The sequence below is a fragment of the Saccopteryx leptura genome, chromosome 5, assembly GCF_036850995.1.
Source record: "Saccopteryx leptura isolate mSacLep1 chromosome 5, mSacLep1_pri_phased_curated, whole genome shotgun sequence".
NCBI classification, from domain to species: domain Eukaryota; kingdom Metazoa; phylum Chordata; class Mammalia; order Chiroptera; family Emballonuridae; genus Saccopteryx; species Saccopteryx leptura.
The window spans coordinates 61,016,174-61,304,531 of NC_089507.1; the positions used below are offsets into that span (position 1 = coordinate 61,016,174).

Sequence of the window (288,358 nt, forward strand, 5' to 3'; positions counted from 1 at the left end):
CCTCCAGTGCTTCCTCCAGCACTTCCTCCAGCTCCAGGGTCAGCATCTGTTTCTTTTACGTTTGCTTCAGCTCCTTCCACTGCTCGATTTGCAGGTCCCAGGCAGCCTCTTTCACAGAACTCTCGGTTTCCTCATGCATGGCTGTAAAAGTCAGCCAGCATATGGTCCCCAAAAGGACAGACATGGGGAACCATAACAGCAGCCAGTCCTCTACTCCACCGCTCAAAGGTGGTGGTGGCTCCATACCGAATTCTGAATCCTGCTGACTATGCCAAATATAAAGCCAGTAGCTACGGCCACCATCACAGCCTCCTGGCCAGTGCAGATTCGCATTGGATTCAGACAGATGGTAATGAAACATTGGAGCTGAGAACTGGTGGGCCATTAGCTTTAATCTTAGCTTGCACCCGGCGGGCAAGAAATACACACAGTGTGAAAACACTTCCCTTTCTATTCAGGGCTCCCAAAGCCACTGACTTATCCAAGTTTTCAAAAATCAAAGATTTCTAACCTCACCAGTCTCATTCACCTCTGTTCCCCATCTGCTTCTCTCTCCCTGCACAAACTGGCTTCTCCTTCAGCACTCCACCATCTTGGCGGCCTCTCCTGGCCTCCTCTATGTGGCCTTTCTCTGCTCTCCTCTCTGCTCTTTTCCTAGAACGTAATCACTCTTCTCCCAGAACAATGTGATCTCTCCCTTTAAAAACTTTTGGCGTGAAAGCCCTCCCCCAACACATATTAACATAATCACGCCCATCCCAAGCAAGAAGAGCAATTAATATCATCACCTGGGCAATGGGCTTCCATGTGAGCAGCACCATCTTTAACAATGTGAGCATAATATATTTTATCTGCCCAACACCCACCCAGCTGGAAATGGCTGGAAAGAAGCACACAACTTTAAACATAGATGCCCCACTGTCAAATGGGCCCATAATGTTGCTCAGGGACCACATGTGTTTCTGTAATTCATTAACTCGTCTCAGCCTTTTAAGGACCATTTTAAACCTCCTCTATTCTCATACACACAACACATCATCTCCCAACTTCACTTCCACTGTTGACTTTTGTTGGTCCAATAAGTTTTGAAATATAATATATGTTTGCTCACTTATAGTTTGCATTGGGTGTGGGGGACAGGCTGTAAGCCGGCAGGGTGGTTATAGCCTAAGGCTTAGTTTTAAGACTAAGCTTTTCCCCACATCCTTGACTGATTGCATGATGTGGGGTGGTGCACTCTCATCAGGAATCCATTATGCCTCAGATAAGTGACTTTGTATCAGAGACTTCCTTGTTTGTATATTGGATTAAAGGTTTTAATTTCTACACTATAAAGTGGGGCAGACTGGGAGCTTGCTCTCTCTCAGTTCCTGATATTAGCATTAGAGAGAAGAGAAGAGAAAGGCCACGTGGAGATAGAGGAGAAGCAGCCTAGATGGCAGAATCCTGAAGGAGAAGCCAGTTTGTGCAGAGAGAAGGAGGTGGGGAACAGAGATGAATAAGGCTGGTGAGCTAGAAACCTTTGATTCTAGGAAACTCAGATAAGTCAGTGGCTTTTGGAGCCCTGAATGGAAAGGGAAGTGTTTGCCCACTGTGTGTATTTCTTGCCCACCAGGTGCAAGCTAGTATTAAAGCTAATGGCCCACCAGTTCTTGGCTCCATTGTTTCATTACTGTCTGTCTGTCGGAATCTAATGAGAACCTGTACTGGCCAGGCAGCTGTGATGGTGGCTGTGGCCACTGGCTTTACAATTTTGCTTTCTTTAACAGGAAAATAGCAATAATAAAAAAACAACTCCCATAAGCTTGCATCACCACCTCTAACCACCTCCCTCTGTGCCCATGTATTTTTCCTAGCTTCCTGTCATCCTGTTATTTTGTTCAAACTCTGTTGTTGTCTAAGGTCCCTTGTACACTGGGTCACATAACCTTTTGTCTACTCAAGGCCATAACTCCAAAAATTCATTTTTCTTCTCTTGCATCATCAGTATTCTCTCTCAACTGACTAGTTCCTAACAACTTATATGCATGCTATTATTTCTAGCATATTAACTGTTGTAGTAATATAATGTTATAGTAATTAAATATATAGAAATATAAAAATATGGAAGATATATAAAAGTAATAGATAATATTAAAATTAATTAAGGAAATTAAATCAAGTTATGCCATCTGGGAATTAATATAGTGTGTGCAGATGTGATAAACAGACTCTGACTTTCTTTTTTTTTTTTTCCGAAGCTGGAAACGGGGAGGCAGTCAGACAGACTCCCGCATGCGCCCGACTAGGATCCACCTGGCATGCCCACCAGGGGCGATGCTTTGCCCCTCTGGGGCATCGCTCTGTTGTGTCCAGAGCCATTCTAGTGCCTGAGGCAGAGACCGCAGAGCCATCCCCAGCGCCCGGGCCATCTTTGCTCCAATGGAGCCTCGCTGCGGGAGGGGAAGAGAGAGACAGAAAGGAAGGAGAGGGGGAGGGGTGGAGAAGCAGATGGGCGCCTCTCCTGTGTGCCCTGGCCGGGAATCGAACCCAGGACTCCTGCATGCCAGGCCGATGCTCTACCACTGAGCCAACCGGCCAGGGCCCAGACTCTGGCAGGGCCTAGTTAGTGAGTGTGTGAAGTTATACATAGATAAGAAGTAGCTTGAGGTCATAACTCTGTAAATTAACATAAACAAGAAGCTTCCCTAGGAACTTCTTAAAAGTGGCTTGATGTAACATTTCAGTAGTTTAACATAAAAAGGGCTCCCTGTGAAGAACTCCCAATAAGATGGTTTGAGGTGATAATCCTCTAGATTGACACCTGTTAGAAGGCATTGGCCAGAAAAGGTACTAAAGCTGAGGAGCCCCCCTGTTGCGGTAGTCACCCGGACTCCAACGTGAACATGGACTGTCTCTACGTGGCTCTGAGATCTGACCAAAGACAGCTGAGAGGAGCACACCAATGGGGCCCCCTTAAGCTGTACCCAGGCACACCAAAAGGATTTGTGAGTAATAAATTGCCTCTGTAAGTCTTGCAACTAACTCTGTGTGCCAGTTGTGTTTTTCCTCCGGTGGCAGTTAGTGTCTGCACAGATCAGTAGCATCCTCATAGCAGCCTCAAGAGTAGTCTCGAAGAGGCTGCCAGCCCTGCTGATAAGCAGGAGTGTCCCACTGCACGAGGAAGTCGAATCAGGGACGCCTGATCCACGTAGAGCTTGGGCTCTACTGGGACATTAACAAAAGAACCCTTCACTTCAGTGAACCCCTCCAGCTACAATACTATACTGGTCTTCCCTTTAGAAGTTCACTATTTTTTTTTCTTTCAGTTTTATTTAGTATTGATTTCATGTGGGCAGCTTAATTGTTAGACAATCATATACTTTACATACTGCTCCCTTCAATATTTCAAATACCCAACTGGCACCACACATAGTTATTGCAGTGTTATTTATTGACTATATTCCCTATGTTTTACTTATGTCCCCATGACTATTTTGTAACTGCCAATTTACACTTCTTAATCTCATCACCTTTTTCCCCCAGTTCCCCAAACCCCTTCCTCTCTGTCAGCTATCAGAGTTTATGAGCCTGTTTCATTCTTGTTTGTTCCTTTATTTTGATCTTCAGACTTCACATACAGGTGAGATTACATTTTTCTTTCTTTCTTTTCTTTTCTTTTCTTTTCTTTTCTTTTCTTTTCTTTTCTTTTCTTTTCTTTTCTTTTCTTTCCTTCTTTTTTTCTTGTTTTGAGAGAGGTATGGAGAGAGAGACGGAACACTGAGCTGCTCCTGTGTGTGCCCTGACCAGAGAATCAAACCGGCAACCTCCATGTCAGGGTGATGCTCCAACCAACCAAACTATCTGGCCAGGGCTTAATTATTATTGATTTTTATAATAGAAAGACAGAGAGAGGAAGGGAGGGGAAAGGTAAGCATTTGTTGTTCCACACATTTTTTGGTTGCTTCCTATGAGTGCCCTGACTGGAAATCAAAACCACAACCTTGTTGTTTTGGGACAACACTCTTAACCAACTGAGCTAACTGGCCAGGGCCTGCTTCTAATTTTCTTTCCCCTTATTCTTGAACTCCATCTGACTTTTGCCTCTACCTCTACTGAAAATGCTCTGCAAGATCATCAGAAATTTCCACATTGTTAATTTCAATGGCTAATTCTTAATCTTCATCTCACATACCTACCGTCAGTGTTTGACACTGTTGAAACTCATCTGGCTACCAAGACTTCACACTGTCCCTACCTTCTGACTCAATGTCCAATTCTTTCATGGCTCTGTTGCAAGCTTCTCCTTAGCCTCCAACTCTACACTTTGGAGTGACCCAGACCTCAGTCTCCAGATCCCTTTTCTTTTCTCCCTACACACCCTACCTCAGTGATTCATCCAGGTTTGTGACTTTGACTTTGAATATCATCTATATAATGATGACTTCCACATTTACAATTCCTCCCACGTACTCCTCTGTCCTCGTCACATACATCCAGACTATGCCTTATTTATCTTTTCATTTGGATATCTCAAACGTACTGTAACCAAAACCTGATCCCCTCCCAAAATTACCAACTGTCAATGTCTTCCCAGTCTCAGGGAATAGCAATTTCTTCCTTTCTGTCTTTCAGATAATTAAAATTATCTCTCACCCTCTCTGCATATCTCACATCTTATTGGTTAGCAAATTCTACTGGTTCTACCTTCCAAATATGTGGTTCTAGAATAGTACCTATCTTCCTACATCTATTGCTTCTACCTTTTAAAACACCATTATTAACTCTTGAGGGGGTGATTGCAATAGTCCCTAACAGACAGTAGTTTCTACACTTGCCGACACAATCTGTAGTCTAGTCTCAACACATCAGCCACATCATACTCGTCCTTTTAAATTTTCTCAGTGAGCTCTCATCTCATCAGAGCCCAAGTCAATATCTTCAGAGAGACCTAGGAGGCTCCCTGCACCCTGGCACCATGACCTTTCACCTCATCGCCAGCTTTTCTGTCACCCTGGCTTGCCCTCCTCCAGAACCTGGCTGCCTTGATACTCAGAAACGTTCCAGTTGTGCTGCGGCCTCAGAGCTTCCACAGGCTGTTTTCTGTGTCTTGACATCTGTCCTCACAGTGACGCCCTCTCTCTCTCCCGCCAGGTCTTTGTTGGTATGCCATATGCCCAGCGAGGTCTTCACTGACCACTTTTTTCTAAGTGGCGACCCGCCCCTCTCCCCATGCTGGCACCTGTTCTCCTGCGTTGTAATGTTTAGTACCAGTTAACATGGTGTCAGCCTCACCCTACTCTGTGGAGGCCCAGCTATGGCGATGCAGCTGAGGCTAAATCTTGTTACATTACGACACATAACACTTGCTGCTGCAAATGACTCATGAAGATGTGATGCAAGGTCTGTGAAGCACCCAGTTTAGATGCCAGGTGGCCCAATCTTACCAAAACAGCAACCTCATCTGCCCCTCTTCTCTTTCTGAAACACTGCTTCTCATGCCCTTGTTTTCAAAGTCATTGTGTGGAAACAGATTTCCATTTCTCTCTCCGCTTAACCCTTTCATCCAGTGCATTAATCTTCCATTCATCATTTCCTTTTTAAAGTTTTTAAGAAAAATTTATGCTCACTTTATTGTGCCTTCAGTACACAAGTGAAAAAAAAATGCATTTGACGTTATTGATGTTTTCTATAACCCGATGTACCTGTCTGACATGCCTCTGGAAAGGTGTCCTTTCTGTGAAGGAATAAGGACATAAATAATTTTCATAGTAAGTTTATTTATGCTTTTGTTGAGATATTGTAACAAATAGATTTTTAACAACTCTGTGTAATGAAGCAAATATCAAATATACTTTAATATGTACATTTGCATAGTTGCATGTTTTTCAAATATGAAGAAAAAATACATAATATTTAGAAGTAAGACATGAAAATCATTTTCACAAGTTATAGATGTCCTGATAACTCAGAAGCGCTGAAACTATATAAGGTCATCTCTAATTAGTGAAAACATTTTTAATTTCTCACTTCCTACATCTTGTACTCTGTTTATAAGAATTACTTAGGATGTTTTAAGATTTTAGAAGAAAAGTAAATGGTAATTTATTTAACTCTCAAAACTAAATAAATACTTCTTTAAATAGTTTGCTATTGCAAAACTTTCGTATGGCCAAAAAGAGAACTTTGAACTTATTTTAAGTTGATAACTGAAGGACAATTTGCATAACTCAGAGCCACCTTATATGTGTTCATGTGACAGAAATTATTTGTTGGTATAATAATATACTGATCTCAGGACAACAAAAATATTTTCAGAAATAATGTATTCACTTTTTTAGGCCATTTCAAGGACAGATTTCAGCAGAAGCATAATAATGTCAGAAATATGTTTCTCCAGCTTGCAAAAAATTCTAAACTAAGACACTAGCATTAATTATGTGCACATTGAACCATACCACCACCTGCCCTTTCATATCAATGAGGAAAAGAGGTAGAGACCCGGTAAGAGCTCAGTTACTGGTTCCTGGGTGCAAAGTGTGGCAAGTGACCCTGGCCTGACCAGTCATGATATCACATCCCATGGCCGCGGTCACCAGCTCAGGAATACATATATAGCCCCAACAGCCCTAGAATTTTTCATGCAGAGGCTCACAGACACTTTTTAATTCCTGTAAGGTCACTGAATTGGAATGAAAGGAACTCGAAGTTGTTGCTAACCATATCACCTCCCACATGGAGAAAGTCCATCTGGATTATGAGAGGATGAGATGAACCAAGGAAAGTGAAGTAATAAAGAATACATAGTTTTTCCTTAGATAGTGTTGCTTCCCCTATAAATTAAAGCATCTACCATAACTGGAGAAAGTGGGAACACACCACACCATAATAATCTGGATGAACATGAAGTCCAAATTCCCTCCAGCTCATGTAAACTGGATTACAGTTCCAGCAGCACATGCTGGGACACAGGGACCAGCCTGTGCAGAAATGTGTGGCAGCCAAAAGGTTCCAGATGATGACATTGAAAGATGCTGGCCTTATCTCCTACCAGAGACACACTGAATCTACAGCTACATATAGAATAAATTTTTCTGAAGCAACCCCCAAATCCAGTTAAACAAACCCTACAGTGCAGACCAGGGGTCCCCAAACTTTTTACACAGGGGGCCAATTCACTGTCCCTCAGACCTTTGGAGGGCTGCCACATACAGTGCTCCTCTCACTGACCACCAATGAAAGAGGTGCCCCTTCCGGAAGTGTGGCTGGATAAATGGCCTCAGGGGGCCACATGTAGCCCACGGGCCATAGTTTGGGAACGCCTGGTGCAGACAAACAAGAAAATATCCACATCTAAATGAGTAGGAGAGACTAAGACACAAGTTCACCATCAGCACCACCCCGCATGGCAATCCACAATCAGGAAGGAACTCACAACTCCAAGCTTCTCCCTGAGGAGTGAAGGCTTTGAATCCCATTTCTGACATCCAAACTTTTAAGATATGCATGTGAATGACCATCCCCCAACACATCTAACTTTGAAAGCTGATGGGACTTGTATTCTCAAAACCCACAATGCTATAGTGGTCTGAGAAACAGCTCTTAAATGGGACACATGTATTCACAGTGGCTACAGCACAGAGCCTAGTGCAGAGACAACAGACTCAAACACCAAGCCTTCTTGCTTTGCAAGAATAGTAACAGTAATAGTAATAATAATAACAATTATTTTGTTTCTATGGCAGTCAGGCTTATGCATCACTTTCAACTAAAAAAAAATAACTTAAGTGATGTAAGAAGTTAGTGACTTGATTAATTAGTGATTAAGAAAGAATTCTGGCCCTGGCTGGGTGCTCAGTAAATAAAGCATCGACCTGGCACAACAGATGTCGCAGATTCAACGAAGGGCATGTATGAGACGCAATCAATGAGACAATTCCCCACCACTGGGAACATAAACTGGATGTGAGCCCCTATTTGTAGTGTGATGTCATATCTTCTAAATAAGCCATAATTTATGTTCAACAACAAAGAAAATAAGGAGAATTTTTGAGAGCATAATCCCTTTATGAGAGAACTCAGTCACTAGTGACAGACTAAACAGCTGTCCTCTATGTGCACGAATTATTTTGAACACATATATGGGTATTGGCTGGTTATAACATGTGGTAATGCTGTCAGGTTGCTAAGTGACAACATTACTCTCTGTTTATATGGAGTGGGGTCTCTAGTGAAAGGCAAATGCATTTATGAAGTTAGTCATCATGACTCACAAATTCCTGAGGATAGAGGTGTGCCTTTCACACAAGTATTTTAGGGGTAGTTATGAGAAATAACAAAATGAAAATTATTCTGTTGAGTTCTCAAAGGCAGAGCTGTGAACTAAAGTTACAGGAAGTGAGATTAAGATAAAAAGGAACAGCTCTCTAGCATTCTTCATCATTACAAGTATTCAAAAAAGATTTTTCAGAAAAAGTAAGAGAATATTCTTGAATTGGAAAGAAGAAAATATGTTTCCTGCATTGGCTTGAATGAGTTTTGCAGTGCTTCCAACTATAACTTCAAGTATTCTAACCTCCAAGATCCACATATAACGGTTCAGTATGCAGATTCTTTAATAGGCATCTGAATAACCAGTATTTTCCCACTGCTTTAATTTGTATAGAGCACTCTTAGCAGCATGAAAAACTCGTAGAATTCAAATCAATATGCTTTATTGCTTCATCTTTAAAGATACCATGTCAGATGTTTAAAACAAATGTCTCCTATCAAGAAATTTGTCAAGGCTCTTAAGACATAAGGAATCAGTCACAATGATTACTTTATTTGGGGAAAGTTTCACTTGCAATAAAAAGAAAAAGTGGAGTTCGGGAAAGTGTCTTCTAGAAAATTATATTTTTCCAAAGGTCACTTTTAAATTTTAATAATGTAATCAACCATCTGATTCTGATTTTGAGTCAAGAGTCATCGAGTTTTATTTTATTATAAACAGAGAAACTGGTTGTTATTCAAATATCGATGACAGAGAATAACACTATCAACTGTTCAGAGCAGAGAACAGGAGTCAAATAAAGGAGAAAAATGTTTTATATCACTCATCTATTTAAGAGTGTTTTACCCTCAGGATCTTCCTAGGCCAAAATTATGAAAACATTTCCTATTTGTGAACATGATGATCGCTCTTCTATCTTTTGCGTGATCTGCATGTCTCTGAAACTTGGTTTCTGTCTAAGCATCTGAAGAAAGACCTTATTAAGGTAAAATACATTTTTGTGGGCATTGATATGACCTCCATATTTGGGGTTCTCAATGACCTAAATGAAGAAAACGGTGGTAATGTATGGACAAAGAGAGAGAGGCGAGCATATAGCTGCCCTACTGCCGTTGCTCTGTTCACGGTGAGGATTGAGCCATTCTAATCCCCTTGGATATTTTATGTTCCAAAACAGCTTGGGCCCATCAACAAATTGCAGTGGCATATGGTCCAGGTTTACGAGTAATCTGGCACATGATTAAGGCAAGGGGGATGTCATCCTTCAGCAAATACTGAAAATATTATAGGAGAATTTGATGGGCTTTTAAAAAGTCAAACTGATAATGTTATAATTACTAAATACTTAAAAAAAAAAACAATTTAAATTTTTTCAAAAAAATTTTTTTATTAATGTAGGAAGTTACCATGGGGGCAGGAATATCAATGCCCAAAGTGTTAAGAAATAGTAGTTCTCTGTCTCTGCTGTTGAATCAGTAGCTTGCATGCTGATCTTTAGCATTGCAAAGGATCACAGACTCAGTCTGGGTCTCGATGAGAACCAAGTTTCCAGTCCCCTGCAATTAGTTTACCATTGTATTTACAGCCATTCTAAGGTCCCAGTGACGAGGAAATAATTTCTTTTTTGTTTGTTTGTTAAATTTTTATTTACAAAATTAAATTTAATGGAGTGACATTGATCAATAAGATTACATAGGTTTCAGGTAAACATTTCTATAGTATTTGAACTGCTGGTTGGGTTGTGTGCTCATCACCCAAAAAGACAAATCATGTTTTGTCACTGTATATTTGTACCTCTTTATCCCCCTTACCCACCCTACTTCCCCAGTAACCACTTTTATCTATGTCCACAAGTCTCATTTTTATATATCAATTTCAAAGAGAATCATGAAGTGAAGATAGATATGATCAATAATACCTAATATAACTGTATCCATGTTTCTCAAAGTGGAGTAAGTCACCAGCTATAGCAGGAAGTCTCACCACAGGATGCACATTAGAGTCACCTGATGAAAGTATAAAAAATATCAATGCTAAGAAGCTATCCCAGAGGTTCAGATTTAACTGGACTTTGGTGAGGTCCTGACATTAGCATTTTAAAAACATACTCTAGTGTTTCTGCTGTCCAACCAGTGCTATGACCCATTAAATGAGGGCAGCACTTTGTAGTGCTCAGTGGTACACAAAACTGTTGGATAAAAATGAACATATCTTTTTGGATAATCCATCTGATGCAAAGATTTAGGGAAGAAAACCTTTCATTATGTTTTTTCTGTTTAAGAAATTATTATAAGTGTAAGACATAATACTTATAATGAGTATAAAACAGATATAAGTACATAGTAAATTACAAAATTAACATGAGGTTTTCAGGTAAAATGATGCCCCGATACCCTAAAAAGAGTATGTTTGTTCATTCATTAAATGGTTTTTAAGAACTACTATATGTAATTATTACACTTTTACTGAGACTCCTTTAGTGTTTAAATTTCTCTCATTTGTTTACAGAAATCTAATAAATACATACCTAAATATTTATCTAATCATCAATTTAGAAATATATATGTGTGTTATATCTTTGAATCAATTAAAAATAAATTTTTTAAAATTCTTAATGCTAGATTGTATCTATATCCTAACAGGTACAGTTATATTAGCCTGATTTAGACTCTAATTCCCTCCTAGGTTACTTAGCATTTATGACTGTGAGGACACTGAATGACAAATCAAGCATCAGTAAGAAAATAGGTGAAAATGTTTCATCCCATCCTGCTTAATATGACAGTGTTCTTTAGGGCCACAACATAGCATGAACAATTTTTCAAGTTTTCTGGTTGCTCTGGCCATTATGTTCTTAGTCTATCAAGCTATTTCTCGTTGGATTAAAGCTAATTAGTAGTACAGAAATTAATAGCCATGTAATTCAATCTGTGTATAAAAGAGATCAAATTTCCCTGAAGCTCTACTCTAAGCATATACCAGAGGAGAGAGAAGCCAAGTTTAACTTCATTGTTTTCTAGTCTTTGACCCTGAAAACAATATCAGCACTTGTTTACTCAGGATTCCAGAAAATTTCTTACTGATGACCTTCCTTACTTTTCTCCCATTTTCTCTTCACAGTTAATTAATCAAAATGTATTTATTGATCCATCTTTCCAACACCTTCCAAGGGAGAAAAAATAGTTTTATTTTACTCACATCAAAGTAATTTTTGCAACAACTCCTAGTGGGTAAACCAAACAGTAACCACTTGGCAAACTTGGAATCACCATAGTAACATAGTCACTTCATTGTGCCAGGACCCCTATACTATCTGGGCTTTTAGGATGTCTCCATATCCAGTAATACAAACCGACACAAAAGAACAGATATAAGTAAGATTTGTGACTATGGCTTTGTCAGGGGGAAAAAAAATGCCTCTAGTTTTCATTTAAAATATTCATGTTGAATACTTATGTTATTTGGAAAACCCCACAACCATAAATCAAGGAAGTGCTACCAGAAGGGTGAACTAGATTTTTCACATTGGAATAAAATCTTGAGAAGGCTCCAAAGTTTACTGATGGATGAGAAGGAAATGAGAGAACTAGTGACATCAAGGTGGTTTCCAACATTGGAAGGAATCAAGTTAATTCCCTCATTTGGTAAGATCAGAGTGCATTTTGATGATTTGCATGGAAACTTTTTTAGATGTGTAAGAGCTGTTTTTCATCTGTGGATTTTTAAAGAAAAAGAAGAAAGATCACAGCATGAGGAAACTGTAAGGCTTGGCCAGAATCAGTAGTAAAAGGGTTGGAAATAATTTTTCTGGTTTCCCCATGAGTCATGTACATTCTAATGATATTAAAGTGAGTTTTGGAGAAGTAAGCTACCTACCCCAACAAAGATTATCAGTTTCCAGTACTGATAAAGAAGGAATTGGAGTCAAAACATAGAGTCAAGAAAGCAATATGCAGTTAAGACACAAGATCTGAAGACAAACCCAGGTTAGAAATAAAACAGCAGATTTAGATAAGTTAAATGGGTTTGCTGATAGAGATCACCCAAATTCCCCATACACATGCTTGATATAGTATAATATCTTCTATTAATTAAATGGCAAAATAATTTTGCTAAGATTTCTTATTCATTGCTTGGGTTTCTCCAGGACTTCTGAGGAAAAAAAAAATACTAGAGACAGTGACTATCATTGGAGCTCAAGTGTTTACACAATCAAAGAAAATCCAGAAAAGGCACAAACTAACTAGAAACCACAGCCACACTCTCCCTCAATATTTTTCCTTCTTTCAGAGTAAGAATGGATTTGAAATGGGAAAAATAGCTGCACTATTCACAAAATAAGCAAACATCTTTGTCATTCCGCTCAATCGCAGGCTTAACCAGGAAGTTGACATCTGAAAGAGCAGTTCTTAAGAGTAACTGGGTAGAAATTTTTCAGTTGTTATTAAAATACAATGAAGGCATTCTCCCTTTCTAATGAGTTAATATTTCTGAAGGCTTGAGAACCAGGAGTGCCAGTAGGGTAAGTCTCAGTCTAAGAGTAGAAGAAACCAATGTTCTGGCTTAGCAGTCAGGCAGAGAAAGAGCAAGTTCTTGCTTCCTCTGCCTTTTTATTCCATTCATACCTTCAACTGACTGGATGATGTTCACAACAATGAGAGAGGGCAATCTGCTTTATTCAGGTACTGATTAAAATGCTAATTTAACCTAGAACTACCCTCAAGACATACCTACAAAGAATGTTTAACAAATACCTGGAAACCCCATGGCCCACTCAAACTGACACATACAATTAGTCATCACAATCCCTTTTGAAACAGAAAAAAGTTGGGCTCACGGTTACCCATTGCCCCTTTTGCCATTAGAGACTAAGACTGAGTAGGTACAAGGTGTGTCTTTCAATCAGAAGTACCATTAGTTCTGAGAAGGCAGGGGAGTTCTGTCCACAAAGCTGCCTTAAAAGTCTTCTGGTGCTGGTGGTTTTTTTATAGGTTTCAGGGGTTGTTAGTAATGGTGGTAAGGAGCAAGAGAAAAAAAAATCCGTGCAGATGGTCACATAGCAGTGTGCAAGAAGGTGGGAGTCTGGTTTGCAAGAATCTCATCTGCAAGTTCTTTTGATGTAGCTCAGGTTTAACAGCATGGTCCTATCTGGTGTCCTTGGTAAATCTTCAAAGCAGCCGAGGCAGGTATCTCCCAGGAACATTTGGGACCTGGCACCTATGGGACCGTTTGCCTTTGGGAATTATCTGTGAAAAGACTCCTTGTTTTCTCAGGATACAAAGTAAAGATTTAAGATTGGTGAACTAAGTTTGTAATTAATTTATAGGCCTTGACTTTTCACAGTAAATTCTGTGGCTAGGTTTTATAAACAACTATTGTGATTTAAACTCCCCTAATTGTCAGGTCTCTTCCTAATGTAGGCTTTCCTCAGGTTCTTGCAAAGGTAAACTTTTCACTACATTTCAAAGTAAAGGCAAGGGAGCCATTAAGAGACTAGCAAACAGATTATTTCCTAATCTTTACATATCTCCTATTTGAAAGCTATTATTACTTAAGCCAAACTTTTCACTTTTGGGCTCCCTCATCACTTTAATTCTAAAATTTCTATGGGTTCCTAGTTTATACCATCACTCTTTTTTCACTTTTCAAGCCTTAATTAGCTTGGCTGCACTGCAGCAATTAATCTGTAACCTAGGCTCCTTCTTTGAACTCCTTTGACTCTAGAAGACCACTCTCCCCTGGTTATACTCTGACTTCAGCAGCTATTCCTTCTCAGTCTCTTTTATAATTCCCTCTTTCTCTATCTGCTCCTTTCTCTAAGGTGACCCCTTAAACTTCCTCCTAAATAATTTAATCATACTAATGGCATCAACTATTATCATTATGCAGTAACTCCCAGTTGTATATCTCTAAACCCAGATCTCCTTTCTGACCTTGAGGTTTTTATAAACAACCATCTATGAAAATCCCCACTTAGATGCCTAAAGTGACACTTTAAGTAGAATCCATCTCAAACTGAACCAGTTTCCCTTCAGGGTCTGCCTCTCTTGCAGACTACCCAATCTGGGTGAATAGCAGCACCTGTACCCATTGTTCAAATCAGAGACCTGAACATCATCTTTGACCCCTCACCTTCCTGTACATACCTTTCTTATATCAGATTTGTCATCAATTTCAATTGATTCTACTTTTTAAAATATTTCTTAAATTTTTGACATCACCCTATGTCAACTGTGATTACCTTGATTTAGCATTTTATTATTTCTTACTTTGCTTACTGTAACAGACTTTTGTCTGGTATCTCTACTTTCATTTGCAATCCCTTTTAACCTATTTGCCACTCTGCTACCAGTCTGATATTTCTAAATCTTATAATGGCTTCACAGTGAATTCTCAATGTTATCTAAGTTTTCCTACCCAGTCCTTGCACCCCATATATTAGTATACACCATTCAAAATTGCAGATTTGAGCCAAGTCTCTCATGCTTTTGCATATACTTCTTCTCCCTAGAAAGATTGTCTTAACCACTCTTATTCCAGACTAGTCTTATTTTGCCTCAATATCAGCTCCCTCTGAGAATTTTTCAGGCCGAGTTCGGTGGCCTCCCTGTACACAGCATTCTTTGTTTCTTTTCATTACAGAGCTCGTTATCTTGCAGTATAATTTGTAAAGCTGCTGATCATCTTTATTGCTAGGCTATGGACTTTGGAACATCTCTGTGTCCATGTACCTAACATGAGGCATGGTGCAGAATGAGGACTCAACTATGGTTTGTGAACTAAATAATTATATGAATAACAATCACCAATTAGAAGTCATTTCTACCATAATAGAAATAGTCCTATCAGAATATAACATTAAAAAATATAACATTCTTTTTCTTAAAAAGACTTTAGTTCAATTTTTAGGACTAAAAATCCTGCAGAAGTGCTAAAGTTACTTAGCTACATTCTGTTCCATGGTTCAGGGCTTCAATTTCATGCTTTTCCATGAAACACCTGTAGCTAAATTTTTATTTTTTGTTTCTTGATCATTAGAGCACACACTGCTGTCTGGTATGGTTATATTAAGATTGTGCTTATGTAGTATTTCACACTTCCAGAATTGCAGAACAGCCTTATAGAGCTCCTCTTCTTGTACAGACACCTGCTTGCTGAGACATATGTTTTCTCTTCAAAACTCTTATAATTCTGAAATACTTTTAATGTAGACACTATTGTAAAGACTCTCAGTATTAGATTATCATTCTTCTTTTACATTTGAGAGATAAGAAATAATTTCTCTTTTTCTTGGCTCATTTGTGAAATAGAATATTTTAAATTTTATTTAAAAACTATTATAAGAAAAATGTAATAGGGACTTATTTAAATGGGGGAAAGAAATTTCCTGCTTTAGACATGTTACCCCAATTGGAAAGTATAAAATGGTCAATTACTAAGATAGGTCTTAGCAAGCATTAGAGAGAAGTTTTGATTTAACATTCAGTAAAGAATTGTCTCAGGATTATTAATTTAAAACCAAAAAAAGTCCATATTGAAACATTACATATTCAAATTGGAAAATGAGAGAAGCTATTACTTATGAAAAGCTTAACTCTATTTACTCCTAAGAAGAGTTTTGGGTGGAGGAAGAGCAAAAGAAATATTTCTTAGTTCACTCAATTTCTGTTGATAATTGGTTGAAAGTTTTCCTTTGCTCTCAGTAGACCAAAAGTCTCCAAAATTCTAACCACTAAGTATTCTGTTGATATTTGCCCCTCTACTATAATTTTCACTCCATCCATCTGCTTCTCATAACTTTACACACTGGTATAATTTTGGGGAAAAAAACTTTATGTTATAAATACAAATTTAAGTTAATGAAAAATTACATAATTTTTTGTGTGTGTGACAGAGACAAAGAGAGACAGAGAGAGGAACAAACAGACTGGAAGGGAGAGAGATGAGAAGCATCAATTCTTTGTTGCAGCACCTTAGTTGTTCATTGATCGCTTTCTCATATGTACCTTGACCGTGGGCCTTCAGCAGACCAAGTAACCCCTTGCTCAAGCCAGCGACCTTGGGTCCAAGCTGGTGAACCTTGCTCAAACCAGATAAGCCCGGGCTCAAACTGGCGACCTCGGGGTTTCGAACCTGGGTCCTCCGTGTCCCAGTCCAATGCTCTATTCACTGTGCCACCGCCTGGTCAGGCAAAATATTTTTAAAGATGTTTCCAAAAAGTAGTTTTTCAGTCATTCAGAAATCTCCTTCAGTGTCTTTCTCCCCGTTTAGACTCCTTCAAGGTAACAGGCGTGGGCATGCCTTACCTTCATAGGTTCCTCCTTCACTTTGTTTTTGATCTTTGCACACTTTCTTTTATGCAGGCCCAAAGTGCAGTTAGTTAAAATTTTATATCAATTTTATTTATATTTTTATTTTCATTGAGAGGAACATTGAGAATATCTAATCATTCATACTTCTGAGAACAGGAATACATCTTATCTCTCTAATATAAAGAGAAACCTGACATTTGAGAAAAAAATTCTAACATAAAAGAGAGAGGCCAAAATAACTAATATTTTCAGAAGGGTAAGGAGAGGGTTCATAGCCATGTAATAAGAACAGGGTAACATAAATGGGAAATATTTAGAAAATGAGAGAATCTTTTTTAAACTTAAAAAATATGAGAGAAGAAATATAAATAATTAATGGGAATACTGTAAAACAAAGTTGAAGAATTGACTCATAAAGTAACACTAAAAGACAAAAAAAAAGGTAGAATCAATTAAGGAGAAGAACATCTAACTTACAGTTATTTTAGAAAAATATTTTTAAGTCAAAGAGGAAATTATTAAAGACAGAATACAAGTAAGTTTTCTAGAACTTATAAATATGTATTTGTGATTTTACATTTAAAGGTCTCAGCAAGAAGACCAGGAAATCTTTTTTAAAAGGAGTAAAGAAAAGATTGCAAAAAGATTTGGGGTAGAAGAGACCCAGCCTTGGGGACCATGTTCTCTAGGCCGGGGCAGTGATCTGCATGCAGGTGGCTAGATCCTGCCAATGTCTTTTGTTTGACATCGGCTCTTTCCTTTTATAGATCTCTACGCATTTTAAACGGGTATAAACAGCAATCATCTTTTGCAGAATTGTTGCAAATCTGCAAATGAATTGTTGCAACTGCCTGAAAGTTGCTTGCAATGACATATTGTCATCCCTCACCATATTGTGGTTCACTTCTTGTGATCTCACTGTATTGCGGATTTTTAAATTGTATATATATAATTTTGTATCATGGATTTTTCTCTGTATTGTGGGATTTTGCTGTTATATAGATATTTTTATATATTTACATTTTAATTATTTTTGTAGTAAAATATACATTTTCTAGCCAAAAATATTGAAAACAATATTAAAAAATATAAAATATATTAATTAAAACATTAAAATAATATTAAAACAAAATAAAATGTGTAGCATACAGCAGGTGAGAAGACAAAGACTCGCACATACGGAAAACACAGCTACAGCTGCTTCCACTTGAACTAGTTTGTTCATGTGAGACTGTACAAAGCACACTATTGGCTGGTGGATGGGAGGTGACTAACCAGAGCACTGTGTTTTGTATCCTGGGTGCTGACTGTCTCAGTGACCATAGCCTTAAAATATATATAAATAATAAAATAAATAGAAGGTTGCTACTTTGCGGATTTTTGCTTCTCACCGGGCTCGGGTGGGGTGGAGTTCTGGAACATAACCCCAGCGATAGACAAGGGACCACTGTAAATTCTGCCAACTCTGCAAGAGGAAAAATGTCTCCTTTGGTTCTTTTTCTGGAACCCTACCTGCATTCCCTTGTGGTGCTTAACCACTGGCTTGACTCTTGGAAAACTGAGTAATTAATTTACACAGTGACACATTCTATTGCTTTGGTCACTAATTTGACTATCATAAGCGATCTTGTTAATGCACATTTTATATCTTCAGTTCCAAATAACCACTGAGTTTATTACTCTGTTCATTTAAACTTTATCAGTTCAGTCATCACTGCAAACCCAAGACATTAACATTAGGCGCGTAAGTCTGCAAGAGTTGTCTTACCCAACGAGAGGAAGCATGTTTTCAGGATATCACTCTGAGCTGGGGAATCTTTGGAGCTTACCGCTCACTAATAAAGAAGGTTTTCAGAAAGTTGTGAAACTCATCAGTATGCCTTTCAGTCCCTTCCAATATCCATACATTATGCCGAGAGCATTTCACTGTGGCCAAGAACATAACCACAAGCCAAAAAATCACTACCACACAAAAATCCTGTGAACACAAAATTAGTTTGATAATTCTTTGAAATACTCATGTTATGGTGTTCACAAGAATGTGTGATAAAAATACATTTTACAACATTGTAATTAAGTATTTTTTAATTTTATCTAAACTCAGTGAGCTCTTGTCAGGTTTTAGCACCTGTGGTAATTTGCCTCTCGGGAAACATGCTTTGATGGCAGCATATCTTGGCTTCTACTTAGATATTTTATCTTAGAGTCTGGATCCAACCAGAACTGAAAATGCTTTAAAAATCTCATGATAAAGTTGTTTTCCATTAGGTTTTAAAGAGAACGACAGTTGTATAAGCATCTTTTAAAAACCTCAGTGTAAGAAACCTTTCCCAAGTGTGGTCCCAAATATAATTCCAACAATGGTTCCTGTGCCCTTAAACATACTGAATTACCCTTTAGTCCTTGCAGACTCATGACATAGAACCATATAGCATATTCCTCTTTAATTACAGTCAGCTGCCCATTCCTGGGGGTGTGGTTTGTGTCAGTCAACAGAGAAGCCACAAAGTCACCACTTACTTTCTGAAGTCTGTTATTATCTGACAAATTTTCAGGAATTCAGAAACATTCTATCTCTACTCAAACGTGCTAGACCTCACATTAACAGGTGCTTTAAAAAGAAAGTAAATCTATGTCCAAGCCAGGAAAATGCCAGAATTCAAATAGCCTACTCCTCCCAGGGCAAGCTATTCTTGTTACCGAAGAGAGGTTCCAAGCCCATTTAAAAGGTTCAAACAATTCAGTTTGACATAAAAGTAATCTATTTAAAAGATTCAAACAATTTAGTTTGACATAAAACTAAATTGTGTCACAGGGGGTTGCTTTGTTTGACAATCAAGCCCTCAAAGCTACTGATATGAATGACCTTATAATTAGATCATAGCTAAGAAAACACATAGGCATGTTGAGAGATGGCCCATCTCACTAATCAGACAGTGAGTACAAAGAGTGAGAGTCAAATCAAATTGATGTTGTTTTACAAAGAGATTTTTATCTGAATCAGTGACCAAAAGAAAATTTTCAAACTCAACATTAACTTTCCATAACTCATGGCGAAAGAAATTTGGAACACAAGTAGGCAAGAAGCTGACATTTTCCCACCCAGATATCAAGAAAAACATGACTGGGCAATTTACTTTGAACCACATTTTATATTGGTTTATTCTTTTTGAATTTAAGAGATGGCAAGGCAATTTGGTCAAAAGAAATAAATTCTTCTCAGACAATATTTCAAATCATACTTTGATGTTTGAAGCCCTCACATAACAATGACAACAAGAAAGGAATGTTGGGTGTCTAATGAATCATGTTATGATGAAGCTGAGCTAACAAGTTTCTCTAGTTATTTCTGAATCTACACCCTAGTATTTAGTATATTTATTGAATGGATGAGTGAAGAGACAAGTCAATTATGGTGTCTCTACTTTTGCAGTGAGTAACAACATTAAGACTGCTGTCTTAATTTGAACATTTCAGGGGATTAGATTTAGGATAATGATGGCTGATAACAATCTTAGTAATGTTACTGGGGGGAGGAGGACTGAAATCTAAGCACATTCTCACCTTGTTCATCTCTGAAGAACAAACCTAGAGTCAAAGAAAACTTGAGAATATGGTCAATATTCTGAAATCTCTAAGCAATTTCTCATCCTGATTTATGAATTCACTGGCACTTGTGACTAACAGTTTGCTATAAAGCAAAATTCAGCATAAGGCAGGTCCATCTTGAACTCTATCCAAAGGGGTTTAATTACCGAATCTCACTCACACACAAAAAAATCTTGTTATAAAATGGATTTACCCAAAAGGCAACCAGATGGCCGAGTTCCAATGCATTAGTGAGGATAAAAAGAACGACAAACATGTTGTTTCCCCCCTCCAAGATGTTTGTTGTGCTGCTGGGAGGACACAGGTAAAAAGAAGAAGTTGATGCCCGGAAAAGGAAATGAAATCTGCTTTACGACACCCCTGCAGCAACGGAGCAGAATCCCTGCCCAGGGTCTCAGCAGGAATTGGGGGAAGACAGTTCCTCCAAGATCATTATTTCCAAAAACTGTGGGTGCTACTTGCCTCCATAAGCAACTGTATCTTAGGAACAGAAAATTTAATTGACTGAAACCCACTGTGTGAAACTTAGAATGGAAATTGGGTTCTCCACCTCCACAGCACCTTTATTTTGGGCAATGGAGCTTTGGATGGACAGCAGGGAGTATAAACCGGCTATTGGGTGTCAACTGTATTATTCATATGTGTGCCAAAAAAAAGAAGAAATTAAAAAAAACAACTGTTCCTTATTCTGAAGAAGCCAAACAGAGGTAGGAACACTACTAGAATGACATATGCCTTTTGGTTTGTGAAGTAAAAGGACGTTTTGTACATTTGTGATGAAAGAGAGAGCAGTTATGATCTGTCACCTCTGGGAAGTTTGCCACCAGGGATAATTTTATTAGCCTTTAATATAGATTTATTCAATTCTTTGCATGGATTATTCCTGGAGGGCAGAGACCATGTCTTATTTATCTTGGTTGGATCCACGTCAACACAGTACCTGGCACATAGCATGTTGTCAATAAATATTTGTGGAATGAAAAAACATGAATAAATGAAATAATGAATCCATATTATTTATACTTCTGTAGATTTTAAAACTTAAAAATATATGGGCACAGCATATTACAGTATAGAAAATAAAATGGTCTGTAGGAAAAGATCTTAAAGTGTTTCTTGGTTTTAAAGATAAGGAAAATAAGGCTTAGGGGAACTTAACATTAAATTGACTACAAGAAGAGTAACAAGGTCTCAAGATTTTGAATGCTACACCTAAAGTATGTGTGATTGCCACCATTAAGAGTGATTGGCAATTGAAGGGGAAGCATGTTAGGGAAACAGGTAGATGTTAAAGGTCCTTTAAAAGAAGTATAAGTAGGTGTCAAGGAATTCAAATTATTTATCCAGGTCTGTGCAGTTAATCTTTATTGTTATAGCATCATTCTAGAGAAAGATATAAATGTTTTAATCCATTGTCTTAGACTTATTAATTTTAATTTGTCTTATTCTGTTCTTAAATATAAAGCTAGCATTCAACCACTGGCCTTCTGAATGTACTTAAAGTTAACAAGTAAGCACACAAAAAAAATGATATTCCCACCCTTCCCAAATAGACCAAAGCTGAATCACCCTTCCCTTAATATTGAGACTGAACAGATGAGGCTTGCCCTGTGCCCTGGAGGTTACCACCCTCAGGCTGCAATAGAATAACAACAGAAACAAGCTCCGAAATACAAGATTCTCCACACTTCTAGCACTGCTCAAACTCGACCTGAGAAATAGAATGGGTTCTCCTAATGGGAAGATTCATATCTTGTCAAGAGTTTCAATCTACCTTCTTCTTAAGATCACAATCTCCTGGTAGTTATTGGAGTATTTGTTTGGACTTAACAGGTAGGAAGAATAAAAAAGTATGAAGCCATTGAGATTGGTCCACGCACCTGATGGAGTGAAATACTATTGTCAAGTGGGTTTGATCTTCTCTGTCTGGGAACCCAACATGGGTTCCCAGATAAGTAAGATTAAATTACAAAATTTATCCCTGGTCCATCCACACTATAGTCAGATTCAGGAGCATCGTTATTTCTTTCTTTGCATCTCCCTCTTATTACTCATCACATTTTACTAATAAGTTTATTTTAATTTTTTATGCATTTTACATATAGTATTGTAGAATGTACAGAGCTATGAGTAGAGTTTGATAAATTTTGACAAATGACACACCTGTGTAACCATTGCTCAATCAAGATACAGATGATTTCATTCATCCCTGAAGGTTCCCTGTCCAGTCAGTACTTCCCTGCTCACCTGACCCTCCCTGGAACTGTGTTTCAATGTATTTATCACTAAAGGTTAGTTTTGCTTGCACTTCGACTTTCTATGAATATAACCCACTGTATTTATTTTTTTGTGGGTTTTTTTCTGCTCAATATAATATTTTTGTGATTCATCTATGATGTTGCATGTGTCCATGTTATTACTGAATATTTTTTTCTTCAAGTTGACATTTATTCTTATGTTGATGAACATTTCATTGTTTCCAATTATTAACTGCTATGAACAAAGTTATTATGGGCATGCATGTTCAAGTTTTTACTGGATACATGTTTCTATATATCTTGGATAAGGAGAAAGGAGTAGAATTGTTGGGTTATATGGTAGGTATATGCTTAACTTTATTAGGATCTACCAAACTGTTTTTCTTTTCTTTTTTTTTTTTTTTTTTTGGTATTTTTCTGAAGCTGGAAACGGGGAGAGACAGTCAGACAGACTCCTGCATGCGCCCGACTGGGATCCACCCGGCACGCCCACCAGGGGGCGACGCTCTGCCCACCAGGGGGCGATGCTCTGCCCCTCCAGGGGCGTCGCTCTGTTGCCACCAGAGCCACTCTAGCGCCTGGGGCAGAGGCCAAGGAGCCATCCCCAGCGCCTGGGCCATCTTTGCTCCAATGGAGCCTTGGCTGTGGGAGGGGAAGAGAGAGACAGAGAGGAAGGAGAGGGGGAGGGGTGGAGAAGCAGATGGGCGCTTCTCCTGTGTGCCCTGGCCGGGAATCGAACCCGGGACTACTGCACGCCAGGCCGACGCTCTACCACTGAGCCAACCGGCCAGGGCCCAAACTGTTTTTCTAAATGGTTATGCCATTTTACAATTCCACTAGAAGTGTGAGAGTTGACTTGCTACACATCATCACCAACATTTGGTATTAATTGTTTTGTTTTTTAATTTAGCAATTCTAATGAGGCAGTGGCACCTCTTTCTGATGTTAAATTACATTTCCTGATGACTAATAATGTTGAAAATCTTCTCATGTGTTTACTGACAATCCATACATCTTTTGTTGTAAAGTATGTTTCCCCTTTATTTATTTGTTTGTTTGTTTATTTTGGTATTTTTCCAAAGTCAGAAGCAGGGAGGCAGTCAGACAGACACCTGCATGCACCAGACTGGGATCCACCCGGCACACCCACCAGGGGGTGATGCTCTGCCAATCTGGGACCTTGCTTGTTGAGGCTGGAGCTATTCTAGTGCCTGAGGCAGAGGCCATGGAGCTGTCCTCAGCACCCCTGCCAACTTTGATCCAATAGAGCTTTGGCTTCAGGAGGGGAAGAGAGAAACAGAGAGAAAGGAGAGGGGGAAGGGTGGAGAAGCAGATGGGCGCTTCTCTTGTGTGCCCTGGCCAGGAATCAAACCCAGGACTTCCACACACCAGGCCGATACTCTACCGCTGAGCCAACCAGCCAGGGTTGTTTCCCTATTTTTTATAAACTGTCTTTATATTATTCAGTTGAAAGGCTTTTTAAATACATGCTGGATACAAGTCCTGTATCAGAATTTTGTATTGTGAATATTTTCTTCTAGTTTGTCACTTGCTTTTTAATTTTTAACAATATCTTTCATAAATAAAAGTTTTTAGTTTTGATAAAATCTAATTTTCAATTATTATAATATATTTAATATATTGTATTATAATTATAATGTATTGTATTGTGCTTGTATTTTGTGTTATAATTAACATTAATGTATTATATTATGCATATTTTCCATGTCAAAAACTTTTTGCCTTCTCCAAATTCAGGTAGATATTCTCTTGTGTTTTTTTCTCTAATCTTTGCAGCTTTCACTTTTACATTGAGGGTATGACTTATCTCCAAATAATTCTGTATACTCTGCAAGATAGGAGTCAAAATTGTTCCCAAACCCTTTCATGAAAAGACTCTTCTTTCCCATGACTTTAGGTTTGACCTGTGTGCTCCCTCAGTTATGAGCTCTTCAATAGTAGTCTATGATTGATTTATCCTTGCAATCTTAGAGTTTGGCATAGTGCCTCTCTTATACATGTCCACTGGATGAATACATTTTCTAGAAGCTGAAAGATTTTTCCATTTTTCCCTTTGCTCTCTAAATAAAATCCAGATTTCTTACCAGGCACTGCATGATATAGTCCACTTTTTTCCCCAACCTTATTTTATAATATGTCTCTGGTATGGACTACATTTATATACTCCTAAAATGGACTTATTTGTGTACTCTCAATGTGACCATATTTGTAGATAAGACTCTTAGGGGGTACTAATCAAGTTTAAATGATATCATAATGGTGGGGTTCTAATATAAGAGGATAGTTCCTTTATGAGAAAAGGAAAAGAGGGAGATCTTTGTCTTCATACACACATACCAAGGAAAGTCCATGTGAAGACGTAGCAGAAGGACAGTAATCAGAAGCAGATTAAGGTCGGTTGAGGGCCAGGGTGCAGAATAAAATACTGGGCCCCCGGCCTGACCTGTGGTGGCACAGTGGATAAAGTGTCTACCTGGAAATGCTGAGGTCGCCAGTTCGAAACTCTGGGCTTGCCTGGTCAAGGCACATATGGGAGTTGATGCTTCCAGCTCCTCCCCCCTGTCTCTCCTCTCTCTCTCTCTCTCCTCTCTAAAATGAATAAATAAAAAAATAATAAAAAATTAAAATTAAAAAAAAAAAAAAGAAAATACTGGGCCCTTGAAAAAAAGAGAGAGACAGGGAAAATAAAAATACATGTTAGCCATATTTTTAAATAAGTAAAAAAACATTATGTACTATTAATGTTAAAATTGCACATATGAAACCAAACTTGGTGTCATCAGAAAAAAGTGTAAAGTTGGGGTTTTGCGGGGCCCTTCAGAAGTCGGGGCCCGGTGTACCCGCGTTAAATCCGCCTCTGGCAATAATCTACAAGTCAGGAAGAAAGCTCTCTCACCAGACCTTGATTATGCTGGCTCCCTGATCTCAGGCCTGCCACCTCCAAAACTGTGAGAAAACAAAGTTCCTGAACTTTAAGCCATGTATTTTGTCATGGCAGCCTGGGCAGACTAAGATAGCCCTGCCCTGTTCCCCATGCCTTAGCTACTTTGGCCTCCCTTTTGCTCCTCAAGTTCATCAAATCTCTCCCACCCAGAATTCTCTTCCCACTTTTCTCATTCCTTAGATCTCAATTCACATGTTACCTTCCCTGTCAACTCTCCTCTTGTGGTAACTTATCGGAAAGACTTCCCCAGTTACTCTCCACCTCAACACCCAGTTTACAGTCTTCACAGCACTTGTATTCTCTGTAGCCATTTGCTCATTTACTTATCCATGTGCTTATTTATGTCAAACATTTCCCCGACCCTCAACTCATGCACTGTCACATATGGGGAAAGGAAGGATGGTAGGGGCAAGTTCAGGAAAATGTGCATAGTCCATCTGGATGGAGACAAAGTGCATAGATGGGAGAAATGGGAAAATTGTAGAAAATATAGGCCCAGGGGACAATGACTAAGACACAATTCCTACCCTTGTTCTTCACAAGTAGCCAGGAATCTCAAGGTTATATGGTTGGACCTCTGATGAGGAACGCACAGATAGTTTGGAAGCATATTGGAGGGCGTAATGCAAAAGGTGGGAACATAATATTCAAGCAAAGGCAAAATCACATGCTTTGATTCAAGAAGAGAGGAGTATGATGTATTGTATTGAAAGGTAGTTGCATTCTGTTAATTTGAGGTGCTGAGGTTAAGGCAGGAGGTTTTGAAAGAGGGTGCTGAAGAGGAAAGGAAGAACCAGGTCATGAAAGTCACTGTAATGATTTAAAGTGGTTTAAGCACAGAAAATATTTAGAGACTTTTCTGAAGGATGAGTATAAGTCAGAGTGTCATTTAGTTTCCACCCAATCCTTCCCTCTCTTACTGCCATGTGGATTGGAGGGGAACAGGGACCTGAGGCCAGCTAGGAGCTCTTGTGTCATATTTAGATGAGAGATAGTGGTGATCTGAATGCAAAGGGTCATCACGGGACAGAGAGAAGTGAAACAGTCAAGAGATATTTAAATAATACAATGACAGGACTTGATTATTGATTGGATTTGGAGTTTAAAGGGAAGGGGATTTCTTTCTTCTCTTGTTTTCTAGTTTGGGGGAAATGTACTAGGTTCATTTTTTGGACATGATGAATATAAGGTGACTGAATCATTCAAATAGTTGGTATGGGGCAGCTGGTACATGAGTCTGGAGTGAGAAGACAGACCACACTGAAAGTCAAGATATAAAACTCTTTAGCATGTGGATGATATTGTAAGAGCTTCCAGGAAAAATGTAGTTCAAGTATTTTAATAAGGTTTTTTTATTCTGTATTTATCAATTAATTGAATTGGGTTTTTAAAGATGAATCAACTCAATTTTCTTGATATTGTGATAATTGTCATCCATTGCTTGAGACAGTTGCTTTCATTATTTTGTCATTTAAATCCTCTATATAGAAAAAATATCTAAAATAATCTTCTACATGAACATCTGAAAATACCTGTCATAGTCTGAATTTTTCCATGTAACTATTTAATTTCTCTGGGGATATTCCTAGGAACCTGCTGATATTTCAATATTCAAGGACCTTGAGTTTAGTTGTGTGAAATAACCAGGATTACAATGAAGAAGGAAAAATATTGTCAAATGCCTGTTTTTAGAAATAACTTTTTTTTTTTTTTTTTTTTTTGGTGACAGAGACAGAGAGAGGAACAGATAGGGGACAGATAGGAAGGGAGAGAGATCAATTCTTTGTTATGGCACCTTAGTTGTTCATTGATTGCTTTCTCATATATGCCTTCACCAGGGGGATACAGCAAATTGAGTGACCCCTTACTCAAGCCAGTGACCTTGGGCTCAAGCTGGTGAGCCTTGCTCAAACCAGATGAGCCCACACTCAAAGCTGGAGACCTCATGGTTTTGAACCTGGGTCCTTGCATCCTAGTCTGACACTCTATCCACTGCGCCACTGCCTGGTTAGGCAGAAATAACTTCTTAAATTATTCTTTTGTGTGACTTAAATTGTTTTCATGTGTGTAAGAAGAGTGTCTTGAAAATATTTTTGCTTCAGTATAGATTATGATTCCACAGACATCCTAATTTGTATAATTTTATTCAATGCAAAGTACTGTATGACCAGAAAAACTAAGTGAGAATAAATCTCTAAGATTATGAGATACTTTTCCTTTTTTTTTTTTACAGTTTTTACGCTATTCTGATTTGTAAGCATTATTTTACATTATAAAAAAGAAACATAGATACAATGGTTTTACTGTCATAGTGCCATGTATTTGTACAAAATAATATTGGCAATGGTCTTGTTTTTTAGTGCTTTAAATTTGTATTATCCAACATTCCTTTAAATGTCTTTATTACCCACATACTCATTTTAATTTTTTTCTCAGCAAAATGTAATCCAGGTACAGATGGTTTAAAGATGACTTAATAAGTAGCGAACAAATTTTTCAACAATCTGGTTCTATATCCATCGTGTTACTGTTGTATTAAAAAATGGTCTTTATCATACAGATAAAGCTGAGAGAGTCCATGCATTTACAAGCTGCCAGTTCATGGCAGAAATGAGATAAAAACTTGAGGATTTTTGCACAAAGGGCAGGGGGCAATTATTATCATTTTATATATATTTAAAAGTTAATTCAGTTTCCCTTCCTGTTCCAGATGCAGTATAACTGGCAAATCAATAGTATCCAGTAATTAAAACTTCCAGCCATATGAAAGAATCTGTCTGATAAAATGTATACAATTAAACATTTAGACAACTTTCTAAAACTATCACAAATGATGGAAACAAGGATACATTTTCTGAAAGTGTAACACGTGCTCTACACTAGTAAGAAAAAAGTAAATTCAGAGAACTCTTCACTTTCCCAAATTTAATGACATCATATTTGCCTTAAGAACTAAAACCAAATGTCCCTTACACAAGTATCAATAGTACTTCATGAAAGTTTCTTTTTAAATTGTAGAATAAAGGGAAAAAAAGAAATATTTTATGGACTAGCCAGTAGTTCCAGAATAAATAGTGTTTAACAAAATATTTTATTTTTTAAAATAATCAAAAACTTGGTTAGAAATTGATTTGCACAATAAACCAATTAAATCTCCCATAAGAGTTATCTAATAACAGTTATAGGAGGGCAAATGAAAAATCAGCGTGTAAAAGGGCATATGATATATTCACTTTTAGTAATTCTTAAGTAAAAATATGTAGTACGCTCCTGTTTATGCACTAAAACAATGGTGTAATTACAATGTATAATACCTAAAACAATCTCATTTATTTCATTTCATTCATATCAGCCTAATTTTTTTTTTGTTCTCTGCTATACTATAATGTCAAATGACATAATTTCCTGTATATTAGTCATAGCTCTCCTTCTTTTCCACATAAAATGTTGGTGGCCAGATGCATAACCTATTGGACTCATTTTTAATATCTTTGTCCTGGAACATTTCAGAGACAGATGTGTTGGCTGGTTTCCGGTTAAGGTTAGACTCAGTTAAGGAGAAAATTATTCATTTTAAAAATGAGTTAGAAGCAGACCATTATAAGGACAAACATAAAAATTATTTTGTCTCAAATACATCTCTAACTTTGAGTGAATCTAGACATGGAAAATTATTTTTTACATGCAAATACATCTATTTTTTTAAAAAAAATTTACCGCCATCTTCAAAAATTGTGACTTATCAATATAATATTGTTCTTGTGGGGATATAATTTGTATATTTATTATTCAATTTTACATTGCCTAATAAGGAATACAAAATATATTAGACCTTGAAAACCAAAGAGAAGAGTGAGTTTAGAAGCCTCTGAGGGGGAAGGAACAAGAGTTAAGATGTCTTTCTAATGAAAGCGTGAGACAGAACACTCTTGAACTGCTACTTCCTCTTGAGCAAGTGACTAATGTTGTTAGTAGAAAGACATGATCACAACACATAGCTCAGCAACTCAGTCTACTGTACCAGATTTATGAAGCCTGGGTTAGTATAAATTGTTGTAGGAGAGCTCACAACCTTGTAATTCACCAGAGAATAATGATCGAAGTGAAAACATGGCCTTGGTGTTGTCTTTGCTCACCATTTTCATTGGCAGATATATAATTGAGTAAAAAACTATCTTGGCATTTAATGAGCAAGTAAAGTATGAGAAATAGCCTGCTTTAAATCTGTCTTTAATCTTCAGTGATGGCTCGGGTATTAGAAACAAAGGTGAGTTTTAAAGGGGCAGAGTAGACTTATTATTCCATTAGTGGATTTGTCAACTAATTTCTTTCACTAAACTAAGGTACTTATTTTTACATTTTTATATTTTGAGTAAGAGAATTCTTTTAAAACATGTTTGGAAGATATTTTTCAGATGAAAATATGCCTTTCAAAAGTACATAATTCAACAATCAACGTAATACAGAAAGTTATCTGACTTTGAAGTTTATTTTAAAGTCAAATGGTAAGCCAACTATTATCCCCATATACCATATATCCAGCTAGATGATTCTTAAGACGTTTCAGACCATTAGAATAAAATAACAAAATAATTCATAAGCATATCATCAAATGCTTATTATCACCCCCATTGTCATCTAAAGGGCTCATCCCCTTTATTACATCTATTTCTTATATTATCCTCTTCTTTAAAAAGCTTTTATGCTTTAGCAAAATTGTTCTCATCAGTAAAAGCCTTGTCTGAATTATGGTTCTTTGAATATGGTGTTCACTCTTTTTAGTTGCTCTCTGGAACCAACTCAGAAAGGGCAGACATTCATTCATTTTACTGAGAGGCACATACTGGAACCTGAATGAGGTGAACACCATTAAATTTTATTTGCAGTTATGGAAGGGAAAAAACCAAATGAATGAGTCTCAGATAAGAGAGACAAGTTAAAAATAAACTGAAAATTTAAAAGATGATTCTGGTCATATCAACTTAAATTGGTTTACAATACTATACATGATTTTTAGTGTGCTGCTCTGTTTACCAAATGAACTTCTAAAAAATTGGCTTAATTTTAATAAAGTTATATTTGTACAACCTAAAAGTAATTAAAACAATGCACAATTAATACTTTGTTTCATCTGTTTGATAAAAAAGGTAGATATCTGGGAATAATGACTGGGTATATTTACTTTTGTTTTTTTTTAGAGAGAGAAAGGGAGACAGAAACATCAATTTGTTGTTCCACTTATTTATGTATTTATTGATTGATTCTTATATGTGCCCTGCTCAGGGATTGAACCCACCCCCTTTGCGTATAAAGAGGATGCTCTAACCGAGGTACCTGGCCAGGACTGTGTGAATTTACCGTTCACTTGTCCTCTGAAATTAAGTAGTAAGAGTATGTAAATATACCATAATTTGAGTAGCATCAAAATAATCCCCGTTTCTAACACAAGCATGTCTAGAATTCACACTGCTAAACATATTTTCAAAGGGAAGTATCAATAATCCTTAGAAGAGTTAAGTAAGTAATTCATTAAGTTCCTAATAGCTCAATACCTCATTACAAATTAATTTAAGATTAGCTAAATAGTAATCTGGTAGTAATAAAATTAGCTAACACCTATGATAGTTGAGGACATGGGGCATAGAAGATTTGGGGTTCAAATAGGTCACCACAGTGTCAATGCTGTTCCAAAGTGGAGGGGATTCTACACACACATGTGCACACACATTGGTAAATGTATGCCTCACAAGCTTGTCAAGGGTCAGTGATATATATAGATCAGCATATATATATATATAGACCAGCATAGAAAAAAATGTGTTTATGTGCATATAAATATATATAGGAATATGTATATGTACATGCTGGTTTATATAAATGTATCTATCTATAACCGAGGTATTAGGAACGATGTGAACTAAAAGGACAAGAGTATCCTAACATCTAAGGTGTAAAATATCTATATCAAATTCATAGAGCTCAAGTTCTAAGTAAGCATCCACGAAAATTATACTCAACTAGGTTCACACTTTAATTTATATTTTTTCATCAGTTATAACTTTGTTCAAGTTTTGCGATTCTTTTCAGTCATTTCATTATCATTATTATTTATTGAGTAAATGCACAATTATTAAGGGACTGAATTAATTATTATTTATTGAGTGCTTACAGTATGCCAGGGACGGCTGGCAGAGCATAAAGGGACACAGCCCTCGCCCTTGAAGAGTTCATCAGATAGAGAGAAAAGACAAATGCATTCGGCCTTAGCCTTTAAATGAGATTAATTGTGTTTTTGTTACACTAAGAGGATGTTCATGTGTATGCATGTGTGTGCATGTGTGAGTGCATGTATGTTCAGCCATACATATATGCCTGACTTGACTATTCACTTGGTCACCAATTCATAGAGGTTTGGTCCTCAGAAAGTGGAGATTAAAGTCACATACCATTTGTTGGCCCTGTAGAGTTAAGAAAGTGTCCCTGATGGTGTTTTTTCTTAATCATTAAAAATTATTTTAAACATAAAACAATAAAAGAAAATACTATAACAGACATATGTATGTACACCAATAACAAAAATATGTTAATGTGTTTATTATGTTAGCTCACATCTATAGTGATTCCTGTGTCGATCATGAAGTTCGGCAGGTTTGCCACACAGAACCTCCCTTTCCTTCCCATTTCATGCCTATCAGCACTAACCAAATTGATTTGTATCATTCTCATAGATTTTTTTTGTATTCTTGCTCTCTCTATACTTACCTATCTATAAAATATACTATTCCTTTGTTTGTTTTAAAAATGTACATACAATTTATCATATGGCAACTATCTTGTTTGTTCTTTTTTCACTCAGCATTCTATTCTTCTGATTTATCCACATTGATACCTTTATTTTAACTATATGAATGATTCACAGCTTATTCACCCAGTGGCTCACAGACAATCATTGGATGATTTCCACAAATTCACAGGTAATGTTCTTTGGTATACATCTGCATCCCACCTGCTTCTGCGAAACCAGCCTGTGTGACTCAGGTCGTTGCCCCTAGGCACTAACAATACTTTTTCTTCTGACAGCTTAGTTTCTGATTCCTGAAACAGACATCCCCATTTTTACCACATTCATCAAGAACTTACCCACTCTCATCCCAGTGACTCCCTCTCTCTCCTGCTGTGACAGGAACCTTGATTTTCACCCTCTCGTCTTTCGTCCCCTCTACACAGAAAAAGAAAGAGGAAATCATATTCTTTGCATGACAAGGCACCTATCTGCTCTCTGGATCTTGTCCAGCTCTTTGAAAAAAAAAATTTCTGCCTTCCCCCTTCGCTGGCCTCTTTTTTCTTAGTCGATATAAATGTTAAGTCACCTTGTTTTAGAAGGAGGCAGTAACAAAAGTATAATACCTTCTATAATAACTTTTTTAGATCCTACAAAGTCCAATTTTTGAGCTTCCCAGCCAACCTCCCTATTAACTTCTTATCCCACTGGAATCTGGCTTCTACCACTATGACTGGTTCACTGAAATTACTTCTATCAAGGTCCCTAGGGACCACTTGATTACTAAATTCAATGCACATTTTCAGTTCTTGCCCTTCTTGACCTTTTGCAGGATATGGCAAAGTTCATCAGTTCCTTTGAATTTTGTAAATATTATAAGTACTTCAAATATACAAGTTTTAAATATAAAAGTATGTATAACATGTAACAGACACTCATTTCTTACCATTCAGATTAAGCAAATATAGACATTTGTCATATTTTCTTAGATTCTATCTTATCAAAAAAGTAAAAGACAGGAAATACTTTAAAATCCCAATCTTTCCCCTGCCTCTTCCTCTCCAGAAGTAGCATGTAACCTGAAGTCAATGTGTACTGTATCCCCTCCTCTCTTTAAAAATGCAATGATTCATGATTTATGTACACCACACTTTCTTGGTTCTCCTCACACAGTTTGACTATTAGGTTTTGAAATCATTTTTGGGCTCCACTTTCATCAATATACTACTACTGTCAGTATTCCCAGGAGGTTCTCTACAAGAGATTCTGTCTTTGGCCCTCTTCTCTTTCCACTCTCCAAACTCACTTGAAATATTTCATCCTTTCCCATGGCTTCTGCCAGTATCTCCCCTGAGATATAAAACCATACATCAAAGTCCACTGAAGATTGCCATTTATGTATTTCATAGAGGTAAACTAACAGGGCCAGTTCTAAGCTCATACTTTCCCTATGTTAGAGAAAAGTTAACTGTTATAATAGATGAGCTCACATTTCTCTACATTTGTGTAGTAGTTTTAAAGTATGTCCACAAATTCTTGGACACACTTTCTTTCAAAAGGTGGAAACTGATTCTCTCTCCCCTTGAGTGTGAGCTGGATTTAGTGACTTCCTTCTAAAAAATATGATAGAGCAGAATTAATGGTTAGACTTTCAAGACTAGGTATAAAACAAAAACAAAAACAAAAATAAAAAACAAGAAAATATTGTTTGTTTTCTCTTTCTCTCTTTTTCTCCCCCCCCCCCTCCATTATTTACTCTGGGAGATGAAACCTTCTATTTCATTGGAAAACTTAGGAAGTTCTATCAATAGGTTCATATGTCAAGGGACTGAAGTCTACGATCAATAGCCATGTTGAATGAGCTATCTTAGAAATATTTTTTAACCCAGATCAAACCTTCCTACATTAACAAGTGACAACACCAGTCCCTTGTGAGCCAAATTTGCCAATCAGAAACCTGTTGGGTATCTTGATTCCCTGAGTCCATTAACCTCATACAGGCAATTAATCACCAAATCTTGTTGATTCTAATTCCATAATATATTTTTTCCACTACATTTATTTTCTCTCTTCACTGCCATTGCAGGCTAAGATCACAGCAATAATCTCCCAACTGCCTTTCCCACTAATTTTGCACCCTCCAACCCATTCTCCATCCTGCATCTTAAAACCGTTCTAATCTCTGACATTTTTCTTACTTCAAATATAAGATTTCAGTCACTCTGAATTTCTATAATTTGCCCCCAATGGATCATGCTCTCTTTTGCCTTATTAACATTGTACATGCCTCCTGTACCTGTTCTTCCCTCATTTTTACTCTACCCATTAAGTCTCATTTCAAGCACCACCTTCCTCAAAAAGTTTTTTCTGAGCACCTAGTTAGTATTCGTCCATGCTTTCATAACACTCTGGGCACACATCTTTATCACTTTATTTTCTTTGTCACTAGACACTTTGGGAATTTGAATATTCAGGTAGTTTTTCCCGAAAGATATTTTAAATGACTAAATGCTTGTATGAATGAAGTGAGTTTATAAAGCCCTTGACTTGTGCAACTAGTCACTAGTTATAGAAAATAATTATATTTAAATTAATTAAAATTAATGAACCTTAGTTTTTAAGTCATTCCAGCTATATTTCAAGTGCTCAACATGTTGCTAGTGGTTACCATACTGGACAGGGAAGTTTTATGGCTGTTTGCTATTATCTCAGACAGTTCTGTTGAATAGTACTGCCTAATATCAAATTAATTTAAATAGAAATAGCAAAGAAGAGAAAGAAAAAGGTACTAATAAGAAATAGAAAAATAAAGAGAAGAAGAAATTGATTATGATTTTCAGATGTCATGCTTGGTTGATGAATTGATAAACACAAAATGTCAAGCTGTGTGTGTGGGAGGTCAAGATAACAGATTATTAATTGTTGTTATTGTTGTTGAATGTGAGATGTCAGTGTATATTCTGTTGCATATTTCCTAAGCCACTGCCCACAGTTAATATCAAAACCTCTGTTCCATAGCTTACCTTTACATCAGGAGATATTTCTCTACAAATTACCCTGTCTCTCCAACTATTAAATTTAGAGAAATGCCCCAAGTAATGCTGCATTCTCATGTCATTATGCTATTCTTTATTTAGAATAAGTGAGTTTTATGACATTCAATTGTTTTCATATTTTGAAAAGTATATATTTTTTTTCTGTGGATTAAATATACCATTAAGGAAAAAAATTTAATGGTATCATACAGGGAATTACATAGAGTTATCAATCATTTTAACATTTTAAAAATTGCCCATAAGGACATCAAAGGATTTTTAAATTTTCTTCTAGAATAATATGACACTGACTCTCACTTTAACAACACGGATACACTGTTTCTTAAATGAGTCAATACATTCCTTTGAGACTACTATGCTTTATCCTGTAAATAGGCATCCAGGGACTTGTACAAACATATATTAAGTATGATAGATTACCTTTGAGTTCATATTTTGTCTATAATGGAGTACAGCTGTTAGCACTTGCCAGTAATTGACTGGTTAAGTTATCCGAATATGAAGAATTTCCCGGCTCCAAACAACAAAGCCATGCTTTAAAGCCAAATCCCTGAGCAGGATATTGAAGAAACTTCCCTTTTAAAGGATCTTTGATATCTCATGTTCTTTAGGAGCATTAAATATTACACAGAATTCTGTCCAATTAATTAAATATAACTGATTTGCATTTTTCTTTTTATATATTAACTTCATATCACATACTAATCAATTAATATTTCTGAAATAAGCCATTTAACTTATTTCAGGTAGGAGTATTTGAACAAGTCATGGGAAATCACGTTCTCTTAATTTTAAGGGCTTCTGTGCAATCTACTGCTCTATCATTACTTCGCTATTTTTATAAAACTTTATTTTTTGATAATTTTTTATTTTCTTTTGACAATGTTTATATTGTTTGGTGGTTTTTATTTTTGTTATTTTTATCTTAAAATATCAGCCATTGTGTTTTGTGGGTTTATTTATTTATTTATTTATTTTTCCAGAGACAGAGAGAGAGTCAGAGAGAGGGATAGATAGGGACAGACAGATAGGAACGAAGAGAGATGAGAAGCATCCATCATTAGTTTTTTTTGTTGCGACACCTTAGTTGTTCATTGATTGCTTTATATTATATGCCTTGACTGTGGGGCTACAGCAGACCAAATAACCCCTTGCTCAAGCCAGCGACCTTGGATTCTAGCTGGTGAGCTTTGCTCAAACCAGTGGAGCCTACTCTCAAGCTGGAGACCTCGAGGTCTCCAACCTGGGTCTTCCGCATCCCAGTCCAACGCTCTATCCACTGCGCCACCGCCTGGCTGTGGGTTTTTTGTTTGTTTGTTTTTTTGAACAGCAAATCTTTGTATTTAACTGAATATAATTTACATAAAATACAACAGTTACTAAACATTTAGTTCTGTTGATAATTTATTACATCTTTGTACTACTACCTCAAACAAGGTACTGATTCTCAAATGTTGGCATATATTCAAAATCTCTGGAATGGTTGTAAAATACAGATTGGTGGGTCCACTTTCAGAATTTCTATTTCTGTTTGAAGTCTGGAGTGTGGTCCGAGAATTTTCTTGTTCAACGAGTTCCCTGGTAATACTTATGTTGCTAGTCTTGAACCCTGTTTAAGAGCCACTGATTACAGAGCACTTCCTCACTCCAACAGATGCCTTTTTTCTCTTCTACAGTAAACCCAATACCCCACAACCCACTCCATCCCCATTCTCAACCACTGCCTGATTTCTTTCACAATATTTTAGTTTTGCCTGTCCTTGAACATGATATAAGTGGAATCATTATTTTGTGTCTTCTCTCAGTCAACATAAGTCAATGAATTTTTAAGGATATATAAACTACTCCATTAATAGTTATAATGTATATGTTTGATCTTTTAACATGTTGAATTTTTTTATTTCTACATTTTACCTTTTACTAACTTATCAATTTTTGTATTATTCATAGATTTGTCTAATTTTACTTTAACTTACGCTTTTTATACTGATTTCATCTGTTATATTCTTGTGTAATTCAATGCTTATTAAATTTTGTTTGTATTTTAGTTAAATATTTTTATGATAAAATGCAAGCCATTGAATTTTATAAAGGAGTATAAACCATTTTTACTGGTAATTCTAAAGTATATATTTTGTCTTAGCTCTGTTATTTTGGTATTTTAGTTTTTATTCTGTCTTTATTTTGTTTATTTTTATCCTTACTTTTGAATCATCTGTCTTTGTCTGACGTAGTTATTTGGAAACAAATGTTTTTCTTTTAATTATAAAAGTTTCTACTTTTGAAATAATATTTTAAAAGTTTCAACATAGGACGTCACGGAAATGGCGCCGTGAGCAGCGCGTCCGACAGATCTCCCCAAAATCACAACAAATTTATCAACTAGAAACAGGAAAATTTATCTTCGGAGCAAACTGAAAGCAATAGGACTGTTATCACTCGAATCTGAAAGACGAGGGTGTGGAGGAAGCTACCCCAGGGACGTTCACTCAAGCCGCGAGAAAGTGCGCCTGGGGTAAGTCATCCCGCACTCGGAAGCCGCTGCCGGCCGCTGCCGCCAGCCGCCGCGAACAGTGCCCGGGTCGGTTGCAGAACGAGCGGCGAGCAGCTGCTGGCGCGCTCCCGGTCTGGTTGCAGACCGAGCATTGCAGACCGAGCACCGCTAACGTTCCCAGCGGCCCGCGCACGGGGAGCGGGAGAGGCCCCAGGGCGGTATTCCCTACTTGGGAGATTCTCTCCGCGGGCGGGGCACCTCACCCAGCCATTCAAGCTAACAATCAAGCGTTGGGGGAGGGGCACGCGCAGGCAGCCTGAAATACCTTCGGGAGCACAGCTGCGACCCAATTACTAAAATTAACTTAACCCGTGAAATCTGCGCACCCTCGGTTCTAATTGATAAGATCTCTCTCAGTTCACCGACCCAAGACAAGAGGCTTGATATTTTTTGGTGCCTCTCGCTAAAGGGGCGGGGGCAACTTCTGATTGATAGAGCCTCCATATTCAGGGATAAACGCTAACAAGAAGGACTTGGCAGATAATAAGATCTATAGCACACTAGTCGCAAGCAGAGACTAGTCCCTTTTCTTACCGGCCAAAACAGGCTACAAAGTGTGGAAAGCCTGGGTTGAGAGGTCCAACGGAATGCTAGGCGCTGAACAATCACCTTGACAACAATTGACTCCCACCCCCGACTGATTACACTGGAGGCCCTGACTGTCAGAGCCCTTCCCAGAGCCTTGCACTGAGTGGGGATAGAGTGGGGATTTCCCAGCTTTTTGAGCCTCTCACTCCCCAGACAGAAGCAGTGGCAGCCTTGTGGCTGGATCGCCAGGCTGCTGGTTCGGGAAGGGGGGACTGGGAGAGAGAATCCACGAAGGCGAACTCTCTCGTCGTTAGACCCTGCAGACGCCGGCAGGCCTTGACTACCAGCAAGACTAAAGCCAATTGTGTGACATTGCCGTAGAACCCCATCAATTGCAAGTCCCTGCCTGGGTGTGGCGCAGGGGCAGGGCCTGGGGTGCAGAGTTGCCGACCGGGAAGAGGGAGAGAGGAGAAGGAGGAAGAGGTTGACATCTCAAAATCAGGAAAAATCCACAGACTTTGCAGCTTGTTCCACTGTTTGTTTTTTTTTTTTTGTTTGTTTGTTTTTTGTTGTTGTTGTTGTTTGCTCCTTCTATCTTATTGCCTTTATTTCCTCCACCTCAGTCCTTCTATTCTCTGCCCATCTTATGCTTCCCTTTTCTTGAACTACACTACCCATAAGTGTTACATTTTATTTCTCTTCTTCATCCTCACCCTCCTTTGGGGTTATACTCCAGGACACTTAATTCTCACTCTCTCCTCTTTTGTTTTTTTTTTTGCCTTATTTTGTTTTTTTCTCTTCCTTTTTTTTTCTTCCTTCGTTTTTCTCTTTTTCTTATTTTTTCCTTTCTATTCGTTTTTTCTTTTCTCGTTTTACTTTCCTCCCATTTAATCCTCAATCACGAACAAATTAGTTAATTTGGGACTCAAGGTTTTTTTTGGCTTTGTTTTTCTTTTTCGGTTTTGTTTTTGTTTTTTTCTGGTTGGTTTGTTTTTGTGGCATTTTGGGTCCTCCCAACCCAAGGTCTCCATTGTATTTGGTCTTTGCTCCACTTAATACAACGTATTTTTACTTATTATTTTTATTTTTTCTTCTTGATTATTCCTTTTTTTGTCCTTTTTTCTGGTTCCCTCTTGTCCCTCTCATTATATCTCTTGGTTGACCGTCACCCGCAGGCAGATCAACTTATGCTTGTCTAAGATTTTCTTTTTTTTTTTTTTTTTTAATTTTTTTTTTTATTTTTTTATTTTTTGCCCCCTTGAACTCTACACCGCAAACCAGGCCCTCCATTATAGGCACGATATTTCCCTGAGGAGGGGAGAGGAGGGAAGGAGAACAAAGAAAAAAAAAGGGGGAAATAATAAATTATTACTGCTTTTTTTTTTGTGGGGTGTTTTACCCTTTGTTTTTTGGGGTTTTTTTTGTTTTTGTTTTTGTTTTTTTTGTTTTTTTGTTTTTTTTGTTTTTTTGTTTTTTACTTTTTACTCTTTATTAATTCTAATTAGTGCTATCAACAAGACCACCCTCAGATGCCAATAAGAAAGAGGAAATCGAATATTATGGATACAAAAGAAAGAGAGGTAACACAAATAGATGTGGAAAAATCTATGGAGAAAAGACTTAACATATTGGAAGCCTTGGAGCTAAATGACAGAGAATTTAAAATAGAAATCTTAAAAATACTCAGAGATATACAAGAAAACACGGAAAGGCAATATAGGGAGATCAGAAAACAACTCAATGAACACAAAGAATATATTACCAAGGAAATTGAAACTATAAAAACAAATCAAACAGAAATGAAAAACTCAATTCACGAGCTGAAAAACGAGGTAACAAGCTTAGCTAGCAGAACAACCCAGATTGAAGATAGGATTAGTGAAATAGAAGACAAACAACTTGAGGCACAACAGAGAGAAGAAGAAAGAGACTCAAAAATAATAAAAAACGAGAAAGCCCTACAGGAATTATCTGACTCCATCAGAAAGAATAACATAAGAATAATAGGTATATCAGAGGGAGAAGAGAAAGAAAATGGAATGGAGAATATACTCAAACAAATAATAGACGAGAACTTCCCAAGCCTGTGGAAAGAACTAAAGCCTCAAATTCAAGAAGCAAACAGAACACCGAGTTTTCTTAACCCCAACAAACCCACTCCAAGGCACATCATAATAAAGATGACACAAACCAATGACAAAGAAAAAATTCTCAAGGCAGCCAGGGAAAAGAAGAGTACAACATATAAAGGAAGGCCTATTAGATTATCATCAGATTTCTCAGCAGAAACTCTACAAGCTAGAAGAGAGTGGACCCCAATATTTAAAGCCCTGAAAGAGAGGAACTTTCAGCCAAGAATACTATACCCATCAAAGCTATCCTTCAAGTATGAAGGAGATATAAAAACATTCACAAATACAGAAAAGATGAGAGAATTTATCACGAGAAAGCCCCCACTCCAGGAAATACTAAAGGGGGTTTTCCAACCAGATTCAAAGAACAAAAGAAAACAACACCACAAGTAACAGCTCCACCAAGAACACAATAAAACCAAACTTAAACTGTGACAACAAAGGAAAAAAAAGGGGGGAGAGAATGGAGATTAACAGTAGCAAAGGACGATGAAGTGCAGAAATACTTATAAGATAGGGTACTACAATGAATATGGTAGGTACCCTTTTCATTACTTAATGGTAACCACCCTAGAAAAAACCACCACAAAAACACATGACTTAAAAAAGGTAGCAACAGAGGAAAGAAGTATGGAACACAAACAAACAGAAACAAATGATAGAAAAACAAAAGAGAAGAATCAAACTAGATACAAAACTAACAGAAAGCAATTTATAAAATGGCAGTAGGGAACCCACAAGTGTCAATAATTACACTAAATGTAAATGGATTAAACTTACCAATAAAAAGACACAGAGTAGCAGAATGGATTAAAAAAGAAAATCCAACTATATGCTGCCTACAAGAAACACATCTAAGCAACAAGGATAAAAACAAATTCAAAGTGAAAGGCTGGAAAACAATACTCCAAGCAAACAACACCCAAAAAAAAGCAGGTGTAGCAATACTCATATCTGATAATGCTGACTACAAGACAGAAAAAGTACTCAAAGACAAAAATGGTCACTTCATAATGATTAAGGGGACACTGAATCAAGAAGACATAACAATCCTTAATATATATGCACCAAACCAAGGAGCACCAAAATATATAAGACAGCTACTTATTGACCTTAAAACAAAAACTAACAAAAATACAATCATACTTGGAGACCTCAATACTCCGCTGACGGCTCTAGATCGGTCATCCAAACAGAGAATCAATAAAGATATAGTGGCCTTGAATGAAATACTAGAACACCTGGATATGATAGACATCTACAGGACACTTCATCCCAAAGCGACAGAGTATACATTTTTCTCTAGTGTACATGGAACATTCTCAAGAATTGACCATATGTTGGGCCACAAAGACAATATCAGCAAATTTAGAAAAATTGAAATTGTACCAAGCATATTTTCTGATCATAAAGCCTTGAAACTAGAATTCAACTGTAAAAAAGAGGGGGAAAAATCCACAAAAATGTGGAAACTAAACAACATACTTCTAAAAAATGAATGGGTCAAAGAAGAAATAAGCGCAGAGATCAAAAGATACATACAGACAAATGAAAATGAAAATACGACATATCAGAATCTCTGGGATGCAGCAAAAGCAGTAATAAGAGGAAAGTTCATATCACTTCAGGCCTATATGAACAAACAAGAGAGAGCCGAAATAAACCACTTAACTTCACACCTTAAGGAACTAGAAAAAGAAGAACAAAGACAACCCAAAACCAGCCGAAGAAAGGAGATAATAAAAATCAGAACAGAAATAAATGAAATAGAGAACAGAAAAACTATAGAAAAAATCAATAAAACAAGGAGCTGGTTCTTTGAAAAGATCAACAAAATTGACAAACCCTTAGCAAGACTCACCAAGGAAAAAAGGCACAGGACTCAAATAAATAAAATCCAAAATGAAAGAGGAGAGATCACCACAGACATCATAGATATACAAAGAATTATTGTAGAATACTATGAAAAATTATATGCCACCAAATACAACAATCTAGAAGAAATGGATAAATTCCTAGAACAATACAACCTTCCTAGACTGAGTCATGAAGAAGCAGAAAGCCTAAACAGACCAATCAGCAGGGAGGAAATAGAAAAAACTATTAAAAACCTCCCCAAAAATAAAAGTCCAGGCCCAGACGGTTATACTAGTGAATTCTATCAAACATTCAAAGAAGACTTGGTTCCTATTCTACTCAAAGTCTTCCAAAAAATTGAAGAAGAAGCAATACTTCCAAACACATTTTATGAGGCCAACATAACCCTCATACCAAAACCTGGCAAGGATGGCACAAAGAAAGAAAACTACAGACCAATATCTCTAATGAATACAGATGCTAAAATTCTAAACAAAATACTGGCAAACCGAATACAACAACATATTAAAAAAATAATACATCATGATCAAGTGGGATTCATCCCAGAATCTCAAGGATGGTTCAACATACGCAAAACGGTTAACGTAATACACCATATCAACAAAACAAAGAACAAAAACCACATGATCTTATCAATAGATGCAGAAAAGGCTTTTGATAAAATACAACACAATTTTATGTTTAAGACTCTCGGCAAAATGGGTATAGAAGGAAAATATCTCAACATGATAAAGGCCATATATGATAAACCATCAGCCAACATCATTTTAAACGGCAAAAAACTGAGGACTTTCTACCTTAAATCAGGAACAAGACAGGGTTGTCCACTCTCTCCACTCTTATTTAACGTGGTGCTAGAAGTTCTGGCCAGAGCAATCAGACAAGACAAAGAAATAAAAGGCATCCATATTGGAAAAGAAGAAGTAAAGGTATCACTTTTTGCTGATGATATGATCCTATACATCGAAAACCCGAAGGACTCCACAAAAAGATTATTAGAAACAATAAACCAATACAGTAAGGTCGCAGGATACAAAATTAACATACAGAAGTCCATAGCCTTTCTCTATGCCAACAATGAAATATTAGAAAACGAACTCAAAAAAATAATCCCCTTCACGATTGCAACAAAAAAAATAAAATACCTAGGAATAAACATAACAAAGAATGTAAAGGACCTATATAATGAAAATTACAAAGCATTGTTAAGGGAAATCGAAAAAGATACAATGAGATGGAAAAATATTCCTTGTTCTTGGATAGGAAGAATAAATATAATCAAAATGGCCATATTACCCAAAGCAATATACAAATTTAATGCAATTCCCATCAAAATCCCTATGAGATTTTTTAAAGAAATGGAACAAAAAATCATCAGATTTATATGGAACTATAAAAAACCCCGAATAGCCAAAACAATCCTAAGGAAAAAGAATGAAGCTGGGGGCATTACAATACCCGACTTTAAACTATATTATAGGGCCACAATAATCAAAACAGCATGGTATTGGCAGAAAAATAGACACTCAGACCAATGGAACAGAATAGAAAGCCCAGAAATAAAACCACATATATATGGTCAAATAATCTTTGATAAAGGGGCCAACAACACACAATGGAGAAAAGAAAGCCTCTTCAACAAATGGTGTTGGGAAAACTGGAAAGCCACATGCAAAAGAATGAAACTCGACTACAGCCTGTCCCCGTGTACTAAAATTAATTCAAAATGGATCAAAGACCTAAATATAAGACCTGAAACAATAAAGTACATAGAAGAAGACATAGGTACTAAACTCATGGACCTGGGTTTTAAAGAACATTTTATGAACTTGACTCCAATGGCAAGAGAAGTGAAGGCAAAGATAAATGAATGGGACTACATCAGAATAAAAAGTTTTTGCTCAGCAAGAGAAACTGATATAAAAATAAACAGACAGCCAACTAAATGGGAAATGATATTTTCAAACAACAGCTCAGATAAGGGCCTAATTTCCAAAATTTACAAAGAACTCATAAAACTCAACAACAAACAAACAAACAATCCAATAAAAAAATGGGAAGAAGACATGAATAGACACTTCTCCCAGGAAGAGATACAAATGGCCAACAGATATATGAAAAAATGCTCAGCTTCATTAGTTATTAGGGAAATGCAAATCAAAACTACAATGAGATACCACCTCACCCCTGTTAGATTAGCTATGATCAACAAGACGGGTAATAGCAAATGTTGGAGAGGCTGTGGAGAAAAAGGAACCCTCATTCACTGTTGGTGGGACTGTAAAGTAGTACAACCATTATGGAGGAAAGTATGGTGGTTCCTCAAAAAACTGCAAATAGAACTACCTTATGACCCAGCAATCCCTCTACTGGGTATATACCCCAAAACCTCAGAAACATTGATACGTGAAGACACATGTAGCCCCATGTTCATTGCAGCACTGTTCACAGTGGCCAAGACATGGAAACAACCAAAAAGCCCTTCAATAGAAGACTGGATAAAGAAGATGTGGCACATATACACTATGGAATACTACTCAGCCATAAGAAACGATGACATCAGATCATTTACAGCAAAATGGTGGGATCTTGATAACATTATAAGGAGTGAAATAAGTAAATCAGAAAAAAACAAGAACTACATGATTCCATACATTGGTGGAACATAAAAATGAGACTAAGAGACATGGACAAGAGTGTGGTGGTTACCAGGGGTGGGGGGAGGGGGGACAGGGGGAGGGTTGGGGGGAGGGGGAGGGGCACAGAGAACTAGATGGAGGGTGGCGAAGGACAATCTGACTTTGGGCGAGGGGTATGCAACATAGTTTAATGACAAGATAACCTGGACATGTTTTCTTTGAATATATGTACCCTGATTTATTAATGTCATCCCATTACCATTAATAAAAATTTATTTAAAAAAAAAAAAAAAAAAAAAAAAGTTTCAACATAAATGGCTTTAAATATCAAACTCAAAAAATTATTTACATATTCATATTCTCCCATATGTAAAATCAAGGCTATAACATGTTTTCATTTTTTCCACTTCATAATTTTCTACACTATGAAAGTTTTATAAGTATAAATCATGTGATAATGTTATTTATTTATTTATTTTTTACAGAGACAGAGAGAGAGTCAGAGAGAGGGATAGATAGGGACAGACAGGAACGAAGAGAGATGAGAAGCATCAATCATTAGTTTTTCGTTGCAACACCTTAGTTGTTCATTGATTGCTTTTTCATATGTGCCTTGACTGTGGGGCTACAGCAGACCAAGTAACCCCTTGCTCGAACCAGCGACCTTGGGTCCAAGCTGGTGAGCTTTGCTCAAACCAAATGAGCCCGTGTTCAAGCTGGCAACCTCGGGGTCTCGAACCTGGGTCCTCCGCATTCTATCCACTGTGCCACCACCTGGTCAGGCGATAATGTTATTTATATATAGTATATGTTTTTGTGATTTCAATAATTATCTTTTAATAAAATAAGAAATAAGTTCTTGTATTAATTTTGATTTCTATTTTATAACCAGATTTTATAATTTTCTATCTTTTATTTTCCAGCTTTCTCTATATTTTTACATGATGTATTGCAATAAATAGTTTGTACACTTGTATGCAGTGCTATAATTATATTTACAGTAATTTAGTTTTAAAATTAAACTGAGTTCATTGATAAAAATCAGTTCCTTAACTCCTTGACTTTTCATTTCATGAGCCCTTAATTTTTCTTTATATCTCAAGTCTTCAAGTGAATGCCATAGTTATGAGATCTTTAATAGCTTACCTTTTTTGTCACATTTAAAATAACATGCCTATGTATAACAAATGGAAGCTTTCAAAGTTTCCTTCTCAACTCTGAAGATATTCTGAAGCCAACATGATATTTCTTTGTATGCTTTAACTGAATATTTTCTTGCCTACACACATGTGCAATTTTTTCTTAACCTCATAATTTAAAAAATATATAGCTTTTTCCTTCCTTCCTTCCTTCCTTCCTTCCTTCCTTCCTTCCTTCCTTCCTTCCTTCTTTCCTTCCTTCCTTCCTTCTTTCCTTCCTTCCTTCCCTTCCTTCCCTCCTCTTCTTCTTTTCTCTTCCTCCTCTTCTATCTTTTTCTCTTTCTTTCTTTCTTTCTTTCTTTCTTTCTTTCTTTCTTTCTTTCTTTCTTTCTTTCTTTCTTTCTTCTTTCCTTCCTTCCTTCCTTCCTTCCTTCCTTCCTTCCTTCCTTCCTTCCTTCCTTCCTTCCTTCCTTCCTTCCTTCTTTCCTTCCTTCCTTTTTTCCTCTCTCTCTCTTTCTTTCTTCCTTTACCACTTATTTATTTTACCAAGAATATAATAAGATCTTATATCTATATACTCAGGTCTTGTTTTGGAGCAAATTCTCTTCAAATGTGTTTTAGATTACAGCTTTTGTTCCATTTGTTGTCTTTTTTTTCCAGTTGTTCCATGCATTGTAGTACTCACTTTTATATGTTTAATTTATTCAACAAATACTTATTGGGAGATTTGCCATATGTGATAATTAAGAATAATAAAAATCCTCAAATCCTGAGATTGTATTTTTACAATTCTACAGAGAACAATAGACAAGAAACTAAAAAAAAACACTGCAGCATAGATTTATGATAGGAGAAGTAAAGGGGTCTAGAAGAGCATATGAGAGGGGTATATGAAAGATCAGGGACAGTTTCCAAGAGAAAATGATAATCAATTTGAGACCTGTCTAATGATTAAAACAAAATATATAAAATAGGCCTAAGATGGAGTCTCTCACACTAGGCTTCACATCAGCAAAGCCAACCTTAACTAAGGTTATATGCTCAGCTCTCCCAGGAAAGTAAGAACTAGGTCAACCAGTCAGCTGTTGCCTGCTCAGCCCAATTTACCTGGCTTATTCTAAAATTTTACTTTGCTTCCTATAAGAAAGTAACCCTGCTTTAACCAATCAGCAAATGCCTAGTATGACTTTCTAGTTCCTTCTCACTTTGATCTATAAAATCTTCTTGCCTTGTACATCAATTTGGAGCTACTTTCTGCTATAGTACATGTTAACCAACTCACAAATTGCTGAATAAAAGGCTATTAGATCAGTAAATTGTAGAAAATTTTTTCTTACCAATAGTTATTAGATTAAGAGAGGTGAGTAGGTTGAAGAGGAGAACTTTCAAGCTCATCATTGTTTCTTTTCTTAATTTATAAAGAGTTTCTCTATGTTTTAAGTTCATGTGACTAAATATTCTATAGCACTTATTCTGATAATGTTGATATTTGATCAAGCTATTAAATTCTTTCTAATTTTTACCTTAACTCACTTCAATTCCCTCTTCATCTCACTTTTGTATTCTTTGTATCGTACCCTGTTAAATTTTAATTTCCTTATTTTCTTTCATTATGAATGTTTACAAATGGCTACATCTGAGATGACAATTCAAAGGACATCATAATTGGAAATATAGTTGCTTTTGAACAAAATTAGAAATTTTAAAAATATAATGTTACAGAATATGCCACCATTCAGTATTACTACTCAACTTTCTGTTGCACATTTGTTGCTATATCTAAATTTTATATTTTTAAGTCTTTATCTGCATTTATTTTTATTATGTAATTTCAGTTGTTTTTATGATGAAAGTGTAGAATATCTACATTTTATAATCTACTTCTTTTAAAGAAACAAATATATGTATACACATATATATATATATGGTATACACATTTTTTTGTGTGATCAAGTATTTTTCTTCAATATATCATATGCACCCCAAAATTTATTTTTACCAATACCTTATTTAGATGGGTTCCAATATTTTATTATTATTAATGTGCTGCAATATTATATCATATGGATATATTTTTCTTTATATATCTATTTTTTTCTCTTTTATAAACTTAAAATAAACCTATTTGGTTCTAGAGAATACACATGTTGAAGATTTTCTGTCAGATTTCAAAACAGCCTTCCAGGAGAGAGAGGTATTCTTAACTGCTATAAAGCTGTTTATGATCCTGGAAAACTATACACAGACACACACACAAACATACAAACACAGACACACCAGACATACCTTGTTTCATTGTGCTTCACATTATTAACCTTTGCAGATGCTGCATATTTTACAAATTAAAGGTTTATGGCAACCCTGCATCAAGTAAATCTATTAGCATCATTTTGCTAATGAACTCAGATGATGGTTAGCATTTTTTAGCAATAAAGTACTAAATTAAGGTATGTACATTTCAAACATAATACCTTTGAACACTTAATAGATTACCATATAGTGTAAATAAAATCTTAATAAAAAGTTGTGTAACTCACTTTACTGTGATATTAGCATTATTGCAGTGGTCTGAAATCAAGTCTGCAATATAATATCTCCAAGGTGTTTGTGTGTGTGTGTGTGTGTGTGTGTGTGTGTCTGTATGAATGGTTCTAACTGTGATTGACTTGATATCTTCTAATGTGTTCTTTAGCCTTGAAAAAAAAATTTTAAATCAATAGTTAAGAATTAGGAAAATATATGGTGGATGTGGTGAACTGGCTCTAAATAAGGAACCTGGAAATGTTGAGCCTTCCAAGATGATCAGAAAAAAGACTTTAGTTGGCATGAGGAAAAAAATAATTTTTCTACCTGGGTTTCAATAAAATAGGCTTATTTGAAATTAAGACTAATATAAACTTTCAAATGCCATTATTAAAATTTGAGTAATTTTTAATTTAGTTTCATTCTCAAAGCACATGATAAAAATTTAAACTGTTACTTGAAATAAATTTATTTCAAAAATATTTTTACTGGTCTAACTTTCCAATTTAATTTTCTCTAGTAGTGAGAATATGTTACCTTACATGCCAAAAAATAAAAATAAATAAATAAATAAATAAAAGAAAAAGAAAAAATTTTGCAGATAGGATTAAGAATTTTTGTTTTGTTTTGTTTTTTGAGCGAGAGAGAGAGAGTCAGGGAGCAAGAGGAACAGTAGCATCAAGCTCTTCTGGTATAAGCTCTGACTGGGGAATTGAACCAGCAACCTTCTTGTTCCAGAACAATTCTTGAACTAACCAAACTATTGGCCAGGGCTTAATTTTTATTGATTTTTAGAGAGAAGAAGGGAGAGAGAGGGGAGCAGGAAAAGAAGCATTCTTTTGTTGTTCCACTCCTGTGCATTCTTTGGTTGCCTCCCATGTATGCCCTGACTGGGGATCAAACTCAAAACCTTGTTGTTTCAGAGATGACACACTTAACCAGCTGAGCTAACTGGCCAAGCAGGATTAAGATTAAGGTCCTTGGGCCTGACCTGTGGTGGCACAATGGGATAAAGCATAAACCTGGAATGCTGAGGTTGCCGGTTCGAAACCCTGGGCTTGCACATATGGGAGTTGATGCTTCCTGCTCCTCCTCTTCCTCTCTCTATCTCTCTCCTCCCTAAAAATGGAATAAATAAAATTTTTAAAAAAGATTAAGGTCCTTGGAATAAGATTATCTTGTATTATCTAAGTGGCCCAATCAAATCATTCTTTAAAAGTAGAAGAGAAAGGCAAAAGAGTAGGTCAAAGAGATGCAAAGTAGGTAGATCTAACTTGCCATTGCTGGCTTTGAAGATGGAGGAAGAAAACCATAGGCAAGAAATGTGCATGGCCATTAGTAAGTGGGAATGGTAGTTAGGTGATAGCCAGCAAAACAATAGAGACCTGAGGCCTATAACAGGAAAAAAATAGATTCTCACTTATGGCCTTCAGAAGGAATGCAGTCAGATTTCTGACATACAGAGCAGTAAGATTATAAATTTGTGGTTTTTAAATAAATTTTAATTTTTCAGTTACAGTTGACATACAATATTATACTGGGGGTCCTCGGGTTACAACACAATTCCAGTCCTATGACAGTGATGTAACCCAAATTTTTGTGTAAATCGAAACACGCCCTAGCCTAAGTCACCTACCTCTCCTAACACCATTGTAAAACCATAATTTAGAACATAAAAACACAAACGTACCGCATTACTGCCTATTCTTCCACTGCACACAACCAAACTAGTTTGCCCACGTAGTCCGTAAATACAATGCTAATGGCGTAAGCTGAAACACTCACATCTCAATTTCTTTACGTTTTTATGGAAGTGAGCATCATAAACCCAAACTGTCATATGTCGAGACTGTCTTAACCTGAGGACCCCTGTATTAATTTTAGGTGTACACTACAAAGATTATATATTACATAACTTACTAAATGATCATCTCAATAAATCTCATACCCAATTGACACTATACTTAGTTATGAGAATATTACTGACTCTGCTCTTTATGCTGTATTTACAGCCCCATGACTATTCTGTAACTATCAATTTGTATTTCTTAATATTTTCCTTTTTTTTTTACCTATCCTCTTAACCACTCTCCCACCTGGCAGCTGTCAAATGTTCCTTGTATCTATGAGTGTTTCTGTTCTGCTTGTTCATTTATTTTGTTTTTTAGATTCAAATGTTGATAGATATATATTTATGCCACTTTATAGTCCATATTTTTTATCTTCTTTTTCTTCTTCTTAAATAAGACCCTTTTATCATTCATGTAACACTAGTTTGGTGGTGATGAATTCCTTTAGCTTTCTTTGCCTAGAAATCTTGGTTCTAAATGATAGCTCTGCTGGGTACAGTAATCTTGATTGTAGGTCCTTCCTTTTTTATCTCTTTGAATATTTCTGGCCAGTTTCTTCTGGCCCGCCAAGTTTCTGCTGAGAAATTAGCTGATAATCCTGTGGTGGTTCCCATGTAGAAACTAACTGCTTTTCTCTTGTTGCTTTCATTAATTAATGAAATAAAATTTAAAAAATGTAATACTGTTTATTTAACTCCAGAAAAATTTCAGCATTCTAAACATTAAAAAAATAAATAACAAAATGCTGCAAACTGTGTATAGTACAGAAGGTTCTTGAACTTTCATTAATGCAGTGGCTCTTCGCTTTGTTAACAAAGAACTGTAGTTTGTTTAAAAACAGTTGAAGCCTACAGCACTTTATTTAAAAAGATCCCAACACTTCTTTTACCGGCTGATACTCTCCCCCTTTCCACAGCTAAGAATGCCTGAATGCTATGTTACTATACACAAAAACAGGACAATCTGAAGCTAAATGGATGCCTACTGCAGTGTCCACAGGTCCAGACTCAGAGTGCATGCCCGGAGCTACAGCCCCTCCAGAAGGCATCCTTCCTACATCCTCAACACCAAGCAGAGAGCATCATGAGCTTGTCTCAGTGGTTTTGTTATTTTTTTTTACAAAGTATAGGTATGTACAGTTGATAACACAGGATTTCCAGCCAATAACCACCTTAGAGATTTTAAAAAATCAAATGCCAGAAACATCTTTAAATGCCTTGCCACACCAACAGCAAAGTACACAGAGTGAGGAGAATATGAGAACCTTTTCATTTTAAAAAATGTTTGGAAATCTGAACAACTTTGATACAGTTTCAGGGTGCTCCAGATACGCATATCCACTGCATGTAAATCACTGACAATTTCTGGAGCACTTTGAGAGACTACATATGATCATGATTCAACTGTAATTAATCATAATGAGGGCAACAGACACGTCTCAAGTAAGAGCTGTGTCAATTATAGTGCTCCCCTACTCTAAGGTATTTTCAAGGATACAAACAGGTTTTTTCATTCATCTTCCTTCTCCTCCTCCTTCTTCTCTTCTTCCTCTTCCTCTTCCATCATTTTCTGGGCAACTCTAGCAAGACGCTTTACACCATCAAACTTCCTTTAGAGTTATAGTCGGCAACATCCTTCTCATAGTTCTTCCTCAGCTTTGCAGCCTTATTTTTGTGAGGCTGCTTTTCACTGTCACTTAAGTTATTCCACATCTCGCCCAGCTGCTTTGTCACATCTTCAATAGAGACATCAGGGTTTGTGGATCTGATCTTGGGGCAAAATTCTGAACAGAAGAGAAAGAATCCAGATGTTGGCTTTTGGGGGTCAATAGACTTTGCCTCCCTCAGCTGGTACATAACACTACATTTCACAATCTTAGCAAACTTTTTCTGTCTTTGCCATCTCATCAAAATTAGATTTCTCTTTCCTCAACATTGGCTTCCACCTTTTGGAGCATTTCTTGGAAAATTCTGCAAAATTGACAGTAACCCTTCAGTTTTTCTTCTCGTGTTCCTCTCTGCATGTTTGCACCGAAGAAGGCATAAATAGACATCTTGCCCTTTGGTTTCTTTGGGTCCCCTTCAGCCATCATGACTCTTCTTCACTAGTCTGGGCAGCACAGAGCACAACACAAAGCTCAGCACTGCTCAGCCTTGCTCTGGCTGCCTCCAGGACAGTGGCTTCTCTCTTGCTGCTTTTAAAATTCTCTTTGTCTTTAACATTTGGCATTTTACTTCTGATGTGTCTTGGTGGGGGCCACTTTGAGTTCATCTGGTTTGAGACTCTCTGTGCTTCCTGGACTTGTATGTCTATTTCCTTCACCAGGTTGGGCAAGTTTTCTATTTTTTTTCAAACAGGTCTTAAATTTCTTGCTCTCTCTCTTCTCCTTCATAATGCAAATGCTGGTGCACTTGAAGTTGTCCCAGAGGCTTTCTTACATTATCCTTGTTGGTTTTGGATTCTTCTTTCTTTTAGCTGTTCTGATTGAATGATTTTTGCCTCCTTATATTCCAAATCGCTGATTTTATTCTTGGATTCATCTACTCTACTGTTGATTCCCTATAAAATTTTTTTCAGTTAGTGGTATAGCCTTCATTTCTCACTGGTTCTTTTTTTTAATGGTTTCCATGCCCTTTCTTTATGCTGTTGAAGTTCTCACTAAGTGCATTGAGCACCCTTATAACCAATAATTTGAACTCAGTATCTAGTAGGTTGTTTGTCTCCAGTTTGTTCAGTTCTTCTTCTTTTTCCTCTTTTTTTTTGTCCTTTTTGTGGAGTTTTGTTCTTTCATTTAGGACATATTTCTCTGTCTCCTCATTTTGGAAGCATTTCTGTGTTTATTGCTATATATTAGGTAGAGCTGCTCTATCTCCCAGGCTTGGTAGAATGGCCTTATATAGTAGATATTCTGTAAGGTCCAGTGGCATAGGCTCCTCGTTCACCAGAGCTAGGCACTCCAGGTGTGCCCCCATCCCCTGTGAGGACTGTGTAAGCCCTCCTGTTGAATGTAAGCCTTGATTGCTGTTGGCACCTCAGTAAAGGAAACTACCCCCAGGCTTCTCAGCTGCAAGGGCTGGCTGCAACCCAAGTTCCATGGAGGATCAGCTGTGCAGGGGCACAGCCCATGGAGCAGCACTTCATTGAGCAGGGCTCTGGAGACCGACTCATCTCCTTAAGTGTGTTACTTGTGGAGGTGGCTGGGGGTATTTTGACATGGTCCGAAGCTGTCCACCAGGTGCACTGGCTCAGGGACCTCCTGGGAAGTGCAGGCCAAGGTCAGCATCTGCCTGTATTCTGTCCAGGGCCGCCTGGCATGAGCTGCAAAGTGATCTACAGATGGCTGCTACTGGTGCTGGGCTTGGAGATGCCCAGGAGCCACCAAGCTGTGATCTAAGGCCACCTGCTACTAGTACCAGGCCTGGGGCCCCTTGGCCACTTAACTAGAAGTACGGGCACACTGAGGTCAGATGCTGCTTGTTTGAGAGATTTGAGGAAAGTTTGAAGCCTGAGCCAAGAAAGGTCATTCATAAGGAAAAGTTGTTTCACTGGAAACAGCTTGGGTGGATCTGAAAGTTGGTGGGGTGAAGTCTCAAGGAATCACAAGAGTGAGGCAAACAGTGATAGCCATGTTGATGGAGACTCATATGGTGCCTACCTGCAGCTCTGTGGAGGAGGGCTCAGCAAAGGAACTAGGGCCTCTGTCAGCACCTCTGTCCAGGAGAAAGCTGCTCTCCAGCTCTCATCCTGGTGCCAGATAGTTCAGTTCCTCTCCACATGTCCCTAGTGCCTTTCAAGCTGCTGCCCCAGAGCAGGAGCTCAGAGGAAGTGAGTCTGAGTAATTCTGTGCCTAAGCCTTTTAAGAGGAACTGAGTGGGGCTCCTGCAAAGTCCATCTCACCCAGCCTCATTCCCTGCTGGGTTTTACATCCAGAAGTTATGGGGTTTCTCTTCCTGTTACTGGTACCTTGGGTTGGGGTGCCTGGTGTGGGCCTAGGACCCTTAGCTCCTTAGGAAGAATCTCTGCAACCATGATCTCCCTCCAGGTTTTTATCCACCACGCATGGGTGTGGGACCAGCCTGTTGTTCTATTTCTCTGCCCCTGCTACCAGTCTTGATGTGACTTTTTTTAATTCCCTTAGTTGTAGGACTTTTATTCAGCTAGATTTTTTTCAAGCAGTTCTGAATGACGGTTGTTCTGTAGTTTAACTGTAATTCTGATGTGGCTGTGGAACTATTGGAGTTTTGCATTTACTTATACCACCATCTTGACCAGAAGCTAGACAAAATTCTAAATTTGTGTTGTTTGAAGACACAGGGATTCTAGTAATTTGTTATAGCAGCTATAGAGATAGTAAGCTCCATGAAAGGCAAGGATCATGTTTCTGTCTCTTTCATTGCTGTGAATAATGACCAATAAGATACCTGATGTATATTCAGAATCAATAAATATCTATTGATTTAACTAGTTAATTAATTTATTAATCCCCAAACACTGTTCTCCTTATTTTAGTTTTACTTATTAGGAAAAATGTTCTCACTAGATTTTAAGAAAGGAATAGAATACACTGATTAAATCTTGTAACTAGCTTAAAAATGCGAACAAAAACCTGGGGAAAGAATATTTTCTTCTGTGATTAGCTAAGTATAACTTTGTATGAATGAAGAGGTTGGATCCTTCCAATAAAATGCTTGATCTCATTTTATTTGATTAGGCAAATTATGGAACAACAGCATGAAATACGTTACTATACTAATGCAGCCTTCAAAACGTGAATCTCATTACCAATGTGGCCTTGAGGCCCTTTAATGTTAAATCTGAATGAACAAGAGAAAGCAGTTCAACAGTGTTCACACACACACAAATGTGTTAATTATACCCTTTGCAGAAAAGCCTAACCCTTGTGCTATTCAGAAAAAAGTAAATGAGGAGAAATAAAGAGGAAATGGCATATCAATCAATTTGTAAAAATGGTAAAAGCAGTCGAACCATTTGAATGTTGCAGCAAATCCAAAAATGCTTAACTGTATGATTTGGGAGATGGACGATAGTGATGGTAGCACAACAATATAAATATATTTAATGCCATTGAATTATGTATTTATAAATGATTAAGTGATCAGTTTTATGTCATCTGCATTTTATCACAATAAAAAAAAATTGAATCTGTTACCTACCCCGGGGAGGACTCGAAACACTTCTGCCCTTTGCATTTGGTATTGGAATCAGCAAGGACAATAAAAGGCAGTCAAGCACTGGATGGAGCCATGATTTACTTACACAGAGAAGATACAGAGCGAGATCAGCTTCAATCCTGGTCTCAATCCCCCATGGCCAGTAGGTCTTTCCTGTAGGAGCCTATCTGGGAGAAGGCAATGAGGAGAGTCAGGGAACACAGCTGCAGGGTGTTCTTCAAGTCCTTAAGCAGTCCGCCTTCTTTCCTCCTTTCAGAGGCTTCCCCTGCTTTATGTTGCATGTTCAGGAAGTTTAGTTGTAATAGGGCGCGATAGAGAGGACGAGGGAGAAATGGGACAGTGTACTCAGTCTTGAAGGTACTAGGAGTCCAGCAATCATTTTTACTCTTAAAACAGATATTCATTAGGAGCCTATTATGTGCCAGACACTCTGCAATTTTATGTTATGTTAATGTTACTAATTAGATAGGACTGAAAGAGGAAAGAAGGTAAGAAAGAAGGGAGAAAGAAAGGGAGGATGGAAGGAGGGAAAGAAGGAAGGATACTCATTCTCTTAGTCTCAGCAAAAATTTCACTGCTATCTATAATGACTCAGACTAGGTTATCCCCTTCCCATTACACGTTCTTACAGCCCTTTGTATTTTCCTTCACGTAACTCATAATCTTGCATTTTTTTTCAGTGTCTGTCTCCGCTTTTCAACGAGATTGGCGAGACCAGTTTATTCTCGTGGCAGCATAGCATCGCCTCGTGCAGATACGAACACAAGGTAGGTACCTGCCAACATTCTGTAATTAAGCTAATGAATGGGCAAATTCAAGGCAGTTTCCTTCATTCTGGCTTAGTTCTTACCATTGCTTTTCATCCCTTGTATAATTGCTATATAGCTCTGACCTTCTTGGTTGGTTTTTGACATTTTTCTCTTGGCAAAAGAATCAAATCCCTTGCCTTGGGCATGGTTTGCACTCCCCTGCGCTTCACACTCCTGGTGCTGATCGTAACTAACATCCTCTACCCCCAGGGCTATGGCAGGCACCTCACCCCCGCCCTTCTTCAGGGGCTAGATGAAAACCAGGATGCTGCGGGTGGCTGAAAGGTGACCATCACTGGTTTTACCCTCAGCAGCAGTATCCTTTACCTGCTGTGTGTAGATCAGTTGGCAAAATGGATGGGAAACACTGATGTCAAAACAGAATAAATGCCTGGTACAGTTCATTAGCACAAAACGAGAAAGGAAACTATAAATCTAGTTCAGTTTTACATTGTCGGCCTGACCTGTGGTGGCGCAGTGGATAAAGCATTGACCTCACAGTTTTACATTGTGAGGAACCACTTTTACAGCACGATCCTTGGAAATGAAAGCTAAGACTCTAAGTTCACTATATTTTCACTTTCTGGGGTTTTCTAGCCTCTCTTGCTCATTAACTGCCTCTGAAATCGTGTTAAAGCAGCGATTTTCAGCCCATGTGCCACGGCCGCCACACTGGTGTGCTGCAAGAATTTTTAAAACATGCAATTCCTAACTATTTAGTCAGGGGCACTGACCTCTTTTCCCTTAGATTGTCAAATAAAAAATGACAACAGGCAACACAACAATAGCCGTTTGGTGTGAATGAGTCAAAATTATACCTGTTTTTCTTTGTCACATTGGCAAAAAATACATTTTTTGGTGTGTCAGAGAATTTTAGTAATTAGTTTATGTGTGCCATGATATTTAAAAAGGTTGAAAACTGCTGTGTTAAAGCAGTCATCTCTATCACAGTGCCTTGCAGCTGGCCTGAAAACAATTTCCTCCGGAAACCTCCCTTTTTCCTAGGAACCATGTCAAACTGAACCTCATCATTTTTATGGTATTCTGTTTTGTTTTGTTTACCCTTAGGGAACATTACATTTTTATGTGCTTAACTAACCTGTGAGTTAGACCAAGGTAATGTTTTGCAACAAATGGAATGATTTAAAAGTGTTTTGCTTTCCTCAGGAAGGCTGTTAATATACATGGAAAATTATGTAGCAGCAATATGCAGAACTCTCAGTAGAGTTTATCTAGGGCTGCCCATATAAAACAGGCCTCATTTAGCATTAAATCTTACTTTATGTGATCAGGGTTTATTTTTAAATAGACCACTCAGGATTCATGTTGCACAACTTTTTTTACTAAGTAAGGGCCATCTCTTCCACCTTTCACTTCCACCCTTACACCACAATTTTACACTAACTTTGCCTATGTTTGGGTCAAATTTGCACTGTATGCATATTATGCAACCAGTATATGTTTATTAAATAAAATAATGAATAATACATGTGCAAATACTTTAGAAATTATAAAATGATATATAAATGCAAGTTATTCATGTTACCAGGTGGTTTGGTAGGATTTTGTTAAATGTGGTAAGAAATCATTATTTTTAGATGTCAAATTGCTTCACATGAATGATCAGGGATGTCCTTAGGATTGCAAAACACGTGAAAGTTTATATTGTGAGTCATTCGTGGCATTTTCAAATATAAATATACCTCCTAGAAAGGACTGTGTGTAGGTATCATATAAATTAACAAAAAATATGAGAAACACCATTCTTACTGCATGTATAGAATTTAATAATTTGTTCTTAAGAACTCAAGGGCCATTGGCATAAGGTATTATATTTTAGGGGAAATTTAGCTGAAGAATTGGATTCCTTTTATTTTAAGAGTTTATTGATTTTATTAATGTCTTGTTTAAGGTTATTACTTGAACAATGTTTGCAGTGTGTTTTATTATTATTAACTTTAAAATTATTTTGTTTCAAAATATATACATACATATATTTAATTCTGGGGGAAAACAGTAAACAGGTAGGGGAAACTTGCTGTTTAAGATCCAATATATTATCTTTTCTGCTTTCGATTGAATATATTGGGGTGACACTGGTTAACAATATTATACAGTTATCAGGTGCACAATTCTACAACACATCTCTGTATATTGTGTTGCGTGTCAACCACCACAACTCAAGTCTCTGTCCATCAAGTTTTGGATTGGCCAGTCCTCAATATTTCTGTAAGTTTTCAGAGGCTTATTTTGTATATTAATTTTAAGAATCATTTTATCATCCCTTGGTTATTTTTCCTAACTCAGCTAACTTCCTTAAGTAACACAAAAACTTACTTACTAGACAAGTGAAATTATGAGACGGAGAATTTACATTGCAGGAATGAACTCAATCTGAAATGGAGAATGAATGGGGCATCTTCGTTCTTAAACACACACAAAAAAGCTTCCTGTGTCATTTTCTCAAATTATGCTCAGTCTCCTATGAAGTTGCTCAGCCCTCCTCCTCCTTTTTTGTTTCTTCATTTTGTTTCTCTTCCATGTCAGGGGAAAAGAAACAACCTTCCAAGATTTGTCTGATGCCCAGAAATTGAGGTTAGTGCAGCCCCCCACTTCATTAACTCAGATCCAAGTCACTTCGCATTTAAAAAGACAACTGAAGCTTTGAATGCATGACTTGCAAGAGCTCCTCCTCTCTGAGTTCAGCTCTTGGGCAAGGACTTCCGTGCTCTTTGGTTCACTACAAAGAGGTGCAGAGGAACAGCTGTTATAAGTACATAAGCAACTAGAGCAGGAGATTTTAATATTCCTGGTATCTTATAATCTTATGATCAACTTGAAATACAGTTTCTCCGTATTATTGCTAGACTTTGAAATATATAAATGACCTTACACAGAAATTTAAACACAGAATCTTTCAGTACTTCACACGTGTCTCGCTGCTTTCATTTTTGCCTACAAAGCTCACTTTCCACCCAGAAGGTAGCACCAATTTTTTTCTAGCATAAAGCAGAACATATCACTATCCAGCTCAAATCATCTAAGAGCTGGTTTCTATTACAAAGTATAATCTTGTCTCCTTGTCTGGCCTTCACAGCCCTACCTCACCTGTCTCTCCTATCACTAATCTCTGGTTCACTCCCTGCCCTTTTTCATTCAACTTCCTGTTGTTTCTTTGCTTGTTTATTTGTTTTGTTTTGTTTTTTAGGTGAGTGGAAGGTAGATAACTCCATCTTGGGCCGATGCTCCAGTACTAAACTATTTTTAGCACTTGAGGCTGACAGGCTGGACCAACCCAGCTATCTTCATCACCAGGGTCAATGCTGGAACCAATGGAGCCACTGGCTGGTGGGAAAGGAAGAGCAAGAAAAGGGAGAGAGGATGGAGAGAGAAGCAGATGGTCACTTCTTTTGTGTGCCTTGACCGGGAATCAAACACGGGATGCCCATACGCAAGGCCAACACTCTATCCACTGAGTCAACCAGCCAGGGCTCAATTTCCTGTTCTTATCTGAGCTCATTGTTTGTCTCAGGACCTAGACCTGTGTGCTCTTCCCCTCAGCTGGGACTTTTGTGCCCTCAGGCTTTTCCTGACCACCTCAACTGCAAACCTTTTTCTACTTAGTTTTTAACTCACCCTGCTTCATTTTCTTCACAGTACTTATGTCACAGGTTATATACTTGACACCTTATGAGAGAGCATCTCTCTGGCTATCCCATTGTTTATTTTTTTCTTGACTTGAATGTAAAATCTATGAAAGCTGAGATCTTGTCCTTCTGCACTACTGTTTTCCCAGCACCCAGATGGTCCCATTTTAATAAATAACATTAAGCGTGATTTTTTTGTTTTGGTTGCAGCAGGAGCCCCCAGAGTCACCAAAAGTCAAGAATAATATAACAAGGGTGACATCATCATGTTCATTATGCTAGGCCTTCTGGAAGAGGCATCCTGTGAGACTGGTTGATCTAGTACTAGCAGGTCACCTACAGCCAACGTGAGGGCAAAGCTAAAAAGTTTCGAGCAGCAACAGCACACCTGGGTGGAGGTCAAACCCCAGAGTCTAGGCACAGGGGTGAGACGTCCTGTAGAGACAGGGGATTTGGGACGGGGAGAAGTAGTTCTGTGGACCAAATTATTCAAAAACAGTTCTCCTATTGAATATGTAACAGGAAAAAAATGCAAGTGTGAAGCAAAAATGACTCGTTCTAACTGTATACACTGTATACACAGGACATCTGTTTAAAACTGAGGGGAATATGTTTTCATTGAGCTACTGGAAAATAGTGCTCCCATAATTCAAAGGAGATTTAAATTATGACAAACTCAGAAATATAACATCCATACAATGCAAAATGATGTGAGATTTGAAGAGATGATGAATGATCTGTGATGCACCCTTTCCTTTATGGTCTCCTCCCTAACATGTGATTGCTTCAAAATATCAACCTGGTAATTCTTGTTTCCTGCTTTAGACCTTCAAACACTTACTGACTTCTTTTTATCCTGAAGATAGTAAAAAAAAAAGTGAACTTTCTGATCCCTCCACTTTCTGATCCCTTCCTACATCATTCTGTCCTGTTTTCACTCTGCCTGGCTATTTTGTAATTCTTATCTCTCAGTCCTCGGATTGTCTCGGTTTTATTCATTCTAGGTCATGATTTCACAATCTCTACAACATTCTGTCCTTCTCTCTTTGTGTCCTTGCTTCTAATACTTCTTCCTGAACCTCTAGATCTGGTTAAATGCTCTTGTTATATGCATCCACAGCACTTACATGTACATTCAAAATGTTCATTCCACTTGTTACCTATTTACTTAAGTAGTTTTTTCCCCTCCATTAAAATATAAGTTCAATTTATTTATTGCCAGTTCCTTAGTGATCCACATATTGCCTAATCCTTATTTAGTAGGCATTCAATAATCATTTGTTGAATTTACTATTGTGGAAAACTATGCTCTGGAATGCATATCATACCTGGAAACAAATATTTATCTAAACAGTGCTAATCATAGTGTGAGCAGATAGCCCAGGTACATGCTCTAGAGCAGTGGTTCCCAACCTTTTTTGGACCACGGACCAGTTTAAATGTCAGAAAATATTTTTACAGACCAGCCTTTAGGGTGGGATGGATAAATGTATCATGTGACCGAGACAAGCATCAAGAGTGAGTCTTAAACAGATGTAAAAGAGGGAATCTGGTCATTTTAAAAAAATAAAACATTGTTCAGACTTAAATATAAATAAAATAGAAATAATGTAAGTTATTTATTCTTTCTCTGCAGACCAGTCCCAAATGGCCCACGGACCAGTACCGGTCCGCAGCCCGGGGGTTGGGGACCACTGCTCTAGAGGCAATAAAAAAACTACCCATAGGCTTCTCAGCCCTGTTTAAGGTTTATCATCTGGCAAAAATCTCCCAAAAAGTTTCTCTAGCATTTTTCTTTTGCTGAGAAAAATCTCAAGTAAAATATGAACCAGTAGAATGGAAACAAATTGAATTCCTCTAAACTATAATCACTTTGTATGATGACAATATCCAAAATAATTTGGGAAGGTACAAATTTGATAGAGAAAATTGAACTCAACTTGTATATTTTCTTATGGTGTCAGATATATGGAACATATGTAATGAAAGGAAAACTATTATTACCTTTGTGGTAGGCTAAATAATTCTCCCCCAAGATATCTATGTCCTCATTCCCAGAACCTGTGATTGTTACCTTGCGTGGAAAAAGGAACTATGCAGAATGATTGTGCTAAGGATTTGAGATGAGGCTGTTATCTGGGATTATCCAAACTAGTGCACTGTAATCACAATGGTCCTTATAAAAGGGAGGCAGGAGGTCAGAGAGAAAAGAGATGATGTGGTGACTGAAGGAGAGGCTGGCTTGATACTTTGAAAGAAGGGGCCACAAACCAAGGAATACACGCAGCCACTAGAAGCTGAAATAATCGAGGAAACAAATTCTCTTCTCAGAGCCTCCAAAAGGATTCAGAACTGCTCAAACCTTAATTTTTTAGCTCAATGAAATTGATTTTAAACTTCTGACCTCCAGATCTGTAAGAGAAAAGAACTTTATGTTGTTTTAAGCCACTAGGTTTTCAGTAATTTATTGTAGAAGAAATAGAAAACTAATACAAGCCTTCTTTCTTGATTTAATTGATATTAAAAATAATATTTTTTCACAGTTAGAAATTGTAAACATATGCAGTAATGACACTGGGTTGAGATTTATTGGACTAATATTTGGAGAGTTAAGGAAACTCTTTTTTAAAACAAGGAATGCCATGAATTAAAAAAAATAATTTGAGCAATATACTATTTTTACTCTACCAGCTCAATAGATTTAATAATTTTGAAATTCTAAATTGACCATTATTATATTGAATTAGAATTTTTTAAATCATTGATATAAATACCTTATTTCAGTACTTTCTGAGTGGTGTCAGAAACCCAGAGATAACGCATGATTGGTCATGTCGTGGTAATTTTCTTTTGTTTCTAGTGTTGTGTCATATTAATATAATATACTCATGCTAATCAATATTACTTAAAATGAGGAAAAGTAAAGTATAGTGAATAATCCAGGGCATAATTTAGTTTTTGTTATCCTCTGAAAAAAATTTTTTAAATCTTTTCAAACTTCCTGAACTATCCAGTTCCTGATAACGACTGCCAAGATATTAGTTACAAAAGTCCTGAAACTTTCTCCCATTTTTTTAAACATTAAAAATTTGCTGAAGAATTTTTACACTTGAACATATTGTTTAAAATATAATCTTTCTTCTTGTGTGACAGCCTCACACAAACAATTTAAAGAAGATGCAGATCTGTCATTGCTGTTTAATTAACAGAGACTTTTAGAATTAGAGAATGTTAAAAAATAACTCAGAAGAGAAAACTTTAGTGTGATAATGATAATTGTCTCATTTCACATCAGAATTTCAACTAGCAAAAATTCCATTTACAGGTAGCATCTGCTAGAACTAGTCAATCTTATTTTATGTTGTTAGTTTTTCTTTCCCCAATGACATATACATATCAGATGGTGGAGTACAAAAGCATGCTGAGAGGTTCAGATTTGCTTAGAATTTAGTACATGATGTAACTATTTTCTTTTTCTACCATCTATTATTTTGGAAGCACTCAGTTCCTTTGTTCAGCATATAAATTGTTTAAAATCATCTTGCCATTTAGTGCATAAAGACAACACATATCTTTTTGTTAGTCTACAATCTAGAAGAATAACTATTGTTTCTATCAAATTGAAATATACTTGAACTTACATTTTAATAACTTTTAAAATTCATTTTGAATTTTAAAATGAACACAAATTTGTTTATTTTAGTCTTAACTGTAAAGTGTCTCAAAAGCATATATGAACACAAATTTGCAAATTTATCTAAGATACAAATAACTTTATAGTTATTTGGAGACAATGTCAAGAATTTTATTTTTTCAATTTTACTTTCTTAGTTATCTTTTTTTTTTTTTGGTATTTTTCTGAAGTTGGAAATGGGGAGGCAGTCAGACAGACTCCCACATGTGCCCAACCGGGATCCACCCGGCATGCCCACCAGAGGGCGATGCTCTGCCCATCTGGGGCGTTGCTCTGTTGCAACCAGAGCCATTCTAGCACCTGAGGCAGAGGCCATGGAGCCATCCTCAGCGCCCTGGCCAACTTTGCTCCAATGGAGCCTTGGCTGCGGGAGGGGAAGAGACAGAGAGGAAGGAGAGGGGGAGGGGTGGAGAAGCAGATGGGTGCTTCTCCTGTGTGCCCTGGCTGGAAATCGAACCCAGGACTCCTGCACACCAGGCCAACTCTCTACCACTGAGCCAACCGGCCAGGGCTAGTTATCTTCTATGGTATGGTGATGGTAACTTTTTGAAAAGTTAACACTTCTAACATACTATGTGTCCTAAGCTGTGTTCATATGAATAAAATATTCTCCATTGACTATTTCTTATAAGAAACATAGGCATAGTGATTTTAAATTAAGTTTTCCCCCCCAATTTTGACTAAGGGAAGAAGAATTTAATGATTTAAATTTCTGCTGGGTACAAGGTATCTCATCATTAAAACTGGTGGCATATATTTCTTGTAACAATTTCAGTACCTTTTTGTATATGCTTTTGAGACACTTTACAGTTAAGACTGTAAAGTCAGATTGAAATACGCAATATATTTCTCAAGATTTTACTCATAATTTGAGATGTTTTATCAGATGTAATTTTATCATCAGTTGCCTCTTTGAAAAATTCTAGATATAAAAAATTAATTGAGAAATTGCTTTATTATGGCTAATTATCAAATTATAGACTATGGCTCAATATGTTTTTTGTAACTAAATAATAATTTACAAAGCTTATATTACCATGCTCTACAAATAAAGCAAGTCAGTGAAAATATGAGACATAAAAATATGAAACCCTCCAATATGACTACAGTCACTGATATACTGTCAGAGCTTGAATGAACCTCAGATATCTCCAGCTCATCTCCAGCCTATGGCTGAGAAGCTGATCTGTTCTATTTTAGCAAGCTAGTTGTGGCTAGGTTCACATACGCATGCACACACACAAACCACACACACACACACACACACACACACACACACACACACACTTTACCTTAATATAGTTCTCTCAAAGCAATCTAAACCAGCACATTTGAATATAAATTTGCATGTTATGTTGTATACTTTCTTAACAGCATTTCCTTTTGGCAGAAGAGCACACACACATACAAAATAGCACTGGGCTTGCTACATTATGAGAAAGAAAATAATTTTTACTTTCTTTTATCAAATTAACCGAATAGATCCTAGTTTAAGTGAAAAGGTAAGATTATAATTAAAGTGTTCGCAGAAATATGCCAAAGATATTCACTAAGTAAAATATTAATCTAACTCTGAGACTAGAATACACGCACTCTATTACCTGCAAATAGACATCATTCTCTAGCCTCACCTGCATGTTTCTTTCCTTAGACATACAATAGATGTACTAGAGTTGTTCTAGGGTTCTAGATTATACATTTATATTTATATTAAAGAATGTATGCCTTTCTCTCCTGTGCACATATACCCACCAATAATTTCCAGTAGCAATAAAACACTAATAAATTTCCTAACATAATGTGATGCTATATAAAATCTAGTAGAAGTTACCCCCAAGGCTTCGTGATGAAAAATACTTGCTTTAAAATACTTGCAATCTTGCTTGTGTTTTAATTTTTAAAATAAACTAATAAATTATCTATGAGCAGTAAACTATGGTCATTGATATTCAGATAATGTTATTAAGTTCACTGAAACACCAAATCTTACACCCAGGGAAGATTCATTTGAAAAACAAATAGTGAATAATTTATGATTTAAAGTGGTTAGAATAAAGTTCAAGAGAAATATAAGCATATCAATTCATCTCTAACAATATGAAATATAGGAGATTTAAACCTTTTATATTTTTGTCAAAATAGTTATTATCCATAGTGACAGATACAGCTCCCTACTTAATGGAGGGTCCAAATTTTACTCTGCATCTCATTGGGAAGGAAATTTAAAATTTTAAAATAGAATTAACTTGGGGAAAGGCATCAGTGCTACAACTCTTAGCACCAAATGTTTTTTCCTGGAGCACCAAATGCTTTAAGGAAAACATTCCAAGTATCAAAGTTTTTAGATAGATAAATATTTATGGATCAAATCCATAAAGAACAGACATTGTTATGAAATATATATAGCTGCCTTCAAAACTTTCTCTCCAGAAAGAGCAGACACATAAGTTAGGAGTCATTTCCCACTTAATTGTTTTTGCAACCTTATGTAAAACAAATGGATTATGTATAAAGACTTTTTCATTTATTCACAGAAAAGAAATCTTGACTGATATTATGTCCAGAAACTTCAACAGGGACTATTTCTCTACATAAAATATGAAATGTTATTAAACTTATAGAAATGGATTTATACTACTCTTTTATTCTCCTGGTTGAAAGGTCTAGAAGTTTTCAATTTAGTGAGAAAGCAGAACTCCTTCAAGCAAGTCTTCTCATTTGCTTGGTATCCTAATTAGAGAAAAACATAACATAAATCTGATTCACATCTTTCAGAGCAATGAAATTCCATCTGTCTTTGAACACTGTGAATGGTATACTCTTTTAGACTCCATCTAGACCACTGCCTTTCTGTCATCATTGAGAGTTCTTCATAGTGGTATTAGAACTGGAATTCCATTTGCATGACAACCCACAGAAAGCTATTTTGCCATTTAAAGACAGAGGTCTATTTACATTGCTCATGTAGCAAAATGCAAGTGTCACACAAATGCCATATGATACTAGAGAAATTCAAAGTAGCTGTCAAAATAGCAGCCTTAGCTTCTAAGAATCCTTGATACTCATAAATGCCATTTAGGGATGTGCACTGATTAGAAATGAAGTGCCAGTTTAAGAAAATTGAGATAGGCCTTATCCCCAATGCAAATGTAGATCAAAGACCTACACGAACTCACTGGGTGTCTATCTGATTTCCAAATCATACTTGCACACATGGATAATTACTGCCAATGTTATCACTTGTGAACATAAGCGACATTGTGGAACTCAGTATACTTCTGTCCCTGTAACTAACCAGGACAACAAGATATTCAACCAAATAATGCTTGAGTGTTTGAAGGCTTGAAGAAAATGGCAACAGAGACACAGGTAAAATTTTATTTATAATATGTAGACACATGACTTTGGATCCAGCCAGCCAGTGATATAAATAACCTTGAGCAAAAGATTCAAGCTAGAAGATATACATGTATATATATTTGTGTGTGTGAGTAAGGCTTCTTGGAGCAGTGCCACAAATCTGGACACCAACCAACAGAATCACTCCCGTCCTTTGAAATTTCCAGTAAGAGCACAATGGGGGTAATTATACTGGGATGCTCCAAATCGCCCCTTCCATCTTGTGCATTCACATGCCAGCCAAACATGAAATGTTCGCCTTCTCCCTTCCAATGTGATGGTTGTTGAACTTATTTTTAGTGTCATTTGATAAGCTTTTGTGCTCAGAGAGAGACATCCCACTGACCCAGCCACTGGTCATTGTCTATACCAGTTCACATCAAAGCGGGCGCATTTTGTCAGGTTTCGAGTCGAATATCCATTTCGCATCTGAAATACAGTATCGAAAGTGACTAGATCATTTGAGCTTTTCTCTTCAGCTGCTGCCTTCTTCCTCCCCCACAGTGTTTCCGCTCACGCTAACATAATTTGGCATCGCCGACATGACACAAAGGTGGTTTTTCTAAAAAAAAAGAATTATAATACATACATTTTCAATGTTTTGTGGTGGCCAATCCTGAAAATTTAATTTATAAAATGATGAGCGGAAGTCTTTTCTTCTCTACTGAATCACACCCAAGGTAAAGTGCCCCTCAAAATCCAAGTAATGTGCGTACAGTAATAGGTCATTCAATGTCAAAAGGCATAAAAAAGATGAGCAAAATCTTCACAGGCTGCTGCTTGCTGTTGCCTTTAATTATATTAATTAAACTTTGAAATTTTCATGCAAAGAGAGTTGCTGGATTGTGACGCTGAAGAGCCCTTGGAGACTTGGAGAAAGAAAAAACCCTGAGCGGAAGCTTTGTGGTTACTGCTTCCTTTAAATTAAAAGCAAACAAAACTCCTAGGTATGTGTATTAGATATTAATGCTTTATGCACTACTAAACCCTAAACCTGGAAAGAGGGTAAATCTACCAATCACAGAGACAAGTTCTCAAATGTGAGTCCCTCACACTCCTCTCAAGATCCCTGCTTAGAGGCTGTCTTCCTGTGGAATAACGCTCTATTAATTTTCTTCTTTTCCCGACTGCATAATGAAAGAAAGGTGTCTTCAAACACTAAAGGGCAAAATCTTGCTTGCTACCAATACCTTGAGGCACCCTGTCTACATTTTGTCATGTGTAAGTACTTTTCAGTGTTAGAATGATGAAATTTTCCAGGCAGAAACTTCCCGTAAGGCATATTGTGGTAGGGAGGATGGGAAGGATTCTGTGACCTGACAGAGATATAAGGCAACGGACTCCTTTATTTGCTCGACCTGGTGGGAAATTTCAGACTCTGCCTGTGGAGAAACAATCCTGCCATGTGAAAGCTCACGGGCTGTGTTTCCGTGTTAAACACTCCTTTCTTCACTCAAGCTCCATCACGGCCAGTTGTTCTCTGGTCCCCTTTTTGATACCTTCATTTTGTTGTTTTTGATTTTTTTTCCTTTTCTACACATTCATGCAAACTTTCTTGTATAAGCCACAGCACGTAGATTAACGTTTCTCTTTACTGTCAATGTCATGAGTCATAAGTTATCACTGGGTTTCCTCAACTCCTGGGTATGGCAGAACAAGTGTTTGAAAAGATCTGGTGTAAAGCAAAGCAGGAGGCAGAGAAAACATTTCCTGATGGATAGAAATAAAGCTGCTCTTCCAAAAACTTCTAAGATGCACTTATTTGCTTCCCATTTGGTTGGAAATCAGCAGTGTGAAGATGTGCCATCTTCATACCTTCTTGGTCTTCCTCCTTTCCTTTCACTGGGATGAGACTCGGGAGAAGTTAATGCACCGGCCCTAGAAAAGATACAAATCCTTATTGAAATATGAAAACAATTACAAAAAATCATAAGAACAACTAGTTTTCTTACTAAAATATAATGAACAATCACCTAAGGTAAGGTCAATGTTAACAAGAGACATAAACTCATATTTTTTCCCCTTGAGTTAAAGCATGACGGCTCATTGAGATATTTTCCATAGCAACTTCATCTACACAATGGTCTGGTAAAATTAGAATGGAAAAAATTCTATGAAAAAGATAAATACTTCATTGCTATTTAAAATATAGTGTTACTATCTTAGCAATAAAAATACCAAAGCCACAACCTTGTATATTTCTATAATGAATTAAAATGAAAGTATTCCTTTATGCAATCTGGTGCTTCTAAAACTGATATAAAGTTGGAGCTTCTAAGTATGCATGAGGAGTGCATTTAAGTAGTAAGAGATTGAAGATAAGGAGTCAGGGAGAAAGGAAGAGATGCCATCTCTTTTATAAAAGGCTTTTTTGCAAGAGTCTTATTAGTGATCTTGGCCATTGCTGTTGACCAGTTCTCACAATGCACATCACCACTCTGTGTTCTCTCCAAAGGGTGACTCTTTGCAATGCACATTGCCAGAGACTTTGCCATTCTAATTCCTTAGGACTTCAATGAAGGCTGGGGAGACACATAGTTTCACATGTAATTGTAAATATTCTAAAACTCATTTGAAAACCAAGTGTCCAATTAGTGATAAAGGGATCCCTCACCCTCTACTTGGTATGACACTGCTGATTCACCACAGTAATTCATAAATTATGTCCAGACTCTTCAACAGGCCAAAAGCTAGCATATCTCTTTCTACTTTAGGGACAAGTTATTACTATATTGAGATTTTTCTCTTTCTCATAATACCTGCTTTCTAATTTCAGATATTAGACTTCTCTTTATTTCCTTCTAAATGTGAATAATATATTCATTTACGATACACAGTAATATTCAAAAGAAACAACAAACACTGGAGAAGAAAACTTAGAACATAAAAACAGGATTTTAGTCCATTTTTCTTTCAAAAATGACTAATTGATAAATTTAGAAATTTCATAAATAAATGAAGTAATAGAAAAGCATAAAAGCAAACTAGTTTCCATTAGCTTTTGGACTAAACAGCAAACATTCATCAAATTATTTGTCTACTAATAACATATTTGGAAGTAACACTATTACCATAATTGTCAATTTTATTATTACTTTGTGCCTAATTTCTACAAATAATATCTGTGCAGAAGGAAATGGAGAAAAGTATAGAGAAGAGCACCTGAGAGTGAGGTCAAAATTTGTTGTTAAGTGCAATGGTCATAGATTATGCACTCAGAGTGTATTTTTGTATTACCTAGAACCTTCAACCAAGATCTATAGAATGAATATTTAGTACAAATATACTGTTCTCCAGTTTAGCTAATTATGACACTAAATGCCAAGAGATATTAAAGATATTATTTCATGATGAAAAAGATGATATCTTTTTCAAAACTTTTTTTTCAAGGGGGCATATAGGAACACGACATAATAAATATTTGATCAAAGCAAATAAAGCAGTGCTTCTAAGCCACACAGTGTAACTAGATATGCAAGGAGAAGTATATATTGACTATGCAATTACAGTAGTGACAAACTTAAAAATATTACCTCCTGGCAATTTTCCAGAATTAAACAAATATATGAAGAATGATATCACAGCAATAAGAAGAATTACTGATATTATTTTCTTGTGTATTTATGGACCAAAAAAGTAAGTTTCTTTCTTCTGCATAATTTGGAAAATAACATCATTAATCTTTACTTTTACTTGAGTTTTATTACTAATTAACTGGATGTGGATATAAGGCTTCTTTCTGACCACTTCTGTTCTCATACCAGATTAATCTTGGTGACTGATTCATATACTTTAGACCAGTGGTCCCCAACCTTTTTTGGGCCACGGACCGGTTTAATGTCAGAAAATATTTTCACGGACTGGCCTTTAGGGTGGGATGGATAAATGTATCATGTGACCGAGACAAGCGTCAAGAGTGAGTCTTAGACGGATGTAACAGAGGGAATCTGGTCATTTTTTAAAAATAAAACATCATTCAGACTTAAATATAAATAAAACAGAAATAATGTAAATTATTTATTCTTTCTCTGCAGACCGGTACCAAATGGCCCACGAACCAGTACTGGTCCATGGCCTGGGGACCACTGCTTTAGACAACTGAATTGTTTAAAAAGTGAGAATCACCCTGGCCGGTTGGCTCAGCGGTAGAGCGTCGGCCTGGCGTGCGGGGGACCCGGGTTCGATTCCCGGCCAGGGCACATAGGAGAAGCGCCCATTTGCTTCTCCACCCCACCCTCCTTCCTCTCTGTCTCTCTCTTCCCCTCCCGCAGCCAAGGCTCTATTGGAGCAAAGATGGCCCAGGCGCTGGGGATGGCTCCTTGGCCTCTGCCCCAGGCACTAGAGTGGCTCTGGTCGCAGTAGAGTGACGCCCCAGAGGGGCAGAGCATCGCCCCCTGGTGGGCAGAGCATCGCCCCATGGTGGGCCTGCTGGGTGGATCCCAGTCGGGTGCATGCGGGAGTCTGTCTGACTGTCTCTCCCCGTTTCCAGCTTCAGAAAAATACAAAAAAAAAAAAAAAAAAAAAGTGAGAATCATAGTTCACTTGAATTTTCAAAATCACTTCAATTCCTCAATTATTCCAGACTTAAGTTCTATTTCATTTGGTGTGGTTTAATTAAAGCATAGAAATGCAAATGAAGAAAACCCTATTGATTTTCACCCTGAGGTCCTTACTTCAATTCCATCAAAGTTTGGATTAAGTATTGATTATCAACTGCCAAGTGTCTATTGATTCAAGTACTCCAAAACCCCTGCTAAACTCAGTATATACCCTGTGTTTTAGTACACACCTATTAACAAAAACAACCAAGTGTCTTCTCCCCTCCTAATCATGGATTTAGTGTTTTTTGGATTTTTTTTTTTTAAAAATAAAGAACTGATAATGTCTGGTGTACTTTCATTTTATACAAATTAAAGGTTGGTAATTTAGAGGCCATTAAGCATTAGGCTCCTTTCCCCAAAGGTCCCAATGCATGTCTTCTGCAGCCAAACCACACCATGCCACTCTGACACTCACTAACTGTGTAACTATGGCCAACATTTGTGTGATTCTGTTTCATCATCAGTAAAATAATGATTAAAAATTGGACTGCCTGGCCTGTGGTGGTACAGTGGATAAAGTCCACATGGAATGCTGAGGTCGCTGGTTCGAAACCCCGGGCTTGCCTGGTCAAGGCATATATATGGGAGTTAATGCTTCCTGATTCTCCCCCCTCTTCTCTCTCTCTCTCTCTTCTCTGTAAAACAAATAATTTTTAATTGGACCTATTGTTAGGACTGTTATAAAGATTAAATCTGTTAACATAGATAAAGCACTCAGAGCAGTGCCTGGCATATAGTGTACTCTCAGTTAAAAACAAACAAACCTATTGTCCATCTTCCCTCTAATTGCTACTGCAGTGGTGAACATTGAGCAGACTTCTAGCAAATAATCACTTAGGAACAAATGAATGGATGCATGATGAATGTATAAATGACTGCCTACTAAATGACTAGACTTCCACTGGGGGAGGAGCCAGAACTAAAAAATGCAAATATAGAAGAAATATGAATTTTAGAGAGAAAATAAGGATTATAAAGGAGAAGAATATGATGGTAGAAAAAGAGAGGAGAAAAATGGAAAAACAGAAGACAGCAGCAGTAGGGAAAAGATAGAAAAGGTATAGACAGGAGAAAAAAGAAAACTATTGGCCAGAAGAAAAATTTTAGTCAGTATTCCATCAGAATCTTCGTCCCAGGGCATTTTTTTTTGTGACAGCTGCTAACATCAATTTACCAAAATATTCTATAATCAAGGCAACCAACACACGCTAGTTATAAGTGACTGTGATTAGGCGTCTGTGGCCCTTTAAATACAACTCAATACTATCTTACAAAACCCATCACAATAATGCTAATTATGTTCAAGGTTATGAATGTTTGTGCTGCCACTGATATCATGGCAAGCAGTCTATGCCAGAACAGTGCAGAGCAATTTTTATTTGCAGAAAATGGGATATGACAAGGTTTACAAGACTTTATATCCTCATGCTCGCAATGCATACACAATAAAAGGTATGTTATTAGGATAACAAGCAAAGCCATATAAATAGCTGGAACACACAACTAATTAAGAAATGGTACAGAATAAAAAGTAGTATTAGTTACTAATGTTTATGCCCCTGAGAATATTTCACTTTAATGAAATATTCAGAACAAGTGCTGGAACATAGTTTAAAAGTGAATTAAATGGCTTAATAAAAGACTATTTAGCATAACCTAAAAATATAGAAATATACATAGGAACACCTATTTATAATTTTAATGCCTCATTTTTCATATAGAGGTTCATACTAGTATCAGGTAACAGGATTATATAGTCTTTAGAATAAACCACTAGAATTATAATATGCTCAAATAGATAACCATAAGATTTCTGCTACAAAGAGTTAAAACAAATGTGTAATATTTTGCTTATTATATTTTACAAAATAATTTTAAAAATTTAAACTCAAGTGACATAGTATTTACAAATCAATAATGTGCATTTTATACTGTGAATTATAATTAACATAAAGAAATAACATGAAGTTATTTTTGAATTTTTAATTAAATATTTTTCCTAAATTTTCTTGGCATAAAATAATGCATCTAAATGATGGATAAAATCAGAGCACACTGTTGTTGTGAGGCTTTACACAATACCCATAATATTTTCTCAATTAGGCAATAGATATAACCAATTTGAATTTAATATCATGCTTTATAAGTCACTAGAGGTCATAAACTGCAACAATAACAGTCAGTATAAAATAAATTAATATCAGAAGACTGAATTTACTTAAAAATGAACTATAAATGTATACCATTTATTTGCCTTGGGAATTCAGCATACCTTGGATGCAATGAGATAACTTTTAAATTTATTCATTTTGTATGACATAGGAAATTATAAATAAAATTTCTTAATATTTAAAGAAATTAAGATTTAGGAATAACAACAACAAAAAAACTTAACTGCTGACTTTCGGTTATAGCCAAACACATTTAAGGAAAGTTAATTTCAAAGTTGTGATAATTTAGATATTGACCGACTAGGTTATAGTTTACCTTCTCAGTGCATTAAATAATCAGTTAGGCAAATTAACTGTAAAAATGATTACTATGGGCATGTTTACCAACTTAAAATATTTGTAATATATTAGAAATGCATTTATATATTAAAAATTGACATCACTGTATTACAATCTTGGTAATGACATTATTCTATCTAATAAAAATACGATTTAAAAGAAATAAAACTACCTCTGTTTTAAGGCATATTCTCTTACACACCTTATATTGATCCTACTACCTAATCAGTGAGTTTCCATGGCAAGGAAATAATTTTCATGTATTGCTAGTGGAAGTATAAATTTGGCAAAAACTAAATAGTAAACAGTGTATACAGTAATAGTTTTAAAAAGTGTATATTCCTTGTCTCAGTAATTTCATGTTGTGATTCAGTCCAATAAAATATCTAGGAGGAGGGGGTTGGGGGAGGGGAGGGGCACAAAGAAAACCAGTTAGAAGGTGATGGAAGACAACTGGACTTTGGGTGATGGGAATGCAGCATAATCAAATGTCAAAATAACCTAGAGATGTTTTCTCTGAACATATGTATCCTGATTTATCAATGTCACCCCATTAAAATTAATTTAAAAAATAATATTAAAAAATATCTAGGCAAAGATTTTTAAATATTTACCATAGATTTTTAATAATAATGAAAAATATAACCAGTCAATTTATATTTCTGTCTAACAATCAGAGACTAGTTAAATAAATTATAATTTATCTATGTAAGTAACTATTATGTAGCCATTAAAATAGAAAATTAGAGATGTAGGGAAATGGTAAGTAAAAAGAAGTCAAATTGTGTGTGTATATATATATATATATATATGTAATTATAATTATGCCATATATCTCTAAAGAATAAAAGACAATAATGGTAAATATACCAATGTGCTATGAGTAGATGAATTGCATATATTCTATATAGTCATATATTTGATAATTTAAAAAAATTAGTTATCAATGAGTAAATTTAATCAGCAGAAATAAAATCCTTTCTAAATATCTGTAAGTTTTTAAAAGTCAGCCTAGGGACTTGTCCTTTACTCCCAGAAGTCACCACCAACTACCAAGAACGTCAAAGCTTTCCAGCGCTCAATGTTCCCATAGCTCAGCATGCTTACTTATGCCAGGGTTGTATTTTACAGTTAAAATCCTGGTACAACCATCTGAATGCAGTTCCACTGAAGAGTGACCGGGCATGTAGGAGCCAATGCTTAATAAATCTCATACTTCACAGTATGCATTTTCATTTTTATGGCACACAGTTCTAAAAGTTCCCATAAAATACATGTTCAAGCATGTGTACAGGTCACAATCAGTGATCTAATTTTAAAAAACAATATGTATGTATGTATGTACATGTATGTGCACACACAGCCTACCTCCAGCCCTGTGCATAGTGGAATTGATTACATTTAAATAAGAATATAAGGAATGCTCTCTAATTTTCATACCACCCTCAAACTTTCTAACCACATGCCCAGTATGTTCAGCATAAATTTCTCTATTAAATCAATGACAAAAAATGTCTATACTTCACACACTTATCAGTAATAACTTCAGAATCCTTTCTCTATAGATCAGTTGATAAAAACGTCTTTGAGAGGGAAGTTCTAGATAAAATTTTAGCTGTTTATCTATTTAGTTTAGTGTTTTGTTTTCATATTGGAGTCTACACAGTCCTGCGGGCTCTGCACGGTGCCTCAGGGGCACTCTGGCTGTAGTGGCACATAGGACAGAGCCAGTGCACACACTGCAAGCCTCCCAATCCTACCTTGACCCAGGGAGCTCCACTCTCACCTACCCTTTAAAACTGTAATATGGTTAAAAAAAAAACCCTTGTTTTAGTTTTCAGTAAAAATGTAGTTTGATAACTATTATTCGGGATAGTCATGTCTATGGTAAATGAGATCACCAATAATTTATCTATTTACTTGGACTTGATTTCTTTATTTTCCTTTAGAAATGCCTTCCTAGGTTTACATGATAGCATTACCCCTTCAACTTTTGGTCATATAAAGAAAACTTTGCATTTTGGAAAATTCCTATTGAGGACACTGAAATTAAAGGATCAATTCCTGGAGTTCAGAGCTAGCTAGAAAAAAGCTTATCACTTTTGGTAAGCTCATGTATTTCCCTTTTATTTTCTAATGGCAACTCTGTATTTCAGTCTTTCCCTTTGTGCCTTGGCTTTCAATAAGCTCAGATTTTCTAAAAGCAATTGCTACCCTTACTGTATGTTTTCTGGTATAGCTATATATCGACTTTGGCCCATGATTATTTCTCTATTTTTATTCTAAAGCTTTATTGTGTATTTTTCTCCATACATCTTTAAAAGTAGACTAGGTATAAGTAAATGTAAATTAATACACATTTCTTCCTTAATTCTCAACTTTATTAAGCATAAAGACTCCAAATTCATCAAAATCTCTAATGCCCTCCAATGAATGTATTACCTCAACCTCTACCTTATACAAAAGATCATCATGTCTATTTCCCTTCTGTTGCATTTTCTAATTCTGATAGGACTTAATAAAGTATTCTTTGTAGACAGCTGGATTCAAACAATTATCAAATTGAACTTAAGCTTAACTAAATTATCATAGATAATATGAACTTGAGGCTTATACATGCAAGCATGTCAAAACTATACTATTCTTCTTAAAATCCCAAAAGCTCTCTTATAAGAATAAATCCCCTAGGTCTGAAATTTACACAAAAATATAAATTATATATATATAATATGAGAGAATGCTTAACTTCATTTTCTTTAACTGTGAGGAATAATAAGCACTATGTTCTTCTTTATAAACTAGAAAGGCATTAATATCTCAATTCATCTCTTAAAGCAGAGCTCTGTGCAGAAGCTATACTCCACTATCCGCTTTCCTTCCGCATAACAAGAAACAGAAGTATCAACCGTGAATCACAGACAAAACTTTGGTCATAACAAAGGCTAAATTCACAATCAGAATCTATCAATATTAAATTCACTTAAGTGTTTTTCAGCCAATAACAAGTATCTATTAGTATAAGAAGTTCACTGACATTTCTTCAGAAACCGTTGTTGGCAATACCTTCTCTTGGGTCTCATAATAGTGGGAATTAGAAGTTTCTGCCTAACATAAAACTGTCCGGGGCTGTTACTGTTCTGTAGTTATCTAGACCAAGAGATGAAAACAAGACAATAGTAGGAACTGACATATTTGCTGTTGGTTAAGAATATAGACCCCAGCTCTGTTGCAATATTTGAAAGCTGATTTCACCCATTCCTTTTTACTGTAGCCAGTAAGAGTAGCATTAACCAGAGCAAGTGTGTCATGTTTCCCATCTCCTCAGCATTAAAATTCTGCTGGCATTAACACTTGCAAGCTCCTTTACTAGCTATCTGTGCCAGATATATATCACTGCTAGAACTTTATAGTATATGTTCACCTCATAAATATCCATTGACAAGCTGAAGCATACAACTGCACTTTAGTTTAGACTTTTCAAACATACATGATTTATTTATATCTCACTTCAAAAAGAGTTTACTAAACCTTCATGCTTTGTGAAACAGTAAATAGTGGTTCAAATTTAAAACTGTATACAAAGCACAGATACACATAGACACATACACAAAACAATTTAACCCTTTGAGTAGTTTTTTCAAGCTTGTTGACCCTGGGAGTGAGTTTTTTTTTCAAAAAATGAAATTAGTTCCAGTTCCAGTTTTATTAACTTAGAATCATATTAGTTTGATAACTAATTTATGGAAATAAGAAGAACATACATTTGCCTTTTTTTAATGTTGCCTTACACATTTTTAAAGTAAATTAATCGTACTCTAGATGGTCAGGAGGCACAAGGACATACATGAATGTTAGTACTACTCAAAGGGTTAAGAAGCCCAGGAAAACTCCAGTATCAGGAACAAATGTGCACTTGAGGACACAACAGGCTCTTTGAATAGAGATTTTCTGTAACAACTAAGAGAGGGCACAAAATATCACCATCCTCTCTCATAATAGATATGAGAGATCTATCAATGCATGTGATATACATATAAGTTTACACATGAATATAAATTATTACATATAATGAGAGAATGTGTACTACTCCAGCAAAAATAAAACTTCAAGATTTTAAGCTGAAGCATATTTATTCTAATAAAAATCCAATATATAAATTTTACAGTGGAGATCACATACCATATGGATATTCAGTAGATGTTACGAACAAAGCGCTTAATTTGCCTGACAAATTAACTTTCAAATTTTTTTCTCTTCATTCTGCTATTACACCTGCAAAATTTAATGGCTCTACATACACTATTAACACTTACATTGCACATATCCAAGCATCTCAATATTTCTTGTGTTTCAGGCATGTAGTTGGATATTAATGAAACACATAACCCATACCTCATAATATTAATATATGAAACTGACCCCTATAATTCATTGCTTGCAAATTATACATGTGTGTGTGTAGAGAGAAAAAGAGAGTTCTCCAGAAATCATTATTGACAATACCTTCTCTTGGGTTTCATGATAGGTTGTAATAGGAAGCAAATGACCAAAAGAGATAGATATATAAAATCAGAGAAGTCCATATATTTTTTTAGTTGGTTAACATTTTTTATTGGACACATCATAGGCAAAATAAATATAATTTTCCTCTTCCTTACCTTATTTAGAGTACTAATTACATCATAGATCTTAAACCAATATTTTAAAAAACCTACTTAAAAATATAATTTAAAGCAATAGAAAACAGAAAATGAGTTTTGCACATGCACACTGAAGTATTACTGGTATTAAAAGGTTGAAAACAACCCAAATATCCATAAGTAGGTATAAGATTAATAATCTATAAAATACAAATAAATAATGGAATATTATATTCCATTGTTAAAAAGAATGAGGAAAATCTGTATGCATTATTGTGGAGTGATTACCAGGATTTATTAAGGGGAATTATCAAAGTGCATATAGTAACATATGATGCTATATTTCCTATTAAAAAGAAGGAAAACAGACTAGAATTAAAATAAACATATTTTCAAAGAGAAAAAAAATTGCTTTGAAAACAAAATTAGTGGAATGGATGATAATATGAATAGGATATCTTTGAATAGATTTTTGTTATATGCTATCAAACAAAGCCATGTAAATATTTTACATTTGCAAACAAAAATGTTATGTAATAAAAACAAATCCCTATAAACTTAAATAACCTTTACTAAGTCCAGGGCAGAACCCAACCAACAGCTAAGGAATGGCAGAAGGCTGAGCAAGTTCCCTACATGGAACATCAGGTTTTTCTTGAGAGCAAGGAAGAATAGTCAACTACTGTCTGGGAGAAAGGTAGGAGGGTAGAGAAGTATATTCTTCTTCAAAGACACAGGAGGCCTTCCCCAGGGGAAAGGAAATGACTTGCTGAGAGTCTGGGACTGACAAGAGTAACAAGAAAGAGAGCCCTGATGGACCCAGGGCCTTCTTGAACTATATAAGATAACAACTTTTTGAAACCTAGGGACAGGAGGACTGAGAAAGATTCCTCCAAAGCTCATGGGATGTTCTGTGAGTGCAAGGAATTGGCAGTTAGAGGCTAAAGGCAGGGAATCAATACAAAAACATGTCTCTCAAGGTACAGAAAGTGGTGGGGGCAGGTGGGACAGGAGGTCAGGGTCCTGAAAGTAAAGAGAACTCTGCTGCAACCAAGAAAGTCAAAAGTGTGCTGTTAAGGTGTGTGGGGGGTGCTTTGCTAAAGAGAAATTCATAATTCTGATCTCAAAATTTCTGAAGCTGGTAATAAACAAAATTAATTAAGATGACAAGATACCAAGACACAGTTCAACTACAGATGAGCAGCAATATGATAGAGGAAGTGATATATATGTTACTAGAGGTAAATACTACCTAAGTTAATTCCACTTTTATGATAATATCTAGCATAAATATCACAAATCATGGTGTATACAAACAAGGAAATCTGAGCTATAATCGATGGAAAATGTAATTAGGCAAATTTACATTAACAGACAAGAACTTTAAAATAACCATGATAGAAATATTTAAAGTTCTAGTGAAAAAACTGTATAGAACACATAAGAATGTGGTGAATTTCAATAGAAATATGTAAATTATATATTAGAACAAAATTAAAAGGCTAGAGAGAAAAATGCAATATCAGAAACAATGATTTTATTCATGTAAATTCTGGATATAGCAGAAGAAAGTCTCGTTAAACTTGAAGGTAAGAAGATAGAAACTGTTCAAATTGAAAAACAAAGAAAAAAGAATAAAGAGCATCTAAGACTTGTGCAATAATATATAATGGTCTATCATATAAGTAACTTATGTCCCAGAAGGAGAAGAGAAAAAATAAGGTAGAATAAACTTGAAAAAATAATCACTAAGAACTTCTTAGAACTGATAAAAGGTATAAACCCTCAGATCAAAAAAACATAGTGACCTTCAAGCAGGATAAATACATGGAAAACCACATCAATCAATATATATATAATAAAATGTATGAAAACAAGGAATACCATAAAAGCCTACCTCTCTGTTCTTCATCACCACATTGCAAGATATATAGATACTCCTCAGTTTACAGTGAGGTTATGTTCCAATAAGCCCATTCTAAGTTAAAAATTTTGTAAGCCAAAAATACATTTAATACACGTAACTACTGAACATCATAATGTAGTGTAGCCTACCTTAAACATGCTTAGAACACTCATATTAGCCCACAGTTAAAAAATTAGCCACAGGAAAAAATCCTCTAAGACAATAAATACACTATAGAGTGTCAGTTGTTTATATGATCATGTGGTTGACTGAGAGCTGCTCACTGCCACTGCCCAGCATCATGAGAGGGCATTCATTGTACAGCACATCACTAGCTCAGCAGAAGATAAAAATTCAAAATTTGAAGAAAGTTTCTAATAAATGCAGATCACTTTGCATCATCATAAAGTAAAAAAAAAATCATTAGTTGAGCCACTGTAAACTGTGAGAAAACATTTTAAAGCATGACAGCCAACTCTTTATCAGAAACAATGGGACATGCAATAAATGGGCAAGGAAGTCAACCTAAATTTTCATATCCAGAAAAAAATACCATTCAGAATGTATGAAAAATACAAACATTTTAAGACAAGCAAAACCTAATAATTTATCTGCAATAGAATTCAACAAAAATAAATGCTAAAAGAAGTTCTTAAAACTGAAGAAAAAAACACTAGATGGAAGTCTAGATCTGCAAAAAAAAGTAAAAGTAAAAAAACCCCAAAATATGTGAATAAATAAGAAATATAAATATATAAAAGAAATAAAATTTATGACATCATTGATTAAAGTAAAACCAATAATATTATATTTCTAAATTAATAACATATGTAGAAGTAAAATATATGACAATAAGTGTGCACAGAGAGGGAGGAGCAAATGAAAATTAGGCCACTGTAATGTTGATTTATTTTTCTTAAACTAATATAGTATTTGATGGTATGTTCTGAAACATTAAGGAAGCATACTGTTATCTCTAGAGCAATTGCTAAAAACAGCACAGAGCTGTAGCTGATAAACGATAATAGAGGAGATAGAATGGATTAAATCAAATACTATATTAATACAAAACAGGGCAGAAAAGAATAACAGACCAAAGAATGGATAAGATAAATAGAGATCAAGTACAGTAGACAGAACTGGAAATAAACTGAAATAAATCAACTGGATATATAACCACATCCAGAAAAGAACTATTTCAAGTAACTTAACACAGTATTTTATGTGTATACTAACAACAGAATATAATCTAAAAATAAATATAGCAACAAAGAAATGTCTATTTGATTCATTAGTCTTAATTTTACTAATATTATTTTAATATTAACTTTAGCTATATAGATAGAGCAATATAAGCAGGTACTTTAATAATGTTAAGGCCAAGATTTCTCATATAAGAGAAAAAAGGTACAAATATAAGTTCAATAATATGTAGTAAGATCCCTTAAGACTAAATTAGAATTTAAAATATAAATTCATGTGTTTTTTTTTCAGAACTATTGACATTCCTAGCCCTACCTGCTGAAAATTCGTAGAAGCAGTGACAACCCAATAACAATTAGCACACCCATTGTCTAAAATGTGTTCTCTAAGTATCATTATCTATTAAAAATATCTAGGGCTTCTTGTTTTGAAATAGAAAATACAGAAGATGAGCCTAGGACATGTTATGCCAAAACAAAAGAAATTTATTTAAGATTAATGTGGGCCCTGTCAAAATGTATAAAAATGTATAATAATCAATATGAAAGCAGGCTTTTACCACCTGCTTTCTCTGATTTATCTCAGCATCATTAATAGTACAGTAATTGATGTGATGCATTATAAAGTATACAGCACCACTTACGAATATCCATGTCAAAAAAAGGAGGTAAATCTGAACTGGAGTAAGGAGGTACAGAGTATATATGAGTGTGTGTTGGGGACCAGTGCTGGAGGAGCTGTAATTTGAAAAAAAGTATTCAGGTGGCATATATGACCACAGGGATTTATATTGTAAGGACAGATTCCACTGTAACCCAAAGCTTATTTCACTCATCAGTGAGTATGTAGTGGCATTTAATAGTAATCTTTTGATCACAGTTTGAAAAAAAAAACTAAACATGCATTAATTCTGTCCCTTAATCAATACAGGCATTCCTAGTCCTAATAACTTGTCAACTAACAAGACTCTTAAAACAACTGTGAAAATATTAAACTATCTCTAGAGATTTAATTAACCCCCCAAATGGAAAGAACTTTCAAAATTTAAAGATATATACACATACACACACATATTGATACATTCAAATAAGTAAACAAACCTGATTGTGATAGTGTCTCAGAATACTAATTACTTACTCATGTGTACTACATTTCCTATATGTACAAAGGCTAGTGTGCTTCTTGGTCCACAGAACTCAAAATACTAAAGACGTACTTTTTAAGAGTCAATAACAAAAAGGGATAGCCTTTGATTATTTAATTTCTACTTGATTGTCTAGATGTAATTATTCAACATAAATCCCATAATCATAAACTGGTTGTAGGTCTATCCACAAATATTGGGACCGGTGTTAGTATAAAATAGCTATACAGACAGAAAGAAAAAAAACACATAGATAAAGAGTCCATTTTTTAATTACTAGTTTAGAGAAGCACATTCTGATATTCTAAGACAAAATGATTTTTAATCCAAAAAATAATAAGCCTAATATCCTACTTCAAAAATCAAACAGACTCAACAGAGTTTGTTCAGCATTATAACAACTCTTCTCATTTTTTAACAAAGGAATCTAAGTATTCATTTAAACTATCTTCTGAACTCCATGATGATTTTTTTGTTTTCACTAGCATTTTGCAAATGCAGCATTCACTCTACAAGGGCTTAAAAACAATTTGCCAAATTAATGCTAACTACTGAGTTTGAAATATTGAATTGTACCTATGCAGCTAATATAGCTCTGAAACATATAATTGATATTGATATTGGTATTTGTATAAATGCTGTATAAATCCAATAACACAATGATTAGCAAGCTATAAAATAAAATAATTTACTTCTTTAAACTCACAAACACAGATCTAGAAAACTATACCTCAGTTTTTACTGGGCAAATGTCTCCCTTGTTTATTTTGTGACATGAATATTCAAGCACTCCTGGATGTCCCATGTTGGCTCAATGGCTAAATATAATAGGGTAATGGCTGAACTGCAGGGTAGAAGTGTTCTAAGCTGGGAAACAAGTAGGCATGAGAGAGGAACTGAACTTGATGTCAATTTTAAATAGAGAGCAGATGGTTGAAAATAAAGTCTGTTTCATGCTTGAAACCACCACCAACAGAGAAGATGGAGATAAAAGTATATATTCGAAGCCCTTTATAATTCTTATATCTAAATACAACACATTTGACAAGCAGGTAATGGTTATTATGAACAACCTAACTACATGTAAACATAATATGCAGTAGTGAAACATTAAATCAGTGCTCAGTTAATTAACTGATTCTGTGGGTGTTTATTTTCTTTTATGCTTCTGTTATTCCCTGTCAAAGAAACCAATATTTTTTCCTCAAAACACAAGTGGCATAACACTTGTTATCTCTATGTGCATCAATAAACTCCAGAGACCAAATTATGCATTAAGGAGGAATTATTCTACATTTATTAATTAGTAAGTAACATCACTAAATTTGAAAACAATATAGCATAATTCATGCAGATTTTATAAAACACATATTTTTAAATGCTCCCAGATTGATGGCACTTAATGTGAAAATTCAAGATTTAGTTGATACTGGACACTTTATCAACAAGTACAGATTCAGGCTTAAGAAGAATAAAAATATTCTTTAAAAAATAAAATATAATCTGATAAATCAATTTCAATGAATACATATTATTTAAAATTAATAAAAGAATCTTTCATCTACAATGCATTTTTGGAGCTGTTCTTCTTTTGGTGAATAATTATTAGAGAAACTATGAATTCCAGGGCAGGACTAGAGCACAGAACATTATTCAGAGTCAGAAACATGAAAGGAAAAGACAAGAAACTGTCTTTTCCAGTTGCAAAAAAAAATCTAGTATTCATAAAGCTTGCTTTCTTTAAATGCAGTCTTTGGTACACTTTTGAAATGCAACAGTGAAAACTCCATTTCTAAACCTTGCTGCCTGAAAATATCTCTTTGAAAGAAACAAACGAGAGGTGCTCCTAGTCATTCATCAGTACAATACCACAATGAAAGCTGCGCTGAGCTGTCAGACCCTACCCTCGCATCCAGAAAGGCTGTGGGAGATGACAGTGAAATGTGTTGTTTGAATGGCATCCCCGAGAAAAATCCAACGGCAGCACCACATTTTTAGATGTCAGTGTGAAAGATCGGTCATTCTAAATATGTATCATTTTATTTTTCCATCAAAATCAACAATCCTATCTTTGGAACTTAGAAAAGACTGAATGAATAAAATATTCTTCTATTGGCAAACCCCAAATATGGACAGTCATATCAGCATTTTTATTCAGTCTTCTCTGACAACATCAATGTACCTTGTGAAAAGAAAGCCAGATGTTCATTCTATGTGGTGCTATTACAAATCTGTTTTACAGACTTAAATTATATTCACTGTTTCTCCCCCCCCCCCCCCGCCAAATGATAATGGCATTGAAGTCTTTGATAATGAAGAAAACATATTTTAATGTGGGCTTTTTGGTACTTCTAGCTTAAATATACAACTTAACATATGTGGAAAACAGAACATATGAAAATAAGAAAAAGCAAATGTGAGTTCCAGGCACAAATATCAGTTCAAAAACTACTTTATAGTAATGTCAGATCATGCAGTCTCAAATCTATTGAGACTCAGAACTAACAGAAATATAATCTTTGTTGTAATCACACTAACCTTCAGGACTTCAAGTTGCCAGAGTTGATATCTCATTGTTCAGGTTCTAAAAATTTTAATCCCAGATTTTAAAAGCATTATATCAAAAGAGTCCTTCTCTTTGGTGACTGGGGTCATTTCCCATTAAGCAATGTTAAAAATAACACCTTTACAAATCAGCTAGAATAAATTAATTAATTAATAGTAACCAGTGACTACTATTAGTGTAACAACATCCATCTATTCACTTTACTAGATTATCTGTCACAGATGACGTGTCCATGAACAAGTATTAAGCAATCAAAACCTGAACAAAAAAATTTAACACCATTCAGTTATTTTTTAGACTCGAAGAGTTTTTAAAGTATTTTCTTCTGTTGCTTTTCGCTTTTACAGAAGACAAACTACACCAAACAAAACAACCTCAGAAAGGATCGACCTCCAATGAATGTGTTCTTAAACAACAACTTCAATGTCCTATGTTCTTTGCCTTCAAAAAAAACTGTATAATAAAATTAACTCAAAATAATGGCTTTAAAACACTTTCAAGCCCTAGCCGGTTGGCTCAGCGGTAGAGCGTCAGCCTGGCGTGCGGGGGACCCGGGTTCGATTCCCGGCCAGGGCACATAGGAGAAGTGCCCATTTGCTTCTCCACCCCCCACCCCCTCCTTCCTCTCTGTCTCTCTCTTCCCCTCCCGCAGCCAAGGCTTCATTGGAGCAAAGATGGCCCGGGCGCTGGGGATGGCTCCTTGGCCTCTGCCCCAGGCGCTAGAGTGGCTCTGGTCGCGGCAGAGCGACGCCCCGGAGGGGCAGAGCATCGCCCCCGGGTGGGCAGAGCGTCGCCCCTGGTGGGCTTGCCGGGTGGATCCTGGTCGGGCGCATGCGGGAGTCTGTCTGACTGTCTCTCCCCGTTTCCAGCTTCAGAAAAAAAAAAAAAACACTTTCAAGATTGCCAAGAGTCAGCTGACTTAGTAGTGAATAAAATGTTTTGAAAGAAACAACCAATACTTTGAGAATTTGAATCTAATTTCTTTAAGAATACTCTGTTTACGATTCACATGGTTTTTATGTATGTTTCTGATGTAATTTAGTTGAATATCAAACTCACCTAACACCAATCCCAATCATGTCTACAAAGAAAGTTCATTATAACGTGTTATCAGTGAGATAGAAACTATATCTAACTTGATTTCAGAAGGTTCTAGTTCTAACCTTCATCCCATCTAGAGGGTTGAGTTAGCTGATGTGGATAAAAAGAGATGGTTGTCATATTGAAGCATATAAGGATATTTAATTTTGAGTTTAGAAAGAAAATTGAGAATTCATAAAGATCTCTAAAGACTTGCATGTAAAAGTAACTTCTATTTTAAATATATGTTAATTTTATCAAATGTGGAGATAGCTGAACCTTACATACCTGTAGATATTTTTGAATGAACTAAAAATGTCCAACTACATTTTTCTCTCATTAGCTGCTATGCCTGACCTGTGGTGGCATGGTGGATAGTGTCGACCTGGAATGCTGAGGTCGCTGTTCAAAACTGCGGGCTTCCTAGTCAAGGCACATATGGGAGTTGATGCTTCCTGCTCCTTTTACTCCTCTTCACTTTCTCTCTCTCTCTCTCTCTCTCTCTCTCTCTCTCCCCTCTCTCTAAAATGAATAAAAATAAAATCTCAAAAAAAAAAAGAAAAAAAAGAAAAGAAAGCTGCTATGAGGTTACATAATTTATCATATAAGTTTTTTATCTTTGTATTCCTATGTCAAGCAAAATGCCTGAGTTGGAAGTACATATAACTGTTTACAAATGGAAAAAAAATAAATAGAAAAATAGATGCTAAAAAACCTGTCACTGTCCCAACTTCACACCTATTACAATAGCTAGGATCATAAAAACTGATAAATAAATAAATAGCAAATAAGTTTTGGAGAAGATGTGGAGAATTGGCATCCTCATGCTTTCCTGGGGGAATCGTAAAATGGTGCAGCAACTGTGGAAGACAGGATGATGCTTCCTCAAAATGTTAAACATAGCATTTCATATGATCCAGCAAGTCTACTTTGGATAGATACCCAAGCGAATTGAAAGCAGTGACTCAAAAACAGGTATTTTAAATCCATGTTGATGGTAGCATTATTTATAATAGTCAAAAAGTAGAAACCCAAATGTCCATGGAATTATGAATAAATAAAAAAAATGTGGTATACATGTACAACAGAAGAGTATTCAAACTTAAAAATAATAAAATTTTGCACACACTACAATATGGATGAACTCTTGAAAACAGTATGCTAAGTGAAATAAGCCAGACAAAAAAGGTCAAATATTGTATGATTCCATTTTTCTGTGGTACCTAAAACAGTCCAATTCAGAAACAGAAAATCAATATTGCCAGGAGCTAGGGGGAGGAGAGGATGTGGCTTTATTAATTGCTTAATGGGTATAGAGTTTCAGAGTTTGGCATGATCAAAAAGTTCTAGAGATGAATGGTGGTGATAGTTGCACAACATCAATGTACTTACTACTATTGAACTTAAAAATGGTTAAAATTGTAAATCTTATGTTAATATATATAGTCTACCGGAAAGTTCTGTCCGTTTTTGGAATAAAACAAAATACAAATTTTTCTTACCATCAATAAACTTTATCAAATAATATAATTGCCATTTTATTAATGATTTCTTGCCAGCATGAGGGCAATTTGTATATCCCATTTTTGAAAAATGTTTTATCTTTTGATGCAAAAAATTGAACCAGTGCTTGTTTGATATCTTCTTCATTTTTGAATTTTTTGCCCTTCAAAAAATTTTGTAAGGACAAAAACAAGTGATAGTCGGAGGGTGCTAAGTCCGGGGAATATGGTGGATGCGACAGAATTTCCCAGCCTAGTTCTGCAATTTTTTGATGAGTCCCCAAAGCAGCATGTGGCCTGGCATTATCATGATGCAGTATGATGTTCTTCCTATTGAACATCGCCGGCCTCTTTTCTTGGACTGCTGTCTTTAAATTATCCAGTTGCTAACAATTCTTCTCCGAATTGAGCTTTTCGTTCAGTTTTAAAAGCTCATAATGTATTGGTCCTCGAATGTCCCACCATATACACAACATTCTCTTATTCAGAGTCAAATTTGGTTTAGAGGTGGAAGGGCTAGGTTTTCTGAGTTCACAATATGCCCTTTTCCTAACGATGTTTTTGTAGGTAATCCACTTTTCATCCCCAGTTATCATCCGGTTCAAGAAGGGCTTGATTTTGTTCCGAGCAAGCAGAGATGTGCATATGACGACTCGATCATCCAAATTCTTCTGACTTAATTCATGTGGCACCCATCTTGAGTATTTCCACACCAATCCTATCTTCCGAATATGGTCCGAAATGGTTTGCTGAGCTGAATTAAGCCTTTCTGCGATCTCCGATGTTAGAAAAGGATCTTGCTCCAACATGGTCTTAACAACATCGTCATCGATCAAAGATTGTTGCCCAGAACATGGCTTATCAGAAAGGTTGAAATCACCTGTTTTGAATTTTTCGAACCATCTTTTGCATGTCCTATCAGAAACTGTACCTTCACCAAACACTTTCAATAAATTTCTACGTGCTTCTGTAGCATTTCTTCCTTGTTGAAATTCATAAAAATACAGTGGTGTAAATGAACTTTATCAGTAGCCATGGGTACACTATCGCTTCACACATATGACTAACATGAATCAACTTTGTTTTAGTTAATTTGCTACATCAGTATGTATACATTAAGTGATAAAAATAGAGAGGCACACATGCGCCAAATAAACATGCTTACATGTCGAAACTTATTATGATAGAAACGGACAGAACTTTCCGGTAGACCTGATATTTTCACCACAATGAAATTATTTATAGAATTTTAAAATCAATTCAAATATTATAATAATTTATAGAAATCAGTAACAAGGTGAATTCTAGACATAAAAACCAGTAAGTACCCATATCACAGTAATTATTAAGTTAAAAATATTATTGAAGAATTATATTTAAATAAAAACATTTATTAATTTATTTTAATATATAAAAATTGTTAACATGTGGTTATTTCTATATAAAGATTTATCATGGTTACTTTATAAACCAAGCTAGTTAATTAGTTTTAATAATATAAAACTAATGATGGCACATAGCAAAAAAAAATTATTGCTTAATATCAATTTTTTCATAAGACTTAGCCAAAAAAATACTTGACATTTCAAATGTTAACTAAAAATTTTATTTTAGACATATTACTATCTGAATCTCAACAGAATGCTGAATCAAAAGCTTAACTGTATGTAATAGTTTGGAATAAGTAATTCAGGATGGAATAACTAGCCTGATGATTGAGAGTGGGGAGGCAAAGGAGCCGCTATCTCTTCAGTCACTGGAGTTGGCCCTTGTAGAGGTCTTCTTCCTTTTTGCCTACCCTCTGGTGGATGTAGATGACCACTATTGAGGTCACAGACTTGGTCATCAGAGACAACAATGTAAAGATTATAACTGCTGTTAGTGAAAGAAAAATGTTCCTGTTTGCTGTACTTAATGTTACTGTCACCTGGAGTTTCTTCAACTGAAATGCCCCAGTGCCCAGAGCAGGAGCAAATTGCTATGGCATTTTTTTCTTGTAGTGCTAACATTGCAGTAATACTGTGATTCTCAAGAGCTTTCCAAATTGATACGTCTTTATAATTTTTAAAAAAACAGAATCAGTTATAATCATCTTAAAGATACAATCTGAATCATAATCAACTATATTTCACATGTATATAATCAATGGTTCTCTGACAACAGCAATACTAATAATGGCTAACCACACTATACATTTTAGTCTTTATTGTGTGCCAGATGCTTTTCTGAGGGCTTTATTAAGCACTAAAATTATTTATTCATTACAATGGTCCTCTATGCCAGGTATTGGTTTTTCAAATATACAGGTTAGGGCAAAAGTAGGTTTATAGTTGTTCATACAGAAAACAATACATTAAATAATAATATATAAGAAAATATTCTGTGTTTCACATAGTCACAACTGGAAGTCTACTTTTGCCCCACCCTGTATAGATGAGGAAACTGATGCTTGGAGAAGGCAAGTAATTTACCCAAAATTCCATCACAAGTGAATGGCAGGTCCAGGATCAGACTCAAGAGAGTTAATGGCCAACACTCATAATTATAAAACTTTATTTCTTGGATATTGAGTATAGATATTTTAAAACTACATTAGAGATAATGAAATATTACTGGATGGGAATACAGGGGAAAATGCCTACCTTTATGAAACAACCCAGTTGAAATAAAGAAATTAAATACATTATAAATTAAGTCTGAAAAACATTACGAAAAGGAATATAAACAATATTACGGGAACTTATGAGAGAAACCATGCATTTAAGACCACAGAAAGTGAACTTCCTCTGAATCTCAAGAACTTAAAGCACAACACAGGGTAGTTCATAAGGTTAACTGTGAATCAATTATATCAAGTCCTACAACTTGATATAGTTTCCATTTTGGATGGAATGCTTTTCAAGAATGGATTCACATTTCCATCTTCCTAAACTGAGTTGTCTACACATGTTCTCATATCAAAGACAGAGCTTCATAATGATGAATATTGATCATTATACCAGGATGTAGTCCTGCAATATCCTCAGAGTATTCTTAATCTATGGCAATGGTAGTCAACCTGGTCCTTACCGCCCACTAGTGGGTGCTCCAGCTTTCATGGTGGGCGGTAGCGGAGCAACCAAAGTATAAATAAAAAGATAGATTTAACTATAGTAAGTTGTCTAATAAAGATTTATTCTGCCAAACTTAGTAAAAATCCAACATAAAGTACTTGGTAAGTAATTATTATTATATGCTTTAACTTGCTATAACTCTGCTTTATAAATTTTATAAAGTGAAGTTACTTCCCTACTTTATAAATCACCATTACTGTGGAACCAGTGGGCGATTAGAAAATGTTACTACTAACAGAGATACAAAAGTGAACAAAAGTGGGCAGTAGGTATAAAAAGGTTGACTACCCCTGATCTAGGGGATATGAAGCTATTTCTTTTTACATTAAATGACCCCAGATTGCAGAGTTTGTCTGAGTCTTGTGTCTCAGTTCTCTCTCTTTCTTGCAAATCTTATCTCTTATTACTGTGCAATATCCATCTTTCACAATCCCTCTGCCCTAATTCTATTGTACTTCTTCAAAACTGCCACATATGTAGAAAACAGATAATTCCACTAAAAGTAGGTAGAAAAATATAGATAATGTAAATGAGCTGGAATTCCTCATACCTGTTTTTACCAATCAGTGAGTTACTGTTCTATGCATTTCCATTTACAGCTCTAGAGCATATTTTAGATATCGAAGTTGCTGATCTATTTTGCAACACCCTATAGTTTAAAATAATATGATCTCATAAAGATTCTACAGAATACATTCAGTATTAATTATATGTTGAATATAGAGTCACTTTTTCTACACATGATTGTAATATTCGTAAGTCTACATTTCAACACATTTACCAAAATAAAGTCCAATTCAAGCAGTCTACCAAATCTAAACAACAAAACCCAGCTCACATTATGTATATTCACTGTCATTTAAGAAGTGCACACATTTTTGAATTGTACATAATTTTTCTCAACTTGAAAATTTTGTAAATGTGTTTTGTTGTATTTCCTTATTTAAATGCTTGATTTGAACTTCTTTTGCATATTACGGCTAAAAGTAAATAGCTATTATATATATATTTTTTAAGAAAAGCGAATGAAGTTAACTTTATAAGGGATGAAGTTAGGGACATGGCTGCAAATATGTTATGTTTACTGATGTGTCTCTTTCTTATATTCTACTTGTGCCAAGAGTGAGTAAAATAAATGCTCTAGGATGTCTCTCATTCATATTTTCTCCTCTCTCTCTCTCTCTCTCTCTCTCTCTCTCTCCCTCTTCTCTCCCCGCCAACCCCCACCTCTCTTCTTCCAGATAAATGCCAGTTATTTGGCCAGGGCTAACTCACAGAAGGTACAGCAGGCACAGATGGTACTAATGCATAAATGTAATCTAGCAAAAGAATGCCAACGCCAACCCAGAAAAGGTTCCAAATAACTGCAGTGCACTTACAGGAAGTCTGTGATTGGCAAGGTTAAAGCTGCAACTGTGAAAGCTCGCTATTTGTTCCCAGATCAACAATAGAAACTCTTGAGCAAATGAGCATATTTAATTTGCTTTATTTGCCACAAATGTATTAATTTAGATGGTGTTTAGATCAATAATATATCCTTAGAAATGAATATATACTGATCTGTGCAATTTTTAAATGCACTCACAAATTCATGTGTATCTGAGCATCCACAGACTCTTTCCTAGCCATTCTCTATTTCCTTACCTCATAACAGTATTCTGGTATGCAATCACACTTAAAGAAAACTGCTGATGTAATGTTACTTTAAGGATAGTTAATATTTTCTCTCTCGCTCCTTTTTTTTTTTTTACCAAGTAATATCACCAAACTGTAAATTTGAAATGACCACAAAATATCCATTATATAGATAATTAAGGCCCTTAATATTGATATTTAGTTCAATTTAAATACAAAAAGGCCCTGGCCAGTTGGCTCAGTGGTAGAGTACCAGCCCAGTTTGTAGAAATCCTGGCTTCAATTCCCAGTCAGGGCACACAGGAGAAGTGACCATCTGATTCTCCACCCCTCTCCTCTTTTGCTTTCTCTCTCTCTCTTCCCTTCCTGCAGCCATGGCTCAAATGGTTCAAGTAAAAGTTGGCCCTCGCTGCTGAGGATGGCTCCATGGCCTCGCCTCAGGCTCTAAAATAGCTTGGTTGCCAAGCAACAAAGTAGCCACCCAGATGGGCAGAACATCGCCCTATAGGGGACTTGCTGGGTGGATCCTGGTCAGGGCAAATGTGGGAGTCTGTCTCTACCTCCCTGCCTCTCATTTAAAATATATATATATTATATTAATTAATACAAGCAAAACATTAATAATAATAATTCTGTTTATAATCCTACGTGGGTATGCCTACCACATAGTTAAATTTGTTTCATGAAGAATGTCACCAAGAATGAAAGGGTAAACATTTACTGTGTGATTCAGCCTAGAGAGAGAGGAGGGTTAGTGAAGGAGGTAGTCCAGGAGGGGAGCTACAGCAGTGGAGAAAGAATTTCCTTATATAATTATCTAAATGCCTCACCACAACTCTCAGTGGCTTACAGGAATGAAACATTTTCTTTGGAGAAATCTATTCCTTCCTAATTCTTCATTATGAACTTATTTATTTTTTGCCTCAAATATACCCAACTTGGAATAAAAGCAATCATTGCTGCATCAGTTATAATGGTTCCCTTCCCATATTGAAAAAATATATTAAATATCCAAATACTGAGGATTCCTAAATTGGCTGTAATAAGATTCTTGGTAAAATGTCATATGACTGTTATCTTGAAATCTATTTAATATAAAAAATATATATAATTTTAAAGAATAGAAATTAGTCTTTATACAGTATATTTCAACTATTTATCAAACAAGTATTATTTTCTTTAGTAGTTTTGTTTTATGTGAATGAGAAAATACATTTTTCTTCTTTGTCCTCAAACTTTTGTAATTTTTCTTTAAAAAGTATTTATTTATTTATTATTATTATTTTTTTTTTGCATTTTTCTGAAGTTGGAAACGGGGAGGCAGTCAGACAGACTCCCGCATGCTCCCTACTGGGATCCACCTGGCACGCCCACCAGGGGGCGATGCTCTGCCCATCTGGGGCGTCGCTCTGCCGCAATCAGAGCCATTCTAGCACCTGAGGCAGAGGCCACAGAGCCATCCTCAGCGCCCGGGCAAACTTTTGCTCCAATGAAGCCTTGGCTGCAAAAGGGGAAGAGAGAGACAGAGAGGAAGGAGAGGGGGAGGGGTGGAGAAGCAGATGGGCGCTTCTCCTGTGTGCCCTGGCCGGGAATCGAACCCAGGACTTCTGCACACCAGGCCGACGCTCTGCCACTGAGCTAACCAGCCAGGGCTGTATTTATTTCTTAACAAGAAAATGTTAAAAGAAAACTTACCACCTTATTTATTTATTTTATCCCACCTCTTCTACACACAAAGAAAATACTGGAGTTAATATTTTTCTAACTGTAATTTTACCACTGAATCATTACTGGAAGAAACTAAATAGCTGCTAATAATTTTGAGTTTTCTGTCAGATATAAACAGTGTATGGAAAAAGCAATAGACTAGAATTTCTATGACAAGAGCAGTAATAAGAACCATCAATGCTATTATATAAGATGAAAAAAGTGGTCAGGAATGTGGTTTCTTTTTGTTTTTGAAAACCAAGTCTACCATTTGTGAGTAATTTGACTTGAAGCAATGTATCTTTTCCATCTTATTTTCCTAATTTATAAAATGTGGAAAACAGCAGCATGGCCTCATAGAGAAAATTGGAGAATCGTGGCATGCACATGAAGCTTACCGCCCGACACATGATAAACTCTAATAAATGTCATGTAGTCCTACTACCGTTTCTAACAGAGAAGTACTAGCAAATAGTTTGATTCATATAATTGTAAAACTTCAAGGTAAATATTAGAAAAAAAGAAAAAAACAAAAGCAAAAAAAGCACTTTGCTTTAGTCAAGTTCCAAACCCCCAAAATATTTATCTATTTAGCAGTTCTTTTCATGAAGCATACATCCTAGTCATTGGAGTAAGATCTTATGTGCTTTCAGAAAGTTGACTCCGGGCATTCTATAAAAAAAAAAAAAATGGTGCTGGCCATTGCTAAGAATAGACAGGTTTATAACATGCTCCTAAAATAAAAATGCATGCCATCTACCAATGTGAAAAGCTTAAAATTTTATATTCCCTTAATATTAAAAAAAAAGGCATATCCTTGGCCTATTAGAACAAACACCTTTTCCTCAAGGTTGGCTCAGCCTGGCCAGAACAAAGTGGGCTGGATTATAGTAACCATCCTATCACTCTCTGTTTCCACTTTAATGCAGGACATAATTTGCTCAACTAGAAACAGCATTCTTGAAATCATGTATGACCTGTGGTGGTCCACCCATGGGCCACAAATGTGAAAATGATGTAATGACGGAGTTGGGTGGAAGGTAGATTATCTAGGGAGAAATGCTAAACAGAAAAAAGAGAAACTCAAAGGCCAGCTGGATGGGAAAAGGGGAACCTAAAGCTGGGGGAAATGCAAGAAGGAACTGTAACTAGGGTGAAGGCTGGATCAAACACTAATATGAGGAAGCAAAGTAGAAACCAGAGTGTAAGCCAGTACACTGATATTTACTTGCGTGCCTATGGTATGGGGAACAAAAGCGGAAGCAAGTCTGACTTCTTTTGACTACAGATATTGCAATGTGAAGAAATTTTAAGACATGTTTATAATTCAAACTAAGAACTTGGAATTCTAAGGTGAATTAGAAATGAGTGAGTGCCCATGTGTGTATAAATTGGCTACTTGTTTTTGGAAGAAATATTTGCTATTTGACATCTATTATAATAATATGTAGTACATTTCTACTGCAGTGTAGCTGCTGGATAGCCATATTAAAAAAATGACCCAAGTTAATATTCTCTCAAGAGATGACCCAGCTTCCAGTAAGATCTACCTCTTCAACTATAATTGACTCTTCCGCCAAAAAAAAAGCACCAAGAATTACAATTCCATTCTAAAGCTGTAAGAAAATGGGATTTAATAGAATTTGCCATGTGTACAACCTGATTAGAATACATATTCTGTTACTAAGATACTACTCATAATTCTAAAGTTAGGGAATACTACACATCAGTGGAGTATTATTATAATGTTACTTTTGAAAGTTCAGTTGTTTTAACATACCACTCTTAAATAAGTAGTTATTATAATTACTTAGAGGTGCAGTTTTTGTTGATTTTTTTTTTTTTTTTTTGGTATTTTTCTGAAGCTGGAAACGGGAATAGACAGACAGACTCCTGCATGCGCCAGACCGGGATCCACCCGGCATGCCCACCAGGGGGCGACACTCTGCCCACCAGGGGCAATGCTCTGCCCCTCTGGGGCTAGCTCTGTCGCGACCAGAGCCACTCTAGCGCCTGGGGCAGAGGCCAAGGAACCATCCCCAGCGCCCGGGCCATCCTTGTTCCAATGGAGCCTCGCTGCGGGAGGGGAAGAGAGAGACAGAGAGGAAGGAGAGGGGGAGGAGTAGAGAAGCAGATGGGCGCTTCTCCTGTGTGCCCTGGCCGGGAATCGAACCCGGGACTTCTGCACGCCAGGCGGACGCTCTACCACTGAGCCAACCGGCCAGGGCCTTTGCTGAATTTTTAATCAACCTTAGTCACGTACATTTTTAAATGACATAATGCTATTTAACTGTGTTATTTTCAGATCGTCTCTCAGCAGAATGTGTCTATTCTCTTTTAAAACTATTATCATTCTCTTACCTAAATCAGCACTATAATTGGTAGTGCTACTTGAGAACCATGTGTTGAGGCTTCCCATGCAAGTTTTCCCTTTAATCTCACATCCAAAACCGAAACAAACAGAAAAAATGTCACATTTTTCTCATTCTAGCAAAGTTTCTTTTCCTTTTAAAATAATTGATTTCCTCATAAAAGTTCAGGTATAATCTCTGATAGAAGGAAATAGTGAAATACTAGTTCAATAGTATTCAAGTTGGCCTCAGAGACTAAAAAATGAGGCAAAAGAAATAAAAATCCATTCTTAAATATAAAAGATAGTGAAGGAGGAAAAACTAACAAGAAATAGTTAAGAAGCAATTAATTTTGAAATTATTACACATTAATAATTCACTTTAAGCTCTAGTTATATATATTGCATTATGAGTTATAATGACCTTTTTTACATTTATAATCATTCCTACCTAGCACTACACAAGGGGAACAAACCTATATTTTCTGTTTTTTTTCCACCTCTTACACAATTTTAAAACCAGAGTTAGCAGGCAATGAAAAATCTGATTACACAATCACTCAATCATTTAAAAGCATTTCTCATTTTAGTTTTTGTTACAAAGAAGAAAAAGTGTGTTGTTAATAATTTTTTGCTTTCTTCTTACAAAATAGATAAATCAGCCTTAGTTTTATAGAGTTTAAAAAATACCCATAATCTTAGTTAAGCTTTTAATTCAGTTATAAAGAATAGAAACCAATCACTATAATCTCAACAGTAGCATTAAGAAAACAAGGTGCCCATTTCAGTTTCTTAATGAGGCAATTATCAGTAACAGGAAAAACTCAAAAGATTCAGATTTAGCTCAATTAAGTTCCTTGAAAACCAACCTCATAGAGTCATCTAAAAACAGCACCAAACAGGGCAGAAGTATAAATTCCCTGAAAGATTGCTTGCAATATCCATAAATAACCATAGGCTAGTATGGCTGGTTTCTGATTTATTCTGATTATCTGCACTTGGTATCTTCTTTGAAATTCTCACTAGAGTACATCCACAGCAGAAAACTGTCTACCTGCAAGTGACTTCTTCTGCCACTCACTTAAGCTACTAACTCCAAACTCTATATCTGCCCTGATAGAGACAGAATGCCTAGACTGTGCCATTCACAAAAACAAATAAACAGACAAAAATAAACCCCAGATTTCTTTGTTTCATTATCTAACCTAGAAATAAAGAACTCATAACATGTTGTACCTCACTAACAAAGTACAGCTTAAGCAAGGTATCTATTGTGCCACATACTTATACTGAGCATCAACCATGTACCTACCATGGTACTGGTGTTTTTAAAATCCATTAGTGGTATTGAATGATTTATTGCTTTTCAGTTAAAACAAGAAATGATATTGTGATATCTGCTTACCATATTATTCTAGTTTTACTCATAAATAACTGCCTTACCCATTCCTCACTTTCAGGAATTTGCTGTTTTAACTCTTTGCGAAAGCTTACAGTGAGGCAGACTATAAACAGTACTGTTGCACATGTAGACAGAGAAGCTCAGAAGGCCAGAATGCTGAACGCAATGGCAAGTTCTCTTGCTAGGTCTGAAGGCATGGTGTCATTCATTTCTGAGTTTGCATCAAGCTAATTAAAACCTGCCAGAGGCTTTGCAAAGCCCAACATCACTGGTAGTGCTAGTCATACAAATTACAAAATATTTTACTCTAGAGGATATCTTTGTGAACCGCAGAATGGTGATAGAAAAGCAGATGGAAAAAAGAGAACTGTAGAATTCAGGACCATTAAATGTACCCAAATGCATCAGCATTTTCATGCCAATCCCTCTATAACCAACTCAGTCCCTACAGAAAAATTTAAATAGTGCTGAAAAAGTAGTACATTAAGTATCGCTACTTTGTTATGCATGGTGGTTAATACATTGCATTATATATATATAAAAAATAATTACTACTATTATACTCATTAAAAACCACTAAATCACAAGACCATTTGAAACTGCTGCAACAGGAGAAAAACAGTGAGCTTTTTACAGTATCACATTCTGGCACCACACCAAAAAAAATGATGTACTGCATGCACTGCTTGGGGGGGGGGGGATATGAACATGAGTTCTTGTATTTAAGTGTATATTTTGAGTGACAAATAAAAGGTAGTTTTTCATCCTTCACAATAAATAAAAGGCCTACGCTATGAGTGTCACATTATAAAAGCAAACCATTGGCCTAAGCTGTAGTCCATATGGTTGTTACACACACATTTGTGAGTTTGCTGTAACATGCTTTGTGTTGGCAACTTTAATTTCAAAAGCCTATTAGTCTTTTAAATACATTCAAGCATGCCCACCACTGCTGCCAGGCTCTCCGCCCTGTGGTGCTCCTTCCTTCCAGCCCAGTGTTTTCTCCCTGGAGCTGAGGTGTCAGCAGTGTGATTCCTTCCAGACGGAAGATGGAGAAATTCAATTAAAATGACAGAGTTTTGTAATTGCCTAATGACACCTTTATTTTTTAGTCTTAAGATTTCTAAAGTCAAACATAAACGGTTCTCAAACAGATAATCCTTGGCTTTTAAAACATTACCTGAATTATTTAACTTATGAATCCAGGCTTAGGTCCAAGCAGCTTTAATGGAGAGAGATCCGTCCTCACAGAGCTGCTGAAATGATGAAGAGAGGTTCTCTCACCCTTCTGCCCATAAACGGTAATGACGAGAAAGCAAGTATGTGGACAGTTCTCCTCTGATCAGAAGACAACTTACTGTGCTAAGCAATCGGTACAGAAGTCTAATATGGAAATCTCTTTTCAGGAACATGCCCCAAAGTATTTTTATATAGCAGTAGTTAACTTAAATATGGAAAAAATTTTACTCATCAAAATTTCCATTACAATTTCAGCTTCACAGATTTCTGTGTTAATCATCATCCATCTCACATCATTTTCTTGGGAGAAATGCACTTGTCTATGCATTGGTATTACTAGCTAAAATATTTAACACTTATTGAGCATTTACTGGAGGCCCAGACAATGCTCTAAGTGTTTCATATACATTAACTCACACAATATTCACAAAAATGAAGCAGGGTATTTATATGACATAAAATAAAGCTAGGGAGGCAATTAATAACACTTGGGAACAATTTTTTTTTTCCTTTTCTGTTGTATGAGGTTTTAGAACTGTTTCTATATATTTCTGCATTTCTGATTCCAAATATGAAATCCGTTTTAGGGGGCATGCTCTAGTTTTTATGCAATTTTAATTTCTTTTTGTTACAGTTAAGGGCATGCATTGGTTTTTAAATTGCAGTTAAGGGGCAACGACTCTTGGACTGAACATAACCACAAGGCAATTAATGTTTTACAAACATCACTTTTACATAATTGTAGTTGTTTTTAAATGTAAAAAATTATCTGATAAAAACACCCTCTTATTTTCTTTTAAGATTGAATCATGGCTTCTTCGAGTAGGTATAAATGTAAGAATAGTCCTGACACCTTCTGTTATATATGTGGCTGTTACACACTTCAACGTCAAAGGCGCAATATTTCATCATTTGTGGCACGTGCATATATTGCCTATTTTAAAGTTCCCCTTGGTGATCAAGACAAGAATTGGGCTCCTCATACTGTGTGTCATAATTGTGAGGAAATGCTTCATGACTGGACAAAAGGAAACGCAAAGGAATGCCTTTTGGTATTCCCATTGTTTGACATGAACCTAAGGACCACAGCAGTGACTGTTAATTCTGTCTGATCCATACAAAGGGCATTGGCAAGAAAAAAATGGCATATGATCGCATATCCTAATATTCCTTCAGCAATACGACCTATCCCACACTCTGAGACACTCCCAGTTCCAGTTTTCAATGGTTTTATTTCTTCTAAGGATGAAGAAAGTGAACATGGTGATCAAGTGTATTTTGATAAGATACATGAGGAAATGGTTGTATAACCTGCAAGGTCTTCTTCTGATGCCAAGCAGTCATTAACCCCTCAGCAGTTTAGCCAACCCACATTGAATGACTTAGTAAGAATGACATAAAAATTGTCCTTGACTTTCTGAAGTATGAGGAGCATAACTGGATCATTTGGATGGATCTTAAAATGGTAAATTTCCTGCTAGGACAACAGAGAGGTTTCACGAAGTATCCTTACTTTCTGTGTTTGTGAGACAGATGAGCTCAGGAGAAACACTGGACACAAAAGAAGTGGCCAAAACATGAAGCTCTGGAAATAGGGATGCAAAATATTGTGAATGAACCTGTAGTTAATTGATACAGGATCATTCTTCCCCCACTTAACATCAAACTTGGCTTAATGAAGCAGTTTGTTCAGGTTTTGAATAGAGAAAGTGAATGCTTTTAACATATTATTTCTGCTTTTCCTGCCATATCTTTTGAGAAGATAAAAGCAGTTGTATTCGATGGACTTCAAATTTGAACCCTCATACATGACGAAGAATTTGCCAGGAAGATGAATAAGGAGGAGAAAGCAGCATGGCAGTCTTTTGTGGCAGTTACAAAGAACTTCCTTGGCACCAATAAAGCAGAAAACTATGAACTTCTGGTTCAAAGGATGCTGTTGGCTTTCCACGACATTGGATGTAACATGAGCATTAAGATTCACTTCCTGAACAGTCACCTTGATAAGTTTCCCAAAAACCTTGGAGCTGTTAGTGATGAGCAGACGACTGTTGAAGCATCAAATGAGATTGTCCTCAACAAGTACATAAACGCAAGAGCTACAAACGCAAATTTTTGCCTGAATAGAATTTAAATAAGTTTTGCGCCAATTTTATGATTAAAATGTTTTAATATGTTCTATTTCAAAATTGTAGACAAATTCTGATGTAATCACATCTTTTAGTGTATTAGTGTATTTACTGCATTATACAAATTATTATATTTTCACAAGGATGACGCCCAAGAAGACATTCTACTTCATTATGTTAAACTAAATGTTGAAAATTTTACAATAAGATGAAAACCTAAAATCTTGAATTGCAAAAAAATTGTAGCTTACAGAGAAAACTAATGTAGATTTGAGATCAGCACACTCGAATGAGGTAAGAACAAGTGTTTTTTGTGGATGCAAAAGAATTTTGTTCCCCAGTGAAATTAATAATCTTACTATCTACTGATTTGAGTTCCCTAAAAGAAGATGAAACTAAAATACTCCATTTCATTAGATACCAGTGTTGCACAGCTGTTCAGTTTTGTTTTACAATGTTCACCTGGTGCCCCTCCTGAAGGTTTAGCCATCCACCCCTGATGTAAGGAGCATTAACGGAGGACCCCATGTGGTCGAAAAGATATGAATTACATCAGCTAGAACCTAAATTAAATTTATTTTAAGCATCATAAATAGCCTCTACTTTAATAAATTTGTTCTTACATGTAAAAATATATCTTAGATTTGCCCACTTCCTAATGACTTAAAATTTAAAACTTTAAATATAAAAAGCAGAAAGCAGAGAAAGTGAGCCCTTCCAAAGTGGATATATAAAGTAGTAAAATGCAGAGTAAGCATGAAATAGAGAAATAGAGCCTACCAATTCTGTAAATATAATAATAAAATGGTAAAATTAATAATAGCAAATATTTCTTAAGAATTTTCTGAATTTCAGTCACTGGGCTATGTGCTTTACTACCTCAATCTTCAAACAACCCTGTGTGGTTAAGAGCTAGTCTATAACAATTTCCATTTGAAATACTAAGAAAAAGAATAATAAGTTATGGATTCTTGCTGTATTGGCCAAGAGTTTGCTTAAAGGCTTTAATCACTGTAAAAAAAAATAGAGGACTGGATGGAGGAGATGTGGCACAGGTATACCGTGGTATACTATTCAGCCATAAGAAATGATGACATCGGATCACTTACAACAAAATGGTGGGATCTTGATGACATTATACAGAGTGAGATAAGTAAATCAGAAAAAAACAAGAACTGCAGGATTCCATTCATTGGTGGGACATAAAAACAAGACTAAAAGACATGGACAAGAGTGTGGTGGTTACAGGGGGGGGGGGGGGGCTGGGGAGAGAATGAGGGATAGGGGGAGGGGGAGGGGGAGGGGTACAAAGAAAACTAGATAGAAGGTGACAGAGGACAATCTCTCTTTGGGTGATGGGTATGCAACAGAATTGAATGATAAGATAACCGGGACATGTACCCTGATTTATTGATGTCACCCTGTTAAAATAAAAATTTATTTATAAAAAAAAATTTTAAAAAAGAAAGAAAAAAAAAGAAAAATAATAATAAGTTTTAGAGAACCTAAGAATGTGCACAGAGTTAGTATCAAAGTCAGGAATGAAACCCACGTATGACAGGACAGTGAAGGGTTACCAAGGTCATGTGACCCTGGAAACAAACTCTAAGATGAATGTCTGTGTGCAAAATGCTTATTAGGGAATGCTCTCAAAAGCAACCTGTTTCTGTGAAAGAAGTAGGACAGGGCAAAGTGAGAATTTATACTGTGTTGCAGGCCTGACACAATTTCATGGGGAACCCTGAAGCTACACTGGCTCCCTAAGTTGCTCTGAATTGAGGCAGGGAGCCAATCCTGTCACCCCCACATCAGTCAGTCATTGACTGTGGGCGCCTTGTTTCATTCCTGTTGAGCCATCAGAGGATATACAGTTTTCCTATAGCTTTCCTGAACTGCCCAACTTAACATAAAAAGAAAGAAAAGAAAAAAAAAAAAAGCAAATAGGTGATGAGCCACAAAACCCTTCCTGTTTTGTTTTTTTAATTGAAGGCATTTCTTTTACTAGGATGGTCAATGCTAATATCTGAAGTTACATACCAGATAGTTAATATTCTATAAAGTCCTAATTCTAAAATCTTTGGATCTAGATACTATATCAAATACAAGGATTTATATATCCATGTAGACAGTATTCCAAATTATTATGAATCTCTTCTTGTGTAAGATGCCTGCTTCTTCTGAGGAAAGCAAATAGAAACTAGCTACAATAACTGAATTGTAACCCCCACTTCTCAACCAGAAAGGGCTGTTCTAAGGCCACTGAGAACACCTACCCCAAGGTTTGCAGCTTTTTCAGTAGGACTGTTCTTCCTTCAAATTTCAAGCTAAAAGGATCATTCACATTTGTCTTATTTTAGACTAGCATATGTAAACAGGAAAGACAGTTCTCATCAGCAAAAGATAAAACTGGAAGAAAAAATATTAATTATGCTACTCTGCATTGCTATCTCCTTTTATAACCAACTCTGCCCTTACATATTGGTTCAATTAGGTAAATCTGATTATTTGAGTAGCAAGGTCCTATTTCCAACAAAGATTGATTTGACATGACCATCATTCATGTTTTAGGTGCTATAAAGACTGAACAGCAACCTAAGCTCTTAATACAAACAACAACATAAAAATGTTTATTATTTTGCTCCAGTAGAAAATTTTCTAACCTACGGCTTCCAATCACATTATACTGTGGGTGATGTCAAAAACACTTACTGCACAAGCAGAGATCTGTGTTTCCTTTGCCACAGACAATAAATCTTTAGTGTCTTCTCCTGATACGCATCACTCCATATGCTCTCAAGAGGTACCGCATGTCTCTCTTGCCTTCTCCTCACCTACCAAGGTCATTTTTGAGTGACAACACAACTTACTGCAAAAACATATAGTCATGCACCATAATTATTAATTACCATTTAGTATCTTGTCAAGATATTATAAAACTCTAAAGATTGCATTCCAAGTGTAACATAATGTATACATAACCTTAATATTACAAATATAAAATTGAGTAAGCCCATCTAAAAATAAATTTTTGTTCTCACCATTCATTACCTTGATAAAATTATACCTTATCCAGAGGGTAAACATTTGAGATTTTAAATTTAGATTCAGAGAAATCTCCTTTTTACTGAGTAATAGTCTGGAAACGAAAGAAAATAAATTGTAGTTGGCTGCATTCAGAGAGATTATAACTTGCTCAAAGACAATCCGCTGATAAATTCAAAAGCTGGTATTGAACCTGGGCTTCTGACAATAAAGTTGGGGTAAATCACATAATGAATACAAGTCATGTGTTATTCCAAATTTCAGGCATGACTTATTTTCTTTACTAAAAGTGCCAAATTAAGATACACAGAATTTCAGTAGCACATTTTAGATTAACTCTCTTAAATAAAATAAACCATAACAGATGTGTATGAGTAGGGCCATGAGCAAAAAAGTCTATAAGAAAAATTCACAGTCTTCACTCTCTGGGACAAAGTTATTTCTAAAGCCATTCAACAGATATGAAAGAACATTGTGATGACTTAAAATCATGGTGGAGGTCTCTTTCATTTCAATGATGTTTTAAATCTCCTGTATTTCTTTCCCTGAAACTAAATAAAAGAAAGAAGAGAGAAAATTGCCCTTGGAAGTCACTCAGATCTTTAAATTACAACCATGTTTTTAATATAGGCATAATAATGCCCTCTGTACATGTTTTATACCATTTGGATCTGGTGATCATCTTTTCCTTGAGTCAGCACTACTATTCCTTTCCCTGATTTCTATTTTAGCTTACCTGCATTTTCAGCAGGATGAATAGAGACTCTAAATCTATTGGCCATGCTTTATGTTCAGAATATATTAGCCCTTAATAAGTGTCTGGCTATTATCTAAAGACTAAAAAGACACATCCTTTCAATATCAGTGATAAACTAAAATTGCGTTAATTTATGTATAAAATGTATTTGAACATTGTGAGAAAAAAAGGAAAGACAGAAGACCCAGGAACCATAAACAGGATGAGAACACAGGAACTAACTTGGGCTTGCAACATTATCACATGACATTTACATGTCTGGGATGAGTAAGAGCTGTCTGTTAAATAGAGAATGACAGGTAGTAATTATTCTAATGCAAAACATTGTACATTAAACAAGAATGACTGGGATGAAGTGTCAAATACAGGTCATTAATGATGATAAAGGCTGGATTTAGCTGCAGCAGCTGTCACCACCCAGGGCGGTGACCATACTGTCACAATCCTTATCTCAGAGGAAGTCTTCCTGAGAAACTGCAGCCAATACACCTGGTTACAATATATAAACGATATTTATTGTATATAGAAACACACATGAAATCTGAGTCCCCAATGCCCTAAGAATTTAATCATTGGTGGATTATATCTTTATAAGTCACTCACTCCAGTATCATGTAAGTGAAGCTTTGGTGTCACAATATTTTGAGTTTAAATTTCACCACTTACCACTCTGGCCAGTGGTTCAGTGGATAGAGCATTGGCCTGGGATATGGACTCCCAGGTTCAATTCCCAGTCAGGACACACAGGAAAAGTGACCATCTGCTTCAACCCTCATCCCTTTCCCCCTTCTCATTTTCTACCCACCCCACAGCCAGTGGCTCAATTGGTTCAAGCATGGTCCCAAGCACTGAGGATAGCTCAGTTGGTCTGAGCACATCAGTCTCAGATGCTAAAAATAGCTCAGTTAATTCAAGCATCGGCCCTAGAGAGGTTGCTGGGTGGATCCCGGTTGGAGTGCTTGCAGGAGGAGTCTTCCTCACTATCTCCCCTCCTCTCACTTAAAAAAAAATTTCACCACTTACCAACTGTTTGGAACTTTGTTAACCTCCTACATGCATAATGGGAAACCTACTTTTTATGAGGATTACATAGGCAAATCAATGTAACATAGTTGACACATGGAAGATAGGAGGTAAATTATAGTTATCTCCTAAACTACTAAACAGGTTGGTCAAATTAGACTAAAAATACTTTCTGTTGTGAACATATGACATTCTTATAAAGTTTTTCTAAAAATGCATCAATTTATACATTTTATAATTTAGGAATTATAGTCTAATATTTTATAAATGATGACTATATTAAAATTTTATGATTAGGAAAGGACTAAAATAGCTCTCATATCAGTGCTCTATCCTCTTTGAATATGCATGCCTACTAATAAGTTGATAATAGAAAACTTCCATTCTTAAAAAATCATCACTCAAAGTTCATTATTTCATTCAATATCTGTTTACATTCTGTTCAATTATCCTGACTCTCTGTTGGATCATCAATCTAAAAAACAGTTGGAGAAAAGAGCCAAAAATTCCTTTATGACATTCTTCATTCATACTCTTTCCCTAGTCTAGTTAAGTCTTCAATAGTTACTATTTGTATCCTTCCTTTTAAAAAATCAAATACCATAGTTCCCATTATGCTTTCATGCTTCTTTTTCAGATAGAATGGTTCACAAGTTCCTGCAGACCCTCATCTCCAGTTACCACCCTTGTTGACTTAGGAATTGCCCACTGCTTTCAAAGGAAAAAAGGCCACATCTCTGGCAGCTACAAATCTGTATCTCTTGAAAGAACTCAGCTGTTGAAAATAGCGGTAGCAAGTTAACAGTTTGGAAATTTTATAAACCAAAGCTTCTATTTCTTCTTTCTTCTCCCTCCTTCCCCTACTGTCCCTACCAGTTCACCTCTCCCTGTATGGATTATCCAACTATTTCAGTTTTTATATATTTTATCAAAAATAGCAGACTTGGAAAAAAATAGGAACATTAGGCCAAGGAGAGGTCAGGATGCTATTTCTAATTAAAAACAAACAAAAAACCTAAAACTTATGCTGTTTGGCCCATAAGAAAGCATCTGATACTAAAGTGGGAGAAGACTGATCCTCAGTCATTTCAACACTCCCACAGTTTCAACGTTCTAAGGAGCCTCTCCAGTCCGCATGCTCAGACCTAATTTTTCTGCCAAATTCAATATTTCTAACTTCCTACTGAGCATTTCCAACTTTTTTTTTCAAGCTCAATTCCGGGGCACCGTCCTCAGTTGCTGCCTCCTCCCCCTCCTCTCCCTGCCACACATCCAGCTGCACTTAGGAATCAAGTCCTCCTAGGAGCCCCTTTTCAACTCCTATTTCCACTCCAGTGGAATCCTGTCCTGTGACCCTCACTAAGCAAGTGGTTCCTGCATTAGCTCATCTTTTTTTTTTTCTGTTGTTTCCTTTAATCCTCTAGCCAACAGCATGCTGTCTATCACCAAGCTAATACTTTAACTTTTTTTTTCATGAGATCCTGATACAAAAATAGAGAATAAAATACAATAAAATCTTTTTGTTTATTGGGGCAAAACTTTAAAAAACTTGAGAAACAGTGCAATAAATATTTGCCAGATATTGATTGTTAAGTGTTAGTCTAATATACTGGACTCTCCAGAACTAGATATGACCCTGATTTACTTCCTATTATTTCCTACATATACTTTAGAAATTGCTAAAGAAAATGTTGAGCTACTGTCCTAGAACAAATGTGAGCTTTCTTACCATCTCTACTTACACAAATCCTTCAAGGTTAACTCAAATGTCTCTTCCTCTTACCTTCCAGTGTGAAGAGTTCTTCTCTGATAATTCAAATAGCAATTAACGTCTAGACCATTCATTTGGAAATTAATTAGGTAACATTTTTGCAACATCTCTTATTACTGTCTTAAATTGGAATTTCTATTTTTATTATTTTATTTTCTATATATATATTCTTGTTTTTTTAGTTGATTATAAACTTAATGAGGACTATATAGTTAATATTTTTCAGTCTCAAAGATGGCTTAAAAACAGTGGGTACTCAAGGAAAAATTAATTTTATTTTTATGCTTCTCACATTCTAATTCTAGTTTATATTTAAACTAGCAATTGTTTGATATAGAATTGTAACTGTGGAGATATAAGTATTTTATATATACTTTAAACAGTTCTTAGCTGTACATTAGGTATCACAGATGATCTATAATACAACTGTGTATATATTACTAAATATTAATATAAAGCAAAAATATAATTTTAATTCTTCAAAACACAGTATTTATCAAATAGCAGCACTATCATAGATCTCAAGGCCATACAATGGTAGAAAATTAGATTAGAAATTAAATTCCATTTAAATTGTATGTTATCCTTTGTTTTTGTTTTTAATTGAGTTTTGCTTGCTCTGCTTTGAATTAATTCTTGAGGCTTTATTTTATCTCTTGCCCCAACTAGATTATAATTTCCTAGCAGGTAGGTCTTTCTGGCTGTCATAAATTTTTTAGAAGGTTTATTTCTCTTAATTAAGAATCTATTGACAAGATTATAATAGTTCATTTTCCTTTGTCTAATTTAACTGAAAACCATTTAAACCGTAATTTAGAAAAGGCATAAGTCAGAAATATGTTTACATGCTGTTTCCCAAAACACCAAAAAGAAAATTGCTAGCATTAATAATTTTAAATTATAATAGGTATTCACCTGCAATCCTGTGGTGGCGCAGTAGATAAATTGCCGAAACCACACCCAGGCTTGACGGGTCAAGGCATATAGGAGAAGTAACTATTGATGTTTCCCGCTCCTTCCCCCTTCTATCTCTCTATCCTCTCTCTAAAAATCAATAAATAAAATCTTAAAAAAGAATAAAAGGATCAAACACAGCTTTGTCATGAGTAAATGAGTAACTCTGGCCTCTCCATAAGGAACGGAAGGAATGCTTACACTGTAGGCCAGGGTCCCCAAACTATGGCCCATGGGCCACGTGCGGCCCCCTGAGGCCATTTATCCAGCCCCCGCCACACTTCCAGAAGGGGCACCTCTTTCACTGGTGGTCAGTGAGAGGCTGTATGTGGCAGCACCGCAAAGCACAACATTGCTCGCGTACAGTACTACTTCCGGTGCATGCGTCAGGGCTCCGGAAGCACGTTATATCACTAGTTATGGCTAGCAGTGACAAATATGGAACTGACATTGACCATCTCATTAGCCAAAAGCAGGCTCATAGTTCCTATAGAAATATTGGTCAGTTTGTTGATTTAAATTTACTTGTTCTTTATCTTAAATATTGTATTTGTTCCCGTTTTGTTTTTTTACTTTAAAATAAGATATGTGCAGTGTGCCTAGGGATTTGTTCATAGATTTTTTTATAGTCCAGCCCTCCAATGGTCTGAGGGACAGTGAACTGGCCCCCTGTGTAAAAAGTGTGAGGACCCCTGCTGTAGGCCATAATGCTGATGACAGACAGACTGAAAAGATCTTCAGACGTTCCACATTCAGTTCCCACTACTTACATGCTAGGGATTTGTCTTACAAGTAATAGCCAGCAGCCTGTTTGTCTGAATTTTCACTAAAGTATGTGAATAAACACTTTAAAAACCATTTCAGTGAGGTTTTTTATTTTTAAGGATAATTTTGGGCACATTATTTGCAGCTCGATCAAGAGGATAGCTTTGACCAGTGGAATCAGTTGCTCCATAGATCAAAATGAGAGCTCAAGCAAGAGAGAATAATTGAGGAAATAAACAATAAATTCAATATAAATTTCACTGAAGTCTAAAATGATGATGAAATATTCTAAAAACCAGATTTTAAGAGGAATTATAATCAATAAATAATATGACTGTGCCAAGAGCATCCTAAACTAAAAATTATGGCCTTTGTATAGTGAATATGAGTTCTGATAAGAAGCACATTTGAAAATCATAATTTGGGATTTTGACCTAATCTTAGCCTCCAGCCAGAACTCCTCTTTCTAGTTTGATTTTATACATTAGAAAAAACAATCGATTTTTTTTTTGGTATTTGAAAAAACTTATTTATTTTAATTTAGAAAGAACAATCAATTTTTAAAAAGTTAATATTAAGAGTTACCTGTTGATTTATTTTCTACCGCTAATTATAGTTCATTTTCTTTTTAATGAAAATATGTTTTATAGCTGTTTCTAGCCCTTGTCCCCTGCATAATACCTGTTGTTGCTCAACAATAAATCCACAAATAATTTTCTAACCCCAATATTTACAATGATGTGATTGATTAAAATATTTAACATATATGTTTTGGGTGTTTTATATTTAAATAGTAACTAGTGACTCCAAAGTTACTAAAATAATTTATTAGTAATTCCCATTTCTATATAGACCTTTTCTATTAATTTCTTTGTATACTCCTGACCCTATAAATTACAACTAAAACCAGAATTCTAAATTGTGGTGCATTTATTTTCTGTATAATTGACTAATTAACTTTAAAACATAAATTAAATCAGAATATAAGTGGTTAACTAAAATTTCCAATAAACTATTTAAAGCTCAAACAAAGTTCAAACCTTCACTCACCACCTACCTGCAGGACCCTGGCACCTTACTTGACCTTTCTGAGCCTCAGTGTCTTCATACATAAAATAGTGATAACAGTACTTTGCCATCAGTTGTTTTTGAGAATTAGAATAACATGTGTAAGATCACTAGTATAGTGCCTGCACATAGCTACTACTCTAGAGATTGTGTTGGTTTTTCATTAATAATAATAATATTAATAATGATGGTAATGTAAACTGACCTCCATAAATCTATAGTCTAAATTTTTTAGTTAAATATATTCCTCAGTTTTGACTTTCTATACTGGCTGTAACAGTTTTGGATCCTGACACTGTCCCAACATCGCTATAATTGTCACTCTAAGGTATATATTACATGGGATTTTTTCTGATATTTTTTATTTTTTCCTCTTTTAAAACTAAAGTTAAAGGTTGCTCTATTTCCATGTCTTGCAAGATTCTTGTATTTCTCAACAACAGGTTGTTATCTCCATGTACTTTATATTTACAACAAAATATTTCTTATATACATTTGAAATATTAGAAGTCTAAGAATTTTTGATTAAAACAATATTAACTCAGTTGCCTACTTATTTATTTTCTTAAGTGAGAAACAGGAGGCAGAGAGACAGACTCCTGCATGCACCCCAATAGGGATCCTCCTGGCAAGCCCCCTGTAAGGTGATGCTGTGCCCATCTGGGGCCATTGCTCCATTGTTTGGCAACCAAGCTATTTTAGTGCCTGAGGTGAGGCCATGGATCTATTCTCAGCGCCTGGGGCTAACTTACTCCAACCAAGCCATGGCTTCAGGAGGGGAAGAGAGAGAGAAAGAGAAAGAGAGAGAGAGAGAGAGGAAGAGAGAGAGAGAGAGAGAGAGAGAGAGAGGGAAAGAGAGGGAAAGAGAAGAGAGGGGGGAAGAATGAAGAAGCAGATGGTCGCTTCTCCTGCGTGCCCTGAAAGGGAATCAAACCCAGGACATCAATACGCTGGGTAACACTCTACTACTGGAGCCTAACAGCCAGGGCCAGAATTTGTCTATTTATAAACAATATCTAAAATATACTTTTATCTAATTGATCAAAGTAAGATGATCTAATATATTATAAGAATAAAATTATGACCAAACCAATGACCTTAGAGATTTATGTTAAAAGCATTTAAAGGTTTGAGGTCATCATAAATGCTACTTGTCTTCTAGAGGGGTAAAAAACAATAATAGGAGTGTATTTAGCTGAGTTACAAAGTGATTAATTTTTATTAGCATTTGTTTATTATTGTTAACCCAAGATGAAAAATTAATGTCAGAGCATCCCAATGGGAGAACAGTTCCAACTAGCTATGTACATTTAGTGATGGAAACCCATCAGTACTTCACTGCTTATACCAGTATTAAATAAAAGAGAATCTGCGTTTACATTACTTTGCAGTTGTGACGTTAGGCAGCGAGTTGCAACACATCAAAATGACAATGGAAATAATCTAATATCACACATTAATATTTTCTTTTTTGAAAAAAGAAAAAGACAAGTTTTATAAAGACAAAACTGAAATAAAATTTAAATATGCTTCTCTCTTTAAGCTGTATCCTCTTTATTTTCTTCCATATGCAGTATTTTCAATTTATTTTAAGTGTAATGGTAGCAAAATATCCATTACAGTTATTTTGTAGTTATAATATTCAAATATGTTCCAGAATATTGAGAGAAATACATGCCAAATTTTGATTTTTATAGTAACCTATAAAATGTTTATATGTATTTATTAAATATTGATACCTATTTATTAAATATTAAATTTATGAAATGTCTAATTACTAAAATCAGATTAATTTAAACAGACTTGTAAACAATAAACCCCACTTTCTACCTACAAAAATTATTTTAATTACCAAAGTTTATTAAAGCCTTCTGTATGAGAGGAAAAGCACAAGTCCTGGAGTTAACCAAGTGAGCACCACAGAAAAAGGTCCATCTTCATAGAACTGGCTTGGTTGGAACGAGACAAAATAACATGATTGCTAAAATTCAAAAGTATCTTTGCGACCACTTATTTCTTTATATACAAATGAGAAAACTGAGGACCAAAGAGATGAGAAAATTTGTCTTAGGTTTCAAGATAGTCAATGACAGCATAGAGATCCCAAGTTTTATGACTCTAAATACTTCATCCCTCTTGTTCCTTTGAACACACTCTTCCTCTGGGGCACAGAATTAATTAAGAGGTGGACGTTTGCAGTAGAGGAAGGGGTTAAATTACACAACTTTTAAGGTCCCTTATGATACAAATAAATTTTCTGTGAAATTTATTGCTATTTCTAAATATTGTCTTTTATTTACACATGCATACAGAATTAAATAGATATCACATTAAATATATAATTAAGTTAACAGTAATATGCATGCATTCTGAATACCTGCTGAAATGATTTATTAATTTATTGATACATAAATACAAAACTGATAATTTCATCACAGAAGACTCCAATTCAAAATTGAATTTTTAAAAGTACTTCTCTACCTATACAATAGTCTTAATTCAATTAGTTATTAATTGAATAGGGGGAAGAATAAAGCATCATACTGCAAAATCACAGTATAGCATACAGAGCACTCACTGAACTGGAAATCAAAAACCCTGGGTTTGAATCTAGGCTCTGTTACTTTTTAGCCATATAACTGGGAAATTCATAAAACATCTCTGGGCCTCATACTCTTTTTTTTTTTTTTTTTTTGTATTTTTCTGAAGCTGGAAACGGGGAGAGACAGTCAGACAGACTCCCGCATGCGCCCGACCGGGATCCACCCGGCACGCCCACCAGGGGCGATGCTCTGCCCACCAGGGGGCGATGCTCTGCCCCTCCGGGGCGTCGCTCTGTTGCGACCAGAGCCACTCTAGTGCCTGGGGCAGAGGCCAAGGAGCCATCCCCAGCGCCCGGGCCATCTCTGCTCCAATGGAGCCTCGGCTGCGGGAGGGGAAGAGAGAGACAGAGAGGAAGGAGAGGGGGAGGGGTGGAGAAGCAGATGGGCGCTTCTCCTGTGTGCCCTGGCCGGGAATCGAACACGGGACTTCTGCACGCCAGGCCGACGCTCTACCACCGAGCCAACCGGCCAGGGCAGCCTCATACTCTTCATCTGTAAAATGGGAGTCATATCACATTGAACTCTTAACACTGTTAAGAGTTGAACATACCTAAGAATGGTAGGTGCTCAACAATGTTATCTGAGTTTGAGTTCTAAATCTTTCTCTCAAAAGAAAGTGTTCCCTCTTTCTTGAAATCATGAGTGCCTGTAACAAGTACTATGCTCTGTCCCCACACAGAAACACCCCCCCACATGTACACACATGCACATACACACAAACACACACGCCCTCACATACATCTATATAGCAGGCCTGAGCTTCACTTATCTGTCTAAATATCTTTTAAAAGCAAAAGAAGGTCCCTAAAAAATCAAGAAAAAATATATGAAGCAATAAATCTCTGATTTTATTTTTTTAAACTTAAGTCTGTGTTCTTAAAAGGAAGAAAATAGTACGAAATGTCCAATGGGAGAAAAAGTGTTATTTTATCCAAGAAATGCCTTGACAACATGATAATCCACCAGACCTGCTATATCATAACTTCATGTGATTTTTTTTGTGACTCATGATGAAAGACTACATACAAAGATAAAAAACACTGATACAGGGTTATGCTATACAGAGAAATATATCTCCACTCCTGTCACAAATACATTTGCAAATGTCTCAAGAGCCTGATTCTAATTTCACTTGATCATGTTACTGACCAGCTCTAAAACTTTACTGGGTCTCTGCTGCCTAGAAATTAAAATCTAAACTCTTGGCACCTGCAGATTTTTTCAGTTCCTCCAATAATTAGTTACTATATGAAAATATAAAGAAGTGAATAAAGAAAATAAATGAACATTATTTCATTTTCATGTTTTTTTCTATTTATATTCAAAGCTGATCATAAAAGGAAGAAAAAAATTGCTGTAAAGAAGAAATATATATCTCAAAGACAAATGTATAATTTTAAATTTATAGACAATAATATTCAAGCCACTGACTCTAACTTGCTACCAAAATTCAGGTTACCATCATCGGAAGTAAGATACACATGTCAAAACAATTTAAAATTCAGTAAAATCTAAATTAATTTAGTGTATTATATGCTTTTATTATGGAGAACATGAGATACTAACCTGAAATCCTATTTCTGAAGTTTTGAGCTTTATCTGCTTTTTTAAGGATTTCCCCTTGAAAAATTACAAGACAATTTTTCATAGCCGAAATGCTTATCGTTAATACAGTCAGTTGCAATTTCATTGAAAAGTATCTCAGAATAATAACATTTAATAGCAAATAGAGTTTAACCCAACAAACATGCCTGGAATATCCACCAGGGGAGAGGGGGAAACAAGAGATTTTAAGAAAAAACTGTTTAGTCATTCCAAGGTTCGGTTTGCTTAATTCCAAATGATTAGGGTTGCAACAGTGCATACGCATCCTTACACACATATAATTTGTAGTTAACTAAACACTTCATTCTCTTATTACCTGCATATTTTTCAGGGGAATAATCTCTCTTCCCCATTCTTCATTTCTTTTTTCTTTGTTCTTCCCTTCATTCCCTGTTTCTATTGTAGCTCCTCATTCTCCCTCCTTCTATAATCTGACATTTCTTCTTCACTGAAGTATTTTTTGTATGCTGGTAAACACGAAAGTAATATTACTCAGATTTACTGCTGTTGCTATACTCAGGGATTTTATTTGGATTTATTGTTACTTGTCTATAATTCCTAACTGCCCTACAGTAACTGTTAAAGGGTGAAGATCTGAATATTAACCCAGAGAAATCTTTGAAAGCTGGGAATGAAAATATTTATCACACACACACACACATACCTCACTCCTAAACCTCTTATCTCATAAAAGAGTATCTTATGTCAAAGCATGAACATTATATCTATTAAGGGCTTAACTTCAGTATTAATAACTCAGATTTAAAACTCTTGGCAATTAATTAATATAAATGACAGAAGTCATCCCCCTTTTTCCCAATGTAACAATTTCTCCCACCACTTCAATTCCCTTTCCCCTGGACCCTTCCGTGCTCATTTTAGGCTATAAAAACCAGAGGTCCTGAAACTTTGATCCTGTTAACTGCTGCCTTTTGTATCTGAGATTAACGAAGTAGACATTAGCAAATTTATAACGAACGGTTTCAGACAGCTGCCCTACTTTAAGTATAGTTAATGAAAAAGGAACTAATCTAGTTAAGAGCATAGGACTAGTTCATAAATCTGGATTCATAGGGCAGATAAAGCCATCACACCTCTTCTGGAGAATAGGAACTGAATTTAATCTTCTCACTACATTTGTTGAGAAAAGCCAGTGTTACTATAAACTGGACTAATGAGACACTCAGAGCTAGCATAAGCCACACATAGACAAAAGATGATTATGCAAGCAATTGACAGAATGTCTGATTTCACTGGGATAAATACAGATCTCACGAAAATTTTAACCACTGAAAACACTTCTTCAGTTGAATATGAAACAAAGATTAAATCTGCTTTAGAAAAAATTAAAAAAATGCAACTACAAGCAACAAAATAAATGTATCCTGATAAAGAGAATTAATAAAAAATTATAAGCTTTCATCTACTCAGAATTCAACCTAAGTAAAAATGATTGTGCCATGCTTTTATAACTTAGAAAATGTTTAATAGATTTAATTATACATTAAATATTAAACTTCATCCAAAAATGATCAATCTTTGGTCCATATAAATAACATTTTATGTAGCATCATCCTCAGCCATATATTTATAAGAAATAATTCAAATTTGTCAATTTGATAATTGCTCTGATGTCTTAATTTTCTCAAGTAGCTTAGTTTCAGGATAGAATCATGAAGTATAAATTATAAGTCCTGATAACAAAAACGTTTAAATTTTTTACAAAGTCAAACTGATGTCTCCCATAAGAATCACTAGAGTCTAATGCATATATTCATCAATAGCTTTTTTATTTTTAATCTATTATAATAAAACTAAGAGGGACATTAATAGACATAATCCTCTTCACTGAATCAATATCTTGTGCAAATTATAGGGACTTAACAAGTGTGACTTGTTGGTATAGTACATCATAACCAGAATTAGGAAGTTAAAGTCTTGCTCCTGCTCACTGAGATGTGAGAACTATCAAGTCTGTTGGGTGTTAGCTTAGATCGACCAGGTGAAGAGTAGAGAGAATAGAGAAATGTTAAAACTTGAGCCATAAGTAAGGAATATGGTAAGTCCAGTTAAACACAGATAATGTGGTGACAATAGAATATCTGAGAGAAAAATTCACATAAGCTTTCAGAGGCTTGCAAATAGAATTTAGGAGAGAGGATACATTGCCGAAAAACAACATGCGTAATCATAATAGCAAAACATTGAAAGTCCATGGGCTCTCCAGAAAAGTAGAGGATGAGGAAAACATAAGACCAAGAGTTAAGTCTTAGGACTCAACTAATTTTAGGAGGTAGGAGAAGGGGGATAAATGAGTCAGAGAAAGATAATCAGTAAGTAAATGCTCATTACTCTATAACTTTTATCTTTATCCCATGCATATAAATATGCTATTTAAATTACTTAAACATGTTTTACAGATCTTCTTACTAACTCTGTTAGACATTTAAGATATGATATATATGGATATATGATGATGTATGGGTGTAATTGCAAACCCATATAATCCTCTGTGTGTGTGTGTGTGTGTGTGTGTGTGTGTGTGTGTGTGTGTGTGTAGTTCTCACTAGGGTTCTTAATGTTAATTGGTATACTGAATTCATATTAAACTCTTTGTTAAGAAATCATTAGTATCAGAAAATGGCTCTAGTTGAAAATTTTATTGTAAGCAAGAAACAGTGCTTGATTTAAAAAATAACTTAGAAATTTCTAATTTTGATTCAAATAAAAATGTGCTTAGTACTGGATAAGATTATATATATATATATAGCTATATAGTATTATTTTTAGTATACTAACCTGCTTGACGAGAAGCATTATGGGAATTTTAAGTTTAGGAAATTAGAACCATCTTTTATCCCACATTTCTCATTTGAAAATAACTCTCTAAGGAGAGAGATATGAGGTATGTCAAAGAATAAAATTATTTTGAAATGGGAATTTGTAATAAGTACCACAATTTCATTAATTACAAAAAGTATATGGAGATAAAAAAATTCTTATAATCCTTTGATATAAAAACAGTTCATTTTTAACCCAATGTCAAATAAATAAAATGGTAAACAACAAGTCCACTGGTATTCTTAAACATAATTTCTTACAAAGTTTAAAAAGCAAATTACTTTTATTTTATAGCTGAAAGTTACATCAGTTTCAAATTTTTCACATGTTAGAGGGTGTGATTTGACTCAGACTAGAATTACTAGAAAATGTAAGTTAACATTATGTGAAGCAATTTTAAGGATGATTTACTTAGAGAGTATAAAGGTATATTATAAAATTTCTAGTGTTCCTTTTAGAAATAAAAAAGGAAATTAGAGATATGTAGCCAAAAAGGAATTTATTTCTCCTTAAAAGTATATATTTGTAAAATGTGTAATTATAAATTTATTTTTAAGAATAAGAAGGCAAAGCCTAGTCTGTGCTGGCACAGTGGATAAAAATCGTTGACCTGGAATGCTGAGGTCATCAGTTTGAAATCCTGGGCTTGCCCGGTCAGGCACATATGACAACCAATCAATGAACAGCCAAAGTGAATCAACTATGAGTCTATACTTCTCACTCCACCCCCACACCCTCTGTAAAGGCAATATATAAAATCTTTAAAGAGGAGGAGGAGGAGGAGGAGGAGGAGGAGAAGGAGGAAGAAGAGAAAGCAGAAGGAGAAAAAGGAGGAGGAGGAGCAGAAGGAGGAGAGGAGGAAGAAGAGGAAGAAGGAGAAGAAGGAGGAGGAGGAGGAGGCGGCATTAAAACTTCCTACTTAAGCCAATTTTCTTAGCTGAGTTATGAACTTTTCCTTAAACTGAACTTATAAATGGGGGCCTGGTAGACAGAAAGGCACCATCATAACATACTCTGTAAAATAAGAAATTGTTTACAAAATAAATATACTTTACCCTACCTTGGACTGGGTCCTTTGAACTCTAAGTTAAAAACTGAATATTTTAAAAAAAACTGAATATTTAACATATGCCGAATAATATAGATTTTTGTAAATTATTAGATATTGTAAAGTGATTTATTTAAATAAATATGATGCCTGACCTGTGGTGGCACAGTGGATAAAGCGTCGACCTGGAAATGCCAAGGTCGCCGGTTCGAAACCCTGGCTTGCCTGCTCAAGGCACATATGGGAGTTGATGCTTCCAGCTCCTCCCCCCTTCTCTTTCTCTGTCTCTCCTCTGTCTCTCCCTCTCCTCTTTAAAATGAATAAATAAAAATTTTTTTTAAAAATAAATAAATATGAATTTAATCCTTTCTAATTAAAATTATATAAAGACTACATAAAATGCACATAAAAAAAAAAGTTAAAAATTGTATCTGCGCTGTCATTGCTGCTCTAATTGGATGATTTAATTGATTTAATTATAGCTGCTCTGTATCAAAGCTGTATATTGAGCCTAAGAAAATAATGTGTTTTGCCCTGGACAAACTGTTAACTTTTGATTTTTTTTAAAATTTTTTAAAAAAATTTATTAATTTTAATTTATTGTGTTAACATGGACTCAAGTGTCCCACTCAATATAACACCCTTACCTCCCACCCCCTGGCCCCCCATTATACCTCCTTTGTAGGGGGAGGGGAAAGCTGCTTCTTCCCCCCTTTCTTCTGCAATTTGCTGCCCTGTTATCTGTATCTATGTGTTATGTATATATATAACTTTTAATATTTTTTAAGCATTCTTTCAGTGTGACAAAGCTGAATAAAGATGGGAAAAAATTCATTTCTAAATCAGTGCATTAATTTGAGAAGAGGATATTTACACTAATCTATTATATCTAATATACTATATAATATAACAATATTATCTCCTGGTTATTATAAAGTTGCTGATCAATTTCAATCAAAAAATATTTATACCTAAATTTGTAAGTTAGTAGTACATAAAATGTATATGATGAGACTAAATACAAATTTTGTCTAGACCAGGGCAGTAAAAAGCTAATTAATTAATTATCCAAGTTCTACTTATACTTTCTTGAAAAAATAAATTTTTGGCCCTGGCCGGTTGGCTCAGCGGTAGAGCATCGGCCTGGCGTGTGGGGGGACCCGGGTTCGATTCCTGGCCAGGGCACATAGGAGAAGCGCCCATTTGCTTCTCCACCCCCCCCTCCTTCCTCTCTGTCTCTCTCTTCCCCTCCCGCAGCCAAGGCTCCATTGGAGCAAAGATGGCCCGGGCGCTGGAGATGGCTCCTTGGCCTCTGCCCCAGGCACTAGAGTGGCTCTGGTCGCGGCAGAGCAACTCCCCGGAGGGGCAGAGCATCGCCCCCTGGTGGGCAGAGCTTCGCCCCTGGTGGGCATGCCGGGTGGATCCCGGTCGGGCGCATGCAGGAGTCTGTCTGACTGTCTCTCCCCGTTTCCAGCTTCAGAAAAATACAAAAAAAAAAAAAAATGTTAGTGATTTAAATGATTAAATTTTGCATATTCTGCATTTCACATGTTGGAACCATACTGAGTCAACACTTTTGCCAGTTTACAGACATAATTAAAAGATGGGCTTATTCAAGTCAAGAAATGATATCAGAAAAGCATTCTATTTAATAAATTTGTTATTTTCCAATGAAACACACATGATGACATACACACTGAGAAAAATGTGTTCTATATTAATATACACTTATATTTATATTAATTATACTATACATACAGATGTATACATATATATATCTGTTAGTGGGATTGTAATAATAATGGCATGTTCATGATGTAGGTTATTCTAGTAAAAATTTATCTAAAAATATGTATAAATCAAAAGTTAATAATTATTTCTACTAATTTAAACAGAATATATAGTATTTTGAGGATACCTTGAAATATAAAGACAAAAAATAGTAAGAATGAAAGATACTAGTGCTAATATAAGAGACAGAAAAGTCTAGTGGTCCTCCTTCCCCGTGAGTCAGCATCATAATTGGCCTAAATAACCATATAAAATTTCAGATCTTACAGAAATAAAAGGTAAGCAATCACTTTATAGTTTTTTAAAAACTGATATTTTTCTCTAGTATTTCATTTAAATACAAAAAAGGAAATGTGTGACAGTACTGTGGACATTTTGTATAAAATTAAACTGACTTGGACTAAAAGTAAGGATTTTCTTACAGTCCCTAAAATCTATTACAAAGTTCGGCTATATGACACAAAATTACAGAAGTAGTGTACAGTTGTTCATATGCAAGATAATATGTTAATAAATAATAACACAAGAATCACTTTGTGCTCCATGGACTCACAACCGTAAACCGACTTTTGTCCCACTCTGCATTTAGATGGAAACTAAAAATTAAGTTTAAGAATGCAGCCATTAGCGGCATAATTCCAAGCACCAAAAACATTTGAAATATCAAATCATATGAGTGAAGATTTCAATCTGTTCCGAAACACTCACAGGTGGTTTACATTTCGCAAACATGACGGGAAATTTCAAGGTGATGTGGTACAAAATCTCTGCTATCAATATGTTTATTCAATCTGAAGATGAAGTTGTTGACATTATTGAGCACTGGAGGATCTGTAAGCATCAGGAAGTTCAGAGTGATCCTTGGGAGGGTTAGAATCACTGATGAAACCACAATGAAGAGGGGCAAAGACAGTTTGGTTTGAGCATGAGACTTCAGAAGCAGGACTGGCAGCAGAGTGAACATAAATCTAGAACTAGAGATATAAACAGGAAACTCAAACCAAAATCATGTGCCACCGAAGTTATCAAGTTACTCTGGTGCCTTTTAAATGAACCTGCCCTGTGTTCAGATTTATTTCTGTAGATATTTTAAAACTTGTAGACTAACACTAAATTCTGTTAGAGTGTTTTTTTAAGCAGCTATCATTAATCATTTCAAAAAATTAAAATTATATTTGCATAATTAACAAAAGTAATCTCAACAATATAAACTTAGCTTAATTGCAAATTCACCATGCACTTATGTGGCTTATTTCATCAAGTGATGAAACTTTGCCACACACTAGCATCTCTCCCCAGGCCATTGTTCCCTGGCCACTCCCACTCCAAAGGGTGACCGAGTCAGCACCTTCATCTCACAATGGTCATGCCCATAGTTCTGCAGGTAAGGGAACCTACATTTTCTTAATGATTGTAGTTTATATTACCACAGTCTTTATTATCTTACCATACCCTGGAGCTTTACCTGTCCGGCTAATATTTATCCAATTTTGTCATGTCATATATGTGTGTGTACATATTCCGAGTTTTGCCATATTCCCAGAGAAAACTACACACATTTTCTTTTCTAGCTGACTCTACATGGTAGCAGAAAGAAAAATAAAGAAAAATGCTGCCTTTAAGATGTAGTTATCTTATTTTTTAATATCTATATGGCCATAAAGCCTTTTTTAAGTAGGAAGAAAATTAAAATCAATGCAATTTTCTAAACTTAGTTTGATTAAAGGAGTATGGCCACTTGAAAAACTCTAATTACATTTCGCCTTCATGTCATAACAAACCCTGTGATATAAGTTCAAAAACAAACAGTAGGTCTACTTCACGGGTGTTGTTACTATTACTAGGAATCACAGTGCAGTATATAAATTTAGGTCTGCTTATTGGTGAAGGAGGAATTGTGGTCTGAAGGTTAACAAAATCTCGGTTACAGCCAAGAACCTCCGTGGAGATTTAACAGGTTTGTGGAACAACTCCAAAACTAGGGCTGTGCTTTCTTCTTCCTCTGCCTTTCTGCTTCTCTACCTCTCCCTTTCAAATTAAAAAAGAGAGAGGCAGAGAGAGAGAGAGAGAGAACGCATGGTAATGCATCATTTATAAATTACCTTGTTATTGCAAAAACAAAACACTGCTTTGAAAACCAAACAAACTCCTGCTGCGGACTCCAGCGTGTTTGATGGAGGCCCTTCAAAAGAGTCCATGGCTTAATGGAGGTTGTTTATGTGGGGACTTCGATCGGTACCTGCTGTCCCCCGTCACTCCCTGGAAGCTTGGCGGCAGATGTTGCAGCGTTCAGATGTCTCTGAAGTGGCTTTCTGTCCCTGTTTCCCCACCGCAACGGAGTCAAACTGCATTAGATCTCTTTATTTGTGCCTAAGGCAAGTTTGGGAGCGCAGCTGTGTCCACCCTACTCCTACCTTTTGGTGTTTCAGGCCTCCAGGCAGCGAGTGAGACCAAAACGGTTCTGCCGCTCTCAGCTACCTCCGCTGACAATCCGGCTGGGGAGGCCGCCGCCGCTGCAAACAGATGTCGACGACAACCTGATAGCTTACACCTGGACGCGGCCCTAACCTCGCGCTCCAGCGCTGAAACATTCATGACTCGGAGGAGTTGCAGCCACAATCAAAGCCTGCGCCCGGTGTGTGCTCGCAGCCGGCGGACCGCGCCACCGAGGCGGGAGCTGACGCCGAGAAAAGGGAGCGGGAGCGGGGACAGAGAGGTTTCTCGCACCGCTTTGATACTTTATGCCTGAACTTCAATTACTAGATCAAGAACTTCAATTCAGCAGCGGATTCTGCAAATGAGACCAGTGCGGCCTCTGAGCCATGAAAGAAGAGTATTTGACTTGCAGAATAAATGTGCGTGACTCTGGGTTCACTTGCACATTCGCTGATTTGTTTATTAAACTCAGTTCTCCAGAGGCTGAATCTGCAGTAAACACTTTATAAATAAATGACAAGACTGTTTTCCAAGGTAGAAAACGTGCCGCTGACTAGAGAAAGGTTCTGTTATTCTGAAACCATCAGCCACTGCCTGAAAACAACTAGTATTTTATTTTTTTGTGCAGCATAAAGTTTGTTCTTTTTAAGGAAAAGAGTGACTATTACTTCCTTTAAAAATTCGGATATGAAAGCATTTTCGTTTGTTTCCTGACAATATAAAACAAGCTTCATTCAATCCCGACCAAAATATTTTTCCAAAAGTCTACCTAGTTCCTACAACATATAAATTGCTTTATATTCACACACACACACACACACACACACACACACACACACACACACACACACACACACTCTAAATACTTTATACAAAGCAGTAGTAAACACACAGTGGCCTTTCTGAATACAGGAGAATAACAAAACTATTTGCAAACGTTATTCAAGTAATATGTTTTTGTTTTTGTTTTTTTAAATGGGAAACAGAGACAGAGAGAGGAACAGATAAGGACAGACAGGAAGCGAGCGAGAAGAGAAACATCAATTCTTTCTTGCGACACCTTAGTTCAGGGGTCCCCAAACTGTGGCCCCGAGGCCATTTATCCGGCCCCCGCTGCACTTCCGGAAGGGGCACTTCTTCCATTGGTGGTCCAATGAAAAGCGGGAGCAAAGCACAGCATACTTTTGGTGACAAGGGAGGCATGCCTCATGGCTCCGGAAGCGGGTCATATCGCTTATTATGCTAGCAGTAACAAATATGGAACCGGCCATTGACCATCTCATTAGCCAAAAGCAGGCCCATAGTTCCCATTGAAATACTGGTCTTTTGTTGATTTAAATTTACTTGTTCTTTATTTTAAATATTGTATTTGTTCCTGTTTTGTTTTTTTACTTTAAAATAAGATATGTGCAGTGTGCCTAGGGATTTGTTCATAGTTTTTTTTTATAGTCCGGCCCTCCAACGGTCTGAGGGACAGTGAACTGGCCCCCTGTGTAAAAAGTTTGGGGACCCCTGCCTTAGTTGTTCATTGATTGCTTTCGCATATGTGCCTTGATCCTGGGGCTGCCCTGAGCCAGTGACCCCTTGCTCAAGCCAGCAACCTTGGGCTTCAAGCCAGTGACCGACCTTTGGGCTCAGGCCTTGCCAATAACATTTACCGTGCTCAGGATAAAAATAGAGCAACTGAAAGTCTTCAGTCATTCAACTGAAGACAAAAAGAAAATTAGCATCATATGTAAGAAATACATTAACCAGTATAAGAAATTACAAAACCTGAAAGCAAAAACATAGTGGAGATAAATGTGTTTAAGAGACAAAGAAGAAAAATGATAGAAGGAAGGAAAAATGATGGAAGGAAAAAAGGAGGAGGAGGAAGAGAAGGAGAGAAAAATCATTCTAGAGACCATGTAACCAAAACAGTATGATGGTTTTCTGTAACATAATGTAAACATATAAAAAATATTGGAAATCTCCAGTTATACTAAATTATTAGTATACAGAACACTAATTCTACTAAAGTATTGAAACAATTCTTGCTAATTCTATCATCTAATCTCTGAAAAAATACAAGTTATAGTTATAAATGTATGTGGGATGGAAAGTTGACATTGGAATTAATTCTCTCAAATAAAAAGGATCTGGTTGATGATGTGGAGTTAACAGAAACAGATATTCTTAATAATCTATGAAAGATGGGAAATAAAGGAGATGGGAACGGAAAGACTTCTCAAGTTGTCTAAAAGGAGAAAGCTATATGTTGATAACTACAGACTTTGTATCAATATTAATAAATATTATAAAAGATGATCACTAGCAAGATAAGCAAAACAACAACTCATCAAGATTGCCTGATTTCTATGATCAAATAATTTTGCTTCATTGGTTGGTTGGATAGGGTATATTATACTTTAAACTTAGCAAATAACTTAAAAAAATTATTAGATAGTTTTGTGAATAAAATGCTAATCTGAGATGGTGCGTTTGGGTTATTCCTAACTTTCAATACTAACATCAGTTAACTGTGGAGTGTTGGCTTACAGGGAAAAGCTCTCATAAGTCCTACACTGAGGTTTTCACAGTTGCTTGAAATAAGAGGCAAAATTTTGCAGGTGACAAAATGGAAACAATAAAGCTATCAAAAATAAGTATTATGTAGAAAGATTAAATCAGAATGTATCAAGCACATGCAAAATCATATATATTTGGCAGAATAGTTAATTAATTGAACCAATAATTGATGCTTACTAAGCATAGAGCCCTGCATTTAAATAAGAACAAAAAAATCATAAATAGCATACATAGGTGTAATAGAGTAAAAAAACTAGCTTAATTAATCATACACAATAAAGGTCTACTATCTTTTATCTAAATTTTTGAAATACAAAATGTTTGAAAATAAAGTTTTGTTCAAAGTTTGTCATCAAAATTCATTTAGAAGCAAAACCTGATCTGAATTAATTTAAGACTACTTAGTCTATATTAATACACTTTTAGTAATTATTTAACAATTACTGGTTTTTTAGCAAAATGTCTGAATAATGATCAGGAGATGTAGCTTTACACAAATAGGATATCTGGACTATATCAGCATCCTAAAGTCTGAAAAATTCTGAAGTTTGAAACAATTTGACCTCAAGATTTAGAATAGAAGGCTTTGGGACTATATTAAGTGAAAGTGTGCCCAGTTACTAAAAATCAAAGGAAATCTTGGTCAAAATAATGGAAGCATTAGTCTTCAATTACAGAAAAATAAATAGTAATTTTAACCTGTAGGGAAAACATGGAGAATATTTCAGCACTATAATTTAAGAAGAATGCTACATTTATTTGGTATCTAACATTTATTTGATACATGTTAGGCACCAGGAAAATATTTGTTGAATGAATAAAAGAAAAGAAAGTAATGCATCCTTTTTTAAACCAAGTGTATCAACTTACCTACACTCAAAAATCTCTTCTGTTCCCAACCTATCCTGGTTTTAACCCCCACCATCCAGACTATCTAGTAATCCATAAATCACTGAATTCTTGGAAGGCTTTGCTCATGATGCTTCATCAATAAAAATGCTCACTCTAGCTAACTCCAGCTGATGAAATACTACCTATTTTTAAAAGTAGAAAGTCTATGTTTTTGCAGAAACATTCCCAAATTCTTCTGGAAAGAGTTCATCTTGCTTGCTGATACCTGCCTATAATATGACCCAGATCACATTCTGGAATAAACATCTTTTTTTGTAGATATCCTGTTTGCCTAATAAATTTCTTAAGAGCAAAAGCTATAGTTTGTAACCCCCAGTATTGCCTGTACATATTTATAATTCAAAACTTATTATATTAAAATTAGCAGGAATGTTGAAAGACTAAAAAATATTTTTAATTATGAGAGATAAGAGAATCTATGAAGCATTTTCAAAAGTGATGGAACCACTGTCTGCTTTTGCTGCCCAATACATCTTCAGTGTTATCAATACTGGACACTTAAAAAGGTAAAAACAATTTTTAAGTGTTAAGCAACGCTTAAAAAGGTAAAAATTATTGAACAAATGAACTAAGGACATGAGGGAGAGAAAACTAAAACAGTATAAAACAAAGATGTCATAAAAAATATTTTTAAACGTAAAATGAAAGTCTAGTGTGTTGAGAGGTAAGAATTGTTACATGTTGTTCCCGAAGCATAGCTCCAAATCTTGCGTGCATTTATAAAGAGGCTCATATTTCATTAAATATAAGAGCATTTTACTAACCACAGTGGTCTGCTTTTGAAAGAGGCTGCTTCATAAACCCCCTGGTTCTCTCTAACTGTGGTCTTAGCAAAGGGTAAGTGATCTGCTGGGAATATTTCAGGAATATTTTCTCAGGTTGGATTTCCTAAATGGTTGAACTCGGACGTTTTTTAAATTACCCCCTTCTCATAGAAGTAAAATCATGAGATTTAGTTGGCATTGTAAAATAAATATGAACCCCATCAATTATTTCATCCTTAACAAAATAGCCTATGAGACTTGAATGAAGTCCACTGAAGCTGAAGTGAATGAAGTTCACAAACTTGTTGACACATAATGAAGAGATTCCGTGATTATCACTAACAACGGTGTGTTTCTTTTCTTTCTTTTTCTTTTTTAAGTTAGAGGAGGAGAAATAGTAAGACAGACTCCTGCATCATCCCAACTGGATCCACCCAGCAACCTGTCTGGGGCCAATGCTCAAACCAATAGAGACACTGGCTGCAGGAGCAGAAGAGGGAGACAAGGGGGAGAGGGAGGGGCGAGAAGCAGATGGGCACTTCTCATGTGTGCCCTGACTGGGAATCAAACCCAGGATGTCCACACGCCGGGCCGATACTCTATCCACTGAGCTGGCCAGCCAGAGCACAGTGGTGTGTTTCTGAACCAAACCTGTCATTGTTACATATTAAAAGATATTGAACAATTTTTCTTACTTTGATACAATAGGAAATAGTGCCAATATATTTTTAAAAAATTCTAAAACTGAGTAATTCTAGACAAATTTCCAAAAACAAAAAAGCTTCAACTAGGCTTCCTTAGTAGAGAAAATATATCCACATGTGTGTATTAATATATTTTATACATTTATGTATGTGTGTGTATATTTCTATAATGCTTTTAAAGACACATATTCAAGGAACTAGATTTCATCAACTGTTGCAGGCAGGAAAATAATGTATGTATACCTAAAGAAAAGGAGGCTCCAGGTCTCATTGCTTAGTAAATGCTAGAGAAGGACTTTAACTCCTAATGCCCAGTGTCCTCCCCCTCGGTAGAACCTCAGCATGTGATGTCATCCACGTCAAAGGCTGAAGCAGTAAGTGTGCTTATTAAAGCATGTGTACAATGGACCATACTCTTCTATGTATTACTTGAAAAGGGACTTGTGTGAAACTGCAGCTTGAAGATATATTCTAACAAAAGGTAATAATTTATTAAACATTGTGTGGATTAGGAATTTGCACAAGATTATAATTCCTTCCTCAAGCGTAACGAAGGCTTTATATTCTTTCTGATTATTATTTCACTACCTTCATTGTATGGCCCCAAGCAGTCAGCTCTTTCCCAACACATTCCCACAGACAAACCTCGTCTCCTTCCTGAGGTCGCATCAAGGACACGCGGTCGTACTGCCGCCGCAGCAGAGCCCAGAGTGCATCCAGCCGGCCCTAAAGGGAACACGATTTGTAAATTCCTAGGGAACACAATCAACCTCTATTGGCTGAACAAATGAGTCAAAATGGAGAAGGGAAAGCATTATTCTCTACTCTCATTTATTTCATAAGCTAAACTAGTAAGTAAATAACAACAAAAAAACAGAATTTCCTGTTGCTGAAAAAGTATTCAGTTGTTATAATGCAAAATAAATGTCTGCTAGTGATGTGCCTTGGTCTTTCTACAGACAGTTGGGTGGGGAGGACAAAAGGAGTTACAGTTTCTCTGGGGAAGGTCAATTAAATGACACAAAATGTGGCAATTACCTTAATTGGTGTGTACCACTTTGTCTGAGAAGACTGGTATGTGGGCTTGGGTCGAGGTGGCCTAGGCCTAATGGGTTCCTCTGCTTCTTCAGGGATTGTCACCACAGCATTTTTGGCTTTCTCCAGCCTTGCACCTTCCTCAGTAGATCCTTTATCTCCCCAACGAACCTTTCAAACAGAGGGAAAACACTTATCAGTCACACAGTGTCTTAGAAAACCATGGTCTGATTTACCCAATGGTCTTTTAGTTCACCACGTCCAAGTAAAAATGAGTGGGTAAACTAACTCTAAACTCCTCTTCTGTTGAGATTTAATAGGTTCATAACCTATTGTTATGTACTTAACATTAAGATTTCCACACACACACAGACAATAACAAAGACCTTTTGTAAAAATCTGGAATTGATTAAAATTTGAAGCAATCATTTCTCTATTGTTTCAAATAAGGAGTTAATTGGTAGTTTTCCTTAGGAAATGCATGACAGTGTATAATTCTACTGTCTAATTAGGTAAATTCCCCTTCTGGGTAAACACATACGATATATACTGATGGCACTGAAAGAAATATATGATAATGAAATTAGCATTTATTGAATGCTTACTATGTGTCAATATGCATTTAATCCATACAAAAGATAGATACTGTATTATTTCCTTCCAGATGAGGAAACTGAGACACAGAGAGATTAAGTAACATGCCCAAAGCCACACAGCTTGTAAGAATAATAGCAGGGCAAAGATTTGAATACAGGTAGACTGAAAAAGTTTCAAATAGGTTTAAATTTCATAAATGTAATTTACACAAAGGTTAATTTTCCCTACCAAACTTCTCATCAAGTTCAATTAAAACAAAATGCTGGATTTAAACATTTGGCCTTCAGAGGTAAACTCATTATATCATATATGATTTCCCCTTACTTTTGTAAAGCTTGACTTTGTAAAATAACTTTCAACTCTGCTTTGGAAAGAAAAATTCAGGGATGCCAGAATTTAATATTCCACAAATTGTAAGGAATTCCAGTCTTGTGGACAATAAAAAACCACAGTGCCAAATGATTGTCTTCTTTATTTTACAATGACTGAGAAATAAGTGCTGTAGGTAGTTAGATAGATACGAGTGGAGCAAGGATGATGGGCCAGGTACAGAAGGCCTGGCAGTGACAAAACTGGGAAAACGAGGACTCACCCCCAGGGTGACCTCCCCCCCACCCAGGATATCTCTGATTATGAAGTTTAGACCCCCTGACCTTTCATATCACTGGTCATGCATTTTGGATCCTCCCGGGACCTTTCCGACCCTGGCCTGCTGCTAGTCAGACAGGTTAAACCTCCTTAGAAGGAGAACAAACAAGGGGATCAGAGAATAGCCCTTGAGCATTAATCCCCATCCAGGACAATGAGCTTCTGACCCTTGTCAAATACATCTAGGCCTCAACTGTGTTTCAGTTCCAGGACCAGAAACGCAACAAAAGCAGATAAGCAATGCCAGGGTTGACCTCGGGACCAGCTGCACTGACTAAATGACCCCTGCCCTGGTGCTGACCAATCAGCGGACACACCTGGAAAGCTAATGAATATTCTATTAAAATCCTCCCCTGGGACTTCCCCAAAATCTCCACCCTTGAAAGCCCTTAGGACAGAAGTCCCAGTGTCTTCTCTCTCCAGGGAGCAGCCTCAGCCTCTCCCCTCCCCTCTCCCCCACCCCATGTTTTACCTCTTCCTTTCCCTCTTATAAATTCAAAGGCCTTTCTTTTGCCTCTGTCACTTGTTTCCTGAGCCCACTTCTTCTACCACTGACTTCTACGTCTGTGACTTTCTAAATAAACTTTCTCTTACACTTTGAGTCTTGGCTCTGAATTCTTTCTTTCTTAGGCAGAACTCAAGTACAAGGTTGCTGAACCATGGCCCGGTCTGACTGCACAGTCTAACACCTGGTGCCATTCTCACCACCAGCATAAGAACTAAATCTGAGCCAGAATTTTTCATGTGTGAACAGGTCAGTAGGATGTGGCCCCTAGAGGAAGGCTTCGTCCAACCAAGAGCAGTTGAGAAGTCCAAAAGCCAAAGACATTATCAGAGATAACGTAAGTGAAGCTCTAAAAAGAAATAGGAAAGCCTATCCAGGGCATACTGACTCACCAGAGTTAAGTCATATCTACAAAGAGAAGGTGATTAAACACATTTTAAAGCATTTTAATGACCTGAGGTACTGGGTAGGAATACAGATGATCACTGTTCATGGAAAGAACTATTCACAGCTTTTTGAGAAGGCTTACCTAGATGCTTTTACCCTCTTTTACTACAATTTTAGAATAGGCTTTCATTTTCAATTGGGCCCTGTTGAGTCATTAAAATGTATCTGTATCTTTCAGTGTGACCCGTGATACTAGAATGTTCTTTATGAGGTTGTTAAAATTGCTTTAAACACCATTAAACCTTTAGAGCTAGATAGCAGGCTCTTTTTCCAGAGAAATGACCTTCTCTTTCAAATCACCTAGATCAACTAAAATCTTCAGATATAGCTAAATTGAAGTAGGAACCCTAAAATCAGGATACATATCCCTAAAATTGTAAAGTCTCAGTTTTAAGGGGAAAAAATGCAAACAATGGAAAAAGATAAGATACACAGTTAAGTAAACACATGAATATCATAACTCAGAGAAGTAATGCAGAACAGAAATTAAGATACATTTTGATCTATTCAGAAGTTATAGATGGTAACATGTACAGCTCCCTAGCCTGGCCTTCACAGTTAATATTGCAGAGGTAATGGTAATCATGTTTACCCTCCAAGATTCACTGACACCATTCGCAGATAAAGAACACAAAGCTAGTTAAACTAGAGTTCTGGCTCAATGTGGCAAGTCCAGGGACTTAACTATCAAAAGACTATTCTTACGAAATATAGCTGCTGAGTTCTATAAGTAACTCATTCAATAAATATACTAGTGTTAGTTCATGAAGGAGCTAGCAGATCTATCACTAACAGCAGCAGCAGCACAAACAACAAAACAAACAATTTTCACTTGCTATCATAGTCTAACTTTACAGAGTTTTCTTAAAAGTCTTAAAAGCAGTTGAATATATATATATATATATATATATATATATATGCAAGTGTATGTATAAATTTTAATATTTTAGTTTGACCATATTCAGATGGTCAAAAAGGATAAAAGAATTTTTTTGAAAAGATTTCTATAGAGAGCTTTAGGAGAATTCATATACCTAGATATTTTTACTCTGAAAAAATAAAAGTAAGTACAAGCTTGATAGCTAAATTCTTCCAACGCTACCTGGCTGTCACAAAACAATGAAATTCTATAATTTTCAGAGCATATATGAATGACAAGAAGGTTATATTATAAAGGAGCAATTTCTGAATTGAAAAAAGAAACCAAAACAGTTTTATGCTGAATTGGCAGAAAAACACATCTGAAATCATTAGGTATTGTGGATCAGTTGTGCTAGCAGCTGTTATTAACATCATCTCAGTTCTAGTTTTCTGCAAATTTCCATTACCATAGTGTTTAAGTATTTAATTAAAATAGGACTAGAAAAAATTTCTAGGTAAAATCCCTATACAGACTTAAAATAACTTTACTTAGGGAGATATGTTCTGTAATTAAGATGTGCTCATAATTTCTATAATTCCCTTTACTTTTCACAGTTGAATATATTTTAAAAAAGGAAATAATTTCCAGGTTTGCATATGCATACTTTTAAAACAGATTACATATTCTATTTTTCCTCTCCAAGTTTAAGTTCATGTTTGATAAAGTTTAATGATCTTAATTCTCACTTTGATTTTTATTGTGTACTTTTATGTATTGTGTTTCATCTTTGTAATGTTCACATTTGCTCTCTCATTTTTTTTTCATTCTCACTCCCATTTGCATCTTCTCAATGGCATACACCATAAAATGTAGCCAGAATTATATAAGGCTAAAGTAGACCACAGTTATTGAAAGTTGGTGAGCCTTTTTCATAATTTTTTTTTTCAAATTAACAGTACAGGCAATATGATTTCATATAATAAGAGTCAATAATGCCCCATTCTCTCCATTCCTATTCAACATAGTGCTGGATGTTTTAGCCAGAGCAATCAGATAAGAGAAAGAAATACAAGGCATTCATATCAAAAAAGAAGAAATAAAGGTTTCACATTTGGCAGATGACATGTTCCTGTATATGGAAAACCCGAAGACTCCACAGAAAGACTAATATAAATAATAAACCAATACAGTAAGGTCACAAGATACAAAATTAATATATAGAAGTCTATTGCTTTCATATACTCCAATAATGAAACTTCAGAAAATGAACTCAAGAAAATAATCCCTTTTACAGTTGCAACAAAAAAATAAAATAAAATACCTAGGTACAAAATAACAAAGAATGTAAAAGACCTACATACTGAAAACTACAAAGCATTATTAAAGAAAATAAAAAAAGATACAATGAAATGGAAAAATATCCTTTGTTCTTGGATAGGAAGAATAAATATAGTTAAAATGGCCATAATTACCCAAAGCAATATACAAATTTAATGCAATTCCCATCAAAATTCCAATATCATTTTTAAGAAATAGAACAAAAAATTTACCAGGTTTGTATGGAACCATAAAAAAACCTTGAATATCCAAGGCAATTCTGAGAAAAAAACAACAAAGCCAGAGGCATTACAATACTTGACTTCAAATTATGCTAATGAGTCACGATAATCAAAATAGCATGACATGGGCAGAAAAAGAGATATAGAGACCAACAGAACAGACTCAAGAGCCCAAAATAAAACTACATATATATGGGCAAATCATCTTCTACAAAGGAGCCAAAAACACACAATGGAGAAAAGAAAGCCTCTTCAATAAACTGTGTGGGAAAATTGGAAAGCCACATGCAAAAGAATAAAACTTGACTGCAGTTTGTTCCCCTGCACAAAAATCAATTCAAAATGATCAAAGACCTAAATATAAGATCAGAAACAACAAATTACATAAAAGGTACTAAACTCATAGGCCTTGGCCATTAAAAACAATTTATGAATTTGACCCAAAGGCAAGGGAAGCAAAGGCAAAAATAAATGAATGGGACTATATCAAACTAAGAAGCGTCTGCACAGCATTAGAACCTGACAATAAAACAAACACACAGCCAACTAAATGGGAGATGATATTTGCAAACAACAGCTCCGATAAGGGGTTAATATCCAAAATATATAAAGAATTCACAAAGCTCAGCAACAAACAAGCAAACAATCCAATTAAAAAATGGGGAGAGGACCTGAACAGACACTTCTCCCAGAAGAAATACAAATGGCCAACTGAGACATGAAAAAATGCCCATATTCACTAGCTATTGGAGAAATGCAAATCAAAACCACAATGAGATACTACTCCACACCTGCTAGATTGGGTATTATCAACAAGACAGGTAATAACAAGTGTTGGAGAAGCTATGGAGAAAAAGGAACCCTCATTCACTGCTAGTGAGGACATAAATGAGTACAACCATTATGGGAGAAAGTATAGTGGTTCTTCAAAAAATTAAGAATAGACCTACCATATGATCCCACAATTCCTCTACTGGGTATATACCCCCAAAACTTGAAAAGATTGGTACATAAAGACATATGTACCCCCGTGTTCATCAGGGCATTATTCACAGTGGCCAAGACATGGAAACAACCAAAGTGCCCTTCAATAGAGGATTGGATAAAGAAGATGTGGTACATATACACAATGGAATACTACTCAGCCACAAAAAATGATAACATAGTATCATTTATGACAACACGGATGGACCTTGATAACATTATACTGAGTGAAATGAGTAAATCAGAAAAAGCTAAAAACTGTATGATTCCACACATAGGTGGGATACAAAATTGGGACTCGTGGACATAGATAAGAGTGCAGGGGAGGAGGATGAAGAGGAGGGGGGAGGGGGTTGGGGAAAGGGTATAAAGAGAAACAAATATAAGGTGACTGAGAATGATTTGACTTTGGGTGACAGATATACAACATAATCGACTGTCCAAATGATGTGGAAATGTTTATCCAAAATCTGTGTACTCTTGTTGATCAACATCATCCTGTTAAATTTAATTTTCTAAAAAAAAAAGAGTCAATAATAGGCCCTGTCCAGAGGCTCAGTGAATAGAGCATCAACCTCGTGTACGGATGTCCTGGGTTCAATTCTGGGTCAGGGCACACAGGACAAGAGATCATCTGCTTCTTCCCCTCCCTCTCCCCCTTCTCTCTCTCTTCCCCTCCCATAGCCAGCAGTTCAATTGGTTCGAGCATGGGCCCGGGTGCTGAAGCACATCAGCCTCAGGCACTAAAAATAGCTCAGTATTCAAGCATCATCCCCAGAGGGGTTGCCTGATGAATGGATCCCAGTCAGAGTGCATGCAGGAATTTATCTCACTATCTCTGCTCCTTTCACCATAAGAAAGAGAGAGAGAGAGAGAGAGAGACCCAAATAAAGTCAATAATGCTTAAAATTTGAAATGTGAATTTTTCAAAAATGTTCATGGGGCCTTGGCTTTCTTGAGCTTAAACCAATAATAGCTCATTTAACTCAGTACCCATTCAGCTCATGGCTATGCTTTTCTCTTTTTTTAGAAAATATCTTAATGTTTGGAATACTGGAATATTAAAGTAACAAAAATGTGGAATAATTCCTAGAGTTTCAGCAGGAACAGTATTTATTCATTTAAAATATACTAATATATATCACATACTAATTTATCCAAATCTTGTTGTCATGTAGTATTTTACAAGTATGGATTTAAAAATGGAATTAAATGTATTATTCTGAATACAGGTTATGGCTAAAGCAGGTTTACAGCTGTTTGTATGGAAAATAATACAAAAATTAATAAATAATAACACAAAACACACTGTGTTTAGTATTCTTACAACTGTAAACCTACGTTGGTCCACACTGTATAAACAGTACATGCTCAATGTCAAATAATTTAGGAAATAATAGATAAATATATAGCACAAATTGAAAATCACTCCAGAGAAAACCACTCTAACATTTTCTGGTACTTACATCCCATCAAAACTTTTTTCCCCCCTTGCATACATACATCTTTTTACACATACATTTTGGAATGAGGCTAACTAAATAAACTAAAAATAAATTGTACCAGATGATATGTAGATATCCATATGTAATACTTTGTATTTACAAGTATATTTTTTACATACATAAGAATATCTTACCCACTCTTTTCTACCCCTCCAAGCACAGAATGACAAAACAAAGGCAAGCTGAAGGAATAGACCTTCCCTTCTGTATCAAACAACAAGAGCTAGCCCAGCTATGATCTTCATATTACTTGATACCCCACTACCCACATGAAAACACACATGCAATCTCTTCTCCAAAAGACAAACTTAATAGTGTCTAACACTTGCCTTTCCAATGGCTTACTGGCAATGAGGTACTTGTCTCAAAGGATATTTCAGCAATACAGTGGAGAAAGCTCTTAGGAAAAATGTGCATTATTTTTACATCTAATGTGCTCAAGAAAGTGCCAATCATTATCAGATGACTTGAAATAACCATTTTGGCCCTGGCCGGTTGGCTCAGTGGTAGAGCGTCGGCCTGGCATGCAGAAGTCCCAGGTTCGATTCCCGGCCAGGGCACACAGGAGAAGCACCCATTTGCTTCACCACCCCTCCCCCTCTCCTTCCTCTCTGTCTCTCTCTTCCCCTCCCGCAGCGAGGCTCCATTGGAGCAAAGATGGCCCGGGCGCTGGGGATGGCTCCTTGGCCTCTGCCCCAGGCACTAGAGTGGCTCTGGTCGTGGCAGAGCGACGCCCCGAAGGGGCAGAACATTGCCCCTGGTGGGCGTGCCGGGTGGATCCCGGTCGGGCGCATGCGGGAGTCTGTCTGACTGTCTCACCCGGTTTCTAGGTTCAGAAAAATACAAAAAAAAAAAAAAAAAAAAAAAGAAAGAAATACCCATTTTGATAATGACAACCATGTTAAGTGGGCCTGGGCTTCTTTTGAGAAATACTGAAATGTATTCAGAAAAAGGAAATTTCTTGAGAATCTGAGTTTTATCGAAGTGTATAAAAAGAAAAAATTTTAACAGTCTTGAGGTTAATTAGCTAATTGATTTTTGTTGGCAGTAATGGGGCAGAGCAGATATGATGGTAGGGGACGTGTGACATGACTATGCAACTTTAAAAAAACCTCTTATTAAGAAGTAAAGTTAAAGGATAAGTAGTAAGGTAAAGGTGTCAAGATTTGTGTTTAATAATAAAGTTAATGTATCAATAAGAAAATTCCTTCAATTGCTGTTTGGGGTGAAATGCTGACCTATCTAAAATTGTGAAGGGTTCAGTGTTGGCAATGATTGCTTATTATTAATTAATTAATCACTTTGAAAAAATGTGGTTGTCAGAAGACCTCATTTGATTTTTATATTATTATAAATTTCAGTTTTTTTCCACAATCTGAGTCAGTCAAAAAAAATTCAATACATTCTATAAATGATATTTAGTATTAATTATGATCATTCATAAGTGGTAAATAAAAGCTGCACAAAAAAGCCTTAAATGTGCTTCCTCTGTGATAAAGTCATGTCTATACTATTAAATATTTTAACATTTTTTCTCCTCAAATAGTACATAACTATTAGATCTTTTCAACATGAGCATTGTTGCAATTTTAAGTGGCTGGGTTCTTCTAAATTGATGTTCTCTACAGTAATTTTTTCCAAAATAGTGAGAAAAACTCTAACTTTGTTTTGCCCTTTAGAATTCAGACATTTTATCAATGCAATTCTTTGACTAGTGAAGTCAGTTCTTCGTGAATAGTTTTGAAATAGCTAAAATGATTACATAGACATAAAAGTCTCCAAAAGACCTACTGTTAAGTAAAAACTGATGTATTATAATATTAAATTATAAAAAGTAAAGTTTCCATGGACTAATAGTTCTAGAAATATATACTCCTGTATGTATTTAGCAGCTGCTATTTTTTTTAAGTGATACCAACCTCCATTCTTTTAATTCCTCCGACTCCTCGACCGCCATAATAGGAAGCATCCACAGTTGGCCATTTCTTGGAAGGCAAAGGTTCTTCTTCCTCCTATTTGGATACAGTTTTTTTAATTGGTTAAGTTAAATTCTTAAAGAATTGTTTAGTCAGAACTGGCTCACACTTAACTATTTTTCTGAATAATCAATTCATATGGATGAAATGTAGTAAAATTATATATGAGGCATGTAGATGTATTTATGCTTACATGTATAAATTTCCAGTGGAGTTCTGGAGAATATGAGGACTCCTTCCTTTCCAAAATTTTAGAAATATCCCTTACTCATTAGGTTACCAAAAGTTAAAAAAGAATATCATTGTCTTTTTCCTATTCATTACTTCATATTTTAAAAGAGAAAACATTAAAATTAGAATAGCATTTCAATAACTATTTAAAGTATCAGGGTATGTATAAATTTGAACATTGTGTATTTTGTACTACAAAGTTAAGATAGTTGAGAAACTTTGGAAATTCACAACACAAATACATTCCATATTTCATGTTGCTAACATAATTTTGTCTAACAGAGTTATATAAAAGTACAATAGCTTCCCCCTTATCCCTTACAAGACCCCCAGTGGATGCCTGAAACTCTGGTAGCACCAAACCTTATATATACACTGCTTTGTTTTCTATATATACATTCCCATGATACAGTTTAATTATAAATCAGAAAAGTTCATGGATAGAAAGTTCATTCTTACTGTATATCTCAGCAACCTTAGCATATTCCCTTCCCTTCCCTTCCTTTCCCTTCTCTTCCCTTCCCTTCCCTTTCCTTTCCCTTTTCTTACTGAGAACTTTTAACTTTCCATGTAAAGGAAGCACTCTATGGCTTCTCTTTGGCATATCCAAACTGCCAGCATCACTACTCTTGCACTTTGGGGCCATTATTAAATAAAATAAGGGTTACTGGAACACAAGCACTGGGATACTGTGACAGTCGATCTGATAACTGATGGCTACTGAGTTACTAACAGGAGATGCACACAGATACACTAAACACAGTGATGATGCACATCCTGGGCAGGACAGAGTGGGATTGTATGAGACTTCATTATCCCATTCAGAATATCCTGTAATTTAAAACTTATAACTTGCTTATTCCTGGAAATTTCCATTTAATATTTTCACACCTCAGTTGCCCACAGGTAACCCACAGGTAATTGAACTACAGAAAGGAAAACTTCAGATAAGAGAGACCACTGTAATAATCATTTTGAAGATAGTAATAATAACTTTAAATTGCCATTTTTGATTTTCCATATTTTTGTAAACAAGTGACATCAGAACTATTGACATATGCTATAAGAAGTAAATTAAATCTCTCTGTGCTGTTGATCTCGATTGCCAATGTTTAATAATATGTGAAGGACTCATTACCCTAGCACATGAAAGAAATCACAATAGAACAAACAATACCAATTGACTTTCATGAATTCAAAAGTTAATACACCTCACACCTGCTAGATTAGCTATTATCAACAAGACAGGTAATAGCAAGTGCTGGAGAGGCTGTGGAAAAAAAGGAATCCTCATTCACTGTTGGTGGGAATGTAAATCAGTAATACCATTATGGAAGAAAGTATGGTAGTTCCTGAAAAACTTAAAAATAGAATTACCATATGACCCAGTAATCCCTCTACTGGGTATATACCCCCCAAACTTGAAAACATGGGTACGTAAAGATACATGCACCCTCATGTTCACTGCAGCATTGTTCACAGTGTCCAAGACATGGGAACAACCAAAATGCCCTTCAATAGAGGGTTGTATAAAGAAAATGTGGTACATATATACAATGGAATACTACTCAGCCATAAGAAATGATGACATAGTATCATTTACGACAACACGGATAGACCTTGATAACATTATACTGAGTAAAATAAGTAAATCAGAAAAAAGCTGAGAACTGTATGATTCCATACATAGGTGGGACACAAAAATGAGATTCATGGACATAGATAAGAGTGCAGTGGTTACCAGGGGGAGGGAAAAGGAAGAAAGGGGGGGTGGGGAAGGGGCTTAAAGAGAAACAAAATATAGGGTGACAGAAGATGATTTGACTTTGGGTAATGGGTATACAGCATAATTGACTGTCCAAATGATGTGGAGATTTTTTTCTCTAAATCTATGTACTCTGATTGACCAATGTCACCCTGATAAATTTAATTGTCTAAATTAATTAATTAATTAATTAATTAAAAAAGTTAATACATAGGTATCATAGTTATCTAACAATAATTAATTGGTAAAATTTGAAGATAATAACTAAATTCAGAGAAATACACCTACATCATTTATTAAACACTTATTATTTACCTCTTTTGGTGCAGAGGGTGGTGGTGGAGGAGGATCCTTGATAACCTGTCAAAAAAAAAAAAGTAAAACTTTGGTGGCATAGAGAGGAAACAATAAGGATGTACAAAATAATTAGATTAGCAAAATACTATGTTAGCACCCACGATGTCCCCGATGAACCCTGCCTCCCAATATGTCTGCTCCTCCCTTTGATCTGACGTTCCCTGTAACTCACTTTAAAAAAAAAAAAAAAGATTTATATATTCACTTTTAAAGAGGGGAGAGAGAGAAAGAGAGAGAGAAGGGGGAAGAGCAGGAAGCATCAACTCCCATATGTGCTTTGACCAAGCAAGCCCACGGTTTCGTACCGGCGACCTCAGTGTTTCAGGTCGTCACTTTATCCATTGTGCCAGCACAGGACAGGCTGTAACTCACTTTTGACTAATTAGCATGAGGTGGAAGCGGTACCATGTGACTGCTGAGGGTAGGTCAGAAGAATTTCTCTGCTTCTCCTGACACCCCTGAAACATTCATTCTGGGGGAAGCTTACTGTCACATCAAAAGTCTATCCTGAGACCATCAAGCTGTGAGGAAGCCCAGAATAACATTAGGGAATGGCTGGGTGATGAGAGATAGCTCCTGGCTAGTCCCCGCCTCAGCCATCCCCACTGAAGTGCCAGATATGTGAGGAAAGAATCATTCTTGGACACAGAGGCCTCTTAAACATTCAGGTGACTCCAGCCCAGCTACCACTTGACTGCAATCACAGGAAAGAACCCCCGAGTCAGAATCTCCTAGTGAGCCAGTCCACAGAACTGTGAAGACACTAAATCGTTGTTTGAAGACACAAGGTTGTGGAGTCATTTGTTAGAGCTAGATAAAAAGCACTGAAAATTCACAGAACTCCTTCACACATATTTATTCATTTTCTTCTATGGTAAAGATATGTTATTTGCTTCATATTTCTGGTGAATAACAAGAACCAAAATTGTCAAATACCTTACACAAGATTTCACTAAGTGGTTCTTCCAATGTCAAAATGCAAACATTTTTTACTAGATCACAGTATGCCTCTGTCAAACAGAGTAGGAATTGCTTAGCAAAATCTTCCTGCTATGACTAATTGACTTTTCATAAATTGGCAATAAAAAACTTAGCTAGCCTTGGGTGAAACAGTAGGGAAATTAACACACTCTTTCCCACTTTTAATGTAGAAACAAACCAATATTTTAGTCAATGTTCCTTTTCCTTTGAATAATTACTTAACACATTCTTTCATAAAATTGTATACAGTTAATTCTTTACATGAGAGGAATGGAGCCTAACTTCTAATTAAAATGACTTTACTAATACTGGGGTATTTGATCTTTCACACCATCACGTTATAAATTTATTGGCCAAGTGCCAGTGGCTTCTGATAATTCAGATACATATCCAAGTCTCTATACTAAGGGGGAAAAATATTTCAAAAATATTACTGCTTCACTTCACCTAATGTCAAATGTTTCAATTATGTTATTAAATTTTCAAAAGGTTAGGCCCTGCCTGGTTGGCTCAGCGGTAGAACATTGGCCTGGCGTGTGGAAGTCCTGGGTTTGATTCCTGCAGGGCACATAGGAGAAGTGCCCATCTGCTTCTCCACCCTTTCCCCTCTCCTTTCTCATTCTCTCTCTTCTTCTCCTGCAGCCAAGGCTCCACTGGAGCAAAAGTTGGCCAGGGCATTGAGGACGGCTCCATGGCCTCCACCTCAGGCACTAGAAAGGCTCCAGTTGCAAAAGAGCAAAGCCCTGATGGGCAGAGCATCGCCCCCTGGTGGGCATGCCAGGTGGATCCCGGTCAGGTGCATGCAGGAATCTCTCTGCCTCCCCACTTCTCACTTCAGAAAAATTATAAAAAAAAAAAAGAATATTTTCAAATGGTTAAAACAAAAACTTTGAAAATAAATATCATCAAAGAATTATTACTACTTAGGTATATTACTATTATCCTGGATATGTTTCTCAAAGACTGCATGTTTTTTAAAAATATATACTGAATTTTCACCAGGTTAAAGAATATGATTCTGATATTTTCATCAAAGTACTGTGGGGTTAGGGTTAGCCAGAAATTGAAAATCAGTGAAGCTGAATGAAGGAGACAGGATAATTTGCTCTTTCAGTCTTTCTCTGTGTTTATGTTTAAAAATTTCCTTAAATGAAAGGGTTTTTTAAAAAATAAATGTTATTGATAATGTGGAAATAAATGTCTCAATTTTTTATGTATAATATTTTCATCACTCAAATTTTAGTTTGAATGTAAATCTCAGGAAAAAATAGACAGTAATTATAACCCAGTGATAGGAATCTTAGACTAACTCTTTCTTATTTTTGAATGCTATAAGAGATGTTGTTATTTTTATTTAACCCTTTTATTTAACACAGTTTCATTTTATCAAAAAATACAAATTTGCAGTTTTTTTGGTAATTTGGAAAGATAAAAACCTTTGAATTTTTACAGTTAGCCCAGAAATAAACACCAGTAGAGGATTATGATTTAAAACAACATTGCAATAAAGTAAAATAAAGGTTATCAAGCTATAGGTGAATTTCTTTTATAAAAAAGAAGCACTTCAGGTCCTGGCCGGTTGGCTCAGCGGTAGAGCATCGGCCTGGCATGCAGGAGTCCCGGGTTCGATTCCCGGCCAGGGCACACAGGAGAAGCGCCTATTTGCTTCTCCACCCCTCCCCCTCTCCTTCCTCTCTGTCTCTCTTCCCCTCCTGTAGCGAAGGATCCATTGGAGCAAAGATGGCCCGGGCGCTGGGGATGGCTCTGTGGCCTCTGCCTCAGGCGCTAGAATGGCTCTGGATGCAACAGAGTGATGCCCCAGAGGGGCAGAACATCGCCCCCTGGTGGGCATGCCGGGTGGATCCTGGTCGGGCGCATGCGGGAGTCTGTCTGACTGCCTCCCCGTTTCCAGCTTCGGAAAAACGAAAAACAAAACAAAACAAAGACAAAAACAAAAAAAGAAGCACTTCATATTATTATCAACCTCTATGTATAAAAGCAATCAATGAAAACCAGATTTATCAATATTTTGTGATAGGAAGTTAGACAGATATGAGCAAAGCAAGGACTAAAGTCCAGACACGGAAGGTCACCAGGATGGGAAGCCAAAACTGGGAAGACAAAGATCTCACCACCAGGGGTCCTTTCCTTCCTTGGCTGGTCATGCACTTTAAAGCCCCTGACCTTGTATATTACTGGTCATGTGGCTCAGGCCTTCCCCTCACCTTTCCTCCCGGGCATACTGCTAGCCATGTGGGTTTAGACCCCCTAAAAGGGCAAGAGAATAGCCTCATATTTCCTCCGTACAAGCCCTTGCACAACCATTCCCTTAAGCATTAAGTACTAGAGATAATATCTAGGCCTTCAGCTCCAAGTCCAGAAAAGCAGCAAAAGCAGATGAAGGGAGCCACAGCTGACCTCAGGGCCAGCTGCATTGACTAATGACCCCCTGCTTCGGGGATGACCAATCAATGGGAACCACAACCCTAAAAAGACACAATTGGAGAGCTGATGGATAATTTATTGAGATCTTCCCCTAAACTACCCACCCTTAAAATCTCCTAGGACTGAAGACCTGGTGAGGGTATACTGCCCTTGTCCGGGGAGCACACCCATGACTTTCCCTCCCCCTTTCCTCTCGTCTTCCCCCCACAGTCATACATCTCTTAAACTCTCAGGGTCCTCATGAGACTTGCAATCAGGGGAGCAGTAGGCAGTGGCAGCTCCTCTCAGGCTAACCCCCTGAACTTGTCTCCCAGGCCCCTTTTTCTCAGACTTCCCAATGAGCCAAAGCAGTTCCACCTAGACTCTACTGTTGCTTTTTCTATCCTAGGCACTTCCTTGTTTCACTGTCCCCAGCTTTATTAATTATCATTATTATTATTATTATTTGTTAAAAGGGGGGAGTGGGACATGCAGGGGCAGAGAGACAGAAAGAGAGAGAGATGAGAAGCATCAACCCATAGTTGCCACACCTTTGTTGTTCACAGATTGCTTTCTCATACATGCCTTGACTGGGGTGAGGTGGTCACACCAGTGACCCCTTGCTCAAGCCAGAGACTTTAGGCTCAAGCCAGCAGCCTTGGACTTCAAGTTAGCGACGTTTGGGCTCAAGCCAAAAAACATGGAGTCATGTCTATGATCCCACACTCAAGCCAGTGACCCGGTGCTCAAGTTGGTGAGCCCGTGCTCAAGCTGGATAAACCCACACTCAAGCCGATGAACTCTGGGTTTTAAACCTGGACCCTCAGTGTCCTAGGCTAATGCTCTATCCACTGCACCACCACCTGGTCAGGCTTTATTAAACTTACTCTAAAAATCACCTGGCCTGACTTGTGGTGGTGCAGTGGATAAAGCGTCGACCTGGAAATGCTGAGGTCACCGGTTCAAAACACTGGGCTTGCCTGGACAAGGCACATATGGGAGTTGATGCTTTCAGCTCCTCCCCCCCTTCTCTCTCTCTCTGTCTCTCCCTCTCCTCTCTAAAATGAATAAATAAAAAATAAATAAAAATTTTAAAAAAATCACCTGAACTTGTGTTGTGAAAATTTTCCTGCATGAAGTCAAGAACCCACAAGTTATCAGTGGGCCTAAGGCAGACTATAAAACCATTCCCCTGGCCCTGGCCGAGCCAATGGTAGAGTGTCGGCCTGGCGTGCAGAAGTCCCGGGTTCGATTCCCGGCCAGGGCACACAGGAGAGGCGCCCATCTGCTTCTCCACCCCTCCCCCTCTCCTTCCTCTCTGTCTCTCTCTTCCCCTCCTGCAGCCGAGGCTCCATTGGAGCAAAAGATGGCCCGGGCGCTGGGGATGGCTCCTTGGCTTCTGCCCCAGGAGCTAGAGTGGCTCTGGTTGCGACAAAGCGACGCCCCGGATGGGCAGAGCATCGCCCCCTGGTGGGCGTGCCAGATGGATCCCGGTGGGGCGCATGCAGGAGTCTATCTGACTGCCTCCCGTTTCCAGCTTCAGAAAAAAAAAAAAAAAATTCCCCTGTCTGGTAACAGTTTCACACTCAACAAAATAAAAACTAACCGAAACATCTTCATTTAAAATCCAACTCTCCTTCCTGTCTTTCTTGTTTCCTTCAAGCACATTACTCTTTCTAGTTACAGTCACAAATTTTTCACATAATCTACAATTTCTTCCTTTCTTCTAAATGACTTCACCAAATTATCTACCATGCCCAACATATTCTTTGAATATTCCCCCTCCTCCATGAATTCCCCCAATTTTCTCAAAGCAAAAATCAGATTCCCTTCATAGGCATCGATGCCTATTTGTTCTTCCCTAGCATTTATCAGAGTTGATAACTCTTTTTAGCTTCAAAAAACTGTGACTCCTATAGGATGGGCTTTTACGTCTTCTTTGTTCATCACTGTATTCCCAGTACTTAGTAAAGCTTCGGTTTTGTAAGGAGAAGAAAGGAAGGGAAAAAGAGAAGTTAGGAAGAAAAGAAAAGAGGAAGGTAGGAAGGTAGAAAAGCAGAGGGAGGAAGGACAGTAAGAGAGAGAAAGGAAGGAAGGGAGGAGAGAAAAAGGCAGAGGAGGAATGGGAGCGGATGAAAGCTGAGGGAGGAGAGAGAAAGAGAGGAGTGGGAAGGGGAGAAGAAAGGAAGGGAGAGGAGGAGAGAGGGGCTCAGGAAAGAGAAAGAGAGGAGGGACCCAAAATGACAGATTCTCTGCATTCCATTCCCACTCTCACTACCTAAAATCATAAACTCAAGATTCTTTGGACCTTAACAACATCTTGTACAAATTTTTTAACTTCTCCAATGCACATTCAACCAAAACGCAATATTATAAAAAAAAAACAAACCACCAAGTTGTGGTCCAACTATGTTTGAACTTCTGAAATAGAGGGAAATTCTCTACCTCACAAAACATTCACTCTATTGGCAAGGAACTCACATCATTTGAAAGATTTTCCCCCAAAAGAAGCCAAAGCCTCCCTCTCTATAGTTTCCACACCTTAGTCCTAATCCTAAAATGTGGCAACATAGAGGCACACAACTAGCTTTTCTTCCAGAAGAAAGCAGTTCTTATTTTTGAATACTAGAATGATAACCACATATCTATTGATCCTATTCACCTGGAAACTAAACATTGCAACTATTTCTCATGCAATGGCTCTGAGTTATTTTTTGTTCATCTTGTTCACATTTATTTGATCAATATGTCAAAGTGTGGTTTCCAGAACTGGTAATACCATTTTTTAAGTGTGGCCAACCCATTATAAGTAAATGAATAATGCTCAGAGAAAACAGATACACCTACCAGTCCTCACTTGCATTTTATGCATTTTAAGTAATAACATGTTGATAACATTGATTATCTTTAATTACTATAGCTTTTTATTTTTTTATTTTTATTTTTAGTCAGCAGTGTCTACACACTCTCCTTACTTAAATTAAACATCTAGCTTGTATCTCTAACTCTAATCCATCCCTAATTCTAACCTCTGTATTCAGGTCAATATTTTTCTAACAGAAGCTTATTGATCATTTCTCTGGTCAAAATGGGTCAATGGTTCCAATGGCCACAATTGAAATAAATTATATTGGAACAACCTTACAAATCATGCTTTCACTCTTAATTTTGCAAATTTCCATAAAGTGTTCTCTAAAATTCTCTTACTAAAAAGGACTAAGGTATATCTTTCATTTCACTAACTCTGAGTATAACATATCTAAACTCATTTTCATTTCCTTGTGAGAATTTCAAGTTTACTCTGTTTATTACCTGTACATTTTGCATTGGTATATAAATTTTGGAGGGCATAAATAGTATTCCCAACCTTGTTCTACAGAGCTCTCAAGAATTCCTGAACATACCCCTCCATGACTCTGCCATTTTTGTTATACTCATGATCCTGCATAGCATCCAGTTTTATCATTGATATAGGCAGACTAAATTTCAACTTAAAATCCTTATATAATCAGTGCTGACAACCTCACAACAAGATAGTGAGAGATATCTTTCCATTCTTTTACTTTACCAGAGACCCTTTATCTGATATCATAAGCTGCAAAATGGAAAACCAAAGCTCCTTTTCAATACATTTACATGAGCCAGGTCTTCTGTTCTCATTGCTCAAATGCTTCCTTCAGCATGGTGTAGTTCTTCCCTAATCCTGTACTTACAAACATCCCTTTACATCCCTCTACTTCAGCTCTAGGCAGACTAAAGATCCCTTTCCTTTCCCAAAATAAAAAGGACTGTTTCCACGTTAGGTCCTATCCAGCTTCCATGGACTAGTCCACCAAACTACTATTGCTTTATCTAGGAGCTTGAAAAGTTCTAAACTATGTTTTGCTGCTCAGTGGAACCATTCATGTTTCATTAACTTGGGTTTGCATGTTTATTTTGGAATTTTTCAATTATCACTTAAGACTGTAGTTTTCTTAAGGGAAATAATCATTTCTTCTTCTGTATAATCTTACTAGTGCCTAATAAAGTGCTCTGCAAACAGCAGGCACTAAAAATATGAATGAAAAGTAAGCTGAAGGAAATAGCTGAGAAATTCTCAAAGGCTCATAGCCAACCTCTAAGTTTATTTAAAAAATATATAGGGAGAGGAAAAATATATAAATGATAAACAGAGATGATTTCCATGAAACTAAAATATTGCTTATTCCAAAGAGAATGAAGTAGCAAATTTCTCTTTCAAACAACGATAAAAGTCAGAGAACTAAGAAGCTCAATGGCAGGTAGGAAGATATAAGACTGTTCTGTTTCTTCAACTGGGAAATTAATTTGATTAATTGTAGGTCCTTTCCAATGTGAAAATCATAATAGAATGTTAAAAAAACAAACAAACTACAAATTATATCTACCAGGACTTTTGCTTGTATGCCTTTCCATAATTAAATAGGCCATATGTCTAAATGCATTTGTATTTACCTTATTCTAGAAAAGAACATTAGGGTTTGATTTTCCAAAAACATGTCATTACTTTTACAAATGACTAAATGTATGACTTATTATAAATTTACATTGATTTTGGAATCCTGGCAGGTATGTTTTCTACATTGTTAACAATGGAAACAAAGGCCTTAAAGGTCTTCCTGAGTCAACTTCTGATCTGGTAAATTAAGAGACACAACCACCACCACAACAAGTAATAGCACCTTTAGAAACTGAACCAGAGAGATGGCTCATCTGTGTACTAGTTTTATTATCAACAATAACCACCCTTTTTCAGTTCCACCATATACACACACTGTGCTTTTATTATTTCTATAACCCTGTGCAGTTACTATGCTTCTCTCCATTTTAAATATAAGGAGAGGGAGATGCTTGCTTTAATAACTTGCTCCATGATATACAAAGATAAAATGTTAGAATTAGGATTTAAACCCAGGACCTAGGTCTATCTACCTTCAAACTCTGAATTCAATTTCCTCTGCTATATGATATCCTTTTAAAATAAGGTTTGGACTGCAAAGGGAAGGAGTGCAGAAGAAAAGCCTTAAGATTTGTTGAGTAACTGTTACTAGCTAGGATGCATAACAGAAGGGATGGTAAATACATAGGCAGGTAGACAGATAGAGGTAGCTTAATTTTTATGGTAACTGTGTGAAATAGAGGTTATCATCCCCATTTTATTGAGATATAACTTGTTAAGTCACATGCCCAATTCCATTAAACTAGAAGTGATGAAACAAAAAATAAAATGGTTTTTGTGTAATGTTATAAATTGTACCTTCTCTTCACTTTACCATGTGGCCTCATAAGTAACAAAGGAGAGTGAAAATAATCTGAAGCCATTCAAGCCAAAAGTGGCAAATATCTGTATCCAATTATATATCTACATTTCAGTAAAACTAGTGCAGGAGAAAAGAAAACCTTACTGTTAGTACAAATACATTAAAAATAACAGTCATAAGAACCCCATTCTTATATTAAATAGTGCAAGAACACAGCCATTTCGGATAAAGATGTATTCATATGCACCATATTTTATGAGAATTTGCAGATTTTAAAAGGCATAATATTGCCTAGTTGCCAGGATTTTTCTACTTAGCATTCTTCAGTTCTGCACTGAAGATTCTGGAAAACATTTTCACCACTTTATGAACCATATGCAGAGTTTGATTCTTCTCCAACTTTTTTTTCATTTGTTATTATCATCATCAGAGAGGATTACATCTCATCTACTTAGCTGCTAGAATGAAGATTTCAGTTTGGAGGAGAGCCGATTTCTTAAAAAAAAAAAAAAGTTAGCTGCTTCAGGCAACAGTCCTTTTGATCAGCTCATTAACACTTTTCAAATGTTCGAGTGATGTGGGCATTCTTTGCACTAGAAAATGTCAGCACCGGAGCCTGCAGCCAGCTTGATGCAATCATATGTTCTGATATTCAGAAAAGAGTAAAGGAACTGTCAACAGTAAACTGCATTGAATTAAAAAAGGAAAAAAAGATACTGTACAACAACTGTAGATCAAGGACTATTTCAGAACTGGTTCTTGCCAGTGACAAAAACAAACGCCTAGTTTATCAGCAATGTCATCTAAGTGCCTAGGAGCCCAAGGACAATAGAGAAATCATTCTTACTGGTTACCAAAAAACTTTTTTTAATATAGGTGGGTCTTCCTTTTATTTTCCCTTCCCTTTTTGATAAGATCAGAGAGCAAGTGTATTTCCTCTCCTCTGGAATGCATAAACACAATGTCTCTTACATTGGTGTTTGGGAAGTCCTTTCTTGAATTTCAAAAAATTAGATGCTTTCAACATCCAGACCAAAGTGTGGTCTGGGTTACCTCACTTTCCCTTTCCTTTATTCCTTGACAGACTCATCAATGGTCAGAGATTCTTATTATGAACAAATAACTGGTGGGAAGTCTGGACAATAAAGATCATTTAAAATGTCAAATGGGAACTGAAGAGCAGTGCGACAGTTTATTCTGCCAATATTTTAAGTAAAGATGTTGCTGTCAAAGCAAATAAACTAAGACCAGAAAGAGTTTTATACCCTGTTTTGTAAATGATGCTCTGTTGGAAAACATCACCATGGAAGCAACTAAGTACTAACATCACAGTATTTCAAGGAGGCAACCAAACATAAATCATTTTAATTAATGGTGCAAGGAAGGCATATTAAAATTTAAATTACTTCTGTTTTACTGTGCATTCCAAAAAAATATATTAGGCTGCTCTCAATGTAACTCAATAAAGGCACCAAGAGCCCTCCTCAATAATAAAAAAACAAGTGAATGTAGAAGCATTATTACTAGGTAGAAAAAAAAAACAGCACAGCTGTTGCTGGCTAAGAAAATGATTCCATAGAGCTCCAGTCATATATAGCTTCAAAATGAAAGCTCAACTTACTTATAAGCAAACTGGGCTTTAAAAAAAAATAACTTTTTAAATGGTTTTTTTAAATTAAGATTTATGAGATCTTTATGTAATGTCTTAAATGCACTAAAGGAAAATGAGCTTGCAGTATTCCCTTGAGGATGGAGAACTTTGGCCAAGGACACTACAGCAACATGAACATTCATCATTTCCAGTGTATTCAGATATTTATTTGCAGCTGTATAACACACTCTAATTGACAACACTCCAGAAAGCCTTTGTTTGCCACCTCATTAGCCTTACATCTGTAATTCTGCAGAGTGTGTGGTTATTCCAATGATGCAACTAGAGGCCTGTCATCACTGCCATCCTGATAGTACAACAAATCTGCTATGAACTCACATACCTTCTAAGCGACACAATGATGAAACCATTCATATTTCCTGATATCTCCCTCACAATTCAACATGTCAGTTTTTTTTTATCTTTCTTGGCCCATTTTTAAATTTATGGTAAAAGAAAGGATGCTGTTGATGTCTTTGTTAAAGAAAAGCAGTTGTTACAAAGGGATGTGAGGATACTCAATGTGTAGGATACAGACTCTTAATAGATGGTGAAAAATAACTTCATACAAAAATGAGAACTTTTTCCCTTATGGAATAGTTTGCAAACTCAACACATTTCATAATTCACTACTAGTAGTATCTAAAAACTTCAGCTTTGAATGAGGACTATTTTGTTACAATTATTACTAAAGTTCTCCAAATATCATTGGTTTAGATTTCCATTTGTCATGGAAAGCCCAGGCACAGAAAAGACACTATTCTGCAACATTTTAAATAATATCACCTCTCTTTTGTCCTTGAAAATACTCATAGAAATGAACTGAACAATTTTAAATTTTGGAATAATATCATATGAAAAGCATTTTGGGTGTCCAGATTCTATTGCAGGGTTTTTATTTTCTTAACATTTTTTTATTTTAAGCCCCTCTTTGGCAATCTGATAAAACTATGGAGCCCTTTCTCAGAATAACTGAGTTAAATTAAAATACACAGTATTTAAAGGAACCCAATTATGTTGAAATATAATTATTAAATGTGTAAAAAACTAAAACTGTGACATAGAAATATATGTTTCTTTATTAATTAATTAAATAATAAAATATAGCAAGTCTAAACTTCCATAATTTTGAAGTAGTAATATGTATAAAAGGTATTTCAAACATATATGAACAACTATAAATGTGATATAGGATGTCTGCGACACTAATGGCGACAAAGACTTCAGAACTGCTAATAACTTTGTGGACAGTGGCCTACATTCATAAATAAAGGAAATTATCAATTTCAGTTAGAAGTTAATATAAAGCTGAATTTTTCCCATCCAAGTTCATAACCCTAAGGTCAGAAATCTTTGTGGGGTATATGTAGAAGCAACTAGAAAAAAGTTAAATTGCTTCTACTTAGAGCTTTATTACAATTAAAATTTCACATGTGATTGTATCTCAGTTCTTATTATATAGAATTATGAAGGTCACATTTCCTATTTTATATGCATTATAAGGGACACGTTTTAAATAAAGTCAATGAAAATCATACAAGGAATTAAAATTGCACTGTGAATCTTTCCATGTACAAGACTTCTCCATAGTTGACAGAATTTTGATTAAAACTGCAAACAGTTTACCTTATTTTGAAATTGTTTTCCAGGTAAAGACATATGAAGTGTCTTAATTTTAAGAATTGAGAGATTTCAAAAAGGCTAAGCACTTACTGTGCAACATGACTAGTTTACAATACTAGTAAAACACACATAATACTTGAATCACATAACTAATTGTTTAATCATAATTTCATTTAAGTATCACCAAAAAAAGTACCATTTTCTAACCTGAATTACCTTTTAAAGAATTTTGGCTAAAATTTTAATATGAAATATTCTAGAGAGGATGTTTATGGCTTTGATGTGTTTCCTGTTCCTGATACTAAATTGGTTCAGCCAAGGAGATATATGTCAGTTTCAAAGACACAGTATTTAGTTCAATGTTCATTGTTTTTCCTTTCTTTGTAGAGTAAAAAGTCCACATCTAGCTTTCAAGTTACTTGATGGTTCAGCATCTAAATATGAATGGAATCTTGCTGGCTTCTTCCAACAAATAAGAAGCACCCTGGCCAGGCAGCTCAGTTGGTTAGAGTATTATCCCTATAACGCCAAGGTTGTGAGTTCAATCTCCAGTCAGGGCACATACAAGAATCAATCAGTGAATGTATGTTTCTCTCTCTCTTTTTCTCTATCTCTCTCAAAATAAATAAATTAAAAAGAAGAAGAAGAAGAAGCACCTTGAGAAAGCTATCTGTTGATTCTAATAACACATATACCCTGGATACCTCTAACATTTTAAAACTGTTCTTCCAAAACTTCCTTGTCATTTACAAGTAGTAAGCAAATTCTATTCAATATACAAAGCATTATGCATATTTACTTTATAATTACCCAAAACAAAACAGAATGATCATTTTCATTTTAAAGAATGCATATTAATTTTAGTTGTCTTGGAACCACTGCAAACTTTTTGAAGACGATGTCATTGTCTCCCATCGTAAAACCTTTTGTATACTCCATGTAAAGTTTTTATCATGAGTCCATATGAAAATATATTCCACAAACATCCCCAAATCAATAGCCCTAAGTAGTGATTCCCAACCCTGAGGAGTATCAGAACCATCCAAGGACTATATTGGTTACTTAGTATTGCTCTGACAAATTGCCACAAACTTAGTGGCATAAATAACTGAATTTTATTTTCTTATGGTTGTGGAAGTCAGAAGTCTGAAGTAAGGCTTACAAGGCTAAAATGAGGTGTTGGCATAACTGGTTCCTTCTGCAGGCTGCACAGGTACATCTGCTCCTTGCCTCGTCCAGCATCTGGTAGCCATCAGCATTCCCTGGCTAGTAGCTGCATCATTCCAATCTCAGCCTCCAAAGTCACACTGCTTTTTTCCCTTCTGTAAACTAACCTCCCTCACTGTACCTCCAATGAGGATACTTGCAATTGCAGTTAGAACCCACTTAAATTATCCTGGATAATCTTCAAGATCCTTAATTTAACCACATCCTTTTTCCCCTGTAAGATAACATTCAGTTTCTAGGAACTCATCTAGATAACGTTAGAGTTCATTATTCAGCCTCCCACATAGGCCTTTCCAAACAGCTTTGATCCCTGGAGATATCTCACCCGCTCCATTCCTTCCCCTCAGGGAAAAGAGCCACCATTGGAAATCTGACAACCACTGCTCTAAGAGCCTTCAGGTACAACAAACAAACAAATAACAATGACAAAAACCCCACAAAACTGAGACTCAGACTCGCTGTCTAAAATATAAGTAATAACACTGTCATATTTAAGTCATTATTACATATCGTAAAATTTTAATCTCTAAACAATGAATACTTAAATCATTTCACAACATATTGCATGAAATATGAAATGATTGAATGAAGTATGTGTGACAAATATTGAGCCCTCTGTTCAGGGCTTTTTTTCCCCAGGCTCTCTATCTGGTAAGAGCTCCTGAGCATATGACTCCCAAAGAGGTAAATCCCAGGCCTAACTGAATGTGCGGAAAACAGATATTTTAGGCTGTTCAGTTGAACGATTAGCTTTAAATCTCTACCCTTGATACTTAAATCACACTGAAACAAAAAGAAGTTTGTACAACAGCAAGCTGAAATAAATGTATTTTCTTCTCCTATTAAAAAGGCCCTGGCCGGTTGGCTCAGTGGTAGAGCGTGGGCCTGGCGTGCGGAAGTCCCGGGTTCGATTTCTGGCCAGGGCACACAGGAGAAGCGCCCATCTGCTTCTCCACCCCTCCCCCTCTCCTTCCTCTCTGTCTCTCTCTTCCCCTCCCGCAGCCGAGGCTCCATTGGAGCAAAGATGGCCCGGGTGCTGGGGATGGCTCCATGGCCTCTGCCTCAGGTGCTAGAATGGCTCTGGTCGCAACAGAGCAACGCCCCAGATGGGCAGAGCATCGTCCCCTGGTGGGCATGCCGGGTGGATCCCGGTCGGGTGCATGCGGGAGTCTGTTTGCCTCCCCATTTCCAGCTTCAGAAAAATACAAAAAAAAAATAATAATAATAAAGTAATATTACTGTTAACAATAGTCAAAGTCAAATTGATTTCTAAATTAATGCTTCAATTATTTAACTAACCACATTCTAATGCCAGCATATATTGTCTACGAGGAACAATATCCCACAGTTGTACTACAACACCTGGTACAACACTAAAGGCATTTTATTTTTCCACAAGGTTAGTCTCCTTCAGCCCTTTTCACATCACATCTTCATTTCCCTCTGGCTCACAGAGTCTCTGTTGTACTCCAACTGTCCACACGTTGTTAGAGCGCCTGTGCTTCAGCCATATCTAACGTGCACTATCTGCCAGTAGCTTTCCGTTTCAATTGTAGGTGGAACTGAATTTATACAGAATTAATCCCTGCCAGGACCAGATCACTAACCAAGAAGCAAGCAGAGAGTCTTTTTTGTTTTTTTTTGTTTTTAACTGATTTTAGCAAGAGGGAAAGGAAGAGAAAGAGAGACAGGAACGTCAACCTGTTCCAGTGTGTGTGCCCTGAACAGGATCGAACTGCAACTTCTGTGCTTCAGAACAATGCTCTAAACAGCTGAGCATCCGGCCATGGTAAGCAGAGCTTCTTTCAGGGGGTTATACTGATCAAATCCCTCCAGTGGCTCCTCATCATCCCTGAAGTGAGTTCAAACCTCCAAAAAGACACAGGAAGCCCTCCCTAATGGGGTTCATGCCTAAATCCCCAAAGATCTTTCACTGCTCCCTGTCAGCGGCAGGCGAGGCCTCCGCCTAGGCCCTCCTAAAGCATGCCTGAGTAACTCCTGATTCTGCATGCACTTCCTCTGAAATGTCCTTGATTAACTGCTGCCAGTTTAGTCATTATCCGAAGCTCAGTCTGGAGTCAGCAGCTTAATCAGGTTTCTCCGAAACAGCACCTTAACTCGAGCAGATTCTCAACAGCCCCTTAACTCGAGCAGATTCTCTCCCTCCGGGTTCTCACTGCTCTTCACCCTGTTGCTGTTGGACACTCCTGACCCTCCATTTACGTGTTCCCACCGCTCTGTGTGTTTATGTTAACATGTGAGTTTCCACATTATATTATAATCATTTTAGTACCCCCCAGTTTCTAGAACAGTACTGGCACATATTAGATTGCTAAGGGACGGATACAGAACTTTGTTTTACCTTCTCTCTGCTTTTAAATTAGGAACGATTTGCTGTGAATCATTCATACCTAGCTCATACACAGGGCTAGCTGCTCTCTAAATCTATATTTCTTTTTTTTTTTTTTTGTATTTTTCTGAAGCTGGAAACAGGGAGAGACAGTCAGACAGACTCCCACATGCGCCCGACCAGGATCCACCCGGCACGCCCACCAGGGGTGATGCTCTGCCCACCAGGGGGCGATGCTCTGCGCCTCCGGGGCGTCGCTCTGCTGCGACCAGAGCCACTCTAGCGCCTGGGGCAGAGGCCAAGGAGCCATCCCCAGCGCCCGGGCCATCTTTGCTCCAATGGAGCCTTGGCTGCGGGAGGGGAAGAGAGAGACAGAGAGGAAGGGGGGGGGTGGAGAAGCAGATGGGCGCTTCTCCTGTGTGCCCTGGCTGGGAATCAAACCCGGGTCCCCCGCACGCCAGGCCGACGCTCTACCGCTGAGCCAACCGGCCAGGGCCAAAATCTATATTTCTAAATGTAAAATAGAAGTGGTTCTCTCTGTTAAATAAGATCCAGAAACTAGTAAGCATTCATGATGTTCCTGAGGATTGGAAGCCCTCACAGCCTGAAAACACACCTTAAAGGTATACTAGGCCTGCCATCAGGAAATACACTCCATGTGCAGTCTGTAGAATCCTAGGGTTAGAATGGATATATTCTCATGACTTGATGACTGACTCCTCTCCACCAAACCTATTGAAGAATCCTATTTCATTTTTTGCAAGTATCTTTTAAAAAATATATACTTTGACACTTTTGAGCCTGCTGATCAACAATATGTGAGATTGCAAAGTTATGAAGGAAGAAAATCTACCACTGGAAAGTTTAAAATTAAAAAAAGAGAGAGAGTACAAATCACTTTAAGGCAGTGGTCCTCAACCTTTTTTGGGCCACGGACCAGTTTAATGTCAAAAAATATTTTCACGGACTGGCCTTTAGGGTGGGACAGATAAATGTATCACGTGACCAAGACAAGCATCAAGAGTGAGTCTTAGATGGATGTAACAGAGGGAATCTGGTCTTTTTTTTTTTTTTTTTTTTGTATTTTTCTGAAGCTGGAAACGGGGAGAGACAGTCAGACAGACTCCCGCGTGCGCCCGACTGGGATCCACCCGGCACGCCCACCAGGGGCGACGCTCTGCCCACCAGGGGGCGATGCTCTGCCCCTCCGGGGCATCACTCTGCCGCGACCAGAGCCACTCTAGTGCCTGGGGCAGAGGCCAAGGAGCCATCCCCAGCGCCCGGGCCATCTTTGCTCCAATGGAGCCTTGGCTGCGGGAGGGGAAGAGAGAGACAGAGAGGAAGGAGGGGGGGTGGAGAAGCAAATGGGCGCTTCTCCTATGTGCCCTGGCCGGGAATCGAACCCGGGTCCCCTGCACGCCAGGCCGACGCTCTACCGCTGAGTCAACCGGCCAGGGCCGAATCTGGTCATTTTTAAAAAATAAAACATCGTTCAGACTTAAATACAAATAAAATGGAAATATCGTAAGTTATTTATTCTTTCTCTGTGGACCGGTACCAAATGGCTTACAGACCGGTACCGGTCCGTGGCCCAGGGTTTGAGGACCAGTGCTTTAAGGCACAGTTTGCTTTTTAATTTGAGACTCAAGATTGCTTGCCACCCTAAATTAGTCACATCTAGGAAAACCAAGATTACAACAGGAAGCTGTTTGTGAAAATTGCTAAAGCAGGAAACTGGTTATTTCATTAAAAATACAAGATGCTTCTTGTCTCTACTGTTGTTTAAATCTGTGCCTCCTCCATGGGCCAGGTGCTCTGAGATAAGAATTATAAAGTTTCCTCATAAAAGCAGACTGAAGTTCAATTAATAACGAATGCAGAACTAATACAAAAAGCACTGTCCGATGTTACAAGGAACCTAAACTTCCTTGATTTAGAAGATGGGGGAAACGCCATCTAGTAATATATATAGAACAATTCTGTGATCTAGGAAATACAAAGTTCTACATAATGTGCTAACAATAGAAGAAATATTATCAAAATAAGTAGTAGGCATACTTTGAAAAGTGCTTCTTCAAGATAATCTTTTCTACGATACCTGAAAAATCCTAATTGGATTGCTTGAAATCTGCAGATATTTATTACTCAACAGTGCATCCTGTGCTAGGTGGAATTACAGCCCCACAAAGATGTACAAACTCTTAACTCCCGGGGACTGTGACTAAATTGCTTTAAAGGCAAAGGGACTTTGCAGATGTGATGAAGAGAAAAAGACACTGAGATGTGAGATTATCCTATCCAAGTGGCCGATCTCATCAGATGGTTCCTTAACATCAGAGGTCCTGTGCCAGCTGGTTCAGAGTCAGAGGGAGATGTGACTACAGGAAATGGCAGAAGTGATGCAACCTTGCCTGCTGTGAAGATCAAAGGAGGGGCCCTTGAGGTAATGAGTGCTGGTGGCCTCTAGCAGCTGGAAACAGATCCTCCTCTGGAGCATTACCGGAGGGATGTATCCATGCTGATACTTTAGCCCAGTTTAGACCATTGAGACCCGTGCTGGATCTGTGATTACCTCATGGTTAGATTATAAATCTGCATTGCTTTAAACTAAGCCACCAAATGTGTGGCAATTTGTTACAGCAGCAACAAAAAATCAACATGCACCCATATTCTTTCAGAGGTTTTACTCAAACATGAAAAATGATGCAAACTAAAACCAACTGTCATAACTTCAAAGGTGATTGTTTAACAGATACCCTAACATTTGTACATGATTTATTTCTAAAGTGTTTTTCTAAGAGGCAAACAGAGAAGGTGCTGAAATAGATCTGTCAAAGAGGTAATGAAAGAGGCAGTAAGCACTTGAAAAAACACTGGCAGATTATCAACCTCTTCCAACAAATACAGTAGAAAATATCATTCCATTTAAACTGAAAAACTTTTATCCCCATGACCTCTCTTACCTTCCTTCCCTCTTCTTTCAAGGCTGATTTTGAAGTATTTCTAGATGAAGTTTTATAATAAATATTTATTGGCATGCATATTTCCTAGAATTTACTATAGTGATAAAAATTATTAAGATTCAGTTTGCTCACTGAAACTTTGCCATTGTTGAACAATGTAGCATTGATTCACATTTCAGGCCTTATTTACATCCCACTGGTTAAAAAAAAAAAAAAAGTAGGACTGAAAATCCTTCTTACTCACCACTTTGCAGCAAAGGGGCCAAAACCACCACATCAAACCAATGCCCAAGAGGAGCAGTAACACCAAAATAGCAATGATGGCTGCAATTCCATTAGACTGGAGTAGGAGGAAACAAAAACAAGGTGGTCAGCAAAGCTAAGGGTCAAATCCCTGTGGACGAAAAAGGGGCCACATACTAAACCTGACAAACTCAAGGGACGCCTGCATGGTGGCCTTACAAACTCAGAGACTATAACCACATAGGATGTTCTGAACACAAAAATTCCTAACTAATAGCAGGTCATTGTGGGTAGTCCTGTCCTAGGCCTGTAGCTTCCTTGACAAAGGTCAATCTTTACCTCAAGTGAGCCTGTCTATTGTCTTTGTACAGCTAAGATAACAGACCCTGGGAATGTCAGAGTAATCTCCTTTTCCAGGCGCCTCTGGCACACCCACTCCTGAGAATGTTATTGATGTCTTGTTCCTTGTTCCCAGCCTACCATCTTTGTGCTGTAAATATTGATTATTAACTATCCTGTGTCTCTCTGTTTTACATTTTATCGAATCCCAGAGATTTCCCCACTTTGCTTTCCGCACCCCCTTAATCCACCAACAATGGATTTCATGTAACTCTCCTTAGGTTTTCTTTAATTCTAATGTATAAAATAAACTGAAAAACTGCCATTTTCCACAGCATTTTCTCAATTCATTGAGATTTTGTTTCCCAGCAATGCCATCACTTTGGTTCAAATAAATTCTTAAAAATTCTCAACAAGTTTGGATGTTTTCTATGTCGACACCCAATATACATTATTTTTGAGGAAACACCAGAAAATAATACAGGGAGTACAATAACATCAAGCCAGATTTCTACTATATTTCTTTAAATTCTTTCAATTGTAAAAATTATTTTATATTCTATTTCATATATGTTATTAAAAGGCAATTAATAATAAATACAAAATCTTTCAAAGTGTTAGAGATTGTTTTAAATTATGTCTTCAAGGAATGTAGAAAAAATCACCATTTGGGGTTACAGGAATGGTCCCTATGGTCCCTTTCTCTCATCTCTAAGAGAGAATTATTTTGTTTATAAGCATAACTATCTCTAAGAAGAATTTATGCAGAATTTTCCCAGATTTTTGAAGATGGAACACTATTTACTTTATATATGATATTTAATAATAGAACAGATGACTATCAAAAATCACCAAGGTGACAAATAAAAAATAGTGGTTCTTGTTAGCAAATGGTATACCCACATGAATGTAAAAATGCAATCTCATGCATTTATGTATCATAAAATCTCTGTTGGCAGTTCAGACACTACCTCCACAAAGCCACAATGATGTTCTTTTACTTCCGAATGCAGAACACCTCTAGCCCAAAGGCCCTGCTCTGGGCTCTGCCTCCAACCCCCTTCATGTAGAAACCACCTATTCATTCTACAAAGCTCAGCTGAAGCCACATCCCCAGGAAGCTTTCCCTGTACCCTCTGGCTAGAAATGCTCCTCCTTACAATATAATGTATAGTTCTCTATACTTTAATCTTTAGTACTATCAAAATTTGTTTATTTGTTTATGAATAACTGTGATTATTCATTTAATTCTTTTTTCTCACACAATCCACTGTGAGCTCTAAGAAGATAGGAGCTAGCTCCAACCCACTTATCAATGTTCATTCCATGCTTGGCTATTTGCTGAGAGAATGAACTCTGAAGAAATAAGGCTGCAAAAGCCACAAACACAAAGAAGAGTGTTTAATGAATTTTTAACATAGATCTAAGGCTTCTAAGGGAACAATGTGTCTCTCCTAACCCACTTGGTGAGATCCCCAGTAATAATGTCTTATTTTGTTATGCTTTAAGGAAAGAATCAGGGAAGAAAAATCATAAATCAATAAGTTTCTGGGTAAAAACTTGGGACTTTATAAGGCAGATTTTCAGAGATACATTTCCTGTCATTCAATACAGATGAGAAGTAGAAGCCCAGAACTCAGGTTGAGAGCCACACTTATCCCAAGGGTTGATAGAAGGTTAGGGGAGGGGGAGCAACAGAGAACCTACCAGTATCCATTTTAGAATGTCACTGTATTAAAAAGTATGAGGAAATAGAGGCCCTGAGAAATTAAACAATTTGCTTAATATCAACCTCTATACTAATCCACAAACTAAGAAAGCCAGTTGTTCCCAAAGCAACAAACTGTGGAAAAACCATGATTATTAAATCTCTCTTAGAAAATCACTTTGCACATTAACATAGTTATAAAGCTCTGAATGGTTTTGGAGTAAAGAAGTCCAACTTAATATCAGCACAGAATCTTTTTTTTTTTTTTTCTCATAACATTTCAATAGCCTACAGAACCAGGATTCCCTAGAATCCACTTTGGAAAACATATTGATCAAAGCTAAGAAGCATTCTGATGTTTAAGTGAAAATGGTAGTGGCATTTAATTAGAACATTTTATAATGGAAACTGAAGTGTAATACATGATGATCTATACACAAAAACAGATAATAATCTTTATGTAAACAGTTATTTGTAAATAACTGAAAAAAGAAGGTAGTTTTCAAAAGTATTAGCAAGGAAGTACTAACAAAATATACTTGGTTTAGTTAATCTGAAGAAATCTTGAAATGTCATTTCCTGTATCTTCTGTTAGTATCACAATGAAAAAGGAAGAAAGAGAAATTACTACATAGTGGCTTGGAAACTGTCTCAAAACCAATTTTCAAAGATATTTACTATTAGCAGACTTTCAGTTTTAATAAATCCATTACAAAATAACTTAAAACAATTCTCAGGGAGACTGGGTGAAAAAGGTGAAGGTGTTAATAAATACAAATTGGTAGATACAAAACACTCACAGGGATACAACGTACAGCATAGAGAATATAGTCAATAATACTGTAATAACTATGTATGGTGCCAGGTGGGTACTGGAAATAACAGGGGGATCATTTTGTAAAGTATATGATTGTCTAACCACTATGCTGTACACCTGAAACTAATACAAAATAATACTGAAAGTAAACATGTAATTGAAAAATAAAATTAAAAAATATATATACATGTATATATCAGAGCAACACAGACCATAAAACATTAAATACTTTCAGAAAATTTCAAGAAAAGATTAGGAATCGAGTATACATGAACAATTAAAGCTATCATTTGTTTTCTAATTTTGTATCTGGATGGAAGAGGGGATAACTATGGAAGCTACTTTTGTAGCTGATGTTAGGTTGCAAATTAACCAAAACAAACATCAACAAAATATCAAAAAAATCTTTGATAATTTCATTTAATTTATCTTTCAGAAGATTACAGAAATAACTACAAAAAATTCACATATCCACACTATCTTCACAGAGCTCTATCATCTACTATTCTTAAGGTATAATATTTATTATGATAATTACCATAAAGAATTAATTAAAATAAAAAATAATAAGGCATGTACACATCTAGGAACTTCTTGGTGTAGAGTTAGGGAGAATGAAAATGAAGGTAAGCTCGCCTGAACAGGCAGTGGTGCAGTGGATAGAACGTTGGACTGGGATGCGGAGGACCCAGGTTAAAGACCCCAAGTCACCAGCTTGAGCGCGGGCTCATCTGGCTTGAGCAAAAGCTCACCAGCTTGGATCCAAGGTCGCTGGCTCAAGCAAGGGGTTACTCGGTCTGCTGAAGGCTCGCGGTTGAGGCACATATGAGAAAGCAATCAATGAATAACTAAGGTGGTACAACAAAAAACTGATGATTGATGCTTCTCATCTCTCTCTGTTCCTGTCTGTCTGTCCCTATCTATCCCTCTCTCTGACTTCTCTGACTCTCTCTCTGTCCATGTGTGTGTGTGTGTGTGTGTGTGTGTGTGTGTGTGTGTGAGAGAGAGAGAGAGAGAGAGAGAGAGAGAGAAAGAGAGAAGAGAAAAAATAAATACTTTTAGAGAAATCTCCCCGGCAAATATTTAAACTCTCTTACAAGCAAAGAAAACAATTCAGATATACATCATGTTATTTAGGAAAATACTCAAAGTACATCTTTCTACACAGAATTCTAAACATTCATGAAAAAAAATCATGCAGCTCTTCACAGGTTTGATTATGCTCAGCTCTAAAATCCAGGCAATTAGGAATAATAACAGGAAAAGAATGGCAAAGAAAAATATGTGAGATGCTATGAATAAATGTTGTCAAGTGTATACATCTATGATCCCACCTTCAAATATAGAGTCTTATATAAGATACACCCAATCCGTGACTGCATGGAATGAATCAGTCAGACCTCCCCTGCACAAGGCTCTAGCTGTAGCACTTGTGGAAACTGCTCTCCATTTGGCTGTGCTATACAACTTTCAAAAGGGTTCTATGAACACCTGGCTTCCTTTCCTAGAGTTCAAACCCTGTGTTCAGAAATAAAGACATGCAACTAGAGGGTGTGAGTCTGCTGAAAGTTTAGGGATCAGTTTTTCTTTCTATGAATGTGTCATAAGTAGGAAATTTGGAAAATCGTACTGACAGAATATAAAATAGATGGGCTGGGCATGATGGGCAGTTAAATTTTTTGATTTTCTCTAAAAAAAAAATGCCCCTATTAGGAACAGTGACAAAACTCTATGTATGTCCAGCATTATATACATTAAGTGTAACATTATTATCTCAACTAACTCCAAATATTTGTCTAAAATAAAATTAAAACAAAAATACATACTTTCTAAAGAGCTACCATATTTTAATCTTTACCATATTTAAGCAGAGCATGATGGAAGATAGGAAAGAGGAAGCAAAGAATTTATTGCAATCTGAACTTGCTATAAAGGTATGAAACCCAGACACCCAGTCTCAGACACTAGCTCAGTTAACTGAATACAAATTCAGACTTTCTGGAGCCCTTATCAGAGCATGAAAGCCTTCAGCCATGAAAGGGAAATAATTTCATTGTTCACATAGCTTTATAAACAAATTAAGGAAAGGTCAAACACATAGACTTCAGTCCTTTGAGCAGATACCATGCTGCAAACTACAGACTTTGAGAGGAAGAGGAAACTAGATATGATTACACATAGATCTGTATCATAAGCAGAAACTAAACGCCTCTCATTTCTGGTTGGCATGCCTCTGTTTAAATGCTAGTCGGTTTTAAATAGGCACCAAAGTTATAATGCTAGACGACAGGTCTTCATGAAGCCCACAAGTTAGTTGGAGAAACAAACCTTGAACAAATAATTATAAATGTAAATATTATGGAAGAAAACTACAATAGAAACAGGTCAAACTGGGACGACCTTGCTTTAGGGTTCCAAGAAAACCGCCTTAAGGAACTAAAAGCCCAGGGAATGAGTGGGCACAGAATTAGTGGCTTCAGCTGAAGAAAAGATATGAAACACAAATTTCTAAAAATCAGTAATTCTCTTTATTACAGAAGAAATTGGTCATTTGTTAAATGACCTTTTAATAGGCCATTTGTTGGATCAATTTTTTTCTAACAGTTGTTTTCAACAAGTAGCATTTTCAGCTATCTAAGGAAACTAGGATATAAAGTTAACTGAGGAGTCTAGCTAGCAACTCAGTACCCAGATGTTGGTCAAGGCCATGAAGCCAAAACTCTTTTAAGGGTGAACTGGAGATATATCTGAACATTGAACTTGATATTAAGGTAGAAGAAATATAGTTGAACTTCCTCTGCATCTAATTTCCTTTACTTCATTAAAAGCAAGTTATAATGTACAGTCAAAAACTCTGCCAATATAACTGCAATTCTAGCTAAGAGTATATAAAACTATAAGAACAACACAGAGTCACTACTGTACTTCCAAGATAACTGCAGGAAGGAGGAATCACTCAAAAATTTCAAAACTGCCTCAGGAACATGTTTCACTCTACTTAGAAAATAATAACAATAATCATGTTAAAAAATAAAATAGAACCAGACAGGGGGAAAAAAAGTTTCCACAATTTTGTTTTTATAAATTTAGATTTAGGGGAAAAGGATAACCTGAAATAGGTGACAATTTCATTTACTGGATTCTTTTGGAATATTTCATACAGGAATTAGCAAACTACGGCCCAAGATAATCAACACATCTATTTCATAAGACCTCTGACAAGTTAAGAAAAACATTTTTATAGTATTTCATAGCTGAAAAAAATCTAAAGAATATATTTCAAGAAATTCAAGTTTTAGTGTACATAATTGTGTTGGACACAGCCACGCCCACTTGTTTACAGAAGTTTATATAGCTGCTTTTGCACAAAATAGCAGCATTAAGTAGTTTTGACAGAAACAGTACAGCATCCAAAGCTTGAAATGCTTACTATCTCACTTAAAAAAGTTTGCCAGCCTATTTTATAAAGATCAATTTAGGATGTGGATACAAACGGCAGACTGTGCAAGTGTCCAGGCTCGGGGGAAGCAGACTTAGGTTCAATTCTCAATTCTAGTCTTTACTCATCTGGGAAACTGAACAAATAACTTGAGCTTCGGAGCCTCCAGATTCCAAGTCCCCCCTCTCTCCGCTGCAGTGAGGGCTGAAATCAACACATCTTCTGCTCACCAAGCCATGTGCCTCTGCTGAAGGTTGGGTCGACCTAATAGAAAAAGTACTTTCTAACATGATTGCATAAATGTGTACGAACAATTGGCAATGGTTTTCTATTCCTTAGTTTGCTCATCTATAAAATAAAGGTAATAAGAAGGGCCTACATAAGGTCATAAGGGATTAACACATACATAGTACTCAGCACAGTGTCTTGCACTTAATACATGCTCAGTAAACATGTTCTTGGTATTAGTCCAAGTGGGTCAGAAGAAGAGCAGTGGTCCCAAAGGGTGAAAGAAGACAACTTAAACTCTTTTTTTAAACAGAGACACATGGAGAAGATCTGAAATAGAAGAGAAATAACTGCCTAAATAAATACACTCCTCAGACTCTAATCTTAAAACCTTCAACTTAAACCTTAGTTTCTGCATTCTTAAACTAGATATACAGCTACTTTCATTCATTCATTTAACAAGTAATTTTGGAGCATGAGCACTGTGCAAGGACCAGGCACTGGGAAGGGGCAGTGAGAGAGGCACAAGCTCTGCCATCAATGTCTCAGGACTGCTGGGAAAGGCCCAGAAATGAACAGGAAGTGACAACTCAATAACATAACGGCCTTAGCAGGACTAAACCCAGATGTTCTTGGAACACAGAGAGAGGCTTCTTTATTTGTGGGATTGCCACAAGGATTAATCAGTTGCTAAAATAATAAAGTTTTATTTTGTTTGGCTTTCAAATGCCTGTGAAATCCCAAAACATCACCCTATAATCAATAATATTACTAAGTGTGTCTCAGCTCATTATCACATCTGAATATGCCAAAAAGACTGGATATCAATTAAATACTATGCCCAGGTATTAGTCATAACATTTCCCACTGTCTACTTCTATTCTGAAAAGAGATTGAATGCATACATCAGCAGGTACAACTTGTCGGCTCCAGGCTCACTTTTTATATCTTCTACAAAACTGTAGTATTACTACCACAAACAGAGGGATTTGAGTTTGAATATAAAATAATTAAATGAGAAAAAAATATCCTTTAATTATTATTAATATAAGGGGGATTACATTATTTATTATACTATAATAATCAGTATAATAATAAAATGTACACGAAAGGCCACAAATCCTCAACCTGAGTAAAGCATCAAGGTCACTGTGACCCCCGACCTTTCTCTCTCAGCTCTCTGAGACACCAGATGCTGCCTTCCTTCCATTTAGAATCCCCTCTTCCTTTGGCTCCTTGACATGGTAAGTGTCCGGGCTGTTCCATTTCTTGAGCTGTTTCTCTCTAATTCACTTCACTTACTCTATTGACCAAGACCACTTTATATTTTTCTTCAGCTTGATTAAACTTTAAACAGCTTTCTTCTGAACTATAGGTCTCTGACCTCCTTTTTTTAGGGAATCTATTTTGGAAAATTTATAATTGTGAAATCTTTCTCTGCTGCTTTGAAATGTATATAAATTTCCTTTAAAGTCACTTCCCAGTTTTACAGACCCCAAGGGCAATGTCTTTCCTGATCTGAAAGCCACCCTTTGAATGTCATCATCACAGAAGGTGGCGTCCCATCTCCCAGGCTCTGTGGGATGGTAGGAACCTAACTTTGAATGGTGCTTTGCTCCAAGGTTTAATACTACCTTCTGTCAGGAAGACAGAAAAAAGATTACTCTTCCTTCAGGTAAGGCCAAACAGCAGATATAGGTGTCTGTAATTCCTTGCATCCCGGCACTTAAAAACTCTCCAGCCATTTGTCCCATCAGAGCTAAATTCAATCTATTATAATAGTCTTGAATAAGATCTTTTTCCACTTAACTTTGTGCACTATAATTTTTCTTTATCACAATGTATTCCTCCCATTTCAAGAAAGAAGAAAAGGGAAGGAGAGAAGAAAGGGAAAAGAAGAGAGAAGAAAAAGGAAGGAAGGAAGGAAGGAAGGAAGGAAGGAAGGAAGGAAGGAAGGAAGGAAGGAAGGAAGGAAGGAAGGAAGGAAGGAAGGAAGGGAGAAAGGAAGGAAAGAGGGAAGGAGAGAGGGAGGGAGGGAGGGAGTGAAGGAGGAAGACATCATTATAGATATTTTTTCCTCAATCAAAGTAATATATTTTGAAATTAAAATGGCAGAGAAAGCAATTTCAGAATAAAAATAATCTTTCAAGTTGAATAAACCTAGCATTATAAAACATATAATCTCTTTTTATTCCTTTTTTGTTAGTTTGGATATCATTAGTTTATTATAAAAGATAGACATAGAAATTATTTACATGATGAACGATTTCAGAACTTCAGTGAAATGGGCAACTTCACATGGTGCCATTTCAGTAGTGACTCATTTCAGTCTACATACTTTCCAAGAATGTCAACATTTCTAAGTAAGAAATAATCTTTGTCATCCAAAATTATTTTGGTGTCTCCATATTCTGGGGGAAGTACTTTATCTCCAACTCTCATGCTTATTGGTTAAATCTCTCCTCCCTTTACTGTCCGTTCTAATAGCAAGTACTATTATAGTAGTAATACTTAACCTTGAGACTTTTCTGGATACATATTGTCTCCCTTAGTTACAGTTTTAGCTGTACTCCTTGGAATGAATAATCAAAGAGAGGAAGATAATTTCTAAATGCCTGTTCTGCCATGATTCCATTGCAGAAGTCTGTACCCTGCTCTCTTAAGGCAGCCACAATTGGGACACACAGATTGGTCCTTGGGACATGAATGTGGAAGATTTTCTTTCCTTTGTTCATTTCAACACTGACATCTCTGTGTACTAGTGTTTAGGAAATACAGACCTGTAGGGTAAACTTGATTTTTTTTTAAGCCAGAGAGAAAGACAGACGGACAGACAGAAAGGGAGAGAGGTAAAAAGCATCAACTCATACTTGCAGCACTTTAGTTCTTCATTGATTGCTTTCTCATCTGTGCTTTTGACTGTGCTGAGCCAGTGACCCCTTGTTTATGTCAGTAACCTCGGGGTTTCGAACCTGGGTCCTCAGTGTCACAGGCTGACGATCTATCCACTGCGCCACTAATTATATAGTCAGGCCCCCAATTTGTTTATAGGCTCTTGATAATCTGGTCTACATTTTCTATTTCCAAGCTTTCCTTCCACTATTTTCACTCTAATTAAAGATATCTACTCTCACGCCTGACCTGTGGTGGCACAGTGGATAAAGCATTGACCTGGAATGCTGAGGTCACCGGTTCAAAACCCTGGGCTTGCCTGGTCAAGGCACATATGGGAATTGATGCTTCCTGCTCCTCCCCCCTTCTCTCTCTCTCTCTCTCTCTCTCTCTCTCTCTCTGTCTCTCTTCTCTAAAATGAATAAATAAAAATAATTAAAAAAATATTCTCTTTACTTTAAAAAAAAAAGATATCTACTCTCGGTTTCTATTTGCTATTTATCTGTAAAATGCTTTCCCCTCTTGTCTCCTTTCATAACCAATTTATCTTGGTTCCTCCACAAAAAACAAAACATTTCTCTGGTACCCTTTCACTTCCTGTGTTATCTCCTGAAAGTTTTTTTTTTAAATCAGGTGGAAATTGTTTGACCATATTATTCCATACAACTCCCTTCCAAATGTGCACCTCCAATCCAGATCTTTCTCTAAAACTCCAGACTTGCATATTAAATTCCCTTTCTGAAATTTCCACTGAGATGACTGTAAACTTCTTTTACTCAACATTTTCAAAACAGAAATCTTCATTTTCTTCCAAAAACTGCTCTACCTGAAGACAACCCATCCTAGTTGCTCAGGTGAAAAAGCTTGAAACCATTCTATTTTCTTTTTTTTTAATTGAAAGCAGGGGAGATAGACAGACTCCCACATGCATCCCAGCCAGGATCCACCAGGCAACCCCAGTCTGGGGCCAATGCTCAAATCAATCAAGCTATTCTCAGTGCCCCGCATGATGCTTGAACCAATCGAGCTACTGGCTGAGCAGGAAAACAAGAGAGAAGAGGGCGAGGGAGAGGGAGAGAAGCAGATGGTCACTTCCCATGTGTGCCCTGAATAGGGATTGAAGCCAGGACATCTGTACAACAGGTCGATGCTCTATCTTAGCCAACCAGCCAGGGCCCTTGAAACTATTCTTAATGTCTTTCTCTCACACCCACATCTAATCTGTTTAGGCATCCATCCCATGAGCCCCACCTTTAAAAAAAATATTTAAATTCAATTGAACAATTTCTCACCATCTCCACTGCCATCTCCATAGTGGAGCCACACTCCCCTCACCAAGGTTACTGAAACAGCCACAGAATTAGTCTCCCTTATTTCCATTTTGGCCCCTACATGCAAAGTCTATTTTTACAGAAGATCCACAATGATTCTTTTAAAAACATTAGGTCACCTTCCAGTGGCTCCCTGTTTCACTCAGAAGAAAAACTCAAGTCTTTACAAAGACTTACAAAACCCCACATAATCTGTCTCCCTCCCTCCCTCTCTCCTGCTCATCTCAGGACTCCTACTCCCTCCAACAACTTCCAACCCCAAAGTCGCTACCTTGCTATTCTTTAAACTTACCTGACACAGTCCCACCTGAGACTTGTTCTAGCTGTTCACTCTGCATGAAACACTCTTCCCTTGATGATCTTCAGAGCTCATTCCCTCACTTTCCTTAAGTATTTGCTCTCATCTCTTTTTAATGAAAGTTACTTTGATCCTTTATTTATTTATTTATTTATTTATTTATTTATTTATTTTCTGAAGTTGGAAACGGGGAGGCAGTCAGACAGACTCCCGCATGCGCCCAACCGGGATCCACCTGGCATGCCCACCAGGGTGTGATGATCCGCCCATCTGGGGTGTCGCTCTGTTGCAACCAGAGCCATTCTAGCACCTGAGGCAGAGGCCACAGAGCCATCCTCAGCGCCCGGGCCAACTTTGCTCCAATGGAGCCCTGGCTGCGGGAGGGGAAGAGAGAGACAGAGAAGAAGGAGAGAGGGAGGGGTGGAGAAGCAGATGGGAGCTTCTCCTGTGTGCCCTGGCCGGGAATCGAACCCGGGACTCCTGCACGCCAGGCCGACGCTCTACCACTGAGCAAACCAGCCAGGGTTGATCCCTTATTTAATATCACAACTTGTCCTTTAACTCACTCTCCATCTATGACACAACCAATGTCCTTTTTTCTGAAATCACTTTACTTTTAAACCACCTTAAGTCACAGTATGTTTTTCTGAGAACTAGCAAGATCTAGAAGACTTTCTTAAAGCATAAAACCCATAAATTCCAGGTGACTCATTTAACTGGAGCATTCCTGCACACTGCAATCATACATAAGATATAGACAAGGTTTGTTTTCTTACTTTCATGAAAAACAGATGAAAAAAAGACAGATCAGGAAGAAGAATAAAGAAAAAATGCCATTTCAGTGAGATAAATACTGACTAACTATACACCACAAGTGATTGTAACACCAACCACATCCTGAGGGACCAAAAAACTTACAAATTGCAACATCCACAAAACCTACAAATTACAAATTGAATTACAGATGAACAGAGGGGGAAAGCTAGCTATTTCCAAAACAGAAACAAGTTTTAATAGAGAGCTATCCAAAAAAATTCTATAGTCCATACAGATGCTTGTTTTCCCTGCAATGTTTACTTACAATGAGAAATACAACTATCTCTTTACAGATAATAATTGAGTTATTTTGCTTGTTTCCTGGAGAAAGAATGTCTCTCAAAAGACTAAAATATAAAACTAATTGTTCAAATGATGTGCAGATATTTATCCAAAATCTATGCATTTGTGTTGATCAATGTCAACTTATTAAATTTAATTTTCTATGAAACCATGAGATGTCAAAAAATGTTTGTTTGGAATTTTGATCTTTTGAAGGGCAAGATTTTTTTTTTGCTTTAATTTATATTTTTTTACAAAGAAAATATATTCAAAAAATTAATAGTCATGTGAGTCCATTTAAGTGTGCTCTTTTCATGTTCAATAATGTAGTATCAAAACTTTCCAGAAACACAAAAACTTAACTACAAGGAAAACACTGTCTTATCAATGTAATATAAATCAACCATCTCAACTAAAATATTGTTTAATGTAGTTTCAAATTAGGATTTTATCAAGGTATCAAAATCAAATTCCTTCCTCATGTGAGAAAAGCATCAACATTAAAATGGATAAAATAATGAGCTCACTCATTAAGATGCACTAGTAATTTCAAAAACAGGATGTCAGAGAAACTATAATACAACTTTCATAACAAAAAAATCATTATTCTGTTTATATGTTTAATGTTTTAAGAAAAAATGCTTCAGGAAATCATTCTCCTTTATTTTTAAATATGACTTGAATTTTCTAAATATCAAAATAAAATGTACACTTTCTTAAAATTCCTTTTAAAGGCAGCTATAGGAAAAAAATAGAACCTAAAATAAATTCTACATAAATTTTTCCTTATGACGATCTCCAGTTTTATTGTTTGTACTTTCGTTATAGTAGGATGCAACAACAGTGAGGATCCATAATTATTTCTGGATAAAATATTTTTAAAAGGTAACTTTATGCAAACTTTTTACTTACACATTCTGTGGCTGTGACTACTAATGAGCTTGAGATGACAGATTTTCCTCCATTAAAACTCACTGAAACATCAAGAGTTCTGAAAGAAAATGAAAAAACAATAAATAAAATATAAACACTAGAGTAATGTGGAATAGTTTTATTTCCTTACATAATTCAAAACCAGCCAGAATGCTTTTGATCAGTTATCCCAGTTTTTCCTAGTTCCAGTTCTTACTGGAATATCCTGAGGTAAATTCCTTAAGTGATCTAATTGTTCCTATAAGAAGTTTGATATAAGTAGAAACATTAAGAAATTCCTGAGGCCCTGAGTGAGTAGCTCAGTTAGTTGAAGCATTGTCCTGACTTGCTAATAAGATTGCTGGTTTGATCCCTGGTCAGTGCACACACAAGAACAACTAAGGAACACATAAACAACTGGAACAACAAATTGATATTTCTATTTCTCTTTCTCCCTTTCTCTCTATCAAAAATCAGTAAATTTAAAAAAAATCCCTGGCTGGTTGGCTCAGAGGTATATAGCATCAGCCAGGTTTGTGAAAGTCCTAGGTTTGATTCCCAGTCAGGGCACACAGGAGAGGCAACCATCTGCTTCTCCACCCCTCTACCTCCCCTTCTTTCTCTCTCTCTTTCTCTTCTCCTCCCACAGCCAAAGCTTGAATGGTTTGGGCAATTTGACCTGTGCTAAGGATGGCTTCATGGTCTGGCCTAAGGAGCTAAAGTAGCTCCACTGCCGAGCAACAGAGCAATACCCAGATGGGCAAGATGGGCAGAGTATTGTCCCATAGAGGGCTTGCTGGTGGATCCCGGTCAGGAGCACATGTAGGAGTCTGTCTCTCTGCCTCCCCACCTTCCACTTAATATAAATAAATAAATAAGTAAATAAGTAAATAAATAAATAAATAAATTTTAAAAAACAAGAGATTTCTGTTGTTTCTGTTCTTTTTTTTTACAGTAATCCTACCCTTATCTGAGGTCTGAGGTTTTGCTTAATATGGTTTGAGTTACCATGGTCAACTGTGGTCCAAAAATATTAAATGGAGAATTCCAGAAATAAAAATTTCATAAATTTTAAATTGCATGCTGTTTTGAATAGCATGATGAATTTCTCACCATCCTGCTCATTCCACCCAGGACTGAACCATAACTTTGCCTAGCTTATTCATGCTGTATATGCTCTCTGCCCCTCAGTCATTTAGTAGCCTCTCAACACTCAGATTGACCATCAAGGCATCTCAGTGCTTGTGCTCAAGTAACCCTTATTTTATTTAATAATGGCCCTGAACTGCAAGAGTAGTGATGCTGGTAATTCGGATATGCCAAAGTGAAGTCTCAAAATGCTCCCTCAGGTGAAAGGTGCAGTATAGATAGGTTGAGTACTAGCCACAGTTTCAGGCATCCACTGGAGGTCTTAGAATGTATCCCCCATGGATAAGAGGGGACTACTGTAGTTTAAGTACATTAGAAAAAAATTACTTAATTCAGAAAAAGAATGAGATTGTTTCAGATTCAAAAACGAGAAAATAAATATCCTTAATTCCTGCTTAGCTTATTTTTCCTATCTCTAGACATTAATATTAATTATCACAAGATCATCGTTTAAGAATATAAAATTGAAAATAATAAACTATTCATGCTTAAATATAAAGAAGGTGATAATAAAGAAAAGACAGACCCTGGCCTGTTGGCTCAGCGGCAGAGCGTCGGCCTGGCGTGCGGGGGACCCGGGTTCGATTCCCGGCCGGGGCACATAGGAGAAGCGCCCATTTGCTTCTCCACCACCCCCTCCTTCCTCTCTGTCTCTCTCTTCCCCTCCCGCAGCCAAGGCTCCATTGGAGCAAAGATGGCCCGGGCACTGGGGATGGCTCCTTGGCCTCTGCCCTAGGCGCTAGAGTGGCTCTGGTCGCGGCAGAGCATCGCCCCCTGGTGGGCAGAGCGTTGCCCCTGGTGGGCGTGCCCCCTGGTGGGCGTGCCGGGTGGATCCCGGTCGGGCGCATGCGGGAGTCTGTCTGACTGTCTCTCCCCGTTTCCAGCTTCAGAAAAATACAAAAAAAGAAAAAAAGAAAAGACAAAGAAAACTAAAGGGGAAAGGTGCTATTTATTTGTATGCACTGGTTATAGATGGTCTCAGGATATTAAAATATTCTGACAAAGGTAGAAAACAGAGTAAATTTTGTCCATGACTAAGAAATATCATAGTTAAAATATAGCTCTTATTTTGTAAATATAATTTCAAATTATAAAACAACTCATAATAATTAAAATTTCATTAATTCAAAGTCTCAATTTATTATTTGGAATCAGTCAGCCATAAATTAGTAATGTTTTCAAAATATAGCTCTAACAAAATACCAAAGGAAAAAAATTACAAGCAGATTTTAAAATATTAAGGAAACAGCTCTTTATCAAAAAACTTGACAAAGAATATTACCATATAATAATCAATTGGCCAACAAATAAAAGCTACCCATTTATTAAAGCAAAAGTAGTAGGTGACATTTTACTATGGCCCCTACAAAATGCTATGCTCCAATTCTCATTAATAACCTAAATTCCAAAATTAATAGCCAGAAACTTTGCATTAATTACTCTGAATAGGTAAAAATTTTGTTATATTTAAAAAGTTTCTTTTTTATGCCTTGAATACAGTACCAAATATTATTAGTAATAAAAAGTTAAAATTAAACACAAAATAATCTCAATCCACTGATAAAACTTTCAATAATGATGCCAGAGAGGAGAAATGAGAAATATTTAGTGCCTGCTATGTGCCAGATGCTATGCTGGGCATTTGATGGACACTATCTCATTTAACTTTTACAATGTCCCTTCAAGTAAGTAGTAGTTTCACAGTTCTACAGATGGGGTGCATGAGGCCCAGAAATGTAATGACCTTGCCTAACGTAGTAAAACTAGGATTCTAACAAATTTGAACTCTTTCCATCATACTACAGATGCTTGATGAAATGAAAGTTCTCCATGTGTCTCTTTTCTCGCTGTGATATTTAGTTTGGGTTTGTACTGACATAGAACTACCAGAAAAGTGACGACTAGCAAACTTCTTCAAAATTCAGGAGTATGTCTATTAAAAATATTTCTTATAAAATATTTTCTTCAAAATATTTTATTAATAAAAACAAAGTTTAGCTAAATCCACAAAAGAATGAGAACTTGGGGTATTTATATCAACTCAACTGAACTTCTGAACTATTCCAATACAGAATGCCAAGTGGCTTACTTAAAAAAGATACTTAAACCTAATTGCTTATTCTGAAAAATGGAGTGCCTTGTTTTGTTTTGTTGAAGAGTAAGCACTATTGAATCCAAAAATAATCTTTCTTAGTTTAGTTCTTAATTTTTCCACTTTAAAGCATATACCAGAAAGCATATAACATGGTAGGCACAGTTTTAGCTTGGGGGAAGATTATTTGATTTCTAATAATGTGTGATTGTTGCAGGTAATCTTACTGATTCAACTTTCAAGGGATCAGTAGAACAAAGTTTTTTATTTCTTAACAAATTTTACTCTTTTTTATAGTAGAAATGCATGGTGATGAGATCTTGTAGGCAACCAAAATAACTGCACAGTATCCCCAAAATCTCAGTCTAGTATAATGTAGCTGGTGGCAAATCAAACTGAGCTAAGACTCAACAGACATGAAAAGCCACCTGATAATTATTTTGATATATGGACTCAATTGAAAAAATATAATCTTCACCTTCTCAAAGCATTGCTGTCAACAACAATACGAATAATGGTGGCAGTTATCGATTCCTTACTATGAACCAGACATAGTACACCTCTCTTCTTATTTAATTCTCACAGTCACCCACTAAGCTAGGCAGCAGCATTATCTCCCTTATTCAAATAAGAAACCTACAGCTTAAAAAGGTGACTTGCCTAAATATTGGACTTCTGCAACCCTGTAGTCACTTCTACCACATACTATCTTAATCCTCAATAAATATTTCAGGGTCTTATACTTAAATTCCTCTCACTGGCAAGGGCTTAATATCACTCCTCTAATTTTTCACTATATTCACCTATTTCTCATGGCTACCTATAAGGACATTTACTTTATGCTAAGATATTTATTTGTGAATGTATATACACATATGTATATCTACTTGCTGGGAAATTTTTCCATAAGTGTTGCAAACATGAAGAATACATTCTAAAGGTTATTTTGTAACTATTAATAAATAATAATACAAGAATAAATTTTCACAAACTCAAAACTGTAAACCTACTTTTGCCCCACCTTGGATATAAGTAGAAATGAGGGAAGAGTTCAACTTTATTTGTTGCAAAAATCAAATTTTAAATCATTATATAGATTCAGTTCACATGTTAGGAAATAAGGTGTTCTGGGTTTGAACTTTAGTCACTACACTCCTAATCGTGCATTCCTCAATCTCTTAAATTGGCATTAATTGTAGTTATTTCAGACTTATTTTTGTGAGAAGAGCTTGATAAAATAATGTACATGAAAAAGTCCAACCCAGTTTCTGGAACACAACAGGTACCCTTATTTGTCTAACATATTATTAGAATTTCAAGGTAACATTTTTAATACAAGTTTAAAAAAACCCCAGATAATGCAGAAGAATGTATAACAACAATGAAATAATTATATAACAATTTTTTTATTTAAAGAATTTTATTCTACTACTGCCATATAAAAATAGAGCTAAACTGTTCAAAAAATACCTAGTGTATAATGTCATGCAGGTTCATGTAAAGAAATTTTTCATTGTTAATTCCTTCCTGTGACAAAATACTATCTTGATTAAACCCAACATTATAGCAATGCTGAGCTATGTGTTACACCTAAAGCCTAAACCTGCACTCTAAACTGGTTTATAAATGTTTGCCAATAAGTTTATTCAATCACTCAATCATTCTATGACTGGTTATTTAAATATATATTCATAAATTACCTACAATAGGCCAGCCTCAGCTGTGCTTGATAATAGGGCTCCAGTAACCAATAAAACATTGTATTACAATGTAATTGAAAGAAAGCCACAAATTACAACAGACTGAAATTAACTAAAATAAGTATAAGCACAAGGGTAGTAGGAGACCAGGTGGGAGACACAATATTTTTTCAAAGTAGATGGACAGAAGAAACCTAAACAAAAAGATGTAATTGATGTGCATTTTAATAAAAATTGGTACTCAATTACTAATACAGCTAAATTCATTCTATATGATAAATTATTAAATAGTAAAATTTAATAAGGCCTAATGGTCACAGTACTTTTATTTAATTTTTTTAAATAAACGACAATTCCAAAACAGGAGACTAGCTCAGTGCCATATGTCATAGCTACTCTGATATGAGAAATTTCATACTCCATGAAATATGGTTGACATTTCAATCCACAGTAACCTATTAGCAAGGTATTCATTTGCTACTGACTTTATGCATATCCAATAAAAGACTGACATTTTATGATCCATTTAAAAAGATGAAAAAATTAAATAAAATTGTAAAAGACATTTGCTGGAAGTAATGAATAATGTTCCTCCAATTTGCACATACTGAAAATTAAATTGGAAACTATTCAAAATGTTATTAAAATTAAGGTAAGTTAAGGTATTTTGAAATCAAGTGTTATTGTTAAATACTCTGCAGAACTTTTCAAAAGTTAGCTTTATGCATAATAAAGATTACTAGTTGAAAAGCGAGGCTTCATATTTGTAAATAGTTTAAAGATTCTACTTCTAGAAATGAATATGTAAATTAATGTTATGTCTAAAAATATTTTCTTCAAAATGGTTAAAGGATTCTTGAATAAAGTAATTTCTTTTTGAGACATCTCAATATATGTGCATAACTAAAACAAACACTACAGATAGAAAGATTGCTAGATTTCAGAAGAAAAATATATATATTTAGAAATATACTAGATATAACACCTAAAGTATTAAAAATTTTTCTGTATTACACTGAAAATAACCTCTTTTTTACTTAATAAAATACCAAGACAAGGAAATAATCACTCAATTTTTATTGCCTTTCATCCAAAAATGTCAAATGTCTTAGTAATAGTAAAAGCTTTGATAATATAAAATTTATAAGCAGATATATATATATATATATATATATATAAGGATTTACATACATATTTAAGTATATCCTCTACCTCATCATAAAGCTGTCCCTCTTTGAACACTTTTAGTTATCAAACACTCTAATTCTAATTGGTAAAAAGAGCTCTCTAATATTGAACTGAAATGTGCCTCCCTTCCCCTTCCACTTTTTCTCCTTTCCTTGGGGAAATAGAGTAAGTCTAATCTAACTTTTACATGCCAGACCAGAACTGATGTTTAAAGAGAGCCAATGTGTCACATCTAAATTCTATCTTTTCCAGAATTTTCCATTTCATCGGCAACATTTTGTTGGCCACCCCTACATGTGCTTAAATTAATTGTTGTTCCTCTTGAAAGACAATTTCCAGAACTGAATATAATATTTGAAATAGAAATACAATGCAGATTAGGTGAACTTACCACATTTACATATATATAATCAGAAATTACTACACCATGTGAAAGACATGATAAATGTTCCATCATTGAAGGGCAAGTAGCGAAATAGAGAAACAGAGATGGTCCTCAGCTTTAATGCATTTCACCAAGATTCTAATATTTATGTTCAAATTAAAGACATAACTAATGTGCTGGTATCCATGATAAAAGTAAATAAATAAAATCTCATTCCTCAGAGGAAACAAAAGTATAAAGTTGTGACTGTATCACCAGCTACTAAAATAAAAAAAATTAGGGATTGTCTAAATATATCTTGACTTACATATACTGTATAGGTATATTGAAGTGTTCAAGTGAGAAGCTAGGTTAAAGGCAGAATGTGTCCAACCAAGAAATAGAAATGAAATTAATCAATTTTATTTCAGGAAAATAGATTGTATTGGAAAAATACAATGTTGAGGAAAACAAAAAGATTATATTATCAAATCAGGCTCTAATCCCAAATCTGCTACACCATTCATCTCAATGACTGATCAGCATCAGATGCTTAAAATTTTCCACATTTGCTAATATCCCTTCACCTCATACTCAAAACACTCTGGCAAGCGTCTCTCCATACTTTCTTTTAAGAAAATACTATCAGTTCCATCTGATTTAGATATTGATTTCATATTTGCCAGAAGATTCTAGCCAATGTTTCAAAAGCACATGTAACTACACTATTTGCCTTCTTAAATCATCTCTATCAAACAAGCTGTAGGATTCATTCTGCTCAGTTTTCCTTCCTTCACAGTGTGTTCATGTTTATTTACCCAGTTCGCTCTGTTTTTCTTGCCAAATTACAGGTTTGAGATCTCAACTATAGCAGAGCAGCTGTGTTATTGTTGCTGTCTCACTAAACAAGGGTCTGAGAATAAGTCCTTCCTGAGAATATTGGTGCCACCTGCACTTTTCACCATGAGGCAACTGCCCCGAAAGAGGGACGATTCAAAGAACCTCTCAGTCCTCTCTATTCAAACTTAAGACATTTTGATACAAATAAACCACCAGCAGAAACAAACTCCCAAACAATCAACCACTATTTCTTGGTTAGACAACTTGTTTATTCATGTGACATTTTAAAATGTACCCATAAAAGAAATAGAACAACCTCATTACTACCACCTTTACTTACTTTCTGATTAAATACTAAGAATTTGTTCATCTCAGTCTAAAAATATCTATCAAATAAAGAAATTTAACAGAGATTCTCTCAAAGAAAGTACTTCAAAGACCCACTTCAACAATGCTAAACAATAATATACCTGCATAAGATTCACTCAAATGACTAACTTTTGCTTACTCCATGACATCAATTTCCAAATGCAAACCTATGTTCTAACTCCTTGACTACCTTCTTTTTTCTCATCTCTGAATCAACATTTTCATTTTAACCCTCTTTCAAGCCAAAATTCACAAGCTCTGGGTTTTTAAAGAAATAATCCTCAAATGAATGTAATTCAGGGAATACAGAATGAGAAAGGAACTGTTAGAGAAGGCTAATGAGATGAGGCACATGCCTATGGATACAGCTCTGAGACTATGCATCTGGCTTTGAGGCTGGCTGTCTAAGGCTACTTCACCAGAGTGTTGTTAATTATTTAAGTGAGAGAACAGGGGGAACCATCGCCACATCTGTCACCCTCACACAGGAAAAACCTTCATTCATTGTTGGGCCAGATGTGTTTATTTGAAATACAGACTAACTAGCTACTTAATGGGTTTGAATTCTTAGCCAAAGGATAATTAGACAAGTGTGTTAGGCATCAGTCACCTTACAAGGCGAAACTGTTTTAGCTGTGTTGATTTTAATCCAATCTCTGAAGAGAGCTCATCATCTACAAAAGTATTTGAAGAAAACTCAAGGCAAAGGAAAGCTCCAAATTACTTGCAACATACTTAGCAGAACAAATAATGATGTCCCCAAACACCAATACATTAACAAATAAAATCTCCTCAAGTTTTGCCTCAGTGGTTTCATGTACTTGGTTTTTTAAAAAAGAAAATCAAAACTAATTATTTTAGACAGAGCTCTTTCCCAAAACAATCTCAGTTTGACTATAGGTGAAATATTAGTGTCAAAAGCCAAACAGATGATGAACTCTCATATCTACTATTTATTATGCTCTGTGTGATTTTTAAAAATCACATCTCCTGAATATTTAGTTTATCTACAACTACTAAAGAATATCAACAGTCTCTATGGTAGTCTCTTTAAAAGGAGACTGTGTCCAAAGGCAAATTCTAAAAAAAAAAAAAAAAAATACATTCAGTATCTGGGATAGAACAGATGTATCACATTTTATAATTACTTTGGATAAGAAAGTAAGGTGTCTTCCTAAAGTAAACACTATAATTAAAAAGCCAAGATAGTTTTCTGCTCTCTTAAATGGCCGTCCAAAATAGGAATCTGATTTTTTTTTCCTCCTACCTATTATCAGTCCCCCAGGAACCAAATGAGGTCCTTTAACTGATTATATACATAGTAAATCAAGGTATTTGAGAAATATATATTCGTCCTTCAGGTAACAAACATTTAGCAAATCTACTGTAAGCTGGGCATTGTGTCAGGTGCTAGAGATACAGCAAGAAACAAGGCAAACAAAATTTATCCTAGCAAGAAAGGAACGTGATAATAAATAAATGCTTTGAAGAAAACAATAAACCATGGGAAAGGAACAGAGAGAGCCAAACCAAGAAGAGGGAAGGCTGTATGATGAAATACAGTGGCCAGGAGGAACAGCAACTGTAAAAGTACTGATTTGGGAATAAGCTGAAGTGGTTAAGAAACAGTAAAGAGTCAGTTTGGCTATAACAGAAAGGGCAAAAAAAATAAAAATAAAAAGGATAAAGTCTGAGACATAATAATGAGGGGCCAGATCCTGTAGAACCTTGTAGAATATTATAGTGACTCGACTTGCACTGTGAGTGGAATGGGAAACTCATTACAAGGATTTTAAGCGGAAGAGTAACAAGCCAATTTGCTTTAACAGGATCGCTCCTGCAAAGGACAGAAGCAGAAAAACCAGTGGAGAGGCTAATAAACAAGTAATTTCACTAGTCATTTAGTACTTACACTTATAATTATTTTCTATCCTCTCTATTATGAAGGAAATGATCAGAAACATTTCAAATGTTCTCTAGCCAAACAGTAGTTGATGCAATATGTTTATGATAATAAGCAGGATACAGTTTTTTTAGAATCACTTTATACTGATCTTGGACCTAGAACAGAGGAAAGTAAAATATACAAGACCCTAACTCAAAGTCTGGATTAGTGTTCAGAGAGAAAGATTGTATTTTTCTCCATGGAATTCAAGAAAATCATGTTAGTAGTTCGAAGATTACTTGATCACTTCTGTGGATGCATAAATATTCAAGGTATCTATTGGACATCACTTCTAATTAACTAAGTAACTTAAATCAGTATCAGCTTTCTAGTTTAAACTGATTCAAGCAGTGTATAACTTACGAAAGTAAAACTATCAGAATCTTTTTTTCTTTCTATAGAAAAGTATTCATTTATGAAATAATCTAGTGTTGTTGAGAATATGTGTATGGCTGCGTTAGGTTGTGAGTTGGAATTTGCAACAAATCCATTTTGCCTAAACCATCTTAATCCCCAGCGCACAGTTAGACTCCATGACTTTCTGAGTAATCATATCTTATATTAGCAATAATAAGTCTTTTGGCTTGATGTTTGGTCCTATTTTATATAACAAATTCCATATTGATTCTGATCATTCCTCTCATTCTGTTCCCACAGCTGTCTTCTCTATGTTAGTCATTGACAACTCCACCCTTTTTGTTATTTGGGTCAAAAACCTTTGACTTATTAATGATTTCTCACACAGTCTATCAATAATCCTCTAATTTTTTTATTTTATTTATTTACTTATTTTCTAGAGAGAGAGAAAGAGAGAGGGACAGACAGGGACAGACAGCCTGGAAGGAAGAAAGATGAGAAGCATTAGTTCTTCACTGAGGCATCTTAGTTGTTCATTGATTGCTTTCTCATATGTTCCTTGACCAGGGGGCTCTAGGAGAGAGAGTCGCCCCTTGCTCAAGCCAGCAACTTTGGACTCAAGCCAGTGACCTTGGACTTCAAGCCAGTGACCTTTGGGCTCAAGCCAAAGACCATGGGATCACGTCTATGATCCCACACTCAAGCCGGCGACCCCGCACTTAAGCTGGTGAGCCCATGCTCAACCTGGGTACCTAGGGGTTTCAAAACTGGGTCCTCAGCATCCTAGTCCGAGGATCTATCCACTGTGCCACTAACTAGACAGGAGAATCTTACTATATATTTAAAAACTATAGTAATTACTCAGTCAAAATCTCACTTTGGAACTCACATGTATGTGTCTGTGTGCATGTGTCAATTTAATATCCTGAAGTTCAAACTAGAGGCTGTGGCTCTGATTACTTAAAGGCTCTAACAGTAGTTCTCACACCACCTAGATAAATATTTATAGAGCTTTTTAATCAACATATAGATAAGACAAAACAGACTTTAACCATTTTCAACTTATTACAAGTATAAAGTACTAACAAGAGTGGTCTGTTCTGGGCTTACTACTTCATGTGCAATTTGTACAACAAAATACAATAAAATAACCAATGTATATTTTTTACCATTTCCTAATAATTTGTGGCTAAAATGTTTTTAATGAAGTACTTACTCTCCAACTTTATTCAAGGTAGGTGCAGGACAAAGTACAGAATTAAGATCCATACTTACTGGCTTCACACCTAGAAAATAAAATGCCATTGAATTGGTAAAGGGTTTTATGAATCTCACAGTTTTATTAATAATATAAAGGGTATCTGGCAATCAGAGTTCAACTGTGGAACATTAGATATATTAGCATGAAAAAGTGAAAAGACATTCATCTAAAGAAAGAGGGTAAAAAGAATGAAAAATAGAGATTACATGCCTCATTGATAAATAATATTGGTAAATTATAAATCATGACACTTTTACTAAGTTCACATACATTTGTAGACACTGTAAAATTATCATCCACTTTCCTCAATTTTTCAACTATCTTAGATTTTTAGAAGATAAATGGAGCCCTGGCCGGTTGGCCCAGTGGTAGAGTGTCAGCCCCGCATGTGGAAGTCCTGGGTTTGATTTCTGGTCAGGGCACATAGAAGAAGCAAAATCTGCTTCTCCACCTTTCTCTTTCTCTCTCCTTTCTCTCTTTATCTCTCCCTCTCACCTCCTCCCGCAGCCATGGCTCATTCAAGCAAGTTGTCCCCAGGCACTTAGCATGGCATCATGGCCTCACCTCAGGCACTAAAATAGCTCTGTTGCTGAGCAATGGAGCAATGGCCCAGATGGGCAGAGCATTGCTGCAGATGGGGTTTGCTGGGTGGATCCCAGTCCGGGTGCATGCAGGAGTTTTTCTGCCTCCCTGCCCCTCACTTAATTTAAAAAAAAAAGAAAGAAAGAAAGAAAGAAAAGGTGAATGGTATATATATTTTAAAGCAAAATTTTAAAATGATGGTGAAAACAAGATGAATGTCCAAAGGAGAATGAACTTACTTCAAAAGTTTAATGAAACAGTTGTGTCTCCAATAAAAAAATATATTTTAAAATGAATAATTATATTGCCAATAACATATAAGAAAAATAATCTAGACTATAAATATTCACAAAAGTTACATAATCAAATGGATAATCCTAGAATGGGAATGATGAAAATACAATCTCACTCTAGTTACTTGTTTGAATATTTACTTTAACAAACTTAATCTTATATAGCTAACTATAAAATATATTTATAGTATAATCAATTTAGCTATGTAATCAAGAGGAGTTAGGTAATGCTTAGATACAGATGGCTACTAAATAAAAATAAAATTATTTTGTCCTCTTCAATCGTGGAACCTACTACAAAGAGAATTTGTTAAAAAAATACTGTTGTCTTGCCTTACCAAAATGATGATCTTAATAGGAAAGGAATTTATTATTACATTTATCATGCTAAGATCATCACCCCTTTGTATAATTATTGTGTGTGTAGACAAAGCTGTGCTAACCAGAGTGTTTAGTACTATCAGATAAACAGCAAAATTGTAGATGAACCTCTCAAAAAATAATTCCATCAGAGTTCAAAGTTGTAGCATATGCCTTCCAGTATAAAATTTTAAGACACGTAATAGAAACCCAAATGCTAATCATGTAAGTGGAGTTTTTCTCAGAATGAAGATGAAAACATACTGTTTTTTTGAAAGCCAAGATATGAAAAATAAAACCTAATTCCATAAATATGATAATTATCAACAAACACTGTGCTAGGTGGGCACTGGAGATATAAAATATCTATAAGACAAAAAGCCTGTCTCAAAAAGATAACTGACATATTATTTAGAAATTAGATAAAGAAAACAAGTGACAATAAAACAAGGCAGCAAGTAGTAGAGTAGCTCAAGTGACTTAAGAGTTTTCAAGCAAGTATGGTAAGAAATAAATCTAGAAAAAGAGGCAATTAAATTGGGCAGCTCCAGGAATACTGAGTTCAACTCTGAGCTCTGCCCATTATTAACTTCATAACCACAGGCAAGTTATTTGACTCTTTCAGCCACACGACCATCATCTGTATAATGAAGCTACTCAGAATGGGGTCCGGCATTCATTAAGCTATGAACAAACATTGCCATCATTAAATAACTATTAAATAATGATTACTATGTGTATTATTATGGTACTTCATATCTTCCTTATTGGTTAAAAACATATAGTATAGTTGGTTTCAGCTGGGGAAAGGGAAACACGATGCTGACTTGCTGTGCAAGTATTAAGGCAACGTTGAGACTACAGGGACTTACTCTTTGTGTAGGTTTCATTTACTGTGTAAGTACAGAGAACACTGCCATTGCGACTTCCCAATTTAAATCCTCTTCCGTTCAAAACAATTTGAAATTCCTCTAAAAAGAAAAAGAAAAAGAAACATTTTGATCACTGCTTTACAAAAAAAGACATAACTTGAAAGTACCAAGATGCATAGAATGAATTATGAATTTCTTCATATTATTCACAAACAAGACACAGTTCTATGTCAACACTATTTGCTTTCTGAGACCCTTTAGGGAAATAGTGGAGATGTTACTCATTATAACATAGAGAGGCATTTTATTTTTTAAACAACTGTTTCCAATAGAGACCAAGATACTAGAATTGAAGCATAACAGTCATTCACAGATAAATACCATACAAACTTCCCCAAATTCAATCCTTAGAAAAATATCAGCAGAAATGAAACCTCTTTGTTTTTCTCCCCTTTCAGGTATTGAGGTCTGATAACGTGAAGAACATTAATTGTTCCTGTACTTTGGTTCTTAGAACTGTTATGTCTTGTATTTTCTTTAAACTATGACACATCATACAGAGTTCTTCTTTAACAGCTTCTCTACATTACTAATCCAGTTTCATTTTTTGTTGCACACAAATCTAAAATTCATCAGAAGTAACGTTTTTGAACTATTAATACTCTAAAGCCAGTCAGAAAAGAAAGTTGATTTAAGTTATTGTACTCCATGTATATAGTAGGAGCAGTCACTGAACATTAGAGAGTAAAATAATGTGCTAGAAAAAAGTTTAAAATCGAATATCTTGATTGGCAAATAAATGTTTGCTGCTTAGCGCAAAATTATATATGACTGTTTTAACAGATTAACTCTCCATCCCTTCAAACACCTGCTATCTAACATAATCTAACACATACATAATAACTATGGAAGAAAATACTGCCATGCCATTCTCTATTAAGTGTGCTATAAAAGGAATTTTGCTTATAAATTAAAATAAAATGCAGGTAAAACTTAAACTATAACGGTAAAAAGGACATGGGCTTATGAGTCAGACAGACAAGGGGATCTAATAAGACAATTACTAATAGCAAATACTGACCCTGTCTCTGCCTCAGTTTTCCCATCTGTGAACCAGGGATTATAAAAACTGCTGGGATGTTCAAATGTACTAATTCCCCTCCACCATCTCAGTAATCATTAGCTAAGGAGGCTAGAAGGTGCAGAACTTAATACCACGTGCAGCAGTTCAGAGGCTCCGTGGCAAATGAATCACACAGCACACTTTCTCCCCCACCAGACATGACATTTTTCCTTTTCTAAGTAAAGTCAGGTTAACATGAAGTTAGATTTGGAGAGGAAATAGAATAGGCCAACGAGAATCACACTCTCTTCGGGTAAGGATGGCTTTGAAGTGTTAAAACCTGAGTCTTCATAGCAGCAGCTGATGAAGCCACTGGCTTCCTTCCTGCCATCCAGCTGCAAGTCACTTCTTTCTGTGCCCTGAACTGGTGAATACTGTACTTTGGCCAGGTTATCAGAACATGGAGCTCAAAGCCTACAGATACACGACTGTTTGTATGAGCAGATAAAAGAAAAAATTTTCATATTTTATTTTACTTGTCATGGAAAAGGTCTCAAACATGAACTAAATATACAGAAGATTCTAAAAGCCTGTCACACAATATGTTCATTATTTAAAATAACATTCCAATGTTAAAAATTTGAATTTAAAATAGAAATATTTCAAGGAATTATTTAGAAATTCTTACAGAAAAGGATGCCAAAAAAGTTAATTTTGCTATTCTCTTTCCAACATGAGTTTCAAATCATATAATTTAACTAGGGAAAAAAATGCATTTTCTTACATGATATTTTTAAATTCTAACCACTTACCCCCAACACACACACTTGAGGGCTGCAAGTCCAGGATCTCAGTGCATGACTGAGCCAGTATCTAAAAAGGAAATAAAGAAGACAAATATATAGAACTAAATGATAACATGTGAACTAAATAATATGATTACTAAAATTCTTGATGTCCTCTCCTTAACATCAATAGATGGCAGAGAAAAATCTATTAACTATCACATGCAGTTTCCAAGCTCTTAGGAAATTTCCGTTTTGTCTTTCAGTATATATTCAAAGATTTTTTTTCTGTAGAAATCCTTATTTGATTAGAGTAAATACAGACAAGTGCAGATAAAGTGGGTGTTGCTTTGGCTATATAAAAAGATAAGTAAAAATTTTTGGTAGATATAAATTCAATGCTGACTTTTCCCATTGGGGCAGAAACAAGATAGCAAATCAGACCTCCTGCTTAATTATTCTAATTTAATATGTTTTCCAGTAAGAGGTTCAATAGAATATCGATAAACACTTCTTTGGGGGGGGGGTGAAAAAGGTGAAGGGGTTAAACAAAGGCAAATAACTTATAGACACAGATAACAGTGTGGGGATAGCAGAAGGGGAAAGCTGGGTGGAGGAAAGTGGAGGAGGTTAGAGGGCGGATAGATGGTGATGGAAGGAGACTTGACTTGGGGTGGTGAACACACAATGCAATATACAGATGAGGTATTGTAGAACTGTGCACCTGAAACCTGTATAATTTTATTAACCAAAGTCACCCAAATAAACTCAGTAAAAAATTAAGGAAAAGAATTAAATACTTCTTTGACTGTGGCATTTTTTAGTCAATCTCTCAGCCTCAATTCCTATGAATGCTAATACTTCTTGTATGTATCAGACATTACACTAGTAGAACACAGGCTCCTTGTGTGAGCCAAATATTATTTTCAAAAACATAGACTCTGTACTCCCTCATGCCTGGAGCACAGAAACAGAGTGGCTCTTCTTAGCTTGTTCTGAAAAACAGAAACCACCATACAAGGCACAAGGCTACAAGTGAAAAAACAAAGCAAAACAAAACAATGATGTAATCAGCTGTTCTTAATGGACATAACAATCCTGTCTTTATTTTTGGAACTGTTCTGCACTACATTATCAGTCAGACAAACTCCAGATGATCTCTGAAGGACATTCCTTTCTGGACAGAATTGAAGATAGACAATATGACGATATTCATACAGTGGTTTCCAGTATCTCGTGCTCATAACTAGGACCGAAAGGAAGGACTGTAGCAGGAAATAATAAAGCTTTCAGAGCTTTCTTTAATAAGAGTACAAATATAAATTGTCAGACTCTAAAACTCAGCTGGGTCAAATCAGGGAATTTTGTTGCTGAATGTGCATTTCTAAATAGGGGCCTCTTCAGTACTTTTTAGATCATTTCCCAGCGAATCCACTTTTCTCAGAGTGATTAGGAAACATATACACTATAGTAAAATTTTATATCTGAATAATTCTGGATGAGGTCTATCTAAATGCTGAAAGGGCCAAAGAAAAATTCCATAGCACCCAAAAAACCTTTCAGTACCCAAACACCTCTTCTGAGTCTATTTTATCTCTTACCCATAGAGGAGTGAGTACCGTTGTTTAATTAAGAATTGAAGTAAGAATTGAAGACTATTGACAAAGGTTAATGTGTCCTCTTAGATGGGAAGTATCTCAAATCACTAAACATCTTTAAATATTTTAACATAATTCAGAAAACAAGACTATAAAGGGAACAGAATAAAAAAATTGTCTTGCTAAAGGAATATATAGAGCTAAAAATGTTTCAACTAACAGAAAAAGGGCATTCTAGGTTTAGCATTGGCCGATCTGAGATGAAAGAACAGTGAGCTACCAAAATGGGAGGTTAGAGGAAAATGCAAAATCTCCAAATCTGTGGTGTCTGCCAGCAGTTCTGTAAAAATTTATTTTTAAACAGATCTTATTAAGGAAGCTGACATTATTTTTAAGTTTACAATCTTTCTATTAATTTTTAGTGACAACTCGGTTAGAATCACTGAAAAACATTTCAAGCATCAAGAGAAAGTTTGACAGTAGTTTAAAGATTTAAGCTATTAGAAATAAAAAATATATATATTTTTTTAATTCTTAGAACATGGTAAATGAAAAATTACAAGAAGATTTTAAACAAGATACAATGACTATGTATCCCAGAATGACCTGTGTAAATTTCTGACATTATGTTGGTTTCCTTTCTCCTACTAATATAGACCATATTTAAATATCTCATAATATTTAAGACAAATGTGTGTGTTGACTTCCTCTTTCCTTTGATGTAATCTATCAAAACATTTTTTAAATGCTGGTTTCAATAGCAAGATCAAATGAGCAATTCTCCTTAATGGAGCTCTCCTTAAGACTGAAGATTCAATACTTGCAAGTACCACTGATGGTCCACATCTCTAAAACTAGACCCTGTTAATGCCCTGCAAGGTATTGGGATTTTAAAGAAAAAGTTCAGGATCATTTAGCAATTTACATTGTACTCAGATCTGAGATTTTAAAAATCAAGTTACATTAAGCAGAGATGAATAGCTAAAGTTTGGTTATATCTTACAGTATAATATATATTTATATATTGTATAATATATATTTATATGTTGTATAATATATATTTATACATAATAATGTACTTCCATCTGTTTAATATTTGCACTTAATTATTTTAATAAAATGAGTTTCATAGAAATAATGTTGAATTGAAAGTAACTCAGATAACACATTCATTTAAAGCTAAGCAGGTAGACCTAGTCATAAAATTGAAATTGGCCTTACCATCTGCTGCAATGCATTTGAATTTCCCAGAGACCATTACCTGCCCTTCTCTAAAGTTTATTTTCATTTTTTAAATTTCTTTGGACTTATCATATTATTTGAGTAAATAAATTACCTCTTTTATTATCAGACAAACTCTGAATATAGAAAGAATCAGACCAAACAGCAACAACCCTTTCAGGCCTGGCACATTGCTAAGCACGTGCAGTACAACCCGTAATGCTCCGGGAACTCAAGACTGAACGCATGAATTAATAGAAATAATGCCCTGGCCGGTTGACTCAGTGGTAGAGCGTCGGCCTGGTGTGCAGAAGTCCTGGGTTCGATTCCCGGCCAGGGCACACAGGAGAAGCGCCCATCTGCTTCTCCACTCCTCCCCCCCTCCTTCCTCTCTGTATCTCTCTTCCCCTCCCGCAGCGAGGCTCCATTGGAGCAAAGATGGCCCGGGCGCTGGGGATGGCTCCTTGGCCTCTGCCCCAGGCGCTGGAGTGGCTCTGGTCGCGACAGAGCGGCGCCCCGGAGGGGCAGAGCATCGCCCCCTGGTGGGCAGAGCATCGCCCCCTGGTGGGTACGCCGGATGGATCCCAGTTGGGCGCATGCGGGAGTCTGTCTGACTGTCTCTTCCCATTTCCAGCTTCAGAAAAATACAAAAAAAAAAAAAAATAGAAATAATAAGAATGTTTATTTAGTAAGAAAAGCAACAATCATAATAAGACTAAGATAAGGCAGAATAGAGTTAATTTACATAAAAGAAACATCTAACCCTTCAATAAACTGTGAATATTGAAAATCCAGGAACCTTTAATTTGAAAATAAATTCATTGAAACCACTCCCAAATGAAAAATAACCAAATACAGAGAGAGAACGTGTTAGGAAGAAAAGAGAAAGAATAAAGTATATGAAGTTTTAGAAAATAATATTTTTTCTAACTTTGCTTTTTCTATCTAGAGTTTACCAAGTTCCTATTTTAAGAAAACAACCAGAAATCAAAATAATTTCATGTTTGTATGCAAAAAGTTTACACCATTAAATTTTTTAAACAGTCAGTTCAACAAATATAAAATAGCTCATAATCTACTCTCACCAAGTAATTGCATAGGATTAGGTGTTCAAGATTTCAAATATTGATCTATTATTAAAATTGTCATCACTAAATGACAACAGACAGAGAGGGACAAATTATTTTAAAGACTCTAGTTAATGAAATACTGTTATTGATTGATTGATCATTGGATCAGATGTTCTATATATGATAACTGATGCATTATCTTTCATACTGGGCACTTCCATTATTAGTACAACAGAGAACCTTGTAAAGATGTTTCTTCAAATATGTGTTGCCGTCTGTTTTCATTGTATCTCAACAGAAACAAAAAATAGTCTCCACTAAAGGCCAGCTTTAGTTGACATCAGAGAGTTAACAGTACCATAGACCAAATTTAAAGACAAGCCAGATACTATTATTAAAACCAGGGCACTAATTTCCAAAATTTACAAAGAACTCATAAAACTCAACAACAAACAAACAAACAATCCAATAAAAAAATGGGAAGAAGACATGAATAGACACTTCTCCCAGGAAGAGATACAAATGGCCAACAGATATATGAAAAAATGCTCAGCTTCATTAGTTATTAGGGAAATGCAAATCAAAACTACAATGAGATACCACCTCACCCCTGTTAGATTAGCTATGATCAACAAGACGGGTAATAGCAAATGTTGGAGAGGCTGTGGAGAAAAAGGAACCCTCATTCACTGTTGGTGGGACTGTAAAGTAGTACAACCATTATGGAGGAAAGTATGGTGGTTCCTCAAAAAACTGCAAATAGAACTACCTTATGACCCAGCAATCCCTCTACTGGGTATATACCCCAAAACCTCAGAAACATTGATACGTGAAGACACATGTAGCCCCATGTTCATTGCAGCACTGTTCACAGTGGCCAAGACATGGAAACAACCAAAAAGCCCTTCAATAGAAGACTGGATAAAGAAGATGTGGCACATATACACTATGGAATACTACTCAGCCATAAGAAACGATGACATCAGATCATTTACAGCAAAATGGTGGGATCTTGATAACATTATAAGGAGTGAAATAAGTAAATCAGAAAAAAACAAGAACTACATGATTCCATACATTGGTGGAACATAAAAATGAGACTAAGAGACATGGACAAGAGTGTGGTGGTTACCAGGGGTGGGGGGAGGGAGGACAGGGGGAGAGTTAGGGGGAGGGGGAGGGGCACAGAGAACTAGATAGAGGGTGGCGAAGGACAATCTGACTTTGGGCGAGGGGTATGCAACATAATTTAATGACAAAATAACCTAGACATGTTTTCTTTGAATATATGTACCCTGATTTATTAATGTCATCCCATTACCATTAATAAAAATTTATTTAAAAAAAATAAATAAATAAATAAAAATAAAAAAATAAAAAAAAAAAAAACCAGGGCACTTTAAGTCACGCATACACTAAATGCAAAATTGTATTATTTGAGATTTTGAAATATAAAATATTTATAAATTGACAACGAACTTAATGCTCACCATGAAAGAGTAGACTCATGAAGCATAAGTTCACTCAAAAAGTGACAGTAATATTAAGGAGTATTTACAAATTAAATAATAGGTATATCATTACCTAACCTTACTTTTGAACCCTCAAATATTAAAATGGATGACAAAAGTCAAATTTTCTCAATTTAGTACAAATATCAGTAGTCAAAAATTCAAACACATTTCTAACAATGATAATCATAATAACCATTTGCTGTACAATTATTGCATTCCAGAAACTGTGTTTTGCACTTTATCTAAATTTCTTCAGTTAATCCTACCAAGTTTTATGAATACATACTGTTTTTATCACCATTTTATACATCAAGAAACTGGGGCTTACACAGATTTTTAAGTTTCCCTAGAACAACTAATTCTGAAACAGCAGAGCCAGATCTCCTCAGGGCTGATTGAGTCCAATGCCCATTCTTCTAACCAGTACACTCTACTACCTCCATGCTTTTGACAGTCTAACCATTATAAAACCTACTATCTGACAAACTAGTGAAATTTGGCTGCCTGTTTACCTGGACATTTTTTATGCTATCAAAAACAATTTAAAATCTGGTTTATTTCTTATCTTCAAAAATATGTCACTAAGTTTTTACTTTTATTTGTTGGGGATTTTATAGGTTGGCTTTAAATTTCATAATATTACTAACTTTGAATAAGTTAAATTTTTAGATCATTCTATGAATTAGTAATATATAGGATACCCAAATGCACAGGGTTCTCTTTCTTTTTATTTATTTTCTCTATGGGGGATCTTGGTTATGACAGTCTCAGTATACCATGTTTCGAGTTTACGACACTCACTCCCATAAAAACTTTAAAAAAACAAAGACATGAATGTTTTGGCTTACGTCGTTAGTGTTGTATTTATGACTACATAGGCAAATTAGTTTGGTTGTGCATGGCATGGTGGCATGGCAGAACAGTATGCAGTACACTGTACAGTACAGTACATTTATGTTTTTCTTTTTTCTGTGGTTTGTGTTTTTATGTTCTAGATTATGATTTTACAACTGTGTTCAGATAGGCAAATGACTTAGGCTAGGGTATGTTTCTATTTACAACAAAATTTGGTTTACATCACTGTCCTAGGAATAGGACTGTGTTGTAACCTGAGGAACCCTTGTATTGTCTTACTTTTTTACTGCTTTCTATTGCACGTTTGTTTTATACAGATTAAACACGTTTTACTTCTCCACGTCATCCAGAAAAGCTAAAGGACAGGATACCAGAGCTCCTGACTATTGTTTGGAGACACAGCAAGCATTTGGAAAACTGAAATCAAACTGTGTTTAGACAAATCATTTTGTTATCTGATCTAAGAACACATCTGTTTTCATAAAGCTAATGACGTTGATGGCATTTAGGTTTCATCATGCCAAATCTCTAGACTTGCCCAAGTCCTGAAAACAGAAAGGACATTCAGAGCTAGAAGGCAGAAGTTTGAGGGAGGGGGAGTTATTTTGGTTTGTTTTTCCCTATTTTTTCTGGATGTAGAGTTGACTTCAGGCAAATTTTTGATATAGACTAAGTTAGTCCTTGTCCCTCCCCATCCCACTGTCTCACACAGACACATTTTTTCTAAACATAATCACTATCTAGGTTTGCCTTACCTTCTAAAATATTGCATTTCACTGTAGCTGTTCTCACTTCATAAACTAATTCATACTAATACAAGGTGGGGCAAAAGTAGGTTTACATGAAATAGTTTGTTCTTGTATTATTGTTTATTAATTATTCTGCTATTGTCCATACAAACAACTGTAAAGCTATATTTGCCCCTACCTTGTGCATGAGTGTAGATATGTAAGCTGATGATCTTTCAAACAACCTAGATATGATTACATCTAAGAAAAATCTAAAGAATTTTTTTTTATCCATAAAAATCCCTATATATGAAAATTTAGGCAGCATAACCATTAGGGAAGCAAGAAATGCAAATAGCATGAAGAAAAATATTTTCTTAAATAAGATGCCAACATTGGAAAACAAAGTCTGTCTCCATGTTTGCCTGAACGAGGTCTGTCCACAGTTGTTCTTTTTCTCAGTTTCTTTCTCTCCTAGGTCTTTGCACCACACCTTTTTCATTGACACCTGCACCCATAGGGCACAGGTCAGGTAGGAGATAAAAGTGTGAACTTCCAAGACAGAAAGGTCTAGAGAGAGTAGCTGTTGATATACACAAGACCATCTGCAAAACTTGTATTTATAAGCTAGTAAAAAAATCTATAATAGAAAAGATGTTAAAATACATAGAATTCTAAATTCTGGTACTTTGTGTAAAAATTCTCCATTCTAGCATGTTGTTGCAAACTGTGAATAAAATGCATAAAGATGGTTTTTATATATTTACTCCTTGTAATAACAGTCACTGTCCTCATCATCAAAACTTGCTGTTCTACTTAAAATGTATTTGTCTTGAAAGCTCCTTTTAAAATGCATGATGAAAAGCCTGCCATATATTAACATAAGAAAGTTAAAAGCCAAACACGATCTCATACTTAAATTCAATGATACCCAAGCAGCTCCAACATTTTTAAAACTTTATTAAAAATTTAAAATATTGGCCTGCTGGGTAGCTTGTTGGTTAGAGCATCATCTTGATACACCAAGGCTGCAGGTTTGATCCCCGGTCAGGTCACATACAATAATCAACCAATAAGTACATAAATAAGTGGAACAACAAATTGATGTTTCTCTCTCTTTTTCTTGCTTTTCCTCTCTCTCTCTCCTTTTTTCTTTCTAAAACCAATCAATAAAATATTCAAAATATTCACCATAGCAATAATTTTCTAACACTGACTTTAGGTATATAATACCACCTACAACAGAACATTATAAATAATTTACAAGCACCCTAGGTGTGTACTTAACAGACAGAAACTGTTAATTTTCATGACAGTTGGCATATACAAAAATATCAGTAAGGATAATAATAAAGTCTAAAAAGCAAGCGTTTTTTTCCTGATCCATTGAGCAGCTTTATGCACTAGAGGAGCTCATCCTAAATATGAAGGATTCCAAGTTTGAATCTCGTAAGAAAGAAAAAGATCACTGAACAGCATGAATTCTAAAGTTCTCAACAGTGTGAAGCTTTAGTAATTAGCCGTACATATGCATAAAACAATTGGAAAGAAGTTTCTCACTATCTTTTCTTGCTTGCTTTTTACCTTTCAATATACTGATTTATAATTTTTATTCTCTTTCTGGCTGCCAAATATATTTTGGCAACCCTATCAAATACATTGTCCTCTAAGAGGTAATACTTCAATGAAAAACAACTGTAATTTATAATCACGTGTTTTGGTTGAGTTCATTTTTAAAAAATGCTTGGAGATTCAAAACACCAGTTGCTCAATACAGTGTGTTCTGCACTAACTCATTTCTAAATATGGACTCTCCCTTCCTTTGCAAGTAAGCCAGTAGTATAAGCACAAGTGACAAATTTGTAAACAAACTTTTACCCGAAAAAGTCTAGGGAGGAATGTAAGTTGTAATCATTGCCTTTTACACTTCTCAGCTCCACACATCAACAGACACGTAGTTCTGATTATACTGTTGGTGAAAATATGTCCATATCATAAATTGTGAAACAAAAAACCCAAATGGCATTTAAGTTCCTCTACAATCACAATGGCAATCTTTATTTTTAAATTCATACATCTTTTTGCTGACAACTCAGACTGAGTTTTTAAAATTTTTTTATTAATTTTAATGTATTGCGTTAACATGAATTCAAGTGTCCCACTCAATATAATTCCCTCACCCCCACCCCCTTGTCCCTATTGCAGCCCCTTTGTCCTCCTCCCCCAACTCTCTCCCCGCTTCCCTCTGGGATTTGCTGTCCTGTTATCTGTTTCCATGTGTTATGTATATATAATTTCACTAATCCCTTCACCTTCTGTGATCCCATCCCTCATCACCCTCCCCTCTGACATCTGTGGCAATTTTTTTAACCAATCATATTAGCAGGTCTTCTTTTATTATATTTTTTATAACATAGAAATATGCCATAAATGGACAGATTTGAAACAAGTGTGTCTTCCTCAACTTCTTAAAGGAAATAAACACTGGACACTAATTTTGGCCATGTAAACCCATTATCAGTTTAGTTTTCTCACAAATATTACACAGCTGTAATTATTTATTCAAAGTGATTTGATTTCCTTAACCTATAATCCCAACCAACTCACTGAATAATGTTAGTATTAAGTAAAATTGTGTATAAGCAAATGGAAGACTGGACAATGAATATCAAGGTAACACTGTAAAATTTCAGTAAATGAAATGAATAATTTAAAGCAAATTTTCTATTTGATTTTTTAATTCATTTGAATTTAGAAGAAATGGAATGCCTTATTAGAATATGTGTCAAAAATATTTTAAATGTATCTGAATATATTAAACTGTAATTGCTATTGATTTTTTTCCTACCCAGAACACTTTTTCATCATTGACATGTCCATATGAACATTGTTCTTGTTGCCACTGGGGAAACTGTTCTCCATTCCACGTGTCCCTTGAGAGGCTATGGATCAGGATGCCTTTTCCCTTTCCACCTTGCTCCCAATCTCTATAGGAACAGGCAAGCTAAACGGGCTAGTCCACATAATGTCAATAATGTAATTGGCACAGGAATAAGCTCTTAACACACTGAGTCCATCAGAGTCCTTATTTGCAACCAAATATACTGATGTCCAGAGACAATAACTCTTCTTTTCAATAGGCTGCTAACTGAGGCCATGTAAACCTAAAACCTTTGGCAATTCCTTTCATCCAACACTCATCTGAACAAGAAGAAAATGAAGCAAATAGAATGACAGGCAAAATTTACAAAGGAAAAAAACCTTAAAAGCATGGATTAACTGATTCCCTGGATCCAAGTGTAACTGAGTCAGTTTCTTTCTCTGGACCACCCAGTTGTATGAGCCAATGACTTTTATTTTCTCTAAGCTAGTATAAACTTATTTCTTTTGTCAATTGTAACCAAAAATCTTAACACAGTGGAATATAAATAAGAGTATGAAACCTAAGTTATATAAAATCAGAAGTCAAGTCAAAATAAAGCATTTTCTGCTCCCCCCAAAAAAAAAGTTACATTTTTTTTTGTATTTTTCTGAAGCTGGAAATGGGGAGGCAGTCAGACAGACTCCTGCATGCACCCGACCAGGATCCACCCGACACGCCTACCAGGGGGCGATGCTCTGCCCATCCAGGGGCATCGCTCTGCTGCGACTAGAGCCACTCTAGCGCCTGGGGCAGAGGCCACGGAGCCATCCCCAGTGCCCGGGCCATCTTTTGCTCCAATGGAGCCTTGGCTGCGGGAGAGGAAGAGAGAGACAGAGAGGAAGGAGGGGGAGGGGGTGGAGAAGCAGATGGGCGCTTCTCCTGTGTGGCCTGGCCGGGAATCGAACCTGGGACTTCCGCACGCCAGGCCGACGCTCTACCACTGAGCTATACTTTTTTTATTGCTTAAATATATCATTACTCTATTAGAAAAAATATAAAAATATCTTCAGGAAGCATAGGTTTTATTTATTTACTCATTGATAAATTTGAATTAAGCAATGACTTCTTACCCAATGCTATATTAAACTCTAGGCATAAAAATGAGGAGGGAAATACAGTCCGAACCTTCCTACCATTAACATGGAAGATGACATTACAAGACTCCTCATCTACATTCAGTACTGAAGATCCTTACATACACAGAAGCCCAGAAGAACCTGATTTATAGTGAGCCTTACATTATACCCATCCTTGAAACTGATTTCCAATTTTGAGTAAGTCCTACCAGTCTGGTTTTTTCCCCTGTGAATATATCTTTATAGTTATCTCAGACTTTGGGTCTTTTTATTTTTATCAAACCATGATTTTTTAATAGAGATTTCCATAACTAACCAGTCAATATTCACAGTAGAATCTGCTAAAATTATTTAAGCTAATCACTTATCAGAACGTTGATTAGGCATCCTCCTCTATGGAAATGTTTTAGCTGAAGAGGGAATAATTTTGCAATGTCTTCTCATTTCATTAAAACATAATTTAGACACCTTTATTAGACACTTAAAAAAAAAAAAGGCCATCAACAACAATAGACAATTTCTCCAAAGGTCCAATGAAACATCTATTTCCAGCACAAGAAATAAAGTTACTCTTAAAATGTACGTTGTATATTTTCCCCTGTCTAAAGAATCTGTTACAGTTTTATTTAAATTTCCTACATGAGCCTGACCCTCGGTGGTGCAGTGGATCAAGCATCGACCTGGAATGCTGAGGTCGCTGGTTCAAAACCCTGGGCTTGCCTGGTCAAGGCACATATGAGAGTTGATGCTTTCTGCTCCTCTCTCCCTCTTCTCTCTCTTTCCTCTCTCTCTCTCTCTCTCTCATCTCTAAGAAGAATAAATAAATTAAAAAAAATAAAGACAAAAAAAATAAATAAATTTCCTACATGCATGAGTGATCACTCCCTTCCTATATGTGTTCCTGTGCCTCCCCCTTGGGTACTCGGGCACTGGGGCACGAGCTGCCATCACCTAGGATGCAGTGCTCTTGATTCCCCTCGCTCAGGGCTACTTATACAACCAGCTTCCCAACTGATTCATCCCCTCTTCTGTTTGATACTTTCTGAGGTCCTCCACCCAAAAATAATTTGTGCAAATGACTACAAAAAAAAAAAAAAATCCCATGATCTTGTTTTTAGAAAAAAATAAATAAAAAGGAGGAAGGTTTTCCATAGAGCATTTTGATTTTTTATTCTTTCTATCATTTTCAGCAATCCTGGCTTTTTAAAATGTTTAATGTTTTCTCCCACATTGTGAACCCGTGGTACTCACATGTCAGTCTGACTTATGCTAGTGTGAATAATATTTTATTTTTAAATAAAAGTCCTGCACTTACCTTTCCAAGAAATAAGAAACAACTGTTAAACATTCTAAAATGTTAAAAGATAATCCGAAGTGAAAAACAGAAGAATTATCTCTTTGTGTTTGTAGGCAATAGGAGGGGAGAAAGAACAAGAGAAACAATGACTGAAATTCCGAAGTTTTCTGACTTGAACATTTCACTGGACCTCCACTTCCCTAAGGGACATCTCCCACCAGGATTTGCCCCTAGGCCAAATTCAGCATCTCTCTCTCTCTCTCTCTCTCTCTCTCTCTCTCTCTCTCTCTCTGCCTTCTATCCAATTCCACCTTGTCTTCTAACACTTTGGGAACCTCTGTAAAAAAACATCTTTCACTCTCACTATTTCTAGTTGATCATTTTAAGGGGAGAATGCCCATGTTACATTATCTGTCCTTCTCATCTTATATCCAGTAGCTCTCAAGTTTTATTAACTTTTTAAAGCTTCCTAAATTTACCTTTTTATTTATAGTTTCACTGCCATCACAATAACAACAGCAATGAATAGCTGCCAGCTAGTATTTTCTAGAGCCTTCAGAGCCTGACTCAGCAAGAAAAAAAACAGTTTCATACCTACAGTTGCAGCCCCACCCTGTCCCTGACATGATTCTGACCAGGACAGAGAGTATATTAGTCATTTCCCTTGAAGTTCTTGACCTAATTTTATTGCAGAAGACTTAGAAACTCACTGCCTGAACAAAGTCCCCAGGAACTATGGTCCATTAGGGATGCTGTTTCCACCTTGAATACTAGGTTTCTGCTCTGAACTACTAGTTAGCACTACAGGTTCCCCACAGAACGGTGGCTCTTTTCTGAATGCAGTGTCTTGAAATTCCACATAGGTTTTGTCATTGGAATACTGAGTCTCCTCTCCCAGTCGTTGACTGGGTCCTAGTGCCATGGCCTAAGGATTTAGAAGTAGGGCCTAGGGCCCAGCCAAATACTTGACTTCGAGTAACTATACCATCTAGAAAACGTGATTATTATCCACTTGCAGATCTGATCCTCTCACATACCAACACCATGTCCTTAAGTCACTGATAGTTCAGAATGCTGGCCATCTCTTTCAGTGGACTGCTCTACAGAAGGACCAACAACCCTATCCTACATGGTTCTAGCTTTACGCCATTCTTAACTTTCTATCAACTGTTTCAAAAGCCAGCCCTTCTGAGTTAGATCATTCTTTATCATTATCTCATTTAATTCACAAAGCAATCCAATGAAACAGATGTCATTATCCCCATTTGACTGATAAGAATTTGAAAAACTGAATAAGACTGCATTATAGAACATAACAGGTCACACAGCTAGGTGGTGGTGGAGCTGAAACTCACAGTCAGGCCTTCCTATTCCCAACCATAGTGTCTCCACTATATTAGGTTTCCTTTCATCATGTCTCAAAAAAAATTATTGCAAGAGACTTAGAATATACCTTTCCATCTTTCAAATCATCCTATACCTTATCACAAGAGTACTCTAAATGTTCACTATCATATAAATATTATGTTACAAATTAATCTTTCACGGTTCCACAATTATTTATGAAATAAATGCCAACTCACCATCCAAACATTTGAGGGTCTGGTCTCCATAATCTGGATCCAGCCTACCAGTCAATGTTTATTCCCCATATCCCTCCAGAATCCAGGTCAAATCACATTTCCTCCTGTACCTCAGCCACTCAGCCCAGGCTGTATTTAAAATTCTGTGTTCCTTGTTTCTAAGTAAATCCATTCCAATTGTCGCAGTGCAATCCAAATCCCACCACAAAATCCTTTCCATGACTTTACAAAACTTAACCCATCCTTCTGTCAACTTTACTCTATCCATACTGGCATTTTAACATAAATTGCATTATAAGATTCCTTCCTAACACATAGAGTGAGTGACTCATTGAAATTTCCCTCTTCCAACTCCCCACCCTTTGTAATTCTTTCAGGAATCGCCATATTCCAAAACACAAATTATCATTATTTTCAAGCCCCTTCAGGGCAGATAATTTGTCTTAAGTGCATGTCCCTTCTTTTAAGCCTAACATGATGTCTGTAAACATAGTTAGAGCTCAATAAATAAGTAAATAAAAGAATAAATTAAACAATGGAAAAGGAAGAATAAAAAAGAGGAAAAGTTTTTACCAGTACCTACTTGAAATAATAATGAATTTTAAACCTTCATCTGAGCTAATCAACACTGGAGATTAAACCAATATTCCAAAAACTGTTACATATAATATCTGCCTGGATAGAAATTAAAATTTTTGAAAGGTTGTATTTCCCTCCAAATTAAGATAGACTATTAAAATGATTTTCTGCATCAAGTAACTTTTACAAGGGGTATTAAATTATTAACATGCAAAATGTTCGTAACAATGGCCTTTTTCAGTCACTTGCTTTTAAAGTTATAACAGATTTAACTACTACAGTCTTTCCTCTTTTTAAACCACAATATATAAAAAGCTCCAAAATAAAACTTCTTGCTGATTAAGAAATTGATTCTAGACAGACTATGTCTTTACAAAATTTGTTTACCTTATACTGTGAGGGAATCAGATAATTTAGGTTAGTGAATTTGATGGGCAGGGAGGGAGGGAAAGAAAAAAGAAAACCATGTTATCTATTTTTATTAAAGAATAACTTCAAGTAATATACTGATAATTAATAAGGCCAGATGTATTTAAATAATTTCCAGAAGAAAAAGTATGATCAATTCAGCAAATATTTTGCTTTCATAGTCCCAAATATTTGAAAAACTTAAAATTTCAGATTTCTTCCATTTGCTTGGCTTTGTGTAAATAAATATATTCCAAGTACAGTTTTACCCATTAGTTGGTAAATCACAAAAAATCAAGATATATTCAATTTTCTGTACCCTTACCCTGAAATATATACACTTTATTTATTTTAAATACCAAATATAATTTTTTAAGATAAGATGGTACTTCGTAAATTATAAACTGAAATTTTGAGGCAGAGTTATAGTTTTTGTATATTATCAGGTGGCGCAATATCTGTCTTGAAGAGAGATAAAAGTGTTTGAAATGCTTTAAATTTATACAAAGTGGACAAAATCCCAAACTATCATCATGTTGATAAAAAGCTCAGCCATTAGTGAGGTCAACTTTGGTTTTAAAGGCTCGGTTTGTCTACCTGCCAATTCTGTTAGAGTTTACCCAGAGATTGGCTTCCCTGAGAATAATTCACTACTCCTTTAGTGACAAAATAGCTGAGAGTTTAACTGTTTTGTTTGTGATTAATTCTATTCTCATGAGCCCCTTCCAGACAAAACTCAACAGGCTTTGTTAGCAATTCATAGCTAAAATAACACAAATCTTTCTATTATTATGCTGTCCTTTTTAAATTAAATTAAATTGAGGTGACATTGGTTAATACCAGCCAAGTGTACAATTCTCTAATACATCGTCTGTATATTGCATTGAATGCTTACCACCCAAAGTCTAGTCTCCTTCTGTCACCATATATTTGGCCCCCTTTATCTTCTTCATCCTCCTCCTAACCTCTTTCCCCTCTAGTAACCACCATATTATTGTCAATGTCTATAAGTTTGTTTGTTATGTTTGTTCACTTGTTGCTTTCTATTTAGTATCTAACATATAAATGAAATCATATGATTCTTATCCTTTTCCATCTAACTTATTTTGCTTAGCATAGTATTCTTAAAATCTATCCATATTGTTTTAAATGGCAATATTTTATCTTTTCTTGTGGCTAAGTGGTATTCCATTGTATATATGTACCACGTCTTCTTTATCCAATCAACCATCAAAGGACACTTAGGGTGTTTCAGTGCCTTGGCTACTGTGAATATTGTTGCAATGAATGTAGGGGTACATATATCTTTACAAATAAATGTTTTCAAATTTTGGGGGTAAATGCCCAGAAGAGGGATTGCTGGGTCAGATGGAGGCTCTATTCTTAATTTTTTGAGGAGCTTCCATACTGTTTTCCATAATGGCTATACCAATTTACATCCCACCAACAGTGTACAAAGGTTCATTTTTCTCCACATCTCCTCTAATATATGCTAAGTCTTTCAATATAACTTATAAACAAGCTAAAGTTTATCAAGAACATCAGAGAAGAAAGACTAGTTAGAAATTCCATTCTAGTTTCCCTAGTACAAATTTCAAAAAATGAAATTTAACAAAAAATATAACAAAGCAATACAAGAATTTTATCTCCTCTGGTAGTCAACAACTGATTTCTTGAAAGGGAAATCTGTAGTAATAACCCATAAAAAGAGTTTTGAAAAAGCAATTAGTCACCTAGAGAATTTTGAATTAAATCTTTTATATAGAGAAAAAAATTACAATGGGAATAACTCAGCAAGGTCTTTTTTCTCTCCCAGTAAAATTATTAAAATAATTGCAAATTCTTGGCACTACTCAGCTCCATCGGTTAAGAGCATCGTTGCAGGTTCAATCCCAGGTCAGGGCACACAACACCCGGGAAGCAACCAAAAAATGCACAACTGAGTGGAACAACAAATGTTTCCCTTCCCCATCCCCTCTCTCTCCCTTCCTCTCTGTCTCCTAAGGCTCAATAAAAATTAAGCCCCAGCTGTTATGGTTGGAGCATCGTTCCAGAGTTCAGAGGTTGCTGATTCGATTCCCCAGTCAGGGCACATACAGAAACAGCTCAATGTTCCTGTCTCTCTCTCTCTCCCTGCCTCTTTCAAAAAATATAATAATAATAATAATAACAATAATTCTCAAGCATAATAAAATTATATTTAAAATAGAATCCATTGATTTGTTTATTTTTAGGGTCAAATTATCCTCCATTTTACAATGTCCATCCATATTCTTATATTTTAAAACAAATCACAGTTGTAGAGTATTTACCTTGAATCCAGATATAAAACTATTGCAGTTTTTTCATGAAAACTAAACACAATAATATATGTAAACTCTTAAAATATTTAAATCTCTGTTCCATTCTGCATTTACATTGATCTATCCACTAGACGTACTAATATGTGACAGGGTCAAATTGTATGTTTCCTCTGAAAAGCTCCATTAATTAGAAAAGAAAAAAAAAGCCTACGTGATCCTCAAACCAAAGTGAATAAATCTCACTCTGTTTCTAAAAAACATAATACTTAAAGAGAAATTTTAAATGCCAGAGCCAAGTCAGAAGAAACTGCAGATTTTCCTCCTTCAATAAATACCTAAAGATTAAAGGCAAAGCTTTGACTTAGAGAATATTATATTACTATTCACTTCCATTTTAGGATGATGTTTACCAAAATATCATAAATACTTAATAGCAACCGTTCCTAGTGCTTCTAGCAAAAGGCAGTAAAATGACACATAAACCCCAGCTGTGAAAGCCCAGGAGTTTTGCTTTGCATTCATTGCTCCACTTCCCCATACCCTGTTTAGGACAGCCCAGACTCTAATGATCACAAGAGATAGCTCAGCTGAATCCAAAACAGAAATATTAATAGCTTCAGTGAAACTATTTATCATTAAAATGGAAAAATCAACAAGATCAGTCAAAGACTCAGCCGGTGGTTCAAGTTGCCTGACAGCTAGCTAGGAAATACCATAATAGAAAGAGTAATCACATGATCCAATCCAAATTTTTATTTTACATTTCTTGTATAAAGTCTATAAAACTCTCCAGCTACCAAGACGGCAAGGAACTCCATGCTCAAGGGGTGGAAGTGTCTAAGATTGTTTATGAAAATCTTAAACTTGAAATCACAAGCCCAATCTCAACAGAGCTCAATTTGCAAGTATTAATACCAAATCTGACCAACAAAATCTAAACTTTTAGAATTACACTGTCTTTGCAATACCAAACAAACTTCCTCCTTAATCTCTTTCTTCAAGATAATGACCACCTGAACTGGATAGCAACATTTCTTCTTACAGTTTAAAATATATCTAAAATTATGAGCCTTTCCTGCCCCCAGAAGAGTACTCACAGAATTAATTATTCCTTTAAGAGCTTGAAATCCACCTTTGACAGGAAACACTTGTTCCTTGGAATCAGCAATTCTTTCAAGCTTTTAGAAAAGTAGAAAATTTTAATTAAGAGGTGGTTGAGACATATAACACTTTATAAACTTTGTTGCATTTTAATTATGTTCGTCTAAAAAAATTACATCACAGTATTAACCCACTAGTGTAACCTGCCAGAAACTGAGGGTGATGGTACTAATGACACTGTAAGTGAACTGAGACCAGCCACAGCCCCTTTACATTGGCCTCAGGTTTCAATTTCAAAACAGTACAGAGCTCTACTAGCTGTAAATATCATGACACACAGAAGTCTTAGTCATACTCAACCAAAACTAAAATGTAAAATCATTTTGTGAGTGCAGAAAACGACTTAATAAATAAACCCTTAAAACTTCATGGAAAAAAAAGTTATTTTAAGGAAAATTATTAAATATTTTTCATAAGCAAGTTGCCTAAATCCCTGTACTTCTAAGAATCTAGTTTTAAATCAAACTAAAACACCTAAGACTGTCATAATAATCTTGTCAGTTGCATTAAAGGCATATTCATATTCTTTTAACTCGAATGTTTGTCCTTCAAATTAAATAAATGTTCAATTAATTTACAGTTCTGTTTTCAGTAATGAACCCTGTCAACATCAGACATTATTAATAAAGATATATAACAGGGGTCAGGAACCTATGGCTCACGAGCCAGATGTGGCTCTTTTGATGGCTGCATCTGGCTCACAGAAAAATCTTTAATAAAAAAATAATAACATTAAAAATATAAAACATTCTCATGTATTACAATCCATTCATTTCCACTGCTCATGTTCATGGTTGCAGGTGGCTGGAGCCAATCACAGCTGTCCTCCGGGACAACACCAAATTTTTATTGGATAATGCATAACGTACACGGGTCGTTGTATGGCTCTCATGGAATTACATTTTAAAATATGTGGTGTACATGGTTCTCTCAGCCAAAACGGTTCCGACCCCTAATATATAAGAATAGGGCCATTTTTATAGAAAATCTTTGACAAATGATTAATGTCATAGTAAGTCATCAGTGAAAAGAATTTGAGAAACTATCCTAAAACAATTATGTGATTTAGATTAAAGTTTACAGATTTGCTACACTCACCTGAGCTTGTTCAAAGTCAAGAACACCAACGCAATAAACTCTAGCCCCAAATGACCTGGATACCTTTGCCTATGAAGAGAATAGAGGCAGAGGTAAAGGTAGAGGTCGAGGTAGAGATAAGGGGGGGACAGTTGAATTATTCAAATACCAGGCTATACATACAGCAAAATACACTGGGGTGTAAAGAACAGTTTCAGTTCAATACCAACCTCTTTCTCTGCATATGATGGCACCAGACCGTCCAATTTACCATCTGTCAGAGCAATTACAATACTGGAGGTTTTTAAGCCTCCTGCTTTCTCAATTTGTTCATTTGCCTGAAAAATGAAGAATAATTATTCAACTCACAATTTAATCTTAACTTTGAACCAGCATGTTCTATCAAGCTGAATTTGTAAGTCTGACAAAATCAAAATATTATGGACTGGCTTTTAAAACATGGTAGTTGTGTTAACTATTTTATTTAAAATATGCATATATTTACATTACAGAGTAGCTGATATTGGGTTTAAATGACAAAATTTTAGCTTTGGTTGACTAGTCTGAATATAGCCAATAGAGAAAATAGAAAATTTCTTAAGAGGTAAAATGACATCTAAACATTTTTATTACTATCAGTTTCATCCCTAGCACAACTAAAAGAACTTAAAATTTTCCCTGAGATAAACATGTAATGGGGTTATTTAGTTTTACTAGAGAGTTATGAATTATTTCATTATAGCATAAGAAAACATTCTCTCCTGTGTGCATAAATGTAAAAAAACTTACTAGCTTTAGTCCTTCATGGATGTACGTCTCTCCTGTTGGAATGACATGTTTTAAATCCTCCAAGCCTTTCCTGATTTTGCTTCTGAAAACAATGTTTTATAATATTAAAGTAAAGAAAAATGAGCAAAGATTACAGTAAGCACTTCTCAAAATCATGGCAGCATTGCAACTAAGTTTTCTTCAGCAGGGAAAGGAAAGAACCTGAGCTCCGAGGGCAGAGAGCTCTCTCTCATTTTAATGAGTACTTAGTAACATCTGTACTTTAAGTACGCAAAATAAAAGTACTAACAATGTGAAATGTCTTGAAAACCTAAGTAGTCTGTTCCAGGCATTCTTAGTTGAAACAGCTATCTTTAATCATTTTTGTTTTACTAAATGCCAAGGAATAAAGCAAGTATTTTAATTAAAACAAACAAGCAAACAAACAAAGCCACCAAGGATTGAGTAGGTCAGCTTAACTGAAAATATTTTTGAAGCACTTATCCCACCTCCCTACAAGTTGGAAATTTTCTTTGTTATCTGCAAATTCCTAAAGAATGTTACTTCCCCACATTACTTATGAAAAGGAACATTTTCTGTTTTTGTCTCCCAGAGTCTTAAGTCTCATGATGTAGACACTTTTATAGCACCTTCTCACCCTTCCAGCTACCATTTCATTCTCTTGAATATTGTGGATACATAATAAATATTTCATGAACAAATAAAAGAATAAGTGGATGAATTGATGACAATGGATTCTTCAGAGGAGCAATGTGAATGAAAAAGAGGAAGAAACATAGAATAATCTTTTTCATCATGACTTAATTAATTGTCCCAATGGAGTATGTCTAAATGAAGTATGATTATAATATTAAGAGCTATTTTGTCTGTATGAGTAAGAGAAGATTCATTTTTCAGGCTTTTTAAATATAGGTTCCAAAGACTCGTTTTAAAAAAAAAAAACTCACAAGAATCTTAAGAGATAAATACAGTAATATTGCAAAAACAACCCGAAATAAACTCAAAACTTATTTTAAATCGGAAGAGATGTCTTAATATATTGTTTCTGGAATTTTAGTGTTTTACATAGAAGCAAAGACAAATACCTTTCTAAATAAAAAGTCTCGAAATAGTAAACTACAGTATAATGCTTTAAATAAAACACAAAGAGCAGTTATACTACTGAGAATGACAGATGATAGATGAAAGACTGAAATTCAAGTTTATACAAATAGGTGATAAAAAGTATATTATCTGAACATGAAGGAACTTAATTGGGTCCTACACAAAATTATGTGTGTGTTTAATAATAAAACATTAATAGTTATTATTTTGTCATGCTGCAACGTTGTGTTTCAAATACTTGCAGTTAGTCATTCACCAGAGCCTCACTCACATTTTAAAAGTAGCTTATTCATTATATTTAAGTATTGTAATGGAAATTATTATCTGACAAGCTCTCTATCTCAAGAAGTTTCCCCAAAAGACAGGACACCTTTCAAAGTATGATCTTAATCTTCCTTCTTCCTGATTCAGTCTTCTCTACTAACACATGCAGTCTTTTTAAATGCTTGGTTTAAAAAAATCTACTCATTCTAAACCTATTTTTTACTTTATCACACTCTTTTTTCCATGGTGTCCCAAACATATACATGTTCAACTTTCACTATAATAAATAAACTTGTCTCTTAAAAACATTCTGCTTTAAAAAAATCTAATCTAATTTAATATTTTTACTTCTGAACAGGACTGGAGTTTACAGTGGGCTATCCCCATGTCTATTATATATAATGTATCCTCCCTACCCTGCACTGAGTACTCATTATAATACCTTTTACAAAGTAAGTGTTCAATCAATTTTTCAATCTACTATAGGGAAAAAAAATTCATAATTCCATAGATGATGGAGTAAATTACATAATTTATAAACTTGTTTTATCTAAATATTTATCTTTGGTATCTACAAAAACAACTTGAAACTGATTCTATCTGAATACAGATAAAAACCAAATATTTGGTGCTTTCCAGAAATGAGTGGCAGTATGTCCTCAAGCATTAATGCTTGCTGCCAAAAAGAAAACAGAAAAGATCACTGAAATTCAAGTTTACACAAACAGATTTTTCATGGCAATAATCATCTCCATCCATTTCGGACACAGCTCACCATTACTCCTGAAGACAAGACAGCAAGAGCAGCAGACTCGAAGCTCAAACACACACATACACACAAGACAAACCTTCTCAAAGGTGGAATTCAGAGTTTTTTGGGATGGTAGGTCTTTGCTAGTTTATTTTATTGGAAGAAGCAGATAACCCCTTGCTTTTTTAACACATACTCATGCCTGTCACCATAATCCAAGTTGCACTACACCCCACCGTTACTTTTGCAACTGAAGAATCATCAGAAAAAATCTTTTCCTTGCCCATCACCAAAAATATTAACAAACTTGAGTCCTGGTCTTACTATCTTCCTGACAGACAACAGAGTCTGCCAGCTTCTTCTCCATTAACAAATGTCACTGTAAGGAAAACAAAAGCCAGCCCTGACCAGGTGGCTCAGTGGATAAAGCATCTTCTGGCACACCCAGGTCATGCAGTCCAGGGTATATAAGAGAAGCAATCAATGAGTGCAAAACTAAATGCAACAACTAAGCAAAACAAGGAGTTGATGCTTCTCTCTCTCTCTCTCTCTCTCTCTCTCTCTCTCTCATTCCCTTCCTTTCTTGCTCTCAAATCAGTGGAAAAACTAAAAACAAAAATAAAAATATAAATGAATGAATGAACAAATAAATAAATTAACACATTTTAAAAAGGGACAAGAATAGCCAAATATGACAGGGCAGATCTCAGGCCTTTGAAGGACCTCCAGTTACTAAAAATGTTATAAATTTCTCTATTGATAAACAAAATTATGCAACAGGTTAAAAACAGAGCTTATTTATCTCTATTTTGACTTAAAGAAACCTCTAATGGAAAGCAAGAAGGAAATTATAAACATGAAGGAAAAGTGAATATGTTGTAAGGATCAGTTCAAGTCCAACATCTTCTTAGAAGATGAATCTTATTAAGCTTTTTTTGTTTGTTTGTTTGTTTGTTTGTTTTTTATGAGAGGAGGGAAGATAGTGAGGAGGAGAGATAATGAGATAGATTTCTGCAAGCATCCCAACTGGGCTCTTCCAGGCAACCTTATCCGGGGATGATGCTCGAGTACCAAGCTATTTTCAGCACCTGAATCTGTCTTGCTTAGACCAATGGAGCTATCCTCACCACCACAGGCCATGCTCAAACCATTTGAACCACTGGCTGCAGGAGGGGAAAGGAATGAGGAGAAGGAGTGGGAAGAAGCAGATGGTATCGTCTCCTGTGTGCTTTGACCAGGAATCAAACCTGGGTTGTCCATACTCTGGGCCGACACACTAACCACTGAGCCACTGGCCAGGGCCTTGAGCTGAGCTTTAATATGATGTCCTCAACTATAAAAAACAGCAATACTGAAACTACTTGGTCTTTGTTATGAAGCTGTAGTCAAGGATGTTGCTGTCCTGACACTCAATGTCCCATATAAGGTCTCAAGGTGGAAGTTTCTTGTCACCCCTGAGTAACTGCTATACACTTCCTCCTTTTCACTAACTACATTGCATAAACTGTTTCTTTTCTTCCTTCTGGGAAGCCCACAGTACATTTCTTACTCATTCACAAAATTCTGCTAAGCTCCTATGGTTATCATAATACTGCATCTTCTTTTCCAAGATCTTTACTTTTATTTTTGTTATAAATTTTCTGCAGTATTATGTTCTGTGCAGCTTTAAATACTAGTTGGAAAGTGGAAGAATTTAAACAAAATAGTATATTTAACCTCTGATTTTTTGTTTTTGTTTTTGTTGGCAATTGGTGGATAAATCTGTATAATCAGCCATTTCTTCTCTATAATAATATGGATTGGGGGAGTGCAGATGCCCAGAGTATTCTAATGCACAGCTGTAACTAAGAACATGTGGTCTAATCTAATTTTGAAACCTTTCCATGTGGTTGGATGCTCTTTTCCTTACTTAATATTGTCAGTCAGTTCTTCTATTGAAGAGGTTTTGGAGTGACTAGGATAATCTTTAAAACTGTAAAACACAGTTTCTAAGGGAGTATGGCTGATAGCCAGAGAGAACATAGATGAATTCTAAGCCCTACCTTGTTTCCTCATCTATAAAATAGGGATGAAAATATCTACGCTTTGAGACCATTGTGAGGATTAAATAGCACATTATAAGTACAGAGTAAGTTGTAGCTACTATTGTTATTTGTTGACATTAGTCATTCCCCTGTTAGTAGGATTTTGTTCACCCAGTTTACTTTCTTCTTGATTCCAAGGACAGCTCACTCAGCAAAATGAGGGTTAATATATTTTTTTAAAACAGAGAGACCAAAAAGGAAAGGAAAAAAAAAGACAAGAGAAGAAAGAGTTATACTGAAGCTTTGGTGAGGAGAAGGTCCTAGAAAGGAATTATATTCAAAGTTTTATAATGAGGCAGGAACACTCAGGGATTGGAGTAAATTAGAGATGAATTACAACTCTAGTTCTACAACTAATGAACTATGTAACCATCAGCAATTATTTAATTTCCTGGAGCTCAGTTTCCATAAATAATAATGCCTGCCCCAGTGAGGTTCAATCATTCAGTCTATAAATATTTATTAGGTGCCCATTTTGATATTTATAATATAATGTTATTTGGTAGCTTTGAACACTCAGAAGATAGTAGGTGTCTGGACAAAAGAAGCGTTAGAGAGAGACAGGAAAAGGGAAGTGAGTAGCACATTCTCTCTAGTTTCTCTTTTACACTGCTGTGTTGCTCTTCTAGAAAACATAAATGGTGGCAGGCTGGATTTGAGGTAACAGAATAATAGGTAAGACACCAGGCTCTGGATCCAGACTGTTCTTCCACTTACTAGGAATATGAGCTTGGGCAAGTTATCTAACGCTACATTCTTCAGCTGTTTCACATACAAATGAAAGTAACACTAATGCTAACTCCATAAGACCCTATGTGAAAATCAAATGAGTTAATACTAATAAAGTGTCTGATACAAAGTAAGTGTTACACAGGTATTAGTTATTATTCTTTTATCACATGATATGTAAGGGACCAAGCTGGGTCAAATGCCAATCAACCCCAATTTTTTTTATTATGTCACTCTGAATTAATGAGTGCAACATACAGGTCAAGAATAGGACTTTGGCTTCAATGCCTCACTCTAAGCACTTACTAGTCTTGTGACTTGGGTAAATTATGTAGCCTCTCTGTTCTTGTATTTCTCCCATATGAAAAAACCAGAAAAATTATAATTTCTAATAAATAAGGCTTCCATCCTCACATTGTACTTTTTTTTTTTTTTTACAGAAACAGAGAGAGAGTCAGAGAGAGGGATAGACAGGGACAGACAGACAAGAACAGAGAGATGAGAAGCATCAATCATTAGTTTTTCGTTGCACATTGCGACACCTTAGTTGTTCATTGATTGCTTTCTCATATGTGCCTTGACCGCAGGCCTTCAGCAGACCGAGTAACCCCTTGCTCGAGCCAGCAACCTTGAGTCCAAGCTGGTGAGCTTTTGCTCAAATCAGATGAGCCCGCGCTCAAGCTGGCAACCTCGGGGTCTCGAACCTGGGTCCTTGGCATCCCAGTCCAACACTCTATCCACTGCGTCACCACCTGGTCAGGCACATTATACTATTAAGTACATATTGTTACATATTGTTAATTCTTAAGTCATTGAAAGTTTGAATCAAATACTATTCAAGATTATGAAGATAAAGGAAAATGTGCTAATCTATTATAACTGAACTCAAGAAGAAAATGATGGCAATACTATTAAAATAATAAAAGAGAGTATATCAAAGTTGTTAACAAATATTTTTAATTTGTATAAAAGAATAAGGGGAATGAGAGGGAGTGGTTAATAACAAATAATAAAAGTAAAGGACATTTTAAATTCAAAATTTATTGAGATGGGTTATGGGTTGCACTAAAATCTAAAGTCTAGTGCCAAAATCACCAATCTAATTTGTTATTTGTTATTTAAGCCATTAGATTTTAGGGTGTTTTCTCAAGCATCATTGAATAACAACAACAAAAATACTAACATAAGCCCTGGACGGTTGGCTCAGTGGTAGAGCGTCGACCTGGCGTGCAGAAGTCCCGGGTTCGATTCCCAGCCAGGGCACACAGGAGAAGCGCCCATCTGCTTCTCCACCCCTCCCCCTCTCCTTCCTCTCTGTCTCTCTCTTCCCCTCCCGCAGCGAGGCTCCATTGGAGCAAAGATGGCCCGGGCGCTGGGGATGGCTCCTTGGCCTCTGCCCCAGGCGCTAGAATGGCTCTGGTCGCGACAGAGCGACGCCCTGGAGGGGCAGAGCATTGCCCCCTGGTGGGCAGAGTGTCGCCCCCTGGTGGGCGTGCCGGGAGGATCCCGGTCGGGCACATGCGGGAGTCTGTCTGTCTCTCCCGGTTTCCAGCTTCAGAAAAATACAAAAAAAAAAAAAAAAAATACTAACATAAGCATCAGATATTTAGTTGCTGCATATGTTACCAATTCTTTAAGGCTCAGTCCTACTTCCTGACAATATAACTTTATGGCTCTTGACTTCACCCTCTGGGCTTTGACTCCACTTTCTGAGTCATCCTTGTTTTTTCATAAACAATAGCCCATATATTTGATTCCTTCCTGCCCGTAGAAGTTGAGGGCCCAGAAGTCCCTTTCATTTTGAAATATCTGTCTCTTTTAATCCACATTCATAAAGTCCTTTGAAAACTTTGTGAGATTCCTATATATCACATTATAATTCACTCTATTAGACAAAGACAAAGGCACAAAATATCTTTAAAAGAGGCTCCTGTCTACCTTAATATGTAAGACACACACACAAACACAAAAGATTTAGAAGCCCTGTGTTTAACGGAGAGTATCTATGAGGCACATCTTTTAGATTCTTATAAGCCTTTTTGTCTAGATAAAGGGGTCTACAAGACATCATTTTAAAATTTTCTGAAGTCATAATAACAAAGGGTCTTTCAACTGCACCCTTATCTGATTTCTCCTTCAATGCCATATTTTACAGGTAGCAATCTGGCTTTGATGATTAAATTGAGGTCATTTCTTAAATTGGAGGAATATTTTTTTTGTCAAGGGAGACTGGGGAAGAGAAAGAGTACTATTTTCAAATCCATCAAGCCCCGGCTTTTTATATTTCTTCTTAATCCTGTTTGAAAGCTGAAAAGTTCCTTCTTTAGCTCATCTCGCATCTCTCATATGTCATCATAAGTAGTTAGAAACAGCCAACTGACACCTTCAACATTCTTCCTAGAACTTTCCTTCATTATATCCGCAAGTTGATTATGTGTATATTGTATTCTCCACATTACCACCACACTTGCTAATATAGCATTAAGTGCTCATCTCTGCTTCAGCCTCCAATTACAATTTGTCACTGTTCTTCCAGTTTCTATTTGTTTTATTTGATTTTTTTTGTTTTTTGTATTTTTCCAAAGTTAAAGTAGAGAGGCAGTCAGACTCCCACAATGTGCCTGACCGGGATCCACCCGGCATGCCCACCAGGGGCAATGCTTTCCCTATCTGGGCTGTTGCTCTGTTGCAACCAGAGTCATTCTAGCATCTGAGGCAGAGGCCATGGAGCCATCCTCAACGCCCAGGGCCAACTTTGCACCAATGGAGCCTGGGCTGCAGGAAGGGAAGAGAGAGACAGAGAGAAAGGAGAGAGGGAAGGGTGGAGAAGGAGATGGGCACTTCTTCTGTGTGCCCTGGCCGGGAATCGAACCCAGGACTTCCACACACTGGGCTGACACTCTACTGGGGAGCCAACCCTCCGCAGCCCTAGTTTTTACTATCAGTCTCTTCAAGGTCATTCAGCTTCTACCCTGGCTGAAATTTATTGTGGTTAGCTATTGCTGTGTAATCAACTACACAGAGATTAGTGGTATAAACACATTTTATTGTTTCTCATGATACTGTGCATTGAATGGACAGGTTGTGAGCTAGGAAGTTGGAATAGATAGAACAGAAATGACCTCACCACGTGGCTAGCAAACTGATGCTGGTGCTGGTAGTGGCTATAACCTAGGAGCTCAGCTAGGATGGTTGTCAAGTCTTTATTCTTCTCCACGTGGCTCAGCTGGGTTTCCTCCTATCTGGGTGGTCTCCTGGTAGTCAAAGTTTTTATATGGAAGCTGGCTACCAAGACCACAAAAAAAAGAAACTCCCATACCTTGTTAAGACTTAGACCTGGAACTGATACAATTTCATGGTTGTCTGCTGCAATCTACTGATTAAAGTAAGCAATATGGCCAGCTCAGATTTTTATTTATATTTATTAAATATTTAAATAAATATATATTATATACATACATATTTTATATATTATATATTACATATCTAATCATATATACATATATATAATATGTAGGTATATGTATAGATTTTGAGCTTCACTGGCGGTCACAAAAGAACAATTGATCACAAAAGCTAAAAGGTTTATACATCTATGCTACCAAATGCCAGTTTAGATAACTACGTAAGCATGACGGTGTAGGTATTTATATCATAAGTCAATTCTGTTATTTGTCCTTGAGAGATTATTAGCCAGGGGCATTAGTTCTTACAATAGACAGAAACTGCAAACGAAACATATCAATAACTAAGAATTTTATAATAATAAGCCATTTATATAAAAATTAAATTTTTCTTTTAAAAATAAAACTTAGTAGACTGAGTAGAATATGAAACAAAAGAATGTTCTCAAGATGTTACTTATGTCTGTACAAAATGACTCACTATTTATAATCCACTTGGCACTGTATTTGACCTGAACTATAGCACATAAAGCATTTAGCAAAATTTCTGATACATAGTGGGTATTCAATGAACTTTACTACTTTACTGTTTCCTTTCATTAATACCAAAATATTAACCAGATGGACAAAATTTTTTTAAATCTCATGATGGAAAACCTGTTCATTCATTCAAACATACTCATTCTAATTATCTACTTAATTGTGTTATTATCTACTGTTACTATACATACTGCATGAATGATAAATTGTAAAAAGTAATTATTCTCTTATTAGCCCCTCAATTTAAAATTTTTTTCTAGGTTTCAAAAGAGGGAAATGTTATTTTCTAAACACAAACAATGCTAATATATTCTATTATCTTATGTTTAATATTTACATAATACATTAGTGAAATAAAATTGAACAACCTACATGTATGGAAATTAAAAACATGAAGGCTTCCCTTACCTTGAATCTCATTGCTAAGACACTAACACTGTTAACAGTTCATTGCGTATCTCCCAGATTTTTCTATACATTTATAACCCCCCTACACACACACACCATAGAGTTAAATATGTTTTGTTTAAAAATAATAAAATCATATTTAACAGTGTTCTGCAACTTTTTTTTCTCAATTAATATATCTTAGATATATTCTCATATCAATATACATGTGTTTTACAATGACTGCATAGTATCCCATTCTATGTATATACAAATTATAGTATCATCAATTTAGGGCAATTAGATTGAATATAGTTTTTCACTATTATGAACAATAATTACTATATTATATTATGTAATATCTAATTTTGCACAAATGTATCTTTGCATACTGGTGCTAGTATTTCAATAAGACATAGTCCCAAAAAGTAGAACTGCTAATGGAAGCCTTCTAAACTTTTACAGATATTGTCAAGTGTCCCAGCAAAATAAATGAGCTTATTATAAGTGACCAACTCCTAAAAGGACTATTTTATCACAAGTAAATTTTTAATTCAGACTAAATAAAAGGAATTAGAAGATATTCTTTCAAATAATAGGAATGTGTATATTATCTAAACTTAATTAAATGACTTCTCTTCAATTTGCTACAAGTTTTCCCAAGGAATTTCAAAAAGTTATAACCAAATAGACCATTGTGGGAAATTACTGAGGAGGAAGGTCAGAGTCCCTTTAGACCTGATAGCCAGGCAAAGCCTCTCAGAGGAAGTGAGAAGTGTGGGATGAGGCCTAAATGACATGAATGACCTAGCCAGGACAAGATCTGGGGCAGAGAAGGAGCAAAATTCCCAATGTGGAAACAACCTTGGCCTTTTTAGGGAACGTAAAGAAGGCCGGTAGGCTCATCTGTGGCATCCAGTGTTGTAAAAGAGAGTTGAGTGAGGCAATCAGATAAGACTTTTAGGCCACTGGAGACATGCTTCTATTCTAAGCCATTAGACTGTATTAAGCATGAGAGTGGTATGATCTACTTTATACATTAAGAGACCATTCTGGCTAATATACTGCTTGCCACTTATTAACTAAGTATCCTTGGACAAGCTACATTACCTTTCTGAGCTTCAATTTCTTCATTTGTAAAGTTGAGATAATAATAGTATGTATTACATGAGTTGATATGAAGATTAAATGAGGTAATGAATGGAAAGCATTTTGCACACTGCCTAGCATATAATAATTGTTCACTAAATGATTTCAACTAAATCACTTTTATATCATTAAGATCATATTAAACAGAACTGAGCATAATTCACTATCCCCAATCATGCACCATAATACCGTAAGGAAAAAATATCCTTTAAATTAGTCCTGTTTCAAATTCTCTAATATTGAGAGACTAGATATTTCCATATTGATAAAACACTCAACACTTTCTTACCTGATCTTTTACTATAGTCCTTAACTATTTATGTGTATGTATACACCCTTATCCTCTCACACACTAGATTATACATCTTTGTGTTACCCCAGAGTCCACAATGCACAATACATCTTATAAGGAAGGCAAGCAGGTAAGTAGGTAGGTGGAAAAGCAAACTAACAGATATACGGAGGATAAAATTTATGAGGATAAGAAAAAGAAGGGGGTGTTTAGAATGGAAATATTTAAAAGAATAAAGTTTTTGAATGATGAGTATACAAAATGTATAACTGATCATTTTTTGCCATGTTTTATTCTTTTCATGGGTTTACATCATACCAGATGCTATGCTGAAACCCCAACAGGTACACAGCCCTAGCGTGAGGATGTACTGCCTTCCAATCTTGCTTCATCTCTACTGAAAATTGGCAACATGCTAAAAAACATGAAAGCGGTACTTCCCATATTTATGGGTAATAGAACTAGAATTGTGAAACCTGCTATACTTAACTTTTGCATTTCTCACATACTCAGATCTATGACTGCGCACAAAAATTAGGGGATATTTTATCGCTTCATATTCATTTTAAAATATCCTCTAATTTTTGTAAACAGTATATATACAAAATAAGTTGCAAGTAGCATTATTATAATTCTTCCTGGAATATTATAAATATTTTCCAAAAGGACAATAATCTCTGTAAATAAATACTATTTCTCCATGATCATTAAAATACTACATATTCCCCAGCTAACACCAATACAACTTTCATCTCTTGAACACATATGTCCTACATTCTCCACATTCATTGGCTTCGATTCTTACAACAATGTTATGATGTAGGTACTGGTATCATTATCATCATTGTCATTAGTATATAGGTGGAGAAAAAAGGAGGCATAAAGAGGTTAAGTAACCTGTCTATGACCATTTGACTAGAAATTGGTTCAGTGACTCTTAAGAGCAACATTATGCTGCCTCTTCAAATAGAAGCCTCTTTATCCTATTTCAGCCTCTCCATTATTAGATTTAACTAGTGATAAGGGCAGAATCTCTAATTTAAATTAACAATTTGAACTCTTAAAAAAACTTTTATTTATTGATTTTAGTGAGAGGAAGGGGGGAAGAGAGAGAGAGAGAAAGGGGGACATCAATCTGTTTCTGTATGTGCCCTGACACGGGATTGAACCAGCAACCTCTGTACTTCAAGACAATGCTCTAACCTACTGAGCTACCTGGCCAAGGCAATTTCAACTCTTTATATACATGTCTAAGAAATATCAATTTTGTCAACCAGAGACTACACTTCATCTTCAAAGTGCTGGAGGACCCGTGTGTAAAGTGTCTAACAGAGAACCTGGCACAGCATATGCATCTGATAGTTACTGATAATTACTGAGAGTCTACTATGTATCTGGCATTATGCTAAAGAGCTTTTCTCTATACATATACTCCATAAATGTTGACATTGTCCTTTTTCTCCCTCCTAACAGATAGTCTGGATCCAAAGCCATTTCTTTGGAAATTAAGTTGGGCAGTGGAGAAAATTTCTTTTCAAGACAGACTGTTTTATCACTGGTTATAGTAAACTGTTGTATGTGGTTTATAAGGGACTATGATTGCTCTGGCCCTTGAAGAAACCTGGATGCCCATAAGAAAATATTAGAGGGAAATATCAATAAGAAGACTGAGGTTAAAAACTTGGACCACCAACTATAGAGAGATTTCCTCTTCAGAAAAAATACTTAAAGCACAAATAAATTAAAAGTTTATGTAAGTTCTCTCCCTGAATCCTTTTAAATATTATGCTTTCTTGAAATTTTTAAAGAAAAAAAATTTATAAGAGAAACCTGTATTCAATAACTCGAGAATGCACATATTGTCAAAACAAAGTACACCAGTCTCTCCTGCTAAAACTCCAGTTTGGGAAGATTTGATTGCAAAATAATGCTCACCCATTTATAATAATTCAACGAGAACTGTGCAAGAACTATCTTGCATACTTAGTGTTAAAGGAAGTAGATATAAAAATAAAGAAGAAAATCTCCTTTCTACTGTGGAACTCAGAGTCTAGCAAACAATACTAATCCCATGGAAAGCTGCTATTCTTTAAAATATGGCAATGACTACTTCCAGCTTGCCACAGTGGGTTCAGATGACATAGAAATGGTCATATGAAATACTGTGACATTGGCTGGAAAAAGCCACATCTTCTTTTACAAAAGATATACCCATGTGTGTGTGTGTGTGTGTGTGTGTGTGTGTGTACAGACATATACACTATATATATATTATATGTCTTGTAAAGGATGTGAGATATATATGTATTTTATATGTTTGTGCTATATACATACATGAATAGAATAGAATAGAATAGAATAGAATAGAATAGAATAGAATAGAATAGAATAGAATAGAACAGAATAGAGCAAGTTCCTTTACAAAGGTAGATATATTCCACACCATTGGACCTCAGAGTAAGATTAGATTCAGGATATCTGCTGTATCTAGTAAGTTATCCAGATAGATCCATTTCTTTCTCCTCCCTAATGTCCTCCAAATTCATAGTTGATTGATAGATTACACCTAAACACAAAAGACGTAGAACTACTCACAGTAACGAGAAGGGAAAGGGTAGGAAGCAGCGCATATACAACTAAGGCAGAGTTCTGAGTTTCCCTGCACATTCCACAGCCAATATGAATGCTATTGATTTTCAGATTATCTACTCTTTTATATTAGTCATACCTCCTTTCCCTTCTATTAGTGAAGAGAACCCAATGGTCTGTGCATTTGCTTGATTCCACTGAGAGGCCTGAATCACTACTTGGCATATCAATCATTCTTTAAGATTAGTCTCTACTAAAAGCCTGCAGTGAAATGATAATACACTAACCTGTCTCCAGTTAATGGCAAAATAATGGTTGCTTGAGAAGAAAACACGATGAAAGATAATCTCATTTGAGGGCTGCAAAATAAGAAGAGAGGCAGTTAAAACATTTTTAAAAGAAATATTGATATAATACAGATGTATAGCTAGGGAATCTCATTTAAAATTGGTCTCACTGAATGATCCAGCCTTTTTTTAAATGAAACTCCCTAAGTAAATACACTAACTCTGCTTAACATTACTACATCAGTCATTTAGGATCCAAGTCAGTGCTTCTCAGCACTCAAGCCCTCCTCCATGACCGAGAAGGCCATTTAGGAAGAGGCTAACCTGAAGGATAAATTCTAAGCCAATGCAAAATTCTCTTGTAGAAAACGCTTGATGTTCTACCTCATCTCCTTAAAGGAGACCAAGCCCTGCAGAATGGTTATCACTAGTATTATCCAGAACTGGAAAGTGGCCAGTTTGACTTAATTCCAACTATATATGATATGAATTCATACAAAAGTTATCCTGAAGTAAGAATACTTAAAGAGTGCATGGACAACGTGAAAGAGACAAACAAATCCCATTTTGATTAGGCATTTTCAACTTTCCCAGTCTCAAACTTCAGACTTCCAACTGTCAATGCCCCAGTTAGCTGCATCTTTTAAGCTTTGGGCATTTATATCACAGAATGGTGCTTATGTCTGCGACACTCTTTGCAACTGTTACTAAGGTGAAAATGGAAGTTTATAAACTGAAGATCAGAATGATCTCAGAGGCTTATGCACATTTTGAAACTCATTATCTTCAGTAGTCACCCTTTATTCACTCCCCACAATGTATTGTTAGTAACCCAGCAACCAAACCTGAGCCAGAAAACCGTGTATTACAGAATTCCAACTTGCAAGCCAGACCAAATAACTATGAGCCCCACTTCTTGAAAAGGTTGTATTGAAGCGATTCATTGCTTTCAATCAATATCTATGTGATAACTCTCTGCACACCCTTGGATCAAATCAGAACTTTATAAACAACTATCTCTTCTGCCTTTGACATGTAAGGATATAAGGCCCTGTTTATTTTTCTTTCCTAGACAGTTTTACCTCAGGCCCTGTCCAGAAATGAGAGTGTTATACTTGGCTTCATAAACAGGAGACGGATGCTTGAACATGGACAAGCATACATTTTTATAGGGATAAGTTTACCGCTGCCAATAACTGAAAGCAAGGATTGCCTAGGCCTCTACAGATTGTTGAAGTTACTTGCAACATGACTTTCAAAATGTTTTGATCGTCCAAGTCTGTTTTACAGACATTTGGGCTAACAAGACTAAAAGAAGCAATACTTAATGATATAGCTCCTTTTTGTGTCCTTTCCATTATCTTGATAAATTTGTATTTGCTCAGTGTATTGTTTTCTTTAAAAAGGAAAAACGAGAGAGAGGAGCCTTAAAAGCCTAGTGTCTTAGGGCTATTTTTAAACAGGGATGCCACTAATTTCTAGTTACCTCTAAATAAGAGAGTAAGCTGGATTGCATAGTAGTTAGGCTTTTTATAGAAGAAACCAGTCTTTCCTAGTAAGGCTTATTGCATACACAGAACAGTTAAAGTTTAAACCAACCACACACCCACACATTATGTAAACACAAGCCATTTCTTCCAACAGACACACAAGTGCCTTTCTGGTAGTGGGTTACTAACACATGTTCATTTGAAGTTTACCAACACTTTTTTTTAAATAAGGACCTCTACAATGTTACAAATTGTGTGGAAAAGCAAATATATTATGGATACTATTAGTAGCATTTTAAATGTGATAAATTATGAGAAAGCAAAACTGAAATTCAAAACAGATGAAAATTCAAAATGGAAAAGACATCGGAATAGTATTTAAAGATGCTTCCCCAGAGTGTGAGCCAAGTTTCTGGGATCCAGATGAAATAAACCCTCAACAACTGAAGGGCTGTCCTTATAACAGCATGTGTGTAATAATGATCTTGAGGCACTTTAAAACCAACATTTCACTAAAGGCTTTTCTTGCAAAAAAAAAAGGTTTTAAAAAAGGGATACCCTATATTTCTGTCTACTTTCTTCCACCTCGAACTCCAGTGATTATAAAAGTAAAGTGGGAGAAATACCTCACAAATCTCTCTGTAAGTTGCTGGACAAAATTGTAAATTTCAATCCAGTTATTTGCCACACTCCCAGACCTGAAAAAAAAAATTAAATTGAACTAATCAGAAAAACAAACATTTACATGGGGGTACCCTGACCTCTTCTAGATGCAAAGTAACAATGCCATTTACTGAAACTTAGGTGCTACAAGATTTAAGGAAGTCAACCCATCTTTAGGGACCACCTGCCTGTTGATTGTTTGGAGTAGAATCCCAGCTCTTTAAAATAAACACAGCCTTCTTTCGCAGGAAATGCAAACTACACAGGGTATGTTAACCCTAAGTGTCTCTTTCGATAAAACTAGGAAAGCTTTAGACAGCGTGACAGGTTGAGGACACAGAGCCTGAGGAAGTCTTGTCTGAGTTCCAGGGACGCAGAAGGCTGCCCACCCCAGCCGCCACACTCCCATTTCTCAAGAGGCCCCTTGACTGGCAAGCAGTGACTACTATACCTCTGCGAGAGTCAAACACCTCGGGCTCCTCCTATCACCACCCCCAGCCAGCAAAGATAGGAAAGCACTCGCCCTGTGCACGTCGGTAGCAACAGGGCACCCATTAATGGTTTCTAACACCCCTCCTCGGGGCGCACATACATCTCAACTACCTAGCACAGCTCATCCAGAGCCACCCGCACCAGAAGACACTGGACCTCCCCTTGGCACTCACTTGTCCAGGACGAAGTAGAGATCAAAGGCTCCTCTGCAGGAGGGCTGCTCCTGGGCTCTCAGCAGCCCTCCAGGACTGCTGAACACCAGCAGCCACAGCGCGGGGACCAGCCAGCTCCCAGGACTGCGGGCCAGGGACAGCCGCGCCACCATCCTGCGGCCAGGGGCCTGCGACTCCGTCCAGCTCGCAGCCCCCTCGGCTGGACTCGACTCGGTGGGACGCTACAGTGATAGAAGTTAGCAGGGACCCTGGGGTGGGGGGCAGCGAGCAGCTAGGGCACGGGCGCCTGGTGCAGCGGAACCCACACACTGACAGAGGGAGGGAGCCAGGGTGGGAGGGAGGTCCTAGGAGGACAAAGGGAGACTGCAACAGCCGCCGCCGCTGCCACCGGAACTCTTGACGAATCCCAGTGGAAGAGCGATCCAGTCCTTCCCCACCGGATTCCGGGAGAGTTTCTGCAGACAATGACGACTCAGGGCGACAGCTCGCAAAAGAAGTTCCTCCCCGGCCTCTAGCTGAGCGTCTCTAGAGCCTGCCTCGGACCCGGGCCGAGAGTACCATCCCTCTGGTTGGGCTGAAGTCTGGCTGCTGCTGTGCGCTGCGGGGCGCCCTCCCGATACCACGGGGGCTGCACAAACTTGGAGTGGAGATCCTTGTCCTCTGGTTCCCTTCCGCTGGCGGCCCAACTCGCCTAAGCGCTCCCAACTTTCTTCCTTGAGCTCGGCTCTGGCACAGAGCAGCCGGGCGGTCCCCTTTAGGGGAGGAGGCTGAGCAGGCCCTGGGCTAGTGGCTCGGACAAGCCACTCCAACCAAAGCCGAAAGCACGACAGAGCCAAGTCTCTCTTCTAGGTGTGGGCGGGGCCTGATCTGAAGCCCGCTAGCCACACATGCACACTTGTGGGTTCGTGCCGAGTTGAAAATGACTAACGCTTGCCAAATTTTGGAAAGAGGAAGAGTTTAGAAAAACAAATGTCCTGTATAAAGGAAACATACCCATATACCCTGCAGGCCTGGCCTATTTTAGCAGCTGTGTGGCTGACAGATCAAAGACCAAAGACTAGCAATTCCAAGGGAGGTGATAGCTTCCTTACTCCGCCCCACCCCCAATACAACGAAAAAACACACAGGCTCTTTACTTGCCCAATCCGCTACCTAAGAAGGCAACTTCTTCTTTTTCTATTATAAAACTACTTTTTAGTTCCATCTCACTAAGCCTAGGAAAGGTGGTGGAGGGGGAAAAGAGAGTGGGGGAACAAAAATCTTTAGGTGTAGAAAGTTGTACTTCAAAGTATTTATTTCCACTGTCAGTTACACCAAGCTCCAGATATTAAGAATTTCATCTTGGGACAAGCTAGGCTGCATCTGTCAAACTTGTGCAGGAGCTGAAGTTCTCATACATTCAAATTTTCTGTGTACTAAATCTACACTCCTTCCTCTCTCCTCCCCACTACTTCCACCTAAGACTTCTGCCTTCTCCTGGTTGAAACTGGATTGTAGAACTTATAATGATTGACAATAATATGAAGTGTTACCTTCTCCTTTGTCTTTTAACTAAATCAATGCTTTATGATAAAAAGTTCATACAGTACTTAATCACATTGCCTTTTAGAATCTCTCCTGCTTGTAGTCATGTGCATGTAACTTTTCATTCATGTTTTCTTTGATATACAACCAGATTTGTTCATGAGCATTTTGGGAATAGAAATCAGTAACATTAACAAAGATTTACTGAGTATCAACTACTAGGCATTGTTCTAGGATTTGTACAGCTCCTGCTTCATGAAGCTTGCAGTCTGGTTTGTGAGAAAAAAAAACAGACAAAAAATAAATAAATGTCCATATTAAAAGCTGGTTTGCAGAGATATAAAGTATACTAATATAATAGATAACGACTTAGTAGATGACTAACAAAAAGAAGGCAGCTGTTCCAGGAGCTGAAAGAGGAAACATTCCTAGCTCCTACAACTCTCCATAGGCATTAATTTAGCACATTCAAGAAACAGAAAGAAAATCACTGTGGCTGGAGCTTTGTGGGTAAGATGAAGTAAGAGAAATAGGCGAGGGCCACAATATGTGATGCTCTATAAACTGGGATAAAGATTTTAGATATTTACATTAAGTGTGATAAGAACCCATTAGAGTTCATAGACTTGGAGGTAGCAAGAATGAAAGCAAGGAGACCAGTTAGGAGACTCTTACAGTATCAGGGCATGATAAAATGGCACTGTGAATTATCATGCTATATGGCAGGTAAACCGAGGAAAATAAATGGATAAGAATTTCAATAAATACGGATGGATTCCCAGTTTGGAAATAGTTGCCACTTGGAGATGGGAAATTTTAATACCATCCACTGGATCTACCACTTCTCAGCTGATGAAGTAGGGAAGGTACTGATTGGGCAAGTACCTGATTGAACGGAAGATAACTTACACTTTTGTTAGAAAGAAACAGAAACCTTGCATTCTTTTCAAGTAATTGAGTTCTAGAAAAAAGTCCGAGGAGAAGATAGCTATATTAAAAGCATCCTGATTCTGTCCTCTTTGACTTCATCTTTTCTTGAGGTTCTGAAATTCTGATTCCTCTGCAGCCATCAAATCCCCAGAGATGTGCTACCACCTGTCATTTCATCTTTGAGCCCAACTGTGAATACATTAATCCCCTTGACCTCTCATAACAAAGCTGAAATGGGCTGACATATTAAGGAAACGTGTGTCAACAGCTTGTTAAAGTTTCTTTTTAAGGTTTTTAATTACTGTTGGTTAAAATTGGTCTCCATTTTCAACTTTAGTTTTAATCAAGAAAATCAAAGATATATAACTTTAGCAATTAATAACTTATCAGTACGTGACTGGATAAAATCTGGGGGAAAAATCTGTAAACAAGTAATGACAACTGATTTCAAGTTAGAAGGGGACAGAAGGTGAAAAGATATGAGGTGTGATGTCAACCATATACTCTATCTTCATGATGAAGTATTTTTGTTTATTTTTTTTATTTAGAAAATTAAATGTAATGGGATGATATTGATCAATACATACGTTTCAGGTAAACATTGGCTTTGGGTGATCCATACACAACACAATCAACAGTTCAAATGCTATAGAAATGATGAAGTATTTTAAACTCACATTTATTGACTTCCTTTTCCCCTAGTTTCTTGACTCATTGCTCATCTTTTAGGACTCCACAAACTGATCTAAGAAACTATCTTATCTTAGGCCCAAAGTAAAGCAAAATACCTTAAACTTAAAATTTGGTCTTTCTCAAAATTTCCAGGCTTTCCTCAAGTCTTCCTGCTCAGTTCTCTCTTGACTACAAGGTCAGCAGAGGTCATTGATACACTAAAGCATATCACCATTCCTTGGTTTGGGTAATTATTTCAACCCAGTTCTGAAACTCTTTATTCCCATATAGGATCCCCGGCAAAGCAAGGAAATAGCTTCTCCTAGCACAGACCAATCATTTTCAATAATTACATAATTATCAGAAGCATTTTTATCTATAATAATAAAAATCAGTGAAAGAGACATTAATTACTGGACAAACAACTGTCTTGATTTGCCCCAGATGAGGGATGTCCAGGAACAGGAGACTTTCAGTGCTAAAACCAAGACAGTCCCTGGGATAGTCCCTGGCAAAGGAGGCTGTTGGTCACCAGGTTCCCAACCAATAATGAGGCCGACTTGAAATCTCACCAAGCCATGAAGAAGGAGGAGTAACTATTGCTACACTTCCTCTTCTTTTCTATCAGGTGAGAGGACTGGGGGCATTGTGACAGCTGGACACTAGCCGGGTTAAGGTTTCAAAGTTACATTTGCAACATAGCAGATATGCTGGAACTCTGTTTAACTTTCAGTTTCTAATCAAGAAAGGGATAGAGAATGCAAATTTTTCAGTGGAGAGAAAAAGAGAGAAAGAAATGGGATAGTAGAGAGGAAAAGGGAAGAGGAAGAGAGAAAGAGAGAGAGACTGGACTAAATTATAAGGTCTACCGGAAAGTTCTGTCTGTTTCTATCACAACAAGTTTCGACACGTAAGCACATGTTTATTTGGCGCATGTGTGCCTCTCTATTTTTATCACTTAATGTATACATACTGACATAGCAAATTAACTAAAACAAAGTTGATTCATGTTAGTCTTAAGTGTGAAGCGATAGTGTACCCATGGCTACTGATAAAGTTCATTTACGCCACTGTAATTTTTACAAATTTCAACAAGGAAGTAATGCTACAGAAGCATGTCTGTTGCATCCACCATATTCCCCGGACTTAGCACCCTCCGACTATCACTTGTTTTTGTCCTTACAGAATTTTTTGAAGGGCAAAAAATTCAAAAATGAAGAAGATATCAAACAAGCACTGGTTCAATTTTTCACATCAAAAGATAAAACATTTTTCAAAAATGGGATATACAGGCCGTGGCCAGTTGGCTCAGCGGTAGAGTGTCGGCCTGGTGTGCGGGGGACCCGGGTTCGATTCCCAGCCAGGGCACATAGGAGAAGCATCCATTTGCTTCTCCACCCCACCCCCTCCTTCCTCTCTGTCTCTCTCTTCCCCTCCCGCAGCCAAGGCTCCATTGGAGCAAAGATGGCCCAGGCGCTGGGGATGGCTCCTTGGCCTCTGCCCCAGGTGCTAGAGTGGCTCTGGTCGCGGCAGAGCGATGCCCCGGAGGGGCAGAGCATCGCCCCTGGTGGGCGTGCTGGGTGGATCCCGGTCGGGTGCATGCGGGAGTCTGTCTGACTGTCTCTCCCTGTTTCCAGCTTCAGAAAAAAAAAAAAAAAATGGGATATACAAATTGCCCTCATGCTGGCAAGAAATCATTAATAATAATGGCAATTATATTATTTAATAAAATTTATTGACGGTAAGAAAAATTTGTATTTTGTTTTATTCCAAAAACGGACAGAACTTTCTGGTAGACCTTATATATAAATAAATCTAAAATATTTCTCTTTTATCATATTATCTAGATTTCTGAATACAAAACCCTTTTTAACTCTATTGTATGCGGTTAGAATACCAGGAGATTGACCCCTGATGATTAAAGATGTTCATTAGGCTATTACTGTCATTTTCTTTAGCCTACAGAGCTCCTATGAACTTCTTGTTAAATTTTTATTTAATTTAATTATTTATTTACTAACTTTTATTTAACAAATATTTATTGATACCTACTATGTATCTGGTTATGTTCTAAGCACAAATTGTATACCCCTTCCTCTTAGGAGTTCACCTTCCCAACATCCTATCATTAATTTATTTCTATCTCCCCTCCCCCACCCTGACAAACAACAAACAAAAAGGGCAAATAGGCAACAGTAAACGTAGGAAAATAAAATGAAATAAATGTATTTTTTATGCATAAAAAGTCATATAATCTATATTATTTACAAGTAGATATCTTTGTATTACATCCATGATGACAAATACAACTCTCCTACAAGTTAAGTATCACACTGGAAGTGATTCATAGTCATGTTACATGTAGAGTGATTCATTATATATCTACTGTGATTCAGAGAAAGAAAATAAATCTTCAGCACCTATAGTTGACAAAACCTATTCATCAAGTACAGTCATTAAAGAAATAGACTTCCCCAATGTCTGAACTAGTTCCTGAAAGGCAACAAAATGCTTTTGGAAGGTGCAATTACTTCTAAATTAATATCTCCAGGTACAAAAACAAAATATGTCAACCAATGATAGAACAATTATCAACATCTGCATCTGGGACTGAATGTGTTTTAAATCAAGTTTCCCAGAAACGGACCCGAGACTCTGAGATTTGCATGCAGGAAGTATACTGGGGCATGCTCTCAGGAGCAAACACTGTGACAGGTGAGAGAAGCAGGCACGGTCAGAGAAAAAGTTGAACATGGTGCAGTTGCAAAGGTAGCCTCAGCCAACCCCAGTGGTAGCTCCTGGAGCTGGAATGGTCTTTCACAGTTGTCCTGATTTGAGTGAGGCAATAAGGCCAGGGTTTTGTGTCTCATCACGGACCAGTCATTAAATGTGGACTGCCCCTTTACAGGGAGCATAATCTGGGGCAAGACAACTCTCTCTGGGTTGGGGCAATTATAAGGAGGAACTCAATGGTGACCTGTCAGCAGCCCAGCTCCTGGCTATGGGGAATGAGTACCTCTGTCCTGAAGGAAACCACAAAGTGATGCAACCATCACATCTAAAACATCCACAAAAAAGCCAAGACAGCCAGCAGCTTGCTTGATGAAAGTCATTTCTCATGTACAATGTCAGACTCTCACAAAGCAGGTCAGATTCAGAATGGCAGTCTGGAATGTCAGTCCTATAGCTGCACTCTAACTGCATGCCCTCCTCTCACGCCCTCTATCACAGGCCCGGTCCGGTCAGTTTCTCCGTCCTCAGTGGAATTATCCTAATTGTATTCTGTCTTCCCACACCTCCTACACACTTCAGTGTGATTTATTATTCTGAAGTATAAAAGTCAATCACATTAATCACCTACCTAATAACTGCCAATGAGAAATCATTCCCTAACAATTTAAGGCCTTCATTTCTTACTCCCATTTCCCTGATACCACATTCCATGTGTCAAATCCTATGTCCTATTTCTCTTCCCTTCCATTCCCTTAATAAACTATTCGGGTCAAAAACCACTGGGTAGGGAGGGGCAAGAAATGGTTTCAGGGTAGAGAGATGCTATAGTAGTCCAGCACAGTGCATCAGAAGCCAAGCAAATAAAGGAGTGTCCCCCTGGTGCAAGGAGAGGCACCCTGGCATGGGGTATTGGAGCCTAAGAAACATAAGAGAGACGCCCACATGAGAAGGCAGTGGCCCTACGTGAGGAGCCAAAGAACAAGCCAGGTCAAGAGGATACGTGTGTGAGCACACATGTAAGTAGAAGCAGCACTGACCAATGTGTGGTTTCCAAGCCTAAGTGAGGGGAAGAGGACTTCTTTGGAGAGGGAAGCTCAACATGGAGTAACCAGAGCCCAAGCCTGGACTTCTGTGCAAGGGGGTCACCCCACTGCAGGATGTCAGCATGAACAGGAAGAGAAGCGAGTCCACACTGGAAGATGAGTTGTTGGGAATGCTGGAGCATGGGTGGGGCAAGCTGGGGCCAGGGCAGCCCAGTGCAGGTCTAAGAGCCTGAGCACAGCAGTGTGAAGATGAATTCTGCATGAGGGAACCAGCCTGGTATGGGGCTGAATCGAAGCAGGGGAAGAACTTCAGAACAAGGATCAGCCAGGCACGAGAGATTAAAACCCATGGAAAGTACAGGATACTTTATTTTGCTTTCCCCCGTAGGGTGTCAGAAAGTCTGGGGATGGGTGCAGAAAGTGTCCAGCCAGAGTGGCGGCCAAGGACAGAGTCTCAGCCTGAGTGGTGGTGACAGTGTCAGAACTCCTGCAGGCTGACGGAACCCGTGTTAGGGAGAGGCTAACAGTGATGATGAGAAATCAGTTACCTAGAGGGAAGATTGATAAATTTAGTGAATACAGATCATAGCAACCATGTTTTCACCATCAGAGAAGGAAGATGCACATAAGAAAATGGAAAATGGCTATTTTCCTCATTGGTCCTTGATGCATGTTGACACAATTTGACTCATAAAGCCAGTTTTCAAATTCTAGTTATTTCGCCTGACCTGTGGTGGCGCAGTGGATAATGCGTCAACTTGGAAATGCTGAGGTCGCCAGTTTGATACCCTGGGCTTGCCTGGTCAAGGCACATATGGGAGTTGATGCTTCCAGCTCCTCCCCCCTTCTCTCTCTCTGTCTCTCTCTCTCTCCCTCTCTCTCTCCTCTCTAAAAATGAATAAAGAAAAAAAAAGATTTAAAAAAAAATTCTAGTTATTTCTCTGTTTATCAGAATCCAAGGTGCGGGAGAGTTGGGAATCAAAGGGAAGAGAAAATAGGTTACCTGACATGGTGGACTCTGTAGACGCACCCAACACTGACCCAACTCACCGCTGACACGTCTTTCTGCATGTAGAAAAAGCTTAGAGTAGACATTTTCTAGACTCCCCTACAGGCAGGTTTCCGCATGATTTAAAACCCACCCACATCTGCTCATGCCGGTCTTTGAATCAGAGCCGAGTTACATGGGGAGAGAGGCAGGACATGGGGTGTCCCTTGTGCCGGTGCAGGCCCTGACAGAGGCAGCATGTGGAGGCAGTGGCTGGGGCCTTCTGGAGGGATGTGTGATTCATCTCTGCCCTGATCACAGCAGAGAGCAGCTCTCGAGCAGCTCAGCACTGGAGGGAACTTTGGAAGTTGTTCCTGGAAGCTCAGCCGTCACTCTCCTCCAGCAATCCAAAGGACTCTGTAAGCTAGTTAGAGCCTTTTGTTTAAAGTGGGGAGAGTGGATACTATTTTCAGAGACTTCGACAAGTCCTAACATTCTGTCATCTCTATGAACCTTAAATTAGTCATTTTGTTGGCATTTATAATTATGATAAAAGGTTATCAACAAAAGACAAGAGATAAGAAATTGAGAATCTTTAAATTATTCATTGCATTCATTTGAAATTACTCCTCTCCTTGGTAAACACAGATACCCTGGAGGAAAAAGAGAAAATAAGTTATATAAAAAAAGATCCAGTCTACTTCTTTGAGAATACTGCAAGACAAGTACAAGCTTTTTTAGCTACCTATGGAAACAGGGAGATTAAATGAGTTACAGAGAACTCTTGAAACCTGTACAGTTTTGTGAACCAATGTCACCCCAATGAAATCAATTAAAAAAATTGCAGAGGACATAAGTAATCTTTCCATCTGCCGCTCCCAGATTTCTCTAAGCAAATAAACTGCATATTTATACCTACTTCCAAGAGGTTACAATATAGAATAACATAGGAGAATTTAAATTATCATTGTAATATTTATTTTATAATATGATGTGATAGTATAAAACTTGAGCAATAATAACAGAAACAAATTTGGATAGCAATTTAGAGTGTTTACAGTGCTTCTACACTGTATTCTTAATTTAAAAAAAAAAAAACTTCCAGTTTTCAATAAGCTGGCGTTAGACACTGGGTGCATTAAAAATGAACAGTATTCAATCTCAGTTTCTCCTTCAAAAACACAAACAAAAAGACTAGCTTATCTTGGATACGATGCCTAAATTAGAATGTTTTCAATCAGTGCTGACTGAGGGAATTGAGATCGGACTGTTCTTGCTCTCTTGCCCTCAGTCTGCTATGGTAGAGGGGCACCCTATATCTATGTCTCCAGCACTTTCAAAAAGAAAGAAGAATCTTACTTTTAAGCTAAACACTAATTTAAAGACTTTGCAGGCAACATAAAAGAGGAAACTTTCTTTTGCTTGTTTCAAACTTGTTTTATATAACATTTTAAACAGCCACAGTGTTCTTGCTCCAGGATATTTAAGCTTTGGTACAAACTAGTTTTTTAGATAAAAAAGTTTCAAATGTAATTTTGCTATTTGGAGTGCCTACCATAAGTACTACAATTAAAAAGCCTTTTCATATTTCGGAGGCCTTGCGTTTCTCATGGAAACCGCTTGATTAGTGCATATCCAACTTTATTTTAACAGCACATATGGCACGTAGATTATCTATCCCAGTTTTCTTGGGAAGTTCTTTGAAAGGAGCAGTAGGAGAGTTGTCAATCCCCAAATGGCCAATGGGTTTCATATGTAGCAAATTTGGCTAGCAAAAATGCCAACATAAGTTCAACAACCCTAGACCACAAGTGCCTGAGGATATTTTCTAAAGATTAGTAAACCAGAGGTTTGCTTTTGACCTTGATCTTTATTTACAGAGTTAGCACTTCTTTATCAAATAAAGGGAGCTTCAATGTGAAGAAATCCATTTTTATAAGTATTAAAAAATTATTAATCAATTAACTATTTAATGCCTACTCTCTCTGCAAAGCAGTGATCTGTGCTCTTTGGGATATAGAGTCTATTGAGGGAGATACTAGTTAGATATTCTAGATATTATTGAACTAAAATACTTTTGAAAATAACTGTAATGCCAAGATCAAAATGCCGTGATGGGTTGCAACAGGAATCCCAAAGAGGGAGAAATTACCGCTAGTTGGAGAGATCAGGGTTGATGAAGAACAGAGAATTTAACCTGCAACTGGAAGGATGGATGGGTACTGCCTTTAAGATTAGCACAGATGGCCTTGGCCAGACAGCTCGGTTGGTGAGGCCATTAGAGCATTGTCCGGGAGTGCAGAGGCCGCCGGTCCAGTCCCCAGTCAGGGCACACATAGGAACAGACGTTCCTGTCTCTCTCCTGTTCTGTCCTGTCCTCCCTCTAAAATCAATAAAATAAACATTAAAATAAAAAAGATTCACACAGATCAAGGCAAGAAAATCGCAGAAAGAAAAGGCATTAGCCAGCTTCTATATCTGAGCGTAGTGGTTAGTTAAAGGATGGAGTCGTTAATTAAGATGGGCAGAAGAACAAGCATAGATTTCTTTTAAAATAGTCGCAACCCTTTGACTGCCTTCTTTACCTGTTTCACAGTATATCATAATATTATCACTGAGTTTTAGACATATATTTTATTATCCTTTCTTCAGAATACTGTCATCATCCTCTTTGCAAGTAGTAAGACTATGTATTACCTGAAAGTTAATGGACAGGTACCTCTAATGGAAGATGTGCTTGGAGAAACAACAGCCTCTCTATGCCCCACCCCAGGCTTCATCCAAGAGAACAGAAGCACAGAGAAGTGAGTGTACAGAGTATCTAGCAGGCACAGAAAGAAATGTAACTTCAGCAGAGCCCTGAGTGCTCAAAGGGATGGAGTAGAATGTTAAGTGACAGAATTGGCTGAGATTCAATAGGAAGAAGGCTTTAGGTCAATCCTGCCTACCATTTATTTTATGATATAAATAAAGTTTTATTGGAAACAGCCATTGCCCATTTGCTTATATATTGTCTGTGGCCATTTTTGTGCTACCATTGCAGAGTTGAGTCATTAAGACAGAAGCTCATATGGCCCACAAGCCTAAAATATTTACTGTCTGGCTTTCAATGAAAAGGTTTGCCAAACTTTGCCTTAGATAAAAACCTTCTGGTGTATGACCATTTTCAAGCAGACAGAATAGAGACAATAATAAATTTTAAACATCAGAGGGGTTTGAACAGGACTACAGTCTTAGAAGGATAATCAGATGCTGTGGAAGATAAATTGGAGAGGAAAGATACGGAGATGCTGTGAGCACTTAAAACTATTTTCGAAATAGATAAAATTTACTATCACTTTATTGCCTTTTATCTTGTGTTCAATGAAATATTAAAGCCTAGATTGACTCAATACTGTAAATTTAACAGTAAATCAGAGGAATTACACTCTTAAGGGTGGAAAGGTATGGGAATTTCTATGCCTCAGAGAAATACATGAATTCTGGAGGAAAGGTACACTTGGAAAAATGTTGGAGACTGGGTAGCTGTGCATGAGAATGCAGTGGAAGGCTCAGAGGAAGAGCACATGGGAAATTTCACTGTTGGAATAGGGTTCCATAACCAAAGTCTTCAATCAATCCACCGGATCACCCCAAGGAAGAAGTTTACTGGTTATAGTAACAGATACCAATGTGAACTAAATCTGGATATAACAGATGCCAATGTGAACAGATAACAACAGAACACATTACTAAGTTCCACAGAAACTAGGAAGAGGACTGTAATAGAACTTATGGACGAGACCAGAATCTAACCTAAAAAGTCCAGGTCCCAATTTCAAATTCCCTAGAAATAAATAAATAATAAATAGTTTGAGCCTGGTGTCCACCTTTGTTCACAACTCAAGCTCCGAGGCATGAACATATAACCGAACAATGGCAGACACCCCTGGTGATGAGAGGACATTTCCCAGAGAAGGGGTGCTGGGAAGATACAAATATACTTCAAAAGGTATCTTTCACAAGAAGTGAAGTCCACTTTTTATTTTTTTTTTATAAAGAGAGCCCTCAAAAGAGCAATATTCACTTTCAAAAATTCTATTTGGGATACCTCAGTTCCATAGAGTGCAATATCTATATTATCTATATCGATCATATTCTCATCTCCTCTCCGTCCAAAAGATTTTTCCCTCACATAAAGCTCAATTAGACAAAGAAAAGGCTGATAATGACTTTTATAAATTAATTTTTAACAATAGACAACATTTTTATTGATAATCTAACCAACTATTAAAGAGGAATAAAATGCAGTACATGGTTCAACACAAGCTGTTTTTGAAATTCTAACCTTGACAAATTTGCATGTTAAAGATATTTGCTAATAATTTCCCTTCTAAGGCACAAATATTAAATATAAAGCAAGGGAGCAAAGTAGGCACCAACATCAATATATGAATGATATTACAGACAAATTCATTGTACCTTGGAGTGATTTGCTTAAAACTCATTGAATTTCTGGTTTTTTAATTAATGCCTTCTTTGTTCATACATGATATAGTACAAGAAGAATCATGTGGCAGTAAAAAAAGAAATAATAAGCTAACAAAGTTGATATCTTCACTATTAATTATATCCTTGATACTTCTAACCCTGAATTGACAGTCAAAACAAAGGAACTTCACATGGAATTTTAAACTGCATTCATGTTAGATGATATCATAACACAATACCAAATTCATGAGATCAAACAGATAATTATCAGGAATTGAACCTGGGACATCCAAACACCGGGCAGACACTCTACCACTGAGCCAATCGACCAAGGCTTTAACTACCAACTTTTCATATAAGAGTATCTTGTAGGAGGTAAAGTGCATTGACAGTCTTTATATGTTACTCTATGCTGGGATTTAAACTGAAAGCTAGTTCCATATAAAAACAAGTAAAACAAAACCCCACAAAAACATGTTTTTAAGTCACCTTGCTGTGGCTTAATAAAAAAGTTAACAGTGTAGACTAAAAATGTATATGTTAGTATAAAATAAATTTCTAAAGAAATATGGTAAAAAGATTTGAAATCATCCTTTAGCTAAAAACTACAACTATTCCATTTCCAGTATAACTAGAACAGCCTCTGTGAGTATATATGCATTATTAGCTATCACCTTAGTCAGACGTCCACTAGCAAAATAGATATTTAATATTCTTGATTTTGCCTGACCTGTAGTGGTGCAATGGATATAGTGTCGACCTGGAATGCTGAGGTTGCCTGTAAAGCCAGTAGCCATGGCCACCATCACAGCCGCCTGGACAGACGGTAATGAAACAATGGAGCCAAGAACTGGTGGGCCATTACCTTTAATCCTAGCTTGCACGCGGTGGACAAGAAATACACACAGTGGGAAAACACTTCCTTTTCCATTCAGGCTCCCAAAGCCACTGATTTATCCGAGTTTCCTAGAATCAAAGGTTTATACCTCACCAGCCTTATTCACCTCTGTTCCCCATCTCCTTCTCTCTGCACAAACTAGCTTCTCCTTCAGCATTCTGCCATCGTGGCTGCTTCTCCCCTATCTCCACGTGACCTTTCTCTGCTCTCCTCTCTAATGCTAATCTCAGGAACCCAGAGAGAGCAAGCTCTCAGTCTGCCCCATTTTATAGTGTAGAAATCAAAACCTTTAATCCAATATACAAACAAGGAAGTTTCTAATACAAAGTCACTTATCTGAGGCATAATGAGATTCCTCATGAGCGTGCATCACCTCACATCATGAAACAGTCAAGGGTGGGAAAGACTTAGTCTTAAAACTTAGCCTTAGGCTATAATGACCCTGCCTGCTTACAGCCTGTCCCCCACACCCAATGCAAACTATAAGCAAGCAAATATATATATATCATATTTACAAACTTATTTGACCGACATTACACCCTTTTTGCTCACTTCACAATCTAAAGCACAGATATTTCAGCACAAGAAAATTAGGCATATTACACAAATTATAACAACATGCCAAATCATACAATTTCAACAATTACAAAGATACAGTTCACCAGTCTCTGAGCACTTTGCCAAAAGTACAAAATGTCTTCGGCCTTCTTTCTAGCCATTTGAAAAGCTTCCCGGGGCAGGGGAAGGGCCTCCAGCAAAGCCACCCCCACCTCCATCAGGGTATTTATTTCACATTGTCCAAAATCCATAAGTCCATCCAACAAAGGAGCCACTGCCCACTCCGGTCGTAGTCCAGGCATCAGTCCATGCGCATGGGGCCTCAGCTACCCCCCTCATCCCTGCCATCCTGGCAGGTCTTACACTGTCCCAAAGAGGAGCACGTGGCAATGGCAGTCAGCATTTCCATCTCTGCTCTGGAGAGCATGATGGCATTCACTCCTATGTCCCAAAATTGCAGACCTACCAGGGGTGTAGTAGGTACTCCTTGCTGCTGGGCTCTCACCCTCTGGAGACTGTGGATCCCAACTCCAGACCAATTCTCCTCATCTTCCAAAGAGGAACTGAAAATATCAGCTCCTGCTGCCAGGCTTGAGCCCCGGGCTGCCACCTTCTGCTTTGCGGGCCTTGCAGCCCCGGCCCCAGCCTCTCGCCACTGCTGGCTCTCCACAACATCCAGGGCAATCTGTAACTCACAAACCTGTGATTCCTTCTCCAGCGCCTGCTCCATTTCCAAGCGAATCTCATGAACCTGGTTGGCCTCCTTCAGTGCTTGCTCCAGCTCCAGGGTCGGCATCTCTTTCTCCCACATTTGCTCCAGCTCCTTCTACTGCTTGGTTTGGAGGTCCCAGGCAGCTTCTTGCACAGAGCTCTCGGTTTCCTCACACAAGGCTGTAAAAGACAGCCTACGGCCCCCAAAAGGACAGCCATGAGGAATCATAACAGCAGCCAGTCCTCTACTCCACCGCTCAAAGGTGGTGGTGGCTCCATACTGACCTGTTCGAATTCTGCCACAGACTATGCCAAATGTAAAGCCAGTAGCCACAGCCACCATCACAGCCACCTGGCCCATGCAGGTTCGCATTTGATTCGGACAGATGGTAATGAAACAACAGAGCCAAGAACTGGTGGGCCATTACCTTTAATCCTAGCTTGCACCCGGTAGGCAAGAAATACACACAGTGGGAAAATACTTCCCTTTCCATTCAGGGCTCCCAAAGCCACTGACTTATCTGAGTTTCCTAGAATTAAAGGTTTCTACCTCACCACCCTTATTCACCTCTGTTCCCCATCTCCTTCCTTCTCCCTGCACAAACTCTGCACAACTGGCTTCTCCTTCAGCACCCCACCATCTTGGCTGCTTCTGCTCTCCTCCATGTGGCCTTTCTCTGCTCTCCTCCAGGATGGGCTCCTCTGCCCCATTTTATAGTGTAGAAATAAAAACCATTAATCCAATATACAGTGGTATCTTGAGATACGAATTTAATTAGTTCTGTAACTGAGTTCATAAGTCAGTCAACCCGTATATCAAACTGCCGATAATGGACCCATGCATCAACGTGCCAACTAGCAGCAGCTTCCGAATCATGACTCATATCACGGAATTTCGCTTGGATCAAGTTGCAGCTCGTATCTTAAAAAATTTGTATGTTGGTCTGTTTGTATCTCAAGGTACCACTGTACAAACAAGGAAGCTTCTCATACAAAGTCACTTATCTGAGACATAATGGGATTCTTCATGAGAGTGTACCACCCCACATCATGCAACAGTCAAGGTAGGGAAAGGCTGTAATGACCCTGCCTGCTTACAGCCTGTCCCTCACACCCAATGCAAACTATAAGCAAGCAAACATATATATCATATTTACAAACTTATTTGACTAACATTGCCAGTTCCAATCCCTGGGCTTGCCTGGTCAAGGCACTTATGGGAGATAAAGCTTCCTGCTCCTCCCCGCTTCTCTCTCTCTAAAAATGAATAAATAAAATTGAAAAAAAATATTCTTGATCCTAATGATTCAGAAAAATGTTTTGGATTTAAGGGTGGGGGGTATTTCCCCTCTTTCTCCCTCTCTTCCTAACTTTGCTGCCTTAGTTGATCTAGTATTTATACACATGTCTCTGAAACATTTATCTGTGAGCACATATATGTATATTAACATCTCCCATGTATTAATCTTAGAACCTGTCTCAGGTAAAGAAATCTTCCTTTCATTTTACTTGTGATTCTAATTTTTGCATCCTCTTAAAATTAAACATTTGTGCAGGGGGGGGAGGAGTTCTGACCTTCCTTCCCTAGAAGTCTCTGTGTTTGAGGCTTTCATATACGTGGTATTATAGGACACAATTACTTTCGAGAAAAGATATTATATCTACTGTAAGGCCAGTAGTCACAGCCACCATCACAGCCACCTGGCCCATGCAGGTTCGCATTTGATTCGGACAGACGGTAATGAAACAATGGAGCCAAGAACTGTTGGGCCATTACCTTTAATCCTAGCTTGCACCAGGCGGGCAAGAAATACACACAGTGGGAAAACATTTCTGTTTCCATTCTGGGCTCCCAAACCCACTGACTCATCCTAGTTTCCTAGAATCAAAGGTTTCTACATCACCAGCCTTATTCACCTCTGTTCCCCATCTCCTTCTCTTTGCACAAACTCTGCCAAACTAGTTTCTCCTTCTGCACTCTGCCATCTTGGCTGCCTCTCCTTACAATGTTAGTTTCAGGAACTGAGATAGAGCAAGCCCCCGGTCTGCCCCATTTTATAGTGTATAAACCCAAACCTTTAAGCCAATATACAAATAAGGAAGTCTCTGATACAAAGTCACTTATCTGAGGCATAAATGAAATTCTTCATAAGAGTGCACCACCCAACATCATACAAAAGTCAAGGGGGGGGGGAAGCTTAGTTTTAAAAAGACCTTAGTATTAAAAGGGCAAGAAAGGCTTAATCTTAAAACTAAGCCTTAGGCTATAATAACTTTGCTGGTTTACCTCCTGTCTCCCACACCCAATGCAAACTATAAGTGAGCAAACATACATATCATATTTACAAACTTATTTGACCGACATCTACCAAATGAGAAAACTGAGGCACAGAGATTCAAGACTTAGCTAGTATTCTACAGGGGAGAAATTTATGGTCAAGTCTCCCGATATATACCCAGCACAGTTTTCTTACCAGTAAGTCATGGCCCTTGCTCTGCAGGGTCTTCCCATCAAAGGGCATAGCTTCTATGAGGCAGCCTTCTCTACACAGCTCTCTGCTGCTAGAGTCTACTTCTTTCTGACCAATTTCTACCGTGTAGTACTCCATCCCGCTGGGAACTACCAGTGTCACATGGAAGAAACCTACACAAGACACAAACTTATGTCAAGAGGAAGAGGCTAGACTTGCCAAGGGTGGCAAAGAAGACCTCCTGAATTTTCTTCTCCCTTAGCTTTTATTGATCAGAAACAGAACAGAGGTAACAGGATTACAGGTGAGGAAGGCCAGGTGATAAGGGGAAGGGATGACTAATGGCCATTTGCTGACATGGAGAAAAGGCTGATTTGGGTCAGCACATTCTTTTTCTTTTGCTAAATTAACAAGCACAAAGGAAGGGGCAATCTAGAGCCTCTAGGCTAATTTTCTAAAGCCAGTTCACATGCATTCCTTTGTGTCTGCACTAAAATCACTCACTTACACAGTTTCCTGGTCTTTGAATCCAAGAGACATTCACTCGGGGCTTTTAACTAAAGTTCCCCAATCCAAGTTCTAGAGAGTTCAAGGTTAGATGGGTGATTTCCCACACTACCTCATCATTTATAAACCAATGTTTTTCATCTGTTTCCAGTTGGAAACCTGATTGGTATAACCCACTCCTAAACAGCATCCTCCAACTCTCTACAGACGTCCAATCCCACTCCCCATTTATACCATGCTCCATCTCAACTCTACTGCTCACAAAAATTAGGGGATATTTTATTGCTTCATATTCATTTTGAAATATCCCCTAATTTTTGTGAAGCAGTATACTTTTTCCCTTGCTCTCATTAAAATAAATTCTTACATTTCTTGCTCTAGACAAACAAGATCTTCAAGTTTTCCTCATTAAAAATAATCTGGAAAAAAATTCACACTAATATATTCATTACTAATAAAACTTTTTATTTTTAATTTAAGCCTGAAAGAGAGGGAGAGAGAAAAAAACAGACTGACAGGGAGAGAGATGAGAAGCATCAACTCATAGTTGTGGCACTTCTGTTGTTCATTGATTACTTTCTCATACATGTCTTCACTGGGAGGCTCCAGCTGAGCCAGTGACCTCTTTCTCAAACCAGCTATCATGGGATCATGTCTATGCTCCCACACTCAAGCAGGCCACCCTGCGCTCAAGCAGGAGACCTCAGAGTTTCAAATCTGGGTTCTCAGCATCTGAAGTTGATGCTCTGTCCACTGCACCACCACCTGGCTAGGTTAATGTAAAGCCAGCAGCCGTGGCCAGGGCCACCATCACAGCAGCCTTCTGGCCCATGCAGGTTCGCATTGGATTCGGACAGTCGGTAAAGAAACAGTGGAGCCAAAAGCTGGGGGCCATAGTCTTTAATCCTAGTTTGCACCCGGCGGGCAAGTAAAAATACACACTGGGCTCCAAAACCCAATCAGATTCAGTGCTCACAAAGCTACTGATTTATCCGAGTTTCCTAGAATCAAAGGTTTCTAGCTCACCAGACTTATTCTCCTTAGTTCCCCATCTCCTTCCTTCTCCCAGATACAAACTCTACACAAACTGGCATCTCACTCAGCACTCCGCCATCTTGGCTGCTTTTCCTGGCCTCCTCCACGTGGCCTCCTCCTGCTGCTGGCTCTACTCTCTCTGCTCTCTCATGCTAACCTCAGGAACCAAGAGCCCAAGCTCCCGTTCTAACCCTATTTTATAGTGTAGATTCAAAACCTTTAATCCAATATACAAAATAGGGTAGTCTCTAATACAAAGTCACTTCTCTGAGGCATGATTGGATTGTACCGCCCTACAGCAAAAAGGGTAGGAGAGGCTTAATCCCAAAACCAAGCCCCAGGCTACAAGGGTTCTGCCTGCCTTTAGCCCACCCCAACACACATTAATATCACCTGGGCGACGGCCTCCTCGTGTTATCTTTAACAAAGTGAGCATAATACATTTTATCTGCCCAACAGCTAATTTATCTTTAATGTATTACCTTCTACTCATCTCCAAGCTGACCGACAGTATTTGCATATCTGCCTTAATCTCAAAGAATAAACATCTAATGGCAGAATGCCAGGCATCTGTTGCAGATGGCTTTGGGTCAAATGTTTTTGACCATGTAGACTCAAAGGTCTACAGTTAATGGGAGGGAATGTTGCTAGAGCTGAATTTTAAGCTACTTTTAAAGCATCTAACTCACACTCAACTTTGAATCTAATTGGTAATAAAAGCATCTAATAAATAAAAATTAATAGGTAATACATTGACATTAAACAAAAGTAAAAAAAATGTGCTTTAATAGAAAGTTCCAAGAGGGTTTTCTATATAGGATGCTTATGTATGATTTCCAACTCAAAGTACCTAGGCAGTTTGCTTAACTAAAAAAGAAAAGAAAAGAAAACCTCAATGAGATAATATAATCAAAAATTTTCAATAAACATATTCTTTGTTATTCCATGTAATTATTTATCTTCCTATTTAATATGAATGCAAAAAGCCTTATGTACATTTCACTTAATAAAATACAAATTTTAAAAAATAAAACCACTTAAAATTTTCCATGGACTTTAAAAAAATAGGCACACTAAAGAGGATTGAAATTGGATTGTCTGTACATTATCAAATAATAACCCAAATAAAAATATGCTTCTAGACATGTACAGATGGCTGTTAATAATCACTGAAACTTAAGAAATGATGAAATATGGCTGGCCTTTAGGTTTCCTGGATGAAGTCTATTACAGGATGACTTAGCATCTGAGGATCCAGAGGATATATAACAAGTGTTATCACCAAAATAACGTTAGATAAAGTCTTGAGCCTAGCAGAAATAAGAAAGCAGCCTGGGGCCTTGGCAACCTTCTGTCTGGCCTGTGGCACCGTTATCTGCCACAGTAGCTAGTCTGTACAGAAACCTTATTTTAATTTCACTTGGGATCCATATGTTTCTGCTGACCTTTCCTTGCAAAGATGACTTTTTTCCCACATTTTGCTATTTTCTGCTTTCTAAGCATGTGGGTATTTTTAAAAATTCTTTTGGTTTTGTTGAAGTGACATTTCACTAGTTAAGACAAACAAAGCTTCTAACATAAGGATAGTGATTAAAAGAGTTTGACAGCATCTTAAATGTACACTCAACATAAAGAACATCACAGACTGGGTGTTCTATATTCTGAATCTAGCACCTATGCTTCCAATGCTATATTTATCTAATCCAATAGATAAATTATCTTTAGCTTCATTCTTATCGAAATGAACTCATTCATTTTAGTTAATTTTAGTGATTTTTAACTCACTTATAGTAATATTTAAAAAACCATATGGATACATTACTCATTTTTAATCTCGACAGAAACTGACTTTTCCCACTATAATTTAAAATATGTAATATTCATCAAGAAGACATGCCTGGAATGTGACTTGACATAAAAGAAGGCTTGAACTTAACCAACTGCACTGAAATATAGCTGAAGAGTAAGTGTCACCAGATGGTCCACATGAAGTCAAAGAATAGAATTCTGTCAGCATACTTTCAGCACCCCCCTCAGATGAACATGACTTGGCCAACCAAAGTGGACATTCTGGTTACTTGGCAAATAAAGTGTGTTGGGTGACACTATTTGCCATCATTTGGTGATATCAACCCTTAAGATCATCCCATAAGTGCTTTGATTGCATTTTTACCAACCAATTTGAATTTCCATAGAAATAATTTTATAGGGGAGAGAATGTGCAAACCATATGATGTCAGTATTTTCATTTGGCAGTTGTACTTCTCACTGAAAATTAATAAGCAAATTATCACTCTCAGTTATTAAAATAGGTAGCTATAATAAAATTATTATCTTTATCTCGCTTTCATGCTCATACTAATATTTAGACAAGTTCTTTAGTTTCCTTTTCTTTTTACCACTTTTCCCAATTCTTGCCTCTTAACAAAACCAACTGTAAAGTGTTACCATACCTATTTTACAGGGCAATTATGAAAAGAAAGTGGAGAAATAAAAGTAAAGGTGATTTTTATTAATTATAATGATTATATAATTTAATAATTGAAATCAGTATTTTGCACATTGTAGGTACTCAATAAATCCATTGGATATATTTATATGTCACTTTGTTCCACAAAGTAAAATTAGGCTGGATGATCAAAAGATTATTTAGGAATTTTACCTCTTTACATCCTTCTAACTAAAATTGCCTATTTCTTTTAATCTGGTTCTTTTAACTTAAAAGACAAATGTAACTGTCCCTTATAATGTGCTTATCCCCCAGTCACATCCCCTTCTAGGTACTGTGTGTGTGTCTGTGTTTGTGTATACTCAGAGTCAAATATTTATTCTCCTCCTTACTCTGAGTTTATTTTTTCTTCCCATTTTTCACAAAACATTGTCATAATAGTATTAGTTAGCTTTTGTCAAGTACTATACTATTTAAATATATTATCTCATTTAATACTCAAAATAACCCTAAGATATTTTTTAGTGAATGCTTACTATGTTTTTGGTTCTTTTTATCATTCATTTACCAAGGAAAGAACTGAAGTTCTAAAAATTTAAGCATCATGACCAAGGTCACAGAGCTCATAGGTGGAGAAACTGAAAATGTTTGACTCCATGGTACTCTATTGATTGTCTTTGTACTTTTTCTTGTTTTTATAACGTAACACATTTCTCACCCCACTCCTAAACCTTGATAGGAGTATCACAACAGATAAATCCATTTTCAAACACTTTAGCAATCTCTTCCAAAATTATCTCTATATTTATAATACTATGTAAAAATAATTAACATGCTTGTTTTGATATATCTTGATTTTCCACTAAGTGAGTACATGCTATAAAAGATAAGATTTAACTCCCTTATACCACTGCTTCTCATGCAGACATTTCCTTTCCCTCGGCTATGTAACTGACTATATCACATGGGTCCATTTTTATGGGCAATGTTTCCCCAGAGAAGAATCCTACAATCTCCTGCCTGAAGAATATAAAGTGGGCCTTTAGTATTCTGGATGTTAAGAATCTCATGGAAGTGGTTCTCATTTTTCAGAATATAGACTTCCATATTTTCTCATTTTTATTATAGTATTTCCAGAACCACTCTTAACTAGAGCTAGTATGTCCAAGAGCAGAACATCTTTGGTTCAACCAATTAACCTCCAGGCTTCTGCTTGGGGAGGATTAAGAGTAAGGAGGAATAGCAACCTTTTCTTATAACAATGTTAACCTATTCTCCTGCTTTTAGCCTCACCCTACATTCTCACCTCCAGAAAAACCTTGGGATTTCAATTCATGAACATTTCTAGGATTCAGCAGCTTTAGTTAGCTTATTGGTAAGCTTAAGATTTCAGCTTTCTTAGACCTTCTAAGTCAGTTACCATTCATCATCTACTTGGCAGTTTCTAAAATTATTCATTGTTCTAAAAATATACTGGAATGTTTAGTGAGTGATTGAGAGTTGAGGTCTTATACTTTGATTTAGTAAAGCCAGATCAACCAGTAAGAACTCACTTGCTTACAGTGTTCTCTGTATCCTGGCCTTCTCCAAAGCTATTTAGGGAATGAGACTGTTGGTTGCGAGAGGCTACTGCAGATATTTAATTTGACTCTACGTTTAAATGAACTTATGTGGAAATTGCTTGTAAGAATCACGCTACCATCACTCCTATTTTACATAGAATTTTAGCTTGTGTGCTTGCCCACAGTCCCTCCCCCTGGGCCATGTTTGCTTCTTGTCAGTGGCAAGCATGCTGCCTGACATAACGGTGTTCAATAAATGTTTGTTGAAAGGATAAATACAAAAGCCTATCTCTCGGGTAAAGATTTATTTCAGTTCAGCGAGAAAGTTTTAGCATTTATTGTCATTGTTGTTTTCAAATAGAGATATATTGTATGAATACTGGCTTTATGATTATGGAGAGCAGCAGTAAACTCTTCATGAGAAACTTCCTTTTACTTCCTTGTTTTCAAGTATTGTAAGAACATTAATCTTTTTTAGAATAGTCTACTTAATGTTTACTTTGAATAGAAATGACAAATTTAATTGGAAATTATATACAGTGTGTCCGTAAAGTCATGGTGCACTTTTGACCGGTCACAGGAAAGCAACAAAAGATGATAGAAATGTGAAATCTGCACCAAATAAAAGGAAAACTCTCCCAGTTTCATACCTATTCAGTGCAGTTCGATGTGGGCTCACGCACAGATTTTTTTAGGTCTCCTTAGGTAGCTATCCCGTATAGCCTCTACAGACTCGTCACTGACTGATGGCCTACCAGAACGGGGTTTCTCCACCAAACTGCCAGTTTCCTTCAACTGCTTATCCCACCGAGTAATGTTATTCCTATGTGGTGGCGCTTCGTTATAAACGCGCCAATATTCATGTTGCACTTTGGTCACAGATTCAAATTTAGCGAGCCACAGAACACACTGAACTTTCCTCTGTACCATCCACATCTCGACTGGCATGGCCATGGGCTGCTCCGCTGTATACACGGTGTTACGTCATCATCTGCACATGCGCACATGCTGCCACATCATCCTACAGAAACTGGGAGAGTTTTCCTTTTATTTGGTGCAGATTTCACATTTCTATTGTCTTTTGTTGCTTTCCTGTGACCAGTCAAAAGTGCACCATGACTTTACGGACACATTGTATATATAAACGTATACATGTTTCATATTTGAATTCATCTGCAAACTCAGATATTGAAGAATTTAATATTATTTCATTTGTTTCAACTACTAAATTTCAACTGGAGTAGAAAGCCCCTGAAGTAATTAAACAATCCCAGTGACTCCCTCTCCCCTTTTCAAGGATACATTTACAATCAGAGGGTTTTTTAATACCAACGTGTTTGTATATGCAGAAGGAGTAGAGGAAGGACAGGTAGAATCTGGTTCTCAGTGTTATCTGTCCACATGGTTTGTGACAACCAGCTTCAGTCTGCAAAGGGGGATGAGGTCAGAAGGAAGGGCAGTGGAAATTAAAAATGCCAAGAAAGCCTGACCTGTGGTGACACAGTGGATAAAGTGTCAACCTGGAATGCTGAGGTTGCTGGTTCAAAACCCCGGGCTTGTCTGATCAAGGCACATATAGGAAGAAACTGCTATTTGTTGATGCTTCTTGCTGCTCTCCCCTCTTTCTCTCTCTCTTCCTCTCTATCTCCTCTCTCTGAAATTCAATAAATAAATAAAAAAATAAGATATTTTTTAAAAATGTCAAGAAAAACTTGATTCATAACCCAAAAATATTCTCTCATCTTCTCCACTGGAATCTCATGGGGTTGATCTACTTCAGTTTTTATTTTAATACATCCCTGCTCAATATCTTCCTTTTTCTTATTTGCCTTTTCACCAGCTCTCTGCACACCCTTCCCACATTCCCCAGTAGTTTATTTTGTCAGGCCCAGGATGTTTGTTTCTGTCTCACAGTTGTCCTGCTGCCAATAGGGTGGGATAACCAGGCTGAGCCAAGCTATCCAGATAATGTCACTCTTGGCAGCAAGAGAGATTTGCAACAGCAGCACACATTGCACCCTCCTCACATTCTGGACACTCCCAGGGATCGTGGGGCCCACTGATACACAATTGGCTCTCGGCTTCATTCATCTGGCAGCCAAGACCCAAAACTAAATCTGGTTTCTAGCAACAGTGGTGGTAACAACAATATCAAAACTGTTTTGAGCCATTTCACAAATGTAAAAATTTGTTTTTTAATGGCCTTGACAAACACTCCTGCAAGCAGTGTTTCCGGAGACCAACAACAACCATTATTTTTACTGAGAACTTGACTTCTTATGACTCATCACAATAATAACAACTGACATACAGTGAACTTTTTTCTAAGCTTAGGCTAAATGGTTTACATAAACTATCTCACTAAATTTACTTCACAATTCCATCTCCATTCGACAGACAAGAAATAGAATTATAGATCACATTACTTGCCCTAATTCATATCACTTGTAAATACTGAGTTCAGAATCACACCAGAACCTTACCTCTTAACCACTATTATATTCAGCCAACCAAATAGATATAAGAACTGTAAAGTAACATGTAACTTAAAAGATAGTACCAAAAATTAAATGTCATTAGGAAAAAGAGAAATTCAGAATCATATTTACTGTACTAAGTTAAAACAATTTTTATTTCTCAATTAAAATATTCTAGATATATAATTAATAGCAAGTGTATCCCGAAGAAAGCAACAATAAATATAATCAGAGAACCAAAAAACAAATAAAGAAAATAACTGATCCCATTCCAGTCTTGCCTCTATTCCATTTCTTTTCTTTTTTTAAATTTTCTTTCCCGGTACTTGAATATAAAATGTTATGGAAGTATATACTTCTTTATCCTCATGTTATGAAAAGACAGCCTGAGATACTTGAACCATCACAAACCAGGATCAGAAACTATATTTGGTGCAAACTCAACCACTAACCAGCTATGAGAACTTAGTAAATTTGTTTCTTAACCTCTATGCCTTAAAAGAAAGAACATTCTTCAAAATAAAAGGCTGGACTGAACAAATTCGCAGGTTCTTTTCAACTAAAGCATTCTATTATTTCAATTATGCAGCTCAAATTATGAGTATTCTGTTTTTAAACTAGCCAGCCCAAAAGGAGATTTTATAGAAGAAAAATTTAACAGAAAATTAAAAATAATTAAGAGTCTATTATTACAGACAAAACTAAATTTCCATATTTCTAAAAATAAGTAATCCTATCTTCTCAACTATTATATCATATAAATGCAGTTGAAAATGACCCAATTTATAAAATTTCTATACCATAAGGGAACTTCTATCTTAAATACTATTCCACCTCTTTGTTTCTTTCCTATTTATTATTCTTTGTTTTTACCTTAAACATAATTTACTCCTAGAACTTTTCCCTGACTCCCTCTGGAGAAAGATAAATGTACTCTATATGTATCCTAGTACTCTATGAATTTCTTAATAGAGACTTTGTATAATTCATTATAATTGCTTATGAATTGGCTCTTCTTCCAATAATATCATAAGCTCCAACTGAGAATTTATCTCTTTTACTCATCAGCACCTACAACAGTTGCTGGCACATGGTAGCTGCTCCATAAATGGTAACTAAAGTTTTTTTCTAGTCCAGGTTCCTGACTTTACAGATGAGAAACTAGAATTCCTAAACATGAACCCTACACTCCCAGTAAAGAGCTCTTTCTACCACACTACACTATCTCTTAAATCTTGAAATATGTATTATATATTTTCAGAGAAACTTTAAGTAGAGGTAGAAATGACACTAGTTATAAAGTGCAAATATAAAACACACGTGGAATTAACATTTTGCCCTAGATCAGAAATTTCCACAAGAATTTTAAAATCATGTAATAACTGACTATTTAGCCAGGGGCACTGATTTCTTTCCCCTTAGATTATCAAATTTAAAAAAATGACAACAGCCAATGCAACAATAGCCGTCCAGTGTGAATGAATAAAAATTACACCATTTTCTTTTTCTGATTGGCTAAAAGGATATTTTTTTGGAATGCAAAAGAATTTTAGAAATTAGTTTAAGTGTGCCATGACATGGAAAAGGTTGAAAATCTATACCATAGATAAATGCAAACAAAAAATATTTTTAATTGCTACCTGATTGTGATCATATGGACATGATCAAAGAAGTTGCTGGCAATTCCTCAGTTTTTGAATCAGATCACAATCATGATAGGTGTTTACTACTAGGATCCAGAAAAAAGAAAAAAAAAGAAGGAAAAATCCAGAGAGATATGAGACAGAAGAAGAGAGAAAGTTTGAAACTTTTAACATCTCTTTATAATAGATGGACAAGAATGATTTGTAAACACACATATAAACAAACACACACAAACATACTTTTACATATATATAAAAAGGTTTTTACAGTTTTAAAAATATCATCAGGTATACATGCGCATCATACAGAAACATTCTGTCCAGGTAAACTCTAAAGACATAAAGATTGAATGAGTTATTAGTCTAAGATGACTATGAGTCAAATATGTACTATACATCTGATTTTATTCCTAAATCTGACTCCAACTCACTGAATTATTTTGAGCACTTTTGTTCTCTGAGTCTGCAGGCAAAATGGATGTACCCAGTAGTCCCATATGTTGACATGGAGCCATCATCAGCTCATCTGAAAAACTGAAGGGAGATGCACCCTTCCCTGAGGAAGGGTGAGAAGGATAAGACAGATACCAGGAGAAGAGAGTAAAAGAGCAGAAATGGGTCCCCAGCAGAAGGGGCCATCAAAGAGCTAATTTTCCATTTTTTACTTAACGTGTGATTTTGGTGCTGCAGCAGTTACCTGAGTCCCATGAGGAAACAAGCATGAAACAGAAAACAACGCTCTGAGAATGTCAGAGTGAAAAAATTAGAAAGGCTTTTTAATAAGACTTGAAGAGATTTTTATGACTCAATATGACAGAAGAATTCATTGAAGTAACTCTGTAATCAAAATATGTAAATCTCATAGAAAATATTTAAATAACACAGACATTACACAGACCCCACTCACAATCTAGCATTCATTTTATACACATAGCTAACCATACAACTGATAACAGCCAATAATGCATAATTTATATATTAATGTAACTCAAAGTGAGGAAAATGATTAAGACACTCTCTTGTGTGTTCCTAATTTGAAGCCTTTCTCTTTTTTTATTTGCAAACTATTGGAGAGTTGCCTTTTTCTAATGCTTTTGGGAGGAAAAATAAACATATCTTTCCCATGTAAACCCCAAATACTTTGTTATTAAAATGTATCCATAACCCTTAAGTGGACAAATCTCAGCCCTGGTCAAGTAGTTCAGTTGGTTAGAGTGTCGTTCTGATACCCAAGGTTGTACGCTCCATCACTGGTTGGGGCACATACAAGAATCAATCAACCAATGAATGAGTAAATAAGTGGAACAACAAATCTCTCTCTCTCCCCTTTCCTCTCTTTAAAATTAATAAATAAATTAAAAAAGAATTTTTTAAACTACAAATCCTATGCTCATTAAAATATGCCAGCAAGCCCTGGCCAGTTAGCTCAGTGGTAGAGCGTCAGCCTGGCGTGCAGGAGTCCTGGGTTCGATTCCCTGCCAGGGCACACAGGAGAAGCGCCCATCTGCTTCTCCACCCCTCCCCCTCTCCTTCCTCTCTGTCTTTCTCTTCCCCTCCCACAGCCAAGGCTCCACTGGAGCAAAGTTTGCCCAGGCGCTGAGGATGGCTCTGTGGCATCTGCCTCAGACACTAGAATGGCTCTGATTGCAGCAGAGCGACGCCCCAAGATGGGCAGAGCATCGCCCCCTGGTGGGCATGCCGGGTGGATCCCGGTCGGGCGCATGCGGGAGTCTGTCTGACTGCCTCCCCGTTTCCAGCTTCGGAAAAATACAAAAAAAAAAAAAAAAAAAAATTTGCCAGCAAGTCTGCATCAAAGGAAAAAGGCTCATATTAACATAGAACAAATATGCCTTCCACATTGAGGAGTTCTTATATATTTAGAATATTATCATTTCGTCTGTTGCTATTTAAATGTTATTAATAAAATTTACAATAATAAAAATAGAACACTTGTGTACATTGATGAACAAAACAATATGGAAAATACAGTAGGGATAGAATTTTTAATTAAAAATTTAAATGTATAAAATATGTGTAACTTTAAAATTTGTAGAGTTTCAACAATGTAAAGCAAAACATCAAAACTGGAGAAGGTAAATTTCAGGTTGGCTCAGTGGTAGAGCATCCACCTGGTGTGTGGAAGTCCTGGATTCGATTCCCGCTCAAAGCACACAGAAGAAGCAACTGTCTACTTCTCCACTCCTCCCACTTCTCTCTCTCTCTTCTTATTCTACCACAACCAAGACTTGAATAGTTCGAGCAAGTTGGCCCCTGATGCAGAGTATGTCTCCATGGTCTTGCCTCAGGTGCTAAAACAGCTCAGTTGCACAGCAACAAAGCAGCAGCCCCAGATGGGCAGATCTTCGCCTGGTAGGGGGCTCGCTGGGTGGCTCCCAGTCAAGGCACATGCAGGAGTCTGTTTCTCTGCCTCCCTGCTTCTCATTTTTTTAAAAAAACAAAACTGGAGGAGAGAGATCCTTTAGATTGTTTTAAGGAAAAGAAAATTATCAGAATTATTAAGTGACTAAAAGTGAAAGAACTCCTCAACCATGCTTCTGTAGAAGACTTTCTAAATCTTTAATAACTAAAGAAAGTGGGGAGGGGGAGATATCAATTCTTTAAGATATCTTATTCCACTTCACCTAACCTGACCTGTTTTTTATTAGCCTCATACCCCAAGTGAATTCTCTCTCGAACTTTATCTTGTTCCTCTGCTTTGGCATTTCCCACAGCTGGGTTGGATCTAGTTTTTACATATTAAGAAAAATATACTGGCCTGACCAGATGGTGCCACAGTGGATTGAGTATGGCCTGTGTGGCAGAGGACACCTCCCTGCCCCGTTTTGAAACGGGAAGTTGTCAGCTTGAGCACTGGCTTGTCAGCTTGAGCGCCGGGTCGCCAGCTTGAGTGTGGGATCATATGCATGACCCCATGGTCACTGTCTTGAGTCCAAAGGTCAATGGCTTGAAGCCCAAGGTTGCTTGCTTGAACAAGGAGTCATTGGTTAGAGCCCCCGGGGGGTCAAGGAACCCATGAGAAAGCAATCAATGAACAACTAAGGTGCTGCAACAAAGAATTGATGCTTCTCATCTCTCTCCCTTCCTGTCTGCTCCTATCTGTCCCTCTCTCTGTCTCTCTCACTATATTTTATAAACCTCTCAGGTTCCAAGACTTCCATTTAAACTTCTCTTAAAGAAAGAAAAATCCTTAGAATAACAAGTGATAGCTCCTTCACCAGGAGTAGGGATAGAAAGAAATAATAACCCAAGAGAGAAAAAAGTGATGAAAAAAACAACTGCTATAGTGATGTTTGGAGAGAATTATGTAAATATTTATGCACAGACAGCTTTGCAGAACACATCAAGCTGCATCAGGACCGCTTGTTCCAGTGCACACAGGCAGCCTCACAGTTGGATCAACAGCCTGAAAAGCAGATGTGCCAATTTCCTGTATTTGATTATGATGATTCCTAATTATGCCAACGCTGTGGCAATGTCCTTCCCTAGAATGACTCTTAATTTTGTTTTGCTAAACCACACACACAACCTGTTTTTGACGTGTAATTCATTGTCGCGTTAAGTCTATGAAATACTCATTCGTTTGCCTAATAGTTCCGAGGACAATGGGTCGCATGGATGCTGTTTTCTTTTTTAATTTGGCATTCTCAAACACGCAGGGGGAAAAAGAAAGAAAATGCACATGGTGATAGAGCCATTCTGTTTAACACCAGTGAGGCTTAGGCTTTTCCACCAAGGTCTACAAATGAAAAGAAGGCTACTATGTGGTTGTTCCTGAAAGGGCAGTTTTCTTGCTTTACTTGTGTTTACGTTTTCTTTTTCTTTTTTTTTAATGGTTTATTTTATTTTATTTTTTTAAATTTATTTACAGGGTCAGAGAGAGAGAGTCAGAGAGAGGGATAGATAGGGACAGACAGACAGGAACAGAGAGAGATGAGAAGCATCAATCATCAGTTTTTCGTTGCGACACCTTAGTTGTTCATTGATTGCTTTCTCATATGTGCCTTGACCGCGGGCCTTCAGCAGACCGAGTAACCCCTTGCTTGAGCCAGCAACTTTGGGTCTAAGCTGGTGAGCAATTTTTATTTGCTCAAGTCAGATGAGCCCGCGCTCAAGCTGGCGACCTCGGGGTCTTGAACCTGGGTCCTTGGCATCCCAGTCCAACGCTCTATCCACTGCGCCACCGCCTGGTCAGGCGTGTTTACGTTTTCAATGTCATTATCAACAAAAAACTTAGCAGCGTTAACAATTAGGTATGGGCTATAAGCCATAACAAACTGATAATAACTACATCAGATGTCAAAATTAACTAATAGCCTGGCCATTGAAGTGCTTAAATGTAATTGTATAATAGCTGGAAAGGGGAATGGGAAAGCAAAATATAACTGATTCAATAGTCATAGAATCTTCCATCTGAGCTTTGAACTTTTCTGGCACATACACCTAAACAAACATTTGCTAACCTGAACCCTTATAGATACATTATTTTTGCATTTCTGACCCCACATTTGATATTCAGATTTGCTTTATAATTTAAATTGTGTTTTCACTAACAATTTTTCATTTATACTGTGCAACAATTGTATGAGTTCAAAATTGTTATTATCCTTCTATAAAGACACAGAAGTCAGTAAGAGAGGTTAAATGATGTGTTCACAGTTTACAGTAAACCAGTACTTTAAACTCCAACTTATAAATAAATAAATAATTATTTACTAAGTACCTATTTATTCACTAGGCTTTAGCTTTATAAAAAATAGTGACATTGGCCCTGGCCGGTTGGCTCAGCGGTAGAGCGTCGGCCTAGCGTGCGGAGGACCCGGGTTCGATTCCCGGCCAGGGCACACAGGAGAAGCGCCCATTTGCTTCTCCACCCCTCCGCCGCGCTTTCCTCTCTGTCTCTCTCTTCCCCTCCCGCAGCCAAGGCTCCATTGGAGCAAAGATGGCCCGGGCGCTGGGGATGGCTCTGTAGCCTCTGCCTCAGGCGCTAGAGTGGCTCTGGTCGCAACATGGCGACGCCCAGGATGGGCAGAGCATCGCCCCCTGGTGGGCAGAGCGTCGCCCCTGGTGGGCGTGCCGGGTGGATCCCGGTCGGGCGCATGCGGGAGTCTGTCTGACTGTCTCTCCCCGTTTCCAGCTTCAGAAAAATGAAAAAAAAAAAAAAATAGTGGCATAGACAAGCCTTGTGTTTGGCCCCTTCCAATTTCAAATCTGTAACAAACCGTAACTGTGTCTTTCTCCCTCCAGGAAGAGGGACCTAGTGGCTTCCTGCATCTCTGGCTGTACGAGGGACCAACACCAGCTCCTCTACCTCAGGTTCTACAACTTTCTCTCCAGGTTTCTCTCAATTCCTACCTACTTTACCTCTTTACAAAACTAATCCAGATGCACTCATTATAAAAAAAAAACTTTGAGGAATTGATTTTGATTTGCAGTGCAATGTAAGCTTTGTGGAGAGAAGTTTGTTTTCTCCATTCTGCATTTCCACTAGAACCCTAAGTGGCTCCACAGTAGGTCTCAGAAATATTTATTAAATGAATATACTTGTAGTCCACCCTTAATCTCATAAAGGAACTACCTAACTGTCTTAATTCTGAACAATGGATAGCCATTGAAGATTTGAGACAGGTGGTGAAGTGAGAGTTAAATTAATTGTTTTTCAAAACACTAGAACAATGTCAAGGATGGCTGAAGGAAAAATTGGTCTTCTTTTGTGGTCCATCTTCAATATCCCCATCCCTAACTGAATTTAAAGTATAGAAGAGTGTCCCTAAATCTGAGAAGCTAATGTAGAACCTCTCTGTAGAAAGATAGTATCTCTCAGGCTTCAAATTGTCTTTACAATGCTCCAGATGCAAGGTCAGACATGCAATTTAAGTGTAAGAGGAATGGAAGACAAAACAACCTAATCAAAACTCAGAAAAGCATGAGACAATAAAAAAGAGCCACAGGAATTTCAACAGTAACTTTAAAATAACTGTGCTTGAGCCTGACCTGTGGTAGAGCAGTGGATAAATCATCAACCTGGAATGCTGAGGTCGCCGGTTTGAAACCGTGGGTTCAAGGCACATATGGGAGTTGATGCTTCCTGTTCCTCCCCCCTTCTGTCTCTTTCTTTCTTTCTTTCTCTCTCTCTCTCTCTCTCTCTCTCTCTCTCTCTCTGTCTCTCCTCTTTAAAATGAATAAATAAAATATAAATAAATAAATAAATAAATAAATAAATAAAAAGAGTTCGTGGAATACCACTTGGTGGTTGTTCCTCAACCTTATAAAAACAAACAAAAAAGAAACAACAAAAAAAACTATGCTTGAAATCTTAAAGAAGATAAAAATTTATTTTTGAATTTTTTTTTTTTTCCTGAAGCTGGAAACAGGGAGAGACAGTCAGACAGACTCCCGCATGCGCCTGACCGGGATCCACCTGGGGCGACGCTCTGCTCACCAGGGGGCGATGCTCTGCCCCTCCGGGGCGTCGCTCTCCCGTGACCAGAGCCACTCTAGCGCCTGGGGCAGAGGCCAAGGAGCCATCCCCAGCGCCCGGGCCATCTTTGCTCCAATGGAGCCTTGGCTGCGGGAGGGGAAGAGAGAGATAGAGAGGAAGGAGGAGGGGGGTGGAGAAGCAAATGGGCGCTTCTCCTATGTGCCCTGGCCAGGAATCGAACCCTGGTCCCCTGAACGCCAGGTCGAGGCTCTACCGCTGAGCCAACCGGCCAGGGCCGTAAAATTATCTTAAGATAAACTGACAGATTCTTGATTTCAAACCCATATTGAAGGAAATTCTAAGGCATAGTCTTCATGTTATGGAACTAAGATTCCAGAGAGATGTGCAGAGATTGAAGATGGAAGTAAAAGCAAAAACCAAAAACAATAACAACCAAACAAGGTAATTATCTGTGTAATTCTATGTAAATAACCACTGTTTAAAAAATAATAATAGGCCTGGCAGGTTGGCTCAATGGTAGAGCATCGGCCAGATGTATGGAAGTCCCAAGTTCAATTCCTCGCTAGGGCACTATAAAGCCAGTAGCCACAGCCACATTCACAGCCACCTGGTCCATGCAGGTTCACATTGAATTCGGACAGTTGGTAATGAAACAACAGAGCCAAACACTGGTGGGCCATTAGCTTTAATTCTAGCTTGCACCCAGCGAGCAAGAAAAACTCACACTGGGCTCCAAAACCCACTCATTCAGTGCTCACAAAGCTACTGACTTATCTGAGTTTTCCTAGAATCAAAGATTTCTACCTTACCAGCCTTATTCACCTCTGTTACCTATCTCCTTCTCTCTGCACAAACTCTGCACAAACTGGCTTCTCACTCAGCACTCCACCATCTTGGCTGTTTCTCCTGGCCTTTTCCACATGGTCTTCTCTGCTCTCCTCTCTAATGCTAATCTCAGGAACTGAGAGGGCAAGCTCCCGGTCTGCCCCCACTTTATAGTGTACAAATCAAAACCTTTAATCCAATATACAAATAAGGAAGTCTCTGATACAAAGTCACTTATCTTAGGCATAATTGGATTTCTCATGAAAGTGCACCACCCCACATCATGCAATCAGTGAAGGGTGTGGGGAAAAGCTTAGTCTTAAAACTAAGCCTTAGGCTATAATGACCTGGCCTGCTTACAGCCTGACCCCCACACCCAATACAAACTATAAGCGAGCAAACATATATATCATATTTTAAAACTTATTTGACCAACAGGCACACAGGAGAGGCACCCATCTGCTTCTCCACCCTTCCCCTTCTCCTTTCTCTCTATCTCTCTCATATAGATCATATTTTAAAACTTATTTGACCAACAGGCACACAGGAGAAGCACCCATCTGCTTCTCCACCCTTCCCCTTCTCCTTTCTCTCTATCTCTCTCTTCCTCTCCTGCAGCCAAGGCTCCATGGGAGCAAAGTTGGCTCAGGCACTGAGGATGGCTCAATGGCCTCCATCTCAGGCACTAGAATGGCTCCGGTTGCAACGAAGCAACAGCCCAGATGGGCAGAGCATCGCCCCCTGGTGGGCATGCTGGGTGGATCCTGGCCGGGTGCATACGGGAGTCTGTCTCTCTGCCTCCTGGCTTCTTGCTTCAGAAAAATACAAAAAAAAATTTAAAAACACCATAATGTCTTGTAAACTTTAAAATTTATAAAGAATTTAAATAAATGGCAACAATAGTAGCATGAAATTAGCAGGAGAGTTAATGGAGTTAAAGTGTGCTAAGGCCCTTGCACCATCAGAAAAAAAATACTAATTTACATTACATTGTGAATTTAAGGACACATGCTTTAATCTCTAGTTTAATTACAAAAAGAATAATAGCCTGACCAGGTAGTGGCACAGTGGATAGAGCTTCAGACTGGGACATACTGTACTCAGGTTAGAAACCCCGAGGTCATCAGCTTGAGCACACATATCATCCACCTTGAGCATGGGCTCACCAGCTTGAGCGTGGGATTGCTGGCTTGATGGCTTGAGCATGGGGTCATAGATATGACCCCATAGTCAGTTGGCTTGAGCCCAAAGGTTGCTGGCTTGAACCCTAAGGTTGCTGGCTTGAGCCCAAGGTCACTGGCTTGAGCAAAGGGTCACTTGCTCTGCTATAGCACCCCCCATCAAGGCACATATGAGAAAGCAATCAATGAACAACTAAGGGACCACAATGAAGAACTGATGCTTCTTATCTCTCTCCCTTCCTGTCTGTCTGTCCCTATCTGTCTCTCTCTATGTCTCTGTGACACACACACACACACACACACACACACACACAAAGTAGTAAAAGAATGTAAAACTACTAAGATAAAAGAAGAAACTAAAATATAAAAAAAATATATTAAATCATCAAAGAAATAGAAAAAAAATAAAATAGATGATTTGTAGTTAATAGAAAGCACATAGAAAAATAATAGATTTAAATTCAAATATATTAGTAATTGTATTAAATACGAATGGCTTTAGTGTTCCAATTTAAAGACAAAGAGTGGTCTTAGAGGAATTAAACAAAACTACTACTTGTTGCCTATGAGAGAAATAAGCAAATAAAAAGACAGAGAAAGATTAAAAATAAAAGGATTTATATATACACTGCAAAACATGAACCAAAAAAAATAGCTGGTAAGTTGATATAGCTATATTAATATTAAACCAAGTAGATTTTAACGCAAAAAGTTTTTAGTAGAGCTCAAGAGAACATTTTATAATGATAAAGGCTCAATTCTCCAGGGAGATACAGCAATCCTAAACATGAAAAACAAAAACTGAGAGACCCTAATGAAGAAATAAGTAAATCTACAACCATAGTAGTTTTATTATACTTCTCTCAGAAACTGAGAGAATAAACAGATGAAAGATTAGTAAAGATTTAAAAGATTTTATCAATATAGTTAACAAATATAACCTATTGTCATGTACCAGACATTTTATCTTATATTTGGATGCTCACAGTACTTTGACAAAAACAGACCATATGCTGGGCCATTAATTGAAGTTTGCACAATGTACAAAGTATAATCACAATGAAAATAAACTAAAACCAGCAATTTAAAAAAACACATGTATTTGAAAATATAAATACAGTTTTGTTTTGTTTTTTTATAATAATTTTATTTTTTTAATGGGGTGACATCAATAAATCAGGATACATATATTCAAAGATAACAAGTCCAGGTTATCTTGTTGTTCAATTATGTTGCATACCCATCACCCAAAGTCAGATTGTCCTCTGTCACCTTCTATCTTGTTTTCTTTGTGCCCTTCCCCCTCCCCCTTTCCCTCTCCCATTCCCCCCCTCCCCCCCCCCCCCCGTAACCACGACACTCTTATCAATGTCTCTTAGTTTCACTTTTATGTCCCACCTACGTATGGAATAATGCAGTTCCTGGCTTTTTCTGATTTACTTATTTCGCTTCGTTTCATGTTATCAAGATCCCACCATTTTGCTGTAAATGTTCCGATGTCATCATTTCTTATGGCTGAGTAGTATTCCATAGTGTATATGTGCCACATCTTCTTTATCCAGTCATCTATTGATGGGCTTTTTGGTTGTTTCCATGTCCTGGCCACTGTGAACAATGCTGCAATAAACATGGGGCTGCACGTGTCTTTGCGTATCAATGTTTCTGAGTTTTGGGGGTATATACCCAGTAGAGGGATTGCTGGGTCATAAGGTAGTTCTATTTTCAGTTTTTTGAGGAACCACCATACTTTCTTCCATAATGGTTGTACTACTTTACATTCCCACCAACAGTGGATGAGGGTTCCTTTTTCTCCACAGCCTCTCCAACATTTGCTATTACCTGTCTTGCTAATAATAGCTAATCAAACAGGTGTGAGGTGGTATCTCATTGCAGTTTTGATTTGCATTTCTCTAATAGCTAAAGAAGATGAGCATCTTTTCATATATCTGTTGGCCATTTGTATTTCTTCCTGGGAGAAGTGTCTGTTCATATCCTCTTCCCATTTTTTTATTGGATTGTTTGTTTGTTTGTTCTTGAGTTCTATGAGTTCTTTGTATATTTTGGATATTAGGCCCTTATCTGAGCTGTTGTTTGAAAATATCATTTCCCATTTAGTTGGCTTTCTGTTTATTTTGTTATCAGTTTCTCTTGCTGAGCAAAAACTTCTTAGTCTGATGTAGTCCCATTCATTAATTTTTGCCTTCACTTCTCTTGCCTGTGGAGTCAAATTCATAAAATGCTCTTTAAAACCCAGGTTCATGAGTTGAGTACCTATGTCTTCTTCTATGTACTTAATTGTTTCAGGTCTTATGTTTAGATCTTTGATCCATTTTGAGTTAATTTTAGTACAGGGGGACAAACTGTAGTCCAGTTTCATTCTTTTGCATGTGGCTTTCCAGTTTTCCCAGCACCATTTATTGAAGAGGATTTCTTTTCTCCATTGTGTGTTGTTGGCCCCTTTATCAAAAATTATTTGACTATATATATGTGGTTTTATTTCTGGACTTTCTATTCTGTTCCATTGGTCTGAGTATCTATTTTTCTGCCAATATCATGCTGTTTTGATTGTCGTGGCCCAATAATATAGTTTGAAGTCGGGTATTGTAATGCCCCCAGCTTCATTCTTTTTCTTTAGGATTGCTTTGGCTATTCGGGGTTTTTTATAGTTCCATATAAATCTGATGATTTTTTGCTCCATTTCTTTAAAAAATGTCATTGGAAGTTTGATGAGAATTTCATTAAATTTGTATATTGCTTTGGGTAATATGGCCATCTTGATTATATTTATTCTTCTTAGCCAAGAACAAGGTATATTCTTCCATCTCATTATATCTTTTTCGATTTCCCTTAACAATGGTTTATAGTTTTCATTATATAAGTCCTTTACATTCTTTGTTATGTTTATTCCTAAGTATTTTATTTTTTTTGTTGCAATCGTGAAGGGGATTATTCTTTTGAGTTCGTTCTCAATTGTTTCATTGTTGGCATATAGAAAGGCTATTGACTTCTGTATGTTAATTTTGTATCCTGCAACCTTACTGTACTGGCTTATTGTTTCTAGTAGTCTTTTTGTGGATTCTTTGGGGTTTTCGATATATAGGATCATATCATCTGCAAAAAGTGATACCTTTACTTCTTCTTTTCCGATATGGGTGCCTTTTATTTCTTTGTCTTATCTGATTGCTCTGGCTAGAACCTCTAGTACCACATTAAATAAGAGTGGAGAGAGTGGACAACCCTGTCTTGTTCCTGATTTAAGGGGGAAAGCCTTCAGTTTAGTGCCATTTAATATGATGTTAGCTGATGGTTTATCATATATGGCCTTTATCATGTTGAGATATTTTCCTTCTATACCCATTTTGTTGAGAGTCTTAAACATAAAATTGTGTTGTATTTTATCAAAAGCCTTTTCTGCGTCTATTGATAAGATCATGTGGTTTTTGTTCTTTGTTTTGTTGATATGGTGTATTACGTTAACCATTTTACATATGTTGAACCATCCTTGAGATTCTGGAATGAATCCCACTTGATCATGATGTATTATTTTTTTAATATGTTGTTGTATTCGATTTGCTAGTATTTTGTTTAGTATTTTAGCATCTGTATTCATTAGAGATATTGGTCTGTAGTTTTTTTTGTGCCATCCTTGCCTGGTTTTGGTATGAGGGTTATGTTGGCCTCATAAAATGTGTTTGGAAGTATTGCTTCTTCTTCAATTTTTTGGAAGGCTTTCAGTAGAATAGGAACCAAGTCTTCTTTGAATGTTCGATAAAATTCGCTGGTATAGCTGTCAGGGCCTGGACTTTTATTTTTGGGGAGGTTTTTAATGGTTTTTTCTATTTCTTCTCTACTAATAGGTCTGTTTAGGCTTTCTGCTTCTTCTTGACTCAGTCTAGGAAGGTTGTATTGTTCTAGGAATTTATCCATTTCTTCTAGGTTGTTGAATTTAGTGGCATAAAGTTTTTCATAGTATTCTACAATAATTCTTTGTATATCTATGGTGTCCGTGGTGATTTCTCCTCTTTCATTTTGGATTTTGTTTATATGAGTTCTTTCTCTTTTTTCCTTGGTAAGTCTTGCCAAGGGTTTGTCAATTTTGTTGATCTTTTCAAAGAACCAGCTCCTTGTTCTATTAATTTTTTCTATAGTTTTTCTGTTCTCTAATTCATTTATTTCTGCTCTGATTTTTATTATCTCCTTTCTTCGGCTGGTTTTGGGTTTTCTTTGTTCTTCTTTTTCTAGTTCCTTAAGGTGTGAAGTTAAGTGGTTCACTTGGGCTCTCTCTTGTTTGTTCATATATGCCTGAAGTGATATGAACTTCCCTCTTATCACTGCTTTTGCTGCATCCCATAGATTCTGATATGTCGTCTTGTCATTTTCATTAGTCTGTATATATCTTTTGATCTCTGCACTTATTTCTTCTTTGATCCATTCATTTTTTAAAAGTATGTTGTTTAGTTTCCACATTTTTGTGGGATTTTTTTCCTCTTTTTTGCAGTTGAATTCTAGTTTCAAGGCTTTATGATCAGAAAATATGCTTGGTACAACTTCGATTTTTCTGAATTTGCTGATGTTGTTTTTGTGGCCCAACATATGGTCAATTCTTGAGAATGATCCATGTACACTGGAGAAAAATGTATACTCAGTCACTTTGGGATGAAATGTCCTGTAGATGTCTATCATATCCAGGTGCTCTAGTGTTTTGTTTAAGGCCACTATGTCTTTGTTGATTCTCTGTTTGGATGACCGATCTAGAGCCGTCAGCGGTGTATTGAGGTCTCCAAGTATGATTGTCTTTTTGTCAGTTTTTGTTTTAAGATCAATAAGTAGCTGTCTTATATATTTTGGTGCTCCTTGGTTTGGTGCATATATATTAAGAATTGTTATGTCTTCTTAATTCAGTGTCCCCTTAGCCATTATGAAATGGCCATTTTTGTCTCTGAGTACTTTTCCTGTCTTGTAGTCAGCATTATCCGATATGAGTATTGCTACACCTGCTTTTTTTTGGATGTTATTTGCTTGGAGTATTGTTTTCCAGCCTTTCACTTTGAATTTGTTTTTATCCTTGTTACTTAGATGAGTTTCCTGTAGGCAGCATACAGTTGGATTTTCTTTTTTAATCCATTCTGCTACTCTGTGCCTTTTTATTGGTGAGTTTAATCCATTTACATTTAGTGTAATTATTGACACTTGTGAGTTCCCTATTGCCATTTTATATCTTGCTTTCTGTTAGTTTTGTGTCTTGTTTGATCCTTCTCTTTCATTTTTCTATCTTTTGTTTGTATTTGGTTGTATTCCATACATCTTTCCTCTGTTGCTATCTTTTTTATCTCATGTGCTTCTGTGGTGGCTTTTTCAATGGTGGTTACCTTTGAGTAATGAAAAGGGTCCCTACCCTGTTCATTGTAGCGAACTATTTTGTGAGTACTTTTGCACTCCATCATCCTTTGCTACTGTTAATCCCCATCTTCTCCCCCCCTTTCTTTTTGTTGTTGTCACAGTTTAAATTTGGTTTTATTGTGTTCTTCTTGGAGCTTTTACTTGTGGCTTTATTTTTTTTTGTTCTTTGTATCTGATTGGAGAACCCCCTTTAGTAATTCCTGGAGTGGGGGTTTTCTGATGATAAATTCCCTCATCTTTTCTGTATCTGTGAATGTTTTTATTTCTCCTTCATATTTGAAGAATAGCTTTGATGGGTATAGTATTCGTGTAAATACAGTTTTAAATAATCAAATGGTAAAAGAAAATGAAAATCTTAATGTAAAAAAATAGTTCATAAAAATAATAGTAAAAGTACTACTTATCAAAAGTTGTAGGCTACAGCTATAGCTGAGATTATAATTTAAATGAACATACAAAAGAAAGCAAAGCTAAAATTCAATTACCTAAACATCTATTTCACTTTTTAAAATACTTACAGAAAGTAGAATAAAGAAAAGGTATAAAAAATTAATAAAATGGCAAATAAATATGCAGTAAGGAGGATCAACCAAGTCAATAATTGGTTTTTTAAAAATAAGCCACAAATTAGGCAATCAGCAAAATGTAGAAAGTTGGGGATAAATGTTTTATGATTAAATGGTCTATAATGCTGAAAAAAAATAAAGATCTTTATCTTCTCATTTTTAATATTGACATTTGGTCCTCTTGCTTCTGGTCAAACTTCCTTCTCTGACCTAACCTCTATCTTCCATCTCATTAGTGTCAGTGCAAAAATGCAAATATTTGTTGAGCAAATAAATAAATATTGCTTACACATGAGAATAATTTTTTTGTAGTTATTCATAATTGGGATCCTGAGTAGTCAACCACTTCACATACAAATTACTTTACATTGCCTAAACTTCTTCAAGGATTCAGAGAATTCTTCAATTCCCACTCAGGTTACTGCTCCTTAGTAACCAACCTATAGGCCTTACTATAGTCCATGAAGTTTGATCTCAGACTCTTTTTTTTTTTTTTTGTATTTTTCTGAAGCTAGAAACCGGGAGAGACAGTCAGATAGACTCCCGCATGCGCTCGACCGGGTTTCACCCGGCACGCCCACCAGGGGGCGACGCTCTGCCCACCAGGGGGCGATGCTCTGCCCCTCCGGGGCATCGCTCTGAGCCACTCTAGCGCCTGGGGCAGAGGCCAAGGAGCCATCCCCAGCGCCCGGGCCATCTTTGCTCCAATGGAGCCTCGGCTGCGGGAGGGTAAGAGAGAGACAAAGAGGAAGGAGAGGGGGAGGGGTGGAGAAGCAAATGGGCGCTTCTCCTGTGTTCCCTGGCCGGGAATCGAACCCGGGACTTCTACACGCCAGGCCGACACTCTACCACTGAGCCAACCGGCCAGGGCTACTGATCTCAGACTCTTTTTCTCCAACCCACTTTGTTTCTACTTCCAGCTTACTATAACACATTGTCTTTGGCCTCTATCATTGGGTCTTTGGAGATTAAAATATTTTTTTTAATTAAGTGAGAGATACAGAGGCACAGACAGACTTCCACATGCACCTCAACCAGGATCCACCTGGCAAGCCCCCTACCAGGTGATGCTCTGCCTGTCTGAGCCACTGCTACATTGCTTAGCAACTGAGCTATTTTAGCACCTTAGACAGGCCAAGGAGCCATCCTCAGTGCCCAGGGTCAACTTTGCTTAAACCATTTGAGCCACACTGTAGGAGGGGAAGAGAGAGAGAGATAGAATTGGGGGTAGGGGTAGAGAAGTAGATGGTCACTTCTTCAGTATGCCTTGACCTGGAATCGAACCTGGAAGTTCCACACGCCAAGCTGACACTCTACCACAGAGGTCAAGAACCTATGGCTCGTGAGCCAGATGTGGCTCTATTGATGGCTGCATCTGGCTTGCAGAAAAATCTTTAATTAAAAAAATAATAACGTTAAAAATATAAAACATTCTCATGTATTACAATCCATTCATTTCCTAACACTCATGTTCATGGTTGTGGGTGGTTGCAGCCAATCACAGCTGTCTTCTGGGAAAACACCAAATTTTTATTGGATAATGCATAACGTACATGGGTCATTGTGAGGTCAAGAAGTAAACTTCCCTCCTTTTAATCAAGTAGTCAGCTAGCTAATTGCAGAAACCTTTTTGATGAAGAAGATGGCTAAAAGAAAGATGAGGAGTATCTTACTTTTCAGCAGGAATGGACAAAGGAATTCGCCTTTGTGGAGAGAGCAGGTTCTGCAGTGTGTCTAACATGCAATGATAAAATTGCATTGATGAAATGGTCAAATATAAAGTGGCACTTCAACACACGCCATACTACATCTGCATCGAAATATCCAGCAGGGGACAGCAGGAAGAAGGCATGTCAAGAGCTACTGTGCAGAGTGCAAGCTTGTCAGCAGCAACTTCGTGTTTGGACCCAACAAGGTGACTAGAATTCAGCTAGCTTTGCTGGTGCTTTAGCAATTGTGAGAAACAGAAAGCCATTCACAGATGGGGAGTATGCCAAAACATTCATGCTTGATGTTGCCAATGAAGTTTTGACCACTTTTCAGATAAAGACAAGATAATCAAATGAATAAAGACATGCCTCTGTCGGCAAGAACTGTTCACGATGGTACGATCATGATGGCAAATCAAATTGAGACAACACAAGTGAAGGACATAAATGCAGCACCATTCTTTTCTCTCGTTTTGGATGAGTCAACAGACGTAAGCCATTTATCCCAGTTCAGCGTGATTGCAAGGTATGCTGTTGGTGACACACTACGTGAGGAAAGTCTTGCTGTTTTGCCTGTGAAAGAGACAACAAGAGGGGAGGATTTATTCAAGTCTTTCATTGAGTTTCCTAAAGAAAAAAAATCTACCAATGGATAAACTTATTTTGGTGTGTACTGATGGTGCTCTGTGCATGGTGTGGAAAAACAGGATTCGTAGCGCTTCTTCATGAACATGAGAAGAGATCCATCCTAAGTTTTCACTGCATCCTACATCAGGAGGCATTTTGTGCTCAGATGTGTGGCGAGCAGCGTGGTGAGGTGATGTTGCTGGTCATTCAGGTGGCCATCTTTATTGTTGCCCGAGCTTTAAATGATCGCCAGTTTAAAACACTGCTGGATGAAGTTGGGAATAATTATCCTGGTCTGCTTCTGCACAGCAATGTGCATTGGTTGTCAAGAAAGAAGGTGCTCAGCCATTTCACGGCTTGTCTGAGTGAAATCCAGACTTTTCTTGAAATAAAAAATGTTGAGCATCCTGAGTTAGCTAACACTGAGTGGCTCCTGAAGTTCTATCTCGTGGACATGACTGAACATCTGAACCAGCTCAATGTGAAAATGCAAGGCGTTGGAAATACAGTCTTATCCCGTCAACAAGCAGTGTTTGCATTTGAAAACAAGCTGGAACTCTTCATCGCCGACATTGAAACAAGTCGTTTACTACACTTTGAAAAACTGGGAGAGTTTAAAGATGCATGCACAGTAAGCGACCCTATTCAACATCTTGATCTCCAGCAGCTAGCGGGCTTCACATCTAATCTCCTGCAGTCATTCAAAGCACGATCTGGAAAATTTCGTGAGCACACTCGTCTTTTTAAGTTCATCACCCATCCACACGAGTGTGCAGTAAACAGTGCTGACCTGAGTTACATCCCTGGTGTCTCCATCAGAGAGTTTGAGCTACAAGCTGCTGACCTGAAGGCCTCAGACATGTGGGTGAATAAGTTCAAGTCACTGAATGAAGATTTGGAAAAACTTGCACGACAGAAAGGCAGAGTTGGCGAGCAAACACAAGTGGGGAGAAATAAAAAAGACTTCAACCCACAGACCAGCTGATTGTTAAAACTTGGAACGCGCTTCCTGTCACATACCGCACACTGCAGCGTGTGAGTATTGCTGTACTGACAATATTTGGCTCTATGTATGCACATGATCAGTATTTCTCACATCTAAAGAATGTTAAGACGAACCTATGATCATGTTTAATGGATGGAAGTCTCAATGCCTACATGAAGCTTAACCTCACCACATATCAACCAGATTACAAAGCCATCAGCAAAACCATGCAGCACCAGAAGTCACATTAATGGTAAGAAGTACTTTATTCATCATTGGTTAGCAACAGCATAACAACATTATTAAAAAGAATTCAGAGACTTATTGTACTTTAAAAGTGTTGGTCTTACATAAAACACACACATTTACTTGTATTTATTGTTAAACATATTGTATGGCTCTTACAGAATTACATTTTAAAATATGTGGCATTCATGGCTCTCTCGGCCAAAAAGGTTCCCAACCCCTGCTTTACCTCTTAGCCAATTAGCCAGGGCTGGAAAACTAAAATCTTTTCACCTTTGCGCTATATAAAACTGTGGAAAGTTAACTTGGATAGAAGCCACAGTCCTACCATAACCATCTCCACTACAACTGGAGACTTAAATATCCCTCTATCCCAAATAGATAGATCTAGCAGGCAGAATCTCAGTAAGGACATACTGTAGTTGAACTCAACAGCACCATTAATCAATACATATCAACAGAGTTCTTCATTTAGCAATAGCAGAATATACAATCTTCTTAAGCTCACCTGGAATATAGATAGAGCACATTCTGGGCCACAAAATCAAATTTAAAAAATTTAAAATAACAGAAATAAAAATATAGGCAATAAAATCTGAGTCATTTTCCATAGCAATATTTTTTCTGATATATCTCTTTGGGCAAGGCAAACTAAAAAATAAATAAAATAAACAAATCAGACTATATCAAACTAAAAAGTTTTATCACAGCAAAGAAAACCATCAACAAAATGAAAAAGACAACTCACTGAATGGGAGAACATAGTCACCAATGACACATCTGATAAGAGGTTAAATCCAAAATTTATAAAGAACTCAAACAGCTTAACACTGAAAAAATAAATAGTCCAATTTAAAAATGAGCAGAAGACCTGAATAGATACTTCTCCAAAGAGGGCATACAGATGGCCAATAGATATATGGAAAGATGTTCAGTGTCACTAATCATCAGAAAAATGCAAATTAAAACCATAGTGAAATATCACCTCACACCAGTCTATCATCTATAAATCCACAAGTGATGTGTTGGTGAAAATGTGGAGAAAAGGGACCCCTCATGTACGTTTGATGAGATTACAAATTGGTGTAGCCACTTTGGAAAACATTATGAAGTTTTCTGAAAAAATTAAAAATGGAACTTTATTATGACCCAGCAATTCCACTTCTGGAAATACATCTTAAAAAAACTAAAACTGATTTGAAAATATATATGTACCCCTATGTTCATTGCAGCATTATTATAATAGCCAAGATTTGGAACCAGACCTAGTATTCAATAATAGATGACTAAATAAAAAAGCTGTGGTATATTTACACAATGGAATACTACTTGACCATAAAAAATGAAATCTTACCTTTTGTGATAGCATGGATGGATCTAGAGGATATTATGCTAAGTAAAATAAGCCAGTTAGAGAAAGACAAATACCATATGATTTCACTTATGTGTGAAATCTAATGAACAAAATAAACAAAACAGAAACAAACTCATACATACAGAGAACAGACTGATAGCTGTCAAAGGGGAGGAGGTGAAATAGGTGAGGAAGTAAACCAACAAACAAACAAAAACTCAGGGATACAGACAACAATATGGTGATTACTAGAGGAAAGGGGTGGTGAGGGCAAGTGAAAAATGGTAAATAGAGATAAATGGCGATGGAAGAAGATTAAACTTTGGATGGTGAGTGCACAATGCAATGTGCAGATAATGTATTGCAAAATCATACACTGAAAATCTATATAATTTTGTTGACCAAGGTGACCTTAATAAATTCAATTAAAAGTACTTATTTTCAATTACTTATAATATACTGAGCTTTTAGGAAATGGTAAACACAAGGAAAACCAGTTTCAAAAATGAGATCTTGTGTAAATTTTAGGAAATGAAAAAATTGATTAAATAACAATATCTTAGCTAGAGGACTCTTTTACTATAAAGTAAAATGAGCTTGACCAGGTGGTGGCACAGTGGATAGAACATCGGACTGGGACACGGAGGACCCAAGTTCAAAATCCCAAGGTAGCCAGCTTGAGCATGGGCTCATCTGGTTTGAGCAAGGCTCAACATCTTGAGCCCATGGTCGCTGGCTTGGGTCACTCACTCTGCTGTAGCTTCCAGATCAAGACACATATGAGAAAGCAATCAATGAACAACTAAGGTGCCACAACAAAGAACTGATGCTTCTCATCTGTAAAGCCAGTAGGCAAGGCCACCATCACAGCCGCCTGGCCCATGCAGGTTCGCATTGGATTCGGACAGTCGGTAATGAAACAACAGAGCCAAGAACTGGTGGGCCATTACTTTTAATCCTAGTTTGTACCCGGTGGGCAAGTAAAAACACACACTGGGCTCCAAAACCCACTCATTTAGTGCTCACAAAGCTACTGACTTATCTGAGTTTTCCTAGAATCAAAGGTTTCTAGCTCATCAGACTTATTCACCTCTGTTCCCCATCTCCTTCCTTCTCCCTGCACAAACTGAACAAACTGGCTTCTCACTCAGCACTCCACCATCTTGGCTGCTTCTCCTGGCCTCCTCCACAGAGCCTTTCTCTGCTCTACTCTCTAATGCTAATCTCAGGAACCAAGAGAGCAAGCTGCTGGTCTGCCCCATTTTATAGTGTAGATTCAAAACCTTTAATCCAATATACAAAATAGGGGAGTCTCTAATACAAAGTCACTTATCTGAGGCATGATTGGATTGCACCACCCCAGATCAAAAAGGGTGGGAAAGGCTTAGTCCTAAAACCAAGCCCCAGGCTACAAGGATCCAAGTCTGCCCACAGCCTGCCCCCAACACACATTAATATCACCTGGGTGATGAGCTTCCATGTGGGCAGCACCATCTTTAACAAAGTGAGCATACTATATTTTATCTGCCCAACAGGGGCAGACAGACAGAAAGGGAGAGGGATGATGTTGGGCAGATAAAATATATTATTTAAGGTGGTGCTGCCCACGTGGAAGCCTGTTGCCCAGGTGATTGCTTGGGATGGGCGTGATTGTATTAATGTGTGTTGGTGGTGGGCTGTGGGCAGGCAGGATTCTTATAGCCTGGGACTTGGTTTTGGGACTAAGCTTTTCCCACCCTTTTTGATGTAGGGTGGTGCACTCTTATGAGGAATCCCATTATGCCTCAGATAAGTGACTCTGTATCAGAGACTTCCTTGTTTGTATATTGGATTAAACATTTTGATTTCTACAATATAGAATGGGGCAGACTGGGAGCTTGCTCTCTAGGTTCCTGAGATTAGCATTAAAGAGGAGAGCACAGAGGAGAGCAGAGAAAGGCCATGTGGAGGAGGCCAAGAGAAGCAGCCAAAATGGCAGAGTGCTGAAGGAGAAGCCAGTTTGTGCAGAGTTTGTGCAGGAAGAAGGAAGGAGATGGGGAACAGAGGTAAATAAGGCTGATGAGCTAGAAACCTTTGATTCTAGGAAAACTCAGATAAGTCAGTAGCTTTGTGAGCACTTAATGAGTGGGTTTTGGAGCCCAGTGTGTGTTTTTACTTGCCCACCGGGTGCAAGCTAGGATTAAAGATGATAGCCCACCAGTTTTTGGCTCTGTTGTTTCTTTACCAACTGTCTGAATCCAATGCGAACCTGCATGGGCCAGACGGCTGTGATGGTGGCCGTGTATACTGGCTTTACAGTTCCTATCTGTCCTTCTCTCTGTCTCTCTCTGTCTCTGTCACATACACACACACACACACACACACACACACACACACACATAAAATAAAGTAAAATGATGGTTTTACTAATAAGTAGTAATATCCCATGAGGGCAAAGTGTTGTGTTATATAGTTAATGCAGAATTAAAATGTCTGTGAGCTTTGAAAAAATAAAAATAAGAAAATTATTAAAAAAAAAATAGAAATTATACAATGTCTCTTTAGACCACAATGTAGAAATGTGGTCTACAATGTAAAAAATATAACTAGGAAATTCAAATATACATGGAGGCTAAATGACATACTTCTCAATAACACGTGGGGCAAAGAATAAAAATCTCAAAAGAAATTTTAAAATATTTTGATGTAAATTTTAAAAACAATAAAATATTAAAACATGTGAGATGTTACAACACAGTGCTTAGATGGAAATTTATAGCACTGAATTAATACAAGAGAAAAAATCTAAAATAATAATCTATGTTTTCACCTAGGAAATTAAAAAAAGAAGAGAAAATTAAATTCAAAGTGGAAGGAAGAAATAATAATAATAAAAGCATGTTGGGCAGATAAAATATATTAAGCTCACTTTGTTAAAGACGGCGCTGCCCACGTAAGGCCGTCGCCCAGGTGATATTAATGTGTGTTGAGAATCCTTGTAGCCTGGGGCTTGGTTTTGGGATTAAGCCTTTCCCACCCTTTTTGATGTGGGGTGGTACAATCCAATCATGCCTCAGAGAAGTGACTTTGTATTAGAGACTTCCCTGTTTTGTATATTGGATTAAGAGTTTGGATTTCTACACTATAAAATGGGGACGGAGCGGGAGTTTGCGCTCTTGGTTCCTGAGATTATCATTAGAGGAGAGAGCAGAGCAGAGAGCAGAAGGAGGCCACGTGGAGTAGGCCAGCAGAAGCAGCCAAGATGGCGGAGTGCTGAGTGAGATGCCAGTCTGTGCAGTTTGTATCTGGGATAAGGAAGGAGATGGGGAACTGAGGAGAATAAGGCTGGTGAGCTAGAAACCTTTGATTCTAGGAAACTCAGATAAGTCAGTGGCTTTTTGAGCACTGAATGTGAGTGGGTTTTGGAGCCCAGTGTGTATTTTTACTTGCCCGCCGGGTGCAAGCTAGAGTTAAAGAAAATGGCCTACCAGTGTTTGGCTCCGCTGTTTCTTTACCGACTGTCCAAATCCAATGTGAACCTGCATGGGCCAGGAGGCGGCTATGATGGTGGCCCTGGCCGTGGCTTCTGGCTCCACAAAGCAGAAATCAATAAAATTGATAACAGAAAATCAATAGAGAAAATCAACAAAACCAAAAGCTAGTTCACTGAAAAGATCAATAAAGTCAATGAGTCCCTCTTTAGACTATTTAAAAAAAGAAAAAGAAAAGAAAGAAAGAAGGAGAGAGAGAGAGAGAGAGAGAGAGACCTGGTGCAAACTATTCATATCAGAAATGAAAGAGGGGATATCACTACATACCCTATGGACAATCAAAGGATAATAAAGGAATACAATGATCAATTCTATGCTTGCAATTTGTAACCTAGATGAAAAATTAAATGAATCATGTTGGGCAGATAAAATGTATTATGCTCACTTTGTTAAAGATGCCGTCGCCCAGGTGATATTAATGTGTGTTGGGGGCAGGCAGGATCATTGTAGCCTGGGGCTTGGTTTTGGGATTAAGCCTCTCCCACCAGTTTTGATGTGGGGTGGTACAATTCAATCATGCCTCAGAGAAGTGACTTTGTATTAGAGACTTCCCTATTTTGTATATTGGATTAAGGGTTTGGATTTATACACTATAAAATGGGGACGGAGCGGGAGCTTGCCCTCTTGGTTCCTGGGATGACTAGCATGAGAGAGCAGAGGGAGCAGAGCAGAGAGCAGAAAGAGGCCATGTCGCCAGGAGAAGCAGCCAAGATGGTGGAGTGCTGAGTGAGATGCCAGTTTGTGCAGTTTGACGCTGGAGAAGGAAGGAGATGGGGAACTGAGGAGAATAAGTCTGGTGAGCTAGAAACCTTTGATTCTAGGAAACTCGGATAAATCAGTAGCTTTGTGAGCACTGAATGTGATTGGGTTTTGGAGCCCAGTATGTGTTTTTACTTGCCCGCCGGGTGCAAGCTAGGATTAAAGATGAAGGCCCATCAGTTTTTGGCTCCGTTGTTTCTTTACCGACTGTCCGAATCCACTGCGAACCTGCATGGGCCAGAAGGCTGCTGTGATTGTAGCCCTGGCCTTAGATACTGGCTTTACAGCGCTGCCCACGTGGAGGCCGTTGCCCAGATGATATTAATGTGTGTCTGTGTGGGCTGTGGGCAGGCAGGATCCTTGGAGCCTGGGGCTTGGTTTTGGGATTAAGCCTTTCCCACCCTTTGTGATGTGGGGTGGTGCAATCCCATTAGGCCCCAGATAAGTGACTGTATTAGAGACTTCCCTGTTTTGTATATTAGATTAAAGGTTTGGATTTCTACACTATAAAATAGGGGCAGAATAGGAGCTTGTTCTCTTGGTTCCTGAGATTATCATTAGAGGAGAGAGCAGAGAGAGGGGAGAAAGGCCACGTGGAGGAGGCCAGGGGAAGCAGCCAAGATGGCAGAGTGTTGAGTGAGAAGCCAATTAGTGCAGAGTTTGTGCAGGGAGAAGGAAGGAGATGGGGAACAGAGGTGAATAAGTCTGGTGAGCTAGAAACCTTTGATTCTAGAAAACTCGGATAAGTCAGTAGCTTTGTGAGCACTGAATGTGAGTGGGTTTTGGAGCCCAGTGTGTGTTTTTTACTTGCCCGCCAGGTGCAAGCTAGAATTAAAGATGGTGGCCCACCAGTTTTTGGCTCCATTGTTTCTTTACCGACTGTCCGAATCCAATGTGAACCTGCATGGGCCAGGTGGCTGCTGTAGTGGTGGCCACGGCTACTGGCTTTACAAATCAATTCCTTGAAAGGCATAATTTTATAAAATTCACACATGAAGAAGTAGAAAATATGACTACACTTATAGCTACTAAACACATTAAATCAATTATTAACTTTCCAAAAACAGAAAGCATCAGGTGGCTTACTGATAAATTCTATCAAACATTAAGGAAGATACCATATCTCTGTAATCTCTTTAGACTATGGAAGCAGAGGGAGTACTTCCTAATTCACTCTGTGAGACCAGGCTTATCCTAATACCCAAACTAGATAAAGGCAGAAGAAGAAAAGAAAACTACAGACAATATCTCTCATTAACACAGGTACAAAATTACTCAACAAAATATTAGTCAATCAAACACAAACAATGTATAAAAAGAATTATATATCACAACTAAGTAAGATTTATCACAGATATGCAAGGCTGGTTCAACATTTTAAAATTAATGAATATAATACATCATATCAACAGACTAAAAAAAATCATGCTATATTATCAATGGATGCAGAAAAGCATTTGACAAAATTCAGCATCCATTTAGGATTAAAAACATTCAGCAAACTATAAATGAGGGGAATTTCCTCAATTTGATTTCTAAAAATCTAGAAAAAACCTACAGTTAACATCATACTTAATAATGAGGAATTCAAAGCTTTTACACTAAGATCAGGCACAAGACAAGGATGTCCCTTTAACCACCCTTTTTTAACATCATACCAGAAGTTTTAGCTATTGCAATAAGACAAGAAAAGAAAAGGTATACAGATTGAAAAGAAAACACAAAACTCTCTTTGGTTGTAAATGACATGGTCATCTAAGTAGAAAATCTAAAAGAATCAACAGCAACAACTACAAAAGTAATAAAATAAAACTTCTCCTGGAATTATTAAGTTATTATAGTGAGGTTGGAGGATACAATGTTAATAACAAAAGTCGATCATTTTCCATATACCTGCAATAAACAAGTCATATTTGAAAATAAATGCACAATTTTACATTAGCATCCAAAAATATGAAATACTTAGATATAAACCTTATAAAATATATATAAGGTCAACATGAAGAAAACTACAAAATTCTGATAAAATAAATAAAAACACTAAATAAATACTTAATAGTAAGCTGTCAGTTCTTCTCAAGTTAATCTGTGGATTCAATACAGTAAAAATCCTGGCAAGTAATTCTGTAGTTTATGAAGAGGCAAAAGACCCAGAATAGCCAACACAATGTTACAAAAAAAAAAAAGTTGGAGGAGTGCCACTCCTTGACTTCAGTTGGGTCCAATCAGAATTAAAACTTGCATATTCTGTACTAAAGGTCTCTTTTTAAAGAAGGCCTACCTGAGCATAAAGCCCAAACCAAACACAACAGAGAGAAGAGCAAAAACATGGGGGGGGGGGACCTTTAAAAAAAAAAAGGGAAAAAAACCTGAGTTCCTTATGATAGTACCTGAGCCTTGGACTTTGCAGTTATATGACCTGATAATATGGGGGGGGGGGGGGGGGGGGAGAGGGCGGATTGTTTTGTTTTATGTTTATGCTGGTTTATGTCATTAGCAATTTAAAGAGTTTTATCTGATAAGTGTTTCATTTAGTCAACCAATACTACTAGGTCCTGGAGATAACACTGGTAAAAAAGACACTATTTTTGGCCCAAAAATGTTAGAGTCTGGATGAAGAGATAAACAAGTAAACAGTATATTAAATGCTGAGACAGGAAAAATTTAGGAAGTGGTTCGAGTACATATAAATGATAAATAGTATCAGTTTCCAGATCAGGTGAAGATTAGATTATCACCAAGATATTCATTTATATATGAGGTGATAAAAACCAGAGTTTAACCCTGTTAAAACTTTGTGGAAAGGCTGGTTGGAATCTTGTGAGCCTCAGAGGCACTGTATTGACTGGGAACCAGTACCCAAATTCCTCACTGATGGGAAGATACTAGCGAAGAAACTACATATGAAGGGTTATGACTAATTTAGGAAAATAACTTGAAAACAGTGAATTTTAGAAAGATAAGCCTCCGGAGAGCTTTCTCATTAGATATACACAGTGTTCTAATGTCATTTAAGCAGAATACCTGTATACAGTAGGGAAAAAAGAGGAAAGTTATGTTAGTTTCACATTCTAATCTTAAACATGCTCAAATTTCTCCCTTTAATATAGCACTAAAGAAAGAAAAAAAGATTTACAATAAAGCAACAGTAATCAAGACAGTGTGGTATTGGTGAAAAAATAGACAAATAGATCAATGGTCTAGAAACAGAATAAAAAAAGAATCAACTGATCTTTGACAAAGAGAAAAGGCAATACAATGGAGCAAAGATAGCCTCTTTAACAAATGGTGCAAAAATTAATCTAGACACAGAACTTACATGAGTTCACAAAAATGAACTCAAAATGAACCACAGATCTAAATGTAAAATATGAAATTACAGAAATTCCTAAAAAAGAACATGGGAGGAAACCTAGATGACACTGGTTAGAGCAATGAGTTTTTAGACACACCACCGAAGGCAAGCCATGAAAGAAATAATTGATAAACTGGACTTTTTTAAAATTGAAAACTCCTGCTCTGCTAAGGACAATGTCAAAGGAATGAGAAGAAAAACCAGAGTGAAAGAAAATATTTTCAGAAGACACATCTGGTAAAGAACTATTTATCCAAAATATACAAAGAAATCTTAAAACCTGACAACAAGAAAATAAACAGACCCATTGAAAAGTGGGCCAAAGGTCTTAACAGACGCCTCACAAAAGAAAATATACAGATGGCAAATAAGCATATGAAAAGATGTTCATCATCTGTCATCTGGGGAATGCAAATTAAAACAATAACATATCACTACCCACCTATTAAAACGGTTAAAATTCAGAACACTGACAACACCAAATGCTAGCAATGATGTAGAGCAACAGGAATTCATTGCTGCTGGAATGGAAAATGATACAGTCACTTTGGAAGACAGTTTGGTGATTTTCTTTTTTTAAAAGATTTTATTTATTGATTTAAGAGAAAGAGAGAAGGGGGGTGACAGGAAGCATCAACAAGTAGTTGTTTCTTGTATGTGCCTTGACCGGGCAAGCCCGGCAACCTCAGCATTCCAGGTTGACCTCCATTCTCTGTGCCACCACGGGTCAGGCAAAGCTAAATACACTCTTGGTGTGATTTCTTACAAAACTAAACACACTCTTACCATAAGAACCAGCACTAGTGCTTCTTGGTACTTACCAAAAGAAGTTTTAAAACTAAGTCCACACAAAAGCTTGCACATGAATGTTCATAGCAGCTGTATTCATAATTGCCAAAACTTGGAAGAACCTTTCAGTAGGTGAATGGGTAAGTAAACTGTGATACATCCAGATGATAGAATATTATTCAGTGCTAAAAAGAAATGAGCAATCAAGCCATGAAAAGACATGAAGGAATCTTAAATGCATACTAAGAGAAAGAAGCCAATTGGAAAAGACTACATACTGTGTGACTTCAACACAGACATTCCGGAACAGGCAAAACTATTGTAGACAATAAAAAGATCAGTGGTTGTCAGGGGTTGGAGAGAAAAGGGTGAATATAGATGGAATTTTTTTGTTGTTAAGTAAGAGGCAGGGAGGAAGAGAGACAGACTCCCACATACGCCCTGACTAGGATCCACCTGGCAAGCCCCCTACAGGGTGATGCTCTGCCCATCTGGGGCTGCAGCTGGTGCTCCATTACTCAGCAACCAACCTGAGGCAAGGCCATAGAGCCATCCTCAAAACCTGGGGCCAAATTGCTCTAACTATATTCTAGCTATGGCTATGGGAGGGGTGAAGAGAGAGGGAGAGAAAGAGAGAAGGGGGTGGGAGGTGGAGAAGCAGATGGTCACTTCTCCTGAGTGCCCTGACTGGAAATTAAACCCAGGACTTCCACACACCGGGTGGACGCTCTACTGCTGAGCTAACCGACCAGGGCTAGGTGGATTTTTAGAGCAGTGAAAATATTCCAAACAATGCCATGTTGGATACATGCCATTATACATTTGTGCAAACCTATAGATTGCATAATACCAATGTCACTTGCAAAGCGTGGTAGAAATCACCAAATAGAAATCAGGAGAGGCAAAACAGATTGGGGAAAAAAATAAATAAAAGAGGTTTACTGAAAACAAGGTGAAGGGAAAGGAAGGAAGCTTGGCGCACCAAAGGAGCACAAAGACAACTGCTGCTGGGTTATACAGGGCTTGTTTCTTCATGCAAGCGCAGAATAGAGTTCTCTGCTTTCTAGGAGCTCTTTGCTTTCCAGGTTCCTGCCATTGGATGGTTTACACCAATGCAGGCACAAAGCTCTTTGGGGAGTGCCTGAGAGGAACTTTAAACATATCTAGAAGAGGCTTTAAAAAATAATTGGAGACTATTCCCTTCCATTTAAGAGAGGCTTAGCCTGTCTCATCAAGCATAAACCCTAATGTAAATTATGGACTTCCACTGATTATGATATGACAATATAGATTCATCAATCATAACAAATGTACCACTCCGATGAGGGATATTAATAATTAGGGAGGCTGTGCATATTGAGGTAGGAGGGGCAGAGGTATATGGGAAATATTTGTACCTTCCCTTCAATTTTACCATGAACCTGAAACTGCTTTTAAAAATAAGTCCAAAAAAATGGTCAATAAAAATTTAAAAACTAGCCTGACCTGTGGTGGCATAGTGGATAAACCATGGACCTGAAATACTGAGGTCACTAGTTCAAAACTCCATGTTTGCCCGGTCAAGGCACATACAAGAAGCAACTATGAGTTGATGTTTCCCATTCCTCTCCCTCACCTTTCTCTCTCTCTCTCTCTCTCTCTCTCTCTCTCTCTAAAATCAATAAATTAAATAAATTTTTAAAAATCTAAAGAAAGTAAAATATTAGCATTGTGATTAAGATTACTAATTGAATAGCTAGACTGACTCTCTTCACATGAAGGCTTTACCACTCACAAACTGTATAACCTAGAGCAGAGAAGTTAATCCCTCAGTTCCTTGGTTTCCTTATCTTTAAAATGGGTATTATAGTAGCATCTACCTCATAAGATTATTGTGATTAATAGCACATGGGAAGCACTATGAACAGAAGTGCTCAATAAGTATAGTTGTGGTTATTATTAGTTGGAATAGTAGGGTCATCACGTTAATTGTTGGAATTTTAAAATTACCAGTATTTAGAGTTTCTGTCAACTCCTGAATATGTAAAAATCCAATAATTAGAAAACTCTTACAAGAGATGCCCAATATATTTGTCAGTGATATTGAATGTTGCTATCTCACTAAGACTGTGCTAATGAAAATTCAGCAAAACAAATCTTTTAACAACTTGTACAAATGTGTTGCAAAAACCCAGGAAAAAATATAACTGCATTTGGTACTGGATTTAATGTATCTGTTTTAGAATATCTAGGCACTATCCTAGAGGCAGGACCTCTGGTTTGAAAATACCAGAATGAGTCAGGAGCCTCAAAAGCCCATGTATTAAATGTGTTTCCATACATTTCACAGAGAGCTGACCCCAATCGCAGTGTGTGTGTGTAACTGTCACAGATACCTGAGAGTCAACAAAGAAGATAACTAGTCCTGCCTATTAAACCAACGTAAAAGTTCTAATCAAAAAGATCTCCTCATTAGATGTTCATAAATTCAAAAGTTTGCCACATGCCCTAACATGTTGACATGTTTACCGGGATTTGCTAAGAGGCAGAGGAGACTTTTTCCCACTTAACAGGAGGCTTCTACAATCAAGTTCCTGAAGGGTTTTATCAGTTCAAGCAAGTTGTAGACAAACGTGATTACAAGCAACAGGAAATGGAAGCTAGATCTGCAACTTCTCCCACCCACCCCTCACTTATAAAATACTTCACATTAAAATGTTAAAATGATGAACTTCAGAAAATAATCACAGCCCAGCAGCACTCACATTTTCAAGCTGCTATTAACAACTAGTCAGACACCTAATATTTCCTTGCTTTGTGTGACTTAAAGACTGAAGAACCTGATTGCTTTCTTTTCACCACCATCTGATACTGTCATCTTGAAGTAGTTGGAACAAGAAGAATTCCTGAAATGGAAGATAATGTATAAATATATATTATAGAAAAAGAAATGAACTTTATTTTTGCTTAAAACTAAACAAAATAGTCTTTCACACTCCAGTTGAACTTGCCATTAACTTTTCACACATACTATCTTTCACAACCTTCTCAAAGATCTTAACAAAGTTTAACTTCTAAGATTAGTCTCTATAAAAATAGCTAGGGTTGGCCCTGGCTGGTTGGCTCAGTGGTAGAGCGTCGGCCTGGCGTGCAGAAGTCCCAGGTTCTATTCCTGGACAGGGCACACAGGAGAAGCACCCATCTGCTTCTCCACCCCTCCCCCTCTCCTTCCTCTCTGTCTCTCTCTTCCCCTCCTGCAGCCGAGGCTCCACTGGAGCAAAGATGGCCCGGGCACTGGGGATGGCTCCTTGGCCTCTGCCCCAGGCGCTAGAGTGGCTCTGGTTGCAGCAGAGCTACGCCCCTGGAGGGGCAGAGCATCGCCCCCTGGTGGGCGTGCCGGGTGGATCCCGGTCGGGCGCGTGCGGGAGTCTGTCTGACTGTCTCTCCCCATTTACAGCTTCATAAAAATACAAACAACAACAAAAAAAAATAGCTAGGGTTAATAGTCCTGATGATCCTAAGAATAAGGAATCTGAAATCTCAGGGAAGAAGTATTTATGGTCAAGCAGTTTTCATCAAACCGGGTCATTACATTACCTATGTTAAAGTATTTTCATATGCTTTCTCTCTCTATAAGGAATATGAAGCTCACAGGTAACAAAAGTCAGACTTGCTAAAATCTAACATTTCTTTTTCTAGAAATGATTTTCACTTAGCTCTCAAGTTTGCAATAATGAAAAGCAATCTTCCTAATTCAGGATGGAAGTGACTGCACTTCCACATATATCTGAATCTATTATTTCATGCTTTTCCCCTTTCCCTTTCTCTCCAAGGATAATCAAAGTTCTATGAGGCTTATACTGTGTCTCCAGTAGAAGACCAGGTATGTCTACCAAATGTGCGATCCTTGGTCTTCCACGGTCAATGCTGAGTATTTTATTCATTCTGTCTTTGGGTACCACTTGGTCACTTGATGCCTGTACTGATTTTGGGAAGCCTGCCCTTCCACAGCCTCCAGTCACTGGTGAATAAACCACCAGTCCCATTTGGTATTACTGGTCTACATTTATCTCTTGCCACTCCCCCTAAAGTGCATGGGGCTCTGAGAGGCTGTCCTTGAACCTATTGATTAGGCATTTCCTTCAGCATGACCAATCAACAAGTCAGACATGATGTGGACTTGGGGTTTTAGAAATTTTTTCGTTTTGAGGCTGTGCTCTGTGGAGTTCCACCATGGTTTCATCTGTCTGAGATCTCCAAAACAGAAGCAGACTTTCTTTTGCCCTCCTTCTGAAGTTTAGACTCCAAAGAATGGAAGTAAGTAAGGTTCCTTCTGGCACCACTAAAGCTCCTGGAGGGCCCTTTCAGATTTTTTATTTCCCACCAGCTGATCAGACTTTCATCTATTTTAAGTAACAAAAAATAAACAAACAAAAAACGAACCCTATTATCCTGCATTATCCTGCATTTTTGCCAACTCTATATTACAGTATTTAATGCATGGTAACCACCAAGTGCTAGAAGTTATTAAGCCTAGGGAAGTTATACAAAAATATTCTATGTACCTTAGAATTTGGGCTAAATGAGTAATTTCAATTGAAAATATTTGATAAGAAGGTTAGAGGTTATGGTAAGCTGAATAATGGTCCACCAAAATGTCTAGGTCCTGATCCCCACAACCTATTACTGTTATCCTATATATCAAAAAGAACTTTGCACATGTGATTAAGTTAAGGATCAGGAAATAATAGACTATCCAGGTAGGTCTGATATAATCACAGGGATCCTTATAAGGAGACAGGAGATCAAAGAGACAAGAGAAGATATGAAGACAGAAACAGGACATAGTAATTATGAGCCAAGGCATTCAGGCAGCCATTAGAAGCTAAAAAAGTCCAAATAAATCAATAAATAAATAAATTAATTCTTCCCTTAGAGTCTCCATAAGAAATCAGCCCTACCAACAACTTGACTTTAGCTTCAGAAGACTTATTTTATATTTCTGATCTCTAAGGCTATAAGAAAATAAATGTATTGTTCTAAACCACTACATTTATGATCATTTGTTATAGCACCAATAAGAAAATTAATAAAGTGGCTGTGACTCAGCAATTCCACTCTTAGATACTTGTCCAAGAGAAATGAAAACAAAGAGTGTTGCACATAATATTCATAGCATTTTTATTCATGACAGCCAAAAACTGATGGCAGCCCATCAACAGATGAATAGATGAAGTCATGACACAGTGGAATACTACAGCATACAATAGAAAGAAATGAACTGATACAATATGGATGGATGCCTAAAATATTATGCTGGCTGAAGACTGGAACAAAAATGTACATACTATATAATTCCATTTTTATAAATTCTGTAAAACATAAAATTAATCCATAGCAACAGAAATCAGATCAGAGGTTGCCTAGAGATGTGGGGGCATTATCTATAAAGGAGCATAGGGTAGGGTAAAAGAAGTGCTTTACATTCAATTGTGGCAGTGAATACATAGGTGTGTATATTTAACACAACTTCTTAAATTGTTCTGTTAAACCAAAGGCTATATTTATCACTTTAAAAATGTGAATCTGGGCCCTGGCTGGTTAGCTCTGTCAATTAAGAGCAGCTTTCCTAAATAATAAGGTTGCAGGTTTGATCCCCAGTCAGGGCACACATGGGAAGCAACCGAAAAATGCACACCTGAGTGGAACGGCAAATGCTTCCCTTCACCCTTCCCTCTCTCTCCTTCCTCTCTATCTCTCTAAAAATCAATAAAAATTAAGCCCTAGCTGGATAGCTTGGTAAATTGGAGCATCCTGGTGCACAAGGTTGCCAGTTCGATTCCCCAGTCAGAGCACATACAGGAGCAGCTCCATGGTCCTGTCTCTCTCCCTGCCTCTCTCAAAACAAATAAAAATAATAACTAAATAAATAAATAAATAAAAATTAAAAAAAATAAAAATGTGAATGTAGATTAGAGCCTTACATCCACATGGATTACAAATGTTTCCACCTGGTTTCCAGAAAATAACATGGGGAAGTTAGATGAACAAATACTTATCTGATAAATTATAAGTGGTATAGTTGCAAATTTTAAGATGTTATTCAAAATATATAAAACATGAAAGAGTTGCTGTTTTAAAAATTATCCATTTTTAGAGAGATATTCCTTTAAGGCAATAATACTTTAGGTTGAATAATGTGAAATTACCCTCTGTACAGGTTAAAAATAATTTTTTAATATCAGCAATTTCATATAATCCAATCTAATGAAAAGCCAATTTTTCAAACAACTCCACTTTATAGCCAAGTATTTAAAAAAAACAAAAAACTGAATAGACTCTTCTAACAAAGTAAAAAATGTATATCCTTGAGTTAATATCCTCTTGCAGTGTATACTTTATTTTTTTATTTTTTTGTGGCAGAGACAGAGAGAGTCAGAGAGAGGGACAGATAGGGACAGACAGACAGGAAGAGAGAGAGATGAGAAACATCAATTCTTCGTTGCGGATCCTTACTTGTTCATTGATTGATTTCTCATATGTGCCTTGACCAGGGGCTACAGCAGACCGAGTGACCCCTTGCTTGAGCCAGCGACCTTGGGCTCAAGCTGGTGAGCCTTGCTCAAACCAGATGAGCCCTTGCTCAAGCTGGCGACCTCGGGGTCTCAAACCTGGGTCCTCGGCATCCCAGTCCGATGCTCTATCCACTGCACCACTGCCTGTTCAGGCTTACAGTGTATACTTTAAAAATTAGAATAGAATGATTGTTATTGTTTTACTCTCTGTCAATTGACTTTCAAATATAGTATATATATTTCTAAAGTATTTTCACATTAAAAAAATACTGTCCGTTTGAAACACCCTGCATATATTTACATTCCAAATCAGTGTCACTTTCATCATATGTTACCATCGGGAGTGTTTCTTCTGTAATGCATTAAAAAAAAGAGCAAAAACAGGGTATTCTTAAGCAAACAGACTTTGACAAGCTGCTCTGCAAAGCTTAAGTGCGTATTTTTTATTACTTCAGGTATCTATAATTATCTAAAAAGCAATATAGAGACAAGCAATTTTAATCCAATGCAGGTCATTCCTTCAAATCTTCCTGCCTCTACTGGTGAGGGGTAAGCAGCATAATCAAAGGTCAAAATAATCTGGAGGTGTTTTCTCGGAACATATGTACCCTGATTTATCAATGTCACTGCATTAAAATTAATAAAAATAAGATAAAAAAAATAATGGTAGAGTTCTGTATGAAAGTTACTGTATTATGAGTGAGTTGGGGTGATGGAGATAAGATTCGTTAAAACAAAATTTTAAAGTCAGATATCTGTGCTATCTGCTGCTATTTGATGGTAGCAATCATAATTGACCTGGATGAGGAGAGTTCTGAGAGAAACCTTTGACACTGTATCTTCTTGCTTTCTTTATCATTGAATTAAAAATAAATATATATATGAACTATTTCAGTCTTTTAGGAAGAATATATACTGAAAACATAGTCCCGGGTATCTTTTTCCTTTGTAAAGGGCTTAAATTTGGAATCAGAAAAATAAAGTTATGTAACAAACAAACAAAAAAAGATTTATCTTATTAAGATGGAATATTTGGTGCCCAGAGAAAAGCCCTATAAAATTCTGCTTTTCATTACTGAATAATACCTAATATATTCAAAATTAAACAAAGAGAGATGGTACAACTACTAGAACATACATTTTCCCTCTGGATATTAACAAAGTATTCAAAACACATTTTTCTTTATTCTTAAACTTAGAAAAAAACATTAAAATATCATTAATATTTTTATCTTAAATTTTTTTTCTGAAAAGATTTTTGTCTTTGGAAATCCTAGATAGTATTTCATTGAATTTTCAAGGTGTTTTTCCTCAAATAAATAATGTCTTTATTTCAGGTATCAAACCACTCCCGTCCTTCTTGTCTCCAATAGCTAGCTCTTCTTTCTTTTCCAGTAAGCCCAAACTTCTAACTCCACTGAAACTCCAAAATAACAAAAGACACCATTCTTCACTGTTTTTATATTTTTACTGGTATAGCCAAGTCCACATATAATCCAGTGACTGAAAATAACTATGTGAATAAGAAGACATATTTCAAATACTTCTTTTTTTAAATGAAAATAAAACCATTTTGAATTGCTTGATTCTCCTTAAACAGTTAAACTCTTAACCTTCTGTTTGCCAGATGGTGGACCTGAACATCTACTTAATATGAATGTGGTACCTAAATAGGTTAGTTTGAGTCATAACAGGAAGAAAAATAAGAATGTCATTTCTCTATGCTTAAAAAAAAAAGCATGCTTTTTATTTTCTCCTCATTTGTCTGACTCTGAGACAGTGAATACTTATTATAAAAGACACATTGGTGCACCCAACTTCAGTCCATTTTATCCATCTGGGTAGAGAAAGCATGACAGGCGTGCGTGGGTGTGGATGTGTGTTGTGAGAATGTATAAGCAGGAATACAGGCTTGAGAGAGTGAGAAAGTGAGAGCAAGAAAATGGACTGTGAAAATTTAAGTCTACCCCAAATCCTGATTAACAAGTCTGTTATTTAATCTTCATTTATCTTAACTCATTTCGTAGTCAGGGCACATGAGTGTCACTGTTTTCAAGGAAGCTTTCTCTGATTAGAAACGCAGAACCAATAGAACTGTGGGCTATTATTTGAAATGCTTCCCTGGTCCTTATCTTTGGATGCCTGTCAGAAAATACAGATACAAATGGGAAGGTCTCAAGTGTAATCACCGAAACAAAGTGTAGAAGACAAAATGGTCACACTGTAATGAGGACAGATAAGCTCGAGCTGCCAGCTTTCTATTTAGTACTTTGCCTGCAGACTTAGATATTTACTCTGAACTAGACGTAGTTTCATTAATTTGGGGGGGGGGGGTCATTCTTTTCCCCACTAAATTCCCATTGTTAGTCCTATTTTGGTTTTGCCCTTTAACATACCTTTCATCTTCCACTTTTTTTTATTTCTCTAATTTCTTGCCCTGTAACATTCTCTTCTTCTTAAATGTGTATTATCATTTACATCAACTACTATGACTTCTCTTTATATTTTCTTTTTACAAATTTTAGGGTTTATTTTTTTCAACAAATATAGATTTCTTAAAACTTTATGGCTCATGGGTGATTTAATTATTTTAGTGACATAGATTTTATTGCCAGATCCTCTTTGGATTAATTTACATCTCATTCAGGGAAAGTACACAGATTAATTTGTCCATGGAG

General features: G+C 36.8%; 1 protein-coding gene and 2 pseudogenes across 2 annotated transcripts; all 3 read right to left on the reverse strand.

The window, feature by feature from the left end:
• Nucleotides 1–51,984: 51,984 nt before the first annotated feature.
• On the reverse strand, nucleotides 51,985–52,564 carry LOC136405975 (high mobility group protein B3 pseudogene; annotated as a pseudogene).
• A 14,617-nt stretch (nucleotides 52,565–67,181) lies between these two features.
• Nucleotides 67,182–225,681, reverse strand: ANTXR2 (ANTXR cell adhesion molecule 2). 2 transcript variants are annotated; one of them, XM_066384843.1, is made up of 17 exons: nucleotides 224,670–225,679; nucleotides 223,968–224,039; nucleotides 221,852–221,923; nucleotides 208,272–208,353; nucleotides 207,713–207,820; nucleotides 207,504–207,572; nucleotides 206,342–206,422; nucleotides 188,117–188,177; nucleotides 186,242–186,340; nucleotides 184,090–184,159; nucleotides 172,870–172,948; nucleotides 159,809–159,904; nucleotides 141,025–141,069; nucleotides 138,657–138,749; nucleotides 129,634–129,801; nucleotides 129,241–129,321; nucleotides 67,182–69,094 (listed from the first exon to the last, which is right to left on the reverse strand). In XM_066384843.1, exons 1-17 carry the CDS (start codon nucleotides 224,819–224,821, stop codon nucleotides 69,056–69,058), a joined length of 1,467 nt encoding a protein of 488 aa, XP_066240940.1. In that variant the 5' UTR covers nucleotides 224,822–225,679; the 3' UTR covers nucleotides 67,182–69,055. The 2 variants fall into 2 exon arrangements, with proteins under 2 accessions (XP_066240940.1, XP_066240939.1); XM_066384842.1 differs by lacking the exon at nucleotides 67,182–69,094 and having other exon boundaries at nucleotides 129,172–129,321; nucleotides 224,670–225,681.
• LOC136406208 (10 kDa heat shock protein, mitochondrial pseudogene) lies at nucleotides 168,664–168,965 on the reverse strand (annotated as a pseudogene).
• Nucleotides 225,682–288,358: the final 62,677 nt, after the last annotated feature.

Excerpts from the sequence above, each read along its gene's own strand:
- ANTXR2 (XM_066384842.1), bottom strand. The coding sequence starts at position 224,821 with ATGGTGGCGCGGCTGTCCCTGGCCCGCAGTCCTGGGAGCTGGCTGGTC. Across the intron at positions 159,905-172,869 it reads TAGTCACAGCCACAGAATGT|TCTAATGGAATTGCAGCCAT; the intron begins GTAAGTAAAAAG and ends CTCCTACTCCAG. Across the intron at positions 141,070-159,808 it reads GGCCCCTTTGCTGCAAAGTG|GTTATCAAGGATCCTCCTCC; the intron begins GTGAGTAAGAAG and ends TTTTTTTGACAG.